The following is a 283174-nucleotide window of genomic DNA, read 5'->3' as shown; positions in this document are numbered from 1 at the left end:
CAAACCAGCCCAACTTGACACTGGTGCCACCTCTGGCCTGGGAGCCATCCTGCGTATTGTGGATTCTAAGCAGCCACCCGGCCACTCCGAGCCACAGGCCCCCAAACACAAACAACGGCGCTTTTTCCCGGAAAACAAAACTCGCCTGCCAACATTTTGATGGCAGATTGCAGGAGCCACTTGGTACTATCAAACCAGCCCAACTTGGCACTGGTGCCACCTCGGGTCTGGGAACCATCCTGCCTAGCATAGCTTTTCAGGAGCCAGGAGGTCACTCCCAGCCATAGACCCCCAGACAGAAACCTCGGCCCGTTTCCATGGAAAACAAAAGTAAGCTGCCCCGCTTCTGGATGGCAGATTGCAGGAGCCACTTGGTACTATCAAATTAGCCCAACTTGGCACTGGTGCCACCATGGGTCTGGTAAACATCCGGCCTATCGTAGCTTTTCAGGAGCCAGCCAGTCACTCCCTGCCATAGGGCCCCAGACAAATACCTCGGCCCGTTTCCCTGGCAAACAAAAGTAAGCTGCCCCGCTTCTGGATGGCAGATTGCAGGAGCCACTTTGCACCATCAAACTATCCCGACTTGGCACTGGTGCCACCTCGGGTCTGGGAACCATCCTGCGTATCGTGGATTCTAAGGAGCCAGCCGGCCACTCCCAGCCACAGGACCCCAAACACAAACAACAGCGCTTTTCTCTGGAAAACAAAACTCAGTTGCCCTGCTTTTGGATGGCAGATTGCAGGAGCGACTTGGTACTATCAAACCAGCCCAACTTGGCACTGGTGCCTCCATGGGTCTGGTAACCATCCTGCCTATCGTAGCTTTTCAGGAGCCAGCCGGTCACTCCCAGCCATAGGCCCCCAGACACAAACCTCGGCCCGTTTCCCTGGCAAACAAAAGTAAGCTGCCCCGCTTCTGGATGGCAGATTGCAGGAGCTATTTATTACTATCAAACCAGCCCGACTTGGCACTGGTGCCACCTCTGGTCTGGGAACCATCCTGCCTATCGTGGATTTTCAGGAGCCAGCCGGCCACTCTCAGCCATATGCCCCCAAACACAAACCCCTGCCCTTTTCTCTGGCAAACAAAACTCAACTGCCCCTCTTCTGGATGGCAAATTGCAGGACGCAGTTGGTACTACGAAAACAGCCCGACTTGGCACTGGTGCCACCTTGGGTCAGGGAACCATCCTGCGTATCGTGCATTTTAAGGAGCCAGCTGGCCACTCCCAGCCATAGGCCCCCAGACACAAAGCTCTGCCCGTTTCCCTGGCAAACAAAAGTAATCTACCCCGCTTCTGGATGGCAGATTGCAGGAGCCACTTTGCACCATCAAACCAGCCCGACTTGGCACTGGTGCCACCTTGGGTCTGGGAACCATCCTGCGTATCGTGGATTCTAAGGAGCCAGCCGGCCACTCCCAGCCACAGGCCCCCAAACAAAAACAACGGCGCTTTTCCCTGGAAAATTAAACTCGCCTGCCAACTTTTTGATGGCAGATTGCAGGAGCTATTTAGGACTATCAAACCAGCCCGACTTGGCACTGGTGCCACCTTGGCTCTGGGAACCATCCTGCCTATCGTGGATTTTCAGGGGCCAGCCGGCCACTCTCATCCATATGCCCCCAAACACAAACCACGGCCCTTTTCTCTGGCAAACAAAACTCAGCTGCCCCTCTTCTGGATGGCAAATTGCAGGACGCACTTGGTACTACGAAAACAGCCCGACTTGGCACTGGTGCCACCTCTGGCCTGGGAACCATCATGCGTATCGAGCTTTTTAAGGAGCCAGCCGGCCACTCCCAGCCATATGCCCCCAAAAATGAACCACGGACTTGTTCTCTGGCAAACAAAAATCAGCTGCCCCGCGTCGGGATGGCAGATTGCAGGAGCCACTTTGCACCATCAAACCAGCCCAACTTGGCTCTGGTGCCACCTTGGATCTGGGAACCATCCTGCCTATCGTGGATTTTCAGGGGCCAGCCGGCCACTCTGAGCCATAGGCCCCCAAACAAAAACCACGGCCCTTTACTCTGGCAAACAAAACTCAGCTGCCCCGCTTCTGAATGGCAGATTGCAGGACGCACTTGGTACAATCAAACCAGCCCGACTTGGCACTGGTGCCACCTTGGGTCTGGGAACCATCCTGCGTATTGTGGATTGTCAGGAGCCAGCCGACCACTCTCGGCCACAGACCCCAATCAAAAACAACGGCCCGATTCACAGGCAAAACAATCTCAGCTGCCCCACTTGTGGATGGGAGATTGCAGCAGGCGCGTGACACTGTCAAACCAGCCCAACTTGGCACTGGTGCCAACTTGGGTCTGGGAACCATCCAGCGTATCATGGAATTTAAGGAGCCAGCCGGCCACTCCCAGCCACAGGACCCAAACACATACCACAGCCCTTTTCTTTGGCAAACAAAACTCAGCTGCCCTGCTTTTGGATGGCAGAGTGCAGGAGCCACTTGGTGCTATCAAACCAGCCCAACTTGGCACTGGTGCCACCATGGGTCTGGACACCATCCTGCCTATCGTAGCTTTTCAGGAGCCAGCCGGTCACTCCCAGCCATAGGCCCCCAGACACAAACCTCGGCCCGTTTCCCTGGCAAACAAAAGTAAGCTACCCCGCTTCTGGATGGCAGATTGCAGGAGCTATTTATTACTATCAAACCAGCCCGACTTGGCACTGGTGCCACCTCTGGTCTGGGAACCATCCTGCCTATCGTGGATTTTCAGGGGCCAGCCGGCCACTCTCAGCCATATGCCCCCAAAGACAAACCACGCCCCTTTTCTCTGGCAAACAAAACTCAACTGCCCCTCTTCTGGATGGCAAATTGCAGGACGCACTTGGTACTACGAAAACAGCCCGACTTGGCACTGATGCCACCTTGGGTCAGGGAACCATCCTGCGTATCGAGCTTTTTAAGGAGCCAGCCGGCCACGCCCAGCCATATACCGCCAAAAACAAACCACGGAACTTTTCTCCAGCAAACAAAAATCCGCTGCCCCGCGTCTGGATGGCAGATTGCAGGAGCCACTTTGCACCATCAAACCAGCCCGACTTGGCACTGGTGCCACCTTGGATCTGGGAACCATCCTGCCTATTGTGGATTTTCAGGTGTCAGCTGGCCCCTCTCAGCCATAGGCCCCCAAACACAATCCACGGCACTTTACTCTGGTAAACAAAACTCAACTGCCCCTCTTCTGGAAGGCAAATTGCAGGACGCACTTGGTACTACAAAAACAGCCGAACTTGGCACTGGTGCCACCTCTGGCCTGGGAACCATCCTGCGTATCGAGCTTTTTAAGGAGCCAGCCGGCCACTCCCAGCCATATGCCCCCAAAAATGAACCACGGACTTGTTCTCTGGCAAACAAAAATCAGCTGCCCCGCGTCGGGATGGCAGATTGCAGGAGCCACTTTGCACCATCAAACCAGCCCAACTTGGCTCTGGTGCCACCTTGGGTCTGGGAACCATTCTGTCTATCGTGGATTTTCAGGGGCCAGCCGGCCACTCTGAGCCATAGGCCCCCAAACAAAAACCACGGCCCTTTACTCTGGCAAACAAAACTCAGCTGCCCCGCTTCTGAATGGCAGATTGCAGGACGCACTTGGTACAATCAAACCAGCCCGACTTGGCACTGGTGCCACCTTGGGTCTGGGAACCATCCTGCGTATTGTGGATTGTCAGGAGCCAGCCGACCACTCTCGGCCACAGACCCCAATCAAAAACAACGGCCCGATTCACAGGCAAAACAATCTCAGCTGCCCCACTTGTGGATGGGAGATTGCAGGAGGCGCTTGACACTGTCAAACCAGCCCAACTTGGCACTGGTGCCACCTTGGGTCTGGGAACCATGCTGCGTATCATGGAATTTAAGGAGCCAGCCGGCCACTCCCAGCCACAGGACCCAAACACATACCACAGCCCTTTTCTTTGGCAAACAAAACTCAGCTGCCCTGCTTTTGGATGGCAGATTGCAGGAGCCACTTGGTACTATCAAACCAGCCCAACTTGGCACTGGTGCCTCCATGGGTCTGGTCACCATCCTGCCTATCGTAGCTTTTCAGGAGCCAGCCGGTCAGTCCCAGCCATAGGCCCCAGACACAAAGCTCTGCCCGTTTCCCTGGCAAACAAAAGTAATCTACCCCGCTTCTGGATGGCAGATTGCAGGAGACACTTTGCACCATCAATCCAGCCCGACTTGGCACTGGTGCCACCTCTGGTCTGGGAACCATGCTGCGTAACGTAGATTCTAAGGCGCCAGCCGGCCACTCCCATCCACAGGCCCCCAAACACAAACAACGGCGCTTTTCCCTGGAAAACAAAACTGGCCTGCCAACTTTTTGATGGCAGATTGCAGGAGCCACTTGGTACTATCAAACCAGCCCGACTTGGCACTGGTGCCACCTTGGCTCTGGGAACCATGCTGCGTAACGTAGATTCTAAGGCGCCAGGCGGCCACTCCCAGCCACAGGCCCCCAAACACAAACAACGGCGCTTTTCCCTGGAAAACAAAACTCGCCTGCCAACTTTTTGATGGCAGATTGCAGGAGCCACTTGGTACTATCAAACCAGCCCAACTTGGCTCTGGTGCCACCATCGGTCTGGTCACCATCCTGCCTATCGTAGCTTTTCAGGAGCCAGCCGGTCACTCTCAGCCATAGGCCCCCAGACAAAAACCTCGGCCCGTTTCCCGGGCAAACAAAAGTAAGCTACCCCGCTTCTGGATGGCAGATTGCAGGAGTTATTTAGTACTATCAAACCAGCCAGACGTGGCACTGGTGCCACCTTGGATCTGGGAACCATCCCGCCTATCGTGGATTTTAAGGAGCCAGCCGGCCACTCTCAGCCATATGCCCCCAAACACAAACCACGGCCCTTTTCTCTGGCAAACAAAACTCAACTGCCCCTCTTCTGGATGGCAGATTGCAGGAGCCACTTGGTACTATCAAACCAGCCCTACTTGGCACTGGTGCCACATTGGGTCAGGGAAGCATGCTGCGTATCATGGATTTTCAGGAGCCAGCCCGCCACTGCAAGCTACAGGCCCCCAAACGCAAACAACAGCCTTTTTCTCTGGCAAACAAAATTCAGCCTGCCCCGCTTCTGGATGGCAGATTGCAGGAGCCACTTGGTAGTATCAAACCAGCCCGACTTGGCACTGGTGCCAACTTGGGTCTGGGAACCATCCAGCGTATCGTGGATTCTAAGTAGCCAGCTGGCCACTCCCAGCCACAGGCCCCCAAACAAAAACAACGGTGCTTTTCCCTGGAAAACAAAACTGGCCTGCCAACTTTTTGATGGCAGATTGCAGGAGCCACTTGGTACTATCAAACCAGCCCAACTTGGCACTGGTGCCACCATGGGTCTGGTCACCATCCTGCCTATCGTAGCTTTTCAGGAGCCAGCCGGTCACTCCCAGCCATGGGCCCCCAGCCACAAACCTCGGCCCGTTTCCCTGGCACACAAAAGTAAGCTACCCCGCTTCTGGATGGCAGATTGCAGGAGCAACTTGGCATCATCAAACCAGCCCGACTTGGCACTGGTGCCACCTCTGGTCTGGGAACCATCCTGCGTATCGTGGATTCTAAGGAGCCAGCCAGCCACTCCCAGCCACAGGCCCCCAATCAAAAACAACGGCGCTTTTCCCTGGAAAACAAAACACGCCTGCTAGCTTTTTGATGGCAGAGTGCAGGAGCCACTTGGTACAATCAAACCAGCCCAACTTGGCACTGGTGCCACTATGGATCTGGTCACCATCCTGCCTATCGTAGCATTTCAGGAGCCAGCCGGTCATTCCCAGCCGTAGGCCTCCAGACACAAACCTCGGCCCGTTTCCCTGGCAAACAAAATTAAGCTGCCCCTCTTCTGGATGGCAGATTGCAGGAGCCACTTGGTACTATCAAACCAGCCCAACTTGGCACGGGTGCCACCATGGGTCTGGTAAACCATCCTGCCTATCGTAGCTTTTCCGGGGCCAGCCAGCCAGCCCCAGGCACTGGCCCCCAGACAAGAATTTCGGCCCATTTCCCTGGCAAACAAAAGTAAGCTACCCCGCTTCTGGATGGCAGATTGCAGGAGCCACTTGGTACTATCAAACCAGCCCAACTTGGCACTGGTGCCACCACTGGTCTGGGAACCATCCTGCGTATCGTGGATTCTAAGCAGCCTCCCGGCCACTCCGATCCATAGGACTCCAAACACAAACAACGGCGCTTTTCCCCGGAAAACAAAACTCGCCTGCCAACATTTTGATGGCAGATTGCAGGAGCCACTTGGTACTATCAAACCAGCCCAACTTGGCACTGGTGCCTCCATGGGTCTGGTCACCATCCTGCCTAGCATAGCTTTTCAGGAGCCAGGGGGTCACTCCCAGCCATAGACCCCCAGACAGAAACCTCGGCCCGTTTCCATGGAAAACAAAAGTAAGCTGCCCCGCTTCTGGATGGCAGATTGCAGGAGCCACTTGGTACTATCAAATTAGCCCAACTTGGCACTGGTGCCACCATGGGTCTGGTAAACATCCTGCCTATCGTAGCTTTTCAGGAGCCTGCCAGTCACTCCCTGCCATAGGGCCCCAGACAAATACCTCGGCCCGTTTCCCTGGCAAACAAAAGTAAGCTGCCCCGCTTCTGGATGGCAGATTGCAGGAGCCACTTGCTACTATCAAACCAGCCCGACTTGGCACTGGTGCCACCTTGGATCTGGGAACCATGCTGCGTAACGTGGATTCTAAGACGACAGGCGGCCACTCCCAGCCACAGGGCCCCAAACACAAACAACGGCGCTTTTCCCTGGAAAACAAAACTCGCCTGCCAACTTTTTGATGGCAGATTGCAGGAGCCACTTGGTACTATCAAACCAGCCCAACTTGGCTCTGGTGCCACCATCGGTCTGGTCACCATCCTGCCTATCGTAGCTTTTCAGGAGCCCGCCGGTCACTCCCAGCCATAGGCCCCCAGAAAAAAACCTCGGCCCGTATCCCTGGCAGGCAAAAGTAAGCTACCCCGCTTCTGGATGGCAGATTGCAGGAACCACTTGGTACTATCAAATCAGCCCGACTTGGTATTGGTGCCACCTCTGGTCTGGGAACCATCCTGCGTATCGTGGATTCTAAGGAGCCAGCCGGCCACTCCCAGCCACAGGACCCCAAACACAAACAACGGCGCTTTTCCCTGGAAAACAAAACTCGCCTGCCAACTTTTTGATGGCAGATTGCAGGAGCCGCTTAGTACTATCAAACCAGCCCAACTTGGCACTGGTGCCACCATGGGTCTGGTCACCATCCTGCCTATCGTAGCTTTTCAGGAGCCAGCCGGTCACTCCCAGCCATAGGCCCCCAGACACAAAGCTCGGCCCGTTTCCCTGGCAAACAAAAGTAAGCTACCCCGCTTCTGGATGGCAGATTGCAGGAGCCACTTGGTACTATCAAACCAGCCCGACTTGGCACTGGTGCCACCTCTGGTCTGGGAACCATCCTGCGTATCGTGGATTCTAAGGAGCCAGCTGGCCACTCCCAGCCACAGGCCCCCAAACAAAATCAATGGCACTTTTCCCTGGAAAACAAAACTGGCCTGCCAACTTTTTGATGGCAGATTGCAGGAGCCACTTGGTACTATCAAACCAGCCCAACTTGGCACTGGTGCCACCTTGGCTCTGGGAACCATCCTGCCTATCGTGGATTTTCAGGGGCCAGCCGGCCACTCTCTGCCATATGCCTCCAAACACAAATCACGGTTATTTTCTCTGGCAAACAAAACTCAACTGCCCAACTTCTGGACGGCAAATTGCAGGACGCACTTGGTACTACGAAAACAGCCCGACTTGGCACTGATGCCACATTGGGTCAGGGAACCATCATGCGTATCGAGCTTTTTAAGGAGACAGCCGGCCACTCCCATCCATATACCGCCAAAAACAAACCACGGAACTATTCTCCAGCAAACAATAATCCGCTGCCCCGCGTCTGGATGGCAGATTGCAGGAGCCACTTTGCACCATCAAACCAGCCCGACTTGGCACTGGTGCCACCTTGGATCTGGGAACCATCCTGCCTATCGTGGATTTTCAGGGGCCAGTCGGCCACTCTCAGCCATAGGCCCCCAAAAACAAACCACGGCACTTTACTCTGGTAAACAAAACTCGCCTGCCAGCTTTTTGATGGCAGATTGCAGGAGCCACTTGGTACTATCAAACCAGCCCAACTTGGCACTGCTGCCACCATGGGTCTGGTCACCATCCTGCCTATCGTAGCATTTCAGGAGCCAGCCGGTCACTCCCAGCCACAGGACCCCAGACACAAAGCTCTGCCCGTTTCCCTGACAAACAAAAGTAAGCTACCCCGCTTCTGGATGGCAGATTGCAGGAGCTATTTAGTACTATCAAACCAGCCCGACTTGGCACTGGTGCCACCTTGGCTCTGGGAACCATCCTGCCTATTGTGGATTTTGTGGTGTCAGCCGGCCCCTCTCAGCCACTCTCAGCCATATGCCCTCAAACATAAACCACGGCCCTTTTCTCTGGCAAACAAAACTCAACTGCCCCTCTTCTGGAAGGCAAATTGCAGGACGCACTTGGTACTACAAAAACAGCCGAACTTGGCACTGGTGCCACCTCTGGTCTGGGAACCATCCTGCGTGTCGTGCATTTTAAGGAGCCAGTTGGCCACTCCAAGCCATAGGCCCCCAGACACAAATCTCTGCCCGTTTCCCTGGCAAACAAAAGTAAGCTGCCCCGCTTCTGGATGGCAGATTGCAGGAGCCACTTTGCACCATCAAACCATCCCAACTTGGCACTGGTCCCACCTTGGATCTCGGAACCATCCTGCCTATCGTGGATTTTCAGGGGCCAGCCGGCCACTCTCAGCCATGTACCCCCAAACAAAAACCACGGCCCTTTCCTCTGGCCAACAAAACTCAACTGCCCCTCTTCTGGATGGCAAATTGCAGGAGCCACGTGCTACTACAAAACCAGCCCAACTTGGCACTGGTGCCACCTTGGCTCTGGGAACCCTGCTGCGTATCGTGGATTCTAATGAGCCAGCCGGCCACTCCCAGTCACAGGCGCCCAATAAAAACCAAAGACCTTTTCTCTTGCAAACAAAAATCGGCTACCTTGCTTCTGGATGGTAGATTGCAGGAGAAACTTTGCACCATCAAACCAGCCCGACTTGGCACTGGTGCCACCTTGGGTCTGGGAACCATGCTGCGTAATGTGGCTTTTTAGGAGCCAGCCGGCCACTCTCAGCCATATGCCCTCAAGCACAAACCACGGCCCTTTTCTCTGGCAAACAAAACTCAACTGCCCCTCTTCTGGAGGGCAAATTGCAGGACGCACTTGGTACTACAAAAACAGCCCAACTTGGCACTGGTGCCACCATGGGTCTGGTAACCATCCTGCCTATCGTAGCTTTTCAGGAGCCAGCCGGTCACTCCCAGCCATAGGCCCCCAGAAAAAAACCTCGGCCCGTTTCCCTGGCAAACAAAAGTAAGCTGCCCCGCTTCTGGATGGCAAATTGCAGGAGCCACTTTGCACCATCAAACTGGCCCGACTTGGCACTGGTGCCACCTCTGGTCTGGGAACCATCCTGCGTATCGTGGATTCTAAGAAGCCAGCTGGCCACTCCCAGGCACAGGCCCCCAAACACAAACAACGGCGCTTTTCCCTGGAAAACAAAACTCGCCTGCCAACATTTTGATGGCAGATTGCAGGAGACACTTTGCAACATAAAACCAGCCCGACTCGGCACTGGTTCCACCTTGGATCTCCGAACCATCCTGCCTATCGTGGATTTTCAGGGGCCAGCCGGCCACTCTCAGCCATGTACCCCCAAACAAAAACCACGGCCCTTTCCTCTGGCAAACAAAACTCAACTGCCCCTCTTCTGGATGGCAAATTGCAGGAGCCACTTGCTACTACAAAACCAGCCCAACTTGGCACTGGTGCCACCTTGGCTCTGGGAACCATGCTGCGTATCGTGGATTCTAATGAGCCAGCCGGCCACTCCCAGCCACAGACGCCCAAAAAAATCCAAAGACTTTTCTCCAGCAAACAAAAATCGGCTACCCCGCTTCTGGATGGCAGATTGCAGGAGACACTTTGCACCATCAAACCAGCCCGACTTGGCACTGATGCCACCTTGGGTCTGGGAAGCATGCTGCCTAGCGTGGATTTTCAGGAGCCAGCCGGACACTCTCAGCCATAGGCCCTCAAGCACAAACCACGGCCCTTTTCTCTTGCAAACAAAACTAAACTGCCCCTCTTCTGGAGGGCAAATTGCAGGACGCACTTGGTACTACAAAAACAGCCCAACTTGGCACTGGTGCCACCTTGGGTCTGGGAACCATCCTACCTATCGAGCATTTTAAGGAGCCAGCCGGCCCCTCCCAGCCATATGCCCCCAAAAACGAACCACGGACTTGTTCTCTGGCAAACAAAAATCAGCTGCCCCGCGTTGGGATGGCAGATTGCAGGAGCCATTTTGCACCATCAAACCAGCCCGACTTGGCTCTGGTGCCACCTTGGGTCTGGGAACCATTCTGCCTATCGTGGATTTTCAGGGGCCAGCCGGCCACTCTGAGCCATAGGCCCCCAAACAAAAACCACGGCCCTTTTCTCTGGCAAACAAAACTCAACTGCCCCTCTTCTGGATGGCAGATTGCAGGAGCCACTTGGTACTATCAAACCAGCCCAACTTGGCACTGGTGCCTCCGTGGGTCTGGTAACCATCCTGCCTATCGTAGCTTTTCAGGAGCCAGCCGGTCACTCCCAGCCATGGGCGCCAGACACAAAGCTCGGCCCGTTTCCCTGGCAAACAAAAGTAAGCTATCACGCTTCTGGATGGCAGATTGTAGGAGACACTTTGCACCATCAAACCAGCCCGACTTGGCACTGGTGCCACCTCTGGTCTGGGAACCATCCTGCGTATCGTGGATTCTAAGGAGCCAGCTGGCCACTCCCAGCCACAGGCCCCCAAACAAAAACAACAGCGCTTTTCCCTGGAAAACAAAACTGGCCTGCAAACTTTTTGATGGCAGATTGCAGGAGCCACTTGGTACTATCAAACCAGCCCAACTTGGCACTGGTGCCTCCATGGGTCTGGTCACCATCCTGCCTATTGTAGCTTTTCAGGACCTAGCCGGTCACTCTCAGCCATAGGCCGCCAGACAAAACCTCGGCCCGTTTCCCTGGCAAACAAAAGTAAGCTGCCCCGCTTCTAGATGGCAGATTGCAGGAGCCACTTGGTACTATCAAACCAGCCCGACTTGGCAGTGATGCCACCTTGGCTCTGGGAACCATCCTGCCTATCGTGGATTTTCAGGGGCCAGCCGGCCACTCTCAGCCATATGCCCCCAAACACAAACCACGGCCCTTTTCTCTGGCAAACAAAACCCAACTGCCCCTCTTCTGGATGGCAAATTGCAGGACGCACTTGGTACTACGAAAACAGCCCGACGTGGCACTGATGCCACCTTGGGTCAGGGAACCATCCTGCGTATCGAGCTTTTTAAGGAGCCAGCCGGCCACGCCCAGCCATATACCGCCAAAAATGAACCACGGAACTTTTCTCCAGCAAACAAAAATCCGCTGCCCCGCGTCTGGATGGCAGATTGCAGGAGCCACTTTGCACCATCAAACCAGCCCGACTTGGCACTGGTGCCACCTTGGATCTGGGAACCATCCTGCCTATCGTGGATTTTCAGGGGCCAGCCGGCCACTCTCAGCCATAGGCCCCCAAACACAAACCACGGCACTTTACTCTGGTAAACAAAACTCAACTGCCCCTCTTCTGGATGGCAAATTGCAGGACGCACTTGGTACTACAAAAGCAGCCCGACTTGGCACTGGTACCACCTTGGGTCTGGTCACCATCCTGCGTATCGTGCATTTTAAGGAGCCAGCTGGCCACTCCCAGCCATTGGCCCCCAGACACAAAATTCTGCCCGTTTCCCTGGCAAACAAAAGTAAGCTACCCCGCTTCTGGATGGCAGATTGCAGGAGCCACTTTGCACCATCAAACCAGCCCAACTTGGCACTGGTGCCACTTCTGGTCTGGGAACCATCCTGCGTATCGTGGATTCTAAGGAGCCAGCCGGCCACTCCCAGGCACAGGCCCCCAAACAAAAACAACGGCGCTTTTCCCTGGAAAACAAAACTCGCCTGCCAACTTTTTGATGGCAGATTGCAGGAGTTATTTAGTACTATCAAACCAGCCCGACTTGGCACTGGTGCCACCTTGGCTCTGGGAACCATCCTGCCTATTGTGGATTTTCAGGTGTCAGCCGGCCACTCTCAGCCATATGCCCTCAAACACAAACCACGGCCCTTTTCTCTGGCAAACAAAACTCAACTGCCCCTCTTCTGGAAGGCAAATTGCAGGACGCACTTGGTACTACAAAAACAGCCCAACTTGGCACTGGTGCCACATCTGGCCTGGGAACCATCATGCGTATCGAGCTTTTTAAGGAGCCAGCCGGCCACTCCCAGCCATATGCCCCCAAAAATGAACCACGGACTTGTTCTCTGGCAAACAAAAATCAGCTGCCCCGCGTCGGGATGGCAGATTGCAGGAGCCACTTTGCACCATCAAACCAGCCCGACTTGGCTCTGGTGCCACCTTGGGTCTGGGAACCATCCTGCCTATCGTGGATTTTCAGGGGCCAGCCGGCCACTCTGAGCCATAGGCCCCCAAACAAAAACCACGGCCCTTTATTCTGGCAAACAAAACTCAGCTGCCCCGCTTCTGGATGGCAGATTGCAGGACGCACTTGGTAAAATCAAACCAGCCCAACTTGGCACTGGTGCCACCTTGGGTCTGGGAACCATCCTGCGTATTGTGGATTGTCAGGAGCCAGCCGACCACTCTCGGCCACAGACCCCAATCAAAAACAATGGCCCGATTCACAGGCAAAAAAATCTCAGCTGCCCCACTTGTGGATGGGAGATTGCAGGAGGCGCTTGACACTGTCAAACCAGCCCAACTTGGCACTGGTGCCACCTTGGGCCTGGGAACGATGCTGCGTATCATGGAATTTAAGGAGCCAGCCGGCCACTCCCAGCCACAGGACCCAAACACATACCACAGCCCTTTTCTTTGGCAAACAAAACTCAGCTGCCCTGCTTTTGGATGGCAGATTGCAGGAGCCACTTGGTACTATCAAACCAGCCCAACTTGGCACTGGTGCCTCCATGGGTCTGGTCACCATCCTGCCTATCGTAGCTTTTCAGGAGCCAGCCGGTCAGTCCCAGCCATAGGCCCCAGACACAAAGCTCTGCCCGTTTCCCTGGCACACAAAAGTAAGCTACCCCGCTTCTGGATGGCAGATTGCAGGAGCAACTTGGCATCATCAAACCAGCCCGACTTGGCACTGGTGCCACCTTGGGTCTGGGAACCATCCTGCGTATCGTGGGTTCTAAGGAGCCAGCCGGCCACTCCCAGCCACAGGCCCCCAATCACAAACAACGGCGCTTTTCCCTGGAAAACAAAACTCGCCTGCTAGCTTTTTGATGGCAGAGTGCAGGAGCCACTTGGTACAATCAAACCAGCCCAACTTGGCACTGGTGCCACTATGGGTCTGGTCACCATCCTGCCTATCGTAGCATTTCAGGAGCCAGTCGGTCACTCCCAGCCGTAGGCCCCCAGACACAAACAACGGCCCGTTTCCCTGGCAAACAAAATTAAGCTGCCCCGCTTCTGGATGGCCGATTGCAGGAGCCACTTGGTACTATCAAACCAGCCCAACTTGACACTGGTGCCACCTCTGGCCTGGGAGCCATCCTGCGTATCGGGGATTCCAAGCAGCCACCCGGCCACTCCCAGCCACAGGACCCCAAACACAAACAACGGCGCTTTTCCCCGGAAAACAAAACTCGCCTGCCAACATTTTGATGGCAGATTGCAGGAGCCACTTGGTACTATCAAACCAGCCCAACTTGGCACTGGTGCCACCATGGGTCTGGTCACCATCCTGCCTAGCATAGCTTTTCAGGAGCCAGGAGGTCACTCCCAGCCATAGACCCCCAGACAGAATCCTCGGCCCGTTTCCATGGAAAACAAAAGTAAGCTGCCCCGCTTCTGGATGGCAGATTGCAGGAGCCACTTGGTACTATCAAATTAGCCCAACTTGGCACTGGTGCCACCATGGGTCTGGTAAACATCCTGCCTATCGTAGCTTTTCAGGAGCCAGCCAGTCACTCCCTGCCATAGGGCCCCAGACAAATACCTCGGCCCGTTTCCCTGGCAAACAAAAGTAAGCTGCCCCGCTTCTGGATGGCAGATTGCAGGAGCCACTTGGTACTATCAAACCAGCCCGACTTGGCACTGGTGCCACCTTGGATTTGGGAACCATGCTGCGTAACGTGGATTCTAAGACGACAGGCGGCCACTCCCAGCCACAGGCCCCCAAACACAAACAACGGCGCTTTTCCCTGGAAAACAAAACTCGCCTGCCAACTTTTTGATGGCAGATTGCAGGAGCTATTTAGTACTATCAAACCAGCCCTACTTGGCACTGGTGCCACCTTGGGTCTGGTCACCATCCTGCGTATTGTGGATTGTCAGGAGCCAGCCGACCACTCTCGGCCACAGACCCCAATCAAAAACAACGGCCCGATTCACAGGCAAAAAAATCTCAGCTGCCCCACTTGTGGATGGGAGATTGCAGGAGGCGCTTGACACTGTCAAACCAGCCCAACTTGGCACTGGTGCCACCTTGGGTCTGGGAACGATGCTGCGTATCATGGAATTTAAGGAGCCAGCCGGCCACTCCCAGCCACAGGACCCAAACACATACCACAGCCCTTTTCTTTGGCAAACAAAACTCAGCTGCCCTGCTTTTGGACGGCAGATTGCAGGAGCCACTTGGTACTATCAAACCAGCCCAACTTGGCACTGGTGCCTCCATGGGTCTGGTCACCATCCTGCCTATCGTAGCTTTTCAGGAGCCAGCCGGTCAGTCCCAGCCATAGGCCCCAGACACAAAGCTCTGCCCGTTTCCCTGGCAAACAAAAGTAAGTTAACCCGCTTCTGGATGGCAGATTGCAGGAGACACTTTGAACCATCAAACCAGCCCGACTTGGCACTGGTGCCACCTCTGGTCTGGAAACCATCCTGCGTATCGTGGATTCTTAGGAGCCAGCTGACCACTCCCAGCCACAGGCCCCCAAACAAAAACAACGGCGCTTTTCCCTGGAAAACAAAACTGGCCTGCCAACTTTTTGATGGCAGATTGCAGGAGCCACTTGGTACTATCAAACCAGCCCGACTTGGCACTGGTGCCACCTTGGCTCTGGGAACCATGCTGCGTAACGTAGATTCTAAGGCGCCAGGCGGCCACTCCCAGCCACAGGCCCCCAAACACAAACAACGGCGCTTTTCCCTGGAAAACAAAACTCGCCTGCCAACTTTTTGATGGCAGATTGCAGGAGCCACTTGGTACTATCAAACCAGCCCAACTTGGCTCTGGTGCCACCATCGGTCTGGTCACCATCCTGCCTATCGTAGCTTTTCAGGAGCCAGCCGGTCACTCCCAGCCATAGGCCCCCAGACAAAAACCTCGGCCCGTTTCCCTGGCAAACAAAAGTAAGCTGCCCCGCTTCTGGATTGCAGATTGCAGGAGTTATTTAGTACTATCAAACCAGCCAGACGTGGCACTGGTGCCACCTTGGATCTGGGAACCATCTTGCCTATCGTGGATTTTAAGGAGCCAGCCGGCCTCTCTCAGCCATATGCCCCCAAACACAAACCACGGCCCTTTTCTCTGGCAAACAAAACTCAACTGCCCCTCTTCTGGATGGCAGATTGCAGGAGCCACTTGGTACTATCAAACCAGCCCTACTTGGCACTGGTGCCACCTTGGGTCTGGGAAGCATGCTGCGTATCATGGATTTTCAGGAGTCAGCCCGCCACTGCAAGGTACAGGCCCCCAAACGCAAACAACAGCCTTTTTCTCTGGCAAAAAAAAATTCAGCTGCCCCGCTTCTGGATGGCAGATTGCAGGAGCCACTTGGTACTATCAAACCAGCCCGACTTGGCACTGGTGCCAACTTGGGTCTGGGAACCATCCAGCGTATCGTGGATTCTAAGTAGCCAGCTGGCCACTCCCAGCCACAGGCCCCCAAACACAAACAACGGTGCTTTTCCCTGGAAAACAAAACTGGCCTCCCAACTTTTTGATGGCAGATTGCAGGAGCCACTTGGTACTATCAAACCAGCCCAACTTGGCACTGGTGCCACCATGGGTCTGGTCAACATCCCGCCTATCGTAGCTTTTCAGGAGCCAGCCGGTCACTCCCAGCCATGGGCCCCCAGCCACAAACCTCGGCCCGTTTCCCTGGCACACAAAAGTAAGCTACCCCGCTTCTGGATGGCAGATTGCAGGAGCAACTTGGCGTCATCAAACCAGCCCGACTTGGCACTGGTGCCACCTCTGGTCTGGGAACGATCCTGCGTATCGTGGATTCTAAGGAGCCAGCCAGCCACTCCCAGCCACAGGCCCCCAATCACAAACAACGGCGCTTTTCCCTGGAAAACAAAACTCGCCTGCTAGCTTTTTGATGGCAGAGTGCAGGAGCCACTTGGTACAATCAAACCAGCCCAACTTGGCACTGGTGCCACTATGGGTCTGGTCACCATCCTGCCTATCGTAGCATTTCAGGAGCCAGCCGGTCATTCCCAGCCGTAGGCCTCCAGACACAAACAACGGCCCGTTTCCCTGGCAAACAAAATTAAGCTGCCCCGCTTCTGGATGGCAGATTGCAGGAGCCACTTGGTACTATCAAACCAGCCCAACTTGGCACTGGTGCCACCTCTGGTCTGGAAACCATCCTGCCTATCGTAGCTTTTCAGGGGCCAGCCAGCCAGCCCCAGGCACTGGCCCCCAGACAAGAATTTCGGCCCATTTCCCTGGCAAACAAAAGTAAGCTACCCCGCTTCTGGATGGCAGATTGCAGGAGCCACTTGGTAATATCAAACCAGCCCAACTTGGCACTGGTGCCACCACTGGTCTGGGAACCATCCTGCGTATCGTGGATTCTAAGCAGCCTCCCGGCCACTCCGAGCCACAGGACCCCAAACACAAACAACGGCGCTTTTCCCCGGAAAACAAAACTCGCCTGCCAACATTTTGATGGCAGATTGCAGGAGCCACTTGGTACTATCAAACCAGCCCAACTTGGCACTGGTGCCACCATGGGTCTGGTCACCATCCTGCCTAGCATAGCTTTTCAGGAGCCAGGAGGTCACTCCCAGCCATAGACCCCCAGACAGAAACCTCGGCCCGTTTCCATGGAAAACAATAGTAAGCTGCCCCGCTTCTGGATGGCAGATTGCAGGAGCCACTTGGTACTATCAAATTAGCCCAACTTGGCACTGGTGCCACCATGGGTCTGGTAAACATCCTGCCTATCGTAGCTTTTCAGGAGCCAGCCAGTCACTCCCTGCCATAGGGCCCCAGACAAATACCTCGGCCCGTTTCCCTGGCAAACAAAAGTAAGCTGCCCCGCTTCTGGATGGCAGATTGCAGGAGCCACTTGCTACTATCAAACCAGCCCAACTTGGCACTGGTGCCACCTTGGATCTGGGAACCATGCTGCGTAACATGGATTCTAAGACGACAGGCGGCCACTCCCAGCCACAGGGCCCCAAACACAAACAACGGCGCTTTTCCCTGTAAAACAAAACTCGCCTGCCAACTTTTTGATGGCAGATTGCAGGAGCCACTTGGTACTATCAAATCAGCCCAACTTGGCACTGCTGCTACCATGGATCTGGTAATCATTCTGCCTACTGTAGCTTTTCAGGAGCCAGCCGGTCACTCCCAGCCATAGGCCCCCAGAAAAAAACCTCGGCCCGTATCCCTGGCAAACAAAAGTAAGCTGCCCCGCTTCTGGATGGCAGATTGCAGGAACCACTTGGTACTATCAAATCAGCCCGACTTGGTACTGGTGCCACCTCTGGTCTGGGAACCATCCTGCGTATCGTGGATTCTAAGGAGCCAGCAGGGCCACTCCCAGCTACAGGAACCCAAACACAAACAACAGCGTTTTTCTCTGGCAAACAAAACTCAGTTGCCCTGCTTTTGAATGGCAGATTGCAGGAGCGACTTGGTACTATCAAATCAGCCCATCTTGGCACTGGTGCCTCCATGGGTCTGGTAACCATCCTGCCTATCGTAGCTTTTCAGGAGCCAGCCGGTCACTCCCAGCCATAGGCCCCAGACACAAAGCTCTGCCCGTTTCCCTGGCAAACAAAAGTAAGGTACCCCGCTTCTGGATGGCAGATTGCAGGAGCCACTTTGGACCATCAAACCAGCCCGACTGGGCACTGGTGCCACCTCTGGTCTGGGAACCATCCTGCGTATCGTGGATTCTAAGGAGCCAGCTGGCCACTCCCAGCCACAGACCCCTAAACACAAACAACGGCGCTTTTCCCTGGAAAACAAAACTGGCCTGCCAACTTTTTGATGGCAGATTGCAGGAGCCACTTGGTACTATCAAACCAGCCCAACTTGGCACTGGTGCCAGCATGGGTCTGGTCACCATCCTGCCTATCGTAGCTTTTCAGGAGCCAGCCGGTCACTCCCAGCCATAGGCCCCCAGACACAAAGCTCGGCCCGTTTCCCTGGCAAACAAAAGTAAGCTGCCCCGCTTCTGGATGGCAGATTGCAGGAGCTATTTATTACTATCAAACCAGCCCGACGTGGCACTGGTGCCACCTTGGATCTGGGAACCATCCTGCCTATCGTGGATTTTCAGGGGCCAGCCGGCCACTCTCAGCCATATGCCCCCAAACACAAACCACGGCCCTTTTCTCTGGCAAACAAAACTCAACTGCCCCTCTTCTGGATGGCAAATTGCAGAACGCACTTGGTACTACGAAAACAGCCCGACTTGGCACTGATGCCACCTTGGGTCAGGGAACCATCCTGCGTATCGAGCTTTTTAAGGAGCCAGCCGGCCACGCCCAGCCGTATACCGCCAAAAACAAACCACGGAACTTTTCTCCAGCAAACAAAAATCCGCTGCCCCGCGTCTGGATGGCAGATTGCAGGAGCCACTTTGCACCATCAAACCAGCCCGACTTGGCACTGGTGCCACCTTGGCTCTGGGAACCATCCTGCCTATCGTGGATTTTCAGGGGCCAGCCGGCCACTCTCAGCCATAGGCCCCCAAAAACAAACCACGGCACTTTACTCTGGTAAACAAAACTCAACTGCCCCTCTTCTGGATGGCAAATTGCAGGACGCACTTGGTACTACAAAAGCAGCCCGACTTGGCAATGGTGCCACCTTGGGTCTGGTCACCATCCGGCGTATCGTGCATTTTAAGGAGCCAGCTGGCCACTCCCAGCCATAGGCCCCCAGACACAAAATTCTGCCCGTTTCCCTGACAAACAAAAGTAAGCTACCCCGCTTCTGGGTGGCAGATTGCAGGAGCTATTTAGTACTATCAAACCAGCCCGACTTGGCACTGGTGCCACCTTGGCTCTGGGAACCATCCTGCCTATCGTGGATTTTGTGGGGTCAGCCGGCCACTCTCAGCCATATGCCCCCAAACACAAACCACGGCCCTTTTCTCTGGCAAACAAAACTCAACTGCCCCTCTTCTGGATGGCAAATTGCAGGACGCACTTGGTACTACGAAAACAGCCCGACTTGGCACTGATGCCACCTTCGGTCAGGGAACCATCCTGCGTATCGAGCTTTTTAAGGAGCCAGCCGGCGACGCCCAGCCGTATACCGCCAAAAACAAACCACGGAACTTTTCTCCAGCAAACAAAAATCCGCTGCCCCGCGTCTGGATGGCAGATTGCAGGAGCCACTTTGCACCATCAAACCAGCCCGACTTGGCACTGGTGCCACCTTGGATCTGGGAACCATCCTGCCTATCGTGGATTTTCAGGGGCCAGCCGGCCACTCTCAGCCATAGGCCCCCAAAAACAAACCACGGCACTTTACTCTGGTAAACAAAACTCAACTGCCCCTCTTCTGGATGGCAAATTGCAGGACGCACTTGGTACTACAAAAGCAGCCCGACTTGGCAATGGTGCCACCTTGGGTCTGGTCACCATCCGGCGTATCGTGCATTTTAAGGAGCCAGCTGGCCACTCCCAGCCATAGGCCCCCAGACACAAAATTCTGCCCGTTTCCCTGGAAAACAAAAGTAAGCTACCCCGCTTCTGGATGGCAGATTGCAGGAGCTATTTAGTACTATCAAACCAGCCCGACTTGGCACTGGTGCCACCTTGGCTCTGGGAACCATCCTGCCTATTGTGGATTTTGTGGGGTCAGCCAGCCACTCTCAGCCATATGCCCTCAAACACAAACCACGGCCCTTTTCTCTGGCAAACAAAACTCAACTGCCCCTCTTCTGGAAGGCAAATTGCAGGACGCACTTGGTACTACAAAAACAGCCCAACTTGGCACTGGTGCCACCTCTGGCCTGGGAACCATCATGCGTATCGAGCTTTTTAAGGAGCCAACCGGCCACTCCCAGCCATATGCCCCCAAAAATGAACCACGGACTTGTTGTCTGGCAAACAAGAATCAGCTGCCCCGCGTCGGGATGGCAGATTGCAGGAGCCACTTTGCACCATCAAACCAGCCCGACTTGGCACTGGTGCCACCTTGGCTCTGGGAACCATGCTGCGTAACGTAGATTCTAAGGCGCCAGGCGGCCACTCCCAGCCACAGGCCCCCAAACACAAACAACGGCGCTTTTCCCTGGAAAACAAAACTCGCCTGCCAACTTTTTGATGGCAGATTGCAGGAGCCACTTGGTACTATCAAACCAGCCCAACTTGGCACTGGTGCCACCATGGGTCTGGTCACCATCCTGCCTATTGTAGCTTTTCAGGAGCCAGCCAATCACTCCCAGCCATAGGCCCCCAGACAAAAACCTCGGCCCGTTTCCCTGGCAAACAAAAGTAACCTGCCCCGCTTCTGGATGGCAGATTGCAGGAGTTATTTAGTACTATCAAACCAGCCAGACGTGGCACTGGTGCCACCTTGGATCTGGGAACCATCTTGCTTATCGTGGATTTTAAGGAGCCAGCCGGCCTCTCTCAGACATATGCCCCCAAACAAAAACCACGGCCCTTTTCTCTGGCAAACAAAACTCAACTGCCCCTCTTCTGGATGGCAGATTGCAGGAGCCACTTGGTACTATCAAACCAGCCCTACTTGGCACTGGTGCCACCTTGGGTCTGGGAAGCATGCTGCGTATCATGGATTTTCAGGAGCCAGCCCGCCACTGCAAGCTACAGGCCCCCATGCACAAACAACAGCCTTTTTCTCTGGCAAACAAAATTCAGCTGCCCCGCTTCTGGATGGCAGATTGCAGGAGCCACTTGGTAGAATCAAACCAGCCCGACTTGGCACTGGTGCCAACTTGGGTCTGGGAACCATCCTGCGTATCGTAGCTTTTCAGGAGCCAGCCGGTCACTCCCAGCCATGGGCCCCCAGACACAAAATCTCGGCCCGTTTCCCTGGCAGGCAAAAGTAAGCTACCCCGCTTCTGGATGGCAGATTGCAGGAGCAACTTGGCATCATCAAACCAGCCCTACTTGGCACTGGTGCCACCTCTGGTCTGGGAACCATCCTGCGTATCGTGGATTCTAAGGAGCCAGCCAGCCACTCCCAGCCACAGGCCCCCAATCACAAACAACGGCGCTTTTCCCTGGAAAACAAAACTCGCCTGCTAGTTTTTGATGGCAGATTGCAGGAGCCACTTGGTACAATCAAACCAGTCCAACTTGGCACTGGTGCCACTATGGGTCTGGTCACCATCCTGCCTATCGTAGCATTTCAGGAGCCAGTCGGTCACTCCCAGCCATAGGCCCCCAGACACAAACCTCGGCCCGTTTCCCTGGCAAACAAAATTAAGCTGCCCCGCTTCTGGATGGCAGATTGCAGGAGCCACTTGGTACTATCAAACCAGCCCAACTTGGCACTGGTGCCACCATGAGTCTGGTCACCATCCTGCCTATCGTATCTTTTCAGGGGCCAGCCAGCCAGCCCCAGGCACTGGCCCCCAGACAAGAATTTCGGCCCGTTTCCCTGCCAAACAAAGGTAAGCTATCCCGCTTCTGGATGGCAGATTGCAGGAGCCACTTTGCACCATCAAACCAGCCCAACTTGACACTGGTGCCACCTCTGGCCTGGGAACCATCCTGCGTATCGTGGATTCTAAGCAGCCACCCGGCCACTCCGAGCCACAGGCCCCCAAACACAAACAACGGCGCTTTTCCCCGGAAAACAAAACTCGACTGCCAACATTTTGATGGCAGATTGCAGGAGCCACTTGGTACTATCAAACCAGCCCAACTTGGCACTGCTGCCATCATGGGTCTGGTCACCATCCTGCCTAGCATAGATTTTCAGGAGCCAGGAGGTCACTCCCAGCCATAGACCCCCAGACAGAAACCTCGGCCCGTTTCCATAGAAAACAAAAGTAAGCTGCCCCGCTTCTGGATGGCAGATTGCAGGAGCCACTTGGTACTATCAAATTAGCCCAACTTGGCACTGGTGCCACCATGGGTCTGGTAAACATCCTGCCTATCGTAGCTTTTCAGGAGCCAGCCAGTCACTCCCTGCCTTAGGGCCCCTGACAAATACCTCGGGCCGTTTCCCTGGCAAACAAAAGTAAGCTGCCCAAATTCTGGATGGCAGATTGCAGGAGCCACTTGGTACTATCAAACCAGCCCGACTTGGCACTGGTGCCACCTTGGATCTGGGAACAATGCCGCGTAACGTGGATTCTAAGGATCCAGCCGGCCACTCTTAGCCACAGGCCCCAAAACACAAACAACGTCGCTTTTCCCTGGAAAACAAAACTCGCCTGCCAACATTTTGATGGCAGGTTGCAGGAGCCACTTGGTACTATCAAACCAGCCCAACTTGGCACTGGTGCCTCCATGGGTCTGGTAACCATCCTGCCTATCTTAGCTTTTCAGGAGCCAGCCGGTCAGTCGCAGCCATAGGCCCCAAACACAAAGCTCTGCCCGTTTCCCCGGCAAACAAAAGTAAGCTGCCCCGCTTCTGGATGGCAGATTGCAGGAGCCATTTTGAACCATCAAACCAGCTCGACTTGGCACTGGTGCCACCTTGGCTCTGGGAACCATCCTGCCTATCGTGGATTTTCAGGGGCCAGCCGGCCACTCTCTGCCATATGCCCCCAAACACAAACCACTGCCCTTTTCTCTGGCAAACAAAACTCAACTGCCCCTTTTCTGGATGGCAAATTGCAGGACGAAGTTGGTACTACGAAAACAGCCCGACTTGGCACTGATGCCACCTTGGGTCAGGGAACCATCCTGTGTATCGAGCTTTTTAAGGAGCCAGCCGGCCACGCCCAGCCATATACCGCCAAAAACAAACCACGGAACTTTTCTCCAGCAAACAAAAATCCGCTGCCCCGCGTCTGGATGGCAGATTGCAGGAGCCACTTTGCACCATCAAACCAGCCCGACTTGGCACTGGTGCCACCTTGGATCTGGGAACCATCCTGCCTATCGTGGATTTTCAGGGGCCAGCCGGCCACTCTCAGCCATAGGCCCCCAAAAACAAACCACGGCACTTTACTCTGGTAAACAAAACTCAACTGCCCCTCTTCTGGATGGGAAATTGCAGGACGCAATTGGTACTACAAAAGCAGCCCGACTTGGCACTGGTGCCACCTCTGGTCTGGTCATCATCCTGCGTATGGTGCATTTTAAGGAGCCAGCTGGCCACTCCCAGCCATAGGCCCCCAGACACAAAGCTCTGCCCGTTTCCCTGGCAAACAAAAGTAATCTACCCCGCTTCTGGATGGCAGATTGCAGGAGCCACTTTGCACCATCAAACCAGCCCGACTTGGCACTGGTACCACCTTGGGTCTGGGAACCATCCTGCGTATCGTGGATTCTAAGGAGCCAGCCGGACACTTCCAGGCACAGGCCCCCAAACAAAAACAACGGCGCTTTTCCCTGGAAAAGAAAACTCGCCTGCCAACTTTTTGATGGCAGATTGCAGGAGCTATTTAGTACTATCAAACCAGCCCGACTTGGCACTGGTGCCACCTCTGATCTGGGAACCATCCTGCCTATTGTGGATTTTCAGGTGTCAGCCGGCCACTCTCAGCCATATGCCCTCAAACACAAACCACGGCCCTTTTCTCTGGCAAACAAAACTCAACTGCCCCTCTTCTGGAAGGCAAATTGCAGGACACACTTGGTACTACAAAAACAGCCCAACTTGGCACTGGTGCCACATCTGGCCTGGGAACCATCATGCGTATCGAGCTTTTTAAGGAGCCAGCCGGCCACTCCCAGCCATATGCCCCCAAAAATGAACCACGGACTTGTTCTCTGGCAAACAAAAATCAGCTGCCCCGCGTCGGGATGGCAGATTGCAGGAGCCACTTTGCACCATCAAACCAGCCCGACTTGGCTCTGGTGCCACCTTGGGTCTGGGAACCATTCTGCCTATCGTGGATTTTCAGGGGCCAGCCGGCCACTCTGAGCCATAGGCCCCCAAACAAAAACCACGGCCCTTTACTCTGGCAAACAAAACTCAGCTGCCCCGCTTCTGAATGGCAGATTGCAGGACGCACTTGGTACAATCAAACCAGCCCAACTTGGCACTGGTGCCACCTTGGCTCTGGGAACCATCCTGCGTATTGTGGATTGTCAGGAGCCAGCCGACCACTCTCGGCCACAGACCCCAATCAAAAACAACGGCCCGATTCACAGGCAAAAAAATCGCAGCTGCCCCACTTGTGGATGGGAGATTGCAGGAGGCGCTTGACACTGTCAAACCAGCCCAACTTGGCACTGGTGCCACCTTGGGTCTGGGAACGATGCTGCGTATCATGGAATTTAAGGAGCCAGCCGGCCACTCCCAGCCACAGGACCCAAACACATACCACAGCCCTTTTCTTTGGCAAACAAAACTCAGCTGCCCTGCTTTTGGATGGCAGAGTGCAGGAGCCACTTGGTGCTATCAAACCAGCCCAACTTGGCACTGGTGCCACCATGGGTCTGGTCACCATCCTGCCTATCGTAGCTTTTCAGGAGCCAGCCGGTCACTCCCAGCCCTAGGCCCCCAGACACAAAGCTCGGCCCGTTTCCCTGGCAAACAAAATTAAGCTGCCCCGCTTCTGGATGGCAGATTGCAGGAGCTATTTATTACTATCAAACCAGCCCGACTTGGCACTGGTGCCACCTCTGGTCTGGGAACCATCCTGCCTATTGTGGTTTTTCAGGGGCCAGCTGGCCACTCTCAGCCATATGCCCCCAAACACAAACCACGGCCCTTTTCTCTGGCAAACAAAACTCAACTGCCCCTCTTCAGGATGGCAAATTGCAGGACGCACTTGGTACTACGAAAACAGCCCGACTTGGCACTGATGCCACCTTGGGTCAGGGAACCATCCTGCGTATCGAGCCTTTTAAGGAGCCAGCCGGCCACGCCCAGCCATATGCCGCCAAAAACAAACCACGGAACTTTTCTCCAGCAAACAAAAATCCGCTGCCCCGCGTCTGGATGGCAGATTGCAGGAGCCACTTTGCACCATCAAACCAGCCCGACTTGGCACTGGTGCCACCTTGGATCTGGGAACCATCCTGCCTATTGTGGATTTTCAGGTGTCAGCCGGCCCCTCTCAGCCATAGGCCCCCAAACACAAACCACGGCACTTTACTCTGGTAAACAAAACTCAACTGCCGCTCTTCTGGAAGACAAATTGCAGCACGCACTTGGTACTACAAAAACAGCCGAACTTGGCACTGGTGCCACCTCTGGCCTGGGAACCATCCTGCGTATCGAGCTTTTTAAGGAGCCAGCCGGCCACTCCCAGCCATATGCCCCCAAAAATGAACCACGGACTTGTTCTCTGGCAAACAAAAATCAGCTGCCCTGCGTCGGGATGGCAGATTGCAGGAGCCACTTTGCACCATCAAACCAGCCTGACTTGGCTCTGGTGCCACCTTGGGTCTGGGAACGATGCTGCGTATCATGGAATTTAAGGAGCCAGCCGGCCACTCCCAGCCACAGGACCCAAACACATACCACAGCCCTTTTCTTTGGCAAACAAAACTCAGCTGCCCTGCTTTTGGATGGCAGATTGCAGGAGCCACTTGGTACTATCAAACCAGCCCAACTTGGCACTGGTGCCTCCATGGGTCTGGTCACCATCCTGCCTATCGTAGCTTTTCAGGAGCCAGCCGGTCAGTCCCAGCCATAGGCCCCAGACACAAAGCTCTGCCCGTTTCCCTGGCAAACAAAAGTAAGTTAACCCGCTTCTGGATGGCAGATTGCAGGAGCCACTTGGTACTATCAAACCAGCCCGACTTGGCACTGGTGCCACCTTGGCTCTGGGAACCATGCTGCGTAACGTAGATTCTAAGGCGCCAGGCGGCCACTCCCAGCCACAGGCCCCCAAACACAAACAACGGCGCTTTTCCCTGGAAAACAAAACTCGCCTGCCAACTTTTTGATGGCAGATTGCAGGAGCCACTTGGTACTATCAAACCAGCCCAACTTGGCTCTGGTGCCACCATCGGTCTGGTCACCATCCTGCCTATCGTAGCTTTTCAGGAGCCAGCCGGTCACTCCCAGCCATAGGCCCCCAGACAAAAACCTCGGCCCGTTTCCCTGGCAAACAAAAGTAAGCTGCCCCGCTTCTGGATTGCAGATTGCAGGAGTTATTTAGTACTATCAAACCAGCCAGACGTGGCACTGGTGCCACCTTGGATCTGGGAACCATCTTGCCTATCGTGGATTTTAAGGAGCCAGCCGGCCTCTCTCAGCCATATGCCCCCAAACACAAACCACGGCCCTTTTCTCTGGCAAACAAAACTCAACTGCCCCTCTTCTGGATGGCAGATTGCAGGAGCCACTTGGTACTATCAAACCAGCCCTACTTGGCACTGGTGCCACCTTGGGTCTGGGAAGCATGCTGCGTATCATGGATTTTCAGGAGTCAGCCCGCCACTGCAAGGTACAGGCCCCCAAACGCAAACAACAGCCTTTTTCTCTGGCAAACAAAATTCAGCTGCCCCGCTTCTGGATGGCAGATTGCAGGAGCCACTTGGTACTATCAAACCAGCCCGACTTGGCACTGGTGCCAACTTGGGTCTGGTCACCATCCTGCCTATCGTAGCTTTTCAGGAGCCAGCCGGTCACTCCCAGCCCTAGGCCCCCAGACACAAAGCTCGGCCCGTTTCCCTGGCAAACAAAATTAAGCTGCCCCGCTTCTGGATGGCAGATTGCAGGAGCTATTTATTACTATCAAACCAGCCCGACTTGGCACTGGTGCCACCTCTGGTCTGGGAACCATCCTGCCTATTGTGGTTTTTCAGGGGCCAGCTGGCCACTCTCAGCCATATGCCCCCAAACACAAACCACGGCCCTTTTCTCTGGCAAACAAAACTCAACTGCCCCTCTTCAGGATGGCAAATTGCAGGACGCACTTGGTACTACGAAAACAGCCCGACTTGGCACTGATGCCACCTTGGGTCAGGGAACCATCCTGCGTATCGAGCCTTTTAAGGAGCCAGCCGGCCACGCCCAGCCATATGCCGCCAAAAACAAACCACGGAACTTTTCTCCAGCAAACAAAAATCCGCTGCCCCGCGTCTGGATGGCAGATTGCAGGAGCCACTTTGCACCATCAAACCAGCCCGACTTGGCACTGGTGCCACCTTGGATCTGGGAACCATCCTGCCTATTGTGGATTTTCAGGTGTCAGCCGGCCCCTCTCAGCCATAGGCCCCCAAACACAAACCACGGCACTTTACTCTGGTAAACAAAACTCAACTGCCGCTCTTCTGGAAGACAAATTGCAGCACGCACTTGGTACTACAAAAACAGCCGAACTTGGCACTGGTGCCACCTCTGGCCTGGGAACCATCCTGCGTATCGAGCTTTTTAAGGAGCCAGCCGGCCACTCCCAGCCATATGCCCCCAAAAATGAACCACGGACTTGTTCTCTGGCAAACAAAAATCAGCTGCCCTGCGTCGGGATGGCAGATTGCAGGAGCCACTTTGCACCATCAAACCAGCCTGACTTGGCTCTGGTGCCACCTTGGGTCTGGGAACGATGCTGCGTATCATGGAATTTAAGGAGCCAGCCGGCCACTCCCAGCCACAGGACCCAAACACATACCACAGCCCTTTTCTTTGGCAAACAAAACTCAGCTGCCCTGCTTTTGGATGGCAGATTGCAGGAGCCACTTGGTACTATCAAACCAGCCCAACTTGGCACTGGTGCCTCCATGGGTCTGGTCACCATCCTGCCTATCGTAGCTTTTCAGGAGCCAGCCGGTCAGTCCCAGCCATAGGCCCCAGACACAAAGCTCTGCCCGTTTCCCTGGCAAACAAAAGTAAGTTAACCCGCTTCTGGATGGCAGATTGCAGGAGCCACTTGGTACTATCAAACCAGCCCGACTTGGCACTGGTGCCACCTTGGCTCTGGGAACCATGCTGCGTAACGTAGATTCTAAGGCGCCAGGCGGCCACTCCCAGCCACAGGCCCCCAAACACAAACAACGGCGCTTTTCCCTGGAAAACAAAACTCGCCTGCCAACTTTTTGATGGCAGATTGCAGGAGCCACTTGGTACTATCAAACCAGCCCAACTTGGCTCTGGTGCCACCATCGGTCTGGTCACCATCCTGCCTATCGTAGCTTTTCAGGAGCCAGCCGGTCACTCCCAGCCATAGGCCCCCAGACAAAAACCTCGGCCCGTTTCCCTGGCAAACAAAAGTAAGCTGCCCCGCTTCTGGATTGCAGATTGCAGGAGTTATTTAGTACTATCAAACCAGCCAGACGTGGCACTGGTGCCACCTTGGATCTGGGAACCATCTTGCCTATCGTGGATTTTAAGGAGCCAGCCGGCCTCTCTCAGCCATATGCCCCCAAACACAAACCACGGCCCTTTTCTCTGGCAAACAAAACTCAACTGCCCCTCTTCTGGATGGCAGATTGCAGGAGCCACTTGGTACTATCAAACCAGCCCTACTTGGCACTGGTGCCACCTTGGGTCTGGGAAGCATGCTGCGTATCATGGATTTTCAGGAGTCAGCCCGCCACTGCAAGGTACAGGCCCCCAAACGCAAACAACAGCCTTTTTCTCTGGCAAACAAAATTCAGCTGCCCCGCTTCTGGATGGCAGATTGCAGGAGCCACTTGGTACTATCAAACCAGCCCGACTTGGCACTGGTGCCAACTTGGGTCTGGGAACCATCCAGCGTATCGTGGATTCTAAGTAGCCAGCTGGCCACTCCCAGCCACAGGCCCCCAAACACAAACAACGGTGCTTTTCCCTGGAAAACAAAACTGGCCTGCCAACTTTTTGATGGCAGATTGCAGGAGCCACTTGGTACTATGAAACCAGCCCAACTTGGCACTGGTGCCACCATGGGTCTGGTCAACATCCCGCCTATCGTAGCTTTTCAGGAGCCAGCCGGTCACTCCCAGCCATGGGCCCCCAGCCACAAACCTCGGCCCGTTTCCCTGGCACACAAAAGTAAGCTACCCCGCTTCTGGATGGCAGATTGCAGGAGCAACTTGGCATCATCAAACCAGCCCTACTTGGCACTGGTGCCACCTCTGGTCTGGGAACCATCCTGCGTATCGTGGATTCTAAGGAGCCAGCCAGCCACTCCCAGCCACAGGCCACCAATCACAAACAACGGCGCTTTTCCCTGGAAAACAAAACTCGCCTGCTAGCTTTTTGATGGCAGAGTGCAGGAGCCACTTGGTACAATCAAACCAGCCCAACTTGGCACTGGTGCCACTATGGGTCTGGTCACCATCCTGCCTATCGTAGCATTTCAGGAGCCAGCCGGTCATTCCCAGCCGTAGGCCTCCAGACACAAACAACGGCCCGTTTCCCTGGCAAACAAAATTAAGCTGCCCCGCTTCTGGATGGCAGATTGCAGGAGCCACTTGGTACTATCAAACCAGCCCAACTTGGCACTGGTGCCACCTCTAGTCTGGAAACCATCCTGCCTATCGTAGCTTTTCAGGGGCCAGCCAGCCAGCCCCAGGCACTGGCCCCCAGACAAGAATTTCGGCCCATTTCCCTGGCAAACAAAAGTAAGCTACCCCGCTTCTGGATGGCAGATTGCAGGAGCCACTTGGTAATATCAAACCAGCCCAACTTGGCACTGGTGCCACCACTGGTCTGGGAACCATCCTGCGTATCGTGGATTCTAAGCAGCCTCCCGGCCACTCCGAGCCACAGGACCCCAAACACAAACAACGGCGCTTTTCCCCGGAAAACAAAACTCGCCTGCCAACATTTTGATGGCAGATTGCAGGAGCCACTTGGTACTATCAAACCAGCCCAACTTGGCACTGGTGCCACCATGGGTCTGGTCACCATCCTGCCTAGCATAGCTTTTCAGGAGCCAGGAGGTCACTCCCAGCCATAGACCCCCAGACACAAACCTCGGCCCGTTTCCATGGAAAACAATAGTAAGCTGCCCCGCTTCTGGATGGCAGATTGCAGGAGCCACTTGGTACTATCAAATTAGCCCAACTTGGCACTGGTGCCACCATGGGTCTGGTAAACATCCTGCCTATCGTAGCTTTTCAGGAGCCAGCCAGTCACTCCCTGCCATAGGGCCCCAGACAAATACCTCGGCCCGTTTCCCTGGCAAACAAAAGTAAGCTGCCCCGCTTCTGGATGGCAGATTGCAGGAGCCACTTGGTACTATCAAACCAGCCCAACTTGGCACTGGTGCCACCTTGGATCTGGGAACCATGCTGCGTAACGTGGATTCTAAGACGACAGGCGGCCACTCCCAGCCACAGGGCCCCAAACACAAACAACGGCGCTTTTCCCTGGAAAACAAAACTCGCCTGCCAACATTTTGATGGCAGATTGCAGGAGCCACTTGGTACTATCAAATCAGCCCAACTTGGCACTGCTGCTACCATGGGTCTGGTAATCATTCTGCCTACTGTAGCTTTTCAGGAGCCAGCCGGTCACTCCCAGCCATAGGCCCCCAGAAAAAAACCTCGGCCCGTATCCCTGGCAAACAAAAGTAAGCTGCCCCGCTTCTGGATGGCAGATTGCAGGAACCACTTGGTACTATCAAATCAGCCCGACTTGGTACTGGTGCCACCTCTGGTCTGGGAACCATCCTGCGTATCGTGGATTCTAAGGAGCCAGCAGGGCCACTCCCAGCTACAGGAACCCAAACACAAACAACAGCGTTTTTCTCTGGCAAACAAAACTCAGTTGCCCTGCTTTTGAATGGCAGATTGCAGGAGCGACTTGGTACTATCAAATCAGCCCATCTTGGCACTGGTGCCTCCATGGGTCTGGTAACCATCCTGCCTATCGTAGCTTTTCAGGAGCCAGCCGGTCACTCCCAGCCATAGGCCCCAGACACAAAGCTCTGCCCGTTTCCCTGGCAAACAAAAGTAAGGTACCCCGCTTCTGGATGGCAGATTGCAGGAGCCACTTTGGACCATCAAACCAGCCCGACTGGGCACTGGTGCCACCTCTGGTCTGGGAACCATCCTGCGTATCGTGGATTCTAAGGAGCCAGCTGGCCACTCCCAGCCACAGGCCCCTAAACACAAACAACGGCGCTTTTCCCTGGAAAACAAAACTGGCCTGCCAACTTTTTGATGGCAGATTGCAGGAGCCACTTGGTACTATCAAACCAGCCCAACTTGGCACTGGTGCCAGCATGGGTCTGGTCAACATCCCGCCTATCGTAGCTTTTCAGGAGCCAGCCGGTCACTCCCAGCCATGGGCCCCCAGCCACAAACCTCGGCCCGTTTCCCTGGCACACAAAAGTAAGCTACCCCGCTTCTGGATGGCAGATTGCAGGAGCAACTTGGCATCATCAAACCAGCCCTACTTGGCACTGGTGCCACCTCTGGTCTGGGAACCATCCTGCGTATCGTGGATTCTAAGGAGCCAGCCAGCCACTCCCAGCCACAGGCCACCAATCACAAACAACGGCGCTTTTCCCTGGAAAACAAAACTCGCCTGCTAGCTTTTTGATGGCAGAGTGCAGGAGCCACTTGGTACAATCAAACCAGCCCAACTTGGCACTGGTGCCACTATGGGTCTGGTCACCATCCTGCCTATCGTAGCATTTCAGGAGCCAGCCGGTCATTCCCAGCCGTAGGCCTCCAGACACAAACAACGGCCCGTTTCCCTGGCAAACAAAATTAAGCTGCCCCGCTTCTGGATGGCAGATTGCAGGAGCCACTTGGTACTATCAAACCAGCCCAACTTGGCACTGGTGCCACCTCTAGTCTGGAAACCATCCTGCCTATCGTAGCTTTTCAGGGGCCAGCCAGCCAGCCCCAGGCACTGGCCCCCAGACAAGAATTTCGGCCCATTTCCCTGGCAAACAAAAGTAAGCTACCCCGCTTCTGGATGGCAGATTGCAGGAGCCACTTGGTAATATCAAACCAGCCCAACTTGGCACTGGTGCCACCACTGGTCTGGGAACCATCCTGCGTATCGTGGATTCTAAGCAGCCACCCGGCCACTCCGAGCCACAGGACCCCAAACACAAACAACGGCGCTTTTCCCCGGAAAACAAAACTCGCCTGCCAACATTTTGATGGCAGATTGCAGGAGCCACTTGGTACTATCAAACCAGCCCAACTTGGCACTGGTGCCACCATGGGTCTGGTCACCATCCTGCCTAGCATAGCTTTTCAGGAGCCAGGAGGTCACTCCCAGCCATAGACCCCCAGACACAAACCTCGGCCCGTTTCCATGGAAAACAATAGTAAGCTGCCCCGCTTCTGGATGGCAGATTGCAGGAGCCACTTGGTACTATCAAATTAGCCCAACTTGGCACTGGTGCCACCATGGGTCTGGTAAACATCCTGCCTATCGTAGCTTTTCAGGAGCCAGCCAGTCACTCCCTGCCATAGGGCCCCAGACAAATACCTCGGCCCGTTTCCCTGGCAAACAAAAGTAAGCTGCCCCGCTTCTGGATGGCAGATTGCAGGAGCCACTTGGTACTATCAAACCAGCCCAACTTGGCACTGGTGCCACCTTGGATCTGGGAACCATGCTGCGTAACGTGGATTCTAAGACGACAGGCGGCCACTCCCAGCCACAGGGCCCCAAACACAAACAACGGCGCTTTTCCCTGGAAAACAAAACTCGCCTGCCAACATTTTGATGGCAGATTGCAGGAGCCACTTGGTACTATCAAATCAGCCCAACTTGGCACTGCTGCTACCATGGGTCTGGTAATCATTCTGCCTACTGTAGCTTTTCAGGAGCCAGCCGGTCACTCCCAGCCATAGGCCCCCAGAAAAAAACCTCGGCCCGTATCCCTGGCAAACAAAAGTAAGCTGCCCCGCTTCTGGATGGCAGATTGCAGGAACCACTTGGTACTATCAAATCAGCCCGACTTGGTACTGGTGCCACCTCTGGTCTGGGAACCATCCTGCGTATCGTGGATTCTAAGGAGCCAGCAGGGCCACTCCCAGCTACAGGAACCCAAACACAAACAACAGCGTTTTTCTCTGGCAAACAAAACTCAGTTGCCCTGCTTTTGAATGGCAGATTGCAGGAGCGACTTGGTACTATCAAACCAGCCCGACTTGGCACTGGTGCCACCTTGGCTCTGGGAACCATGCTGCCTAACGTAGATTCTAAGGCGCCAGGCGGCCACTCCCAGCCACAGGCCCCCAAACACAAACAACGGCGCTTTTCCCTGGAAAACAAAACTCGCCTGCCAACTTTTTGATGGCAGATTGCAGGAGCCACTTGGTACTATCAAACCAGCCCAACTTGGCACTGGTGCCACCATGGGTCTGGTCACCATCCTGCCTATTGTAGCTTTTCAGGAGCCAGCCAATCACTCCCAGCCATAGGCCCCCAGACAAAAACCTCGGCCCGTTTCCCTGGCAAACAAAAGTAACCTGCCCCGCTTCTGGATGGCAGATTGCAGGAGTTATTTAGTACTATCAAACCAGCCAGACGTGGCACTGGTGCCACCTTGTATCTGGGAACCATCTTGCCTATCGTGGATTTTAAGGAGCCAGCCGGCCTCTCTCAGACATATGCCCCCAAACAAAAACCACAGCCCTTTTCTCTGGCAAACAAAACTCAACTGCCCCTCTTCTGGATGGCAGATTGCAGGAGCCACTTGGTACTATCAAACCAGCCCTACTTGGCACTGGTGCCACCTTGGGTCTGGGAAGCATGCTGCGTATCATGGATTTTCAGGAGCCAGCCCGCCACTGCAAGCTACAGGCCCCCATACACAAACAACAGCCTTTTTCTCTGGCAAACAAAATTCAGCTGCCCCTCTTCTGGATGGCAGATTGCAGGAGCCACTTGGTAGTATCAAACCAGTCCGACTTGGCACTGGTGCCAACTTGGGTCTGGGAACCATCCTGCGTATCGTAGCTTTTCAGGAGCCAGCCGGTCACTCCCAGCCATGGGCCCCCAGACACAAAATCTCGGCCCGTTTCCCTGGCAGGCAAAAGTAAGCTACCCCGCTTCTGGATGGCAGATTGCAGGAGCAACTTGGCATCATCAAACCAGCCCGACTTGGCACTGGTGCCACCTCTGGTCTGGGTACCATCCTGCGTATCGTGGGTTCTAAGGAGCCAGCCGGCCACTCCCAGCCACAGGCCCCCAATCACAAACAACGGCGCTTTTCCCTGGAAAACAAAACTCGCCTGCTAGCTTTTTGATGGCAGATTGCAGGAGCCACTTGGTACAATCAAACCAGCCCAACTTGGCACTGGTGCCACTATGGGTCTGGTCACCATCCTGCCTATCGTAACATTTCAGGAGCCAGTCGGTCACTCCCAGCCATAGGCCCCCAGACACAAACCTCGGCCCGTTTCCCTGGCAAACAAAATTAAGCTGCCCCGCTTCTGGATGGCAGATTACAGGAGCCACTTGGTACTATCAAACCAGCCCAACTTGGCACTGGTGCCACCATGAGTCTGGTCACCATCCTGCCTAACGTATCTTTTCAGGGGCCAGCCAGCCAGCCCCAGGCACTGGCCCCTAGACAAGAATTTCGGCCCGTTTCCCTGGCAAACAAAGGTAAGCTATCCCGCTTCTGGATGGCAGATTGCAGGAGCCACTTTGCACCATCAAACCAGCCCAACTTGACACTGGTGCCACCTCTGGCCTGGGAACCATCCTGCGTATCGTGGATTCCAAGGAGCCACCCGGCCACTCCGAGCCACAGGCCCCCAAACACAAACAACGGCGCTTTTCCCCGGAAAACAAAACTCGACTGCCAACATTTTGATGGCAGATTGCAGGAGCCACTTGGTACTATCAAACCAGCCCAACTTGGCACTGCTGCCATCATGGGTCTGGTCACCATCCTGCCTAGCATAGATTTTCAGGAGCCAGGAGGTCACTCCCAGCCATAGACCCCCAGACAGAAACCTCGGCCCGTTTCCATAGAAAACAAAAGTAAGCTGCCCCGCTTCTGGATGGCAGATTGCAGGAGCCACTTGGTACTATCAAATTAGCCCAACTTGGCACTGGTGCCACCATGGGTCTGGTAAACATCCTGCCTATCGTAGCTTTTCAGGAGCCAGCCAGTCACTCCCTGCCATAGGGCCCCTGACAAATACCTCGGGCCGTTTCCCTGGCAAACAAAAGTAAGCTGCCCCGCTTCTGGATGGCAGATTGCAGGAGCCACTTGGTACTATCAAACCAGCCCGACTTGGCACTGGTGCCACCTTGGATCTGGGAACAATGCCGCGTAACGTGGATTCTAAGGATCCAGCCGGCCACTCTTAGCCACAGGCCCCAAAACACAAACAACGTCGCTTTTCCCTGGAAAACAAAACTCGCCTGCCAACATTTTGATGGCAGGTTGCAGGAGCCACTTGGTACTATCAAACCAGCCCAACTTGGCACTGGTGCCTCCATGGGTCTGGTAACCATCCTGCCTATCTTAGCTTTTCAGGAGCCAGCCGGTCAGTCGCAGCCATAGGCCCCAAACACAAATCTCTGCCCGTTTCCCCGGCAAACAAAAGTAAGCTGCCCCGCTTCTGGATGGCAGATTGCAGGAGCCATTTTGAACCATCAAACCAGCCCGACTTGGCACTGGTGCCACCTTGGATCTCGGAACCATCCTGCCTATGGTGGATTTTCCGGGGCCAGCCGGCCACTCTCAGCCATGTACCCCCAAACAAAAACCACGGCCCTTTACTCTGGCCAACAAAACTCAACTGCCCCTCTTCTGGATGGCAAATTGCAGGAGCCACTTGGTACTACAAAACCAGCCCAACTTGGCACTGGTGCCACCTTGGGTCTAGTCACCATTCTGCATATCGTGCATTTTAAGGAGCCAGCTGGCCACTCCCAGCCATAGGCCCCCAGCCACAAACCTCGGCCCGTTTCCCTGGCAAACAAATGTAAGCTACCGCGCTTCTGGATGGCAGATTGCAGGAGCCACTTTGCACCATCAAACCAGCCCAACTTGGCACTGGTGCCACCGTGGGTCTGGGAACCATGCTGCGTAACGTAGATTCTAAGGCACCAGCGGGCCACTCCCAGCCACAGGCCCACAAACCCAAAAAACGGCGCTTTTCCCTGGAAAACAAAACTGGCCTGCCAACTTTTTGATGGCAGATTGCAGGAGCCACTTGGTACTATCAAACCACCCAACTTGGCACTGGTGCCACCATGGGTCTTGTCACCATACTGCCTATCGTAGCTTTTCAGGAGCCAGCCGGTCACTCGCAGCCAGAGGCGCCCAGACACAAATGTCGGCCCGTTTCCATGGTAAACAAAAGTAAGCTGCCCCGCTTCTGGATGGCAGATTGCAGGAGCCACTTGGTAGTATCAAACCAGCCCGACTTGGCACTGGTGCCTCCTTGGGTCTGGGAACCATCCTGCGTATCGTGGATTCTAATTAGCCATCCGGCCTTTCCCAACCACAGCTCACAAACACGAACACTGGCGCTTTTCCCTGGAAAACAAAACTCGCCTGCCAACTTTTTGATGGCAGATTGCAGGAGCCACTTGGTGCTATCAAACCAGCCCAACTTGGCACTGCTGCCACCATGGGTCTGGTCACCATCCTGCCTATCGTAGCTTTTCAGTAGCCAGCCGGTCACTCCCAGCCATAGGCCCCCAGACACAAAACCTCGACCCGTTTCCCTGGCAAACAAAAGTCAGCTGCCCCGCTTCTGGATGGCAGATTGCAGGAACCACTTGGTACTATCAAACCAGCCAGACTTGGAACTGGTGCCACCTTGGGCCTGGAAACCATCCTGCGTATCGTGGATTCTAAGGAGGCAGCCGGCCACTCCCAGCCACAGGGCCCCAAACACAAACAACGGCGCTTTTCCCTGGAAAACAAAACTCGCCTGCCAACTTTTTGACGGCAGATTGCAGGAGCCACTTGGTACTATCAAACCAGCCCGACTTGGCACTGGTGCCACCATGGGTCTTGTAACCATCCTGCCTATCGTAGGTTTTCAGGAGTCAGCCGGTCACTCCGGGCCATAGCCCCCAGACACAAACCTCGGCCCGTTTCCCTGGAAACAAAAGTAAGCTGCCCCGCTTCTGGATGGCAGATTGCAGGAGCCACTTGGTACAATCAAACCAGCCCAACTTGGCACTGGTGCCACCTTGGCTCTGGGAACCATCCTGCGTATTGTGGATTGTCAGGAGCCAGCCGACCACTCTCGGCCACAGACCCCAATCAAAAACAACGGCCCGATTCACAGGCAAAAAAATCGCAGCTGCCCCACTTGTGGATGGGAGATTGCAGGAGGCGCTTGACACTGTCAAACCAGCCCAACTTGGCACTGGTGCCACCTTGGGTCTGGGAACGATGCTGCGTATCATGGAATTTAAGGAGCCAGCCGGCCACTCCCAGCCACAGGACCCAAACACATACCACAGCCCTTTTCTTTGGCAAACAAAACTCAGCTGCCCTGCTTTTGGATGGCAGAGTGCAGGAGCCACTTGGTGCTATCAAACCAGCCCAACTTGGCACTGGTGCCACCATGGGTCTGGTCACCATCCTGCCTATCGTAGCTTTTCAGGAGCCAGCCGGTCACTCCCAGCCCTAGGCCCCCAGACACAAAGCTCGGCCCGTTTCCCTGGCAAACAAAATTAAGCTGCCCCGCTTCTGGATGGCAGATTGCAGGAGCTATTTATTACTATCAAACCAGCCCGACTTGGCACTGGTGCCACCTCTGGTCTGGGAACCATCCTGCCTATTGTGGTTTTTCAGGGGCCAGCTGGCCACTCTCAGCCATATGCCCCCAAACACAAACCACGGCCCTTTTCTCTGGCAAACAAAACTCAACTGCCCCTCTTCAGGATGGCAAATTGCAGGACGCACTTGGTACTACGAAAACAGCCCGACTTGGCACTGATGCCACCTTGGGTCAGGGAACCATCCTGCGTATCGAGCCTTTTAAGGAGCCAGCCGGCCACGCCCAGCCATATGCCGCCAAAAACAAACCACGGAACTTTTCTCCAGCAAACAAAAATCCGCTGCCCCGCGTCTGGATGGCAGATTGCAGGAGCCACTTTGCACCATCAAACCAGCCCGACTTGGCACTGGTGCCACCTTGGATCTGGGAACCATCCTGCCTATTGTGGATTTTCAGGTGTCAGCCGGCCCCTCTCAGCCATAGGCCCCCAAACACAAACCACGGCACTTTACTCTGGTAAACAAAACTCAACTGCCGCTCTTCTGGAAGACAAATTGCAGCACGCACTTGGTACTACAAAAACAGCCGAACTTGGCACTGGTGCCACCTCTGGCCTGGGAACCATCCTGCGTATCGAGCTTTTTAAGGAGCCAGCCGGCCACTCCCAGCCATATGCCCCCAAAAATGAACCACGGACTTGTTCTCTGGCAAACAAAAATCAGCTGCCCTGCGTCGGGATGGCAGATTGCAGGAGCCACTTTGCACCATCAAACCAGCCTGACTTGGCTCTGGTGCCACCTTGGGTCTGGGAACGATGCTGCGTATCATGGAATTTAAGGAGCCAGCCGGCCACTCCCAGCCACAGGACCCAAACACATACCACAGCCCTTTTCTTTGGCAAACAAAACTCAGCTGCCCTGCTTTTGGATGGCAGATTGCAGGAGCCACTTGGTACTATCAAACCAGCCCAACTTGGCACTGGTGCCTCCATGGGTCTGGTCACCATCCTGCCTATCGTAGCTTTTCAGGAGCCAGCCGGTCAGTCCCAGCCATAGGCCCCAGACACAAAGCTCTGCCCGTTTCCCTGGCAAACAAAAGTAAGTTAACCCGCTTCTGGATGGCAGATTGCAGGAGCCACTTGGTACTATCAAACCAGCCCGACTTGGCACTGGTGCCACCTTGGCTCTGGGAACCATGCTGCGTAACGTAGATTCTAAGGCGCCAGGCGGCCACTCCCAGCCACAGGCCCCCAAACACAAACAACGGCGCTTTTCCCTGGAAAACAAAACTCGCCTGCCAACTTTTTGATGGCAGATTGCAGGAGCCACTTGGTACTATCAAACCAGCCCAACTTGGCTCTGGTGCCACCATCGGTCTGGTCACCATCCTGCCTATCGTAGCTTTTCAGGAGCCAGCCGGTCACTCCCAGCCATAGGCCCCCAGACAAAAACCTCGGCCCGTTTCCCTGGCAAACAAAAGTAAGCTGCCCCGCTTCTGGATTGCAGATTGCAGGAGTTATTTAGTACTATCAAACCAGCCAGACGTGGCACTGGTGCCACCTTGGATCTGGGAACCATCTTGCCTATCGTGGATTTTAAGGAGCCAGCCGGCCTCTCTCAGCCATATGCCCCCAAACACAAACCACGGCCCTTTTCTCTGGCAAACAAAACTCAACTGCCCCTCTTCTGGATGGCAGATTGCAGGAGCCACTTGGTACTATCAAACCAGCCCTACTTGGCACTGGTGCCACCTTGGGTCTGGGAAGCATGCTGCGTATCATGGATTTTCAGGAGTCAGCCCGCCACTGCAAGGTACAGGCCCCCAAACGCAAACAACAGCCTTTTTCTCTGGCAAACAAAATTCAGCTGCCCCGCTTCTGGATGGCAGATTGCAGGAGCCACTTGGTACTATCAAACCAGCCCGACTTGGCACTGGTGCCAACTTGGGTCTGGGAACCATCCAGCGTATCGTGGATTCTAAGTAGCCAGCTGGCCACTCCCAGCCACAGGCCCCCAAACACAAACAACGGTGCTTTTCCCTGGAAAACAAAACTGGCCTGCCAACTTTTTGATGGCAGATTGCAGGAGCCACTTGGTACTATGAAACCAGCCCAACTTGGCACTGGTGCCACCATGGGTCTGGTCAACATCCCGCCTATCGTAGCTTTTCAGGAGCCAGCCGGTCACTCCCAGCCATGGGCCCCCAGCCACAAACCTCGGCCCGTTTCCCTGGCACACAAAAGTAAGCTACCCCGCTTCTGGATGGCAGATTGCAGGAGCAACTTGGCATCATCAAACCAGCCCTACTTGGCACTGGTGCCACCTCTGGTCTGGGAACCATCCTGCGTATCGTGGATTCTAAGGAGCCAGCCAGCCACTCCCAGCCACAGGCCACCAATCACAAACAACGGCGCTTTTCCCTGGAAAACAAAACTCGCCTGCTAGCTTTTTGATGGCAGAGTGCAGGAGCCACTTGGTACAATCAAACCAGCCCAACTTGGCACTGGTGCCACTATGGGTCTGGTCACCATCCTGCCTATCGTAGCATTTCAGGAGCCAGCCGGTCATTCCCAGCCGTAGGCCTCCAGACACAAACAACGGCCCGTTTCCCTGGCAAACAAAATTAAGCTGCCCCGCTTCTGGATGGCAGATTGCAGGAGCCACTTGGTACTATCAAACCAGCCCAACTTGGCACTGGTGCCACCTCTAGTCTGGAAACCATCCTGCCTATCGTAGCTTTTCAGGGGCCAGCCAGCCAGCCCCAGGCACTGGCCCCCAGACAAGAATTTCGGCCCATTTCCCTGGCAAACAAAAGTAAGCTACCCCGCTTCTGGATGGCAGATTGCAGGAGCCACTTGGTAATATCAAACCAGCCCAACTTGGCACTGGTGCCACCACTGGTCTGGGAACCATCCTGCGTATCGTGGATTCTAAGCAGCCTCCCGGCCACTCCGAGCCACAGGACCCCAAACACAAACAACGGCGCTTTTCCCCGGAAAACAAAACTCGCCTGCCAACATTTTGATGGCAGATTGCAGGAGCCACTTGGTACTATCAAACCAGCCCAACTTGGCACTGGTGCCACCATGGGTCTGGTCACCATCCTGCCTAGCATAGCTTTTCAGGAGCCAGGAGGTCACTCCCAGCCATAGACCCCCAGACACAAACCTCGGCCCGTTTCCATGGAAAACAATAGTAAGCTGCCCCGCTTCTGGATGGCAGATTGCAGGAGCCACTTGGTACTATCAAATTAGCCCAACTTGGCACTGGTGCCACCATGGGTCTGGTAAACATCCTGCCTATCGTAGCTTTTCAGGAGCCAGCCAGTCACTCCCTGCCATAGGGCCCCAGACAAATACCTCGGCCCGTTTCCCTGGCAAACAAAAGTAAGCTGCCCCGCTTCTGGATGGCAGATTGCAGGAGCCACTTGGTACTATCAAACCAGCCCAACTTGGCACTGGTGCCACCTTGGATCTGGGAACCATGCTGCGTAACGTGGATTCTAAGACGACAGGCGGCCACTCCCAGCCACAGGGCCCCAAACACAAACAACGGCGCTTTTCCCTGGAAAACAAAACTCGCCTGCCAACATTTTGATGGCAGATTGCAGGAGCCACTTGGTACTATCAAATCAGCCCAACTTGGCACTGCTGCTACCATGGGTCTGGTAATCATTCTGCCTACTGTAGCTTTTCAGGAGCCAGCCGGTCACTCCCAGCCATAGGCCCCCAGAAAAAAACCTCGGCCCGTATCCCTGGCAAACAAAAGTAAGCTGCCCCGCTTCTGGATGGCAGATTGCAGGAACCACTTGGTACTATCAAATCAGCCCGACTTGGTACTGGTGCCACCTCTGGTCTGGGAACCATCCTGCGTATCGTGGATTCTAAGGAGCCAGCAGGGCCACTCCCAGCTACAGGAACCCAAACACAAACAACAGCGTTTTTCTCTGGCAAACAAAACTCAGTTGCCCTGCTTTTGAATGGCAGATTGCAGGAGCGACTTGGTACTATCAAATCAGCCCATCTTGGCACTGGTGCCTCCATGGGTCTGGTAACCATCCTGCCTATCGTAGCTTTTCAGGAGCCAGCCGGTCACTCCCAGCCATAGGCCCCAGACACAAAGCTCTGCCCGTTTCCCTGGCAAACAAAAGTAAGGTACCCCGCTTCTGGATGGCAGATTGCAGGAGCCACTTTGGACCATCAAACCAGCCCGACTGGGCACTGGTGCCACCTCTGGTCTGGGAACCATCCTGCGTATCGTGGATTCTAAGGAGCCAGCTGGCCACTCCCAGCCACAGGCCCCTAAACACAAACAACGGCGCTTTTCCCTGGAAAACAAAACTGGCCTGCCAACTTTTTGATGGCAGATTGCAGGAGCCACTTGGTACTATCAAACCAGCCCAACTTGGCACTGGTGCCTCCATGGGTCTGGTCACCATCCTGCCTATCGTAGCTTTTCAGGAGCCAGCCGGTCACTCCCAGCCATAGGCCCCCAGACACAAAGCTCGGCCCGTTTCCCTGGCAAACAAAAGTAAGCTGCCCCGCTTCTGGATGGCAGATTGCAGGAGCTATTTATTACTATCAAACCAGCCCGACGTGGCACTGGTGCCACCTCTGGTCTGGGAACCATCCTGCCTATCGTGGATTTTCAGGGGCCAGGCGGCCACTCTCAGCCATATGCCCCCAAACACAAACCACGGCCCTTTTCTCTGGCAAACAAAACTCAACTGCCCCTCTTCTGGATGGCAAATTGCAGAACGCACTTGGTACTACGAAAACAGCCCGACTTGGCACTGATGCCACCTTCGGTCAGGGAACCATCCTGCGTATCGAGCTTTTTAAGGAGCCAGCCGGCCACGCCCAGCCGTATACCGCCAAAAACAAACCACGGAACTTTTCTCCAGCAAACAAAAATCCGCTGCCCCGCGTCTGGATGGCAGATTGCAGGAGCCACTTTGCACCATCAAACCAGCCCGACTTGGCACTGGTGCCACCTTGGATCTGGGAACCATCCTGCCTATCGTGGATTTTCAGGGGCCAGCCGGCCACTCTCAGCCATAGGCCCCCAAAAACAAACCACGGCACTTTACTCTGGTAAACAAAACTCAACTGCCCCTCTTCTGGATGGGAAATTGCAGGACGCACTTGGTACTACAAAAGCAGCCCGACTTGGCAATGGTGCCACCTTGGGTCTGGTCACCATCCTGCCTATCGTGCATTTTAAGGAGCCAGCTGGCCACTCCCAGCCATAGGCCCCCAGACACAAAATTCTGCCCGTTTCCCTGACAAAAAAAAGTAAGCTACCCCGCTTCTGGGTGGCAGATTGCAGGAGCTATTTAGTACTATCAAACCAGCCCGACTTGGCACTAGTGCCACCTTGGCTCTGGGAACCATCCTGCCTATTGTGGATTTTGTGGGGTCAGCCGGCCACTCTCAGCCATATGCCCCCAAACACAAACCACGGCCCTTTTCTCTGGCAAACAAAACTCAACTGCCCCTCTTCTGGATGGCAAATTGCAGGACGCACTTGGTACTACAAAAACAGCCCGACTTGGCACTGATGCCACCTTCGGTCAGGGAACCATCCTGCGTATCGAGCTTTTTAAGGAGCCAGCCGGCGACGCCCAGCCGTATACCGCCAAAAACAAACCACGGAACTTTTCTCCAGCAAACAAAAATCCGCTGCCCCGCGTCTGGATGGCAGATTGCAGGAGCCACTTTGCACCATCAAACCAGCCCGACTTGGCACTGGTGCCACCTTGGCTCTGGGAACCATCCTGCCTATCGTGGATTTTCAGGGGCCAGCCGGCCACTCTCAGCCATAGGCCCCCAAAAACAAACCACGGCACTTTACTCTGGTAAACAAAACTCAACTGCCCCTCTTCTGGATGGCAAATTGCAGGACGCACTTGGTACTACAAAAGCAGCCCGACTTGGCAATGGTGCCACCTTGGGTCTGGTCACCATCCGGCGTATCGTGCATTTTAAGGAGCCAGCTGGCCACTCCCAGCCATAGGCCCCCAGACAAAAAATTCTGCCCGTTTCCCTGGAAAACAAAAGTAAGCTACCCCGCTTCTGGGTGGCAGATTGCAGGAGCTATTTAGTACTATCAAACCAGCCCGACTTGGCACTGGTGCCACCTTGGGTCTGGGAACCATCCTGCCTATTGTGGATTTTGTGGGGTCAGCCGGCCACTCTCAGCCATATGCCCTCACACACAAACCACGGCCCTTTTCTCTGGCAAACAAAACTCAACTGCCCCTCTTCTGGAAGGCAAATTGCAGGACGCACTTGGTACTACAAAAACAGCCCAACTTGGCACTGGTGCCACCTCTGGCCTGGGAACCATCCTGCGTATTGTGGATTGTCAGGAGCCAGCCGACCACTCTCGGCCACAGACCCAATCAAAAACAATGGCCCGATTCACAGGGAAAAAAATCTCAGCTGCCCCACTTGTGGATGGGAGATTGCAGGAGGCGCTTGACACTGTCAAACCAGCCCAACTTGCACTGGTGCCACCTTGGGTCTGGGAACGATGCTGCGTATCATGGAATTTAAGGAGCCAGCCGGCCACTCCCAGCCACAGGACCCAAACACATACCACAGCCCTTTTCTTTGGCAAAGAAAACTCAGCTGCCCTGCTTTTGGATGGCAGATTGCAGGAGCCACTTGGTACTATCAAACCAGCCCAACTTGGCACTGGTGCCTCCATGGGTCTGGTCACCATCCTGCCTATCGTAGCTTTTCAGGAGCCAGCCGGTCAGTCCCAGCCATAGGCCCCAGACACAAAGCTCTGCCCGTTTCCCTGGCAAACAAAAGTAAGCTACCCCGCTTCTGGATGGCAGATTGCAGGAGACACTTTGCACCATCAAACCAGCCCGACTTGGCACTGGTGCCACCTCTGGTCTGGGTACCATCCTGCGTATCGTGGGTTCTAAGGAGCCAGCTGGCCACTCCCAGCCACAGGCCCCCAAACACAAACAACGGCGCTTTTCCCTGGAAAACAAAACTGGCCTGCCAACTTTTTGATGGCAGATTGCAGGAGCCACTTGGTACTATCAAACCAGCCCGACTTGGCACTGGTGCCACCTTGGCTCTGGGAACCATGCTGCCTAACGTAGATTCTAAGGCGCCAGGCGGCCACTCCCAGCCACAGGCCCCCAAACACAAACAACGGCGCTTTTCCCTGGAAAACAAAACTCGCCTGCCAACTTTTTGATGGCAGATTGCAGGAGCCACTTGGTACTATCAAACCAGCCCAACTTGGCACTGGTGCCACCATGGGTCTGGTCACCATCCTGCCTATTGTAGCTTTTCAGGAGCCAGCCAATCACTCCCAGCCATAGGCCCCCAGACAAAAACCTCGGCCCGTTTCCCTGGCAAACAAAAGTAACCTGCCCCGCTTCTGGATGGCAGATTGCAGGAGTTATTTAGTACTATCAAACCAGCCAGACGTGGCACTGGTGCCACCTTGTATCTGGGAACCATCTTGCCTATCGTGGATTTTAAGGAGCCAGCCGGCCTCTCTCAGACATATGCCCCCAAACAAAAACCACAGCCCTTTTCTCTGGCAAACAAAACTCAACTGCCCCTCTTCTGGATGGCAGATTGCAGGAGCCACTTGGTACTATCAAACCAGCCCTACTTGGCACTGGTGCCACCTTGGGTCTGGGAAGCATGCTGCGTATCATGGATTTTCAGGAGCCAGCCCGCCACTGCAAGCTACAGGCCCCCATACACAAACAACAGCCTTTTTCTCTGGCAAACAAAATTCAGCTGCCCCTCTTCTGGATGGCAGATTGCAGGAGCCACTTGGTAGTATCAAACCAGTCCGACTTGGCACTGGTGCCAACTTGGGTCTGGGAACCATCCTGCGTATCGTAGCTTTTCAGGAGCCAGCCGGTCACTCCCAGCCATGGGCCCCCAGACACAAAATCTCGGCCCGTTTCCCTGGCAGGCAAAAGTAAGCTACCCCGCTTCTGGATGGCAGATTGCAGGAGCAACTTGGCATCATCAAACCAGCCCGACTTGGCACTGGTGCCACCTCTGGTCTGGGTACCATCCTGCGTATCGTGGGTTCTAAGGAGCCAGCCGGCCACTCCCAGCCACAGGCCCCCAATCACAAACAACGGCGCTTTTCCCTGGAAAACAAAACTCGCCTGCTAGCTTTTTGATGGCAGATTGCAGGAGCCACTTGGTACAATCAAACCAGCCCAACTTGGCACTGGTGCCACTATGGGTCTGGTCACCATCCTGCCTATCGTAACATTTCAGGAGCCAGTCGGTCACTCCCAGCCATAGGCCCCCAGACACAAACCTCGGCCCGTTTCCCTGGCAAACAAAATTAAGCTGCCCCGCTTCTGGATGGCAGATTACAGGAGCCACTTGGTACTATCAAACCAGCCCAACTTGGCACTGGTGCCACCATGAGTCTGGTCACCATCCTGCCTAACGTATCTTTTCAGGGGCCAGCCAGCCAGCCCCAGGCACTGGCCCCTAGACAAGAATTTCGGCCCGTTTCCCTGGCAAACAAAGGTAAGCTATCCCGCTTCTGGATGGCAGATTGCAGGAGCCACTTTGCACCATCAAACCAGCCCAACTTGACACTGGTGCCACCTCTGGCCTGGGAACCATCCTGCGTATCGTGGATTCCAAGGAGCCACCCGGCCACTCCGAGCCACAGGCCCCCAAACACAAACAACGGCGCTTTTCCCCGGAAAACAAAACTCGACTGCCAACATTTTGATGGCAGATTGCAGGAGCCACTTGGTACTATCAAACCAGCCCAACTTGGCACTGCTGCCATCATGGGTCTGGTCACCATCCTGCCTAGCATAGATTTTCAGGAGCCAGGAGGTCACTCCCAGCCATAGACCCCCAGACAGAAACCTCGGCCCGTTTCCATAGAAAACAAAAGTAAGCTGCCCCGCTTCTGGATGGCAGATTGCAGGAGCCACTTGGTACTATCAAATTAGCCCAACTTGGCACTGGTGCCACCATGGGTCTGGTAAACATCCTGCCTATCGTAGCTTTTCAGGAGCCAGCCAGTCACTCCCTGCCATAGGGCCCCTGACAAATACCTCGGGCCGTTTCCCTGGCAAACAAAAGTAAGCTGCCCCGCTTCTGGATGGCAGATTGCAGGAGCCACTTGGTACTATCAAACCAGCCCGACTTGGCACTGGTGCCACCTTGGATCTGGGAACAATGCCGCGTAACGTGGATTCTAAGGATCCAGCCGGCCACTCTTAGCCACAGGCCCCAAAACACAAACAACGTCGCTTTTCCCTGGAAAACAAAACTCGCCTGCCAACATTTTGATGGCAGGTTGCAGGAGCCACTTGGTACTATCAAACCAGCCCAACTTGGCACTGGTGCCTCCATGGGTCTGGTAACCATCCTGCCTATCTTAGCTTTTCAGGAGCCAGCCGGTCAGTCGCAGCCATAGGCCCCAAACACAAATCTCTGCCCGTTTCCCCGGCAAACAAAAGTAAGCTGCCCCGCTTCTGGATGGCAGATTGCAGGAGCCATTTTGAACCATCAAACCAGCCCGACTTGGCACTGGTGCCACCTTGGATCTCGGAACCATCCTGCCTATGGTGGATTTTCCGGGGCCAGCCGGCCACTCTCAGCCATGTACCCCCAAACAAAAACCACGGCCCTTTACTCTGGCCAACAAAACTCAACTGCCCCTCTTCTGGATGGCAAATTGCAGGAGCCACTTGGTACTACAAAACCAGCCCAACTTGGCACTGGTGCCACCTTGGGTCTAGTCACCATTCTGCATATCGTGCATTTTAAGGAGCCAGCTGGCCACTCCCAGCCATAGGCCCCCAGCCACAAACCTCGGCCCGTTTCCCTGGCAAACAAATGTAAGCTACCGCGCTTCTGGATGGCAGATTGCAGGAGCCACTTTGCACCATCAAACCAGCCCAACTTGGCACTGGTGCCACCGTGGGTCTGGGAACCATGCTGCGTAACGTAGATTCTAAGGCACCAGCGGGCCACTCCCAGCCACAGGCCCACAAACCCAAAAAACGGCGCTTTTCCCTGGAAAACAAAACTGGCCTGCCAACTTTTTGATGGCAGATTGCAGGAGCCACTTGGTACTATCAAACCACCCAACTTGGCACTGGTGCCACCATGGGTCTTGTCACCATACTGCCTATCGTAGCTTTTCAGGAGCCAGCCGGTCACTCGCAGCCAGAGGCGCCCAGACACAAATGTCGGCCCGTTTCCATGGTAAACAAAAGTAAGCTGCCCCGCTTCTGGATGGCAGATTGCAGGAGCCACTTGGTAGTATCAAACCAGCCCGACTTGGCACTGGTGCCTCCTTGGGTCTGGGAACCATCCTGCGTATCGTGGATTCTAATTAGCCATCCGGCCTTTCCCAACCACAGCTCACAAACACGAACACTGGCGCTTTTCCCTGGAAAACAAAACTCGCCTGCCAACTTTTTGATGGCAGATTGCAGGAGCCACTTGGTGCTATCAAACCAGCCCAACTTGGCACTGCTGCCACCATGGGTCTGGTCACCATCCTGCCTATCGTAGCTTTTCAGTAGCCAGCCGGTCACTCCCAGCCATAGGCCCCCAGACACAAAACCTCGACCCGTTTCCCTGGCAAACAAAAGTCAGCTGCCCCGCTTCTGGATGGCAGATTGCAGGAACCACTTGGTACTATCAAACCAGCCAGACTTGGAACTGGTGCCACCTTGGGCCTGGAAACCATCCTGCGTATCGTGGATTCTAAGGAGGCAGCCGGCCACTCCCAGCCACAGGGCCCCAAACACAAACAACGGCGCTTTTCCCTGGAAAACAAAACTCGCCTGCCAACTTTTTGACGGCAGATTGCAGGAGCCACTTGGTACTATCAAACCAGCCCGACTTGGCACTGGTGCCACCATGGGTCTTGTAACCATCCTGCCTATCGTAGGTTTTCAGGAGTCAGCCGGTCACTCCGGGCCATAGCCCCCAGACACAAACCTCGGCCCGTTTCCCTGGCAAACAAAAGTAAGCTGCCCCGCTTCTGGATGGCAGATTGCAGGAGCCACTTGGTACTATCAAACCAGCCCAACTTGGCACTGGTGCCACCTCTGGTCTGGGAACCATGCTGCGTATCGTGGATTCCAAGGAGCCAGCCGGCCACTCCCAGCCACAGGCCCCCAAACACAATCAATGGCGCTTTTCCCTGGAAAACAAAACTCGCCTGCCGATTCTTTGATGGCAGATTACAGGAGCCACTTGGTACTATCAAACCAGCCCAACTTGGCAATGGTGCCACCATGGGTCTGGTAACCATCCTGCCTATCGTAGCCTTTCATGAGCCAGCCGGTCACTCCCAGCCATAGGCCCCCAGCCACAAACCTCGGCCCGTTTCCCTGGCAAACAAAAGTAAGCTACCGCGCTTCTGGATGGCAGATTGCAGGAACCACTTTGCACCATCAAAGCAGCCCGACTTGGCACTGGTTCCACCCCTGGTCTGGGAACCATCCTGCGTATCGTGGATTCTAATTAGCCAGCCGGCCACTCCCAGCCACACGACCCAAACACAAACAACGGCGCTTTTCCCTGGAAAACAAATCTCGCCTGCCGATTCTTTGATGGCAGATTACAGGAGCCACTTGGTACTATCAAACCAGCCCAACTTGGCACTGGTGCCACCATGGGTCTGGTCACCATCCTGCCTAGCATAGCTTTTCAGGAGCCAGCCGGTCACTCCCAGCCATAGGCCCCCAGACACAAACCTCGGCCCGTTTCCCTGGCAAACAAAAGTAAGCTGCCCCGCTTCTGGATGGCAGATTGCAGGAGCCACTTGGTACTATCAAATTAGCCCAACTTGGCACTGGTGCCACCATGGATCTGGTAAACATCCTGCCTATCGTAGCTTTTCAGGAGCCAGCCAGTCACTCCCTGCCATAGGGCCCCAGACAAATACCTCGGCCCGTTTCCCTGGCAAACAAAAGTAAGCTGCCCCGCTTCTGGATGGCAGATTGCAGGAGCCACTTGGTACTATCAAACCAGCCCAACTTGGCACTGGTGCCACCTTGGATCTGGGAACCATGCTGCATAACGTGGATTCTAAGACGACAGGCGGCCACTCCCAGCCACAGGGCCCCAAACACAAACAACGGCGCTTTTCCCTGTAAAACAAAACTCGCCTGCCAACTTTTTGATGGCAGATTGCAGGAGCCACTTGGTACTATCAAATCAGCCCAACTTGGCACTGCTGCTACCATGGGTCTGGTAATCATTCTGCCTACTGTAGCTTTTCAGGAGCCAGCCGGTCACTCCCAGCCATAGGCCCCCAGAAAAAAACCTCGGCCCGTTTCCCTGGCAAACAAAAGTAAGCTGCCCCGCTTCTGGATGGCAGATTGCAGGAACCACTTGGTACTATCAAATCAGCCCGACTTGGTACTGGTGCCACCTCTGGTCTGGGAACCATCCTGCGTATCGTGGATTCTAAGGAGCCAGCAGGGCCACTCCCAGCTACAGGAACCCAAACACAAACAACAGCGTTTTTCTCTGGCAAACAAAACTCAGTTGCCCTGCTTTTGAATGGCAGATTGCAGGAGCGACTTGGTACTATCAAATCAGCCCATCTTGGCACTGGTGCCTCCATGGGTCTGGTAACCATCCTGCCTATCGTAGCTTTTCAGGAGCCAGCCGGTCACTCCCAGCCATAGGCCCCAGACACAAAGCTCTGCCCGTTTCCCTGGCAAACAAAAGTAAGGTACCCCGCTTCTGGATGGCAGATTGCAGGAGCCACTTTGGACCATCAAACCAGCCCGACTGGGCACTGGTGCCACCTCTGGTCTGGGAACCATCCTGCGTATCGTGGATTCTAAGGAGCCAGCTGGCCACTCCCAGCCACAGGCCCCCAAACACAAACAACGGCGCTTTTCCCTGGAAAACAAAACTGGCCTGCCAACTTTTTGATGGCAGATTGCAGGAGCCACTTGGTACTATCAAACCAGCCCAACTTGGCACTGGTGCCACCATGGGTCTGGTCACCATCCTGCCTATCGTAGCTTTTCAGGAGCCAGCCGGTCACTCCCAGCCATAGGCCCCCAGACACAAAGCTCGGCCCGTTTCCCTGGCAAACAAAAGTAAGCTGCCCCGCTTCTGGATGGCAGATTGCAGGAGCTATTTATTACTATCAAACCAGCCCGACGTGGCACTGGTGCCACCTCTGGTCTGGGAACCATCCTGCCTATCGTGGATTTTCAGGGGCCAGCCGGCCACTCTCAGCCATATGCCCCCAAACACAAACCACGGCCCTTTTCTCTGGCAAACAAAACTCAACTGCCCCTCTTCTGGATGGCAAATTGCAGAACGCACTTGGTACTACGAAAACAGCCTGAATTGGCACTGATGCCACCTTCGGTCAGGGAACCATCCTGCGTATCGTGCTTTTTAAGGAGCCAGCCGGCCACGCCCAGCCGTATACCGCCAAAAACAAACCACGGAACTTTTCTCCAGCAAACAAAAATCCGCTGCCCCGCGTCTGGATGGCAGATTGCAGGAGCCACTTTGCACCATCAAACCAGCCCGACTTGGCACTGGTGCCACCTTGGATCTGGGAACCATCCTGCCTATCGTGGATTTTCAGGGGCCAGCCGGCCACTCTCAGCCATAGGCCCCCAAAAACAAACCACGGCATTTTACTCTGGTAAACAAAACTCAACTGCCCCTCTTCTGGATGGCAAATTGCAGGACGCACTTGGTACTACAAAAGCAGCCCGACTTGGCAATGGTGCCACCTTGGGTCTGGTCACCATCCGGCGTATCGTGCATTTTAAGGAGCCAGCTGGCCACTCCCAGCCATAGGCCCCCAGACACAAAATTCTGCCCGTTTCCCTGACAAACAAAAGTAAGCTACCCCGCTTCTGGGTGGCAGATTGCAGGAGCTATTTAGTACTATCAAACCAGCCCGACTTGGCACTGGTGCCACCTTGGCTCTGGGAACCATCCTGCCTATTGTGGATTTTGTGGGGTCAGCCGGCCACTCTCAGCCATATGCCCCCAAACACAAACCACGGCCCTTTTCTCTGGCAAACAAAACTCAACTGCCCCTCTTCTGGATGGCAAATTGCAGGACGCACTTGGTACTACGAAAACAGCCCGACTTGGCACTGATGCCACCTTCGGTCAGGGAACCATCCTGCGTATCGAGCTTTTTAAGGAGCCAGCCGGCCACGCCCAGCCGTATACCGCCAAAAACAAACCACGGAACTTTTCTCCAGCAAACAAAAATCCGCTGCCCCGCGTCTGGATGGCAGATTGCAGGAGCCACTTTGCACCATCAAACCAGCCCGACTTGGCACTGGTGCCACCTTGGATCTGGGAACCATCCTGCCTATCGTGGATTTTCAGGGGCCAGCCGGCCACTCTCAGCCATAGGCCCCCAAAAACAAACCACGGCACTTTACTCTGGTAAACAAAACTCAACAGCCCCTCTTCTGGATGGCAAATTGCAGGACGCACTTGGTACTACAAAAGCAGCCCGACTTGGCAATGGTGCCACCTTGGGTCTGGTCACCATCCGGCGTATCGTGCATTTTAAGGAGCCAGCTGGCCACTCCCAGCCATAGGCCCCCAGACACAAAATTCTGCCCGTTTCCCTGACAAACAAAATTAAGCTACCCCGCTTCTGGATGGCAGATTGCAGGAGCTATTTAGTACTATCAAACCAGCCCGACTTGGCACTGGTGCCACCTTGGGTCTGGGAACCATCCTGCCTATTGTGGATTTTGTGGGGTCAGCCGGCCACTCTCAGCCATATGCCCTCAAACACAAACCACGGCCCTTTTCTCTGGCAAACAAAACTCAACTGCCCCTCTTCTGGAAGGCAAATTGCAGGACGCACTTGGTACTACAAAAACAGCCCAACTTGGCACTGGTGCCACCTCTGGCCTGGGAACCATCATGCGTATCGAGCTTTTTAAGGAGCCAACCGGCCACTCCCAGCCATATGCCCCCAAAAATGAACCACGGACCTGTTGTCTGGCAAACAAGAATCAGCTGCCCCGCGTCGGGATGGCAGATTGCAGGAGCCACTTTGCACCATCAAACCAGCCCGACTTGGCACTGGTGCCACCTTGGATCTGGGAACCATTCTGCCTATCGTGGATTTTCAGGGGCCAGCCGGCCACTCTGAGCCATAGGCCCCCAGACAAAAACCACGTCCCTTTTCTCTGGCAAACAAAACTCAGCTGCCCCGCTTCTGGATGGCAGATTGCAGGAGCCACTTGGTACAATCAAACCAGCCCAACTTGGCACTGGTGCCACCTTGGGTCTGGGAACCATCCTGCGTATTGTGGATTGTCAGGAGCCAGCCAACCACTCTCGGCCACAGACCCAATCAAAAACAATGGCCCGATTCACAGGGAAAAAAATCTCATCTGCCCCACTTGTGGATGGGAGTTTGCAGGAGGCGCTTGACACTGTCAAACCAGCCCAACTTGGCACTGGTGCCACCTTGGGTCTGGGAACGATGCTGCGTATCATGGAATTTAAGGAGCCAGCCGGCCACTCCCAGCCACAGGACCCAAACACATACCACAGCCCTTTTCTTTGGCAAACAAAACTCAGCTGCCCTGCTTTTGGATGGCAGATTGCAGGAGCCACTTGGTACTATCAAACCAGCCCAACTTGGCACTGGTGCCTCCATGGGTCTGGTCACCATCCTGCCTATCGTGGCTTTTCAGGAGCCAGCCGGTCAGTCCCAGCCATAGGCCCCAGACACAAAGCTCTGCCCGTTTCCCTGGCAAACAAAAGTAAGCTACCCCGCTTCTGGATGGCAGATTGCAGGAGACACTTTGCACCATCAAACCAGCCCGACTTGGCACTGGTGCCACCTCTGGTCTGGAAACCATCCTGCGTATCGTGGATTCTTAGGAGCCAGCTGACCACTCCCAGCCACAGGCCCCCAAACACAAACAACGGCGCTTTTCCCTGGAAAACAAAACTGGCCTGCCAACTTTTTGATGGCAGATTGCAGGAGCCACTTGGTACTATCAAACCAGCCCGACTTGGCACTGGTGCCACCTTGGCTCTGGGAACCATGCTGCGTAACGTAGATTCTAAGGCGCCAGGCGGCCACTCCCAGCCACAGGCCCCCAAACACAAACAACGGCGCTTTTCCCTGGAAAACAAAACTCGCCTGCCAACTTTTTGATGGCAGATTGCAGGAGCCACTTGGTACTATCAAACCAGCCCAACTTGGCACTGGTGCCACCATGGGTCTGGTCACCATCCTGCCTATTGTAGCTTTTCAGGAGCCAGCCAATCACTCCCAGCCATAGGCCCCCAGACAAAAACCTCGGCCCGTTTCCCTGGCAAACAAAAGTAAGCTGCCCCGCTTCTGGATGGCAGATTGCAGGAGTTATTTAGTACTATCAAACCAGCCAGACGTGGCACTGGTGCCACCTTGTATCTGGGAACCATCTTGCCTATCGTGGATTTTAAGGAGCCAGCCGGCCTCTCTCAGACATATGCCCCCAAACACAAACCACGGCCCTTTTCTCTGGCAAACAAAACTCAACTGCCCCTCTTCTGGATGGCAGATTGCAGGAGCCACTTGGTACTATCAAACCAGCCCTACTTGGCACTGGTGCCACCTTGGGTCTGGGAAGCATGCTGCGTATCATGGATATTCAGGAGCCAGCCCGCCACTGCAAGCTACAGGCCCCCATACACAAACAACAGCCTTTTTCTCTGGCAAACAAAATTCAGCTGCCCCGCTTCTGGATGGCAGATTGCAGGAGCCACTTTGCACCATCAAACCAGCCCAACTTGACACTGGTGCCACCTCTGGCCTGGGAACCATCCTGCGTATCGGGGATTCTAAGCAGCCACCCGGCCACTCCGAGCCACAGGCCCCCAAACACCAACAACGGTGCTTTTCCCCGGAAAACAAAACTCGACTGCCAACATTTTGATGGCAGATTGCAGGAGCCACTTGGTACTATCAAACCAGCCCAACTTGGCACTGCTGCCATCATGGGTCTGGTCACCATCCTGCCTAGCATAGATTTTCAGGAGCCAGGAGGTCACTCCCAGCCATAGACCCCCAGACAGAAACCTCGGCCCGTTTCCATAGAAAACAAAAGTAAGCTGCCCCGCTTCTGGATGGAAGATTGCAGGAGCCACTTGGTACTATCAAATTAGCCCAACTTGGCACTGGTGCCACCATGGGTCTGGTAAACATCCTGCCTATCGTAGCTTTTCAGGAGCCAGCCAGTCACTCCCTGCCATAGGGCCCCTGACAAATACCTCGGCCCGTTTCCCTGGCAAACAAAAGTAAGCTGCCCAAATTCTGGATGGCAGATTGCAGGAGCCACTTGGTACTATCAAACCAGCCCGACTTGGCACTGGTGCCACCTTGGATCTGGGAACAATGCCGCGTAACGTGGATTCTAAGGATCCAGCCGGCCACTCTTAGCCACAGGCCCCAAAACACAAACAACGTCGCTTTTCCCTGGAAAACAAAACTCGCCTGCCAACATTTTGATGGCAGGTTGCAGGAGCCACTTGGTACTATCAAACCAGCCCAACTTGGCACTGGTGCCTCCATGGGTCTGGTAACCATCCTGCCTATCTTAGCTTTTCAGGAGCCAGCCGGTCAGTCGCAGCCATAGGCCCCAAACACAAAGCTCTGCCCGTTTTCCCGGCAAACAAAAGTAAGCTGCCCCGCTTCTGGATGGCAGATTGCAGGAGCCATTTTGAACCATCAAACCAGCCCGACTTGGCACTGGTGCCACCTTGGATCTCGGAACCATCCTGCCTATGGTGGATTTTCAGGGGCCAGCCGGCCTCTCTCAGCCATGTACCCCCAAACAAAAACCACGGCTCTTTCCTCTGGCCAACAAAACTCAACTGCCCCTTTTCTGGATGGCAAATTGCAGGACGCACTTGGTACTACAAAACCAGCCCAACTTGGCACTGGTGCCACCTTGGGTCTAGTCACCATTCTGCATATCGTGCATTTTAAGGAGCCAGCTGGCCACTCCCAGCCATAGGCCCCCAGCCACAAACCTCGGCCCGTTTCTCTGACAAACAAATGTAAGCTACCGCGCTTCTGGATGGCAGATTGCAGGAGCCACTTTGCACCATCAAACCAGCCCAACTTGGCACTGGTGCCACCGTGGGACTGGGAACCATGCTGCGTAACGTAGATTCTAAGGCGCCAGCGGGCCACTCCCAGCCACAGGCCCACAAACCCAAAAAACGGCGCTTTTCCCTGGAAAACAAAACTGGCCTGCCAACTTTTTGATGGCAGATTGCAGGAGCCACTTGGTACTATCAAACCACCCAACTTGGCACTGGTGCCACCATGGGTCTTGTCACCATACTGCCTATCGTAGCTTTTCAGGAGCCAGCCGGTCACTCGCAGCCAGAGGCGCCCAGACACAAATGTCGGCCCGTTTCCATGGTAAACAAAAGTAAGCTGCCCCGCTTCTGGATGGCAGATTGCAGGAGCCACTTGGTAGTATCAAACCAGCCCGACTTGGCACTGGTGCCTCCTTGGGTCTGGGAACCATCCTGCGTATCGTGGATTCTAATTAGCCATCCGGCCTTTCCCAACCACAGCTCCCAAACACGAACACTGGCGCTTTTCCCTGGAAAACAAAACTCGCCTGCCAACTTTTTGATGGCAGATTGCAGGAGCCACTTGGTGCTATCAAACCAGCCCAACTTGGCACTGCTGCCACCATGGGTCTGGTCACCATCCTGCCTATCGTAGCTTTTCAGTAGCCAGCCGGTCACTCCCAGCCATAGGCCCCCAGACACAAAACCTCGACCCGTTTCCCGGGCAAACAAAAGTAATCTGCCCCGCTTCTGGATGGCAGATTGCAGGAACCACTTGGTACTATCAAACCAGCCAGACTTGGAACTGGTGCCACCTTGGGCCTGGAAACCATCCTGCGTATCGTGGATTCTAAGGAGGCAGCCGGCCACTCCCAGCCACAGGGCCCCAAACACAAACAACGGCGCTTTTCCCTGGAAAACAAAACTCGCCTGCCAACTTTTTGACGGCAGATTGCAGGAGCCACTTGGTACTATCAAACCAGCCCGACTTGGCACTGGTGCCACCATGGGTCTTGTAACCATCCTGCCTATCGTAGGTTTTCAGGAGCCAGCCGGTCACTCCCAGCCATAGGCCCCAGACACAAACCTCGGCCCGTTTCCCTGGCAAACAAAAGTAAGCTGCCCCGCTTCTGGATGGCAGATTGCAGGAGCCACTTGGTACTATCAAACCAGCCCAACTTGGCACTGGTGCCACCATGGGTCTGGTCACCATCCTGCCTATGGTAGCTTTTCAGGAGCCAGCCGGTCACTCCCAGCCATAGGCCCCCAGACACAAACCTCGGCCCGTTTCCCTGGCAAACAAAAGTAAGCTACCCCGCTTCTGGATGCCAGATTCCAGGAGCCACTTTTCACCATCAAACTGGCCCAACTTGGCACTGGTGCCACCTCTGGTCTGAGAACCATGCTGCGTATCGTGGATTCTAAGGAGCCAGCCGGCCACTCCCAGCCACAGGCCCCCAAACACAAACAACGGCGCTTTTCCCTGGAAAACAAAACTCGCCTGCCAACTTTTTGATGGCAGATTGCAGGAGCCACTTTGCAACATAAAACCAGCCCGACTTGGCACTGGTGCCACCTTGGATCTGGGAACCATCCTGCCTATCGTGGATTTTCAGGAGCCAGCCGGCCACTCCCAGCCACATGTCCCCAAACACAAACAACGGCGCTTTTCCCTGGAAAACAAAACTGGCCTGCCAACTTTTTGATGGCAGATTGCAGGAGCCACTTGGTACTATCAAACCAGCCCAACTTGGAACTGGTGCCACCATGGGGCTGGTAACCATCCTGCCTATCGTAGCTTTTCAGGAGCCAGCCAGTCACCCCCAGCCGTAGGCCCCCAGAGAAAAATTTCGGCCCGTTTCCCTGGCAAACAAAAGTAAGCTGCCCCGCTTCTGGATGGCAGATTGCAGGACGCACTTGGTACTACGAAAACAGCCCGACTTGGCACTGATGCCACCTTCGGTCAGGGAACCATGCTGCGTATCGAGCTTTTTAAGGAGACAGCCGGTCACGCCCAGCCATATACCCTCAAAAACAAACCACGGAACTTTTCTCCATCAAACAAAAATCCGCTGCCCCGCGTCTGGATGGCAGATTGCAGGAGCCACTTTGCACCATCAAACCAGCCCGACTTGGCACTGGTGCCACCTTGGATCTGGGAACCATCCTGCCTATCGTGGATTTTCAGGGGCCAGCCGGCAACTCTCAGCCATAGGCCCCCAAACACAAACCACGGCACTTTACTCTGGTAAACAAAACTCAACTGCCCCTCTTCTGGATGGCAAATTGCAGGACACACTTGGTACTACAAAACCAGCCCGACTTGGAACTGGTGCCACCTTGGGTCTGGTCACCATTCTGCATATCGTGCATTTTTAGAAGCCAGCTGGCCACTCCCAGCGTTAGGCCCCCAGACACAAAGCTCTGCCCGTTTCCCTGGCAAACAAAAGTAAGCTACCCCGCTTCTGGATGGCAGATTGCAGGAGCCACTTTGCACCATCAAACCAGCCCGACTTGGCACTGGTGCCACCTTGGGTCTGGGAACCATCCTGCGTATCGTGGATTCTAAGGAGCCAGTCGGCCACTCTCAGCCACAGGCCCCCAAACACAAACAACGGCGCTTTTCCCTGGAAAACAAAACTCGCCTGCCAAGTTTTTGATGGCAGATTGCAGGAACCACTTGGTACTATCAAACCAGCCCAACTTGGCACTGGTGCCACCATGGGTCTGGTCACCATACTGCCTATCGTAGCTTTTCAGGAGCCAGCCGGTCACTCCCAGCCATAGGCCCCCAGACAAAATCCTCGGCCTGTTTCCCTGGCAAACAAAAGTAAGCTACCCCGCTTCTGGATGGCAGATTGCAGGAGCCACTTTGAACCATCAAACCAGCCCGACTTGGCACTGGTGCCACCTCGGGTCTGGGAACCATCCTGCGTATCGTGGATTCTAATTAGCCAGCCGGCCTCTCCCAGCCACAGGCCCCCAAACACAAACAACGGCGCTTGTCCCTGGAAAACAAAACTCGCCTGCCAACCTTTTGATGGCAGATTGCAGGAGCCGCTTAGTACTATCAAACCAGCCCAACTTGGCACTGGTGCCACCATGGGTCTGGTCACCATCCTGCCTATCGGCGCTTTTCAGGAGCCAGCCGGTCACTCCCAGCCATAGGCCCCCAGTCACAAACCTCGGCCTGTTTCCCTGGCAAACAAAAGTAAGCTGCCCCGCTTCTGGATGGCAGATTGCAGGAGCCACTTGGTACTATCAAACCAGCCCGACTTGGCACTGGTGCCACCTTGGGTCTGGGAACCATGCTGCGTAACGTAGATTCTAAGGCGCCAGGCGGCCACTCCCAGCCGCAGGCCCCCAAACACCAACAACGGCGCTTTTCCCTGGAAAACAAAACTCGCCTGCCAACTTTTTGATGGCAGATTGCAGGAGCCACTTGGTACTATCAAACCAGCCCAACTTGGCACTGGTGCCACCATGGGTCTGGTCACCATCCTGCCTATCGTAGCTTTTCAGGAGCCAGCCGGTCACTCTCAGCCATAGGCCCCCAGACACAAAGCTCGGCCCGATTCCCTGGCAAACAAAAGTAAGCTACCCCGCTTCTGGATGGCAGATTGCAGGAGTTTTTTATTACTATCAAACCAGCCCGACTTGGCACTGGTGCCACCTTGGCTCTGGGAACCATCCTGCCTATCGTGGATTTTCAGGGGCCAGCCGGCCACTCTCAGCCATATGCCCCCAAACACAAACCACGGCCCTTTTCTCTGGCAAACAAAACTCAACTGCCCCTCCTCTGGACGGCAAATTGCAGGACGCACTTGGTACTACGAAAACAGCCCGACTTGGCGCTGATGCCACCTTGGGTCAGGGAACCATCCTGCGTATCGAGCTTTTTAAGGAGACAGCCGGCCACTCCCATCCATATACCCACAAAAACAAACCACGGAACTTTTCTCCAGCAAACAAAAATCCGCTGCCCCGCGTCTGGATGGCAGATTGCAGGAGCCACTTTGCACCATCAAACAAGCCCGACTTGGCACTGGTGCCACCTCTGGCCTGGGAACCATCCTGCCTATCGTGGATTTTCAGGGGCCAGCCGGCCACTCTCAGCCATAGGCCCCCAAACACAAACCACGGCACTTTACTCTGGTAAACAAAACTCAACTGCCCCTCTTCTGGATGGCAAATTGCAGGACGCACTTGGCACTACAAAACCAGCCCGACTTGGCACTGGTGCCAACTTGGGTCTGGTCACCATCCTGCGTATCGTGCATTTTAAGGAGCCAGTTGGCCACTCCAAGCCATAGGCCCCCAGACACAAATCTCTGCACGTTTCCCTGCAAACAAAAGTAAGCTACCCCGCTTCTGGATGGCAGATTAGAGGAGCCACTTTGCGCCATCAAACCAGCCTAACTGGGCACTGCTGCCACCTTGGGTCTGGGAACCATCCTGCGTATCGTGGATTCTAAGGAGCCAGCCGGCCACTCCCAGTCACAGGTCCCCAAACACAAACAACGGCGCTTTTCCCTGGAAAACAAAACTCGCCTGCCAACTTTTTGATGGCAGATTGCAGGAGCCACTTTGCAACATAAAACCAGCCCGTCTTGGCACTGGTCCCACCTTGGATCTCGGAACCATCCTGCGTATCGTGGATTTTCAGGGGCCAGCCGGCCACTCTCAGCCATGTACCCCCAAACAAAAACCACGGCCCTTTCCTCTGGCCAACAAAACTCAACTGACCCTCTTCTGGATGGCAAATTGCAGGAGCCACTTGCTACTACAAAACCAGCCCAACTTGGCACTGGTGCCACCTTGGCTCTGGGAACCATGCTGCGTATCGTGGATTCTAATGAGCCAGCCGGCCACTCCCCGCCACAGGCGCCTAAAAAAAACCAAAGACCTTTTCTCTTGCAAACAAAAATCGGCTACCCCGCTTCTGGATGGCAGATTGCAGGAGACACTTTGCACCATCAAACCAGCCCGACTTGGCACTGGTGCCAACTTTGGTCTGGGAACCATGCTGCCTAGCGTGGATTTTCAGGAGCCAGCCGGCCACTATCAGCCATATGCCCTCAAGCAGAAACCACGGCCCTTTTCTCTGGCAAACAAAACTCAACTGCCCCTCTTATGGAGGGCAAATTGCAGGACGCACTTGGTACTACAAAAACAGCCCAACTTGGCACTGGTGCCACCTTGGGTCTGGGAACCATCCTGCGTATCGAGCATTTTAAGGAGCCAGCCGGCCCCTCCCAGCCATATGCCCCCAAAAACGAAGCACGGACTTGTTCTCTGGCAAACAAAAATCAGCTGCCCCGCGTTGGGATGGCAGATTGCAGGAGCCACTTTGCACCATCAAACCAGCCCGACTTGGCACTGGTGCCACCTTGGGTCTGGGAACCATCCTGCGTATTGTGGATTGTCAGGAGCCAGCCAACCACTCTCGGCCACAGACCCCAATCAAAAACAACGGCCCGATTCACAGGCAAAAAAATCTCAGCTGCCCCACTTGTGGATGGGAGATTGCAGGAAGCGCTTGACACTGTCAAACCAGCCTAACTTGGCACTGGTGCCACCTTGGGTCTGGGAACGATGCTGCCTATCATGGAATTTAAGGAGCCAGCCGGCCACTCCCAGCCACAGGACCCAAACACATACCACAGCCCTTTTCTTTGGCAAACAAAACTCAGCTGCCCTGCTTTTGGATGGCAGATTGCAGGAGCCACTTGGTACTATCAAACCAGCCCAACTTGGCACTGGTGCCTCCATGGGTCTGGTCACCATCCTGCCTATCGTAGCTTTTCAGGAGCCAGCCGGTCAGTCCCAGCCATAGGCCCCAGACACAAAGCTCTGCCCGTTTCCCTGGCAAACAAAAGTAAGCTACCCCGCTTCTGGATGGCAGATTGCAGGAGACACTTTGCACCATCAAACCAGCCCGACTTGGCACTGGTGCCACCTCTGGTCTGGAAACCATCCTGCGTATCGTGGATTCTTAGGAGCCAGCTGGCCACTCCCAGCCACAGGCCCCCAAACACAAACAACGGCGCTTTTCCCTGGAAAACAAAACTCGCCTGCCAACTTTTTGATGGCAGATTGCAGGAGCCACTTGGTACTATCAAACCAGCCCAACTTGGAACTGGTGCCACCATGGGGCTGGTAACCATCCTGCCTATCGTAGCTTTTCAGGAGCCAGCCAGTCACCCCCAGCCGTAGGCCCCCAGACAAAAATTTCGGCCCGTTTCCCTGGCAAACAAAAGTAAGCTGCCCCGCTTCTGGATGGCAGATTGCAGGACGCACTTGGTATTACGAAAACAGCCCGACTTGGCACTGATGCCACCTTGGGTCAGGGAACCATCCTGCGTATCGAGCTTTTTAAGGAGCCAGCCGGTCACGCCCAGCCATATACCCCCAAAAACAAACCACGGAACTTTTCTCCAGCAAACAAAAATCCGCTGCCGCGCGTCTGGATGGCAGATTGCAGGAGCCACTTTGCACCATCAAACCAGCCCAACTTGGCACTGGCGCCACCTTGGATCTGGGAACCATCCTGCCTATCGTGGATTTTCAGGGGCCAGCCGGCAAATCTCAGCCATAGGCCCCCAAACACAAACCACGGCACTTTACTCTGGTAAACAAAACTCAACTGCCCCTCTTCTGGATGGCAAATTGCAGGACACACTTGGTACTACAACACCAGCCCGACTTGGCACTGGTGCCACCTTGGGTCTGGTCACCATTCTGCAAATCGTGCATTTTAAGGAGCCAGCTGGCCACTCCCAGCCATAGGCCCCCAGTCACAAACCTCGGCCCGTTTCCCTGGCAAACAAATGTAAGCTACCCCGCTTCTGGATGGCAGATTGCAGGAGCCACTTTGCACCATCAAACCAGCCCGACTTGGCACTGGTGCCACCTTGGGTCTGGGAACCATCCTGCGTATCGTGGATTCTAAGGAGCCAGCTGGCCACTCTCAGCCACAGGCCCCCAAACACAAACAACGGCGCTTTTCCCTGGAAAACAAATCTCGCCTGCCAATTTTTGATGGCAGATTGCAGGAGCCACTTGGTACTATCAAACCAGCCCAACTTGGCACTGGTGCCACCATGGGTCTTGTCACCATACTGCCTATCGTAGCTTTTCCGGAGCCAGCCGGTCACTCCCAGCCATAGGCCCCCAAATACACAAAACGGCGCTTTTCCCTGGAAAACAAAACTCGCCTGCCAAATTTTTGATGGCAGATTGCAGGAGCCACTTGGTACTATCAAACCAGCCCAACTTGGCACTGGTGCCACCATGGGTCTGGTCACCATCCTGCCTATCGTAGCTTTTCAGGAGCCAGCCGGTCACTCCCAGCCATAGGCCCCCAGACACAAACCTCGGCCCGTTTCCCTGGCAAACAAAATTAAGCTGCCCAGCTTCTGGATGGCAGATTGCAGGAGCCACTTGGTACTATCAAACCAGCCCGACTTGGCACTGGTGCCTCCATGGGTCTGGTAACCATGCGTCCTAACGTAGATTCTAAGGCGCCAGGCGGCCACTCCCAGCCACAGGCCGCCAAACACAAACAACGGCGCTTTTCCCTGGAAAACAAAACTTGCCTGCCAACTTTTTGATGGCAGATTGCAGGAGCCACTTGGTACTATGAAACCAGCCCAACTTGGCGCTGCTGCCACCATGGGTCTGGTCAGCATCCTGCCTATCGTAGCTTTTCAGGAGCCAGCCGGTCACTCCCAGCCATAGGCCCCCAGACAAAAACCTCGGCCCGTTTCCCTGGCAAACAAAAGTAAGCTGCCCCGCTTCTGGATGGCAGATTGCGGGAGCCACTTGGTACTATCAAACCAGCCCGACTTGGCACTGGTGTCACCTCTGGTCTGGGAACCATGCTGCGTAACGTAGATTCTAAGGCGCCAGCCGGCCACTCCCATCCACAGGCCCCCAAACACAAACAACGGCGCTTTTCCCTGGAAAACAAAACTGGCCTGCCAACTTTTTGATGGCAGATTGCAGGAGCCACTTGGTACTATGAAACCAGCCCAACTTGGCACTGCTGCCACCATGGGTCTGGTCAGCATCCTGCCTATCGGAGCTTTTCAGGAGCCAGCCGGTCACTCCCAGCCATAGGCCGCCAGACACAAACCTCGGCCCGTTTCCCTGGCAAACAAAAGTAAGCTGCCCCGCTTCTGGATGGCAGATTGCAGGAGCCACTTGGTACTATCAAACCAGCCCGACTTGGCACTGGTGCCTCCATGGGTCTGGTAACCATCCTGCCTATCGTGGCTTTTCAGGAGCCAGCCGATCAGTCCCAGCCATAGGCCCCAAACACAAATCTGTGCCCGTTTCCCCGGCAAACAAAAGTAAGCTACCCCGCTTCTGGATGGCAGATTGCAGGAGCCACTTTGAACCATCAAACCAGCCCGACTTGGCACTGGTGCCACCTCGGGTCTGGGAACCATCCTGCGTATCGTGGATTCTAATTAGCCAGCCGGCCACTCCCAGCCACAGGCCCCCAAACACAAACAACGGCGCTTGTCCCTGGCAAACAAAACTCGCCTGCCAACCTTTTGATGGCAGATTGCAGGAGCCGCTTAGTACTATCAAACCAGCCCAACTTGGCACTGGTGCCACCATGGGTCTGGTCACCATCCTGCCTATCGGAGCTTTTCAGGAGCCAGCTGGTCACTCCCAGCCATAGGCCCCCAGTCACAAACCTCGGCCCGTTTCCCTGGCAAACAAAAGTAAGCTGCCCCGCTTCTGGATGGCAGATTGCAGGAGCCACTTGGTACTATCAAACCAGCCCAAATTGGCACTGGTGCCACCATTGGTCTGGTCACCATCTTGCCTATCGTAGCTTTTCAGGAGCCAGCCGGTCACTCCCAGCCATAGGCCCCCAGACAAAAACCTCGGCCCGTTTCCCTGGCAAACAAAAGTAAGCTGCCCCGCTTCTGGATGGCAGATTGCAGGAGCCACTTGGTACTATCAAACCAGCCCGACTTGGCACTGGTGCCACCTCTGGTCTGGGAACCATGCTGCGTAACGTAGATTCTAAGGCGCCAGCCGGCCACTCCCATCCACAGGCCGCCAAACACAAACAACGGCGCTTTTCCCTGGAAAACAAAACTCGCCTGCCAACTTTTTGATGGCAGATTGCAGGAGCCACTTGGTACTATGAAACCAGCCCAACTTGGCACTGGTGCCACCATGGGTCTGGTCAGCATCCTGCCTATCGTAGCTTTTTAGGAGCCAGCCGGTCACTCCCAGCCATAGGCCGCCAGACACAAACCTCGGCCCGTTTCCCTGGCAAACAAAAGTAAGCTGCCCCGCTTCTGGATGGCAGATTGCAGGAGGCACTTGGTACTATCAAACCAGCCCGACTTGGCACTTGTGCCTCCATGGGTCTGGTAACAATCCTGCCTATCGTAGCTTTTCAGGAGCCAGCCGATCAGTCCCAGCCATAGGCCCCAAACAAAAATCTGTGCCCGTTTCCCCGGCAAACAAAAGTAAGCTACCCCGCTTCTGGATGGCAGATTGCAGGAGCCACTTTGAACCATCAAACCAGCCCGACTTGGCACTGGTGCCACCTCGGGTCTGGGAACCATCCTGCGTATCGTGGATTCTAATTAGCCAGCCGGCCACTACCAGCCACAGGCCCCCAAACACAAACAACGGCGCTTGTCCCTGGCAAACAAAACTCGCCTGCCAATCTTTTGATGGCAGATTGCAGGAGCCGCTTAGTACTATCAAACCAGCCCAACTTGGCACTGGTGCCACCATGGGTCTGGTCACCATCCTGCCTATCGGAGCTTTTCAGGAGCCAGCCGGTCACTCCCAGCCATAGGCCCCCAGTCACAAACCTCGGCCCGTTTCCCTGGCAAACAAAAGTAAGCTGCCCCGCTTCTGGATGGCAGATTGCAGGAGCCACTTGGTACTATCAAACCAGCCCGACTTGGCACTGGTGCCACCTTGGGTCTGGGAACCATGCTGCGTAACGTAGATTCTAAGGCGCCAGCCGGCCACTCCCAGCCGCAGGCCCCCAAACACAAACAACGGCGCTTTTCCCTGGAAAACAAAACTCAACTGCCAACTTTTTGATGGCAGATTGCAGGAGCCACTTGGTACTATCAAACCAGCCCAACTTGGCTCTGGTGCCACCATGGGTCTGGTCACCATCCTGCCTATAGTAGCTTTTCAGGAGCCAGCCGGTCACTCCTAGCCATAGGCCCCCAGACAGAAATCTCGGCCAGTTTCCCTGGCAAACAAAAGTAAGCTGCCCCGCTTCTGGATGGCAGATTGCAGGAGCTATTTATTACTATCAAACCAACACGACTTGGCACTGGTGCCACCTTGGCTCTGGGAACCATCCTGCCTATCGTGGATTTTCAGGGGCCAGCCGGCCACTCCCAGCCATATGCCCCCAAACACAAACCACGGCCCTTTTCTCTGGCAAACAAAACTCAACTGCCCCTCTTCTGGATGGCAAATTGCAGGACGCAATTGGTACTACAAAAACAGCCCAACTTGGCACTGGTGCCACCATGGGTCTGGTAACAATCCTGCCTATCGTAGCTTTTCAGGAGCCAGCCGGTCACTCCCAGCCATAGGCCCCCAGACACAAACCCCGGCCCGTTTCCCTGGCAAACAATAGTAAGCTACCCCGCTTCTGGATGGCAAATTGCAGGAGCCACTTTGCAGAATCAAACTGGCCCGACTTGGCACTGGTGCCACCTCTGGTCTGGGAACCATCCTGCGTATCGTGGATTCAAATGAGCCAGCTGGCCACTCCCAGCCACAGGCACCCAAACACAAACAACGGCGCTTTTCCCTGGAAAACAAAACTCGCCTACCCACTTTTCGATGGCAGATTGCAGGAGCCACTTTGCAACATAAAACCAGCTCGACTCGGCACTGGTTCCACCTTGGATCTCCGAACCATCCTGCCTATCGTGGATTTTCAGGGGCCAGGCGGCCACTCTCAGCCATGTACCCCAAAACAAAAACCACGGCCCTTTACTCTGGCAAACAAAACTCAACTGCCCCTCTTCTGGATGGCAAATTGCAGGAGCCACTTGCTACTACAAAACCAGCCCAACTTGGCACTGGTGCCACCTTGGCTCTGGGAACCATGCTGCGTATCGTGGATTCTAATGAGCCAGCCGGCCACTCCCAGCCACAGGCGCCCAAAAAAAAACAAAGACTTTTCTCTTGCAAACAAAAATCGACTACCCCGCTTCTGGATGGCAGATTGCAGGAGACACTTTGCACCATCAAACCAGCCCGACTTGGCACTGGTGCCACCTTTGGTCAGGGAACTATGCTGCCTAGCGTGGATTTTCAGGAGCCAGCCGGCCACTCTCAGCCATATGTCCTCAAGCAGAAACCACGGCCCTTTTCTCTGGCAAACAAAACTCAACTGCCCCTCTTATGGAGGGCAAATTGCAGGACGCACTTGGTACTACAAAAACAGCCCAACTTGGCACTGATGCCACCTTGGGTCTGGGAACCATCCTGCGTATCGAGCATTTTAAGTAGCCAGCCGGCCCCTCCCAGCCAGATGCCCCCAAAAACGAAGCACGGACTTGTTCTCTGGCAAACAAAAATCAGCTGCCCCGCGTTGGGATGGCAGATTGCAGGAGCCACTTTGCACCATCAAACCAGCCCGACTTGGCACTGGTGCCACCTTGGGTCTGGGAACCATTCTGCGTATCGTGGATTTTCAGGGGCCAGCCGGCCACTCTGAGCCATAGGCCCCCAAACAAAAACCACGGCCCTTTCCTCTGGCAAACAAAACTCAACTGCCCCTCTTCTGGATGGCAGATTGCAGGACGCACTTGGTACAATCAAACCAGCCCAACTTGGCACTGGTGCCACCTTGGGTCTGGGAACCATCCTGCGTATTGTGGATTGTCAGGAGCCAGCCGACCACTCTCGGCCACAGACCCCAATCAAAAACAACGGCCCGATTCACAGGCAAAAAAATCTCAGCTGCCCCACTTGTGGATGGGAGATTGCAGGAAGCGCTTGACACTGTCAAAGCAGCCTAACTTGGCACTGGTGCCACCTTGGGTCTGGGAACGATGCTGCGTATCATGGAATTTAAGGAGCCAGCCGGCCACTGCCATCCACAGGACCCAAACACATACCACAGCCCTTTTCTTTGGCAAACAAAACTCAGCTGCCCTGCTTTTGGATGGCAGATTGCAGGAGCCACTTGGTACTATCAAACCAGCCCAACTTGGCACTGGTGCCTCCATGGGTCTGGTCACCATCCTGCGTATCGTAGCTTTTCAGGAGCCAGCCGGTCAGTCCCAGCCATAGGCCCCAGACACAAAGCTCTGCCCGTTTCCCTGGCAAACAAAAGTAAGCTACCCCGCTTCTGGATGGCAGATTGCAGGAGACACTTTGCACCATCAAACCAGCCCGACTTGGCACTGGTGCCACCTCTCTTCTGGAAACCATGCTGCGTATCGTGGATTCTTAGGAGCCAGCCGGTCACTCCCAGCCATAGGCCCCCAGACAAAAACCTCGGCCCGTTTCCCTGGCAAACAAAAGTAAGCTGCCCCGCTTCTGGATGGCAGATTGCAGGAGCCACTTGGTACTATCAAACCAGCCCAACTTGGCACTGGTGCCACCATGGGTCTGGTCACCATCCTGCCTATGGTAGCTTTTCAGGAGCCAGCCGGTCACTCCCAGCCATAGGCCCCCAGAAAAAAACCTCGGCCCGTTTCCCTGGCAAACAAAACTCAACTGCCCCGCTTCTGGATGGCAGATTGCAGGAGCCACTTGGTACTATCAAACCAGCCCTACTTGGCACTGGTGCCACCTTGGGTCTGGGAAGCATGCTGCGTATCATGGATTTTCAGGAGCCAGCCCGCCACTGCAAGCTACAGGCCCCCAAACACAAACAACAGCCTTTTTCTCTGGCAAACAGAACTCAACTGCCCCTCTTCTGGATGGCAAATTGCAGGACGCACTTGGTACTACGAAAACAGTCCGACTTGGCACTGATGCCACCTTGGGTCAGGGAAGCATCCTGCGTATCGAGCTTTTTAAGGAGCAAGCTGGCGACGCCCAGCCATATACCGCCAAAAACAAACCACGGAACTTTTCTCCAGCAAACAAAAATCCGCTGCCCGCGTCTGGATGGCAGATTGCAGAAGCCACTTTGCACCATGAAACCAGCCCAACTTGGCGCTGGTGCCACCTTGGGTCTGGGAACCATCCTGCGTATCGTGGATTCAAATGAGCCAGCCGGCCACTCCCAGGCACAGGTCCCCAAACAAAAACAACGGCGCTTTTCCGTGGAAAACAAAACTCGCCTGCCAACTTTTTGATGGCAGATTGCAGGAACCACTTGGTACTATCAAACCAGCCCGACTTGGCACTGGTGCCACCTTGGCTCTGGGAACCATGCTGCGTAACGTAGATTCTAAGGCGCCAGGCGGCCACTCCCAGCCACAGGCCCACAAACACAAACAACGGCGCTTTTCCCTGGAAAACAAAACTCGCCTGCCAACTTTTTGATGGCAGATTGCAGGAGCCACTTGGTACTATCAAACCAGCCCAACTTGGCTCTGGTGCCACCATGGGTCTGGTCACCATCCTGCCTATCGTAGCTTTTCAGGAGCCAGCTGGTCACTCCAGCCATAGGCCCCCAGACAAAAACCTCGGCCCGTTTCCCTGCCAAACAAAAGTAAGCTGCCCCGCTTCTGGATGGCAGATTGCAGGAGTTATTTAGTACTATCAAACCAGCCAGACGTGGCACTGGTGCCACCTTGGATCTGGGAACCATCTTGCCTATCGTGGATTTTCAGGAGCCAGCCGGCCTCTCTCAGCCATATGCCCCCAAACACAAACCACGGCCCTTTTCTCTGGCAAACAAAACTCAACTGCCCCTCTTCTGGATGGCAGATTGCAGGAGCCACTTGGTACTATCAAACCAGCCCGACTTGGCACTGGTGCCAACTTGGGTCTGGGAACCATCCTGCCTATCGTGGATTCTAAGTAGCCAGCTGGCCAGTCCCAGCCACAGGCCCCCAAACACAAACAACGGTGCTTTTCCCTGGAAAACAAAACTGGCCTGGCAACTTTTTGATGGCAGATTGCAGGAGCCACTTGGTACTATCAAACCAGCCCAACTTGGCACTGGTGCCACCATGGGTCTGGTCACCATCCTGCCTATCGTAGCTTTTCAGGAGCCAGCCGGTCACTCCCAGCCATAGGCACCCAGCCACAAACCTCGGCCCGTTTCCCTGGCACACAAAAGTAAGCTACCCCGCTTCTGGATGGCAGATTGCAGGAGCAAATTGGCATCATCAAACCAGCCCGACTTGGCACTGGTGCCACCTCTGGTCTGAGAACCATCCTGCGTATCGTGGGTTGTAAGGAGCCTGCCGGCCACTCCCAGCCACAGGCCCCCACTCACAAACAACGGCGCTTTTCCCTGGAAAACAAAACTCGCCTGCTAGCTTTTTGATGGCAGAGTGCAGGAGCCACTTGGTACAATCAAACCAGCGCAACTTGGCACTGGTGCCACTATGGGTCTGGTCACCATCCTGCCTATCGTAGCTTTTCAGGAGCCAGTCGGTCACTCCCAGCCATAGGCCCCCAGACACAAACAACGGCCCGTTTCCCTGGCAAACAAAATTAAGCTGCCCCGCTTCTGGATGGCAGATTGCAGGAGCCACTTGGTACTATCAAACCAGCCCAACTTGGCACTGGTGCCACCATGGGTCTGGTCACCATCCTGCCTATTGTAGATTTTCAGGGGCCAGCCAGCCAGCCCCAGGCACTGGCCCCCAGACAAGAGTTTGGTTCCGTTTCCCAGGCAAACAAAAGTAAGCTGCCCCGCTTCTGGATGGCAGATTGCAGGAGCCACTTTGCACCATCAAACCAGCCCAACTTGACACTGGTGCCACCTCTGGCCTGGGAACCATCCTGCGTATTGTGGACTCTAAGCAGCCACCCGGCCACTCCGAGCCTCAGGCCCCCAAACACAAACAACGGCGCGTTTCCCCGGAAAACAAAACTCGCCTGCCAACATTTTGATGGCAGATTGCAGGAGCCACTTGGTACTATCAAACCAGCCCAACTTGGCACTGGTGCCACCATGGGTCTGGTCACCATCCTGCCTAGCATAGCTTTTCAGGAGCCAGGAGGCCACTCCCAGCCATAGACCCCCAGACAGAAACCTCGGCCCGTTTCCATGGAAAACAAAAGTAAGCTGCCCCGCTTCTGGATGGCAGATTGCAGGAGCCACTTGGTACTATCAAATTAGCCCAACTTGGCTCTGGTGCCACCATGGGTCTGGTAAACATCCTGCCTATCGTAGCTTTTCAGGAGCCAGCCAGTCACTCCCTGCCATAGGGCCCCAGACAAATACCTCGGCCCATTTCCCTGGCAAACAAAAGTAAGCTGCCCCGCTTCTGGATGGCAGATTGCAGGAGCCACTTGGTACTATCAAACCAGCCCGACTTGGCACTGGTGCCACCTTGGGTCAGGGAACCATCCTGCGTATCGAGCTTTTTAAGGAGCCAGCCGGTCACGCCCAGCCATATACCGCAAAAAACAAACCACGGAACTTTTCTCCAGCAAACAAAAATCCGCTGCCGCGCGTCTGGATGGCAGATTGCAGGAGCCACTTTGCACCATCAAACCAGCCCAACTTGGCACTGGCGCCACCTTGGATCTGGGAACCATCCTGCCTATCGTGGATTTTCAGGGGCCAGCCGGCAAATCTCAGCCATAGGCCCCCAAACACAAACCACGGCACTTTACTCTGGTAAACAAAACTCAACTGCCCCTCTTCTGGATGGCAAATTGCAGGACACACTTGGTACTACAAAACCAGCCCGACTTGGCACTGGTGCCACCTTGGGTCTGGTCACCATTCTGCAAATCGTGCATTTTAAGGAGCCAGCTGGCCACTCCCAGCCATAGGCCCCCAGACACAAAGCTCTGCCCGTTTCCCTGGCAAACAAATGTAAGCTACCCCGCTTCTGGATGGCAGATTGCAGGAGCCACTTTGCACCATCAAACCAGCCCGACTTGGCACTGGTGCCACCTTGGGTCTGGGAACCATCCTGCGTATCGTGGATTCTAAGGAGCCAGCTGGCCACTCTCAGCCACAGGCCCCCAAACACAAACAACGGTGCTTTTCCCTGGAAAACAAAACACGCCTGCCAATTTTTGATGGCAGATTGCAGGAGCCACTTGGTACTATCAAACGAGCCCAACTTGGCACTGGTGCCACCATGGGTCTTGTCACCATACTGCCTATCGTAGCTTTTCCGGAGCCAGCCGGTCACTCCCAGCCATAGGCCCCCAAATACAAAAAACGGCGCTTTTCCCTGGAAAACAAAACTCGCCTGCCAAATTTTTGATGGCAGATTGCAGGAGCCACTTGGTACTATCAAACCAGCCCAACTTGGCGCTGGTGCCACCATGGGTCTGGTCACCATCCTGCCTATCGTAGCTTTTCAGGAGCCAGCCGGTCACTCCCAGCCATAGGCCCCCAGACACAAACCTCGGCCCGTTTCCCTGGCAAACAAAAGTAAGCTGCCCCGCTTCTGGATGGCAGATTGCAGGAGCCACTTGGTACTATCAAACCAGCCCGACTTGGCACTGGTGCCTCCATGGGTCTGGTAACCATGCTGCCTAACGTAGATTCTAAGGCGCCAGGCGGCCACTCCCAGCCACAGGCCGCCAAACACAAACAACGGCGCTTTTCCCTGGAAAACAAAACTTGCCTGCCAACTTTTTGATGGCAGATTGCAGGAGCCACTTGGTACTATGAAACCAGCCCAACTTGGCGCTGCTGCCACCATGGGTCTGGTCAGCATCCTGCCTATCGTAGCTTTTCAGGAGCCAGCCGGTCACTCCCAGCCATAGGCCGCCAGACACAAACCTCGGCCCGTTTCCCTGGCAAACAAAAGTAAGCTGCCCCGCTTCTGGATGGCAGATTGCAGGAACGACTTGGTACTATCAAACCAGCCCGACTTGGCACTGGTGCCACCTTGGCTCTGGGAACCATGCTGCGTAACGTAGATTCTAAGGCGCCAGGCGGCCACTCCCAACCACAGGCCCCCAAACACAAACAACGGCGCTTTTCCCTGGAAAACAAAACTCGCCTGCCAACTTTTTGATGGCAGATTGCAGGAGCCACTTGGTACTATCAAACCAGCCCAAATTGGCACTGGTGCCACCATGGGTCTGGTCACCATCCTGCCTATCGTAGCTTTTCAGGAGCCAGCCGGTCACTCCCAGCCATAGGCCCCCAGACAAAAACCTCGGCCCGTTTCCCTGGCAAACAAAAGTAAGCTGCCCCGCTTCTGGATGGCAGATTGCGGGAGCCACTTGGTACTAAAAAACCAGCCCGACTTGGCACTGGTGCCACCTCTGGTCTGGGAACCATGCTGCGTAACGTAGATTCTAAGGCGCCAGCCGGCCACTCCCATCCACAGGCCCCCAAACACAAACAACGGCGCTTTTCCCTGGAAAACAAAACTCGCCTGCCAACTTTTTGATGGCAGATTGCAGGAGCCACTTGGTACTATCAAACCAGCCCAACTTGGCACTGGTGCCACCATGGGTCTGGTCACCATCCTGCCTATCGTAGCTTTTCAGGAGCCAGCCGGTCATTCCCAGCCATAGACCCCCACACACAAACCTCGGCCCGTTTCCCTGGCAAACAAAAGTAAGCTGCCCCGCTTCTGGATGGCAGATTGCAGGAGCCACTTTGCGCTATCAAACCAGCCCGACTTGGCACTGGTGCCACCTTGGCTCTGGGAACCATGCTGCGTAACGTAGATTCTGAGACGACAGGCGGCCACTCCCAGCCACAGGCCCCCAAACACAAACAACGGCGCTTTTCCCTGGAAAACAAAACTCGCCTGCCAACTTTTTGATGGCAGATTGCAGGAGCCACTTGGTACTATCAAATCAGCCCAACTTGGCACTGGTGCCACCATGGGTCTGGCCACCATCCTGCCTATCGTAGCTTTTCAGGAGCCAGCCGGTCATTCCCAGCCTCAGGCCCCAAGAGAAAAACCTCGGCCCGTTTCCCTGGCAAACAAAAGTAAGCTGCCCCGCTTCTGGATGGCAGATTGCAGGAGCCACTTTGCACCATCAAACTGGCCCGACTTGTCACTGGTGCCACCTCAGGTCTGGGAACCATCCTGCGTATCGTGGATTCTAAGGATCCAGCCGGCCACTCCCAGCCACAGGCCACCAAACACAAACAACGGTGCTTTTCCCTGGAAAACAAACCTCGCCTGCCAACTTTTTGATGGCAGATTACAGGAGCCACTTGGTACTATCAAACAAGCCCAAAATGGCACTGGTGCCACCATGGGTCTGGTCACCATCCTGCCTATCGTAGCTTTTCTGGAGCCAGCCGGTCACTCCCAGCCATAGGCCCTCAGACACAAAGCTCGGCCGTTACCCTGGCAAACAAAAGTAAGCTGCCCCGCTTCTGGATGGCAGATTGCAGGAGCCACTTGGTACTATCAAACCAGCCCGACTTGGCGCTGGTGCCACCTTGGGTCTGGGAACCATCCTGCGTATCGTGGATTCTAAGGAGGCAGCCGGCCACTCCCAGCCACAGGCCCCCAAACACAAACAACGGCGCTTTTCCCTGGAAAACAAAACTTGCCTGCCAACTTTTTGATGGCAGATTGCAGGAGCCACTTGGTACTATCAAACCAGCCCAACTTGGCACTGCTGCCACCATGGGTCTGGTCACCATCCTGCCTATCGTAGCTTTTCTGGACCTAGCCGGTCACTCCCAGCCATAGGCCCCCAGACACAAACCTCGGCCCGTCTCCCTGACAAACAAACGTAAGCTGCCCCGCTTCTGGATGGCAGATTGCAGGAACCACTTGGTACTATCAAACCAGCCCAACTTGGCACTGGTGCCACCTCTGGTCTGGGAACCATCCTGCGTATCCTGGGTTCAAAGGAGCCAGCCGGCCACTCCGAGCCACAGGCTTCCAAACACAAACAAAGGCGCTTTTTCCAGGAAAACAAAACTCGTCTGCCAAATTTTTGATGGCAGATTGCAGGAGCCACTTGGTACTATCAAACCAGCCCAACTTCGCACTGGTGCCAACTCTGGTCTGGGAACCATCCTGCCTAACGTAGCTTTTCAGGAGCCAGCCGGTCACTCCCAGCCATAGGCCCCGAGACACAAACCTCGGCCCGATTCCCTGGCAAACAAAAGTAAGCTGCCCCGCTTCTGGATGGCAGATTGCTGGAGCTATTAACACTATCAAACCAGCCCGACTTGGCACTGGTGCCACCTTGGCTCTGGGAACCATCCTGCCTATCGTGGATTTTCAGGGGCCAGCCGGCCACTCTCAGCCATATGCCCCCAAACACAAACCTCGGCCCGTTTCCCTGGCAAACAAAAGTAAGCTACCCCGCTTCTGGATGGCAGATTGCAGGAGCCACTTGGTACTATCAAACCAGCCCGACTTGGCACTGGTGCCTCCTCTGGTCTGGGAACCATCCTGCGTATCGTGGATTCTAAGGAGCCAGCCGGCCACTCCCAGCCACAGGCCACCAAACACAAACAACGGCGCTTTTCCCCGGAAAACAAAACTCGCCTGCCAACTTTTTGATGGCAGATTGCAGGAGCCACTTGGTACTATCAAACCAGCCAACTTGGCACTGCAGCCACCATGGGTCTGGTCACAATCCTGCCTATCGTAGCTTTCCAGGAGCCAGCCGGTCACTCCCAGCCATAGGCGCCCAGACACAAATCTCGGCCAATTTCCATGGTAAACAAAATTAAGCTGCCCCGCTTCTGGATGGCAGATTGCAGGAACCACTTGGTAATATCAAACCAGCCCGACTTGGCACTGGTGCCACCTTGGCTCTGGGAACCATCCTGCGTATCGTGGATTCTAAGGAGCCAGCCGGCCACTCCCAGCCACAGGAACCCAAACACAAACAACGGCGCTTTTCTCTGGAAGCAAAACTCAGTTGCCCTGCTTTTGGATGGCAGATTGCAGGAGCCACTTGGTACTATCAAATCAGCCCAACTTGGCACTGGTGCCTCCATGGGTCTGGTCACCATCCTGCCTATCGTAGCTTTTCAGGAGCCAGCCGGTCACCCCCAGCCATAGGCCCCCAGACACAAACCTCGGCCCGTTTCCCTGGCAAACAAAAGTAAGCTGCCCCGCTTCTGGATGGCAGATTGCAGGAGCTTTTTATTACTATCAAACCAGCCCGACTTGGCACTGGTGCCACCTCTGGTCTGGGAACCATCCTGCCTATCGTGGATTTTCAGGGGCCAGCCGGCCACTCTCAGCCATATGCCCCCAAACACAAACCACGGCCCTTTTCTCTGGCAAACAAAACTCAACTGCCCCTCTTCTGGATGGCAAATTGCAGGACGCACTTGGTACTACGAAAACAGCCCGACTTGGCACTGATGCCACCTTGGGTCAGGGAACCATCCTGCGTATCGATCTTTTTAAGGAGCCAGCCGGCCACGCCCAGCCATATACAGCCAAAAACGAACCACGGACTTGTTCTCTGGCAAACAAAAATGAGCTGCCCCGCGTCGGGATGGCAGATTGCAGGAGCCACTTTGCACCATCAAACCAGCCCGACTTGGCACTGGTGCCACCTTGGATCTGGGAACCATCCTGCCTATCGTGGATTTTCAGGGGCCAGCCGGCCACTCTCAGCCATAGGCCCCCAAACACAAACCACGGCACTTTACTCTGGTAAACAAAACTCAACTGCCCCTCTTCGGGATGGCAAATTGCAGGACGCACTTGGTACTAAAAAACCAGCCCGACTTGGCACTGCTGCCGCCTTGGGTCTGGGAACCATGCTGCGTAACGTAGATTCTAATGCGCCAGGCGGCCACTCCCAGCCACAGGCCCCCAAACACAAACAACGGCACTTTTCCCTGGAAAACAAAACTCGCCTGCCAACTTTTTGATGGCAGATTGCAGGAGCCACTTGGTACTATCAAACCAGCCCAACTTGGCACTGGTGCCACCATGGGTCTGGACACCATCCTGCCTATCGTAGCTTTTCAGGAGCCAGCCGGTCACTCCCAGCCATAGGCCCCCAGACACAAACCTCGGCCAATTTCCCTGGCAAACAAAAGTAAGCTACCCCGCTTCCGGATGGCAGATTGCAGGAGCCACTTTGCATCATCAAACCAGCCCGACTTGGCACTGGTGCCACCTCTGGTCTGGGAACCATCCTGCTTTTCGTGGATTCTAAGGAGACAGCGGGCCACTCCCAGCCACAGGCCCCCAAACACAAACAACGGCAGTTTTCCCTGGGAAAAAAAACTGGCCTGCCAACTTTTTGATGGCAGATTGCAGGAGCCACTTGGTACTATCAAACCAGCCCAACTTGGCACTGGTGCCACCATGGGTCTGGTCACCATCCTGCCTATCGTATCTTTTCAGGAGCCAGCCGGTCACTCCCAGCCATAGGCCCCCAGACACAAACCTCGGCCCGTTTCCCTGGCAAACAAAAGTAAGCTGCCCCACTTCTGGATGGCAGATTGCAGGAGCTATTTATTACTATCAAACCAGCCCGACTTGGCACTGGTGCCACCTTGGCTCTGGGAACCATCCTGCCTATTGTGGATTTTCAGGGGCCAGCCGGCCACTCTCAGTCATATGCCCCCAAACACAAACCACCGCCCTTTTCTCTGGCAAACAAAACTCAACTGCCCCTCTTCTGGATGGCAAATTGCAGGACGCACTTGGTACTACGAAAACAGCCCGACTTGGCACTGATGCCACCTTGGGTCAGGGAACCATCCTGCGTATCGAGCTTTTTTAAGGAGCCAACCGGCCACGCCCAGCCATTTACCGCCAAAAACAAACCACGGAACTTTTCTCCAGCAAACAAAAATCAACTGCCCCGCGTCTTGATGGCAGATTGCAGGAGCCACTTTGCACCATCAAACCAGCCCGACTTGGCACTGGTGCCACCTTGGGTCTGGGAACCATCCTGCGTATCGTGGATTCTAAGGAGCCAGCCGGCCACGCCCAGCCATATACCGCCAAAAACAAACCACGGAACTTTTCTCCAGCAAACAAAAATCCGCTGCCCCGCGTCTGGATGGCAGATTGCAGGAGCCACTTTGCACCATCAAACCAGTCCGACTTGGCACTGGTGCCACCTCTGGTCTGGGAACCATTCTGCCTATCGTGGATTTTCAGGGGCCAGCCGGCCACTCTGAGCCATAGGCCCCCAAACAAAAACCACGGCCCTTTTCTCTGGCAAACAAAACTCAGCTGCCCCGCTTCTGGATGGCAGATTGCAGGACGCACTTGGTACAATCAAACCAGCCTGACTTGGCACTGGTGCCACCTTGGGTCTGGGAACCATCCTGCGTATTGTGGATTGTCAGGAGCCAGCCGACCACTCTCGGCCACAGACCCCAATCAAAAACAACGGCCCGATTCCCAGGCAAAAAAATCTCAGCTGCCCCACTTGTGGATGGGAGATTGCAGGAGGCGTTTGACACTGTCAAACCAGCCCAACATGGCACTGGTGCCACCTTGGGTCTGGGAACGATGCTGCGTATCATGGAATTTAAGGAGCCAGCCGGCCACTGCCATCCACAGGACCCAAACACATACCACAGCCCTTTTCTCTGGCAAACATAACTCAGTTGCACTGCTTCTGGATGGCCGATTGCAGGAGCCACTTGGTACTATCAAACCAGCCCGACTTGGATCTGGTGCCACCTTGGTCTGGGAACCATGCTGCGTAACGTAGATTCTCAAGCGCCAGGCGGCCATTCCCAGCCACAGGCCCCCAAACACAAACAACGGCGCTTTTCCCTGGAAAACAAAACTCGCCTGCCAACTTTTTGATGGCAGATTGCAGGAGCCACTTGGTACTATCAAACCAGCCCAACTTGGCACTGGTGCCACCATGGGTCTGGTCACCATCCTGCCTATCGTACCTTTTCAGGAGCCAGCCGGTCACTCCCAGCCATAGACCCCCAGACACAAGCCTGGGCCCGTTTCCCTGGCAAACAAAAGTAAGCTGCCCCGCTTCTGGATGGCAGATTGCAGGAGCCACTTGGTACTATCAAACCAGCCCGACTTGGCAGTGGTGCCACCTTGGGTCTAAGAACCATGCTGCGTAACGTAGATTCTAAGGCGCCAGCCGGCCACTCCCAGCCACAGGCCACCAAACACAAACAACGGCGCTTTTCCCCGGAAAACAAAACTCGCCTGCCAACTTTTTGATGGCAGATTGCAGGAGCCACTTGGTACTATCAAACCAGCCAACTTGGCACTGCAGCCACCATGGGTCTGGTCACAATCCTGCCTATCGTAGCTTTCCAGGAGCCAGCCGGTCACTCCCAGCCATAGGCGCCCAGACACAAATCTCGGCCAATTTCCATGGTAAACAAAATTAAGCTGCCCCGCTTCTGGATGGCAGATTGCAGGAACCACTTGGTAATATCAAACCAGCCCGACTTGGCACTGGTGCCACCTTGGCTCTGGGAACCATCCTGCGTATCGTGGATTCTAAGGAGCCAGCCGGCCACTCCCAGCCACAGGAACCCAAACACAAACAACGGCGCTTTTCTCTGGAAGCAAAACTCAGTTGCCCTGCTTTTGGATGGCAGATTGCAGGAGCCACTTGGTACTATCAAATCAGCCCAACTTGGCACTGGTGCCTCCATGGGTCTGGTCACCATCCTGCCTATCGTAGCTTTTCAGGAGCCAGCCGGTCACCCCCAGCCATAGGCCCCCAGACACAAACCTCGGCCCGTTTCCCTGGCAAACAAAAGTAAGCTGCCCCGCTTCTGGATGGCAGATTGCAGGAGCTTTTTATTACTATCAAACCAGCCCGACTTGGCACTGGTGCCACCTCTGGTCTGGGAACCATCCTGCCTATCGTGGATTTTCAGGGGCCAGCCGGCCACTCTCAGCCATATGCCCCCAAACACAAACCACGGCCCTTTTCTCTGGCAAACAAAACTCAACTGCCCCTCTTCTGGATGGCAAATTGCAGGACGCACTTGGTACTACGAAAACAGCCCGACTTGGCACTGATGCCACCTTGGGTCAGGGAACCATCCTGCGTATCGATCTTTTTAAGGAGCCAGCCGGCCACGCCCAGCCATATACAGCCAAAAACGAACCACGGACTTGTTCTCTGGCAAACAAAAATGAGCTGCCCCGCGTCGGGATGGCAGATTGCAGGAGCCACTTTGCACCATCAAACCAGCCCGACTTGGCACTGGTGCCACCTTGGATCTGGGAACCATCCTGCCTATCGTGGATTTTCAGGGGCCAGCCGGCCACTCTCAGCCATAGGCCCCCAAACACAAACCACGGCACTTTACTCTGGTAAACAAAACTCAACTGCCCCTCTTCGGGATGGCAAATTGCAGGACGCACTTGGTACTAAAAAACCAGCCCGACTTGGCACTGCTGCCGCCTTGGGTCTGGGAACCATGCTGCGTAACGTAGATTCTAATGCGCCAGGCGGCCACTCCCAGCCACAGGCCCCCAAACACAAACAACGGCACTTTTCCCTGGAAAACAAAACTCGCCTGCCAACTTTTTGATGGCAGATTGCAGGAGCCACTTGGTACTATCAAACCAGCCCAACTTGGCACTGGTGCCACCATGGGTCTGGACACCATCCTGCCTATCGTAGCTTTTCAGGAGCCAGCCGGTCACTCCCAGCCATAGGCCCCCAGACACAAACCTCGGCCAATTTCCCTGGCAAACAAAAGTAAGCTACCCCGCTTCCGGATGGCAGATTGCAGGAGCCACTTTGCATCATCAAACCAGCCCGACTTGGCACTGGTGCCACCTCTGGTCTGGGAACCATCCTGCTTTTCGTGGATTCTAAGGAGACAGCGGGCCACTCCCAGCCACAGGCCCCCAAACACAAACAACGGCAGTTTTCCCTGGGAAAAAAAACTGGCCTGCCAACTTTTTGATGGCAGATTGCAGGAGCCACTTGGTACTATCAAACCAGCCCAACTTGGCACTGGTGCCACCATGGGTCTGGTCACCATCCTGCCTATCGTATCTTTTCAGGAGCCAGCCGGTCACTCCCAGCCATAGGCCCCCAGACACAAACCTCGGCCCGTTTCCCTGGCAAACAAAAGTAAGCTGCCCCACTTCTGGATGGCAGATTGCAGGAGCTATTTATTACTATCAAACCAGCCCGACTTGGCACTGGTGCCACCTTGGCTCTGGGAACCATCCTGCCTATTGTGGATTTTCAGGGGCCAGCCGGCCACTCTCAGTCATATGCCCCCAAACACAAACCACCGCCCTTTTCTCTGGCAAACAAAACTCAACTGCCCCTCTTCTGGATGGCAAATTGCAGGACGCACTTGGTACTACGAAAACAGCCCGACTTGGCACTGATGCCACCTTGGGTCAGGGAACCATCCTGCGTATCGAGCTTTTTTAAGGAGCCAACCGGCCACGCCCAGCCATTTACCGCCAAAAACAAACCACGGAACTTTTCTCCAGCAAACAAAAATCAACTGCCCCGCGTCTTGATGGCAGATTGCAGGAGCCACTTTGCACCATCAAACCAGCCCGACTTGGCACTGGTGCCACCTTGGGTCTGGGAACCATCCTGCGTATCGTGGATTCTAAGGAGCCAGCCGGCCACGCCCAGCCATATACCGCCAAAAACAAACCACGGAACTTTTCTCCAGCAAACAAAAATCCGCTGCCCCGCGTCTGGATGGCAGATTGCAGGAGCCACTTTGCACCATCAAACCAGTCCGACTTGGCACTGGTGCCACCTCTGGTCTGGGAACCATTCTGCCTATCGTGGATTTTCAGGGGCCAGCCGGCCACTCTGAGCCATAGGCCCCCAAACAAAAACCACGGCCCTTTTCTCTGGCAAACAAAACTCAGCTGCCCCGCTTCTGGATGGCAGATTGCAGGACGCACTTGGTACAATCAAACCAGCCTGACTTGGCACTGGTGCCACCTTGGGTCTGGGAACCATCCTGCGTATTGTGGATTGTCAGGAGCCAGCCGACCACTCTCGGCCACAGACCCCAATCAAAAACAACGGCCCGATTCCCAGGCAAAAAAATCTCAGCTGCCCCACTTGTGGATGGGAGATTGCAGGAGGCGTTTGACACTGTCAAACCAGCCCAACATGGCACTGGTGCCACCTTGGGTCTGGGAACGATGCTGCGTATCATGGAATTTAAGGAGCCAGCCGGCCACTGCCATCCACAGGACCCAAACACATACCACAGCCCTTTTCTCTGGCAAACATAACTCAGTTGCACTGCTTCTGGATGGCCGATTGCAGGAGCCACTTGGTACTATCAAACCAGCCCGACTTGGATCTGGTGCCACCTTGGTCTGGGAACCATGCTGCGTAACGTAGATTCTCAAGCGCCAGGCGGCCATTCCCAGCCACAGGCCCCCAAACACAAACAACGGCGCTTTTCCCTGGAAAACAAAACTCGCCTGCCAACTTTTTGATGGCAGATTGCAGGAGCCACTTGGTACTATCAAACCAGCCCAACTTGGCACTGGTGCCACCATGGGTCTGGTCACCATCCTGCCTATCGTACCTTTTCAGGAGCCAGCCGGTCACTCCCAGCCATAGACCCCCAGACACAAGCCTGGGCCCGTTTCCCTGGCAAACAAAAGTAAGCTGCCCCGCTTCTGGATGGCAGATTGCAGGAGCCACTTGGTACTATCAAACCAGCCCGACTTGGCAGTGGTGCCACCTTGGGTCTAAGAACCATGCTGCGTAACGTAGATTCTAAGGCGCCAGCCGGCCACTCCCAGACACAGGCCCCCAAACACAAACAACGGCGCTTTTCCCTGGAAAACAAAACTCGCCTGCCAACTTTTTGATGGCAGATTGCAGGAGCCACTTGGTACTATCAAACCAGCCCAACTTGGCACTGGTGCCACCATGGGTCTGGTCACCATCCTGCCTATCGTATCTTTTCAGGAGCCAGCCGGTCACTCCCAGCCATAGGCCCCCAGACACAAAGCTCTGCCCGTTTCCCTGGCAAACAAACGTAACCTGCCCCACTTCTGGATGGCAGATTGCAGGACGCACTTGGTACTACGAAAACAGCCTGACTTGGCGCTGATGCCACATTGGGTCAGGGAACCATCCTGCGTATCGAGCTTTTTAAGGAGACAGCCGGCCACTCCCAGCCATATACCGCCAAAAAGAAACCACGGAACTTTTCTCCAGCAAACCAAAATGAGCTGCCCCGTGTCTGGATGGCAGATTGCAGGAGCCACTTTGCACCATCAAACCAGCCCGACTTGGCACTGGTGCCACCTTGGGTCTGGGAACCATCCTGCGTATCGTGCATTTTAAGGAGCCAGCCGGCCACTCCCAGCCATAGGCCCCCAAACACAAACAACGGCGCTTTTCCCTGGAAAACAAAACTCGCCGGCCAACTTTTTGATGGCTGATTGCAGGAGCCACTTCGCAACATAAAACCAGCCCGTCTTGGCACTGGTGCCACCTTGGATCTCGGAATCATCCTGCCTATCGTCGATTTTCTGGGGCCAGCCGGCCACTCTCAGCCATGTACCCCCAAACAAAACCCACGGCCCTTTACTCTGGCAAACAAAACTCAACTGCCCCTCTTCTGGATGGCAAATTGCAGGAGCCACTTGCTACTACAAAACCAGCCCGATTTGGCACTGGTGCCACCTATGGTCTGGGAACCATGCTGCGTATCGTGGATTCTAAGGAGCCAGCCGGCCACTCCCAGACACAGGCCCCGAAAAATAACCAAAGACCTTTTCTCTTGCAAACAAAAATCGGCTACCCCGCTTCTGGATGGCAGATTGCAGGAGCCACTTTGCACCATCAAACCAGCCCGACTTGGCACTGGTGCCCCCTTGGGTCTGGTAACCATGCTGCCTAGCGTGGATTTTCAGGAGCCAGCCGGTCACTCCCAGCCATAGGCCCTCAGACACAAACCTCGGCCCGTTTCCCTGGGAAACAAAATTAAGCTGCCCCGCTTCTGGATGGCAGATTGCAGGAGCTATTTAGTACTCTCAAACCAGCCCGACTTGGCACTGGTGCCACCTTGGCTCTGGGAACCATCCTGCCTATTGTGGATTTTCAGGGGTCAGCCGGCCACTCTCAGCCATATGCCCTCAAACACAAACCAGGGCCCTTTCCTCTGGCAAACAAAACTCAATTACCGCTCTTCTGGACGGCAAATTGCAGGACGCACTTGGTACTACAAAAACAGCCCAACTTGGCACTGGTGCCACCTTGGGTCTGGGAACCATCCTGCGTATCGAGCTTTTTAAGGAGCCAGCCGGCCACTCCCAGCCATATGCCCCCAAAAACGAACCACGGACTTGTTCTCTGGCAAACAAAAATGAGCTGCCCCGCGTCGGGATGGCAGATTGCAGGAGCCACTTTGCACCATCAAACCACTCCGACTTGGCACTGGTGCCACCTTGGGTCTGGGAACCATTCTGCCTATCGTGGCTTTTCAGGGGCCAGCCGGCCACTCTGAGCCATAGGCCCCCAAAAAAAAACCACGGCCCTTTTCTCTGGCAAACAAAACTCAGCTGCCCCGCTTCTGGATGGCAGATTGCAGGACGCACTTGGTACAGTCAAACCAGCCCAACATGGCACTGGTGCCACCTTGGGTCTGGTCACCATACTGCCTATCGTAGCTTTTCAGGAGCCAGCCGGTCACTCCCAGCCATAGGCCCCCAGACACAAACCTCGGCCCGTTCCCCTGGCAAGCAAAATTAAGATACCCCGCTTCTGGATGGCAAATTGCAGGAGCCACTTCGTACTATCAAACCAGCCCAACTTGGCACTTGTGCCACCTCTGGTCTGGGCACCATCCTGCCTATCGTAGCTTTTCAGGAGCCAGCCGGTCATTCCCAGCCACATGCCCCCAAACACAAACAACGGCGCTTTTCCCTGGAAAATAAAACTGACCTGCCAACATTTGATGGCAGATTGTAGGAGACACTTTGCAATATAAAACCAGCCCGACTTGGCACTGCTGCCACGTTGGATCTGGGAACCATCCTGCCTATCGTGGATTTTCAGGAGCCAGCCGGTCACTCCCAGCCATAGCCCCCCAGACAAAAACCTCGGCCCGTTTCCCTGGCAAACAAAAGTAAGCTACCCCGCTTCTGGATGGCAGATTGCAGGACGCACTTGGTACTATCAAACCAGCCCAACTTGGCACTGGTGCCACCTTGGGTCTGGGAACCATCCTGCGTATCGTGGATTCTAATTAGCCAGCCGGTCACTCCCAGCCACAGGCCCCCAAACAAAAACAACGGTGCTTTTCCCTGGAAAACAAAACTCGCCTGCCAGGTTTTGATGGCAGATTGCAGGAGCCACTTGGTACTATCAAACCAGCCCAACTTGGCACTGCTGCAACCATGGGTCTGGTCACCATCCTGCCTATCGTAGCTTTTCAGGAGCCAGCCGGTCACTCATAGCCATAGGCCGCCAGACAGAAACCTCGGCCCGTTTCCCTGGCAAACAAAAGTAAGCTGCCCCGCTTCTGGATGGCAGATTGCAGGAGCCACTTGGTACTATCAAACCAGCCCGACTTGGCACTGGTGCCACCTTGGGTCTGGGAACCATGCTGCGTAACGTAGATTCTAAGGCGCCAGCCGCCCGCTCCCAGCCACATGCCCCCAAAGACAAACAATGGCGCTTTTCCCTGGAAAACAAAACTCGCCTGCCAACTTTTTGATGGCAGATTGCAGGAGCCACTTGGTACTATCAAACCAGCCCAACTTGGCACTGGTGCCACCATGGGTCTGGTCACCATCCTGCCTATCGTAGCTTTTCAGGAGCCAGCCGGTCACTCCCAGCCATAGGCCCCCAGACACAAACCTCGGCCCGTTTCCCTGGCAAACAAAAGTAAGCTGCCCCACTTCTGGATGGCAGATTGCAGGAGACACTTGGGACTATCAAACCAGCCCGACTTGGCACTGGTGCCACCTTGGCTCTGGGAACCATCCTGCCTATCGTGGATTTTCAGGGGCCAGCCGGCCACTCTCAGCCATATGCCCCCAAACACAAACCACCGCCCTTTTCTCTGGCAAACAAAACTCAACTGCCCCTCTTCTGGATGGCAAATTGCAGGACGCACTTAGTCTACAAAAACCGCCCGACTTGGCACTGATGCCACCTTGGGTCAGGGAACCATCTTGCGTATCGGGCTTTTTAAGGAGCCAGCCGGCCACGCCCAGCCATATACCCCCAAAAACAACCACGGAACTTTTCTCCAGCAAAGAAAAATCTGCTCCCCCGCGTCTGGATGGCAGATTGCAGGAGCCACTTTGCACCATCAACCCAGCCCAACTTGGCACTGGTGCCACCTTGGATCTGGGAACCATTCTGCCTATCGTGGATTTTCAGGGGCCAGCTGGCCACTCTCAGCCATAGGCCACCAAACACAAACCACGGCCCTTTACTCTGGTAAACAAAACTCCACTGCCCCTCTTCTGGATGGCAAATTGAAGGACGCACTTGGTACTACAAAACCAGCCCGACTTGGCACTGGTGCCACCTTGGGTCTGGTCACCATACTGCCTATCGTAGCTTTTCAGGAGCCAGCCGGTCACTCCCAGCCATAGGCCCCCAGACACAAAACTCGGCCCGTTCCCCTGGCAAGCAAAATTAAGATTCTGGATGGCAAATTGCAGGAGCCACATGGTACTATCAAACCAGCCCAACTTGGCACTTGTGCCACCTCTGGTCTGGGCACCATCCTGCCTATCGTAGCTTTTCAGGAGCCAGCAGGTCATTCCCAGCCACAGGCCCCCAAACACAAACAACGGCGCTTTTCCCTGGAAAACAAAACTGACCTGCCAACATTTGATGGCAGATTGCAGGAGACACTTTGCAACATAAAACCAGCCCGACTTGGCACTGCTGCCACGTTGGATCTGGGAACCATCCTGCCTATCGTGGATTTTCAGGAGCCAGCCGGTCACTCCCAGCCATAACCCCCCCAGACAAAAACCTCGGCCCGTTTCCCTGGCAAACAAAAGTAAGCTACCCCGCTTCTGGATGGCAGATTGCAGGACGCACTTGGTACTATCAAACCAGCCCAACTTGGCACTGGTGCCACCATGGGTCTGGTCACCATCCTGCCTATCGTAGCTTTTCAGGAGCCAGCCGGTCACTCACAGCCATAGGACCCGAGACACAAACCTCGGCCCGTTTCCCTGGCAAACAAAAGTAAGCTACCCCGCTTCTGGATGGCAGATTGCAGGAGCCACATTGCACCATCAAACCAGCCCGACTTGGCACTGGTGCCACCTCTGGTCTGGGAACCATCCTGCGTATCGTGGATTCTAAGGAGCCAGCTGGCCACTCCCAGCCACAGGCCCCCAAACACAAACAACGGCGCTTTTCCCTGGAAAACAAAACTGGCCTGCCAACTTTTTGATGGCAGATTGCAGGAGCCACTTGGTACTATCAAACCAGCCCAACTTGGCACTGGTGCCACCATGGGTCTGGTCACCATCCTGCCTATCGTAGCTTTTCAGGAGCCAGCCGGTCACTCCCAGCCATAGGCCGCCAGACACAAAGCTCTGCCCGTTTCCCTGGCAAACAAAAGTAAGCTGCCTCGCTTCTGGATGGCAGATTGCAGGAACCACTTGGTACTATCAAACCAGACCAACTTGGCACTGGTGCCACCTCTGGTCTGGGAACCATCCTGCGTATCGTGTGTTTTAATGATCCGGCCGGCCACTCCCAGCCACAGGCCCCCAAACACAAACAAAGGCTCTTTTCCCTGGAAAACAAAACTCGCCTGCCAACTTTTTGATGGCAGATTGCAGGAGCCACTTGGTACTATCAAACCAGCCCAACTTGGCACTGGTGCCACCATGGGTCTGGTCACCATCCTGCCTATCGTAGCTTTTCAGGAGCCAGCCGGTCACTCCCAGCCATAGGCCCCGAGACACAATCCTCGGCCCGTTTCCCTGGCAAACAAAAGTAAACTACCCCGCTTCTGGATGGCAGATTGCAGGAGCCACTTTGCACCATCAAACCAGCCCGACTTGGCACTGGTGCCACCTCTGGTCTGGGAACCATCCTGCGTATCGTGGATTCTAAGGAGCCAGCTGGCCACTCCCAGCCACAGGCCCCCAAACACAAACAACGGCGCTTTTCCCTGGAAAACAAAACTGGCCTGCCAACTTTTTGATGGCAGATTGCAGGAGCCACTTGGTACTATCAAACCAGCCCAACTTGGCACTGGTGCCACCATGGGTCTGGTCACCATCCTGCCTATCGTAGCTTTTCAGGAGCCAGCCGGCCACTCCCAGCCATAGGCCGCCAGACACAAAGCTCTGCCCGTTTCCCTGGCAAACAAAAGTAAGCTACCCCGCTTCTGGATGGCAGATTGCAGGAACCACTTGGTACTATCAAACCAGACCAACTTGGCACTGGTGCCACCTCTGGTCTGGGAACCATGCTGCGTATCGTGTGTTCTAATGATGCGGCCGGCCACTCCCAGCCACAGGCCCCCAAACACAAACAAAGGCGCTTTTCCCTGGAAAACAAAACTCGCCTGCCAACTTTTTGATGGCAGATTGCAGGAGCCACTTGGTACTATCAAACCAGCCCAACTTGGCACTGGTGCCACCATGGGTCTGGTCACCATCCTGCCTATCGTATCTTTTCAGGAGCCAGCCGGTCACTTCCAGCCATAGGCCCCCAGACACAAACCTCGGCCCCTTTCCCTGGCAAACAAAAGTAAGCTACCCCGCTTCTGGATGGCAGATTGCAGGAGCCACTTGGTACTATCAAACCAGCCCAACTTGCCACTGGTGCCACCATGGGTCATGTCATCATCCTGCCTATCGTAGCTTTTCAGGAGCCAGCCTGTCACTCCCAGCCATAGGCCCCCAGACAAAAACCTCGGCCCGTTTCCCTGGCAAACAAAAGTAAGCTGCCTCGCTTCTGGATGGCAGATTGCAGGAACCACTTGGTACTATCAAACCAGACCAACTTGGCACTGGTGCCACCTCTGGTCTGGGAACCATGCTGCGTATCGTGTGTTCTAATGATGCGGCCGGCCACTCCCAGCCACAGGCCCCCAAACACAAACAAAGGCGCTTTTCCCTGGAAAACAAAACTCGCCTGCCAACTTTTTGATGGCAGATTGCAGGAGCCACTTGGTACTATCAAACCAGCCCAACTTGGCACTGGTGCCACCATGGGTCTGGTCACCATCCTGCCTATCGTATCTTTTCAGGAGCCAGCCGGTCACTTCCAGCCATAGGCCCCCAGACACAAACCTCGGCCCCTTTCCCTGGCAAACAAAAGTAAGCTACCCCGCTTCTGGATGGCAGATTGCAGGAGCCACTTGGTACTATCAAACCAGCCCAACTTGCCACTGGTGCCACCATGGGTCATGTCATCATCCTGCCTATCGTAGCTTTTCAGGAGCCAGCCGGTCACTCCCAGCCATAGGCCCCCAGACAAAAACCTCGGCCCGTTTCCCTGGCAAACAAAAGTAAGCTGCCTCGCTTCTGGATGGCAGATTGCAGGAACCACTTGGTACTATCAAACCAGACCAACTTGGCACTGGTGCCACCTCTGGTCTGGGAACCATCCTGCGTATCGTGTGTTTTAATGATCCGGCCGGCCACTCCCAGCCACAGGCCCCCAAACACAAACAAAGGCTCCTTTCCCTGGAAAACAAAACTCGCCTGCCAACTTTTTGATGGCAGATTGCAGGAGCCACTTGGTACTATCAAACCAGCCCAACTTGGCACTGGTGCCACCATGGGTCTGGTCACCATCCTGCCTATCGTAGCTTTTCAGGAGCCAGCCGGTCACTCCCAGCCATAGGCCCCGAGACACAAACCTCGGCCCGTTTCCCTGGCAAACAAAAGTAAACTACCCCGCTTCTGGATGGCAGATTGCAGGAGCCACTTTGCACCATCAAACCAGCCCGACTTGGCACTGGTGCCACCTCTGGTCTGGGAACCATCCTGCGTATCGTGGATTCTAAGGAGCCAGCTGGCCACTCCCAGCCACAGGCCCCCAAACACAAACAACGGCGCTTTTCCCTGGAAAACAAAACTGGCCTGCCAACTTTTTGATGGCAGATTGCAGGAGCCACTTGGTACTATCAAACCAGCCCAACTTGGCACTGGTGCCACCATGGGTCTGGTCACCATCCTGCCTATCGTAGCTTTTAAGGAGCCAGCCGGCCACTCCCAGCCATAGGCCGCCAGACACAAAGCTCTGCCCGTTTCCCTGGCAAACAAAAGTAAGCTACCCCGCTTCTGGATGGCAGATTGCAGGAACCACTTGGTACTATCAAACCAGACCAACTTGGCACTGGTGCCACCTCTGGTCTGGGAACCATGCTGCGTATCGTGTGTTCTAATGATCCGGCCGGCCACTCCCAGCCACAGGCCCCCAAACACAAACAAAGGCGCTTTTCCCTGGAAAACAAAACTCGCCTGCCACCATTTTGATGGCAGATTGCAGGAGCCACTTGGTACTATCAAACCAGCCCAACTTGGCACTGGTGCCACCATGGGTCTGGTCACCATCCTGCCTATCGTATCTTTTCAGGAGCCAGCCGGTCACTTCCAGCCATAGGCCCCGAGACACAAACCTCGGCCCCTTTCCCTGGCAAACAAAAGTAAGCTACCCCGCTTCTGGATGGCAGATTGCAGGAGCCACTTGGTACTATCAAACCAGCCCAACTTGCCACTGGTGCCACCATGGGTCATGTCATCATCCTGCCTATCGTAGCTTTTCAGGAGCCAGCCTGTCACTCCCAGCCATAGGCCCCCAGACACAAACCTCGGCCCGTTCCCCTGGCAAGCAAAATTAAGATACCCCGCTTCTGGATGGCAAATGGCAGGAGCCACATGGTACTATCAAACCAGCCCAACTTGGAACTTGTGCCACCTCTGGTCTGGGCACCATCTTGCCTATCGTAGCTTTTCAGGAGCCAGCCGGTCATTCCCAGCCACAGGCCCCCAAACACAAACAACGGCGCTTTTCCCTGGAAAACAAAACTGACCTGCCAACATTTGATGGCAGATTGCAGGAGACACTTTGCAACTTAAAACCAGCCCGACTTGGCACTGCTGCCACGTTGGATCTGGGAACCATCCTGCCTATCGTGGATTTTCAGGAGCCAGCCGGCCACTCCCAGCCACATGCCCCAAACACAAACAACAGCGCTTTTCCCTTGAAAACAAAACTCGCCTGCCAACTTTTTGATGGCAGATTGCAGGAGCCACTTGGTGCTATCAAACCAGCCCGACTTGGCACTGGTGCCACCATGGGTCTGGTAACCATCCTGCCTATCGTAGCTTTTCAGGAGCCAGCCAGACACTCCCAGCCATAGGCCCCCAGACACAAACCTCGGCCTGTTTCCCTGGCAAACAAAATTAAGATACCCCGCTTCTGGATGGCAGATTGCAGGAGCCACTTTGCACCATGAAAATAACCCAACTTGGCACTGGTGCCACCTCTGGCCTGGGAACCATCCTGCGTATCGTGGATTCTATGCATCCCACCGGCCACTCCTAGCCACAGGCCCCCAAACACAAACAAGGGCGCTTTTCCCTGGAAAACAAAACTCGCCTGCCAACTTTTTGATGGCAGATTGCAGGAGCCACTTGGTACTATCAAACCAGCCCAACTTGGCACTGGTGCCACCATGGGTCTGGTCACCATCCTGCCTATCGTAGTTTTCCAGGAGCCAGCCGGTCATTCCCAGCCATAGACCCCCAGACACAAAGCTCGGCCCGTTTCCCTGGCAAACAAATGTAAGCTGCCCCGCTTCTGGATGGCAGATTGCAGGAGCCACTTTGCGCTATCAAACCAGCCCGACTTGGCACTGGTGCCACCTTGGCTCTGGGAACCATGCTGCGTAACGTAGATTCTGAGACGACAGGCGGCCACTCCCAGCCACAGGCCCCCAAACACAAACAACGGCGCTTTTCCCTGGAAAACAAAACTCGCCTGCCAACTTTTTGATGGCAGATTGCAGGAGCCACTTGGTACTATCAAATCAGCCCAACTTGGCACTGGTGCCACCATGGGTCTGGCCACCATCCTGCCTATCGTAGCTTTTCAGGAGCCAGCCGGTCATTCCCATCCTCAGGCCCCAAGAGAAAAACCTCGGCCCGTTTCCCTGGCAAACAAAAGTAAGCTGCCCCGCTTCTGGATGGCAGATTGCAGGAGCCACTTTGCACCATCAAACTGGCCCGACTTGTCAGTGGTACCACCTTGGGTCCGGGAACCATCCAGCGTATCGTGGATTCTAAGGATCCAGCCGGCCACTCCCAGCCACAGGCCACCAAACACAAACAACGACGCTTTTCCCTGGAAAATAAAACTCGCCTGCCAACTTTTTGATGGCAGATTGCAGGAGCCACTTGGTACTATCAAACCAGCCCAACTTGGCACTGCTGCCACCATGGGTCTGGTCACCATCCTGCCTATCGTAGCTTTTCTGGACCTAGCCGGTCACTCCCAGCCATAGGCCCCCAGACACAAACCTCGGCCCGTTTCCCTGGCAAACAAAAGTAAGCTGCCCCGCTTCTGGATGGCAGATTGCAGGAACCACTTGGTACTATCAAACCAGACCAACTTGGCACTGGTGCCACCTCTGGTCTGGGAACCATCCTGCGTATCCTGGGTTCAAAGGAGCCAGCCGGCCACTCCCAGCCACAGGCTTCCAAACACAAACAAAGGCGCTTTTCCCAGGAAAACAAAACTCGTCTGCCAAATTTTTGATGGCAGATTGCAGGAGCCACTTGGTACTATCAAACCAGCCCAACTTCGCACTGGTGCCACCTCTGGTCTGGGAACCATCCTGCCTAACGTAGCTTTTCAGGAGCCAGCCGGTCACTCCCAGCCATAGGCCCCGAGACACAAAGCTCGGCCCGATTCCCTGGCAAACAAAAGTAAGCTGCCCCGCTTCTGGATGGCAGATTGCTGGAGCTATTAATACTATCAAACCAGCCCGACTTGGCACTGGTGCCACCTTGGGTCTGGGAACCATCCTGCCTATCGTGGATTTTCAGGGCCCAGCCAGCCACTCTCAGCCATAGGCCACCAAACACAAACCACGGCCCTTTACTCTGGTAAACAAAACTCCACTGCCCCTCTTCTGGATGGCAAATTGAAGGACGCACTTGGTACTACAAAACCAGCCCAACTTGGCACTGGTGCCACCTTGGGTCTGGTCACCATACTGCCTATCGTAGCTTTTCAGGAGCCAGCCGGTCACTCCCAGCCATAGGCCCCCAGACAAAAACCTCTGCCAGTTTCCCTGGTAAACAAAAGTAAGCTGCCCCGCCTCTGGATGGCAGATTGCCGGAACCACTTGGTACTATCAACCAGCCCGACTTGGCACTGGTGCCACCTCTGGTCTGGGAACCATCCTGCGTATCGTGGATTCTAAGGAGCCAGCTGGCCACTCCCAGCCACAGGTCCCCAAACACAAACAACGGCGCTTTTCCCTGGAAAACAAAACTGGCCTGCCAACTTTTTGATGGCAGATTGCAGAAACCACTTGGTACTATCAAACCAGCCCAACTTGGCACTGGTGCCACCATGGGTCTGGTCACCATCCTGCCTATCGTAGCTTTTCAGGATCCAGCCGGTAACTCCCAGCCATAGGCCGCCAGACACAAAGCTCTGCCCGTTTCCCTGACAAACAAAAGAAAGCTGCCCCGCTTCTGGATGGCAGATTGCAGGAACCACTTGGTACTATCAAACCAGCCCGACTTGGCACTGGTGCCACCTTGGCTCTGGGAACCATCCTGCCTATCGTGGATTTTCAGGGGCCAGCCGGCCACTCTCAGCCATATGCCCCCAAACACAAACCACGGTCCTTTTCTCTGGCAAACAAAACTCAACTGCCCCTCTTCTGGATGGCAAATTGCAGGACGCACTTAGTACTACGAAAACCGCCCAACTTGGCACTGATGCCACCTTGGGTCTGGTCACCATACTGCCTATCGTAGCTTTTCAGGAGCCAGCCGGTCACTCCCAGCCATAGGCCCCCAGACACAAACCTCGGCCCGTTCCCCTGGCAAGCAAAATTAAGATACCCCGCTTCTGGATGGCAAATTGCAGGAGCCACTTCGTACTATCAAACCAGCCAACCTTGGCACTTGTGCCACCTCTGGTCTGGGCACCATCCTGCCTATCGTAGCTTTTCAGGAGCCAGCCGGTCATTCCCAGCCACAGGCCCCCAAACACAAACAACGGCGCTTTTCCCTGGAAAATAAAACTGACCTGCCAACATTTGATGGCAGATTGCAGGAGACACTTTGCAACATAAAACCAGCCCGACTTGGCACTGCTGCCAAGTTGGATCTGGGAACCATCCTGCCTATCGTGGATTTTCAGGAGCCAGCCGGTCACTCCCAGCCATAGCCCCCCAGACAAAAACCTCGGCCCGTTTCCCTGGCAAACAAAAGTAAGCTACCCCGCTTCTGGATGGCAGATTGCAGGATGCACTTGGTACTATCAAACCAGCCCAACTTGGCACTGGTGCCACCTTGGGTCTGTGAACCATCCTGCGTATCGTGGATTCTAATTAGCCAGCCGGTCACTCCCAGCCACAGGCCCCCAAACACAAACAACGGTGCTTTTCCCTGGAAAACAAAACTCGCCTGCCATTTTTTTGATGGCAGATTGCAGGAGCCACTTGGTACTATCAAACCAGCCCAACTTGGCACTGCTGCAACCATGGGTCTGGTCACCATCCTGCCTATCGTAGCTTTTCAGGAGCCAGCCGGTCACTCCCAGCCATAGGTCGCCAGACACAAAGCTCGGCCCGTTTCCCTGGCAAACAAAAGTAAGCTGCCCCGCTTCTGGATGGCAGATTGCAGGAGCCACTTGGTACTATCAAACCAGCCCGACTTGGCACTGGTGCCACCTTGGGTCTGGGAACCATGCTGCGTAACGTAGATTCTAAGGCGCCAGCCGCCCGCTCCCAGCCACATGCCCCCAAAGACAAACAACGGCGCTTTTCCCTGGAAAACAAAACTCGCCTGCCAACTTTTTGATGGCAGATTGCAGAAGCCACTTGGTACTATCAAACCAGCCCAACTTGGCACTGGTGCCACCATGGGTCTGGTCACCATCCTGCCTATCGTAGCTTTTCAGGAGCCAGCCGGTCACTCCCAGCCATAGGCCCCCAGACACAAAGCTCTGCCCGTTTCCCTGGCAAACAAAAGTAAGCTGCCCCACTTCTGGATGGCAGATTGCAGGAGCCACTTTGCACCATCAAACCAGCCCGACTTGGCACTGCTGCCACCTTGGGTCTGGGAACCATGCTGCGTATCATGGATTCTAAGGAGCCAGCTGGCCACTCCCAGCCACATGCCGCCAAGCACAAACAACGGCCCTTTTCCCTGGAAAACAAAACTCGCCTGCCAACTTTTTGATTGCAGATTGCAGGAGCCACTTGGTACTATCAAACCAGCCCGTCTTGGCACTGGTGCCACCTTGGCTCTGGGAACCATGGTGCGTAAGGTAGATTCTAAGATGCCAGGGGGCCACTCCCAGCCACAGGCCCCCAAACACAAATAACGGCGTTTTTAATCCTGGAAAACAAAAGTCGCCTGCCAACATTTTGATGGCAGATTGCAGGATCCACTTGGTACTATCAAACCAGCCCAACTTGGCACTGGTTCCACCATGAGTCTGGTCACCATCCTGCCTATCGTAGCTTTTCAGGAGCCAGCCTGTCATTCCCAGCCATAGACCCCCACACACAAACCTCGGCCCGTTTCCCTGGCAAACAAAAGTAAGCTGCCCCGCTTCTGGATGGCAGATTGCAGGAGGCACTTGGTGCTATCAAACCAGCCCGACTTGGCACTGGTGCCACTTTGGCTCTGGGAACCATCCTGCGTAACGTAGATTGTGAGACGACCGGCGGCCACTCCCAGCCACAGGCCTCCAAACAAAATCAATGGCGATTTTCCCGGGAAAATAAAACTCGCCTGCCAAATTTTTGATGGCAGATTGCAGGAGCCACTTGGTACTATCAAACCAGCCCGTCTTTGCATTGGTGCCACCTTGGAACTGGGAACCATGCTGCGTAACGTAGATTCTAAGACGCCAGGGGGCCACTCGCAGCCACAGGCCCCCAAACCAAAAACAACGGCGCTTTTCCCTGGAAAACAAAACTCGCCTGCCAACTTTTTGATGGCAGATTGCAGGAGCCACTTGGTACTATCAAATCAGCCAAACTTGGCACTGGTGCCACCATTGGTCTGGTCACCATCCTGCCTATCGTAGCTTTTCAGGAGCCAGCCGGTCACTCCCAGCCATAGGCCCCCAGACAAAAACCTCGGCCCGTTTCCCTGGCAAACAAAAGTCAGCTAACCCGCTTCTGGATGGCAGATTGCAGGAGCCACTTTGCACCATCAAACCAGCCCGACTTGGCACTGGTGCCACCTCAGGTCTAGGAACCATGCTGCGTATCGTGGATTCTAATTAGCCAGCCGGCCACTCCGAGCCACAGGCCCCCAAACAGAAACAACGGCGCTTTTCCCTGGAAAACAAAACTGGCCTGCCAACTTTTTGATGACAGATTGCAGGAGCCACTTGGTACTATCAAACCAGCCCAACTTCGCACTGGTGCCACCATGGGTCTGGTCACCATCCTGCCTATCGTAGCTTTTCAGGAGCCAGCCGGTCACTCCCAGCCATAGGCTCCCAGACAAAAATCTCGGACCGTTTCCCTGGCAAACAAAAGTAAGCTGCCCCGCTTCTGGATGGCAGATTGCAGGAGCCACTTTGCACCATCAAACCAGCCCGAGTTGGCACTGGTTCCACCTTGGATCAGGGAACCATCCTGCCTATCGTGGATTTTCAGGGGCCAGCCGGCCACTCTCAGCCATGTACCCCCAAACAAAAACCACGGCCCTTTCCTCTGGCAAACAAAACTCAACTGCCCCTCTACTGGATGGCAAATTGCAGGAGCCACTTGCTACTACAAAACCAGCCCGACTTGGCACTGGTGCCACATAGGCTCTGGGAACCATGATGCGTATCGTGGATTCTAAGGAGCCAGCCGGCCACTCCCAGCCACAGGCCCCCAAAAAATACCAAAGGCCTTTTCTCTTGCAAACAAAAATCGGCTGCCCCGCTTCTGGATGGCAGATTGCAGGAGCCACTTAGCACCATCAAACCAGCTCGACTTGGCACTGGTGCCACCTTGGGTCTGGGAACCATCCTGTGTTTTGTGGATTCTAAGGAGCCAGCCGGCCACTCCCAGCCACAGGCCCCCAAACAAAAACAACGGCGCTTTTCCCTGGAAAACAAAATTCGCCTGCCAACTTTTTGATGGCAGATTGCAGGAGCCACTTGGTACTATTAAACCAGCCCAACTTGGCACTGGTGCCACCATTGGTCTGGTCACCATCCTGCCTATCGTAGCTTTTCAGGAGCCAGCCGGTCACTCCCAGCCATAGCCCCCAGACACAAACCTCGGCCCGTTTCCCGGGCAAACAAAAGTAAGCAGCCCCGCTTCTGGATGGCAGATTGCAGGAGCCACTTGGTACTATCAAACCAGCCCAACTTGGCACTGGTGCCACCTTGGGTCTGGGAACCATGCTGCGTATCGTGGATTCAATGGAGCCAGCCGGCCACTCCCAGCCACTGGCCCCCAAACAAAATCAATGGCGCTTTTCCCTGGAAAACAAAACTCGCCTGCCAAATTTTTGACGGCAGATTGCAGGAGCCACTTGGTACTATCAAACCAGCCCAACTTGGCACTGATGCCACCATGGGTCTGGTAAACATCCTGCCTATCGTAGCTTTTCAGGAGCCAGCCGGTCACTCCCAGCCATATGGCCCCAGCCACAAACCTCGGCCCGTTTCCCTGGCAACAAAAGTAAGCTACCCCGCTTCTGGATGGCAGATTGCAGGAGCCACTTTGCACCATCAAACTAGCCCGACATGGCACTGGTGCCACCTCTGGTCTGGGAACCATCCTGCGTATCGTATATTCTAATTAGCCAGCCGGCTACTCCCAGCCTCAGGCCCCCAAACACAAACAACGGCGCTTTTCCCTGGAAAAAAAATTAAACTACCCCTCTTCTGGATGGCAGATTGCAGGAGCCACTTGCTACTATCAAACCAGCCCAACTTCGCACTGCTGCCACCATGGGTCTGGTCACCATCCTGCCTATCGTAGCTTCTCAGGAGCCAGCTGGTCACTCCCAGCCATAGGCCCCCAGACACAAAGCTCTGCCCGTTTCCCTGGCAAACAAAAGTAAGCTGCCCCAATTCTGGATGGCAGATTGCAGGAACCACTTGGTAGTATCAAACCAGCACGACTTGGCACTGGTGCCACCTCTGGTCTGGCAACCATCCTGCGTATCGTGGATTCTAAGGAGCCAGCCGGCCACTCCCAGGCACAGGCCCCCAAACAAAAACAACGGCCCGTTTCCCTGGCAAACAAAAGCAAGCTGCCCCGCTTCTGGATGGCAGATTGCAGGAACCACTTGGTAGTATCAAACCAGCCCAACTTGTCACTGGTGCCACCTCTTGTCTGGGAACCATCCTGCGTATCGTGGATTCTAAGGATCCAGCCGGCCACTCTTAGCCACAGGCCCCCAAACACAAACAACGTTGCTTTTCCCTGGAAAACAAAACTCGCCTGCCAACTTTTTGATTGCAGATTGCAGGAGCCACTTGGTACTATCAAATCAGCCCAACTTGGCACTGGTGCCACCATGGGTCTGGTCACCATACTGCCTATCGTAGCTTTTCAGGAGCCAGCCAGTCACTCCCAGCGATAGGCCCCCAGACACAAGCCTGGGCCCGTTTCCCTGGCAAACAAAAGTAAGCTGCCCCGCTTCTGGATGGCAGATTGCAGGACGCACTTGGTACTATGAAACCAGCCCGACTTGGCACTGGTGCCACCACTGGTCTGGAAAACATCCTGCGTATCGTTGATTCTAATTAGCCAGCGGGCCACTCCCAGCCACAGGGCCCCAGACACAAAACTCTGTCCGTTTCCCTGGCAAGCAAAAGTAAGCTGCCCTGCTTCTGGATGGCAGATTGGAGGAGCCACTTGGTACTATCAAATCAGCCCAACTTGGCACTGGTGCCACCATGGGTCTGGTAACCATCCTGCCTATCGTAGCTTTTCAGGAGCCAGCCGGTCACTCCCAGCCATAGGCCGCCAGACACAAAGCTCGGCCTGTTTCCCTGGCAAACAAAAGTAAGCTACCGCGCTTCTGGATGGCAGATTGCAGGAGCCACTTTGCACCATCAAACTAGCCCGACTTGGCACTGGTGCCACCTCTGGTCTGGGAACCATCCTGCGTATCGTGGATTCTAATTAGTCAGCCGGCCACTCCCAGCCACAGGACCCCAAACACAAACAACGGCGCCTTTCCCTGGAAAACTAAACTCGCCTGCCAACTTTTTGTGAGCAGATTGCAGGAGCCACTTGGTACTATCAAATCAGCCCAACTTGGCACTGGTGCCACCATGGGTCTGGTCACCATCCTGCCTATCGTAGCTTTTCAGGAGACAGCCGGTCAGTCCCAGCCATAGGCCTCGAGATACAAACATCGGCACGTTTCCTTGGCAAACACAAGTAAGCTACCCCGCTTCTGGATGGCAGATTGCAGGAACTACTTTGCACCATCAAACCAGCCCGACTTGGCACTGGTGCCACCTTGGCTCTGGGAACGATGCTGCGTATCGTGGATTCTAAGGAGCCAGCTGGCCACTCCCAGCCACATGCCGCCAAACACAAACAACGGCGCTTTTCCCTGGAAAACAAAACTCGCCTGCCAACATTTTGATGGCAGATTGCAGGAGCCACTTGGTACTATCAAACCAGCCCAACTTGGCACTGGTGCCACCATGGGTCTGGTAACCATCCTGCCTATCGTAGCTTTTCAGGAGCCAGTCGGTCACTCCCAGCCTTAGGCCCACAGACACAAACCTCGGCCCGTTTCCCTTGCAAACAAAAGTAAGGTACCCCGCTTCTGGATGGCAGATTGCAGGAGCCACTTTGCACCATCAAACTAGACCGAATTGGCACTGGTGCCTCCTTGGGTCTGGGAACCATCCTGCGTATCGTGGATTCTAATTAGCCAGCCGGCCACTCCGAGCCACCCGACCCCAAACACAAACAACGGCGCTTTTCCCTGGAAAACAAAACTCGCCTGCCAACTTTTTGATGGCAGATTGCAGGAGCCACTTGGTACAATCAAATCAGCCCAACTTGGCACTGGTGCCACCATGGGTCTGGTCACCATCCTGCCTATCGTAGCTTTTCAGGAGCCAGCCGGTCACTCCCAGCCATAGGCATCGACACACAAACCTCGGCCCGTTTCCTTGGCAAACACAAGTAAGCTACCCCGCTTCTGGATGGCAGATTGAAGGAGACACTTTGCACCATTAAACCAGCCCGATTTGGCACTGGTGCCACCTTGGCTCTGGGATCCATGCTGCGTATCGTGGATTCTAAGGAGCCGGCTGGCCACTCCCAGCCACATGCCGCCAAACACAAACAACGGCGATTTTCCCTGGAAAACAAAACTCGCCTGCCAACATTTTGATGGCAGATTGCAGGAGCCACTTGGTACTATCAAAGCAGCCCAACTTGGCACTGGTGCCACAATGTGTCTGGTAACCATCCTGCCTATCGTAGCTTTTCAGGAGCCAGCCGGTCACTCCCAGCCATAGAACCCCAGACAAAACCTCGGCCCTTTTCCTTGGCAAACAAAAGTAAGCTGCCCAGCTTCTGGATGGCAGATTGCAGGAGCCACTTGGTACTATCAAACCAGTCCGACTTGGCACTGGTGCCACCTTGGGTCTGGGAACCATCCTGCGTATCGATGATTCCAAGACGCAAGGGGGCCACTCCCAGCCACAGGGCCCCAAACAAAAACAACGGCGCTTTTCCCCGGAAAACAAAACTCGCCTGCCAAATTTTTGATGGCAGATTGCAGGAGCCACTTGGTACTATCAAATCAGCCCAACTTGGCACTGGTGCCACCATGGGTCTGGTCACCATCCTGCCTATCGTAGCTTTTCACGACCTAGACGGTCACTCCCGGCCATAGGCCGCCAGACACAAAGCTCGGCCCGTTTCCCTGGCAAACAAAAGTAAGCTGCCCCGCTTCTGGATGGCACATTGCAGGACGCGCTTTGTACTATCAAACCAGCCCAACTTGGCGCTGGTGCAACCATGGCTCTGGTCACCATCCTGCCTATCGTAGTTTTCAGGCTCCTGCAATCTGCCATCAAAAAGTTGGCAGGCGAGTTTTGTTTTCCAGGGAAAAGCGCCTTTGTTTGTGTTTGGGGGCCTGTGGCTGGGAGTGGCCGGCTGGCTCCTTAGAATCCACAAAACGCAGGATGGTTCCCAGACCAGAGGTGGCACCAGTGCCAAGTCGGGCCAGTTTGATGGTGCAAAGTGGCTCCTGCAATTTGCCATCCAGAAGCGGGGTAGCTTACTTTTGTTTGCCAGGGAAACGGGCCGAGGTTTTTGTCTGGGGGCCTATGGCTGGGAGGGACCGGCTGGCTCCTGAAAACTACGATAGGCAGGATGGTTACCAGACCCATGGTGGCACCAGTGCCAAGTTGTGCTGTTTTTGTAGTACCAATTGCGTCCTGCAATTTGCCCTCCAGAAGAGGGGCAGTTGAGTTTTGTTTGCCAGAGAAAAGGGCCGTGGTTTGTGCTTGAGGGCCTATGGCTGAGAGTGGCCGGCTGGCTCCTAAAAATCCACGCTAGGCAGCATGGTTCCCAGACCCAAAGTGGCAGCAGTGCCAAATCGGGCTGGTTTGATGGTGCAAAGTGTCTCCTGCAATCTGCCATCCAGAAGCGGGGTAGCCGATTTTAGTTTGCAAGAGAAAGGTCCGTGGTTTTTTTTGGGCGCCTGTGGCTGGCAGTGGCCGGCTGGCTCATTAGAATCCACGATACGCAGCATGGTTCCCAGAGCCAAGGTGGCACCAGTGCCAAGTTGGGCTGGTTTGATGGTGCAAAGTGGCTCCTCTAATCTGCCATCCAGAAGCGGGGTAGCTTACTTTTGTTTGCCAGGGAAACGGGCAGAGCTTTGTGTCTGGGGGCCTATGGCTTGGAGTGGCCAAGTGGCTCCTTAAAATGCACGATACGCAGGATGGTGACCAGACCCAAGGTGGCACCAGCGCCAAGTCGGGCTGGTTTTGTAGTACCAAGTGCGTCCTGCAATTTGCCATCCAGAAGAGGGGCAGTTGAGTTTTGTTTACCAGAGTAAAGTGCCGTGGTTTGTGTTTGGGGGCCTATGGCTGAGAGTGGCCGGCTGGCCCCTGAAAATCCACGATAGGCAGGATGGTTCCCAGATCCAAGGTGGCACCAGTGCCAAGTCGGGCTTGTTTGATGGTGCAAAGTGGCTCCTGCAATCTGCCATCCAGACGCGGGGCAGCGGATTTTTGTTTGCTGGAGAAAAGTTCCGTGGTTTGTTTTTGGCGGTCTATGGATGGGAGTGGCCGGCTGGCTCCTTAAAAAGCTCGATACGCAGGATGGTTCCCTGACCCAATGTGGCATCAGCGCCAAGTGGGGCTGTTTTCGTAGTACCAAGTGCGTCCTGCAATTTGCCGTCCAGAAGAGGGGCAGTTGAGTTTTGTTTGCCAAAGAAAAGGGCCGTGGTTTGTGTTTGGGGGCATATGGCTGAGAGTGGCCGGCTGGCCTCTGAAAATCCACGATAGGCAGGATGGTTCCCAGAGCCAAGGTGGCACCAGTGCCAAGTCGGGCTGGTTTGATAGTAATAAATAGCTCCTGCAATCTGCCATCCAGAAGCGGGGCAGCTTACTTTTGTTTGCCAGGGAAACGGGCAGAGGTTTGTGTCTGGGGGCCTATGGCTGGGAGTGACCGGCTGGCTCCTGAAAACTACGATAGGCAGGATGGTTACCAGACCCATGGTGGCACCAGTGCCAAGTTGGGCTGGTTTGATAGTACCAAGTGGCTCCTGCAATCTGCCATCAAAAAGTTGGCAGGCGAGTTTTGTTTTCCAGGGAAAAGCGCCGTTGTTTGTGTTTGGGGGCCTGCGGCTGGGAGTGGCCGGCTGGCGCCTTAGAATCTACGTTACGCAGCATGGTTCCGAGACCCAAGGTGGCACCAGTGCCAAGTCGGGCTGGTTTGATAGTACCAAGCGGCTCCTGCAATCTGCCATCTAGAAGCCGGGCAGCTTACTTTTGTTTGCCAGGGAAACAGGCCGAGGTTTGTGTCTGGGGGCCTATGGCTGGGAGTGACCGGCTGGCTCCTGAAAAGCTACGATAGGCAGGATGGTGACCAGACCCATGGTGGCAGCAGTGCCAAGTTGGGCTGGTTTGATAGTACCAAGTGGCTCCTGCAATCTGCCATCAAAAAGTTGTCAGGGTAATTTTGTTTTCCAGGGTAAAGCGCCGTTGTTTGTGTTTGGGGGCCTGTGGCTGGGAGTGTCCGCCTTCGCCTAAGAATCTACGTTACGCAGCATGGTTCCCAGACCTAAGGTGGCAGCAGTGCCAAGTCGGGCTGGTTTGATAGTACCAAGTGGCTCCTGCAATCTGCCATCCAGAAGCGGGGCAGCTTACTTTTGTTTGCCAGGGAAACGGGCCGAGGTTTGTGACTGGGGGCCTATGGCTGGGAGTGACCGGCTGGCTCCTGAAAAGCCACGATAGGCAGGATGGTGACCAGACCCATGGTGGCACCAGTGCCAAGTTGGGCTGGTTTGATAGTACTAAGCGGCTCCTGCAATCTGCCATCAAAAAGTTGGCAGGCGAGTTTTGTTTGCCAGGGACAAGCGCCGTTGTTTGTGTTTGGGGGCCTGTGGCTGGGAGTGGCCGGCTGGCTCCTTAGAATCCACGATACGCAGGATGGTTCCCAGACCCGAGGTGGCACCAGTGCCAAGTCGGGCTGGTTTGATGGTTCAAAGTGGCTCCTGCAATCTGCCATCCAGAAGCGGGGTAGCTTACATTTGTTTGGCGGAGAAACGGGCAGAGATTTGTGTTTGGGGCCTATGGCTGGGACTGATCGGCTGGCTCCTGAAAAGCTACGATAGGCAGGATGGTTACCAGACCCATGGAGGCACCAGAGCTAAGTCGGGCTGGTTTGATAGTACCAAGTGGCTCCTGCAATCTGCCATCCAGAAGCGGGGCAGCTTACTTTTGTTTTCCAGGGAAACGGGCCGAGGTTTGTGTCTGGTGGCCTATTGCTGGGAGTGACCGGCTGGCTCCTGAAAAGCTACGATAGGCAGGATGGTGACCAGACCAATGGTGGCACCAGTGCCAAGTTGGGCTGGTTTGATAGTACCAAGTGGCTCCTGCAATCTGCCATCAAAAAGTTGGCAGGCCAGTTTTGTTTTCCAGAGAAAAGCGCCGTTGTTTGTGTTTGTGGGCCTGTGGCTGGGACTGGCCAGCTGGCTCCTTAGAATCCACGATACGCAGGATGGTTCCCAGACCAGAGGTGGCACCAGTGCCAAGTCGGGATAGTTTGATGGTTCAACGTGGCTCCTGCAATCTGCCATCCAGAAGCGGGGTAGCTTACTTTTGTTTGCCAGGGAATCGGGCAGAGGTTTGTGTCTGGGGCCTATGGCTGGGAGTGACCGGCTGGCTCCTGAAAAGCTACCATAGGCAGGATGGTTACCAGACCCATGGTGGCACCAGTGCCAAGTTGGGCTGATTTGATAGTACCAAGTGGCTCCTGCAATCTGCCATGCAGAAGCGGGGCAGCTTACTTTTGTTTGCCAGGGAATCGGGCCGAGCTTTGTGTCTGGGCGCCTATGGCTGGAAGTGACCGGCTGGCTCCTGAAAAGCTACGATAGGCAGGATGGTGACCAGACCCATGGTGGCACCAGTGCCATGTTGGGCTGGTTTGATAGCACCAAGTGGCTCCTGCAATCTGCCATCAAAAAGTTGGCAGGCGAATTTTGTTTTCCAGGGAAAAGAGCCGTTGTTTGTGTTTGGCGGCCTGTGGCTGGGAGTGGCCGGCGTGCTCCTTAGAATCCACGATACGCAGGATGGTTCCCAGACCCGAGGTGGCACCAGTGCCAAGTTGGGCTGTTTTTGTAGTACCAAGTGCGTCCTGCAATTTGCCTTCCAGAAGAGGGGCAGTTGAGTTTTGTTTGCCAGAGAAAAGGGCCGTGGTTTGTGTTTGAGGGCATATGGCTGAGAGTGGCCGGCTGACCCCTGAAAATCCACGATAGGCAGGATGGTTCCCAGAGCCAAGGTGGCACCAGTGCCAAGTCGGGCTGGTTTGATAGTACCAAGTGGCTCCTGCAATCTGCCATCCAGAAGCGGGGTATCTTAATTTTGTTTGTCAGGGAAACGTGCAGAGCTTTGTGTCTGGGGTCCTGTGGCTGGGAGTGGCCGGCTGGCTCCTTAGAATCCACGATACGCAGGATGGTTCCCAGACCAGTGGTGGCACCAGTGCCAAGTTGGGCTGGTTTGATAGTACCAAGTGGCTCCTGCAATCTGCCATCAAAAAGTTGGCAGGCGAGTTTTGTTTTCCAGGGAAAAGCGCCGTTGTTTGTGTTTGGGGGCCTGTGGCTGGGAGTGGCCGGCCGGCTAATTAGAATCCACGATACGCAGGATGGTTCCCAGACCCGAGGTGGCACCAGTGCCAAGTCGGGATAGTTTGATGGTGCAACGTGCCTCCTGCAATCTGCCATCCAGAAGCGGGGTAGCTTACTTTTGTTTGCCAGGGAAACGGGCCGAGGTTTTTTTCTGGGGGCCTATGGTTGGGAGTGATCGGCTGGCTCCTGAAAAGCTACAGTAGGCAGGATGATTACCAGACCCATGGTGGCACCAGTGCCAAGTTGGGCTGATTTGATAGTACCAAGTGGCTCCTGCAATCTGCCATCAAAATGTTGGCAGGCGAGTTTTGTTTTCCAGGGAAAAGCGCCGTTGTTTGTGTTTGGGGCCCTGTGGCTGGGAGTGGCCGCCTGTCGTCTTAGAATCCACGTTACGCAGCATGGTTCCCAGATCCAAGGTGGCACCAGTGCCAAGTAGGGCTGGTTTGATAGTACCAAGTGGCTCCTGCAATCTGCCATCCAGAAGCGGGGCAGCTTACTTTTGTTTGCCAGGGAAACGGGCCGAGGTATTTGTCTGGGGCCCTATGGCAGGGAGTGACTGGCTGGCTCCTGAAAAGCTACGATAGGCAGGATGTTTACCAGACCCATGGTGGCACCAGTGCCAAGTTGGGCTAATTTCATAGTACCAAGTGGCTCCTGCAATCTGCCATCCAGAAGCGGGGCAGCTTACTTTTGTTTTCCATGGAAACGGGCCGAGGTTTCTGTCTGGGGGTCTATGGCTGGGAGTGACCTCCTGGCTCCTGAAAAGCTATGCTAGGCAGGATGATGACCAGACCCATGGTGGCACCAGTGCCAAGTTGGGCTGGTTTGATAGTACCAAGTGGCTCCTGCAATCTGCCATCAAAATGTTGGCAGGCGAGTTTTGTTTTCCGGGGTAAAGTGCCGTTGTTTGTGTTTGGGGGCCTGTGGCTCGGAGTGGCCGGGTGGCTGCTTAGAATCCACAATACGCAGGATGGTTCCCAGGCCAGAGGTGGCACCAGTGCCAAGTCGGGCTGTTTTCGTAGTACCAAGTGCGTCCTGCAATTTGCCGTCCAGAAGAAGGGCAGTTGAGTTTTGTTTGCCAGAGAAAAGGGCCGTGGTTTGTGTTTGGGGGCATATGCCTGAGAGTGGCCGGCTGGCCCCTGAAAATCCACGATAGGCAGGATGGTTCCCAGAGCCAAGGTGGCATCAGTGCCAAGTCGGGCTGGTTTGATAGTAATAAATAGCTCCTGCAATCTGCCATCTAGAAGCGGGGCAGCTTCCCTTTGTTTGCCAGGGAAACGGGCCGAGGTTTGTGTCTGGGGGCCTATGGCTGGGAGTGACCGGCTGGCTCCTGAAAAGCTACGATAGGCAGGATGGTGACCAGACCCATGGTGGCACCAGTGCCAAGTTGGGCTGATTTGATAGTACCAAGTGGCTCCTGCAATCTGCCATCAAAAATTTGGCAGGCGAGTTTTGTTTTCCAGGGAAAAGCGCCGTTGTTTGTCTTTGGGGGCCTGCGGCTGGGAGTGGCCGGCTGGCGCCTTAGAATCTACGTTACGCAGCATGGTTCCCAGACCCAAGGTGGCACCAGTGCCAAGTCGGGCTGGTTTGATAGTACCAAGTGGCTCCTGCAATCTGCCATCCAGAAGCGGGGCAGCTTACTTTTGTTTGCCAGGGAAACGGGCCGAGGTTTGTGTCTGGGGGCCTATGGCTGGGAGTGACCGGCTGGCTCCTGAAAAGCTACGATAGGCAGGATGGTGACCAGACCCATGGTGGCACCAGTGCCAAGTTGGGCTGGTTTGATAGTACCAAGTGGCTCCTGCAATCTGCCATCAAAAATCTGGCAGGCGAGTTTTGTTTTCCAGGGAAAAGCGCCGTTGTTTGTGTTTGTGGGCCTGTGGCTGGGACTGGCCAGCTGGCTCCTTAGAATCCACGATACGCAGGATGGTTCCCAGACCAGAGGTGGCACCAGTGCCAAGTCGGGATAGTTTGATGGTTCAAAGTGGCTCCTGCACTCTGCCATCCAGAAGCGGGGTACCTTACTTTTGTTTGCCAGAGTATCGGGCAGAGCTTTGTGTCTGGGGCCTATGGCTGGGACTGACCGGCTGGCTCCTGAAAAGCTGCGATAGGCAGGATGGTTACCAGACCCATGGAGGCACCAGTGCCAAGTTGGGCTGGTTTGATAGTACCAAGTGGTTCCTGCAATCTGCCATGCAGAAGCGGGGCAGCTTACTTTTATTTACCATGGAAATGGGCCGAGCTTTGTGTCTGGGCGCCTACGGCTGGAAGTGACCGGCTGGCTCCTGAAAAGCTACGATAGGCAGGATTGTGACAAGACCCATGGTGGCACCAGTGCCAAGTTGGGCTGGTTTGATAGCACCAAGTGGCTCCTGCAATCTGCCATCAAAAACTTGGCAGGCGAGATTTGTTTTCCAGGGAAAAGAGCCGTTGTTTGTGTTTGGGGGCCTGTGGCTGGGAGTGGCCGGCTGGCTCCTTAGAATCCACGATACGCAGGATGGTTCCCAGACCAGAGGTGGCACCAGTGCCAAGTTGGGCTGTTTTTGTAGTACCAAGTGCGTCCTGCAATTTGCCTTCCAGAAGAGGGGCAGTTGAGTTTTGTTTGCCAGAGAAAAGGGCCGTGGTTTGTGTTTGAGGGCATATGGCTGAGAGTGGCCGGCTGACCCCACAAAATCCACAATAGGCAGGATGGTTCCCAGAGCCAAGGTGGCACCAGTGCCAAGTCGGGCTGGTTTGATAGTACTAAATAGCTCCTGCAATCTGCCATCCAGAAGCGGGGTAGCTTACTTTTGTTTGTCAGGGAAACGGGCAGAGCTTTGTGTCTGGGGTCCTGTGGCTGGGAGTGGCCGGCTGGCTCCTTAGAATCCACGATACGCAGGATGGTTCCCAGACCAGTGGTGGCACCAGTGCCAAGTTGGGCTGGTTTGATAGTACCAAGTGGGTCCTGCAATCTGCCATCAAAAAGTTGGCAGGCGAGTTTTGTTTTCCAGGGAAAAGCGCCGTTGTTTGTGTTTGGGGCCCTGTGGCTGGGAGTGGCCGGCTGTCGTCTTAGAATCCACGTTATGCATCATGGTTCCCAGATCCAAGGTGGCACCAGTGCCAAGTCGGGCTGGTTTGATAGTACCAAGTGGCTCCTGCAATCTGCCATCTAGAAGCGGCGCAGCTTACTTTTGTTTGCCAGGGAAACGGGCCGAGCTTTGTGTCTTGGGGCCTATGGCAGGGAGTGACTGGCTGGCTCCTGAAAAGCTACGATAGGCCGGATGTTTACCAGACCCATGGTGGCACCAGTGCCAAGTTGGGCTAATTTGATAGTATCAAGTTGCTCCTGCAATCTGCCATCCAGAAGCGGGGCAGCTTACTTTTGTTTTCCATGGAAGCGGGCCGAGGTTTCTGTCTGGGGGTCTATGGCTGGGAGTGACCTCCTGGCTCCTGAAAAGCTATGATAGGCAGGATGGTGACCAGACCCATGGTGGCACCAGTGCCAAGTTGGGCTGGTTTGATAGTACCAAGTGGCTCCTGCAATCTGCCATCAAAATGTTGGCAGGCGAGTTTTGTTTTCCGGGGAAAAGCGCCGTTGTTTGTCTGGGGCCTATGGCTGGGACTGACCGGCTGGCTCCTGAAAAGCTACGATAGGCAGGATGGTTACCAGACCCATGGAGGCACCAGTGCCAAGTTGGACTGCTTTGATAGCACCATGTGGCTCCTGCAATCTGCCATCCAGAAGCGGGGCAGCTTACTTTTGTTTGCCAGGGAAACGGGCCGAGGTTTGTGTCTGGCGGCCTATGGCCGGCAGTGACCTCCGGGCTCCTGAAAAGCTCCGATAGGCAGTATGCTGACCAGACCCATGGTGGCAGCAGTGCCAAGTTGGGCTGGTATCATAGTACCAAGTGTCTCCTGCAATCTGCCATCAAAAAGATGGCAGGCGAGTTTTGTTTTCCAGGGAAAAGCGCCGTTGTTTGTGTTTGGGGGCCTGTGGCTGGGAGTGGCCAGCTGGCTCCTTAGAATTCACGATACGCAGGATGGTTCCCAGACCAGAGGTGGCACCAGTGCCAAGTCGGGCTGGTTTGATGGTTCAAAGTGGCTCCTGCAATCTGTCATCCAGAAGCGGGGTAGCTTACTTTTGTTTGCCAGGGAAACGGGCAGAGCTTTGTGTCTGGGGCCTATGGCTGGGAGTGACCGGCTGGCTCCTGAAAAGCTACGATAGGCAGGATGGTTACCAGACCCATGGTGGCACCAGTGCCAAGTTGGGCTGGTTTGATAGCATCATGTGGCTCCTGCAATCTGCCATCCAGAAGCGGGGCAGCTTACTTTTGTTTGCCAGGGAAACGGGCCGAGGTTTGTGTCTGGCGGCCTATGGCCGGGAGTGACCTCCTGGATCCTGAAAAGCTCCGATAGGCCGGATGCTGACCAGACCCATGGTGGCAGCAGTGCCAAGTTTGGCTAGTTTCATAGTACCAAGTGGCTCCTGCAATCTGCCATCAAAAAGTTGGCAGGCGAGTTTTGTTTTCCAGGGAACAGCGCCGTTGTTTGTGTTTGGGGGCCTGTGGCTGGGAGTGGCCAGCTGGCTCCTTAGAATCCACGATACGCAGGATGGTTCCCAGACCAGAGGTGGCACCAGTGCCAAGTCGGGCTGGTTTGATGGTTCAAAGTGGCTCCTGCAATCTGCCATCCAGAAGCGGGGTAGCTTACTTTTGTTTGCCAGGGAAACGGGCAGAGCTTTGTGTCTGGGGCCTCTGGCTGGGAGTGACCGGCTGGCTCCTGAAAAGCTACGATAGGCAGGATGGTTACCAGACCCATGGAGGCACCAGTGCCAAGTTGGGCTGGTCTGATAGTACCAAGTCGCTCCTGCAATCTGCCATCCAAAAGCAGGGCAACTGAATTTTGTTTGCCAGAGAAATGCGCTGTTGTTTGTGTTTGGGGTCCTGTGGCTGGGAGTGGCCGGCTGGCTCCTTAGAATCCACGATACGCAGGATGGTTCCCAGACCTGAGGTGGCACCAGTGCCAAGTCGGGCTGGTTTGATAATACCAAGTGGTTCCTGCAATCTGCCATCCAGAAGCGGGGCAGCTTACTTTTGTTTACCATGGAAATGGGCCGAGCTTTGTGTCTGGGCGCCTATGGCTGGGAGTGACCGGCTGGCTCCTGAAAAGCTACGATAGGCAGGATTGTGACCAGACCCATGGTGGCACCAGTGCCAAGTTGGCTGGTTTGATAGCACCAAGTGGCTCATGCAATCTGCCATCAAAAAGTTGGCAGGCGAGTTTTGTTTTCCAGGGAAAAGCCCCGTTGTTTGTGTTTGTGGGCCTGTGGCTGGGAGTGGCCGGCTGGCTCCTTAGAATCCACGATACGCAGGATGGTTCCCAGACCCGAGGTGGCACCAGTGCCAAGTCGGGCTGATTTGATAGTACCAAGTGGCTCCTGCAATCTGCCATCCAGAAGCGGGGCAGCTTACTTTTGTTTGCCAGGGAAACGGGCCGAGGTTTGTGTCTGGGGGCCTATGGCTGGGAGTAACCGGCTGGCTCCTGAAAGGCTACGATAGGCAGGATGGTGACCAGGCCCATGGTGACACCAGTGCCAAGTTGGGCTGGTTTGATAGTACCAAGTGGCTCCTGCAATCTGCCATGCAGAAGTGGGGCAGCTGAGTTTTGTTTTCCAGGGAAAAGGGCCGTGGTTTTTGTTTGGGAACTATGGCTCAGAGTGGCCGGCTGGCCCCTGAAAATCAACAATAGGCAGAATGGTTCCCAGAGCCAAGGTGGCACAAGCGCCAAGTCGGGCTGGTTTGATAGTACTAAATAGCTCCTGCAATCTGCCATCCAGAAGCGGGGTAGCTTAATTTTGTTTGTCAGGGAAACGGGCAGAGCTTTGTGAATGGGGTCCTGTGGCTGGGAGTGGCCGGCTGGCTCCTTAGAATCCACGATACGCAGGATGGTTCCCAGACCAGAGGTGGCACCAGTGCCAAGTCGGGCTGATTTGATAGTACCAAATGGCTCCTGCAATCTGCCATCCAGAAGCGGGGCAGCTTACTTTTGTTTGCCAGGGAAACGGGCCGAGGTTTGTGTCTGGGGGCCTATGGCTGGGAGTGACCGGCTGGCTCCTGAAAAGCTACGATAGGTAGGATGGTGACCAGGCCCATGGTGACACCAGTGCCAAGTTGGGCTGGTTTGATAGTACTAAATAGCTCCTGCAATCTGCCATCCAGAAGCGGGGTAGCTTAATTTTGTTTGTCAGGGAAACGGGCAGAGCTTTGTGTCTGGGGTCCTGTGGCTGGGAGTGGCCGGCTGGCTCCTTAGAATCCACAATACGCAGGATGGTTCCCAGACCAGTGGTGGCACCAGTGCCAAGTTGGGCTGGTTTGATAGTACCAAGTGGCTCCTGCAATCTGCCATCAAAAAGTTGGCAGGCGAGTTTTGTTTTCCAGGGAAAAGCGCCGTTGTTTGTGTTTGGGGGCCTGTGGCTGGGAGTGGCCGGCTGGCTAATTAGAATCCACGATACGCAGGATGGTTCCCAGACCCGAGGTGGCACCAGTGCCAAGTCGGGATAGTTTGATGGTGCAAAGTGGCTCCTGCAATCTGCCATCCAGAAGCGGGTTAGCTTACTTTTGTTTGCCAGGGAAACGGGCCGAGGTTTTTTTCTGGGGGCCTATGGTTGGGAGTGACCGGCTGGCTCCTGAAAAGCTACAGTAGGCAGGATGATTACCAGACCCATAGTAGCAGCAGTGCCAAGTTGGGCTGATTTGATAGTACCAAGTGGCTCCTGCAATCTGCCATCAAAATGTTGGCAGGCGAGTTTTGTTTTCCAGGGAAAAGCGCCGTTGTTGTTGTTTGGGGCTCTGTGGCTGGGAGTGGCCGCCTGTTGTCTTAGAATCCACGTTACGCAGCATGGTTCCCAGATCCAAGGTGGCACCAGTGCCAAGTCGGGCTGGTTTGATAATACCAAGTGGCTCCTGCAATCTGCCATCCAGAAGCGGGGCAGCTTACTTTTGTTTGCCAGGGAAACGGGCCGAGGTATTTGTCTGGGGCCCTATGGCAGGGAGTGACTGGCTGGCTCCTGAAAAGCTACGATAGGCAGGATGTTTACCAGACCCATGGTGGCACCAGTGCCAAGTTGGGCTAATTTGATAGTACCAAGTGGCTCCTGCAATCTGCCATCCAGAAGCGGGGCAGCTTACTTTTGTTTTCCATGGAAACGGGCCGAGGTTTCTGTCTGGGGGTCTATGGCTGGGAGTGACCTCCTGGCTCCTGAAAAGCTATGCTAGGCAGGATGGTGACCAGACCCATGGTGGCACCAGTGCCATGTTGGGCTGGTTTGATAGTACCAAGTGGCTCCTGCAATCTGCCATCAAAATGTTGGCAGGCGAGTTTTGTTTTCTGGGGAAAAACGCCGTTGTTTGTGTTTGGGGGCCTGTGGCTCGGAGTGGCCGGGTGGCTGCTTAGAATCCACGATACGCAGGATGGTTCCCAGGCCAGAGGTGGCACCAGTGTCAAGTTGGGCTGGTTTGATGGTGCAAAGTGGCTCCTGCAATCTGTCATCCATAAGCGGGGTAGCTTACTTTGGTTTGCCAGGGAAACGGGCCGAGGTTCTTGTCTGGGTGCCAGTGCCTGGGGCTGGCTGGCTGGCCCCTGAAAATCCACAATAGGCAGGATGGTTCCCTGATCCAAGGTGGCACCAGTGCCAACTCGGGCTGGTTTGATGGTGCAAAGTGGCTCCTGCAATCTGCCATCCAGAAGCGGGGCAGCTTACTTTTGTTTGCCAGGGAAACGGTCCGAGATTTTTGTCTGGGAGCCTATGGCTGGGAGTGACCGGCTGGCTCCTGAAAAGCTACGATAGGCAGGATGGTGACCAGACCCATGGTGGAACCAGTGCCAAGTCGGGCTGGTTTGATAGTACCAAGTGGCTCCTGCAATCTGTCATCAAAAAGTTGGCAGGCCAGTTTTGTTTTCCAGGGAAAAGCGCCGTTGTTTCTGTTTGGGGGCCTGTGGCTCGGAGTGGCCGGCTGGCTAATTAGAATCCACGATACGCAGCATGGTTCCTAGACCTGAGGTGGCACCAGTGCCAAGTCGGGCCGGTTTGATGGTGCAAAGTAGCTCCTGCAATCTGCCATCCAGAAGCGGGTTAGCTGACTTTTGTTTGCCAGGGAAACTGGCCGAGGTTTTTGTCTGGGGGCCTATGGCTGGGAGTGACCGGCTGGCTCCTGAAAAGCTACGATAGGCAGGATGGTTACCAGACCAATGGTGGCACCAGTGCCAAGTTTGGCTGATTTGATAGTACCAAGTGGCTCCTGCAATCTGCCATCAAAAAGTTGGCAGGCGAGTTTTGTTTTCCAGGGAAAAGCGCCGTTGTTTTTGGTTTGGGGGCCTGTGGCTGCGAGTGGCCCCCTGGCGTCTTAGAATCTACGTTACGCAGCATGGTTCCCAGTTCCAAGGTGGCACCAATGCAAAGACGGGCTGGTTTGATAGTACCAAGTGGCTCCTGCAATCTGCCATCAAAAATTTGGCAGGCGAGTTTAATTTTCCCGGGAAAATCGCCATTGATTTTGTTTGGAGGCCTGTGGCTGGGAGTGGCCGCCGGTCGTCTCACAATCTACGTTACGCAGGATGGTTCCCAGAGCCAAAGTGGCACCAGTGCCAAGTCGGGCTGGTTTGATAGCACCAAGTGCCTCCTGCAATCTGCCATCCAGAAGCGGGGCAGCTTACTTTTGTTTGCCAGGGAAACGGGCCGAGGTTTGTGTGTGGGGGGCTATGGCTGGGAATGACAGGCTGGCTCCTGAAAATCCACGATAGGAAGGATGGTGACCAGACTCATGGTGGAACCAGTGCCAAGTTGGGCTGGTTTGATAGTACCAAGTGGATCCTGCAATCTGCCATCAAAATGTTGGCAGGCGACTTTTGTTTTCCAGGATTAAAAACGCCGTTATTTGTGTTTGGGGGCCTGTGGCTGGGAGTGGCCGGCTGGCTAATTAGAATCCACGATACGCATCATGGTTCCCAGATCCAAGGTGGCACCAGTGCAAAGTCGGGCTAGTTTGATGGTGCAAAATGGTTCCTGCAATCTGCCATCCAGAAGCGGGGTAGCTTACTTTTGTTTGCCAGGGAAACAGGCCGAGGTTTGTGTCTGGGGGCCTATGGCAGGGAGTGACCGGCTGGCTCCTGAAAAGCTACGATAGGCAGGATGGTGACCAGACCCATGGTGGCACCAGTGACAAGTTGGGCTGGTTTGATAGTACCAAGTGGCTCCTGCAATCTGCCATCAAAAATTTGGCAGGCCAGTTTTGTTTTCCAGGGAAAAGCGCTGTTGTTTGTGTTTGGGGGCCTGTGGCTGGGAGTGGCCCCCTGGCATCTTAGAATCTACCTTACGCACCATGGTTCCCAGAGCCAAGGTGGCACCAGTGCCAAGACGGGCTGGTTTGATAGTAACAAGTGGCTCCTGCAATCTGCAATCAAAAAGTTGGCAGGCGAGTTTTGTTTTCCAGGGAAAAGGGCCGTTGTTTGTGCTTGGCGGCATGTGGCTGGGAGTGGCCAGCTGGCTCCTTAGAATCCATGATACGCAGCATGGTTCCCAGACCCAAGGTGGCACCAGTGCCAAGTCGGGCTGGTTTGATGGTGCAAAGTGGCTCCTGCAATCTGCCATCCAGAAGTGGGGCAGCTTACTTTTGTTTGCCAGGGAAACGGGCCGAGGTTTGTGTCTGGAGGCCTATGGCTGGGAGTGACCGGCTGGCTCCTGAAAAGCTACGATAGGCAGGATGGTGACCAGACCCATGGTGGCACCAGTGCCAAGTTGGGCTGGTTTGATAGTACCAAGTGGCTTCTGCAATCTGCCATCAAAAAGTTGGCAGGCGAGTTTTGTTTTCCAGGGAAAAGCGCCGTTGTTTGTCTTTGGGGGCATGTGGCTGGGAGCGGGCGGCTGGCGCCTTAGAATCTACGTTACGCAGCATGGTTCCCAGACCCAAGGTGGCACCAGTGCCAAGTCGGGCTGGTTTGATAGTACCAAGTGGCTCCTGCAATCTGCCATCCAGAAGCGGGGCAGCTTACTTTTGTTTGCCAGGGAAACGGGCCGAGCTTTGTGTCTGGCGGCCCATGGCTGGGAGTGACCGGCTGGCTCCTGAAAAGCTACGATAGGCAGGATGGTGACCAGACCCATGGTTGCAGCAGTGCCAAGTTGGGCTGGTTTGATAGTACCAAGTGGCTCCTGCAATCTGCCATCAAAAAAATGGCAGGCGAGTTTTGTTTTCCAGGGAAAAGCACCGTTGTTTGTGTTTGGGGGCCTGTGGCTGGGAGTGACCGGCTGGCTAATTAGAATCCACGATACGCAGGATGGTTCACAGACCCAAGGTGGCACCAGTGCCAAGTTGGGCTGGTTTGATAGTACCAAGTGCATCCTGCAATCTGCCATCCAGAAGCGGGGTAGCTTACTTTTGTTTGCCAGGGAAACGGGCCGAGGTTTTTGTCTGGGGGGCTATGGCTGGGAGTGACCGGCTGGCTCCTGAAAATCCACGATAGGCAGGATGGTTCCCAGATCCAACGTGGCAGCAGTGCCAAGTCGGGCTGGTTTTATGTTGCAAAGTGTCTCCTGCAATCTGCCATCAAATGTTGGCAGGTCAGTTTTATTTTCCAGGGAAAAGCGCCGTTGTTTGTGTTTGGGGGCCTGTGGCTGGGAATGACCGGCTGGCTCCTGAAAAGCTACGATAGGCAGGATGGTGCCCAGACCAGAGGTGGCACAAGTGCCAAGTTGGGCTGGTTTGATAGTACCATGTGGCTCCTGCAATTTGCCATCCAGAAGCGGGGTATCTTAATTTTGCTTGCCAGGGGAACGGGCCGAGGTTTGTGTCTGGGGGCCTATGGCTGGGAGTGACCGGCTGGCTCCTGAAAAGCTACGATAGGCAGTATGGTGACCAGACCCAAGGTGGCACCAGTGCCAAGTCTGGCTGGTTTTGTAGTACCAAGTGCGTCCTTCAATTTGCCATCCAGAAGAGGGGCAGTGGAGTTTTGTTTACCAGAGTAAAGTGCCGTGGTTTGTGTTTGGTGGCCTATGGCTGAGAGTGGCCGGCTAGCCCCTGAAAATCCACGATAGGCAGAATGGTTCCCAGATCCAAGGTGGCACCAGTGCCAAGTTGGGCTGGGTTGGTGGTGCAAAGTGGCTCCTGCAATCTGCCATCCAGACGCGGGGCAGCAGATTTTTGTTTGCTGGAGAAAAGTTCCGTGGTTTTTTTTGGGGGTATATGGCTGGGCGTGGCCGGCTGGCTCCTTAAAAAGCCCGATACGCAGGATGGTTCCCTGACCCAAGGTGGCATCAGTGCCAAGTTGGGCGGTTTTCGTAGTACTAAGTGCGTCCTGCAATTTGCCATCCAGAAGAGGGGCAGTTGAGTTTTGTTTGCCAGAGAAAAGGACCGTGGTTTTTGTTTGGGGGCATATGGCTGAGAGTGGCCGGCTGGCCCCTGAAAATCCACGATAGGCAGGATGGTTCCCAGAGCCAAGGTGGCACCAGTGCCAAGTCGGGCTGGTTTGATAGTCCCAAGTGTCTCCTGCAATCTGCCATCCAGAAGCGGGGCAGCTTTCTTTTTTTTGTCAGGGAAACGGGCAGAGCTTTGTGTCTGGCGGCCTATGGCTGGGAGTTACCGGCTGGCTCCTGAAAAGCTACGATAGGCAGGATGGTGACCAGACCCATGGTGGCACCAGTGCCAAGTTGGGCTGGTTTGATAGTACCAAGTGGCTCCTGCAATCTGCCATCAAAAAGTTGGCAGGCCAGTTTTGTTTTCCAGGGAAAAGCGCCGTTGTTTGTGTTTGGGGGCCTGTGGCTCGGAGTGGCTAGCTGGCTCCTTAGAATCCACGATACGCAGGATGGTTCCCAGACCAGAGGTGGCACCAGTGCCAAGTCGGGCTGGTTTGATAGTACCAAGTGGTTCCGGCAATCTGCCATCCAGAGGCGGGGCAGCTTACTTTTGTTTACCAGGGAAACTGGCAGAGGTTTTTGTCTGGGGGCCTATGGCTGGGAGTGACCGGCTGGCTCCTGAAAAGCTACGATAGGCAGTATGGTGACCAGACCCAAGGAGGCACCAGTGCCAAGTCGGGCTGGTTTTGTAGTACCAAGTGCGTCCTTCAATTTGCCATCCAGAAGAGGGGCAGTGGAGTTTTGTTTACCAGAGTAAAGGGCCGTGGTTTGTGTTTGGTGGCCTATGGCTGAGAGTGGCCGGCTGGGCCCTGAAAATCCACGATAGGCAGGATGGTTCCCAGAGCCAAGGTGGCACCAGTGCCAAGTCGGGCTGGTTTGATAGTATTAATAGCTCCAGCAATCTGCCATCCAGAAGCGGGGCAGCTTACTTTTGTTTGCCAGGGAATCGGGCCGAGCTTTGTGTCTCGGGGCCTATGGCTGGGAGTGACCGGCTGGCTCCTGAAAAGCTACGTTAGGCAGGATGGTTCCCAGACCAGAGGTGGCACCAGTGCGAAGTTGGGCTGGTTTGATAGTACTAAGTGGCTCCTGCAATCTGCCATCAAAAATTTGGCAGACGAGTTTTGTTTTCCTGGGAAAAGCGCCTTTGTTTGTGTTTGGAAGCCTGTAACTGGGAGTGGCCGGCTGGCTCCTTTGAACCCAGGATACGCAGGATGGTTCCCAGACCAGAGGTGGCACCAGTGCCAAGTTGGTCTGGTTTGATAGTACCAAGTGGTTCCTGCAATCTGCCATCCAGAAGCGGGGCAGCTTACTTTTGTTTGCCAGGGAAACGGGCCGAGGTTTGTGTCTGGGGGCGTATGGCTGGGAGTGACCGGCTAGGTCCAGAAAAGCTACGATAGGCAGGATGGTGACCAGACCCATGGTGGCAGCAGTGCCAAGTTGGGCTGGTTTGATAGTACCAAGTGGCTCCTGCAATCTGCCATCAAAAAGTTGGCAGGCGAGTTTTGTTTTCCAGGGAAAAGCGTCGTTGTTTGTGTTTGGGGGCCTGTGGCTGGGAGTGGCCGGCTGCCTCCTTAGAATCCACGATACGCAGGATGGTTCCCGGACCCAAGGTGGCACCAGCGCCAAGTCGGGCTGGTTTGATAGTACCAAGTGGTTCCGGAAATCTGCCATCCAGAAGCGGGGCAGCTTACTTTTGTTTGCCAGGGAAACGGCCGAGTTTTGTGTCTGGGGGCCTATGGCTGGGAGTGACCGGCTGGCTCCTGAAAAGCTACGATAGGCAGGATTGTCACCAGACCCATGGTGGCACCAGTGCCAATTTGGGCTGGTTTGATAGTACCAAGTGGCTCCTGTAATCTGCCATCAAAAAGTTGGCAGGCGAGGTTTGTTTTCCACGGAAAAGCACCGTTGTTTGTGTTTGGGGGCCTGTGGCTGGGAGTGGCCGGCTGGATCCTTAGAATCCACGATACGCAGGATGGTTCCCAGACCTGAGGTGGCACCAGTGACAAGTCGGGCCAGTTTGATGGTGCAAAGTGGCTCCTGCAATCTGCCATCCAGAAGCGGGGCAGCTTACTTTTGTTTGCCAGGGAAACGGGCCGAGGTTTTTCTCTTGGGGCCTGAGGCTGGGAATGACCGGCTGGCTCCTGAAAAGCTACGATAGGCAGGATGGTGGCCAGACCCATGGTGGCACCAGTGCCAAGTTGGGCTGATTTGATAGTACCAAGTGGCTCCTGCAATCTGCCATCAAAAAGTTGGCAGGCGAGTTTTGTTTTCCAGGGAAAAGCGCCGTTGTTTGTGTTTGGGGGCCTGTGGCTGGGAGTGGCCGCCTGTCGTCTCAGAATCTACGTTACGCAGCATGGTTCCCAGAGCCAAGGTGGCACCAGTGCCAAGTCGGGCTGGTTTGATAGCGCAAAGTGGCGCCTGCAATCTGCCATCCAGAAGCGGGGCAGCTTACTTTTGTTTGCCAGGGAAACGGGCCGAGCTTTGTGTCTGGGGGTCTATGGCTGGGAATGACCGGCTGGCTCCTGAAAAACTACGATAGGCAGGATGGTGACCAGACCCATGGTGGCACCAGTGCCAAGTTGGGCTGGTTTGATAGTACCAAGTGGCTCCTGCAATCTGCCATCAAAAAGTTGGCAGGCGAGTTTTGTTTTCCAGGGAAAAGCGCCCTTGTTTGTGTTTGGGGGCCTGTGGCTAGGAGTGGCCGGTGGGATGCATAGAATCCACGATACGCAGGATGGTTCCCAGGCCAGAGGTGGCACCAGTGCCAAGTTGGGTTATTTTGATGGTGCAAAGCGGCTCCTGCAATCTGCCATCCAGAAGCGGGGTATCTTAATTTTGTTTGCCAGGGAAACAGGCCGAGGTTTGTGTCTGGGGGCCTATGGCTGGGAGTGACTGGCTGGCTCCTGAAAAGCTACGATAGGCAGGAGGGTTACCAGACCCATGGTGGCACCAGTGCCAAGTCGGGCTGGTTTGATAGTACCAAGTGGCTCCTGCAATCTGCCATCAAAAAGCTGGCAGGCGAGTTTTGTTTTCAAGGGAAAAGCGCTGTTGTTTGTGTTTGGGGCATGTGGCTGGGAGTGGCCGGCTGGCTCCTGAAAATCCACGATAGGCAGGATGGTTCCCAGATCCAACGTGGCAGCAGTGCCAAGTCGGGCTGGTTTTAAGTTGCAAAGTGTCTCCTGCAATCTGCCATCAAATGTTGGCAGGTCAGTTTTGTTTTCCAGGGAAAAGCGCCGTTGTTTGTGTTTGGGGGCCTGTGTCTGGGAATGACCGGCTGGCTCCTGAAAAGCTACGATAGGCAGGATGGTGCCCAGACCAGAGGTGGCACAAGTGCCAAGTTTGGCTGGTTTGATAGTACCATGTGGCTCCTGCAATTTGCCATCCAGAATCTTAATTTTGCTTGCCAGGGGAACGGGCCGAGTTTTGTGTCTGGGGGCCTATAGCTGGGAGTGACCGGCTGGCTCCTGAAAAGCTACGATAGGCAGTATGGTTACCAGACCCAAGGTGGCACCAGTGCCAAGTCGGGCTGGTTTTGTAGTACCAAGTGCGTCCTTCAATTTGCCATCCAGAAGAGGGGCAGTGGAGTTTTGTTTACCAGAGTAAAGGGCCGTGGTTTGTGTTTGGTGGCCTATGGCTGAGAGTGGCCGGCTGGCCCCTGAAAATCCACGATAGGCAGAATGGTTCCCAGAGCCAAGGTGGCACCAGTGCCAAGTTGGGCTGGGTTGATGGTGCAAAGTGGCTCCTGCAATCTGCCATCCAGACGCGGGGGAGCAGATTTTTGTTTGCTGGAGAAAAGTTCCGTGGTTGTTTTTGGGGGTATATGGCTGGGCGTGGCCGGCTGGCTCCTTAAAAAGCTCGATACGCAAGATGGTTCCCTGACCCAAGGTGGCATCAGTGCCAAGTCGGGCGGTTTTTGTAGACTAAGTGCGTCCTTCAATTTGCCATCCAGAAGAGGGGCAGTTGAGTTTTGTTTGCCAGAGAAAAGGGCCGTGGTTTGTGTTTGGGGGCATATGGCTGAGAGTGGCCGGCTGGCCCCTGAAAATCCACGATAGGCAGGATGGTTCCCAGAGCCAAGGTGGCACCAGTGCCAAGTCGGGCTGGTTTGATAGTACCAAGTGGCTCCTGCAATCTGCCATCCAGAAGCGGGGCAGCTTACTTTTGTTTGCCAGGGAAACGGGCCGAGGTTTCTGTCTGGCGGCCTATGGCTATGAGTGACCGGCTGGCTCCTGAAAAGCTACGATAGGCAGGATGGTGACCAGACCCATGGTTGCAGCAGTGCCAAGTTGGGCTGGTTTGATAGTACCAAGTGGCTCCTGCAATCTGCCATCAAAAACAGGCAGGCGAGTTTTGTTTTCCAGGGAAAAGCACCGTTGTTTGTGTTTGGGGGCCTGTGGCTGGGAGTGACCGGCTGGCTAATTAGAACACACGATACGCAGGATGGTTCCCAGACCCAAGGTGGCACCAGTGCCAAGTTGGGCTGGTTTGATAGTACCAAGTGCGTCCTGCAATCTGCCATCCAGAAGCGGGGTAGCTTACTTTTGTTTGCCAGGGAAACGGGCCGAGGTTTTTGTCTGGGGGGCTATGGCTGGGAGTGACCGGCTGGCTCCTGAAAATCCACGATAGGCAGGATGGTTCCCAGATCCAACGTGGCAGCAGTGCCAAGTCGGGCTGGTTTTATATTGCAAAGTGTCTCCTGCAATCTGCCATCAAATGTTGGCAGGTCAGTTTTATTTTCCAGGGAAAAGCGCCGTTGTTTGTGTTTGGGGGCCTGTGGCTGGGAATGACCGGCTGGCTCCTGAAAAGCTACGATAGGCAGGATGGTGCCCAGACCAGAGGTGGCACAAGTGCCAAGTTGGGCTGGTTTGATAGTACGAAGTGGCTCCTGCAATTTGCCATCCAGAAGCGGGGTATCTTAATTTTGCTTGCCAGGGGAACGGGCCGAGGTTTGTGTCTGGGGGCCTATGGCTGGGAGTGACCGGCTGGCTCCTGAAAAGCTACGATAGGCAGTATGGTGACCAGACCCAAGGTGGCACCAATGCCAAGTTGGGCTGGTTTGACTGTACCAAGTGCGTCCTGCAATCTGCCATCCAGAAGCGGGGCAGCTGAGTTTTGTTTGCCAGAGAAAAGGGCCGTGGTTTTTTTTTGGGGGCCTATGGCTCAGAGTGGCCGGCTGGCCCCTGAAAAGCCCGATACGCAAGATGGTTCCCTGACCCAAGGTGGCATCAGTGCCAAGTCGGGCTGGTTTTTGTAGACTAAGTGCGTCCTGCAATTTGCCATCCAGAAGAGGGGCAGTTGAGTTTTGTTTGCCAGAGAAAAGGGCCGTGGTTTGTGTTTGGGGGCATATGGCTGAGAGTGGCCAGCTGGCCCCTGAAAATCCACGATAGGCAGGATGGTTCCCAGAGCCAAGGTGGCACCAGTGCCAAGTCGGGCTGGTTTGATAGTCCCAAGTGTCTCCTGCAATCTGCCATCCAGAAGTGGGGCAGCTTACTTTTGTTTGCCAGGGAAACGGGCCGAGGTTTGTGTCTGGGGGCCTATGGCTGGGAGTGACCGGCTGGCTCCTGAAAAGCTACGATAGGCAGGATGGTGACCAGACCCATGGTGGCACCAGTGCCAAGTTGGGCTGGTTTGATAGTACCAAGTGGCTCCTGCAATCTGCCATCAAAAAGTTGGAAGGCGAGTTTTGTTTTCCAGGGAAAAGCGCCGTTGTTTGTCTTTGGGGGCATGTGGCTGGGAGCGGGCGGCTGGCGCCTTAGAATCTACGTTACGCAGCATGGTTCCCAGACCCAAGGTGGCACCAGTGCCAAGTCGGGCTGGTTTGATAGTACCAAGTGGCTCCTGCAATCTGCCATCCAGAAGCGGGGCAGCTTACTTTTGTTTGCCAGGGAAACGGGCCGAGGTTTCTGTCTGGCGGCCTATGGCTATGAGTGACCGGCTGGCTCCTGAAAAGCTACGATAGGCAGGATGGTGACCAGACCCATGGTTGCAGCAGTGCCAAGTTGGGCTGGTTTGATAGTACCAAGTGGCTCCTGCAATCTGCCATCAAAAAACTGGCAGGCGAGTTTTGTTTTCCAGGGAAAAGCGCCTTTGTTTGTGTTTGGGGGCCTGTGGCTGGGAGTGACCGGCTGGCTAATTAGAATCCACGATACGCAGGATGGTTCCCAGACCCAAGGTGGCACCAGTGCCAAGTTGGGCTGGTTTGATAGTACCAAGTGGCTCCTGCAATCTGCCATCAAATGTTGGCAGGTCAGTTTTATTTTCCAGGGAAAAGCGCCGTTGTTTGTGTTTGGGGGCCTGTGGCTGGGAATGACCGGCTGGCTCCTGAAAAGCTACGATAGGCAGGATGGTGCCCAGACCAGAGGTGGCACAAGTGCCAAGTTGGGCTGGTTTGATAGTACGAAGTGGCTCCTGCAATTTGCCATCCAGAAGCGGGGTATCTTAATTTTGCTTGCCAGGGGAACAGGCCGAGGTTTGTGTCTGGGGGCCTATGGCTGGGAGTGACCGGCTGGCTCCTGAAAAGCTACGATAGGCAGTATGGTGACCAGACCCAAGGTGGCACCAGTGCCAAGTTGGGCTGGTTTGATTGTACCAAGTGCGTCCTGCAATCTGCCATCCAGAAGCGGGGCAGCTGAGTTTTGTTTGCCAGAGAAAAGGGCCGTGGTTTTTTTTTGGGGGCCTATGGCTCAGAGTGGCCGGCTGGCCCCTGAAAAGCCACGATAGGCAGAATGGTTCCCAGACCCAAGGTGGCACCAGTGCCAAGTCGGAGTGGTTTGATGGTGCAAAGTGGCTCCTGCAATCTGCCATCCCGACGCGGGGCAGCTCATTTTTGTTTGCCAGAGAACAAGTCCGTGGTTCGTTTTTGGGGGCATGTGGCTGGGAGTGGCCGGCTGGCTCCTTAAAAAGCTCGATACGCAGGATGGTTCCCAGACCCATGGTGGCACCAGTGCCAAGTCGGGCTGGTTTGATAGTACCAAGTGGCTCCTGCAATCTGCCATCAAAAAGCTGGCAGGCGAGTTTTGTTTTCAAGGGAAAAGCGCTGTTGTTTGTGTTTGGGGCATGTGGCTGGGAGTGGCCGGCTGGCTCCTTAAAATCCACGATAGGCAGGATGGTTCCCAGATCCAACGTGGCAGCAGTGCCAAGTCGGGCTGGTTTTAAGTTGCAAAGTGTCTCCTGCAATCTGCCATCAAATGTTGGCAGGCCAGTTTTGTTTTCCAGGGAAAAGCGCCGTTGATTGTGTTTGGGGGCCTGTGGCTGGGAATGACCGGCTGGCTCCTGAAAAGCTACGATAGGCAGGATGGTGCCCAGACCAGAGGTGGCACAAGTGCCAAGTTGGGCTGGTTTGATAGTACCATGTGGCTCCTGCCATTTGCCATCCAGAAGCGGGGTATCTTAATTTTGCTTGCCAGGGGAACGGGCCGAGCTTTGTGTCTCGGGGCCTATGGCTGGGAGTGACCGGCTGGCTCCTGAAAAGCTACGATAGGCAGGATGATGACATGACCCATGGTGGCACCAGTGGCAAGTTGGGCTGGTTTGATAGTACCAAGTGGCTCCTGCAATCTGCCATCCAGAAGCGGGGTAGCTTACTTTTGTTTGCCAGGGAAACGGGCAGAGCTTTGTGTCTGGCGGCCTATGGCTGGGAGTGGCCGCCTGGCTCCTGAAAAGCTACGATAGGCAGGATGGTGACCAGACCCATGGTGGCACCAGTGCCAAGTTGGGCTGGTTTGATAGTACCAAGTTGCTCCTGCAATCTGCCATCAAAAATTTGGCAGGCCAGTTTTGTTTTCCAGGGAAAAGCGTCGTTGTTTGTGTTTGGGGGCCTGTGGCTGGGAGTGGCCAGCTGGCTCCTTAGAATCCACGATACGCAGGATGGTTCCCAGACCAGAGGTGGCACCAGTGCCAAGTCGGGCTGGTTTGATGGTGCAAAGTGGCTCCTGCAATCTGCCATCCAGAAGCGGGGTAGTTTACTTTTGTTTGCCAGGGAAACGGGCCGAGGTTTGTGTCTCGGGGCCTATGGCTGGGAGTGACCGGCTGGCTCCTGAAAAGCTACGATAGGCAGGATGGTGACCAGACCCATGGTGGCACCAGTGCCAAGTTGGGCTGGTTTGATAGTACCAAGTGGCTCCTGCAATCTGCCATCAAAAAGTTGGCAGGCGAGTTTTGTTTTCCAGGGAAAAGAGCCTTTGTTTTTGTTTGGGGGCCTGTGGCTGGGAGTGGCCGGCCGGATCATTAAAACACACGATACGCAGGATGGTTCCCAGACCAGAGGTGGCACCAGTGCCAAGTTGGTCTGGTTTGATAGTACCAAGTGGTTCCTGCAATCTGCCATCCAGAAGCGAGGCAGCTTACTTTTGTTTGCCAGGGAAACGGGCAGAGCTTTGTGTCTGGCGGCCTATGGCTGGGAGTGACCGGCTGGCTCCTGAAAAGCTACGATAGGCAGGATGGTGACCAGACCCATGGTGGCACCAGTGCCAAGTTGGGCTGGTTTGATAGTACCAAGTGGCTCCTGCAATCTGCCATCAAAAAGTTGGCAGGCCAGTTTTGTTTTCCAGGGAAAAGCGCCGTTGTTTGTGTTTGGGGGCCTGTGGCTGGGAGTGGCCAGCTGGCTCCTTAGAATCCACGATACGCAGGATGGTTCCCAGACCAGAGGTGGCACCAGTGCCAAGTCGGGCTGGTTTGATGGTGCAATGTGGCTCCTGCAATCTGCCACCCAGAAGCGGGGTAGCTTACTTTTGTTTGCCAGGGAAACGGGCCGAGGTTTGTGTCTCGGGTCCTATGGCTGTGAGTGACCGGCTGGCTCCTGAAAAGCTACGATAGGCAGGATGGTGACCAGACCCATGGTGGCACCAGTGCCAAGTTGGGCTGGTTTGATAGTACCAAGTGCGTCCTGCAATCTGCCATCCAGAAGCGGGGTAGCTTACTTTTGTTTGCCAGGGAAACGGGCCGAGGTTTTTGTCTGGGGGGCTATGGCTGGGAGTGACCGGCTGGCTCCTGAAAATCCACGATAGGCAGGATGGTTCCCAGATCCAACGTGGCAGCAGTGCCAAGTCGGGCTGGTTTTATGTTGCAAAGTGTCTCCTGCAATCTGCCATCAAATGTTGGCAGGTCAGTTTTGTTTTCCAGGGAAAAGCACCGTTGTTTGTGTTTGGGGGCCTGTGGCTGGGAATGACCGGCTGGCTCCTGAAAAGCTACGATAGGCAGGATGGTGCCCAGACCAGAGGTGGCACAAGTGCCAAGTTTGGCTGGTTTGATAGTACCATGTGGCTCCTGCAATTTGCCATCCAGAATCTTAATTTTGCTTGCCAGGGGAACGGGCCGAGTTTTGTGTCTGGGGGCCTATGGCTGGGAGTGACCGGCTGGCTCCTGAAAAGCTACGATAGGCAGTATGGTGACCAGACCCAAGGTGGCACCAGTGCCAAGTCGGGCTGGTTTTGTAGTACCAAGTGCGTCCTTCAATTTGCCATCCAGAAGAGGGGCAGTGGAGTTTTGTTTACCAGAGTAAAGGGCCGTGGTTTGTGTTTGGTGGCCTATGGCTGAGAGTGGCCGGCTGGCCCCTGAAAATCCACGATAGGCAGAATGGTTCCCAGAGCCAAGGTGGCACCAGTGCCAAGTTGGGCTGGGTTGATGGTGCAAAGTGGCTCCTGCAATCTGCCATCCAGACGCGGGGGAGCAGATTTTTGTTTGCTGGAGAAAAGTTCCGTGGTTGTTTTTGGGGGTATATGGCTGGGCGTGGCCGGCTGGCTCCTTAAAAAGCCCGATACGCAAGATGGTTCCCTGACCCAAGGTGGCATCAGTGCCAAGTCGGGCGGTTTTTGTAGACTAAGTGCGTCCTTCAATTTGCCATCCAGAAGAGGGGCAGTTGAGTTTTGTTTGCTAGAGAAAAGGGCCGTGGTTTGTGTTTGGGGGCATATGGCTGAGAGTGGCCGGCTGGCCCCTGAAAATCCACGATAGGCAGGATGGTTCCCAGAGCCAAGGTGGCACCAGTGCCAAGTCGGGCTGGTTTGATAGTCCCAAGTGTCTCCTGCAATCTGCCATCCAGAAGTGGGGCAGCTTACTTTTGTTTGCCAGGGAAACGGGCCGAGGTTTGTGTCTGGGGGCCTATGGCTGGTAGTGACCGGCTGGCTCCTGAAAAGCTACGATAGGCAGGATGGTGACCAGACCCATGGTGGCACCAGTGCCAAGTTGGGCTGGTTTGATAGTACCAAGTGGCTCCTGCAATCTGCCATCAAAAAGTTGGCAGGCGAGTTTTGTTTTCCAGGGAAAAGCGCCGTTGTTTGTCTTTGGGGGCATGTGGCTGGGAGCGGGCGGCTGGCGCCTTAGAATCTACGTTACGCAGCATGGTTCCCAGACCCAAGGTGGCACCAGTGCCAAGTCGGGCTGGTTTGATAGTACCAAGTGGCTCCTGCAATCTGCCATCCAGAAGCGGGGCAGCTTACTTTTGTTTGCCAGGGAAACGGGCCGAGGTTTCTGTCTGGCGGCCTATGGCTATGAGTGACCGGCTGGCTCCTGAAAAGCTACGATAGGCAGGATGGTGACCAGACCCATGGTTGCAGCAGTGCCAAGTTGGGCTGGTTTGATAGTACCAAGTGGCTCCTGCAATCTGCCATCAAAAAACTGGCAGGCGAGTTTTGTTTTCCAGGGAAAAGCACCGTTGTTTGTGTTTGGGGGCCTGTGGCTGGGAGTGACCGGCTGGCTAATTAGAATCCACGATACGCAGGATGGTTCCCAGACCCAAGGTGGCACCAGTGCCAAGTTGGGCTGGTTTGATAGTACCAAGTGCGTCCTGCAATCTGCCATCCAGAAGCGGGGTAGCGAACTTTTGTTTGCCAGGGAAACGGGCCGAGGTTTGTGTCTGGGGGGCTATGGCTGGGAGTGACCGGCTGGCTCCTGAAAATCCACGATAGGCAGGATGGTTCCCAGATCCAACGTGGCAGCAGTGCCAAGTCGGGCTGGTTTTATATTGCAAAGTGTCTCCTGCAATCTGCCATCAAATGTTGGCAGGTCAGTTTTATTTTCCAGGGAAAAGCGCCGTTGTTTGTGTTTGGGGGCCTGTGGCTGGGAATGACCGGCTGGCTCCTGAAAAGCTACGATAGGCAGGATGGTGCCCAGACCAGAGGTGGCACAAGTGCCAAGTTGGGCTGGTTTGATAGTACGAAGTGGGTCCTGCAATTTGCCATCCAGAAGCGGGGTATCTTAATTTTGCTTGCCAGGGGAACGGGCCGAGGTTTGTGTCTGGGGGCCTATGGCTGGGAGTGACCGGCTGGCTCCTGAAAAGCTACGATAGGCAGTATGGTGACCAGACCCAAGGTGGCACCAGTGCCAAGTTGGGCTGGTTTGACTGTACCAAGTGCGTCCTGCAATCTGCCATCCAGAAGCGGGGCAGCTGAGTTTTGTTTGCCAGAGAAAAGGGCCGTGGTTTTTTTTTGGGGGCCTATGGCTCAGAGTGGCCGGCTGGCCCCTGAAAAGCCCGATACGCAAGATGGTTCCCTGACCCAAGGTGGCATCAGTGCCAAGTCGGGTGGTTTTTGTAGACTAAGTGCGTCCTGCAATTTGCCATCCAGAAGAGGGGCAGTTGAGTTTTGTTTGCCAGAGAAAAGGGCCGTGGTTTGTGTTTGGGGGCATATGGCTGAGAGTGGCCGGCTGGCCCCTGAAAATCCACGATAGGCAGGATGGTTCCCAGAGCCAAGGTGGCACCAGTGCCAAGTCGGGCTGGTTTGATAGTCCCAAGTGTCTCCTGCAATCTGCCATCCAGAAGTGGGGCAGCTTACTTTTGTTTGCCAGGGTAACGGGCCGAGGTTTGTGTCTGGGGGCCTATGGCTGGGAGTGACCGGCTGGCTCCTGAAAAGCTACGATAGGCAGGATGGTGACCAGACCCATGGTGGCACCAGTGCCAAGTTGGGCTGGTTTGATAGTACCAAGTGGCTCCTGCAATCTGCCATCAAAAAGTTGGCAGGCGAGTTTTGTTTTCCAGGGAAAAGCGCCGTTGTTTGTCTTTGGGGGCATGTGGCTGGGAGCGGGCGGCTGGCGCCTTAGAATCTACGTTACGCAGCATGGTTCCCAGACCCAAGGTGGCACCAGTGCCAAGTCGGGCTGGTTTGATAGTACCAAGTGGCTCCTGCAATCTGCCATCCAGAAGCGGGGCAGCTTACTTTTGTTTGCCAGGGAAACGGGCCGAGGTTTCTGTCTGGCGGCCTATGGCTATGAGTGACCGGCTGGCTCCTGAAAAGCTACGATAGGCAGGATGGTGACCAGACCCATGGTTGCAGCAGTGCCAAGTTGGGCTGGTTTAATAGTACCAAGTGGCTCCTGCAATCTGCCACCAAAAAACTGGCAGGCGAGTTTTGTTTTCCAGGGAAAAGCACCGTTGTTTGTGTTTGGGGGCCTGTGGCTGGGAGTGACCGGCTGGCTAATTAGAATCCACGATACGCAGGATGGTTCCCAGACCCAAGGCGGCAGCAGTGCCAAGTTGGGCTGGTTTGATAGTACCAAGTGGCTCCTGCAATCTGCCATCAAATGTTGGCAGGTCAGTTTTATTTTCCAGGGAAAAGCGCCGTTGTTTGTGTTTGGGGGCCTGTGGCTGGGAATGACCGGCTGGCTCCTGAAAAGCTACGATAGGCAGGATGGTGCCCAGACCAGAGGTGGCACAAGTGCCAAGTTGGGCTGGTTTGATAGTACGAAGTGGCTCCTGCAATTTGCCATCCAGAAGCGGGGTATCTTAATTTTGCTTGCCAGGGGAACAGGCCGAGGTTTGTGTCTGGGGGCCTATGGCTGGGAGTGACCGGCTGGCTCCTGAAAAGCTACGATAGGCAGTATGGTGACCAGACCCAAGGTGGCACCAGTGCCAAGTTGGGCTGGTTTGACTGTACCAAGTGCGTCCTGCAATCTGCCATCCAGAAGCGGGGCAGCTGAGTTTTGTTTGCCAGAGAAAAGGGCCGTGGTTTTTTTTTGGGGGCCTATGGCTCAGAGTGGCCGGCTGGCCCCTGAAAAGCCACGATAGGCAGAATGGTTCCCAGACCCAAGGTGGCACCAGTGCCAAGTCGGAGTGATTTGATGGTGCAAAGTGGCTCCTGCAATCTGCCATCCCGACGCGGGGCAGCTCATTTTTGTTTGCCAGACAACAAGTCCGTGGTTCGTTTTTGGGGGCATGTGGCTGGGAGTGGCCGGCTGGCTCCTTAAAAAGCTCGATACGCAGGATGGTTCCCAGACCCAAGGTGGCACCAGTGCCAAGTTGGGCTGTTTTTGTAGTACCAAGTGCGTCCTGCAATTTGCCGTCCAGAAGAGGGGTAATTGAGTTTTGTTTGCCAGAGAAAAGGGCCCTGGTTTGTGTTTGAGGGCATATGGCTGAGAGTGGCCGGCTGACCCCTGAAAATCCACGATAGGCAGGATGGTTCCCAGATCAAACGTGGCAGCAGTGCCAAGTCGGGCTGGTTTTATATTGCAAAGTGTCTCCTGCAATCTGCCATCAAATGTTGGCAGGTCAGTTTTATTTTCCAGGGAAAAGCGCCGTTGTTTGTGTTTGGGGGCCTGTGGCTGGGAATGACCGGCTGTCTCCTGAAAAGCTACGATAGGCAGGATGGTGCCCAGACCAGAGGTGGCACAAGTGCCAAGTTGGGCTGGTTTGAGAGTACCATGTGGCTCCTGCAATTTGCCATCCAGAATCTTAATTTTGCTTGCCAGGGGAACGGGCCGAGTTTTGTGTCTGGGGGCCTATGGCTGGGAGTGACCGGCTGGCTCCTGAAAAGCTACGATAGGCAGTATGGTGACCAGACCCAAGGTGGCAGCAGTGCCAAGTCGGGCTGGTTTTGTAGTACCAAGTGCGTCCTTCAATTTGCCATCCAGAAGAGGGGCAGTGGAGTTTTGTTTACCAGAGTAAAGTGCCGTGGTTTGTGTTTGGTGGCCTATGGCTGAGAGTGGCCGGCTGGCCCCTGAAAATCCACGATAGGCAGAATGGTTCCCAGATCCAAGGTGGCACCAGTGCCAAGTTGGGCTGGGTTGATGGTGCAAAGTGGCTCCTGCAATCTGCCATCCAGACGCGGGGCAGCAGATTTTTCTTTGCTGGAGAAAAGTTCCGTGGTTGTTTTTGGGGGTATATGGCTGGGCGTGGCCGGCTGGCTCCTTAAAAAGCCCGATACGCAGGATGGTTCCCTGACCCAAGGTGGCATCAGTGCCAAGTCGGGCGGTTTTTGTAGACTAAGTGCGTCCTGCAATTTGCCATCCAGAAGAGGGGCAGTTGAGTTTTGTTTGCCAGAGAAAAGGGCCGTGGTTTGTGTTTGGGGGCATATGGCTGAGAGTGGCCGGCTGGCCCCTGAAAATCCACGATAGGCAGGATGGTTCCCAGAGCCAAGGTGGCACCAGTGCCAAGTCGGGCTGGTTTGATAGTCCCAAGTGTCTCCTGCAATCTGCCATCCAGAAGTGGGGCAGCTTACTTTTGTTTGCCAGGGAAACGGGCCGAGCTTTGTGTCTGGGGGCCTATGGCTGGTAGTGACCGGCTGGCTCCTGAAAAGCTACGATAGGCAGGGTGGTGACCAGACCCATGGTGGCACCAGTGCCAAGTTGGGCTGGTTTGATAGTACCAAGTGGCTCCTGCAATCTGCCATCAAAAAATTGGCAGGCGAGTTTTGTTTTCCAGGGAAAAGCGCCGTTGTTTGTCTTTGGGGGCATGTGGCTGGGAGCGGGCGGCTGGCGCCTTAGAATCTACGTTACGCAGCATGGTTCCCAGACCCAAGGTGGCACCAGTGCCAAGTCGGGCTGGTTTGATAGTACCAAGTGGCTCCTGCAATCTGCCATCCAGAAGCGGGGCAGCTTACTTTTGTTTGCCAGGGAAACGGGCCGAGCTTTGTGTCTGGGGGCCTATGGCTGGGAGTGACCGGCTGGCTCCTGAAAAGCTACGATAGGCAGGATGGTGACAAGACCCATGGTTGCAGCAGTGCCAAGTTGGGCTGGTTTGATAGTACCAAGTGGCTCCTGCAATCTGCCATCAAAAAACTGGCAGGCGAGTTTTGTTTTCCAGGGAAAAGCACGGTTGTTTGTGTTTGGGGGCCTGTGGCTGGGAGTGACCGGCTGGCTAATTAGAATCCACGATACGCAGGATGGTTCCCAGACCCAAGGTGGCACCAGTGCCAAGTTGGGCTGGTTTGATAGTACCAAGTGCGTCCTGCAATCTGCCATCCAGAAGCGGGGTAGCTTACTTTTGTTTGCCAGGGAAACGGGCCGAGGTTTTTGTCTGGGGGGCTATGGCTGGGAGTGACCGGCTGGCTCCTGAAAATCCACGATAGGCAGGATGGTTCCCAGATCCAACGTGGCAGCAGTGCCAAGTCGGGCTGGTTTTATATTGCAACGTGTCTCCTGCAATCTGCCATCAAATGTTGGCAGGTCAGTTTTATTTTCCAGGGAAAAGCGCCGTTGTTTGTGTTTGGGGGCCTGTGGCTGGGAATGACCGGCTGGCTCCTGAAAAGCTACGATAGGCAGGATGGTGCCCAGACCAGAGGTGGCACAAGTGCCAAGTTGGGCTGGTTTGATAGTACGAAGTGGCTCCTGCAATTTGCCATCCAGAAGCGGGGTATCTTAATTTTGCTTGCCAGGGGAACGGGCCGAGGTTTGTGTCTGGGGGCCTATGGCTGGGAGTGACCGGCTGGCTCCTGAAAAGCTACGATAGGCAGTATGGTGACCAGACCCAAGGTGGCACCAGTGCCAAGTTGGGCTGGTTTGACTGTACCAAGTGCGTCCTGCAATCTGCCATCCAGAAGCGGGGCAGCTGAGTTTTGTTTGCCAGAGAAAAGGGCCGTGGTTTTTTTTTGGGGGCCTATGGCTCAGAGTGGCCGGCTGGCCCCTGAAAAGCCACGATAGGCAGAATGGTTCCCAGACCCAAGGTGGCACCAGTGCCAAGTCGGAGTGGTTTGATGGTGCAAAGTGGCTCCGGCAATCTGCCATCCCGACGCGGGGCAGCTCATTTTTGTTTGCCAGAGAACAAGTCCGTGGTTCGTTTTTGGGGGCATGTGGCTGGGAGTGGCCGGCTGGCTCCTTAAAAAGCTCGATACGCAGGATGGTTCCCAGACCCAAGGTGGCACCAGTGCCAAGTTGGGCTGTTTTTGTAGTACCAAGTGCGTCCTGCAATTTGCCGTCCAGAAGAGGGGTAATTGAGTTTTATTTGCCAGAGGAAAGGGCCCTGGTTTGTGTTTGAGGGCATATGGCTGAGAGTGGCCGGCTGACCCCTGAAAATCCACGATAGGCAGGATGGTTCCCAGAGCCAAGGTGGCACCAGTGCCAAGTCGGGCTGGTTTGAGAGTACTAAATAGCTCCTGCAATCTGCCATCCAGAAGCGGGGCAGCTTAATTTTGTTTCCCAGGGAAACGGGCCGAGGTTTGTGTCTGAGGGCCTATGGCTGCGAGTGACCGGCTGGCTCCTGAAAATCCACGCTAGGCAGCATGGTTACCAGACCCAAGGGGGCACCAGTGCCAAGTCGGGCTGGTTTGATGGTGCAAAGTGTCTCCTGCAATCTGCCATCCAGAAGCGGGGTAGCCGATATTTGTTTGCAAGAGAAAAGGTCTTTGGTTATTTTTCGGGGCCTGTGTCTGGGAGTGGCCGGCTGGCTACTTAGAATCCACGATACGCAGCATGGTTCCCAGACCATAGGTGGCACCAGTGCCAAATCGGGCTGGTTTTGTAGTAGCAAGTGGCTCCTGCAATTTGCCATCCAGAAGAGGGGCAGTTGAGTTTTGTTTGCCAGAGTAAAGGGCCGTGGGTTTTGTTTGGGGGTACATGGCTGAGAGTGGCCGGCTGGCCCCAGAAAATCGACGATAGGCAGGATGATTCCGAGATCCAAGGTGGCACCAGTGCCAAGACGGGCTGGTTTTATGTTGCAAAGTGGCTCCTGCAATCAGCCATCAAAAAGTTGGCCGGCGAGTTTTGTTTTCCAGGGAAAAGCGCCGTTGTTTGTGTTTGGGGGCCTATGGCTGGGAGTGGCCGGCTGGCTCCTTAAAATGCACGATACGCAGGATGGTTCCCAGACCCAAGGTGGCACCAGTGCCAAGTCGGGCTGGTTTGATGGTGCAAAGTGGCTCCTGCAATCTGCCATCCAGACACGGGGCAGCTCATTTTTGTTTGCTGGAGAAAAGTTCCGTGGTTTGTTTTTGGCGGTATATGGCTGGGAGTGGCCGGCTGTCTCCTTAAAAAGCTCGATACGCAGGATGGTTCCCTGACCCAATGTGGCATCAGCGCCAAGTCAGGCTGTTTTCGTAGTACCAAGTGCGTCCTGCAATCTGCCATCCAGAAGTGGGGCAGCTTACGTTTGTTTGCCAGGGAAACGGGCAGAGCTTTGTGTCTGGGGGCCTATGGCTGGGAGTGACCGGCTGGCTCCTGAAAAGATACGATAGGCAGGATGGTGACCAGACCCATGGTGGCACCAGTGCCAAGTTGGGCTGGTTTGATAGTACCAAGTGGCTCCTGCAATCTGCCATCAAAAAGTTGGCAGGCGAGTTTTGTTTTCCAGGGAAAAGCGCCGTTGTTTGTGTTTGGGGGCCTGTGGCTGGGAGTGGCCGGCTGGCGCCTTAGAATCTACGTTACGCAGCATGGTTCCCAGACCCAAGGTGGCACCAGTGCCAAGTCGGGCTGGTTTGATAGTACCAAGTGGCTCCTGCAATCTGCCATCCAGAAGCGGGGCAGCTTACTTTTGTTTGCCAGGGAAACGGGCCCAGGCTTGTGTCTGGGGGTCTATGGCTGGGAGTGACCGGCTGGCTCCTGAAAAGATACGATAGGCAGGATGGTGACCAGACCCATGGTGGCACCAGTGCCAAGTTGGGCTGGTTTGATAGTACCAAGTGGCTCCTGCAATCTGCCATCAAAAAGTTGGCAGGCGAGTTTTGTTTTCCAGGGAAAAGCGCCGTTGTTTGTGTTTGGGGGCCTGTGGCTGGGAATGGCCGCCTGGCGCTTGAGAATCTACGTTACGCAGCATGGTTCCCAGACCCAAGGTGGCACCAGATCCAAGTCGGGCTGGTTTGATAGTACCAAGTGGCTCCTGCAATCGGCCATCCAGAAGCAGTGCAACTGAGTTATGTTTGCCAGAGAAAAGGGCTGTGGTATGTGTTTGGGTCCTGTGGCTGGCAGTGGCCGGCTGGCTCCTTAAATTCCATGATACGCAGCATCGTTCCCAGACCCAAGGAGGCACCAGTGCCAAGTAGGGCTGGTTTGACAGTGTCAAGCGCCTCCTGCAATCTCCCATCCACAAGTGGGGCAGCTGAGTTTTGTTTGCCAGAGAAAAGGGCCGTAGTTTGTGTTTGGTGGCCTATGGCTGAGAGTGGCCGGCTGGCTCCTGAAAATCCACGATAGGCAGAATGGTTCCCAGACCAGAGGTGGCACCAGTGCCAAGTCGGACTGGTTTGATGGTGCAAAGTGCCTCCTGCAATCTGCCATCCAGACGCGGGGCAGCGGATTTTTGTTTGCTGGAGAAAAGTTCCGTGGTTTGTTTTTGGCGGTATATGGCTGGGCGTGGCCGGCTGGCTCCTTAGAATCCACGATACGCAGGATGGTTCCCAGACCCAAGGTGGCACCAGTGCCAAGTCGGGCTGGTTTGATGGTGCAAAGTGGCTCCTGCAATCTGCCATCAAGACGCGGGGCAGTTGATTTTTGTTTGCTGGAGAAAAGTTCCGTGGTTTGTTTTTGCGGGTAAATGGCTGGGCGTGGCCGGTTGGCTCCTTAAAAAAGCTCGATACGCAGGATGGTTCCCTGACCCAAGGTGGCATCAGTGCCAAGTCGGGCTGTTTTCGTAGTACCAAGTGCGTCCTGCAATTTGCCATCCAGAAGAGGGGCAGTTGAGTTTTGTTTGCCAGAGAAAAGGGCCGTGGTTTGTGTTTGGGGGCATATGACTGAGAGTGACCGGCTGGCCCCTGAAAATCCACAATAGGCAGGATGGTTCCCAGAGCCAAGGTGGCACCAGTGCCAAGTCGGGCTGGTTTGATAGTAATAAATAGCTCCTGCAATCTGCCATCCAGAAGTGGGGCAGCTTACTTTTGTTTGCCAGGGAAACGGGCCGAGGTTTGTGTCTGGGGGCCTATGGCTGGGAGTGACCGGCTGGCTCCTGAAAAGCTACGATAGGCAGGATGGTGACCAGACCCATGGTGGCACCAGTGCCAAGTTGGGCTGGTTTGATAGTACCAAGTGGCTCCTGCAATCTGCCATCAAAAAGTTGGCAGGCGAGTTTTGTTTTCCAGGGAAAAGCGCCGTTGTTTGTGTTTGGGGGCCTGTGGCTGGGAGTGGCCGCCTGGCGCATTAGAATCTACGTTACGCAGCATGGTTCCCAGACCCAAGGCGGCAGCAGTGCCAAGTCGGGCTGGTTTTTTAGTACCAAGTGCGTCCTGCAATTTGCCATCCCGAAGAGGGGCAGTTGAGTTTTGTTTACCAGAGTAAAGTGCCGTGGTTTGTGTTTGGGGGCCTATGGCTGAGAGTGGCCGGCTGGCCCCTTAAAATCCACGATAGGCAGGATGGTTCCCAGATCCAAGGTGGCACCAGTGCCAAGTCGGGCTGGTTTGATGGTCCAAAGTGGCTCCTGCAATCTGCCATCCCGACGCGGGGCAGCTCATTTTTGTTTGCCAGAGAACAATCCGTGGTTCGTTTTTGGCGGTATATGGCTGGGCGTGGCCGGCTGGCTCCTTAAAAAGATCGATACGCAGGATGGTTCCCTGACCCAAGGTGGCATCAGTGCCAAGTCGGGCTGTTTTCGTAGTACCAAGTGCGTCCTGCAATTTGCCATCCAGAAGAGGGGCAGTTGAGTTTTGTTTGCCAGAGAAAAGGGCCGTGGTTTGTGTTTGGGGGCATATGGCTGAGAGTGGCCGGCTGGCCCCTGAAAATCCACGATAGGCAGGATGGTTCCCAGACCAGAGGTGGCACCAGTGCCAAGTCGGGCTGGTTTGATAGTAATAAAAAGCTCCTGCAATCTGCCATCCAGAAGCGGGGCAGCTTACTTTTGTTTGCCAGGGAAACGGGCCGAGCTTTGTGTCTGGGGGCCTATGGCTGGGAGTGACCGGCTGGCTCCTGAAAAGCTACGATAGGCAGGATGGTGACCAGACCCATGGAGGCACCAGTGCCAAGTTGGGCTGGTTTGATAGTACCAAGTGGCTCCCGCAATCTGCCATCCAAAAGCAGGGCAACTGAGTTTTGTTTCCAGAGAAAAGCGCCGTTGTTTGTGTTTGGGTTCCTGTGGCTGGGAGTGGCCGGCTGGCTCCTTAGAATCCACGATACGCAGGATGGTTCCCAGACCCATGGTGGCATCAGTGCCAAGTCGGGCTGGTTTGATATTACCAAGTGGTTCCTGCAATCTGCCATCCAGAAGCGGGGCAGCTTAATTTTGTTTACCATGGAAATTGGCCGAGATTTGTGTCGGGGCGCCTATGGCTGGGAGTGACCGGCTGGCTCCTGGAAAGCTACGATAGGCAGGATTGTGACCAGACCCATGGTGGCTGCAGTGCCAAGTTGGCTGGTTTGATAGTACCAAGTGGCTCCTGCAATCTGCCATCAAAAAGTTGGCAGGCGAGTTTTGTTTTCCGGGGAAAAGCGCCGTTGTTTGTGTTTGGTGGCCTGTGGCTGGGAGTGGCCGGCTGGCTCCTTAGAATCCACGATACGCAGGATGGTTCCCAGACCAGAGGTGGCACCAGTGCCAAGTCGGGCTGATTTGATAGTACCAAATGGCTCCTGCAATCTGCCATCCAGAAGCGGGGCAGCTTACTTTTGTTTGCCAGGGAAACGGGCCGAGGTTTGTGTTTGGGGGCATATGGCTGAGAGTGGCCAGCTGGCCCCTGAAAATCCACGATAGGCAGGATGTTTCCCAGAGCCAAGGTGGCACCAGTTCCAAGTCGGGCTGGTTTGATAGTATTAATAGCTCCAGCAATCTGCCATCCAGAAGCGGGGCAGCTTACTTTTGTTTGCCAGGGAATCGGGCCGAGCTTTGTGTCTCGGGGCCTATGGCTGGGAGTGACCGGCTGGCTCCTGAAAAGCTACGTTAGTCAGGATGGTTCCCAGACCAGAGGTGGCACCAGTGCGAAGTTGGGCTGGTTTGATAGTACCAAGTGGCTCCTGCAATCTGCCATCAAAAATTTGGCAGACGAGTTTTGTTTTCCTGGGAAAAGCGCCTTTGTTTGTGTTTGGAAGCCTGTGGCTGGGAGTGGCCGGCTGGCTCCTTTGAACCCAGGATACGCAGGATGGTTCCCAGACCAGAGGTGGCACCAGTGCTAAGTTGGGCTGGTTTGATAGTACCAAGTGGTTCCTGCAATCTGCCATCCAGAAGCGGGGCAGCTTACGTTTGTTTGCCAGGGAGACGGGCCGAGGTTTGTGTCTGGGGGCCTATGGCTGGGAGTGACCGGCTAGGTCCAGAAAAGCTACGATAGGCAGGATGGTGACCAGACCCATGGTGGCAGCAGTGCCAAGTTGGGCTGGTTTGATAGTACCAAGTGGCTCCTGCAATCTGCCATCAAAAAGTTGGCAGGCGAGTTTTGTTTTCCAGGGAAAAGCGCCCTTGTTTGTGTTTGGGGGCCTGTGGCTGGGAGTGGCCGGCTGCCTCCTTAGAATCCACGATACGCAGGATGGTTCCCAGACACAAGGTGGCACCAGCGCCAAGTCGGGCTGGTTTGATAGTACCAAGTGGTTCCGGAAATCTGCCATCCAGAAGCGGGGCAGCTTACTTTTGTTTGCCAGGGTAACGGCCGAGCTTTGTGTCTGAGGGCCTATGGCTGGGAGTGACCGGCTGGCTCCTGAAAAGCTACGATAGGCAGGATGGTGACCAGACCCATGGTGGCACCAGTGCCATTTTGGGCTGGTTTGATAGTACCAAGTGGCTCCTGTAATCTGCCATCAAAAAGTTGGCAGGCGAGGTTTGTTTTCCAGGGAAAAGCACCGTTGTTTGTGTTTGGTGGCCTGTGGCTGGGAGTGGCCGGCTGGATCCTTAGAATCCACGATACGCAGGATGGTTCCCAGACCTGAGGTGGCACCAGTGACAAGTCGGGCCAGTTTGATGGTGCAAAGTGGCTGCTGCAATCTGCCATCCAGAAGCGGGGCAGCTTACTTTTGTTTGCCAGGGAAACGGGCCGAGGTTTTTCTCTTGGGGCCTGAGGCTGGGAATGACCGGCTGGCTCCTGAAAAGCTACGATAGGCAGGATGGTGGCCAGACCCATGGTGGCACCAGTGCCAAGTTGGGCTGATTTGATAGTACCAAGTGGCTCCTGCAATCTGCCATCAAAAAGTTGGCAGGCGAGTTTTGTTTTCCAGGGAAAAGCGCCGTTGTTTGTGTTTGGGGGCCTGTGGCTGGGAGTGGCCGCCTGTCGTCTCAGAATCTACGTTACGCAGCATGGTTCCCAGAGCCAAGGTGGCACCAGTGCCAAGTCGGGCTGGTTTTAAGTTGCAAAGTGTCTCCTGCAATCTGCCATCAAATGTTGGCAGGTCAGTTTTGTTTTCCAGGGAAAAGCGCCGTTGTTTGTGTTTGGGGGCCTGTGGCTGGGAATGACCGGCTGGCTCCTGAAAAGCTACGATAGGCAGGATGGTGCCCAGACCAGAGGTGGCACCAGTGCCAAGTTGGGCTGGTTTGATAGTACCATGTGGCTCCTGCCATTTGCCATCCAGAAGCGGGGTATCTTAATTTTCCTTGCCAGGGGAACGGGCCGAGGTTTGTGTCTGGGGGCCTATGGCTGATAGTGACCGGCTGGCTCCTGAAAAGCTACGATAGGCAGGATGGTGACATGACCCATGGTGGCACCAGTGGCAAGTTGGGCTGGTTTGATAGTACCAAGTGGCTCCTGCAATCTGCCATCCAGAAGCGGGGTAGCTTACTTTTGTTTGCCAGGGAAACGGGCCGAGGTTTGTGTCTCGGGGCCTATGGCTGGGAGTGACCGGCTGGCTCCTGAAAAGATACGATAGGCAGGATGGTGACCAGACCCATGGTGGCACCAGTGCCAAGTTGGGCTGGTTTGATAGTACCAAGTGGCTCCTGCAATCTGCCATCAAAAAGTTGGCAGGCGAGTTTTGTTTTCCAGGGAAAAGCGCCTTTGTTTGTGTTTGGGGGCCTGTGGCTGGGAGTGGCCGGCCGGATCATTAGAACACACGATACGCAGGATGGTTCCCAGACCCAAGGTGGCACCAGTGCCAAGTTGGGCTGGTTTGATAGTACCAAGTGCGTCCTGCAATCTGCCATCCAGAAGCGGGGTAGCTTACTTTTATTTGCCAGGGAAACGGGCCGAGGATTTGTCTGGGGGGTTATGGCTGGGAGTGACCGGCTGGCTCCTGAAAAGCTACGATAGGCAGGATGGTTCCCAGATCCAACGTGGCAGCAGTGCCAAGTCGGGCTGGTTTTATGTTGCAAAGTGTCTCCTGCAATCTGCCATCAAATGTTGGCAGGTCAGTTTTATTTTCCAGGGAAAAGCGCCGTTGTTTGTGTTTGGAGGCCTGAGGCTGGGAATGACCGGCTGGCTCCTGAAAAGCTACGATAGGCAGGATGGTGCCCAGACCAGAGGTGGCACAAGTGCCAAGTTGGGCTGGTTTGATAGTACGAAGTGGCTCCTGCAATTTGCCATCCAGAAGCGGGGTATCTTAATTTTGCTTGCCAGGGGAACGGGCCGAGGTTTGTGTCTGGGGGCCTATGGCTGGGAGTGACCGGCTGGCTCCTGAAAAGCTACGATAGGCAGTATGGTGACCAGACCCAAGGTGGCAGCAGTGCCAAGTCGGGCTGGTTTTGTAGTACCAAGTGCGTCCTTCAATTTGCCATCCAGAAGAGGGGCAGTGGAGTTTTGTTTACCAGAGTAAAGGGCCGTGGTTTGTGTTTGGTGGCCTATGGCTGAGAGTGGCCGGCTGGGCCCTGAAAATCCACGATAGGCAGAGTGGTTCCCAGATCCAAGGTGGCACCAGTGCCAAGTTGGGCTGGGTTGATGGTGCAAAGTGGCTCCTGCAATCTGCCATCCAGACGCGGGGCAGCAGATTTTTGTTTGCTGGAGAAAAGTTCCGTGGTTTTTTTTGGGGGTATATGGCTGGGCGTGGCCGGCTGGCTCCTTAAAAAGCCCGATACGCAGGATGGTTCCCTGACCCAAGGTGGCATCAGTGCCAAGTCGGGCGGTTTTCGTAGTACTAAGTGCGTCCTGCAATTTGCCATCCAGAAGAGGGGCAGTTGAGTTTTGTTTGCCAGAGAAAAGGACCGTGGTTTGTGTTTGGGGGCATATGGCTGAGAGTGGCCGGCTGGCCCCTGAAAATCCACGATAGGCAGGATGGTTCCCAGAGCCAAGGTGGCACCAGTGCCAAGTCGGGCTGGTTTGATAGTACCAAGTGGCTCCTGCAATCTGCCATCCAGAAGCGGGGCAGCTTACTTTTGTTTGCCAGGGAAACGGGCCGAGCTTTGTGTCTGGGTGCCTATGGCTGGGCGTGACCGGCTGGCTCCTGAAAAGCTACGATAGGCAGGATGGTGACAAGACCCATGGTGGCACCAGTGCCAAGTTGGGCTGGTTTGATAGTACCAAGTGGCTCCTGCAATCTGCCATCAAAAAGTTGGCAGGCGAGTTTTGTTTTCCAGGGAAAAGCGCCGTTGTTTGTGTTTGGGGGCATGTGGCTGGGAGTGGGCGGCTGGCGCCTTAGAATCTACGTTACGCAGCATGGTTCCTAGACCCAAGGTGGCACCAGTGCCAAGTCGGGCTGGTTTGATAGTACCAATTGGCTCCTGCAATCTGCCATCCAGAAGCGGGGCAGCTTACTTTTGTTTGCCAGGGAAACGGGCCGAGGATTGTGTCTGCGGGCCTATGGCTGGGAGTGACCGGCTGGCCCCTGAAAAGCTACGATAGGCAGGATGGTGACCAGACCCATGGTGGCACCAGTGCCAAGTCGGGCTGGTTTGATAGTACCAAGTGGCTCCTGCAATCTGCAATCAAAAAATTGGCAGGCCAGTTTTGTTTTCCAGGGAAAAGCGCCGTGGTTTGTGTTTGGGGTCCTGTGACCGGGAGTGGCCGGCTGGCTCCTTAGAATCCACGATACGCAGGATGGTTCCCAGACCAGAGGTGGCACCAGTGCCCAGTCGGGCTGGTTTGATGGTGCAAAGTGGCTCCTGCAATCTGCCATCCAGAAGCGGGGTAGCTTACTTTTGTTTGCCAGGGAAACGGGCCGAGGTTTGTGTCTGGGGGCCTATGGCTGGGAGTGACCGGCTGGCTCCTGAAAAGCTACGATAGGCAGGATGGTGACCAGACCCATGGTGGCACCAGTGCCAAGTTGGGCTGGTTTGATAGTACCAAGTGGTTTCTGCAATCTGCCATCAAAAAGTTGGCAGGCCAGTTTTGTTTTCCAGGGAAAAGCACCGTTGTTTGTGTTTGGGGGCCTGTGGCTGGGAGTGGCCAGCTGGCTCCTTAGAATCCACGATACGCAGGATGGTTCCCAGACCAGAGGTGGCACCAGTGCCAAGTTGGGCTGGTTTGATAGTACCAAGTGGTTCCTGCAATCTGCCATCCAGAAGCGGGGCAGCTTACGTTTGTTTGCCAGGGAGACGGGCCGAGGTTTGTGTCTGGGGGCCTATGGCTGGGAGTGACCGGCTAGGTCCAGAAAAGCTACGATAGGCAGGATGGTGACCAGACCCATGGTGGCAGCAGTGCCAAGTTGGGCTGGTTTGATAGTACCAAGTGGCTCCTGCAATCTGCCATCAAAAAGTTGGCAGGCGAGTTTTGTTTTCCAGGGAAAAGCGCCGTTGTTTGTGTTTGGGGGCCTGTGGCTGGGAGTGGCCGGCTGCCTCCTTAGAATCTACGATAGGCAGGATGGTTCCCAGACCCAAGGTGGCACCAGCGCCAAGTCGGGCTGGTTTGATAGTACCAAGTGGTTCCGGAAATCTGCCATCCAGAAGCGGGGCAGCTTACTTTTGTTTGCCAGGGTAACGGCCGAGCTTTGTGTCTGAGGGCCTATGGTTGGGAGTGACCGGCTGGCTCCTGAAAAGCTACGATAGGCAGGATGGTGACCAGACCCATGGTGGCACCAGTGCCATTTTGGGCTGGTTTGATAGTACCAAGTGGCTCCTGTAATCTGCCATCAAAAAGTTGGCAGGCGAGGTTTGTTTTCCAGGGAAAAGCACCGTTGTTTGTGTTTGGTGGCCTGTGGCTGGGAGTGGCCGGCTGGATCCTTAGAATCCACGATACGCAGGATGGTTCCCAGACCTGAGGTGGCACCAGTGACAAGTCGGGCCAGTTTGATGGTGCAAAGTGGCTGCTGCAATCTGCCATCCAGAAGCGGGGCAGCTTACTTTTGTTTGCCAGGGAAACGGGCCGAGGTTTTTCTCTTGGGGCCTGAGGCTGGGAATGACTGGCTGGCTCCTGAAAAGCCACGATAGGCAGGATGGTGGCCAGACCCATGGTGGCACCAGTGCCAAGTTGGGCTGATTTGATAGTACCAAGTGGCTCCTGCAATCTGCCATCAAAAAGTTGGCAGGCGAGTTTTGTTTTCAAGGGAAAAGCGCCATTGTTTGTGTTTGGGGGCCTGTGGCTGGGAGTGGCCGCCTGTCGTCTCAGAATCTACGTTACGCAGCATGGTTCCCAGAGCCAAGGTGGCACCAGTGCCAAGTCGGGCTGGTTTGATAGTACCAATTGGCTCCTGCAATCTGCCATCCAGAAGCGGGGCAGCTTACTTTTGTTTGCCAGGGAAACGGGCCGAGGATTGTGTCTGCGGGCCTATGGCTGGGAGTGACCGGCTGGCCCCTGAAAAGCTACGATAGGCAGGATGGTGACCAGACCCATGGTGGCACCAGTGCCAAGTCGGGCTGGTTTGATAGTACCAAGTGGCTCCTGCAATCTGCAATCAAAAAATTGGCAGGCCAGTTTTGTTTTCCAGGGAAAAGCGCCGTGGTTTGTGTTTGGGGTCCTGTGACCGGGAGTGGCCGGCTGGCTCCTTAGAATCCACGATACGCAGGATGGTTCCCAGACCAGAGGTGGCACCAGTGCCCAGTCGGGCTGGTTTGATGGTGCAAAGTGGCTCCTGCAATCTGCCATCCAGAAGCGGGGTAGCTTACTTTTGTTTGCCAGGGAAACGGGCCGAGGTTTGTGTCTCGGGGCCTATGGCTGGGAGTGACCGGCTGGCTCCTGAAAAGCTACGATAGGCAGGATGGTGACCAGACCCATGGTGGCACCAGTGCCAAGTTGGGCTGGTTTGATAGTACCAAGTGGTTTCTGCAATCTGCCATCAAAAAGTTGGCAGGCCAGTTTTGTTTTCCAGGGAAAAGCACCGTTGTTTGTGTTTGGGGGCCTGTGGCTGGGAGTGGCCAGCTGGCTCCTTAGAATCCACGATACGCAGGATGGTTCCCAGACCAGAGGTGGCACCAGTGCCAAGTTGGGCTGGTTTGATAGTACCAAGTGGTTCCTGCAATCTGCCATCCAGAAGCGGGGCAGCTTACGTTTGTTTGCCAGGGAGACGGGCCGAGGTTTGTGTCTGGGGGCCTATGGCTGGGAGTGACCGGCTAGGTCCAGAAAAGCTACGATAGGCAGGATGGTGACCAGACCCATGGTGGCAGCAGTGCCAAGTTGGGCTGGTTTGATAGTACCAAGTGGCTCCTGCAATCTGCCATCAAAAAGTTGGCAGGCGAGTTTTGTTTTCCAGGGAAAAGCGCCGTTGTTTGTGTTTGGGGGCCTGTGGCTGGGAGTGGCCGGCTGCCTCCTTAGAATCTACGATACGCAGGATGGTTCCCAGACCCAAGGTGGCACCAGCGCCAAGTCGGGCTGGTTTGATAGTACCAAGTGGTTCCGGAAATCTGCCATCCAGAAGCGGGGCAGCTTACTTTTGTTTGCCAGGGTAACGGCCGAGCTTTGTGTCTGAGGGCCTATGGTTGGGAGTGACCGGCTGGCTCCTGAAAAGCTACGATAGGCAGGATGGTGACCAGACCCATGGTGGCACCAGTGCCATTTTGGGCTGGTTTGATAGTACCAAGTGGCTCCTGCAATCTGCCATCCAGACGCGGGGCAGCAGATTTTTGTTTGCTGGAGAAAAGTTCCGTGGTTTTTTTTGGGGGTATATGGCTGGGCGTGGCCGGCTGGCTCCTTAAAAAGCCCGATACGCAGGATGGTTCCCTGACCCAAGGTGGCATCAGTGCCAAGTCGGGCGGTTTTCGTAGTACTAAGTGCGTCCTGCAATTTGCCATCCAGAAGAGGGGCAGTTGAGTTTTGTTTGCCAGAGAAAAGGACCGTGGTTTGTGTTTGGGGGCATATGGCTGAGAGTGGCCGGCTGGCCCCTGAAAATCCACGATAGGCAGGATGGTTCCCAGAGCCAAGGTGGCACCAGTGCCAAGTCGGGCTGGTTTGATAGTACCAAGTGGCTCCTGCAATCTGCCATCCAGAAGCGGGGCAGCTTACTTTTGTTTGCCAGGGAAACGGGCCGAGCTTTGTGTCTGGGTGCCTATGGCTGGGCGTGACCGGCTGGCTCCTGAAAAGCTACGATAGGCAGGATGGTGACAAGACCCATGGTGGCACCAGTGCCAAGTTGGGCTGGTTTGATAGTACCAAGTGGCTCCTGCAATCTGCCATCAAAAAGTTGGCAGGCGAGTTTTGTTTTCCAGGGAAAAGCGCCGTTGTTTGTGTTTGGGGGCATGTGGCTGGGAGTGGGCGGCTGGCGCCTTAGAATCTACGTTACGCAGCATGGTTCCTAGACCCAAGGTGGCACCAGTGCCAAGTCGGGCTGGTTTGATAGTACCAATTGGCTCCTGCAATCTGCCATCCAGAAGCGGGGCAGCTTACTTTTGTTTGCCAGGGAAACGGGCCGAGGATTGTGTCTGCGGGCCTATGGCTGGGAGTGACCGGCTGGCCCCTGAAAAGCTACGATAGGCAGGATGGTGACCAGACCCATGGTGGCACCAGTGCCAAGTCGGGCTGGTTTGATAGTACCAAGTGGCTCCTGCAATCTGCAATCAAAAAATTGGCAGGCCAGTTTTGTTTTCCAGGGAAAAGCGCCGTGGTTTGTGTTTGGGGTCCTGTGACCGGGAGTGGCCGGCTGGCTCCTTAGAATCCACGATACGCAGGATGGTTCCCAGACCAGAGGTGGCACCAGTGCCCAGTCGGGCTGGTTTGATGGTGCAAAGTGGCTCCTGCAATCTGCCATCCAGAAGCGGGGTAGCTTACTTTTGTTTGCCAGGGAAACGGGCCGAGGTTTGTGTCTGGGGGCCTATGGCTGGGAGTGACCGGCTGGCTCCTGAAAAGCTACGATAGGCAGGATGGTGACCAGACCCATGGTGGCACCAGTGCCAAGTTGGGCTGGTTTGATAGTACCAAGTGGTTTCTGCAATCTGCCATCAAAAAGTTGGCAGGCCAGTTTTGTTTTCCAGGGAAAAGCACCGTTGTTTGTGTTTGGGGGCCTGTGGCTGGGAGTGGCCAGCTGGCTCCTTAGAATCCACGATACGCAGGATGGTTCCCAGACCAGAGGTGGCACCAGTGCCAAGTTGGGCTGGTTTGATAGTACCAAGTGGTTCCTGCAATCTGCCATCCAGAAGCGGGGCAGCTTACGTTTGTTTGCCAGGGAGACGGGCCGAGGTTTGTGTCTGGGGGCCTATGGCTGGGAGTGACCGGCTAGGTCCAGAAAAGCTACGATAGGCAGGATGGTGACCAGACCCATGGTGGCAGCAGTGCCAAGTTGGGCTGGTTTGATAGTACCAAGTGGCTCCTGCAATCTGCCATCAAAAAGTTGGCAGGCGAGTTTTGTTTTCCAGGGAAAAGCGCCGTTGTTTGTGTTTGGGGGCCTGTGGCTGGGAGTGGCCGGCTGCCTCCTTAGAATCTACGATAGGCAGGATGGTTCCCAGACCCAAGGTGGCACCAGCGCCAAGTCGGGCTGGTTTGATAGTACCAAGTGGTTCCGGAAATCTGCCATCCAGAAGCGGGGCAGCTTACTTTTGTTTGCCAGGGTAACGGCCGAGCTTTGTGTCTGAGGGCCTATGGTTGGGAGTGACCGGCTGGCTCCTGAAAAGCTACGATAGGCAGGATGGTGACCAGACCCATGGTGGCACCAGTGCCATTTTGGGCTGGTTTGATAGTACCAAGTGGCTCCTGTAATCTGCCATCAAAAAGTTGGCAGGCGAGGTTTGTTTTCCAGGGAAAAGCACCGTTGTTTGTGTTTGGTGGCCTGTGGCTGGGAGTGGCCGGCTGGATCCTTAGAATCCACGATACGCAGGATGGTTCCCAGACCTGAGGTGGCACCAGTGACAAGTCGGGCCAGTTTGATGGTGCAAAGTGGCTGCTGCAATCTGCCATCCAGAAGCGGGGCAGCTTACTTTTGTTTGCCAGGGAAACGGGCCGAGGTTTTTCTCTTGGGGCCTGAGGCTGGGAATGACTGGCTGGCTCCTGAAAAGCCACGATAGGCAGGATGGTGGCCAGACCCATGGTGGCACCAGTGCCAAGTTGGGCTGATTTGATAGTACCAAGTGGCTCCTGCAATCTGCCATCAAAAAGTTGGCAGGCGAGTTTTGTTTTCAAGGGAAAAGCGCCATTGTTTGTGTTTGGGGGCCTGTGGCTGGGAGTGGCCGCCTGTCGTCTCAGAATCTACGTTACGCAGCATGGTTCCCAGAGCCAAGGTGGCACCAGTGCCAAGTCGGGCTGGTTTGATAGTACCAATTGGCTCCTGCAATCTGCCATCCAGAAGCGGGGCAGCTTACTTTTGTTTGCCAGGGAAACGGGCCGAGGATTGTGTCTGCGGGCCTATGGCTGGGAGTGACCGGCTGGCCCCTGAAAAGCTACGATAGGCAGGATGGTGACCAGACCCATGGTGGCACCAGTGCCAAGTCGGGCTGGTTTGATAGTACCAAGTGGCTCCTGCAATCTGCAATCAAAAAATTGGCAGGCCAGTTTTGTTTTCCAGGGAAAAGCGCCGTGGTTTGTGTTTGGGGTCCTGTGACCGGGAGTGGCCGGCTGGCTCCTTAGAATCCACGATACGCAGGATGGTTCCCAGACCAGAGGTGGCACCAGTGCCCAGTCGGGCTGGTTTGATGGTGCAAAGTGGCTCCTGCAATCTGCCATCCAGAAGCGGGGTAGCTTACTTTTGTTTGCCAGGGAAACGGGCCGAGGTTTGTGTCTCGGGGCCTATGGCTGGGAGTGACCGGCTGGCTCCTGAAAAGCTACGATAGGCAGGATGGTGACCAGACCCATGGTGGCACCAGTGCCAAGTTGGGCTGGTTTGATAGTACCAAGTGGTTTCTGCAATCTGCCATCAAAAAGTTGGCAGGCCAGTTTTGTTTTCCAGGGAAAAGCACCGTTGTTTGTGTTTGGGGGCCTGTGGCTGGGAGTGGCCAGCTGGCTCCTTAGAATCCACGATACGCAGGATGGTTCCCAGACCAGAGGTGGCACCAGTGCCAAGTTGGGCTGGTTTGATAGTACCAAGTGGTTCCTGCAATCTGCCATCCAGAAGCGGGGCAGCTTACGTTTGTTTGCCAGGGAGACGGGCCGAGGTTTGTGTCTGGGGGCCTATGGCTGGGAGTGACCGGCTAGGTCCAGAAAAGCTACGATAGGCAGGATGGTGACCAGACCCATGGTGGCAGCAGTGCCAAGTTGGGCTGGTTTGATAGTACCAAGTGGCTCCTGCAATCTGCCATCAAAAAGTTGGCAGGCGAGTTTTGTTTTCCAGGGAAAAGCGCCGTTGTTTGTGTTTGGGGGCCTGTGGCTGGGAGTGGCCGGCTGCCTCCTTAGAATCTACGATACGCAGGATGGTTCCCAGACCCAAGGTGGCACCAGCGCCAAGTCGGGCTGGTTTGATAGTACCAAGTGGTTCCGGAAATCTGCCATCCAGAAGCGGGGCAGCTTACTTTTGTTTGCCAGGGTAACGGCCGAGCTTTGTGTCTGAGGGCCTATGGTTGGGAGTGACCGGCTGGCTCCTGAAAAGCTACGATAGGCAGGATGGTGACCAGACCCATGGTGGCACCAGTGCCATTTTGGGCTGGTTTGATAGTACCAAGTGGCTCCTGCAATCTGCCATCCAGACGCGGGGCAGCAGATTTTTGTTTGCTGGAGAAAAGTTCCGTGGTTTTTTTTGGGGGTATATGGCTGGGCGTGGCCGGCTGGCTCCTTAAAAAGCCCGATACGCAGGATGGTTCCCTGACCCAAGGTGGCATCAGTGCCAAGTCGGGCGGTTTTCGTAGTACTAAGTGCGTCCTGCAATTTGCCATCCAGAAGAGGGGCAGTTGAGTTTTGTTTGCCAGAGAAAAGGACCGTGGTTTGTGTTTGGGGGCATATGGCTGAGAGTGGCCGGCTGGCCCCTGAAAATCCACGATAGGCAGGATGGTTCCCAGAGCCAAGGTGGCACCAGTGCCAAGTCGGGCTGGTTTGATAGTACCAAGTGGCTCCTGCAATCTGCCATCCAGAAGCGGGGCAGCTTACTTTTGTTTGCCAGGGAAACGGGCCGAGCTTTGTGTCTGGGTGCCTATGGCTGGGCGTGACCGGCTGGCTCCTGAAAAGCTACGATAGGCAGGATGGTGACAAGACCCATGGTGGCACCAGTGCCAAGTTGGGCTGGTTTGATAGTACCAAGTGGCTCCTGCAATCTGCCATCAAAAAGTTGGCAGGCGAGTTTTGTTTTCCAGGGAAAAGCGCCGTTGTTTGTGTTTGGGGGCATGTGGCTGGGAGTGGGCGGCTGGCGCCTTAGAATCTACGTTACGCAGCATGGTTCCTAGACCCAAGGTGGCACCAGTGCCAAGTCGGGCTGGTTTGATAGTACCAATTGGCTCCTGCAATCTGCCATCCAGAAGCGGGGCAGCTTACTTTTGTTTGCCAGGGAAACGGGCCGAGGATTGTGTCTGCGGGCCTATGGCTGGGAGTGACCGGCTGGCCCCTGAAAAGCTACGATAGGCAGGATGGTGACCAGACCCATGGTGGCACCAGTGCCAAGTCGGGCTGGTTTGATAGTACCAAGTGGCTCCTGCAATCTGCAATCAAAAAATTGGCAGGCCAGTTTTGTTTTCCAGGGAAAAGCGCCGTGGTTTGTGTTTGGGGTCCTGTGACCGGGAGTGGCCGGCTGGCTCCTTAGAATCCACGATACGCAGGATGGTTCCCAGACCAGAGGTGGCACCAGTGCCCAGTCGGGCTGGTTTGATGGTGCAAAGTGGCTCCTGCAATCTGCCATCCAGAAGCGGGGTAGCTTACTTTTGTTTGCCAGGGAAACGGGCCGAGGTTTGTGTCTGGGGGCCTATGGCTGGGAGTGACCGGCTGGCTCCTGAAAAGCTACGATAGGCAGGATGGTGACCAGACCCATGGTGGCACCAGTGCCAAGTTGGGCTGGTTTGATAGTACCAAGTGGTTTCTGCAATCTGCCATCAAAAAGTTGGCAGGCCAGTTTTGTTTTCCAGGGAAAAGCACCGTTGTTTGTGTTTGGGGGCCTGTGGCTGGGAGTGGCCAGCTGGCTCCTTAGAATCCACGATACGCAGGATGGTTCCCAGACCAGAGGTGGCACCAGTGCCAAGTTGGGCTGGTTTGATAGTACCAAGTGGTTCCTGCAATCTGCCATCCAGAAGCGGGGCAGCTTACGTTTGTTTGCCAGGGAGACGGGCCGAGGTTTGTGTCTGGGGGCCTATGGCTGGGAGTGACCGGCTAGGTCCAGAAAAGCTACGATAGGCAGGATGGTGACCAGACCCATGGTGGCAGCAGTGCCAAGTTGGGCTGGTTTGATAGTACCAAGTGGCTCCTGCAATCTGCCATCAAAAAGTTGGCAGGCGAGTTTTGTTTTCCAGGGAAAAGCGCCGTTGTTTGTGTTTGGGGGCCTGTGGCTGGGAGTGGCCGGCTGCCTCCTTAGAATCTACGATAGGCAGGATGGTTCCCAGACCCAAGGTGGCACCAGCGCCAAGTCGGGCTGGTTTGATAGTACCAAGTGGTTCCGGAAATCTGCCATCCAGAAGCGGGGCAGCTTACTTTTGTTTGCCAGGGTAACGGCCGAGCTTTGTGTCTGAGGGCCTATGGTTGGGAGTGACCGGCTGGCTCCTGAAAAGCTACGATAGGCAGGATGGTGACCAGACCCATGGTGGCACCAGTGCCATTTTGGGCTGGTTTGATAGTACCAAGTGGCTCCTGTAATCTGCCATCAAAAAGTTGGCAGGCGAGGTTTGTTTTCCAGGGAAAAGCACCGTTGTTTGTGTTTGGTGGCCTGTGGCTGGGAGTGGCCGGCTGGATCCTTAGAATCCACGATACGCAGGATGGTTCCCAGACCTGAGGTGGCACCAGTGACAAGTCGGGCCAGTTTGATGGTGCAAAGTGGCTGCTGCAATCTGCCATCCAGAAGCGGGGCAGCTTACTTTTGTTTGCCAGGGAAACGGGCCGAGGTTTTTCTCTTGGGGCCTGAGGCTGGGAATGACTGGCTGGCTCCTGAAAAGCCACGATAGGCAGGATGGTGGCCAGACCCATGGTGGCACCAGTGCCAAGTTGGGCTGATTTGATAGTACCAAGTGGCTCCTGCAATCTGCCATCAAAAAGTTGGCAGGCGAGTTTTGTTTTCAAGGGAAAAGCGCCATTGTTTGTGTTTGGGGGCCTGTGGCTGGGAGTGGCCGCCTGTCGTCTCAGAATCTACGTTACGCAGCATGGTTCCCAGAGCCAAGGTGGCACCAGTGCCAAGTCGGGCTGGTTTGATAGTACCAATTGGCTCCTGCAATCTGCCATCCAGAAGCGGGGCAGCTTACTTTTGTTTGCCAGGGAAACGGGCCGAGGATTGTGTCTGCGGGCCTATGGCTGGGAGTGACCGGCTGGCCCCTGAAAAGCTACGATAGGCAGGATGGTGACCAGACCCATGGTGGCACCAGTGCCAAGTCGGGCTGGTTTGATAGTACCAAGTGGCTCCTGCAATCTGCAATCAAAAAATTGGCAGGCCAGTTTTGTTTTCCAGGGAAAAGCGCCGTGGTTTGTGTTTGGGGTCCTGTGACCGGGAGTGGCCGGCTGGCTCCTTAGAATCCACGATACGCAGGATGGTTCCCAGACCAGAGGTGGCACCAGTGCCCAGTCGGGCTGGTTTGATGGTGCAAAGTGGCTCCTGCAATCTGCCATCCAGAAGCGGGGTAGCTTACTTTTGTTTGCCAGGGAAACGGGCCGAGGTTTGTGTCTCGGGGCCTATGGCTGGGAGTGACCGGCTGGCTCCTGAAAAGCTACGATAGGCAGGATGGTGACCAGACCCATGGTGGCACCAGTGCCAAGTTGGGCTGGTTTGATAGTACCAAGTGGTTTCTGCAATCTGCCATCAAAAAGTTGGCAGGCCAGTTTTGTTTTCCAGGGAAAAGCACCGTTGTTTGTGTTTGGGGGCCTGTGGCTGGGAGTGGCCAGCTGGCTCCTTAGAATCCACGATACGCAGGATGGTTCCCAGACCAGAGGTGGCACCAGTGCCAAGTTGGGCTGGTTTGATAGTACCAAGTGGTTCCTGCAATCTGCCATCCAGAAGCGGGGCAGCTTACGTTTGTTTGCCAGGGAGACGGGCCGAGGTTTGTGTCTGGGGGCCTATGGCTGGGAGTGACCGGCTAGGTCCAGAAAAGCTACGATAGGCAGGATGGTGACCAGACCCATGGTGGCAGCAGTGCCAAGTTGGGCTGGTTTGATAGTACCAAGTGGCTCCTGCAATCTGCCATCAAAAAGTTGGCAGGCGAGTTTTGTTTTCCAGGGAAAAGCGCCGTTGTTTGTGTTTGGGGGCCTGTGGCTGGGAGTGGCCGGCTGCCTCCTTAGAATCTACGATACGCAGGATGGTTCCCAGACCCAAGGTGGCACCAGCGCCAAGTCGGGCTGGTTTGATAGTACCAAGTGGTTCCGGAAATCTGCCATCCAGAAGCGGGGCAGCTTACTTTTGTTTGCCAGGGTAACGGCCGAGCTTTGTGTCTGAGGGCCTATGGTTGGGAGTGACCGGCTGGCTCCTGAAAAGCTACGATAGGCAGGATGGTGACCAGACCCATGGTGGCACCAGTGCCATTTTGGGCTGGTTTGATAGTACCAAGTGGCTCCTGTAATCTGCCATCAAAAAGTTGGCAGGCGAGGTTTGTTTTCCAGGGAAAAGCACCGTTGTTTGTGTTTGGTGGCCTGTGGCTGGGAGTGGCCGCCTGTCGTCTCAGAATCTACGTTACGCAGCATGGTTCCCAGAGCCAAGGTGGCACCAGTGCCAAGTCGGGCTGGTTTTAAGTTGCAAAGTGTCTCCTGCAATCTGCCATCAAATGTTGGCAGGTCAGTTTTGTTTTCCAGGGAAAAGCGCCGTTGTTTGTGTTTGGGGGCCTGTGGCTGGGAATGACCGGCTGGCTCCTGAAAAGCTACGATAGGCAGGATGGTGCCCAGACCAGAGGTGGCACAAGTGCCAAGTTGGGCTGGTTTGATAGTACCATGTGGCTCCTGCAATCTGCCATCCAGAAGCGGGGTAGCTTACTTTTGTTTGCCAGGGAAACGGTCCGAGGTTTGTGTCTCGGGGCCTATGGCTGGGAGTGACCGGCTGGCTCCTGAAAAGCTACGATAGGCAGGATGGTGACCAGACCCATGGTGGCACCAGTGCCAAGTTGGGCTGGTTTGATAGTACCAAGTGGCTCCTGCAATCTGCCATCAAAAAGTTGGCAGGCGAGTTTTGTTTTCCAGGGAAAAGCGCCTTTGTTTGTGTTTGGGGGCCTGTGGCTGGGAGTGGCCGGCCGGATCATTAGAACACACGATACGCAGCATGGTTCCCAGACCAGTGGTGGCACCAGTGCCAAGTTGGTCTGGTTTGATAGTACCAAGTGGTTCCTGCAATCTGCCATCCAGAAGCGGGGCAGCTTACTTTTGTTTGCCAGGGAAACGGGCAGAGCTTTGTGTCTGGCGGCCTATGGCTGGGAGTGATCGGCTGGCTCCTGAAAAGCTACTATAGGCAGGATGGTGACTAGACCCAAGGTGGCACCAGTGCCAAGTCGGGCTGGTTTTGTAGTACCAAGTGCGTCCTTCAATTTGCCATCCAGAAGAGGGGCAGTGGAGTTTTGTTTACCAGAGTAAAGGGCCGTGGTTTGTGTTTGGTGGCCTATGGCTGAGAGTGGCCGGCTGGCCCCTGAAAATCCACGATAGGCAGAATGGTTCCCAGATCCAAGGTGGCACCAGTGCCAAGTTGGGCTGGGTTGATGGTGCAAAGTGGCTCCTGCAATCTGCCATCCAGACGCGGGGCAGCAGATTTTTGTTTGCTGGAGAAAAGTTCCGTGGTTTTTTTTGGGGGGTATATGGCTGGGCGTGGCCGGCTGGCTCCTTAAAAAGCCCGATACGCAAGAGGGTTCCCTGACCCAAGGTGGCATCAGTGCCAAGTCGGGCGGTTTTCGTAGTGCTAAGTGCGTCCTGCAATTTGCCATCCAGAAGAGGGGCAGTTGAGTTTTGTTTGCCAGAGAAAAGGGCCGTGGTTTGTGTTTGGGGGCATATGGCTGAGAGTGGCCGGCTGGCCCCTGAAAATCCACGATAGGCAGGATGGTTCCCAGAGCCAAGGTGGCACCAGTGCCAAGTCGGGCTGGTTTGATAGTCCCAAGTGTCTCCTGCAATCTGCCATCCAGAAGTGGGGTAGCTTACTTTTGTTTGCCAGGGAAACGGGCCGAGGTTTGTGTCTGCGGGCCTATGGCTGGGAGTGACCGGCTGGCCCCTGAAAAGCTACGATAGGCAGGATGGTGACCAGACCCATGGTGGCACCAGTGCCAAGTCGGGCTGGTTTGATAGTACCAAGTGGCTCCTGCAATCTGCAATCAAAAAATTGGCAGGCCAGTTTTGTTTTCCAGGGAAAAGCGCCGTGGTTTGTGTTTGGGGTCCTGTGACCGGGAGTGGCCGGCTGGCTCCTTAGAATCCACGATACGCAGGATGGTTCCCAGACCAGAGGTGGCACCAGTGCCCAGTCGGGCTGGTTTGATGGTGCAAAGTGGCTCCTGCAATCTGCCATCCAGAAGCGGGGTAGCTTACTTTTGTTTGCCAGGGAAACGGGCCGAGGTTTGTGTCTGGGGGCCTATGGCTGGGAGTGACCGGCTGGCTCCTGAAAAGCTACGATAGGCAGGATGGTGACCAGACCCATGGTGGCACCAGTGCCAAGTTGGGCTGGTTTGATAGTACCAAGTGGTTTCTGCAATCTGCCATCAAAAAGTTGGCAGGCCAGTTTTGTTTTCCAGGGAAAAGCACCGTTGTTTGTGTTTGGGGGCCTGTGGCTGGGAGTGGCCAGCTGGCTCCTTAGAATCCACGATACGCAGGATGGTTCCCAGACCAGAGGTGGCACCAGTGCCAAGTTGGGCTGGTTTGATAGTACCAAGTGGTTCCTGCAATCTGCCATCCAGAAGCGGGGCAGCTTACGTTTGTTTGCCAGGGAGACGGGCCGAGGTTTGTGTCTGGGGGCCTATGGCTGGGAGTGACCGGCTAGGTCCAGAAAAGCTACGATAGGCAGGATGGTGACCAGACCCATGGTGGCAGCAGTGCCAAGTTGGGCTGGTTTGATAGTACCAAGTGGCTCCTGCAATCTGCCATCAAAAAGTTGGCAGGCGAGTTTTGTTTTCCAGGGAAAAGCGCCGTTGTTTGTGTTTGGGGGCCTGTGGCTGGGAGTGGCCGGCTGCCTCCTTAGAATCTACGATAGGCAGGATGGTTCCCAGACCCAAGGTGGCACCAGCGCCAAGTCGGGCTGGTTTGATAGTACCAAGTGGTTCCGGAAATCTGCCATCCAGAAGCGGGGCAGCTTACTTTTGTTTGCCAGGGTAACGGCCGAGCTTTGTGTCTGAGGGCCTATGGTTGGGAGTGACCGGCTGGCTCCTGAAAAGCTACGATAGGCAGGATGGTGACCAGACCCATGGTGGCACCAGTGCCATTTTGGGCTGGTTTGATAGTACCAAGTGGCTCCTGTAATCTGCCATCAAAAAGTTGGCAGGCGAGGTTTGTTTTCCAGGGAAAAGCACCGTTGTTTGTGTTTGGTGGCCTGTGGCTGGGAGTGGCCGGCTGGATCCTTAGAATCCACGATACGCAGGATGGTTCCCAGACCTGAGGTGGCACCAGTGACAAGTCGGGCCAGTTTGATGGTGCAAAGTGGCTGCTGCAATCTGCCATCCAGAAGCGGGGCAGCTTACTTTTGTTTGCCAGGGAAACGGGCCGAGGTTTTTCTCTTGGGGCCTGAGGCTGGGAATGACTGGCTGGCTCCTGAAAAGCCACGATAGGCAGGATGGTGGCCAGACCCATGGTGGCACCAGTGCCAAGTTGGGCTGATTTGATAGTACCAAGTGGCTCCTGCAATCTGCCATCAAAAAGTTGGCAGGCGAGTTTTGTTTTCAAGGGAAAAGCGCCATTGTTTGTGTTTGGGGGCCTGTGGCTGGGAGTGGCCGCCTGTCGTCTCAGAATCTACGTTACGCAGCATGGTTCCCAGAGCCAAGGTGGCACCAGTGCCAAGTCGGGCTGGTTTGATAGTACCAATTGGCTCCTGCAATCTGCCATCCAGAAGCGGGGCAGCTTACTTTTGTTTGCCAGGGAAACGGGCCGAGGATTGTGTCTGCGGGCCTATGGCTGGGAGTGACCGGCTGGCCCCTGAAAAGCTACGATAGGCAGGATGGTGACCAGACCCATGGTGGCACCAGTGCCAAGTCGGGCTGGTTTGATAGTACCAAGTGGCTCCTGCAATCTGCAATCAAAAAATTGGCAGGCCAGTTTTGTTTTCCAGGGAAAAGCGCCGTGGTTTGTGTTTGGGGTCCTGTGACCGGGAGTGGCCGGCTGGCTCCTTAGAATCCACGATACGCAGGATGGTTCCCAGACCAGAGGTGGCACCAGTGCCCAGTCGGGCTGGTTTGATGGTGCAAAGTGGCTCCTGCAATCTGCCATCCAGAAGCGGGGTAGCTTACTTTTGTTTGCCAGGGAAACGGGCCGAGGTTTGTGTCTCGGGGCCTATGGCTGGGAGTGACCGGCTGGCTCCTGAAAAGCTACGATAGGCAGGATGGTGACCAGACCCATGGTGGCACCAGTGCCAAGTTGGGCTGGTTTGATAGTACCAAGTGGTTTCTGCAATCTGCCATCAAAAAGTTGGCAGGCCAGTTTTGTTTTCCAGGGAAAAGCACCGTTGTTTGTGTTTGGGGGCCTGTGGCTGGGAGTGGCCAGCTGGCTCCTTAGAATCCACGATACGCAGGATGGTTCCCAGACCAGAGGTGGCACCAGTGCCAAGTTGGGCTGGTTTGATAGTACCAAGTGGTTCCTGCAATCTGCCATCCAGAAGCGGGGCAGCTTACGTTTGTTTGCCAGGGAGACGGGCCGAGGTTTGTGTCTGGGGGCCTATGGCTGGGAGTGACCGGCTAGGTCCAGAAAAGCTACGATAGGCAGGATGGTGACCAGACCCATGGTGGCAGCAGTGCCAAGTTGGGCTGGTTTGATAGTACCAAGTGGCTCCTGCAATCTGCCATCAAAAAGTTGGCAGGCGAGTTTTGTTTTCCAGGGAAAAGCGCCGTTGTTTGTGTTTGGGGGCCTGTGGCTGGGAGTGGCCGGCTGCCTCCTTAGAATCTACGATAGGCAGGATGGTTCCCAGACCCAAGGTGGCACCAGCGCCAAGTCGGGCTGGTTTGATAGTACCAAGTGGTTCCGGAAATCTGCCATCCAGAAGCGGGGCAGCTTACTTTTGTTTGCCAGGGTAACGGCCGAGCTTTGTGTCTGAGGGCCTATGGTTGGGAGTGACCGGCTGGCTCCTGAAAAGCTACGATAGGCAGGATGGTGACCAGACCCATGGTGGCACCAGTGCCATTTTGGGCTGGTTTGATAGTACCAAGTGGCTCCTGTAATCTGCCATCAAAAAGTTGGCAGGCGAGGTTTGTTTTCCAGGGAAAAGCACCGTTGTTTGTGTTTGGGGGCCTGTGGCTGGGAGTGGCCGCCTGTCGTCTCAGAATCTACGTTACGCAGCATGGTTCCCAGAGCCAAGGTGGCACCAGTGCCAAGTCGGGCTGGTTTTAAGTTGCAAAGTGTCTCCTGCAATCTGCCATCAAATGTTGGCAGGTCAGTTTTGTTTTCCAGGGAAAAGCGCCGTTGTTTGTGTTTGGGGGCCTGTGGCTGGGAATGACCGGCTGGCTCCTGAAAAGCTACGATAGGCAGGATGGTGCCCAGACCAGAGGTGGCACAAGTGCCAAGTTGGGCTGGTTTGATAGTACCATGTGGCTCCTGCAATCTGCCATCCAGAAGCGGGGTAGCTTACTTTTGTTTGCCAGGGAAACGGTCCGAGGTTTGTGTCTCGGGGCCTATGGCTGGGAGTGACCGGCTGGCTCCTGAAAAGCTACGATAGGCAGGATGGTGACCAGACCCATGGTGGCACCAGTGCCAAGTTGGGCTGGTTTGATAGTACCAAGTGGCTCCTGCAATCTGCCATCAAAAAGTTGGCAGGCGAGTTTTGTTTTCCAGGGAAAAGCGCCTTTGTTTGTGTTTGGGGGCCTGTGGCTGGGAGTGGCCGGCCGGATCATTAGAACACACGATACGCAGCATGGTTCCCAGACCAGTGGTGGCACCAGTGCCAAGTTGGTCTGGTTTGATAGTACCAAGTGGTTCCTGCAATCTGCCATCCAGAAGCGGGGCAGCTTACTTTTGTTTGCCAGGGAAACGGGCAGAGCTTTGTGTCTGGCGGCCTATGGCTGGGAGTGATCGGCTGGCTCCTGAAAAGCTACTATAGGCAGGATGGTGACTAGACCCAAGGTGGCACCAGTGCCAAGTCGGGCTGGTTTTGTAGTACCAAGTGCGTCCTTCAATTTGCCATCCAGAAGAGGGGCAGTGGAGTTTTGTTTACCAGAGTAAAGGGCCGTGGTTTGTGTTTGGTGGCCTATGGCTGAGAGTGGCCGGCTGGCCCCTGAAAATCCACGATAGGCAGAATGGTTCCCAGATCCAAGGTGGCACCAGTGCCAAGTTGGGCTGGGTTGATGGTGCAAAGTGGCTCCTGCAATCTGCCATCCAGACGCGGGGCAGCAGATTTTTGTTTGCTGGAGAAAAGTTCCGTGGTTTTTTTTGGGGGGTATATGGCTGGGCGTGGCCGGCTGGCTCCTTAAAAAGCCCGATACGCAAGAGGGTTCCCTGACCCAAGGTGGCATCAGTGCCAAGTCGGGCGGTTTTCGTAGTGCTAAGTGCGTCCTGCAATTTGCCATCCAGAAGAGGGGCAGTTGAGTTTTGTTTGCCAGAGAAAAGGGCCGTGGTTTGTGTTTGGGGGCATATGGCTGAGAGTGGCCGGCTGGCCCCTGAAAATCCACGATAGGCAGGATGGTTCCCAGAGCCAAGGTGGCACCAGTGCCAAGTCGGGCTGGTTTGATAGTCCCAAGTGTCTCCTGCAATCTGCCATCCAGAAGTGGGGTAGCTTACTTTTGTTTGCCAGGGAAACGGGCCGAGGTTTGTGTCTGGGGGCCTATGGCTGGGAGTGACCGGCTGGCTCCTGAAAAGCTACGATAGGCAGGATGGTGACCAGACCCATGGTGGCACCAGTGCCAAGTTGGGCTGGTTTGATAGTACCAAGTGGCTCCTGCAATCTGCCATCAAAAAGTTGGCAGGCGAGTTTTGTTTTCCAGGGAAAAGCGCCGTTGTTTGTCTTTGGGGGCATGTGGCTGGGAGCGGGCGGCTGGCGCCTTAGAATCTACGTTACGCAGCATGGTTCCCAGAGCCAAGGTGGCACCAGTGCCAAGTCGGGCTGGTTTGATAGTACCAAGTGGCTCCTGCAATCTGCCATCCAGAAGCGGGGCAGCTTACTTTTGTTTGCCAGGGAAACGGGCCGAGCTTTGTGTCTGGCGGCCTATGGCTAGGAGTGACCGGCTGGCTCCTGAAAAGCTACGATAGGCAGGATGGTGACCAGACCCATGGTTGCAGCAGTGCCAAGTTGGGCTGGTTTGATAGTACCAAGTGGCTCCTGCAATCTGCCATCAAAAAACTGGCAGGCGAGTTTTGTTTTCCAGGGAAAAGCACCGTTGTTTGTGTTTGGGGGCCTGTGGCTGGGAGTGACCGGCCGGATCATTAGAATCCACGATAGGCAGGATGGTTCCCAGACCCAAGGTGGCACCAGTGCCAAGTTGGGCTGGTTTGATAGTACCAAGTGCGTCCTGCAATCTGCCATCCAGAAGCGGGGTAGCTTACTTTTGTTTGCCAGGGAAACGGGCCGAGGTTTTTGTCTGGGGGGTTATGGCTGGGAGTGACCGGCTGGCTCCTGAAAATCCACGATAGGCAGGATGGTTCCCAGATCCAACGTGGCAGCAGTGCCAAGTCGGGCTGGTTTTATGTTGCAAAGTGTCTCCTGCAATCTGCCATCAAATGTTGGCAGGTCAGTTTTATTTTCCAGGGAAAAGCGCCGTTGTTTGTGTTTGGAGGCCTGAGGCTGGGAATGACCGGCTGGCTCCTGAAAAGCTACGATAGGCAGGATGGTGCCCAGACCAGAGGTGGCACAAGTGCCAAGTTGGGCTGGTTTGATAGTACGAAGTGGCTCCTGCAATTTGCCATCCAGAAGCGGGGTATCTTAATTTTGCTTGCCAGGGGAACGGGCCGAGGTTTGTGTCTGGGGGCCTATGGCTGGGAGTGACCGGCTGGCTCCTGAAAAGCTACGATAGGCAGTATGGTGACCAGACCCAAGGTGGCAGCAGTGCCAAGTCGGGCTGGTTTTGTAGTACCAAGTGCGTCCTTCAATTTGCCATCCAGAAGAGGGGCAGTGGAGTTTTGTTTACCAGAGTAAAGGGCCGTGGTTTGTGTTTGGTGGCCTATGGCTGAGAGTGGCCGGCTGGGCCCTGAAAATCCACGATAGGCAGAGTGGTTCCCAGATCCAAGGTGGCACCAGTGCCAAGTTTGGCTGGGTTGATGGTGCAAAGTGGCTCCTGCAATCTGCCATCCAGACGCGGGGCAGCAGATTTTTGTTTGCTGGAGAAAAGTTCCGTGGTTTTTTTTGGGGGTATATGGCTGGGCGTGGCCGGCTGGCTCCTTAAAAAGCCCGATACGCAGGATGGTTCCCTGACCCAAGGTGGCATCAGTGCCAAGTCGGGCGGTTTTCGTAGTACTAAGTGCGTCCTGCAATTTGCCATCCAGAAGAGGGGCAGTTGAGTTTTGTTTGCCAGAGAAAAGGACCGTGGTTTGTGTTTGGGGGCATATGGCTGAGAGTGGCCGGCTGGCCCCTGAAAATCCACGATAGGCAGGATGGTTCCCAGAGCCAAGGTGGCACCAGTGCCAAGTCGGGCTGGTTTGATAGTACCAAGTGGCTCCTGCAATCTGCCATCCAGAAGCGGGGCAGCTTACTTTTGTTTGCCAGGGAAACGGGCCGAGCTTTGTGTCTGGGTGCCTATGGCTGGGCGTGACCGGCTGGCTCCTGAAAAGCTACGATAGGCAGGATGGTGACAAGACCCATGGTGGCACCAGTGCCAAGTTGGGCTGGTTTGATAGTACCAAGTGGCTCCTGCAATCTGCCATCAAAAAGTTGGCAGGCGAGTTTTGTTTTCCAGGGAAAAGCGCCGTTGTTTGTGTTTGGGGGCATGTGGCTGGGAGTGGGCGGCTGGCGCCTTAGAATCTACGTTACGCAGCATGGTTCCTAGACCCAAGGTGGCACCAGTGCCAAGTCGGGCTGGTTTGATAGTACCAATTGGCTCCTGCAATCTGCCATCCAGAAGCGGGGCAGCTTACTTTTGTTTGCCAGGGAAACGGGCCGAGGATTGTGTCTGCGGGCCTATGGCTGGGAGTGACCGGCTGGCTCCTGAAAAGCTACGATAGGCAGGATGGTGACCAGACCCATGGTGGCACCAGTGCCAAGTCGGGCTGGTTTGATAGTACCAAGTGGCTCCTGCAATCTGCAATCAAAAAATTGGCAGGCCAGTTTTGTTTTCCAGGGAAAAGCGCCGTGGTTTGTGTTTGGGGTCCTGTGACCGGGAGTGGCCGGCTGGCTCCTTAGAATCCACGATACGCAGGATGGTTCCCAGACCAGAGGTGGCACCAGTGCCCAGTCGGGCTGGTTTGATGGTGCAAAGTGGCTCCTGCAATCTGCCATCCAGAAGCGGGGTAGCTTACTTTTGTTTGCCAGGGAAACGGGCCGAGGTTTGTGTCTCGGGGCCTATGGCTGGGAGGGACCGGCTGGCTCCTGAAAAGCTACGATAGGCAGGATGGTGACCAGACCCATGGTGGCACCAGTGCCAAGTTGGGCTGGTTTGATAGTACCAAGTGGCTCCTGCAATCTGCCATCAAAAAGTTGGCAGGTGAGTTTTGTTTTCCAGGGAAAAGCGCCTTTGATTTTGTTTGGGGGCCTGTGGCTGGGAGTGGCCGGCCGGATCATTAGAACAGACGATACGCAGGATGGTTCCCAGACCAGAGGTGGCACCAGTGCCAAGTCGGGCTGGTTTGATAGTACCAAGTGGTTCCTGCAATCTGCCATCCAGAAGCGGGGAAGCTTACTTTTGTTTGCCAGGGAAACGGGCAGAGCTTTGTGTCTGGCGGCCTATGGCTGGGAGTGACCGGCTGGCTCCTGAAAAGCTACGATAGGCAGGATGGTGACCAGAGCCATGGTGGCACCAGTGCCAAGTTGGGCTGGTTTGATAGTACCAAGTGGTTTCTGCAATCTGCCATCAAAAAGTTGGCAGGCCAGTTTTGTTTTCCAGGGAAAAGCGCCGTTGTTTGTGTTTGGGGGCCTGTGGCTGGGAGTGGCCAGCTGGCTCCTTAGAATCCACGATACGCAGGATGGTTCCCAGACCAGAGGTGGCACCAGTGCCAAGTCGGGCTGGTTTGATGGTGCAAAGTGGCTCCTGCAATCTGCCATCCAGAAGCGGGGTAGCTTACTTTTCTTTGCCAGGGAAACGGGCCGAGGTTTGTGTCTCGGGGCCTATGGCTGGGAGTGACCGGCTGGCTCCTGAAAAGCTACGATAGGCAGGATGGTGACTAGACCCATGGTGGCACCAGTGCCAAGTTGGGCTGGTTTGATAGTACCAAGTGGCTCCTGCAATCTGCCATCAAAAAGTTGGCAGGCGAGTTTTGTTTTCCAGGGAAAAGTGCCGTTGTTTGTGTTTGGGGGCCTGTGGCTGGAAGTGACGGGCTGGCTAATTAGAATCCACGATACGCAGGATGGTTCCCAGATCCAAGGTGGCACCAGTGCCAAGTCGGGCTGGTTTGATAGTACCAAGTGGTTCCTGCAATCTGCCATCCAGAAGCGGGGTAGCTTACTTTTGTTTGCCAGGGAAACGGGCCGAGGTTTTTGTCTGGGGGGCTATGGCTGGGAGTGACCGGCTGGCTCCTGAAAAGCTACAATAGGCAGGATGGTGACCAGACCCATGGTGGCACCAGTGCCAAGTTGGGCTGGTTTGATAGTACCAAGTGGCTCCTGCAATCTGCCATCAAAAAGTTGGCAGGCGAGTTTTGTTTTCCAGGGAAAAGCGCCATTGATTTTGTTTGGGGGCCTGTGGCTGGGAGTGGCCGGCTGGCTCCTTAGAATCCACGATACGCAGCATGGTTCCCAGACCCAAGGTGGCACCAGTGCCAAGTCGGGCTGGTTTGATGGTTCAAAGTGGCTCCTCCAATCTGCCATCCAGAAGCGGGGCAGCGTACATTTATTTGCCAGGGAAACGGGCCGAGGTTTGTGTCTGGGGGTCTACGGCTGGGAATGACCGGCTGGCTCCTGAAAAGCTACGATAGGCAGTATGGTGACCAGACCCAAGGTGGCACCAGTGCCAAGTCGGGCTGGTTTGATGGTTCAAAGTGGCTCCTGCAATCTGCCATCCAGAAGCGGGGCAGCTTACTTTTATTTGCCAGGGAAACGGGCCGAGCTTTGTGTCTGGGGGTCTATGGCTGGAAATGACCGGCTGGCTCCTGAAAAGCTACGATAGGCAGGATGGTGACCAGACCCATGGTGGCACCAGTGCCAAGTTGGGCTGGTTTGATAGTACCAAGTGGCTCCTGCAATCTGCCATCAAAAAGTTGGCAGGCGAGTTTTGTTTTCCAGGGAAAAGCGCCGTTGTTTGTGTTTGGGGGCCTGTGGCTGGGAGTGGCCGGTGGGCTGCATAGAATCCACGATACGCAGGATGGTTCCCAGGCCAGAGGTGGCACCAGTGCCAAGTTGGGTTAGTTTGATGGTGCAAAGTGGCTCCTCCAATCTGCCATCATAAAGCTGGCAGGCGAGTTTGGTTTTCCAGGGAAAAGCGCTGTTGTTTGTGTTTGGGGCATGTGGCTGGGAGTGGCCGGCTGGCTCCTGAAAATCCATGATAGGCAGGATGGTTCCCAGATCCAACGTGGCAGCAGTGCCAAGTCGGGCTGGTTTGATAGTACCAAGTGGCTCCTGCAATCTGCCATCAAAAAGTTGGCAGGCGAGTTTTGTTTTCCAGGGAAAAGCGCCGTTGTTTGTGTTTGGGGGCCTGTGGCTGGGAGTGACCGGCTGACTAATTAGAATCCACGATACGCAGGATGGTTCCCAGACCCAAGGTGGCACCAGTGCCAAGTTGGGCTGGTTTGATTGTACCAAGTGGCTCCTGCAATCTGCCATCCAGAAGCGGGGTAGCTTACTTTTGTTTGCCAGGGAAACGGGCCGAGGTTTTTGTCTGGGGGGCTATGGCTGGGAGTGACCGGCTGGCTCCTGAAAATCCACGATAGGCAGGATGGTTCCCAGATCCAACGTGGCAGCAGTGCCAAGTCGGGCTGGTTTTATGTTGCAAAGTGTCTCCTGCAATCTGCCATCAAATGTTGGCAGGTCAGTTTTATTTTCCAGGGAAAAGCGCCGTTGTTTGTGTTTGGGGGTCTGTGGCTGGGAATGACCGGCTGGCTCCTGAAAAGCTACGATAGGCAGGATGGTGCCCAGACCAGAGGTGGCACAAGTGCCAAGTTGGGCTGGTTTGATAGTACCATGTGCCTCCTGCAATTTGCCATCCAGAAGCGGGGTATCTTAATTTTGCTTGCCAGGGGAACGGGCCGAGGTTTGTGTCTGGGGGCCTATGGCTGGGAGTGACCGGCTGGCTCCTGAAAAGCTACGATAGGCAGTATGGTGACCAGACCCAAGGTGGCAGCAGTGCCAAGTCGGGCTGGTTTTGTAGTACCAAGTGCGTCCTTCAATTTGCCATCCAGAAGAGGGGCAGTGGAGTTTTGTTTACCAGAGTAAAGGGCCGTGGTTTGTGTTTGGTGGCCTATGGCTGAGAGTGGCCGGCTGGCCCCTGAAAATCCACGATAGGCAGGATGGTTCCCAGACCCAAGGTGGCACCAGCGCCAAGTCGGGCTGGTTTGATAGTACCAAGTGGTTCCGGAAATCTGCCATCCAGAAGCGGGGCAGCTTACTTTTGTTTGCCAGGGTAACGGCCGAGCTTTGTGTCTGAGGGCCTATGGTTGGGAGTGACCGGCTGGCTCCTGAAAAGCTACGATAGGCAGGATGGTGACCAGACCCATGGTGGCACCAGTGCCATTTTGGGCTGGTTTGATAGTACCAAGTGGCTCCTGTAATCTGCCATCAAAAAGTTGGCAGGCGAGGTTTGTTTTCCAGGGAAAAGCACCGTTGTTTGTGTTTGGTGGCCTGTGGCTGGGAGTGGCCGGCTGGATCCTTAGAATCCACGATACGCAGGATGGTTCCCAGACCTGAGGTGGCACCAGTGACAAGTCGGGCCAGTTTGATGGTGCAAAGTGGCTGCTGCAATCTGCCATCCAGAAGCGGGGCAGCTTACTTTTGTTTGCCAGGGAAACGGGCCGAGGTTTTTCTCTTGGGGCCTGAGGCTGGGAATGACTGGCTGGCTCCTGAAAAGCCACGATAGGCAGGATGGTGGCCAGACCCATGGTGGCACCAGTGCCAAGTTGGGCTGATTTGATAGTACCAAGTGGCTCCTGCAATCTGCCATCAAAAAGTTGGCAGGCGAGTTTTGTTTTCAAGGGAAAAGCGCCATTGTTTGTGTTTGGGGGCCTGTGGCTGGGAGTGGCCGCCTGTCGTCTCAGAATCTACGTTACGCAGCATGGTTCCCAGAGCCAAGGTGGCACCAGTGCCAAGTCGGGCTGGTTTGATAGTACCAATTGGCTCCTGCAATCTGCCATCCAGAAGCGGGGCAGCTTACTTTTGTTTGCCAGGGAAACGGGCCGAGGATTGTGTCTGCGGGCCTATGGCTGGGAGTGACCGGCTGGCCCCTGAAAAGCTACGATAGGCAGGATGGTGACCAGACCCATGGTGGCACCAGTGCCAAGTCGGGCTGGTTTGATAGTACCAAGTGGCTCCTGCAATCTGCAATCAAAAAATTGGCAGGCCAGTTTTGTTTTCCAGGGAAAAGCGCCGTGGTTTGTGTTTGGGGTCCTGTGACCGGGAGTGGCCGGCTGGCTCCTTAGAATCCACGATACGCAGGATGGTTCCCAGACCAGAGGTGGCACCAGTGCCCAGTCGGGCTGGTTTGATGGTGCAAAGTGGCTCCTGCAATCTGCCATCCAGAAGCGGGGTAGCTTACTTTTGTTTGCCAGGGAAACGGGCCGAGGTTTGTGTCTCGGGGCCTATGGCTGGGAGTGACCGGCTGGCTCCTGAAAAGCTACGATAGGCAGGATGGTGACCAGACCCATGGTGGCACCAGTGCCAAGTTGGGCTGGTTTGATAGTACCAAGTGGTTTCTGCAATCTGCCATCAAAAAGTTGGCAGGCCAGTTTTGTTTTCCAGGGAAAAGCACCGTTGTTTGTGTTTGGGGGCCTGTGGCTGGGAGTGGCCAGCTGGCTCCTTAGAATCCACGATACGCAGGATGGTTCCCAGACCAGAGGTGGCACCAGTGCCAAGTTGGGCTGGTTTGATAGTACCAAGTGGTTCCTGCAATCTGCCATCCAGAAGCGGGGCAGCTTACGTTTGTTTGCCAGGGAGACGGGCCGAGGTTTGTGTCTGGGGGCCTATGGCTGGGAGTGACCGGCTAGGTCCAGAAAAGCTACGATAGGCAGGATGGTGACCAGACCCATGGTGGCAGCAGTGCCAAGTTGGGCTGGTTTGATAGTACCAAGTGGCTCCTGCAATCTGCCATCAAAAAGTTGGCAGGCGAGTTTTGTTTTCCAGGGAAAAGCGCCGTTGTTTGTGTTTGGGGGCCTGTGGCTGGGAGTGGCCGGCTGCCTCCTTAGAATCTACGATACGCAGGATGGTTCCCAGACCCAAGGTGGCACCAGCGCCAAGTCGGGCTGGTTTGATAGTACCAAGTGGTTCCGGAAATCTGCCATCCAGAAGCGGGGCAGCTTACTTTTGTTTGCCAGGGTAACGGCCGAGCTTTGTGTCTGAGGGCCTATGGTTGGGAGTGACCGGCTGGCTCCTGAAAAGCTACGATAGGCAGGATGGTGACCAGACCCATGGTGGCACCAGTGCCATTTTGGGCTGGTTTGATAGTACCAAGTGGCTCCTGCAATCTGCCATCCAGACGCGGGGCAGCAGATTTTTGTTTGCTGGAGAAAAGTTCCGTGGTTTTTTTTGGGGGTATATGGCTGGGCGTGGCCGGCTGGCTCCTTAAAAAGCCCGATACGCAGGATGGTTCCCTGACCCAAGGTGGCATCAGTGCCAAGTCGGGCGGTTTTCGTAGTACTAAGTGCGTCCTGCAATTTGCCATCCAGAAGAGGGGCAGTTGAGTTTTGTTTGCCAGAGAAAAGGACCGTGGTTTGTGTTTGGGGGCATATGGCTGAGAGTGGCCGGCTGGCCCCTGAAAATCCACGATAGGCAGGATGGTTCCCAGAGCCAAGGTGGCACCAGTGCCAAGTCGGGCTGGTTTGATAGTACCAAGTGGCTCCTGCAATCTGCCATCCAGAAGCGGGGCAGCTTACTTTTGTTTGCCAGGGAAACGGGCCGAGCTTTGTGTCTGGGTGCCTATGGCTGGGCGTGACCGGCTGGCTCCTGAAAAGCTACGATAGGCAGGATGGTGACAAGACCCATGGTGGCACCAGTGCCAAGTTGGGCTGGTTTGATAGTACCAAGTGGCTCCTGCAATCTGCCATCAAAAAGTTGGCAGGCGAGTTTTGTTTTCCAGGGAAAAGCGCCGTTGTTTGTGTTTGGGGGCATGTGGCTGGGAGTGGGCGGCTGGCGCCTTAGAATCTACGTTACGCAGCATGGTTCCTAGACCCAAGGTGGCACCAGTGCCAAGTCGGGCTGGTTTGATAGTACCAATTGGCTCCTGCAATCTGCCATCCAGAAGCGGGGCAGCTTACTTTTGTTTGCCAGGGAAACGGGCCGAGGATTGTGTCTGCGGGCCTATGGCTGGGAGTGACCGGCTGGCCCCTGAAAAGCTACGATAGGCAGGATGGTGACCAGACCCATGGTGGCACCAGTGCCAAGTCGGGCTGGTTTGATAGTACCAAGTGGCTCCTGCAATCTGCAATCAAAAAATTGGCAGGCCAGTTTTGTTTTCCAGGGAAAAGCGCCGTGGTTTGTGTTTGGGGTCCTGTGACCGGGAGTGGCCGGCTGGCTCCTTAGAATCCACGATACGCAGGATGGTTCCCAGACCAGAGGTGGCACCAGTGCCCAGTCGGGCTGGTTTGATGGTGCAAAGTGGCTCCTGCAATCTGCCATCCAGAAGCGGGGTAGCTTACTTTTGTTTGCCAGGGAAACGGGCCGAGGTTTGTGTCTGGGGGCCTATGGCTGGGAGTGACCGGCTGGCTCCTGAAAAGCTACGATAGGCAGGATGGTGACCAGACCCATGGTGGCACCAGTGCCAAGTTGGGCTGGTTTGATAGTACCAAGTGGTTTCTGCAATCTGCCATCAAAAAGTTGGCAGGCCAGTTTTGTTTTCCAGGGAAAAGCACCGTTGTTTGTGTTTGGGGGCCTGTGGCTGGGAGTGGCCAGCTGGCTCCTTAGAATCCACGATACGCAGGATGGTTCCCAGACCAGAGGTGGCACCAGTGCCAAGTTGGGCTGGTTTGATAGTACCAAGTGGTTCCTGCAATCTGCCATCCAGAAGCGGGGCAGCTTACGTTTGTTTGCCAGGGAGACGGGCCGAGGTTTGTGTCTGGGGGCCTATGGCTGGGAGTGACCGGCTAGGTCCAGAAAAGCTACGATAGGCAGGATGGTGACCAGACCCATGGTGGCAGCAGTGCCAAGTTGGGCTGGTTTGATAGTACCAAGTGGCTCCTGCAATCTGCCATCAAAAAGTTGGCAGGCGAGTTTTGTTTTCCAGGGAAAAGCGCCGTTGTTTGTGTTTGGGGGCCTGTGGCTGGGAGTGGCCGGCTGCCTCCTTAGAATCTACGATACGCAGGATGGTTCCCAGACCCAAGGTGGCACCAGCGCCAAGTCGGGCTGGTTTGATAGTACCAAGTGGTTCCGGAAATCTGCCATCCAGAAGCGGGGCAGCTTACTTTTGTTTGCCAGGGTAACGGCCGAGCTTTGTGTCTGAGGGCCTATGGTTGGGAGTGACCGGCTGGCTCCTGAAAAGCTACGATAGGCAGGATGGTGACCAGACCCATGGTGGCACCAGTGCCATTTTGGGCTGGTTTGATAGTACCAAGTGGCTCCTGTAATCTGCCATCAAAAAGTTGGCAGGCGAGGTTTGTTTTCCAGGGAAAAGCACCGTTGTTTGTGTTTGGTGGCCTGTGGCTGGGAGTGGCCGGCTGGATCCTTAGAATCCACGATACGCAGGATGGTTCCCAGACCTGAGGTGGCACCAGTGACAAGTCGGGCCAGTTTGATGGTGCAAAGTGGCTGCTGCAATCTGCCATCCAGAAGCGGGGCAGCTTACTTTTGTTTGCCAGGGAAACGGGCCGAGGTTTTTCTCTTGGGGCCTGAGGCTGGGAATGACTGGCTGGCTCCTGAAAAGCCACGATAGGCAGGATGGTGGCCAGACCCATGGTGGCACCAGTGCCAAGTTGGGCTGATTTGATAGTACCAAGTGGCTCCTGCAATCTGCCATCAAAAAGTTGGCAGGCGAGTTTTGTTTTCAAGGGAAAAGCGCCATTGTTTGTGTTTGGGGGCCTGTGGCTGGGAGTGGCCGCCTGTCGTCTCAGAATCTACGTTACGCAGCATGGTTCCCAGAGCCAAGGTGGCACCAGTGCCAAGTCGGGCTGGTTTGATAGTACCAATTGGCTCCTGCAATCTGCCATCCAGAAGCGGGGCAGCTTACTTTTGTTTGCCAGGGAAACGGGCCGAGGATTGTGTCTGCGGGCCTATAGCTGGGAGTGACCGGCTGGCCCCTGAAAAGCTACGATAGGCAGGATGGTGACCAGACCCATGGTGGCACCAGTGCCAAGTCGGGCTGGTTTGATAGTACCAAGTGGCTCCTGCAATCTGCAATCAAAAAATTGGCAGGCCAGTTTTGTTTTCCAGGGAAAAGCGCCGTGGTTTGTGTTTGGGGTCCTGTGACCGGGAGTGGCCGGCTGGCTCCTTAGAATCCACGATACGCAGGATGGTTCCCAGACCAGAGGTGGCACCAGTGCCCAGTCGGGCTGGTTTGATGGTGCAAAGTGGCTCCTGCAATCTGCCATCCAGAAGCGGGGTAGCTTACTTTTGTTTGCCAGGGAAACGGGCCGAGGTTTGTGTCTCGGGGCCTATGGCTGGGAGTGACCGGCTGGCTCCTGAAAAGCTACGATAGGCAGGATGGTGACCAGACCCATGGTGGCACCAGTGCCAAGTTGGGCTGGTTTGATAGTACCAAGTGGTTTCTGCAATCTGCCATCAAAAAGTTGGCAGGCCAGTTTTGTTTTCCAGGGAAAAGCACCGTTGTTTGTGTTTGGGGGCCTGTGGCTGGGAGTGGCCAGCTGGCTCCTTAGAATCCACGATACGCAGGATGGTTCCCAGACCAGAGGTGGCACCAGTGCCAAGTTGGGCTGGTTTGATAGTACCAAGTGGTTCCTGCAATCTGCCATCCAGAAGCGGGGCAGCTTACGTTTGTTTGCCAGGGAGACGGGCCGAGGTTTGTGTCTGGGGGCCTATGGCTGGGAGTGACCGGCTAGGTCCAGAAAAGCTACGATAGGCAGGATGGTGACCAGACCCATGGTGGCAGCAGTGCCAAGTTGGGCTGGTTTGATAGTACCAAGTGGCTCCTGCAATCTGCCATCAAAAAGTTGGCAGGCGAGTTTTGTTTTCCAGGGAAAAGCGCCGTTGTTTGTGTTTGGGGGCCTGTGGCTGGGAGTGGCCGGCTGCCTCCTTAGAATCTACGATACGCAGGATGGTTCCCAGACCCAAGGTGGCACCAGCGCCAAGTCGGGCTGGTTTGATAGTACCAAGTGGTTCCGGAAATCTGCCATCCAGAAGCGGGGCAGCTTACTTTTGTTTGCCAGGGTAACGGCCGAGCTTTGTGTCTGAGGGCCTATGGTTGGGAGTGACCGGCTGGCTCCTGAAAAGCTACGATAGGCAGGATGGTGACCAGACCCATGGTGGCACCAGTGCCATTTTGGGCTGGTTTGATAGTACCAAGTGGCTCCTGTAATCTGCCATCAAAAAGTTGGCAGGCGAGGTTTGTTTTCCAGGGAAAAGCACCGTTGTTTGTGTTTGGGGGCCTGTGGCTGGGAGTGGCCGCCTGTCGTCTCAGAATCTACGTTACGCAGCATGGTTCCCAGAGCCAAGGTGGCACCAGTGCCAAGTCGGGCTGGTTTTAAGTTGCAAAGTGTCTCCTGCAATCTGCCATCAAATGTTGGCAGGTCAGTTTTGTTTTCCAGGGAAAAGCGCCGTTGTTTGTGTTTGGGGGCCTGTGGCTGGGAATGACCGGCTGGCTCCTGAAAAGCTACGATAGGCAGGATGGTGCCCAGACCAGAGGTGGCACAAGTGCCAAGTTGGGCTGGTTTGATAGTACCATGTGGCTCCTGCAATCTGCCATCCAGAAGCGGGGTAGCTTACTTTTGTTTGCCAGGGAAACGGTCCGAGGTTTGTGTCTCGGGGCCTATGGCTGGGAGTGACCGGCTGGCTCCTGAAAAGCTACGATAGGCAGGATGGTGACCAGACCCATGGTGGCACCAGTGCCAAGTTGGGCTGGTTTGATAGTACCAAGTGGCTCCTGCAATCTGCCATCAAAAAGTTGGCAGGCGAGTTTTGTTTTCCAGGGAAAAGCGCCTTTGTTTGTGTTTGGGGGCCTGTGGCTGGGAGTGGCCGGCCGGATCATTAGAACACACGATACGCAGCATGGTTCCCAGACCAGTGGTGGCACCAGTGCCAAGTTGGTCTGGTTTGATAGTACCAAGTGGTTCCTGCAATCTGCCATCCAGAAGCGGGGCAGCTTACTTTTGTTTGCCAGGGAAACGGGCAGAGCTTTGTGTCTGGCGGCCTATGGCTGGGAGTGATCGGCTGGCTCCTGAAAAGCTACTATAGGCAGGATGGTGACTAGACCCAAGGTGGCACCAGTGCCAAGTCGGGCTGGTTTTGTAGTACCAAGTGCGTCCTTCAATTTGCCATCCAGAAGAGGGGCAGTGGAGTTTTGTTTACCAGAGTAAAGGGCCGTGGTTTGTGTTTGGTGGCCTATGGCTGAGAGTGGCCGGCTGGCCCCTGAAAATCCACGATAGGCAGAATGGTTCCCAGATCCAAGGTGGCACCAGTGCCAAGTTGGGCTGGGTTGATGGTGCAAAGTGGCTCCTGCAATCTGCCATCCAGACGCGGGGCAGCAGATTTTTGTTTGCTGGAGAAAAGTTCCGTGGTTTTTTTTGGGGGGTATATGGCTGGGCGTGGCCGGCTGGCTCCTTAAAAAGCCCGATACGCAAGAGGGTTCCCTGACCCAAGGTGGCATCAGTGCCAAGTCGGGCGGTTTTCGTAGTGCTAAGTGCGTCCTGCAATTTGCCATCCAGAAGAGGGGCAGTTGAGTTTTGTTTGCCAGAGAAAAGGGCCGTGGTTTGTGTTTGGGGGCATATGGCTGAGAGTGGCCGGCTGGCCCCTGAAAATCCACGATAGGCAGGATGGTTCCCAGAGCCAAGGTGGCACCAGTGCCAAGTCGGGCTGGTTTGATAGTCCCAAGTGTCTCCTGCAATCTGCCATCCAGAAGTGGGGTAGCTTACTTTTGTTTGCCAGGGAAACGGGCCGAGGTTTGTGTCTGCGGGCCTATGGCTGGGAGTGACCGGCTGGCCCCTGAAAAGCTACGATAGGCAGGATGGTGACCAGACCCATGGTGGCACCAGTGCCAAGTCGGGCTGGTTTGATAGTACCAAGTGGCTCCTGCAATCTGCAATCAAAAAATTGGCAGGCCAGTTTTGTTTTCCAGGGAAAAGCGCCGTGGTTTGTGTTTGGGGTCCTGTGACCGGGAGTGGCCGGCTGGCTCCTTAGAATCCACGATACGCAGGATGGTTCCCAGACCAGAGGTGGCACCAGTGCCCAGTCGGGCTGGTTTGATGGTGCAAAGTGGCTCCTGCAATCTGCCATCCAGAAGCGGGGTAGCTTACTTTTGTTTGCCAGGGAAACGGGCCGAGGTTTGTGTCTGGGGGCCTATGGCTGGGAGTGACCGGCTGGCTCCTGAAAAGCTACGATAGGCAGGATGGTGACCAGACCCATGGTGGCACCAGTGCCAAGTTGGGCTGGTTTGATAGTACCAAGTGGTTTCTGCAATCTGCCATCAAAAAGTTGGCAGGCCAGTTTTGTTTTCCAGGGAAAAGCACCGTTGTTTGTGTTTGGGGGCCTGTGGCTGGGAGTGGCCAGCTGGCTCCTTAGAATCCACGATACGCAGGATGGTTCCCAGACCAGAGGTGGCACCAGTGCCAAGTTGGGCTGGTTTGATAGTACCAAGTGGTTCCTGCAATCTGCCATCCAGAAGCGGGGCAGCTTACGTTTGTTTGCCAGGGAGACGGGCCGAGGTTTGTGTCTGGGGGCCTATGGCTGGGAGTGACCGGCTAGGTCCAGAAAAGCTACGATAGGCAGGATGGTGACCAGACCCATGGTGGCAGCAGTGCCAAGTTGGGCTGGTTTGATAGTACCAAGTGGCTCCTGCAATCTGCCATCAAAAAGTTGGCAGGCGAGTTTTGTTTTCCAGGGAAAAGCGCCGTTGTTTGTGTTTGGGGGCCTGTGGCTGGGAGTGGCCGGCTGCCTCCTTAGAATCTACGATAGGCAGGATGGTTCCCAGACCCAAGGTGGCACCAGCGCCAAGTCGGGCTGGTTTGATAGTACCAAGTGGTTCCGGAAATCTGCCATCCAGAAGCGGGGCAGCTTACTTTTGTTTGCCAGGGTAACGGCCGAGCTTTGTGTCTGAGGGCCTATGGTTGGGAGTGACCGGCTGGCTCCTGAAAAGCTACGATAGGCAGGATGGTGACCAGACCCATGGTGGCACCAGTGCCATTTTGGGCTGGTTTGATAGTACCAAGTGGCTCCTGTAATCTGCCATCAAAAAGTTGGCAGGCGAGGTTTGTTTTCCAGGGAAAAGCACCGTTGTTTGTGTTTGGTGGCCTGTGGCTGGGAGTGGCCGGCTGGATCCTTAGAATCCACGATACGCAGGATGGTTCCCAGACCTGAGGTGGCACCAGTGACAAGTCGGGCCAGTTTGATGGTGCAAAGTGGCTGCTGCAATCTGCCATCCAGAAGCGGGGCAGCTTACTTTTGTTTGCCAGGGAAACGGGCCGAGGTTTTTCTCTTGGGGCCTGAGGCTGGGAATGACTGGCTGGCTCCTGAAAAGCCACGATAGGCAGGATGGTGGCCAGACCCATGGTGGCACCAGTGCCAAGTTGGGCTGATTTGATAGTACCAAGTGGCTCCTGCAATCTGCCATCAAAAAGTTGGCAGGCGAGTTTTGTTTTCAAGGGAAAAGCGCCATTGTTTGTGTTTGGGGGCCTGTGGCTGGGAGTGGCCGCCTGTCGTCTCAGAATCTACGTTACGCAGCATGGTTCCCAGAGCCAAGGTGGCACCAGTGCCAAGTCGGGCTGGTTTGATAGTACCAATTGGCTCCTGCAATCTGCCATCCAGAAGCGGGGCAGCTTACTTTTGTTTGCCAGGGAAACGGGCCGAGGATTGTGTCTGCGGGCCTATGGCTGGGAGTGACCGGCTGGCCCCTGAAAAGCTACGATAGGCAGGATGGTGACCAGACCCATGGTGGCACCAGTGCCAAGTCGGGCTGGTTTGATAGTACCAAGTGGCTCCTGCAATCTGCAATCAAAAAATTGGCAGGCCAGTTTTGTTTTCCAGGGAAAAGCGCCGTGGTTTGTGTTTGGGGTCCTGTGACCGGGAGTGGCCGGCTGGCTCCTTAGAATCCACGATACGCAGGATGGTTCCCAGACCAGAGGTGGCACCAGTGCCCAGTCGGGCTGGTTTGATGGTGCAAAGTGGCTCCTGCAATCTGCCATCCAGAAGCGGGGTAGCTTACTTTTGTTTGCCAGGGAAACGGGCCGAGGTTTGTGTCTCGGGGCCTATGGCTGGGAGTGACCGGCTGGCTCCTGAAAAGCTACGATAGGCAGGATGGTGACCAGACCCATGGTGGCACCAGTGCCAAGTTGGGCTGGTTTGATAGTACCAAGTGGTTTCTGCAATCTGCCATCAAAAAGTTGGCAGGCCAGTTTTGTTTTCCAGGGAAAAGCACCGTTGTTTGTGTTTGGGGGCCTGTGGCTGGGAGTGGCCAGCTGGCTCCTTAGAATCCACGATACGCAGGATGGTTCCCAGACCAGAGGTGGCACCAGTGCCAAGTTGGGCTGGTTTGATAGTACCAAGTGGTTCCTGCAATCTGCCATCCAGAAGCGGGGCAGCTTACGTTTGTTTGCCAGGGAGACGGGCCGAGGTTTGTGTCTGGGGGCCTATGGCTGGGAGTGACCGGCTAGGTCCAGAAAAGCTACGATAGGCAGGATGGTGACCAGACCCATGGTGGCAGCAGTGCCAAGTTGGGCTGGTTTGATAGTACCAAGTGGCTCCTGCAATCTGCCATCAAAAAGTTGGCAGGCGAGTTTTGTTTTCCAGGGAAAAGCGCCGTTGTTTGTGTTTGGGGGCCTGTGGCTGGGAGTGGCCGGCTGCCTCCTTAGAATCTACGATACGCAGGATGGTTCCCAGACCCAAGGTGGCACCAGCGCCAAGTCGGGCTGGTTTGATAGTACCAAGTGGTTCCGGAAATCTGCCATCCAGAAGCGGGGCAGCTTACTTTTGTTTGCCAGGGTAACGGCCGAGCTTTGTGTCTGAGGGCCTATGGTTGGGAGTGACCGGCTGGCTCCTGAAAAGCTACGATAGGCAGGATGGTGACCAGACCCATGGTGGCACCAGTGCCATTTTGGGCTGGTTTGATAGTACCAAGTGGCTCCTGTAATCTGCCATCAAAAAGTTGGCAGGCGAGGTTTGTTTTCCAGGGAAAAGCACCGTTGTTTGTGTTTGGGGGCCTGTGGCTGGGAGTGGCCGCCTGTCGTCTCAGAATCTACGTTACGCAGCATGGTTCCCAGAGCCAAGGTGGCACCAGTGCCAAGTCGGGCTGGTTTTAAGTTGCAAAGTGTCTCCTGCAATCTGCCATCAAATGTTGGCAGGTCAGTTTTGTTTTCCAGGGAAAAGCGCCGTTGTTTGTGTTTGGGGGCCTGTGGCTGGGAATGACCGGCTGGCTCCTGAAAAGCTACGATAGGCAGGATGGTGCCCAGACCAGAGGTGGCACAAGTGCCAAGTTGGGCTGGTTTGATAGTACCATGTGGCTCCTGCAATCTGCCATCCAGAAGCGGGGTAGCTTACTTTTGTTTGCCAGGGAAACGGTCCGAGGTTTGTGTCTCGGGGCCTATGGCTGGGAGTGACCGGCTGGCTCCTGAAAAGCTACGATAGGCAGGATGGTGACCAGACCCATGGTGGCACCAGTGCCAAGTTGGGCTGGTTTGATAGTACCAAGTGGCTCCTGCAATCTGCCATCAAAAAGTTGGCAGGCGAGTTTTGTTTTCCAGGGAAAAGCGCCTTTGTTTGTGTTTGGGGGCCTGTGGCTGGGAGTGGCCGGCCGGATCATTAGAACACACGATACGCAGCATGGTTCCCAGACCAGTGGTGGCACCAGTGCCAAGTTGGTCTGGTTTGATAGTACCAAGTGGTTCCTGCAATCTGCCATCCAGAAGCGGGGCAGCTTACTTTTGTTTGCCAGGGAAACGGGCAGAGCTTTGTGTCTGGCGGCCTATGGCTGGGAGTGATCGGCTGGCTCCTGAAAAGCTACTATAGGCAGGATGGTGACTAGACCCAAGGTGGCACCAGTGCCAAGTCGGGCTGGTTTTGTAGTACCAAGTGCGTCCTTCAATTTGCCATCCAGAAGAGGGGCAGTGGAGTTTTGTTTACCAGAGTAAAGGGCCGTGGTTTGTGTTTGGTGGCCTATGGCTGAGAGTGGCCGGCTGGCCCCTGAAAATCCACGATAGGCAGAATGGTTCCCAGATCCAAGGTGGCACCAGTGCCAAGTTGGGCTGGGTTGATGGTGCAAAGTGGCTCCTGCAATCTGCCATCCAGACGCGGGGCAGCAGATTTTTGTTTGCTGGAGAAAAGTTCCGTGGTTTTTTTTGGGGGGTATATGGCTGGGCGTGGCCGGCTGGCTCCTTAAAAAGCCCGATACGCAAGAGGGTTCCCTGACCCAAGGTGGCATCAGTGCCAAGTCGGGCGGTTTTCGTAGTGCTAAGTGCGTCCTGCAATTTGCCATCCAGAAGAGGGGCAGTTGAGTTTTGTTTGCCAGAGAAAAGGGCCGTGGTTTGTGTTTGGGGGCATATGGCTGAGAGTGGCCGGCTGGCCCCTGAAAATCCACGATAGGCAGGATGGTTCCCAGAGCCAAGGTGGCACCAGTGCCAAGTCGGGCTGGTTTGATAGTCCCAAGTGTCTCCTGCAATCTGCCATCCAGAAGTGGGGTAGCTTACTTTTGTTTGCCAGGGAAACGGGCCGAGGTTTGTGTCTGGGGGCCTATGGCTGGGAGTGACCGGCTGGCTCCTGAAAAGCTACGATAGGCAGGATGGTGACCAGACCCATGGTGGCACCAGTGCCAAGTTGGGCTGGTTTGATAGTACCAAGTGGCTCCTGCAATCTGCCATCAAAAAGTTGGCAGGCGAGTTTTGTTTTCCAGGGAAAAGCGCCGTTGTTTGTCTTTGGGGGCATGTGGCTGGGAGCGGGCGGCTGGCGCCTTAGAATCTACGTTACGCAGCATGGTTCCCAGAGCCAAGGTGGCACCAGTGCCAAGTCGGGCTGGTTTGATAGTACCAAGTGGCTCCTGCAATCTGCCATCCAGAAGCGGGGCAGCTTACTTTTGTTTGCCAGGGAAACGGGCCGAGCTTTGTGTCTGGCGGCCTATGGCTAGGAGTGACCGGCTGGCTCCTGAAAAGCTACGATAGGCAGGATGGTGACCAGACCCATGGTTGCAGCAGTGCCAAGTTGGGCTGGTTTGATAGTACCAAGTGGCTCCTGCAATCTGCCATCAAAAAACTGGCAGGCGAGTTTTGTTTTCCAGGGAAAAGCACCGTTGTTTGTGTTTGGGGGCCTGTGGCTGGGAGTGACCGGCCGGATCATTAGAATCCACGATAGGCAGGATGGTTCCCAGACCCAAGGTGGCACCAGTGCCAAGTTGGGCTGGTTTGATAGTACCAAGTGCGTCCTGCAATCTGCCATCCAGAAGCGGGGTAGCTTACTTTTGTTTGCCAGGGAAACGGGCCGAGGTTTTTGTCTGGGGGGTTATGGCTGGGAGTGACCGGCTGGCTCCTGAAAATCCACGATAGGCAGGATGGTTCCCAGATCCAACGTGGCAGCAGTGCCAAGTCGGGCTGGTTTTATGTTGCAAAGTGTCTCCTGCAATCTGCCATCAAATGTTGGCAGGTCAGTTTTATTTTCCAGGGAAAAGCGCCGTTGTTTGTGTTTGGAGGCCTGAGGCTGGGAATGACCGGCTGGCTCCTGAAAAGCTACGATAGGCAGGATGGTGCCCAGACCAGAGGTGGCACAAGTGCCAAGTTGGGCTGGTTTGATAGTACGAAGTGGCTCCTGCAATTTGCCATCCAGAAGCGGGGTATCTTAATTTTGCTTGCCAGGGGAACGGGCCGAGGTTTGTGTCTGGGGGCCTATGGCTGGGAGTGACCGGCTGGCTCCTGAAAAGCTACGATAGGCAGTATGGTGACCAGACCCAAGGTGGCAGCAGTGCCAAGTCGGGCTGGTTTTGTAGTACCAAGTGCGTCCTTCAATTTGCCATCCAGAAGAGGGGCAGTGGAGTTTTGTTTACCAGAGTAAAGGGCCGTGGTTTGTGTTTGGTGGCCTATGGCTGAGAGTGGCCGGCTGGGCCCTGAAAATCCACGATAGGCAGAGTGGTTCCCAGATCCAAGGTGGCACCAGTGCCAAGTTGGGCTGGGTTGATGGTGCAAAGTGGCTCCTGCAATCTGCCATCCAGACGCGGGGCAGCAGATTTTTGTTTGCTGGAGAAAAGTTCCGTGGTTTTTTTTGGGGGTATATGGCTGGGCGTGGCCGGCTGGCTCCTTAAAAAGCCCGATACGCAGGATGGTTCCCTGACCCAAGGTGGCATCAGTGCCAAGTCGGGCGGTTTTCGTAGTACTAAGTGCGTCCTGCAATTTGCCATCCAGAAGAGGGGCAGTTGAGTTTTGTTTGCCAGAGAAAAGGACCGTGGTTTGTGTTTGGGGGCATATGGCTGAGAGTGGCCGGCTGGCCCCTGAAAATCCACGATAGGCAGGATGGTTCCCAGAGCCAAGGTGGCACCAGTGCCAAGTCGGGCTGGTTTGATAGTACCAAGTGGCTCCTGCAATCTGCCATCCAGAAGCGGGGCAGCTTACTTTTGTTTGCCAGGGAAACGGGCCGAGCTTTGTGTCTGGGTGCCTATGGCTGGGCGTGACCGGCTGGCTCCTGAAAAGCTACGATAGGCAGGATGGTGACAAGACCCATGGTGGCACCAGTGCCAAGTTGGGCTGGTTTGATAGTACCAAGTGGCTCCTGCAATCTGCCATCAAAAAGTTGGCAGGCGAGTTTTGTTTTCCAGGGAAAAGCGCCGTTGTTTGTGTTTGGGGGCATGTGGCTGGGAGTGGGCGGCTGGCGCCTTAGAATCTACGTTACGCAGCATGGTTCCTAGACCCAAGGTGGCACCAGTGCCAAGTCGGGCTGGTTTGATAGTACCAATTGGCTCCTGCAATCTGCCATCCAGAAGCGGGGCAGCTTACTTTTGTTTGCCAGGGAAACGGGCCGAGGATTGTGTCTGCGGGCCTATGGCTGGGAGTGACCGGCTGGCTCCTGAAAAGCTACGATAGGCAGGATGGTGACCAGACCCATGGTGGCACCAGTGCCAAGTCGGGCTGGTTTGATAGTACCAAGTGGCTCCTGCAATCTGCAATCAAAAAATTGGCAGGCCAGTTTTGTTTTCCAGGGAAAAGCGCCGTGGTTTGTGTTTGGGGTCCTGTGACCGGGAGTGGCCGGCTGGCTCCTTAGAATCCACGATACGCAGGATGGTTCCCAGACCAGAGGTGGCACCAGTGCCCAGTCGGGCTGGTTTGATGGTGCAAAGTGGCTCCTGCAATCTGCCATCCAGAAGCGGGGTAGCTTACTTTTGTTTGCCAGGGAAACGGGCCGAGGTTTGTGTCTCGGGGCCTATGGCTGGGAGGGACCGGCTGGCTCCTGAAAAGCTACGATAGGCAGGATGGTGACCAGACCCATGGTGGCACCAGTGCCAAGTTGGGCTGGTTTGATAGTACCAAGTGGCTCCTGCAATCTGCCATCAAAAAGTTGGCAGGTGAGTTTTGTTTTCCAGGGAAAAGCGCCTTTGATTTTGTTTGGGGGCCTGTGGCTGGGAGTGGCCGGCCGGATCATTAGAACAGACGATACGCAGGATGGTTCCCAGACCAGAGGTGGCACCAGTGCCAAGTCGGGCTGGTTTGATAGTACCAAGTGGTTCCTGCAATCTGCCATCCAGAAGCGGGGAAGCTTACTTTTGTTTGCCAGGGAAACGGGCAGAGCTTTGTGTCTGGCGGCCTATGGCTGGGAGTGACCGGCTGGCTCCTGAAAAGCTACGATAGGCAGGATGGTGACCAGAGCCATGGTGGCACCAGTGCCAAGTTGGGCTGGTTTGATAGTACCAAGTGGTTTCTGCAATCTGCCATCAAAAAGTTGGCAGGCCAGTTTTGTTTTCCAGGGAAAAGCGCCGTTGTTTGTGTTTGGGGGCCTGTGGCTAGGAGTGGCCAGCTGGCTCCTTAGAATCCACGATACGCAGGATGGTTCCCAGACCAGAGGTGGCACCAGTGCCAAGTCGGGCTGGTTTGATGGTGCAAAGTGTCTCCTGCAATCTGCCATCCAGAAGCGGGGTAGCTTACTTTTCTTTGCCAGGGAAACGGGCCGAGGTTTGTGTCTCGGGGCCTATGGCTGGGAGTGACCGGCTGGCTCCTGAAAAGCTACGATAGGCAGGATGGTGACTAGACCCATGGTGGCACCAGTGCCAAGTTGGGCTGGTTTGATAGTACCAAGTGGCTCCTGCAATCTGCCATCAAAAAGTTGGCAGGCGAGTTTTGTTTTCCAGGGAAAAGTGCCGTTGTTTGTGTTTGGGGGCCTGTGGCTGGAAGTGACGGGCTGGCTAATTAGAATCCACGATACGCAGGATGGTTCCCAGATCCAAGGTGGCACCAGTGCCAAGTCGGGCTGGTTTGATAGTACCAAGTGGTTCCTGCAATCTGCCATCCAGAAGCGGGGTAGCTTACTTTTGTTTGCCAGGGAAACGGGCCGAGGTTTTTGTCTGGGGGGCTATGGCTGGGAGTGACCGGCTGGCTCCTGAAAAGCTACAATAGGCAGGATGGTGACCAGACCCATGGTGGCACCAGTGCCAAGTTGGGCTGGTTTGATAGTACCAAGTGGCTCCTGCAATCTGCCATCAAAAAGTTGGCAGGCGAGTTTTGTTTTCCAGGGAAAAGCGCCATTGATTTTGTTTGGGGGCCTGTGGCTGGGAGTGGCCGGCTGGCTCCTTAGAATCCACGATACGCAGCATGGTTCCCAGACCCAAGGTGGCACCAGTGCCAAGTCGGGCTGGTTTGATGGTTCAAAGTGGCTCCTCCAATCTGCCATCCAGAAGCGGGGCAGCGTACATTTATTTGCCAGGGAAACGGGCCGAGGTTTGTGTCTGGGGGTCTATGGCTGGGAATGACCGGCTGGCTCCTGAAAAGCTACGATAGGCAGTATGGTGACCAGACCCAAGGTGGCACCAGTGCCAAGTCGGGCTGGTTTGATGGTTCAAAGTGGCTCCTGCAATCTGCCATCCAGAAGCGGGGCAGCTTACTTTTATTTGCCAGGGAAACGGGCCGAGCTTTGTGTCTGGGGGTCTATGGCTGGAAATGACCGGCTGGCTCCTGAAAAGCTACGATAGGCAGGATGGTGACCAGACCCATGGTGGCACCAGTGCCAAGTTGGGCTGGTTTGATAGTACCAAGTGGCTCCTGCAATCTGCCATCAAAAAGTTGGCAGGCGAGTTTTGTTTTCCAGGGAAAAGCGCCGTTGTTTGTGTTTGGGGGCCTGTGGCTGGGAGTGGCCGGTGGGCTGCATAGAATCCACGATACGCAGGATGGTTCCCAGGCCAGAGGTGGCACCAGTGCCAAGTTGGGTTAGTTTGATGGTGCAAAGTGGCTCCTCCAATCTGCCATCATAAAGCTGGCAGGCGAGTTTGGTTTTCCAGGGAAAAGCGCTGTTGTTTGTGTTTGGGGCATGTGGCTGGGAGTGGCCGGCTGGCTCCTGAAAATCCATGATAGGCAGGATGGTTCCCAGATCCAACGTGGCAGCAGTGCCAAGTCGGGCTGGTTTGATAGTACCAAGTGGCTCCTGCAATCTGCCATCAAAAAGTTGGCAGGCGAGTTTTGTTTTCCAGGGAAAAGCGCCGTTGTTTGTGTTTGGGGGCCTGTGGCTGGGAGTGACCGGCTGACTAATTAGAATCCACGATACGCAGGATGGTTCCCAGACCCAAGGTGGCACCAGTGCCAAGTTGGGCTGGTTTGATTGTACCAAGTGGCTCCTGCAATCTGCCATCCAGAAGCGGGGTAGCTTACTTTTGTTTGCCAGGGAAACGGGCCGAGGTTTTTGTCTGGGGGGCTATGGCTGGGAGTGACCGGCTGGCTCCTGAAAATCCACGATAGGCAGGATGGTTCCCAGATCCAACGTGGCAGCAGTGCCAAGTCGGGCTGGTTTTATGTTGCAAAGTGTCTCCTGCAATCTGCCATCAAATGTTGGCAGGTCAGTTTTATTTTCCAGGGAAAAGCGCCGTTGTTTGTGTTTGGGGGTCTGTGGCTGGGAATGACCGGCTGGCTCCTGAAAAGCTACGATAGGCAGGATGGTGCCCAGACCAGAGGTGGCACAAGTGCCAAGTTGGGCTGGTTTGATAGTACCATGTGCCTCCTGCAATTTGCCATCCAGAAGCGGGGTATCTTAATTTTGCTTGCCAGGGGAACGGGCCGAGGTTTGTGTCTGGGGGCCTATGGCTGGGAGTGACCGGCTGGCTCCTGAAAAGCTACGATAGGCAGTATGGTGACCAGACCCAAGGTGGCAGCAGTGCCAAGTCGGGCTGGTTTTGTAGTACCAAGTGCGTCCTTCAATTTGCCATCCAGAAGAGGGGCAGTGGAGTTTTGTTTACCAGAGTAAAGGGCCGTGGTTTGTGTTTGGTGGCCTATGGCTGAGAGTGGCCGGCTGGCCCCTGAAAATCCACGATAGGCAGAATGGTTCCCAGATCCAAGGTGGCACCAGTGCCAAGTTGGGCTGGGTTGATGGTGCAAAGTGGCTCCTGCAATCTGCCATCCAGACGCGGGGCAGCAGATTTTTGTTTGCTGGAGAAAAGTTCCGTGGTTTTTTTGGGGGTATATGGCTGGGCGTGGCCGGCTGGCTCCTTAAAAAGCCCGATACGCAGGATGGTTCCCTGACCCAAGGTGGCATCAGTGCCAAGTCGGGCGGTTTTCGTAGTACTAAGTGCGTCCTGCAATTTGCCATCCAGAAGAGGGGCAGTTGAGTTTTGTTTGCCAGAGAAAAGGACCGTGGTTTGTGTTTGGGGGCATATGGCTGAGAGTGGCCGGCTGGCCCCTGAAAATCCACGATAGGCAGGATGGTTCCCAGAGCCAAGGTGGCACCAGTGCCAAGTCGGGCTGGTTTGATAGTACCAAGTGGCTCCTGCAATCTGCCATCCAGAAGCGGGGCAGCTTACTTTAGTTTGCCAGGGAAACGGGCCGAGATTTGTGTCTGGGTGCCTATGGCTGGGCGTGACCGGCTGGCTCCTGAAAAGCTACGATAGGCAGGATGGTGACAAGACCCATGGTGGCACCAGTGCCAAGTTGGGCTGGTTTGATAGTACCAAGTGGCTCCTGCAATCTGCCATCAAAAAGTTGGCAGGCGAGTTTTGTTTTCCAGGGAAAAGCGCCGTTGTTTGTGTTTGGGGGCATGTGGCTGGGAGTGGGCGGCTGGCGCCTTAGAATCTACGTTACGCAGCATGGTTCCTAGACCCAAGGTGGCACCAGTGCCAAGTCGGGCTGGTTTGATAGTACCAAGTGGCTCCTGCAATCTGCCATCCAGAAGCGGGGCAGCTTACTTTTGTTTGCCAGGGAAACGGGCCGAGGTTTGTGTCTGGGGGCCTATGGCTGGGAGTGACCGGCTGGCTCCTGAAAAGCTACGATAGGCAGGATGGTGACCAGACCCATGGTGGCACCAGTGCCAAGTCGGGCTGGTTTGATAGTACCAAGTGGCTCCTGCAATCTGCCATCAAAAAGTTGGCAGGCCAGTTTTGTTTTCCAGGGAAAAGCGCCGTGGTTTGTTTTTGGGGTCCTGTGACCGGGAGTGGCCGGCTTGCTCCTTAGAATCCACGATACGCAGGATGGTTCCCAGACCAGAGGTGGCACCAGTGCCCAGTCGGGCTGGTTTGATGGTGCAAAGTGGCTCCTGCAATCTGCCATCCAGAAGCGGGGTAGCTTACTTTTGTTTGCCAGGGAAACGGGCCGAGGTTTGTGTCTCGGGGCCTATGGCTGGGAGTGACCGGCTGGCTCCTGAAAAGCTACGATAGGCAGGATGGTGACCAGACCCATGGTGGCACCAGTGCCAAGTTGGGCTGGTTTGATAGTACCAAGTGGCTCCTGCAATCTGCCATCAAAAAGTTGGCAGGTGAGTTTTGTTTTCCAGGGAAAAGCGCCTTTGTTTGTGTTTGGGGGCCTGTGGCTGGGAGTGGCCGGCCGGATCATTAGAACACACGATACGCAGGATGGTTCCCAGACCAGAGGTGGCACCAGTGCCAAGTCGGGCTGGTTTGATAGTACCAAGTGGCTCCTGCAATCTGCCATCCAGAAGCGGGGAAGCTTACTTTTGTTTGCCAGGGAAACGGGCCGAGCTTTGTGTCTGGCGGCCTATGGCTGGGAGTTACCGGCTGGCTCCTGAAAAGCTACGATAGGCAGGATGGTGACCAGACCCATGGTGGCACCAGTGCCAAGTTGGGCTGGTTTGATAGTACCAAGTGGCTCCTGCAATCTGCCATCAAAAAGTTGGCAGGCCAGTTTTGTTTTCCAGGGAAAAGCGCCGTTGTTTGTGTTTGGGGGCCTGTGGCTGGGAGTGGCCAGCTGGCTCCTTAGAATCCACGATACGCAGGATGGTTCCCAGACCAGAGGTGGCACCAGTGCCAAGTCGGGCTGGTTTGATGGTGCAAAGTGGCTCCTGCAATCTGCCATCCAGAAGCGGGGTAGCTTACATTTCTTTGCCAGGGAAACGGGCCGAGGTTTGTGTCTCGGGGCCTATGGCTTGGAGTGACCGGCTGGCTCCTGAAAAGCTACGATAGGCAGGATGGTGACCAGACCCATGGTGGCACCAGTGCCAAGTTGGGCTGGTTTGATAGTACCAAGTGGCTCCTGCAATCTGCCATCAAAAAGTTGGCAGGCGAGTTTTGTTTTCCAGGGAAAAGTGCCGTTGTTTGTGTTTGGGGGCCTGTGGCTGGGAGTGACCGGCTGGCTAATTAGAATCCACGATACGCAGGATGGTTCCCAGACCCAAGGTGGCACCAGTGCCAAGTTGGGCTGGTTTGATAGTACCAAGTGCGTCCTGTAATCTGCCATCCAGAAGCGGGGTAGCTTACTTTTGTTTGCCGGGGAAACGGGCCGAGGTTTTTGTCTGGGGGGCTATGGCTGGGAGTGACCGGCTGGCTCCTGAAAAGCTACAATAGGCAGGATGGTGACCAGACCCAAGGTGGCACCAGTGCCAAGTCGGGCTGGTTTGATAGTACCAAGTGGCTCCTGCAATCTGCCATCAAAAAGTTGGCAGGCGAGTTTTGTTTTCCAGGGAAAAGCGCCATTGATTTTGTTTGGGGGCCTGTGGCTGGGAGTGGCCGGCTGGCTCCTTAGAATCCACGATACGCAGCATGGTTCCCAGACCCAAGGTGGCACCAGTGCCAAGTCGGGCTGGTTTGATGGTTCAAAGTGGCTCCTCCAATCTGCCATCCAGAAGCGGGGCAGCGTACATTTATTTGCCAGGGAAACGGGCCGAGGTTTGTGTCTGGGGGTCTATGGCTGGGAATGACCGGCTGGCTCCTGAAAAGCTACGATAGGCAGGATGGTGACCAGACCCAAGGTGGCACCAGTGCCAAGTTGGGCTGGTTTGATGGTTCAAAGTGGCTCCTGCAATCTGCCATCCAGAAGCGGGGCAGCTTACTTTTATTTGCCAGGGAAACGGGCAGAGCTTTGTGTCTGGGGGTCTATGGCTGGGAATGACCGGCTGGCTCCTGAAAAGCTACGATAGGCAGGATGGTGACCAGACCCATGGTGGCACCAGTGCCAAGTTGGGCTGGTTTGATGGTTCAAAGTGGCTCCTGCAATCTGCCATCAAAAAGTTGGCAGGCGAGTTTTGTTTTCCAGGGAAAAGCGCCGTTCTTTTTCTTTGGGGGCCTGTGGCTGGGAGTGGCCGGTGGGCTGCATAGAATCCACGATACGCAGGATGGTTCCCAGGCCAGAGGTGGCACCAGTGCCAAGTTGGGTTAGTTTGATGGTGCAAAGTGGCTCCTGCAATCTGCCATCATAAAGCTGGCAGGCGAGTTTGGTTTTCCAGGGAAAAGCGCTGTTGTTTGTGTTTGGGGCATGTGGCTGGGAGTGGCCGGCTGGCTCCTGAAAATCCACGATAGGCAGGATGGTTCCCAGATCCAACGTGGCAGCAGTGCCAAGTCGGGCTGGTTTGATAGTACCAAGTGGCTCCTGCAATCTGCCATCAAAAAGTTGGCAGGCGAGTTTTGTTTTCCAGGGAAAAGCGCCGTTGTTTGTGTTTGGGGGCCTGTGGCTGGGAGTGACCGGCTGGCTAATTAGAATCCACGATACGCAGGATGGTTCCCAGACCCAAGGTGGCACAAGTGCCAAGTTGGGCTGGTTTGATAGTACCAAGTGTGTCCTGCAATCTGCCATCCAGAAGCGGGGTAGCTTACTTTTGTTTGCCAGGGAAACGGGCCGAGGATTTTGTCTGGGGGGCTATGGCTGGGAGTGACCGGCTGGCTCCTGAAAATCCACGATAGGCAGGATGGTTCCCAGATCCAACGTGGCAGCAGTGCCAAGTCGGGCTGGTTTTATGTTTCAAAGTGTCTCCTGCAATCTGCCATCAAATGTTGGCAGGTCAGTTTTATTTTCCAGGGAAAAGCGCCGTTGTTTGTGTTTGGGGGCCTGTGGCTGGGAATGACCGGCTGGCTCCTGAAAAGCTACGATAGGCAGGATGGTGCCCAGACCAGAGGTGGCACAAGTGCCAAGTTGGGCTGGTTTGATAGTACCATGTGCCTCCTGCAATTTGCCATCCAGAAGCGGGGTATCTTAATTTTGCTTGCCAGGGGAACGGGCCGAGGTTTGTGTCTGGGGGCCTATGGCTGGGAGTGACCGGCTGGCTCCTGAAAAGCTACGATAGGCAGTATGGTGACCAGACCCAAGGTGGCAGCAGTGCCAAGTCGGGCTGGTTTTGTAGTACCAAGTGCGTCCTTCAATTTGCCATCCAGAAGAGGGGCAGTGGAGTTTTGTTTACCAGAGTAAAGGGCCGTGGTTTGTGTTTGGTGGCCTATGGCTGAGAGTGGCCGGCTGGGCCCTGAAAATCCACGATAGGCAGAATGGTTCCCAGATCCAAGGTGGCACCAGTGCCAAGTTGGGCTGGGTTGATGGTGCAAAGTGGCTCCTGCAATCTGCCATCCAGACGCGGGGCAGCAGATTTTTGTTTGCTGGAGAAAAGTTCCGTGGTTGTTTTTGGGGGTATATGGCTGGGCGTGGCCGGCTGGCTCCTTAAAAAGCCCGATACGCAGGATGGTTCCCTGACCCAAGGTGGCATCAGTGCCAAGTCGGGCGGTTTTCGTAGTACTAAGTGCGTCCTGCAATTTGCCATCCAGAAGAGGGGCAGTTGAGTTTTGTTTGCCAGAGAAAAGGGCCGTGGTTTGTGTTTGGGGGCATATGGCTGAGAGTGGCCGGCTGGCCCCTGAAAATCCACGATAGGCAGGATGGTTCCCAGAGCCAAGGTGGCACCAGTGCCAAGTCGGGCTGGTTTGATAGTACCAAGTGGCTCCTGCAATCTGCCATCCAGAAGCGGGGCAGCTTACTTTTGTTTGCCAGGGAAACGGGCCGAGGTTTGTGTCTGGGTGCCTATGGCTGGGAGTGACCGGCTGGCTCCTGAAAAGCTACGATAGGCAGGATGGTTACCAGACCCATGGTGGCACCAGTGCCAAGTTGGGCTGGTTTGATAGTACCAAGTGGCTCCTGCAATCTGTCATCAAAAAGTTGGCAGGCCAGTTTTGTTTTCCAGGGAAAAGCGCCGTTGTTTGTGTTTGGGGGCCTGTGGCTGGGAGTGGCCGGCTGGCTCCTTAGAATCCACGATACGCAGGATGGTTCCCAGACCAGAGGTGGCACCAGTGCCAAGTCGGGCTGGTTTGATGGTTCAAAGTGGCTCCTGCAATCTGCCATCCAGAAGCGGGGTAGCTTACTTTTGTTTGCCAGGGAAACGGGCCGAGGTTTGTGTCTCGGGGCCTATGGCTGGGAGTGACCGGCTGGCTCCTGAAAAGATACGATAGGCAGGATGGTGACTAGACCCATGGTGGCACCAGTGCCAAGTTGGGCTGGTTTGATAGTACCAAGTGGCTCCTGCAATCTGCCATCAAAAAGTTGGCAGGTGAGTTTTGTTTTCCAGGGAAAAGCGCCTTTGTTTGTGTTTGGGGGCCTGTGGCTGGGAGTGGCCGGCCGGATCATTAGAACACACGATACGCAGGATGGTTCCCAGACCAGAGGTGGCACCAGTGCCAAGTCGGGCTGGTTTGATAGTACCAAGTGGTTCCTGCAATCTGCCATCCAGAAGCGGGGCAGCTTACTTTTGTTTGCCAGGGAAACGGGCAGAGCTTTGTGTCTGGCGGCCTATGGCTGGGAGTGACCGGCTGGCTCCTGAAAAGCTACGATAGGCAGGATGGTGACCAGACCCATGGTGGCACCAGTGCCAAGTTGGGCTGGTTTGATAGTACCAAGTGGTTTCTGCAATCTGCCATCAAAATGTTGGCAGGCGAGTTTTGTTTTCCAGGGAAAAGCGCCGTTGTTTGTGTTTGGGGGCCTGTGGCTGGGAGTGGCCAGCTGGCTCCTGAAAATCCACGATACGCAGGATGGTTCCCAGACCAGAGGTGGCACCAGTGCCAAGTCGGGCTGGTTTGATGGTGCAAAGTGGCTCCTGCAATCTGCCATCCAGAAGCGGGGTAGCTTACTTTTGTTTGCCAGGGAAACGGGCCGAGGTTTTTGTCTGGGGCGCTATGGCTGGGAGTGACCGGCCGGCTCCTGAAAAGCTACGATAGGCAGGATGTTGACAAGACCCATGGTGGCACCAGTGCCAAGTTGGGCTGGTTTGATAGTACCAAGTGGCTCCTGCAATCTGCCATCAAAAAGTTGGCAGGCGAGTTTTGTTTTCCAGGGAAAAGCGCCATTGTTTTGTTTGGGGGCCTGTGGCTGGGAGTGGCCGGCTGGCTCCTTATAATCCACGATACGCAGCATGGTTCCCACAGCCAAGATGGCACCAGTGCCAAGTCGGGCTGGTTTGATGGTTCAAAGTGGCTCCTCCAATCTGCCATCCAGAAGCGGGGCAGCTTACTTTTATTTGCCAGGGAAACGGGCCGAGGTTTGTGTATGGGGGTCCATGGCTGCGAATGACCGGCTGGCTCCTGAAAAGGTACGATAGGCAGGATGGTGACCAGACCCAAGGTGGCACCAGTGCCAAGTCGGGCTGGTTTGATGGTTCAAAGTGGCTCCTGCAATCTGCCATCCAGAAGCGGGGTAGGTTACTTTTATTTGCCAGGGAAACGGGCCGAGGTTTGTGTGTGGGGGTCTTCGGCTGGGAATGACCGGCTGGCTCCTGAAAAGCTACGATAGGCAGGATGGTGACCAGACCCATGGTGGCACCAGTGCCAAGTTGGGCTGGTTTGATAGTACCAAGTGGCTCCTGCAATCTGCCATCAAAAAGTTGGCAGGCGAGTTTTGTTTTCCAGGGAAAAGCGCCGTTGTTTTTCTTTGGGGGCCTGTGGCTGGGAGTGTCCGGTGGGCTGCATAGAATCCACGATACGCAGGATGGTTCCCAGGCCAGAGATGGCACCAGTGCCAAGTTGGGTTAGTTTGATGGTGCAAAGTGGCTCCTGCAATCTGCCATCATAAAGCTGGCAGGCGAGTTTGGTTTTCCAGGGAAAAGCGCTGTTGTTTGTGTTTGGGGCATGTGGCTGGGAGTGTCCGACTGGCTCCTGAAAATCCACGATAGGCAGGATGGTTCCCAGATCCAACGTGGCAGCAGTGCCAAGTCGGGCTGGTTTTATGTTGCAAAGTGTCTCCTGCAATCTGCCATCAAATGTTGGCAGGCCAGTTTTGTTTTCCAGGGAAAAGCGCCGTTGTTTGTGTCTGGGGGCCTGTGGCTGGGAATGACCGGCTGGATCCTGAAAAGCTACGATAGGCAGGATGGTGCCCAGACCAGAGGTGGCACAAGTGCCAAGTTGGGCTGGTTTGATAGTACCATGTGGCTCCTGCAATCTGCCATCCAGAAGCGGGGTATCTTAATTTTGTTTGCCAGGGAAACGGGCCGAGGTTTGTGTCTGGGGGTCTATGGCTGGGAGTGACCGGCTGGCTCCTGAAAAGCTACGATAGGCAGTATGGTGACCTGACCCAAGGTGGCACCAGTGCCAAGTCGGGCTGGTTTTGTAGTACCAAGTGCGTCCTGCAATTTGCCATCCAGAAGCGGGGTAGCTTACTTTTGTTTGCCAGGGAAATGGGCCAAAATTTTTTCTGGGCGCCCATGGCTGCGAGTGACCGGCTGGCTCCTGAAAAGCTATGATAGGCAGGATGGTGACCAGACCCATGGTGGCACCAGTGCCAAGTTGGGCTGATTTGATAGTACCAAGTGGCTCCTGCAATCTGCCATCAAAAAGTTGGCAGGCGAGTTTTGTTTTCCAGGGAAAATCGCCATTGATTTTGTTTGGAGGCCTGTGGCTGGGAGTGGCCGCCTGTCGTCTCAGAATCTACCTTACGCAGCATGGTTCCCAGAGCCAAGGTGGCACCAGTGCCAAGTCTGGCTGGTTTGATAGCACCAAGTGGCTCCTGCAATCTGCCATCCAGAAGCGGGGCAGCTTACTTTTGTTTGCCAGGGAAACGGGCCGAGGTTTGTGTCTGGGTGCCTATGGCTGGGAGTGACCGGCTGGCTCCTGAAAAGCTACGATAGGCAGGATGGTTACCAGACCCATGGTGGCACCAGTGCCAAGTTGGGCTGGTTTGATAGTACCAAGTGGCTCCTGCAATCTGTCATCAAAAAGTTGGCAGGCCAGTTTTGTTTTCCAGGGAAAAGCGCCGTTGTTTGTGTTTGGGGGCCTGTGGCTGGGAGTGGCCGGCTGGCTCCTTAGAATCCACGATACGCAGGATGGTTCCCAGACCAGAGGTGGCACCAGTGCCAAGTCGGGCTGGTTTGATGGTTCAAAGTGGCTCCTGCAATCTGCCATCCAGAAGCGGGGTAGCTTACTTTTGTTTGCCAGGGAAACGGGCCGAGGTTTGTGTCTCGGGGCCTATGGCTGGGAGTGACCGGCTGGCTCCTGAAAAGCTACGATAGGCAGGATGGTGACTAGACCCATGGTGGCACCAGTGCCAAGTTGGGCTGGTTTGATAGTACCAAGTGGCTCCTGCAATCTGCCATCAAAAAGTTGGCAGGTGAGTTTTGTTTTCCAGGGAAAAGCGCCTTTGTTTGTGTTTGGGGGCCTGTGGCTGGGAGTGGCCGGCCGGATCATTAGAACACACGATACGCAGGATGGTTCCCAGACCAGAGGTGGCACCAGTGCCAAGTCGGGCTGGTTTGATAGTACCAAGTGGTTCCTGCAATCTGCCATCCAGAAGCGGGGCAGCTTACTTTTGTTTGCCAGGGAAACGGGCAGAGCTTTGTGTCTGGCGGCCTAGGGCTGGGAGTTACCGGCTGGCTCCTGAAAAGCTACGATAGGCAGGATGGTGACCAGACCCATGGTGGCACCAGTGCCAAGTTGGGCTGGTTTGATAGTACCAAGTGGTTTCTGCAATCTGCCATCAAAATGTTGGCAGGCGAGTTTTGTTTTCCAGGGAAAAGCGCCGTTGTTTGTGTTTGGGGGCCTGTGGCTGGGAGTGGCCAGCTGGCTCCTGAAAATCCACGATACGCAGGATGGTTCCCAGACCAGAGGTGGCACCAGTGCCAAGTCGGGCTGGTTTGATGGTGCAAAGTGGCTCCTGCAATCTGCCATCCAGAAGCGGGGTAGCTTACTTTTGTTTGCCAGGGAAACGGGCCGAGGTTTTTGTCTGGGGCGCTATGGCTGGGAGTGACCGGCCGGCTCCTGAAAAGCTACGATAGGCAGGATGTTGACAAGACCCATGGTGGCACCAGTGCCAAGTTGGGCTGGTTTGATAGTACCAAGTGGCTCCTGCAATCTGCCATCAAAAAGTTGGCAGGCGAGTTTTGTTTTCCAGGGAAAAGCGCCATTGTTTTGTTTGGGGGCCTGTGGCTGGGAGTGGCCGGCTGGCTCCTTATAATCCACGATACGCAGCATGGTTCCCACAGCCAAGATGGCACCAGTGCCAAGTCGGGCTGGTTTGATGGTTCAAAGTGGCTCCTCCAATCTGCCATCCAGAAGCGGGGCAGCTTACTTTTATTTGCCAGGGAAACGGGCCGAGGTTTGTGTATGGGGGTCCATGGCTGCGAATGACCGGCTGGCTCCTGAAAAGCTACGATAGGCAGGATGGTGACCAGACCCAAGGTGGCACCAGTGCCAAGTCGGGCTGGTTTGATGGTTCAAAGTGGCTCCTGCAATCTGCCATCCAGAAGCGGGGTAGGTTACTTTTATTTGCCAGGGAAACGGGCCGAGGTTTGTGTGTGGGGGTCTTCGGCTGGGAATGACCGGCTGGCTCCTGAAAAGCTACGATAGGCAGGATGGTGACCAGACCCATGGTGGCACCAGTGCCAAGTTGGGCTGGTTTGATAGTACCAAGTGGCTCCTGCAATCTGCCATCAAAAAGTTGGCAGGCGAGTTTTGTTTTCCAGGGAAAAGCGCCGTTGTATTTCTTTGGGGGCCTGTGGCTGGGAGTGTCCGGTGGGCTGCATAGAATCCACGATACGCAGGATGGTTCCCAGGCCAGAGATGGCACCAGTGCCAAGTTGGGTTAGTTTGATGGTGCAAAGTGGCTCCTGCAATCTGCCATCATAAAGCTGGCAGGCGAGTTTGGTTTTCCAGGGAAAAGCGCTGTTGTTTGTGTTTGGGGCATGTGGCTGGGAGTGTCCGACTGGCTCCTGAAAATCCACGATAGGCAGGATGGTTCCCAGATCCAACGTGGCAGCAGTGCCAAGTCGGGCTGGTTTTATGTTGCAAAGTGTCTCCTGCAATCTACCATCAAATGTTGGCAGGCCAGTTTTGTTTTCCAGGGAAAAGCGCCGTTGTTTGTGTTTGGGGGCCTGTGGCTGGGAATGACCGGCTGGATCCTGAAAAGCTACGATAGGCAGGATGGTGCCCAGACCAGAGGTGGCACAAGTGCCAAGTTGGGCTGGTTTGATAGTACCATGTGGCTCCTGCAATCTGCCATCCAGAAGCGGGGTATCTTAATTTTGTTTGCCAGGGAAACGGGCCGAGGTTTGTGTCTGGGGGTCTATGGCTGGGAGTGACCGGCTGGCTCCTGAAAAGCTACGATAGGCAGTATGGTGACCTGACCCAAGGTGGCACCAGTGCCAAGTCGGGCTGGTTTTGTAGTACCAAGTGCGTCCTGCAATTTGCCATCCAGAAGCGGGGTAGCTTACTTTTGTTTGCCAGGGAAATGGGCCAAAATTTTTTCTGGGCGCCCATGGCTGCGAGTGACCGGCTGGCTCCTGAAAAGCTATGATAGGCAGGATGGTGACCAGACCCATGGTGGCACCAGTGCCAAGTTGGGCTGGTTTGATAGTACCAAGTGGCTCCTGCAATCTGCCATCAAAAAGTTGGCAGGCGAGTTTTGTTTTCCAGGGAAAATCGCCATTGATTTTGTTTGGAGGCCTGTGGCTGGGAGTGGCCGCCTGTCGTCTCAGAATCTACCTTACGCAGCATGGTTCCCAGAGCCAAGGTGGCACCAGTGCCAAGTCTGGCTGGTTTGATAGCACCAAGTGGCTCCTGCAATCTGCCATCCAGAAGCGGGGCAGCTTACTTTTGTTTGCCAGGGAAACGGGCCGAGGTTTGTGTCTGGGTGCCTATGGCTGGGAGTGACCGGCTGGCTCCTGAAAAGCTACGATAGGCAGGATGGTTACCAGACCCATGGTGGCACCAGTGCCAAGTTGGGCTGGTTTGATAGTACCAAGTGGCTCCTGCAATCTGTCATCAAAAAGTTGGCAGGCCAGTTTTGTTTTCCAGGGAAAAGCGCCGTTGTTTGTGTTTGGGGGCCTGTGGCTGGGAGTGGCCGGCTGGCTCCTTAGAATCCACGATACGCAGGATGGTTCCCAGACCAGAGGTGGCACCAGTGCCAAGTCGGGCTGGTTTGATGGTTCAAAGTGGCTCCTGCAATCTGCCATCCAGAAGCGGGGTAGCTTACTTTTGTTTGCCAGGGAAACGGGCCGAGGTTTGTGTCTCGGGGCCTATGGCTGGGAGTGACCGGCTGGCTCCTGAAAAGCTACGATAGGCAGGATGGTGACTAGACCCATGGTGGCACCAGTGCCAAGTTGGGCTGGTTTGATAGTACCAAGTGGCTCCTGCAATCTGCCATCAAAAAGTTGGCAGGTGAGTTTTGTTTTCCAGGGAAAAGCGCCTTTGTTTGTGTTTGGGGGCCTGTGGCTGGGAGTGGCCGGCCGGATCATTAGAACACACGATACGCAGGATGGTTCCCAGACCAGAGGTGGCACCAGTGCCAAGTCGGGCTGGTTTGATAGTACCAAGTGGTTCCTGCAATCTGCCATCCAGAAGCGGGGCAGCTTACTTTTGTTTGCCAGGGAAACGGGCAGAGCTTTGTGTCTGGCGGCCTAGGGCTGGGAGTTACCGGCTGGCTCCTGAAAAGCTACGATAGGCAGGATGGTGACCAGACCCATGGTGGCACCAGTGCCAAGTTGGGCTGGTTTGATAGTACCAAGTGGTTTCTGCAATCTGCCATCAAAATGTTGGCAGGCGAGTTTTGTTTTCCAGGGAAAAGCGCCGTTGTTTGTGTTTGGGGGCCTGTGGCTGGGAGTGGCCAGCTGGCTCCTGAAAATCCACGATACGCAGGATGGTTCCCAGACCAGAGGTGGCACCAGTGCCAAGTCGGGCTGGTTTGATGGTGCAAAGTGGCTCCTGCAATCTGCCATCCAGAAGCGGGGTAGCTTACTTTTGTTTGCCAGGGAAACGGGCCGAGGTTTTTGTCTGGGGCGCTATGGCTGGGAGTGACCGGCCGGCTCCTGAAAAGCTACGATAGGCAGGATGTTGACAAGACCCATGGTGGCACCAGTGCCAAGTTGGGCTGGTTTGATAGTACCAAGTGGCTCCTGCAATCTGCCATCAAAAAGTTGGCAGGCGAGTTTTGTTTTCCAGGGAAAAGCGCCATTGTTTTGTTTGGGGGCCTGTGGCTGGGAGTGGCCGGCTGGCTCCTTATAATCCACGATACGCAGCATGGTTCCCACAGCCAAGATGGCACCAGTGCCAAGTCGGGCTGGTTTGATGGTTCAAAGTGGCTCCTCCAATCTGCCATCCAGAAGCGGGGCAGCTTACTTTTATTTGCCAGGGAAACGGGCCGAGGTTTGTGTATGGGGGTCCATGGCTGCGAATGACCGGCTGGCTCCTGAAAAGCTACGATAGGCAGGATGGTGACCAGACCCAAGGTGGCACCAGTGCCAAGTCGGGCTGGTTTGATGGTTCAAAGTGGCTCCTGCAATCTGCCATCCAGAAGCGGGGTAGGTTACTTTTATTTGCCAGGGAAACGGGCCGAGGTTTGTGTGTGGGGGTCTTCGGCTGGGAATGACCGGCTGGCTCCTGAAAAGCTACGATAGGCAGGATGGTGACCAGACCCATGGTGGCACCAGTGCCAAGTTGGGCTGGTTTGATAGTACCAAGTGGCTCCTGCAATCTGCCATCAAAAAGTTGGCAGGCGAGTTTTGTTTTCCAGGGAAAAGCGCCGTTGTATTTCTTTGGGGGCCTGTGGCTGGGAGTGTCCGGTGGGCTGCATAGAATCCACGATACGCAGGATGGTTCCCAGGCCAGAGATGGCACCAGTGCCAAGTTGGGTTAGTTTGATGGTGCAAAGTGGCTCCTGCAATCTGCCATCATAAAGCTGGCAGGCGAGTTTGGTTTTCCAGGGAAAAGCGCTGTTGTTTGTGTTTGGGGCATGTGGCTGGGAGTGTCCGACTGGCTCCTGAAAATCCACGATAGGCAGGATGGTTCCCAGATCCAACGTGGCAGCAGTGCCAAGTCGGGCTGGTTTTATGTTGCAAAGTGTCTCCTGCAATCTACCATCAAATGTTGGCAGGCCAGTTTTGTTTTCCAGGGAAAAGCGCCGTTGTTTGTGTTTGGGGGCCTGTGGCTGGGAATGACCGGCTGGATCCTGAAAAGCTACGATAGGCAGGATGGTGCCCAGACCAGAGGTGGCACAAGTGCCAAGTTGGGCTGGTTTGATAGTACCATGTGGCTCCTGCAATCTGCCATCCAGAAGCGGGGTATCTTAATTTTGTTTGCCAGGGAAACGGGCCGAGGTTTGTGTCTGGGGGTCTATGGCTGGGAGTGACCGGCTGGCTCCTGAAAAGCTACGATAGGCAGTATGGTGACCTGACCCAAGGTGGCACCAGTGCCAAGTCGGGCTGGTTTTGTAGTACCAAGTGCGTCCTGCAATTTGCCATCCAGAAGCGGGGTAGCTTACTTTTGTTTGCCAGGGAAATGGGCCAAAATTTTTTCTGGGCGCCCATGGCTGCGAGTGACCGGCTGGCTCCTGAAAAGCTATGATAGGCAGGATGGTGACCAGACCCATGGTGGCACCAGTGCCAAGTTGGGCTGGTTTGATAGTACCAAGTGGCTCCTGCAATCTGCCATCAAAAAGTTGGCAGGCGAGTTTTGTTTTCCAGGGAAAATCGCCATTGATTTTGTTTGGAGGCCTGTGGCTGGGAGTGGCCGCCTGTCGTCTCAGAATCTACCTTACGCAGCATGGTTCCCAGAGCCAAGGTGGCACCAGTGCCAAGTCTGGCTGGTTTGATAGCACCAAGTGGCTCCTGCAATCTGCCATCCAGAAGCGGGGCAGCTTACTTTTGTTTGCCAGGGAAACGGGCCGAGGTTTGTGTGTGGGGGTCTATGGTTGGGAATGACCGTCTGGCTCCTGAAAAGCTACGATAGGCAGGATGGTGACCAGACCCAAGGTGGCATCAGTGCCAAGTTGGGCTGGTTTGATAGTACCAAGTGGCTCCTGCAATCTGCCATCAAAAAGTTGGCAGGCGACTTTTGTTTTCCAGGGAAAAGCGCCGTTGTTTGTGTTTGTGGGCCTGTGGCTGGGAGTGGCCGGTGGGCTGCATAGAATCCGGGATACGCAGGATGGTTTCCAGGCCAGAGGTGGCACCAGTGCCAAGTTGGGTTAGTTTGATGGTGCAAAGTGACTCCTGCAATCTGCCATCATAAAGCTGGCAGGCGAGTTTGGTTTTCCAGGGAAAAGCGCTGTTGATTGTGTTTGGGGCATGTGGCTGGGAGTGGCCGGCTGGCTCCTGAAAATCCACGATAGGCAGGATGGTTCCCAGATCCAACGTGGCAGCAGTGCCAAGTCGGGCTGGTTTTATGTTTCAAAGTGTCTCCTGCAATCTACCATCAAATGTTGGCAGGCCAGTTTTGTTTTCCAGGGAAAAGCGCCGTTGTTTGTGTTTGGGGGCCTGTGGCTGGGAATGACCGGCTGGCTCCTGAAAAGCTACGATAGGCAGGATGGTGCCCAGACCAGAGGTGTCACAAGTGCCAAGTTGGGCTGGTTTGATAGTACCATGTGGCTCCTGCAATCTGCCATCCAGAAGCGGGGTATCTTAATTTTTTTTGCCAGGGAAACGGGCCGAGGTTTGTGTCTGGGGGCCTATGGCTGGGAGTGACCGGCTGGCTCCTGAAAAGCTACGATAGGCAGTATGGTGACCAGACCCAAGGTGGCACCAGTGCCAAGTCGGGCTGGTTTTGTAGTACCAAGTGCGTCCTGCAATTTGCCATCCAGAAGCGGGGTAGCTTACTTTTGTTTGCCAGGGAAATGGGCCAAAATTTTTTCTGGGCGCCCATGGCTGCGAGTGACCGGCTGGCTCCTGAAAAGCTATGATAGGCAGGATGGTGACCAGACCCATGGTGGCACCAGTGCCAAGTTGGACTGGTTTGATAGTACCAAGTGGCTCCTGCAATCTGCCATCAAAAAGTTGGCAGGCGAGTTTTGTTTTCCAGGGAAAATCGCCATTGATTTTGTTTGGAGGCCTGTGGATGGGAGTGGCCGCCTGTCGTCTCAGAATCTACCTTACGCAGCATGGTTCCCAGAGCCAAGGTGGCACCAGTGCCAAGTCTGGCTGGTTTGATAGCACCAAGTGGCTCCTGCAATCTGCCATCCAGAAGCGGGGCAGCTTACTTTTGTTTGCCAGGGAAACGGGCCGAGGTTTGTGTGTGGGGGTCTATGGTTGGGAATGACCGGCTGGCTCCTGAAAAGCTACGATAGGCAGGATGGTGACCAGACCCATGGTGGCATCAGTGCCAAGTTGGGCTGGTTTGATAGTACCAAGTGGCTCCTGCAATCTGCCATCAAAAAGTTGGCAGGCGAGTTTAGTTTTCCAGGGAAAAGCGCCGTTGTTTGTGTTTGTGGGCCTGTGGCTGGGAGTGGCCGGTGGGCTGCATAGAATCCGGGATACGCAGGATGGTTCCCAGGCCAGAGGTGGCACCAGTGCCAAGTTGGGTTAGTTTGATGGTGCAAAGTGGCTCCTGCAATCTGCCATCATAAAGCTGGCAGGCGAGTTTGGTTTTCCAGGGAAAAGCGCTGTTGATTGTGTTTGGGGGTCTATGGCTGGGAGTGGCCGGCTGGCTCCTGAAAATCCACGATAGGCAGGATGGTTCCCAGATCCAACGTGGCAGCAGTGCCAAGTCGGGCTGGTTTTATGTTTCAAAGTGTCTCCTGCAATCTACCATCAAATGTTGGCAGGCCAGTTTTGTTTTCCAGGGAAAAGCGCCGTTGTTTGTGTTTGGGGGCCTGTGGCTGGGAATGACCGGCTGGCTCCTGAAAAGCTACGATAGGCAGGATGGTGCCCAGACCAGAGGTGGCACAAGTGCCAAGTTGGGCTGGTTTGATAGTACCATGTGGCTCCTGCAATCTGCCATCCAGAAGCGGGGTATCTTAATTTTGTTTGCCAGGGAAACGGGCCGAGCTTTGTGTCTGGGGGCCTATGGCTGGGAGTGACCGGCTGGCTCCTGAAAAGCTACGATAGGCAGTATGGTGACCAGACCCAAGGTGGCACCAGTGCCAAGTCGGGCTGGTTTTGTACTACCAAGTGCGTCCTGCAATTTGCCATCCAGAAGAGGGGCAGTTGAGTTTTGTTTACCAGAGTAAAGGGCCGTTGTTTGTGTTTGGTGGCCTATGGCTGAGAGTGGCCGGCTGGCTCCTTAAGAAGCGGGATACGCACGATGGTGACCAGACCCAAGGTGGCACCAGTGCCAAGTCGGGCTGTTTTTGTAGTACCAAGTGCGTCCTGCAATTTGCCATCAAGAAGAGGGGCAGTTGAGTTTTGTTTGCCAGAGTAAAGCGCCGTGGTTTGTGTTTGGGGGCATATGGCTGAGAGTGGCCGGCTGGCCCCTGAAAATCCACGATAGGCAGGATGGCTCCCAGACCCGAGGTGGCACCAGGGCCAAGTCAGGCTCGTTTGATAGTATTAATAGCTCCTGCAATCTGCCATCCAGAAGCAGGGATGCTTACTTTTGTTTGCCAGGGAAACGGGCAGAGCTTTGTGTCTCGGGGCCTATGGCTGGGAGTGACAGGCTGGCTCCTGAAAAGCTACGATAGGCAGGATGGTTACCAGACCCATGGTGGCACCAGTGCCAAGTTGGGCTGGTTTGATAGTACCAAGTGGCTCCTGCAATCTGCCATCAAAAATTTGGCAGGCGAGTTTTGTTTTCCAATGAAAAGCGCCTTTGTTGTTGTTTGGAGGCCTGTGGCTGGGAGTGGCCGGCTGGCTCCTTTGAACCCAGGATACGCAGGATGGTACCTAGACCCAAGGTGGCACCAGTGCCAAGTCGAGCTGGTTTGATAGTACGAAGTGGCTCCTGCAATCTGCCATCCAGAAGCGGGGCAGCTTACTTTTGTTTGCCAGGGAAACGGGCAGAGGTTTGTGTCTGGGGGCCTATGGCTGGGACTGACCGGCTAGGTCCAGAAAAGCTACGATAGGCAGGATGGTGACCAGACCCATGGTGGCAGCAGTGCCAAGTCGGGCTGGTTTGATAGTACCAAGTGGCTCCTGCAATCTGCCATCAAAAAGTTGGCAGGCGAGTTTTGTTTTCCAGGGAAAAGCGCCGTTTTTCGTGATTGGGGGCCTGTGGCTGGGAGTGGCCGGCTGCCTCCTTAGAATCCACGAAAAGCAGGATGGTTCCCAGACCCAAGGTGGCACCAGTGCCAAGTCAGGCTGGTTTGACAGTACCAAGTGGTTCCGGCAATCTGCCATCCAGAGGCGGGGCAGTTAACTTTTGTTTACCAGCGAAACGGGCAGAGGTTTTTGTCTGGGGGCCTATGGCTGGGAGTGAGTGTCTGGCTCCTGAAAAGCTACGATAGGCAGGATGGTGACCAGACCCATGGTGGCACCAGTGCCAAGTTGGGCTGATTTGATAGTACCAACTGGCTCCTGCAATCTGCCATCAAAACGTTGGCAGGCGAGTTTTGTTTTCCAGGGAAAAGCGCCGTTGTTTGTGTTTGGGGGCCTGTGGCTGGGAGTGGCCGGCTGGCTCCTTAGTATCCACGATACGCAGGATGGTTCCCAGACCAGAGGTGGCACCAGTGCCAAGTCGGGCTGATTAGATAGTACGAAGTGGCTCCTGCAATCTGCCATCCAGAATCGGGGCAGCTTACTTTTGTTTGCCAGGGAAACGGGCCGAGGTTTTTTTCTGGAGGCCTATGGCTGGGAGTGACCGGCTGGCTCCTGAAAAGCTACGATAGGCAGGATGTTTACCAGACCCATGGTGGCACCAGTGCCAAGTTGGGCTGGTTTGATAGCACCAAGTGGCTCCTGCAATCTGCCATGAAAAAGTTGGCAGGCCAGTTTTGTTTTCCAGGGAAAAGCGCCGTTGTTTGTGTTTGGGGGCCTGTGGCTTGGTGTGGCCGGCTGGCTCCTCAGAACCCACGATACGCAGCATTGTTCCCAGACCCAAGGTGGCACCAGTGCCAAGTTGGCCTGGTTTAATACTACCAAGTGGCTCCTGCAATCTGCCATCCAGAAGCGGGGCAGCTTACTTTTGTTTGCCAGGGAAACGGGCAGAGCTTTGTGTCTGGGGGCCTATGGCTGGGAGTGACCGGCTGGCTCCTGAAAAGCTACGATAGGCAGGATGGTGACCAGAACCATGGTGGCACCAGTGCCAAGTTGGGCTGGTTTGATAGTACCAAGTGGCTCCTGTAATCTGCCATCAAAAAGTTGGCAGGCGAGATTTGTTTTCCAGGGAAAAGCGCCGTTGTTTGTATTTGGGGGCGTGTGGGTGGGAGTGACCGACTGGCTAATTAGAATCCACGATACGCAGGATGGTTCCCAGACCAGAGGTGGCACCAGTGCCAAGACGGGCTGGTTTGATGGTGCAAAGTGGCTCCTACAATCTGCCATCCAGACGCGGGGCAGCGGATTTTTTTTTGCTGGAGAAAAGTTCCGTGGTTTGTTTTTGGGGGTATATGGCTGGGCGTGGCCGGCTGGCTCCATAAAAAGCTCGATACGCAGGATGGTTCCCTGACCCAAGGTGGCATCAGTGCCAAGTCGGGCTGTTTTCGTAGTACCAAGTGCGTCCTGCAATCTGCCATCCAGAAGCGGGGCAGCTTACTTTTGTTTGCCAGGGAAACGGGACGAAATTTTTGTCTGGGGGCCTATGGCTGGGAGTGACCGGCTGGCTCCTGAAAAGCTACGATAGGCAGGATGGTGACCAGACCCATGGTGGCACCAGTGCCAAGTTGGGCTGGTTTGATAGTACCAAGTGGCTCCTGTAATCTGCCATCAAAAAATCGGCAGGCGAGATTTGTTTTCCAGGGAAAAGTGCCGTTGTTTGTGTTTGGGTCGTGTGGCTGGGAGTGGCCGGCTGGCTAATTAGAATCCACGATACGCAGCATGGTTCCCAGACCAGGGGTGGAACCAGTGCCAAGTCGGGCTGCTTTGATGGTGCAAAGTGGTTCCTGCAATCTGCCATCCAGAAGCGCGGTAGCTTACTTTTGTTTGCCAGGGAAACGGGCCGAGGTTTGTGGCTGGGGGCCTATGGCTGGGAGTGACCGGCTGGCTCATGAAAGGCTACGATAGGCAGGATGGTTACCAGACCCATGGTGGCACCAGTGCCAAGTTGGGCTGGTTTGATAGTACCAAGTGGCTCCTGCAATCTGCCATCAAAAAGTTGGCAGGCGAGTTTTGTTTTCCAGGGAAAAGCGCCATTGATTGTGTTTGGGGGCCTGTGGCTGGGAGTGGCCGGCTGGCTCCTTGGAATCCACGATACGCATCATGGTTCCCAGACCCAAGGTGGCACCAGTGCCTAGTTGGGCTGGTTTGATAGTACCAAGTGGCTCCTGCAATCTGCCATCCAGAAGCGGGGCAGCTTACTTCTGTTTGCCAGGGAAACGGGCCGAGGTTTGTGTCTGGGGCCTATGGCTGGGAGTGACCGGCTGGCTCCTGAAAACCTACGATAGGCAGGATGGTTACAAGACCCATGGTGGCACCAGTGCCAAGTCGGGCTGGTTTGATAGTACCAAGTGGCTCCTGCAATCTGCCATCAAAAAGTTGGCAGGCGAGTTTTGTTTTCCAGGGAAAAGCGCCGTTGTTTGTGTTTGGGGCCCTGTGGCTGGGAGTGGCCGGCTGGCTCCTTAGAATCCACGATACGCAGCATGGTTCCCACAGCCAAGATGGCACCAGTGCCAAGTCGGGCTGGTTTGATGGTTCAAAGTGGCTCCTCCAATCTGCCATCCAGAAGCGGGGCAGCTTACTTTTATTTGCCAGGGAAACGGGCCGAGGTTTGTGTGTGGGGGTCCATGGCTGCGAATGACCGGCTGGCTCCTGAAAAGCTACGATAGGCAGGATGGTGACCAGACCCAAGGTGGCACCAGTGCCAAGTCGGGCTGGTTTGATGGTTCAAAGTGGCTCCTGCAATCTGCCATCCAGAAGCGGGGTAGGTTACTTTTATTTGCCAGGGAAACGGGCCGAGGTTTGTGTGTGGGGGTCTTCGGCTGGGAATGACCGGCTGGCTCCTGAAAAGCTACGATAGGCAGGATGGTGACCAGACCCATGGTGGCACCAGTGCCAAGTTGGGCTGGTTTGATAGTACCAAGTGGCTCCTGCAATCTGCCATCAAAAAGTTGGCAGGCGAGTTTTGTTTTCCAGGGAAAAGCGCCGTTGTTTTTCTTTGGGGGCCTGTGGCTGGGAGTGTCCGGTGGGCTGCATAGAATCCACGATACGCAGGATGGTTCCCAGGCCAGAGATGGCACCAGTGCCAAGTTGGGTTAGTTTGATGGTGCAAAGTGGCTCCTGCAATCTGCCATCATAAAGCTGGCAGGCGAGTTTGGTTTTCCAGGGAAAAGCGCTGTTGTTTGTGTTTGGGGCATGTGGCTGGGAGTGTCCGACTGGCTCCTGAAAATCCACGATAGGCAGGATGGTTCCCAGATCCAACGTGGCAGCAGTGCCAAGTCGGGCTGGTTTTATGTTGCAAAGTGTCTCCTGCAATCTACCATCAAATGTTGGCAGGCCAGTTTTGTTTTCCAGGGAAAAGCGCCGTTGTTTGTGTCTGGGGGCCTGTGGCTGGGAATGACCGGCTGGATCCTGAAAAGCTACGATAGGCAGGATGGTGCCCAGACCAGAGGTGGCACAAGTGCCAAGTTGGGCTGGTTTGATAGTACCATGTGGCTCCTGCAATCTGCCATCCAGAAGCGGGGTATCTTAATTTTGTTTGCCAGGGAAACGGGCCGAGGTTTGTGTCTGGGGGTCTATGGCTGGGAGTGACCGGCTGGCTCCTGAAAAGCTACGATAGGCAGTATGGTGACCTGACCCAAGGTGGCACCAGTGCCAAGTCGGGCTGGTTTTGTAGTACCAAGTGCGTCCTGCAATTTGCCATCCAGAAGCGGGGTAGCTTACTTTTGTTTGCCAGGGAAATGGGCCAAAATTTTTTCTGGGCGCCCATGGCTGCGAGTGACCGGCTGGCTCCTGAAAAGCTATGATAGGCAGGATGGTGACCAGACCCATGGTGGCACCAGTGCCAAGTTGGGCTGGTTTGATAGTACCAAGTGGCTCCCGCAATCTGCCATCAAAAAGTTGGCAGGCGAGTTTTGTTTTCCAGGGAAAATCGCCATTGATTTTGTTTGGAGGCCTGTGGCTGGGAGTGGCCGCCTGTCGTCTCAGAATCTACCTTACGCAGCATGGTTCCCAGAGCCAAGGTGGCACCAGTGCCAAGTCTGGCTGGTTTGATAGCACCAAGTGGCTCCTGCAATCTGCCATCCAGACGCGGGGCAGCTTACTTTTGTTTGCCAGGGAAACGGGCCGAGGTTTGTGTGTGGGGGTCTATGGTTGGGAATGACCGTCTGGCTCCTGAAAAGCTACGATAGGCAGGATGGTGACCAGACCCAAGGTGGCATCAGTGCCAAGTTGGGCTGGTTTGATAGTACCAAGTGGCTCCTGCAATCTGCCATCAAAAAGTTGGCAGGCGACTTTTGTTTTCCAGGGAAAAGCGCCGTTGTTTGTGTTTGTGGGCCTGTGGCTGGGAGTGGCCGGTGGGCTGCATAGAATCCGGGATACGCAGGATGGTTTCCAGGCCAGAGGTGGCACCAGTGCCAAGTTGGGTTAGTTTGATGGTGCAAAGTGACTCCTGCAATCTGCCATCATAAAGCTGGCAGGCGAGTTTGGTTTTCCAGGGAAAAGCGCTGTTGATTGTGTTTGGGGCATGTGGCTGGGAGTGGCCGGCTGGCTCCTGAAAATCCACGATAGGCAGGATGGTTCCCAGATCCAACGTGGCAGCAGTGCCAAGTCGGGCTGGTTTTATGTTTCAAAGTGTCTCCTGCAATCTACCATCAAATGTTGGCAGGCCAGTTTTGTTTTCCAGGGAAAAGCGCCGTTGTTTGTGTTTGGGGGCCTGTGGCTGGGAATGACCGGCTGGCTCCTGAAAAGCTACGATAGGCAGGATGGTGCCCAGACCAGAGGTGGCACAAGTGCCAAGTTGGGCTGGTTTGATAGTACCATGTGGCTCCTGCAATCTGCCATCCAGAAGCGGGGTATCTTAATTTTTTTTGCCAGGGAAACGGGCCGAGGTTTGTGTCTGGGGGCCTATGGCTGGGAGTGACCGGCTGGCTCCTGAAAAGCTACGATAGGCAGTATGGTGACCAGACCCAAGGTGGCACCAGTGCCAAGTCGGGCTGGTTTTGTAGTACCAAGTGCGTCCTGCAATTTGCCATCCAGAAGCGGGGTAGCTTACTTTTGTTTGCCAGGGAAATGGGCCAATATTTTTTCTGGGCGCCCATGGCTGCGAGTGACCGGCTGGCTCCTGAAAAGCTATGATAGGCAGGATGGTGACCAGACCCATGGTGGCACCAGTGCCAAGTTGGACTGGTTTGATAGTACCAAGTGGCTCCTGCAATCTGCCATCAAAAAGTTGGCAGGCGAGTTTTGTTTTCCAGGGAAAATCGCCATTGATTTTGTTTGGAGACCTGTGGCTGGGAGTGGCCGCCTGTCGTCTCAGAATCTACCTTACGCAGCATGGTTCCCAGAGCCAAGGTGGCACCAGTGCCAAGTCTGGCTGGTTTGATAGCACAAAGTGGCTCCTGCAATCTGCCATCCAGAAGCGGGGCAGCTTACTTTTGTTTGCCAGGGAAACGGGCCGAGGTTTGTGTGTGGGGGTCTATGGTTGGGAATGACCGTCTGGCTCCTGAAAAGCTACGATAGGCAGGATGGTGACCAGACCCAAGGTGGCATCAGTGCCAAGTTGGGCTGGTTTGATAGTACCAAGTGGCTCCTGCAATCTGCCATCAAATGTTGGCAGGCGAGTTTAGTTTTCCAGGGAAAAGCGCCGTTGTTTGTGTTTGTGGGCCTGTGGCTGGGAGTGGCCGGTGGGCTGCATAGAATCCGGGATACGCAGGATGGTTCCCAGGCCAGAGGTGGCACCAGTGCCAAGTTGGGTTAGTTTGATGGTGCAAAGTGGCTCCTGCAATCTGCCATCATAAAGCTGGCAGGCGAGTTTGGTTTTCCAGGGAAAAGCGCTGTTGATTGTGTTTGGGGGTCTATGGCTGGGAGTGGCCGGCTGGCTCCTGAAAATCCACGATAGGCAGGATGGTTCCCAGATCCAACGTGGCAGCAGTGCCAAGTCGGGCTGGTTTTATGTTTCAAAGTGTCTCCTGCAATCTACCATCAAATGTTGGCAGGCCAGTTTTGTTTTCCAGGGAAAAGCGCCGTTGTTTGTGTTTGGGGGCCTGTGGCTGGGAATGACCGGCTGGCTCCTGAAAAGCTACGATAGGCAGGATGGTGCCCAGACCAGAGGTGGCACAAGTGCCAAGTTGGGCTGGTTTGATAGTACCATGTGGCTCCTGCAATCTGCCATCCAGAAGCGGGGTATCTTAATTTTTTTTGCCAGGGAAACGGGCCGAGCTTTGTGTCTGGGGGCCTATGGCTGGGAGTGACCGGCTGGCTCCTGAAAAGCTACGATAGGCAGTATGGTGACCAGACCCAAGGTGGCACCAGTGCCAAGTCGGGCTGGTTTTGTACTACCAAGTGCGTCCTGCAATTTGCCATCCAGAAGAGGGGCAGTTGAGTTTTGTTTACCAGAGTAAAGGGCCGTTGTTTGTGTTTGGTGGCCTATGGCTGGGAGTGGCCGGCTGGCCCCTGAAAATCCACGATAGGCAGGATGGTTCCCAGAGCCAAGGTGGCACCAGGGCCAAGTCAGGCTCGTTTGATAGTATTAATAGCTCCTGCAATCTGCCATCCAGAAGCAGGGATGCTTACTTTTGTTTGCCAGGGAAACGGGCAGAGCTTTGTGTCTCGGGGCCTATGGCTGGGAGTGACAGGCTGGCTCCTGAAAAGCTACGATAGGCAGGATGGTTACCAGACCCATGGTGGCACCAGTGCCAAGTTGGGCTGGTTTGATAGTACCAAGTGGCTCCTGCAATCTGCCATCAAAAATTTGGCAGGCGAGTTTTGTTTTCCAATGAAAAGCGCCTTTGTTGTTGTTTGGAGGCCTGTGGCTGGGAGTGGCCGGCTGGCTCCTTTGAACCCAGGATACGCAGGATGGTACCTAGACCCAAGGTGGCACCAGTGCCAAGTCGAGCTGGTTTGATAGTACGAAGTGGCTCCTGCAATCTGCCATCCAGAAGCGGGGCAGCTTACTTTTGTTTGCCGGGGAAAAGGGGAGAGCTTTGTGTTTGGGGCCTATGGCTGCGACTGACCGGCTGGCTCCTGAAAAGCTAAGATAGGCAGGATAGTTACCAGACCCATGGAGGCACCAGTGCCAAGTTGGGCTGGTTTGATAGTACCAAGTGGCTCCTGCAACCTGCCATCAAAATGTTGGCAGGCGAGTTTTGTTTTCCAGGGAAAAGCGACGTTGTTTGTGTTTTGGGGCCTGTGGCTAAGAGTGGCCGGCTGGATCCTTAGAATCCACGTTACGCGGCATTGTTCCCAGATCCAAGGTGGCACCAGTGCCAAGTCGGGCTGGTTTGATAGTACCAAGTGGCTCCTGCAATCTGCCATCCAGAATTTGGGCAGCTTACTTTTGTTTGCCAGGGAAACGGGCCGAGGTATTTGTCAGGGGCCCTATGGCAGGGAGTGACTGGCTGGCTCCTGAAAAGCTACGATAGGCAGGATGTTTACCAGACCCATGGTGGCACCAGTGCCAAGTTGGGCTAATTTGATAGTACCAAGTGGCTCCTGCAATCTGCCATCCAGAAGCGGGGCAGCTTACTTTTGTTTTCTATGGAAACGGGCCGAGGTTTCTGTCTGGGGGTCTATGGCTGGGAGTGACCTCCTGGCTCCTGAAAATCTATGCTAGGCAGGATGGTGACCAGACCCATGATGGCAGCAGTGCCAAGTTGGGCTGGTTTGATAGTACCAAGTGGCTCCTGCAATCTGCCATCAAAATGTTGGCAGTCGAGTTTTGTTTTCCGGGGAAAAGCGCCGTTGTTTGTGTTTGGGGGCCTGTGGCTCGGAGTGGCCGGGTGGCTGCTTAGAATCCACGATACGCAGGATGGTTCCCAGGCCAGAGGTGGCACCAGTGTCAAGTTGGGCTGGTTTGATGGTGCAAAGTGGCTCCTGCAATCTGCCATCCAGAAGCGGGATAGCTTACCTTTGTTTGCCCGGGAAACGGGAGGAAATTCTTGTCTGGGGGCCAGTGCCTGGGGCTGGCTGGCTGGCCCCTGAAAAGATACGATAGGCAGGATGGTGACCAGACCCATGGTGGCACCAGTGCCAAGTTGGGCTGGTTTGATAGTACCAAGTGGCTCCTGCAATCTGCCATCCAGAAGCGGGGCAGCTTAATTTTGTTTGCCAGGGAAACGGGCCGAGGTTTGTGTCTGGAGGCCTATGGCTGGGAGTGACCGACTGGCTCCTGAAATGCTACGATAGGCAGGATGGTGACCAGACCCATAGTGGCACCAGTGCCAAGTTGGGCTGGTTTGATTGTACCAAGTGGCTCCTGCAATCTGCCATCAAAAAGCTAGCAGGCGAGTTTTGTTTTCCAGGGAAAAGCGCCGTTGTTTGTGATTGGGGGCCTGTGGCTGGGAGTGGCCGGCTGGCTCCTTAGAACCCAGGATACGCAGGATGGTTCCCAGACCAGAGGTGGCACCAGTGCCAAGTCGGGCTGGTTTGATGATGCCAAGTTGCTCCTGCAATCTGCCATCCAGAAGCGGGGTAGCTTACTTTTGCCTGCCAGGGAAACGGGCCGAGATTTTGTGTCTGGGGGCCCATGGCTGGGAGTGACCGGCTGGCTCCTGAAAAGCTACGATACGCAGGATGGTTCCCAGACCCAAGTTGGCACCAGTGCCAAGTCGGGCTGGTTTGATTCTACCAAGTGGCTCCTGCAATCTGCCATCCAGAAGCGGGGCAGCTGAATTTTGTTTGCCAGAGAAAAAGGCTGTTGTTTGTGTATGGGGGCCTGTAGCTTGCAGTGGCGGGCTGGCTCCTGAAAATCCATGATACGCAGCATGCTTCCCAGACCCAAGGTGGCACCAGTGCCAAGTAGGGCTGGTTTGATAGTACCAAGTGGCTCCTGCAATCTGCCATCCAGAAGAGGGGCAGTTGAGTTTTGTTTGCCAGAGAAAAGGGCCGTGGTTTGTGTTTGGGGGCATATGTCTGAGAGAGGCCGGCTGGCTCCTTAAAATCCACGATAGGCAAGATGGTTCCCAGATACAAGGTGGCACCAGTGCCACGTCTGGCTGGTTTGATAGTACTAAATAACTCCTGCAATCTGCCATCCAGAAGCGGGGCAGCTTACTTTTGTTTGCCAGGGAAACGGGCCGAGGTTTTTGTCTGGGGGCCTATGGCTGGGAGTGATTGGCTGGCTCCTGAAAAGCTACAATAGGCAGGATGGTGACCAGACCCATGGTGGCACCAGTGCCAAGTTGGGCTGGTTTGATAGTACCAAGTGGCTCCTGCAATCTGCCATCAAAAAGTTGGCAGGCGAGTTTTGTTTTCCAGGGAGAAGCGCCGTTGTTTGTGTTTGGGGGCCTGTGGCTGGGAGTGGCCGCCTGGCACCTTAGAATCTACGTTACGCAGCATGGTTCCCAGAGCCAAGGTGGCACCAGTGCCAAGTCGGGCTGGTTTGATAGTACCAAGTGGCTCCTGCAATCTGCCATCAAAAAGTTGGCAGGCCAGTTTTGTTTTCCAGGGAAAAGCGCCGTTGTTTGTGTTTGGGGGCCTGTGGCTGGGAGTGGCCAGCTGGCTCCTAAGAATCCACGATACGCAGGATGGTTTCCAGACCAGAGGTGGCACCAGTGCCAAGTCGGGCTGGTTTGATGGTGCAAAGTGTCTCCTGCAATCTGCCATCCAGAAGCGGGGTAGCTTACTTTTGTTTGCCAGGGAAACGGGCAGAGCTTTGTGTCTGGGGCCTATGGCTGGGACTGACCGGCTGGCTCCTGAAAAGCTACGATAGGCAGGATGGTGACCAGACCCATGGAGGCACCAGTGCCAAGTTGGGCTGGTTTGATAGTACCAAGTGGCTCCTGCAATCTGCCATCCAAAAGCAGGGCAGCTGAGTTTTGTTTGCCAAAGAAAAGGGCTGTGGTATGTGTTTGGGTCCTGTGGCTGGGAGTGGCCGGCTGGCTCCTTAAATTCCATGATACGCAGCATCGTTCCCAGACCCAAGGTGGCACCAGTGCCAAGTTGGGCTGGTTTGACAGTGTCAAGCGCCTCCTGCAATCTCCCATCCACAAGTGGGGCAGCTGAGATTTTTTTCCCTGTGAATCGGGCCATTGTTTTTGATTGGGTCTGTGGCCGAGAGTGGTCGGCTGGCTCCTGACAATCCACAATACGCAGGATGGTTCCCAGAGCCAAGGTGGCACCAGTGCCAAGTTGGGCTGGTTTGATTGTACCAAGTGGCTCCTGCAATCTGCCATCCAGAAGCGGGGCAGCTGAGTTTTGTTTGCCAGAGAAAAGGGCCGTGGTTTTTGTCTGGGGGCCTATGGCTCAGAGTGGCCGGCTGGCCCCTGAAAATCCACGATAGGCAGAATGGTTCCCAGACCCAAGGTGGCACCAGAGCCAAGTCGGGCTGGTTTGATGGTGCAAAGTGGCTCCTGCAATCTGCCATCCCGACGCGGGGCAGCTGATTCTTGTTTGCCAGACAACAAGTCCGTGGTTCATTTTTGGGGGCATATGGCTGGGAGTGGCCGGTTGGCTCCTTAAAAAGCTCGATACGCATGATGGTTCCCAGGCCAGAGGTGGCACCAGTGCCAAGTTGGGCTCTTTTTGTAGTACCAAGTGCGTCCTGCAATTTGCCATCCAGAAGAGGGGCAGTTGAGTTTTGTTTGCCAGAGAAAAGGGCCGTGGTTTGTGTTTGGGGGCATATGGCTGAGAGTGGCCGGCTGACCCCACAAAATCCACAATAGGCAGGATGGTTCCCAGAGCCAAGGTGGCACCAGTGCCAAGTCGGGCTGGTTTGATAGTACTAAATAGCTCCTGCAATCTGCCACCCAGAAGCGGGGTAGCTTACTTTTGTTTGTCAGGGAAACGGGCAGAATTTTGTGTCTGGGGGCCTATGGCTGGGAGAGGCCAGCTGGCTCCTTAAAATGCACGATACGCCGGATGGTGACCAGACCCAAGGTGGCACCATTGCCAAGTCGGGCTGCTTTTGTAGTACCAAGTGCGTCCTGCAATTTGCCATCCAGAAGAGGGGCAGTTGAGTTTTGTTTACCAGAGTAAAGTGCCGTGGTTTGTTTTTGGGGGCCTATGGCTGAGAGTGGCCGGCTGGCCCCTGAAAATCCACGATAGGCAGGATGGTTCCCAGATCCAAGGTGGCACCAGTGCCAAGTCGGGCTGGTTTGATGGTGCAAAGTGGCTCCTGCAATCTGCCATCCAGACGCGGGGCAGCGGATTTTTGTTTGCTGGAGAAAAGTTCCGTGGTTTGTTTTTGGCGGTATACGGCTGGGCGTGGCCGGCTGGCTCCTTAAAAAGCTCGATACGCAGGATGGTTCCCTGACCGAAGGTGGCATCAGTGCCAATTCGGGCTGTTTTCGTAGTACCAAGTGCGTTCTGCAATTTGCCATCCAGAAGAGGGGCAGTTGAGTTTTGTTTGCCAGAGAAAAGGGCCGTGGTTTGTGTTTGGGGGCATATGGCTGAGAGTGGCCGGCTGGCCCCTGAAAATCCACGATAGGCAGGATGGTTCCCAGACCAGAGGTGGCACCAGTGCCACGTCGGGCTGGTTTGATAGTAATAAATAGCTCCTGCAATCTGCCATCCAGAAGCGGGGCAGCTTACTTTTGTTTGCCAGGGAAACGGGCCGAGCTTTGTGTCTGGGGGCCTATGGCTGGGAGTGACCGGCTGGCTCCTGAAAAGCTACGATAGGCAGGATGGTGACCAGACCCATGGTGGCACCAGTGCCAAGTTGGGCTGGTTTGATAGTACCAAGTGGCTCCTGCAATCTGCCATCAAAAAGTTGGCAGGCCAGTTTTGTTTTCCAGGGAAAAGCGCCGTTGTTTGTGTTTGGGGGCCTGTGGCTGGGAGTGGCCAGCTGGCTCCTTAGAATCCACGATACGCAGGATGGTTCCCAGACCAGAGGTGGCACCAGTGCCCAGTCGGGCTGGTTTGATTGTCCAAAGTGGCTCCTGCAATCTGCCATCCAGAAGCGGGGTACCTTACTTTTGTTTGCCAGGGAAACGGGCAGAGCTTTGTGTCTGGGGCCTATGGCTGGGAGTGACCGGCTGGCTCCTGAAAAGCTACGATAGGCAGGATGGTTACCAGACCCATGGAGGCACCAGTGCCAAGATGGGCTGATTTGATAGTACCAAGTCGCTCCTGCAATCTGCCATTCAAAAGCAGGGCAACTGAGTTTTGTTTGCCAGAGAAAAACGCTGTTGTTTGTGTTTGGGTTCCTGTAGCTGGGAGTGGCCCTGCTGGCTCCTTAGAATCCACGATACGCAGGATGGTTCCCAGACCAGAGGTGGCACCAGTACCAAGTCGGGCTGATTTGATAGTACCAAGTGGTTCCTGCAATCTGCCATCCAGAAGCGGGGCAGCTTACTTTTGTTTGCCAGGGATACGGGCCGAGGTTTTTTTCTGGGGGCCTATGGCTGGGAGTGACCGGCTGGCTCCTGAAAAGCTACAGTAGGCAGAATGATTACCAGACCCATGGTAGCAGCAGTGCCAAGTTGGGCTGATTTGATAGTACCAAGTGGCTCCTGCAATCTGCCATCAAAAAGTTGGCAGGCGAGTTTTGTTTTCCAGGGAAAAGCGCCGTTGTTTGTGTTTGGGGCCCTGTGGCTGGGAGTGGCCGCCTGTCGTCTTAGAATCCACCTTACGCAGCATGGTTCCCAGATCCAAGGTGGCACCAGTGCCAAGTTGGGCTGGTTTGATAGTACCAAGTGGCTCCTGCAATCTGCCATCCAGAAGCGGGGCAGCTTACTTTTGTTTGCCAGGGAAACGGGCCGAGGTATTTGTCTGGGGCCCTATGGCAGGGAGTGACTGGCTGGCTCCTGAAAAGCTACGATAGGCAGGATGTTTACCAGACCCATGGTGGCACCAGTGCCAAGTTGGGCTAATTTGATAGTACCAAGTGGCTCCTGCAATCTGCCATCCAGAAGCGGGGCAGCTTACTTTTGTTTGCCAGGGAAACGGGCCGAGGTTTGTGTCTGGGGGCCTATGGCTGGGAGTGACCGGCTGGCTCCTGAAAAGCTACGATAGGCAGGATGGTGACCAGACCCATGGTGGCACCAGTGCCAAGTTGGGCTGGTTTGATAGTACCAAGTGGCTCCTGTAATCTGCCATCAAAGAATCGGCAGGCGAGATTTGTTTTCCAGGGAAAAGCGCCGTTGTTTGTGTTTGGGTCGTGTGGCTGGGAGTGGCCGGCTGGCTAATTAGAATCCACGATACGCAGGATGGTTCCCAGACCAGGGGTGGAACCAGTGCCAAGTCGGGCTGCTTTGATGGTGCAAAGTGGTTCCTGCAATCTGCCATCCAGAAGCGCGGTAGCTTACTTTTGTTTGCCAGGGAAACGGGCCGAGGTTTGTGGCTGGGGGCCTATGGCTGGGAGTGACCGGCTGGCTCATGAAAGGCTACGATAGGCAGGATGGTGACCAGACCCATGGTGGCACCAGTGCCAAGTTGGGCTGGTTTGATAGTACCAAGTGGCTCCTGCAATCTGCCATCAAAAAGTTGGCAGGCGAGTTTTGTTTTCCAGGGAAAAGCGCCATTGATTGTGTTTGGGGGCCTGTGGCTGGGAGTGGCCGGCTGGCTCCTTGGAATCCACGATACGCAGCATGGTTCCCAGACCCAAGGTGGCACCAGTGCCAAGTTGGCCTGGTTTAATACTACCAAGTGGCTCCTGCAATCTGCCATCCAGAAGCGGGGCAGCTTACTTTTGTTTGCCAGGGAAAAGGGCCGAGGTTTGTGTCTGGGGGCCTATGGCTGGGAGTGACCGGCTGGCTCCTGAAAAGCTACGATAGGCAGGATGGTGACCAGAACCATGGTGGCACCAGTGCCAAGTTGGGCTGGTTTGATAGTACCAAGTGGCTCCTGTAATCTGCCATCAAAAAGTTGGCAGGCGAGATTTGTTTTCCAGGGAAAAGCGCCGTTGTTTGTATTTGGGGGCGTGTGGGTGGGAGTGACCGACTGGCTAATTAGAATCCACGATACGCAGGATGGTTCCCAGACCAGAGGTGGCACCAGTGCCAAGACGGGCTGGTTTGATGGTGCAAAGTGGCTCCTACAATCTGCCATCCAGACGCGGGGCAGCGGATTTTTTTTTGCTGGAGAAAAGTTCCGTGGTTTGTTTTTGGGGGTATATGGCTGGGCGTGGCCGGCTGGCTCCATAAAAAGCTCGATACGCAGGATGGTTCCCTGACCCAAGGTGGCATCAGTGCCAAGTCGGGCTGTTTTCGTAGTACCAAGTGCGTCCTGCAATCTGCCATCCAGAAGCGGGGCAGCTTACTTTTGTTTGCCAGGGAAACGGGACGAAATTTTTGTCTGGGGGCCTATGGCTGGGAGTGACCGGCTGGCTCCTGAAAAGCTACGATAGGCAGGATGGTGACCAGACCCATGGTGGCACCAGTGCCAAGTTGGGCTGGTTTGATAGTACCAAGTGGCTCCTGTAATCTGCCATCAAAAAATCGGCAGGCGAGATTTGTTTTCCAGGGAAAAGTGCCGTTGTTTCTGTTTGGGTCGTGTGGCTGGGAGTGGCCGGCTGGCTAATTAGAATCCACGATACGCAGGATGGTTCCCAGACCAGGGGTGGAACCAGTGCCAAGTCGGGCTGCTTTGATGGTGCAAAGTGGTTCCTGCAATCTGCCATCCAGAAGCGCGGTAGCTTACTTTTGTTTGCCAGGGAAACGGGCCGAGGTTTGTGGCTGGGGGCCTATGGCTGGGAGTGACCGGCTGGCTCATGAAAGGCTACGATAGGCAGGATGGTTACCAGACCCATGGTGGCACCAGTGCCAAGTTGGGCTGGTTTGATAGTACCAAGTGGCTCCTGCAATCTGCCATCAAAAAGTTGGCAGGCGAGTTTTGTTTTCCAGGGAAAAGCGCCATTGATTGTGTTTGGGGGCCTGTGGCTGGGAGTGGCCGGCTGGCTCCTTGGAATCCACGATACGCATCATGGTTCCCAGACCCAAGGTGGCACCAGTGCCTAGTTGGGCTGGTTTGATAGTACCAAGTGGCTCCTGCAATCTGCCATCCAGAAGCGGGGCAGCTTACTTCTGTTTGCCAGGGAAACGGGCCGAGGTTTGTGTCTGGGGCCTATGGCTGGGAGTGACCGGCTGGCTCCTGAAAACCTACGATAGGCAGGATGGTTACAAGACCCATGGTGGCACCAGTGCCAAGTCGGGCTGGTTTGATAGTACCAAGTGGCTCCTGCAATCTGCCATCAAAAAGTTGGCAGGCGAGTTTTGTTTTCCAGGGAAAAGCGCCGTTGTTTGTGTTTGGGGCCCTGTGGCTGGGAGTGGCCGGCTGGCTCCTTAGAATCCACGATACGCAGCATGGTTCCCACAGCCAAGATGGCACCAGTGCCAAGTCGGGCTGGTTTGATGGTTCAAAGTGGCTCCTCCAATCTGCCATCCAGAAGCGGGGCAGCTTACTTTTATTTGCCAGGGAAACGGGCCGAGGTTTGTGTGTGGGGGTCCATGGCTGCGAATGACCGGCTGGCTCCTGAAAAGCTACGATAGGCAGGATGGTGACCAGACCCAAGGTGGCACCAGTGCAAAGTCGGGCTGGTTTGATGGTTCAAAGTGGCTCCTGCAATCTGCCATCCAGAAGCGGGGTAGGTTACTTTTATTTGCCAGGGAAACGGGCCGAGGTTTGTGTGTGGGGGTCTTCGGCTGGGAATGACCGGCTGGCTCCTGAAAAGCTACGATAGGCAGGATGGTGACCAGACCCATGGTGGCACCAGTGCCAAGTTGGGCTGGTTTGATAGTACCAAGTGGCTCCTGCAATCTGCCATCAAAAAGTTGGCAGGCGAGTTTTGTTTTCCAGGGAAAAGCGCCGTTGTTTTTCTTTGGGGGCCTGTGGCTGGGAGTGTCCGGTGGGCTGCATAGAATCCACGATACGCAGGATGGTTCCCAGGCCAGAGATGGCACCAGTGCCAAGTTGGGTTAGTTTGATGGTGCAAAGTGGCTCCTGCAATCTGCCATCATAAAGCTGGCAGGCGAGTTTGGTTTTCCAGGGAAAAGCGCTGTTGTTTGTGTTTGGGGCATGTGGCTGGGAGTGTCCGACTGGCTCCTGAAAATCCACGATAGGCAGGATGGTTCCCAGATCCAACGTGGCAGCAGTGCCAAGTCGGGCTGGTTTTATGTTGCAAAGTGTCTCCTGCAATCTACCATCAAATGTTGGCAGGCCAGTTTTGTTTTCCAGGGAAAAGCGCCGTTGTTTGTGTCTGGGGGCCTGTGGCTGGGAATGACCGGCTGGATCCTGAAAAGCTACGATAGGCAGGATGGTGCCCAGACCAGAGGTGGCACAAGTGCCAAGTTGGGCTGGTTTGATAGTACCATGTGGCTCCTGCAATCTGCCATCCAGAAGCGGGGTATCTTAATTTTGTTTGCCAGGGAAACGGGCCGAGGTTTGTGTCTGGGGGTCTATGGCTGGGAGTGACCGGCTGGCTCCTGAAAAGCTACGATAGGCAGTATGGTGACCTGACCCAAGGTGGCACCAGTGCCAAGTCGGGCTGGTTTTGTAGTACCAAGTGCGTCCTGCAATTTGCCATCCAGAAGCGGGGTAGCTTACTTTTGTTTGCCAGGGAAATGGGCCAAAATTTTTTCTGGGCGCCCATGGCTGCGAGTGACCGGCTGGCTCCTGAAAAGCTATGATAGGCAGGATGGTGACCAGACCCATGGTGGCACCAGTGCCAAGTTGGGCTGGTTTGATAGTACCAAGTGGCTCCCGCAATCTGCCATCAAAAAGTTGGCAGGCGAGTTTTGTTTTCCAGGGAAAATCGCCATTGATTTTGTTTGGAGGCCTGTGGCTGGGAGTGGCCGCCTGTCGTCTCAGAATCTACCTTACGCAGCATGGTTCCCAGAGCCAAGGTGGCACCAGTGCCAAGTCTGGCTGGTTTGATAGCACCAAGTGGCTCCTGCAATCTGCCATCCAGACGCGGGGCAGCTTACTTTTGTTTGCCAGGGAAACGGGCCGAGGTTTGTGTGTGGGGGTCTATGGTTGGGAATGACCGTCTGGCTCCTGAAAAGCTACGATAGGCAGGATGGTGACCAGACCCAAGGTGGCATCAGTGCCAAGTTGGGCTGGTTTGATAGTACCAAGTGGCTCCTGCAATCTGCCATCAAAAAGTTGGCAGGCGACTTTTGTTTTCCAGGGAAAAGCGCCGTTGTTTGTGTTTGTGGGCCTGTGGCTGGGAGTGGCCGGTGGGCTGCATAGAATCCGGGATACGCAGGATGGTTTCCAGGCCAGAGGTGGCACCAGTGCCAAGTTGGGTTAGTTTGATGGTGCAAAGTGACTCCTGCAATCTGCCATCATAAAGCTGGCAGGCGAGTTTGGTTTTCCAGGGAAAAGCGCTGTTGATTGTGTTTGGGGCATGTGGCTGGGAGTGGCCGGCTGGCTCCTGAAAATCCACGATAGGCAGGATGGTTCCCAGATCCAACGTGGCAGCAGTGCCAAGTCGGGCTGGTTTTATGTTTCAAAGTGTCTCCTGCAATCTACCATCAAATGTTGGCAGGCCAGTTTTGTTTTCCAGGGAAAAGCGCCGTTGTTTGTGTTTGGGGGCCTGTGGCTGGGAATGACCGGCTGGCTCCTGAAAAGCTACGATAGGCAGGATGGTGCCCAGACCAGAGGTGGCACAAGTGCCAAGTTGGGCTGGTTTGATAGTACCATGTGGCTCCTGCAATCTGCCATCCAGAAGCGGGGTATCTTAATTTTTTTTGCCAGGGAAACGGGCCGAGGTTTGTGTCTGGGGGCCTATGGCTGGGAGTGACCGGCTGGCTCCTGAAAAGCTACGATAGGCAGTATGGTGACCAGACCCAAGGTGGCACCAGTGCCAAGTCGGGCTGGTTTTGTAGTACCAAGTGCGTCCTGCAATTTGCCATCCAGAAGCGGGGTAGCTTACTTTTGTTTGCCAGGGAAATGGGCCAATATTTTTTCTGGGCGCCCATGGCTGCGAGTGACCGGCTGGCTCCTGAAAAGCTATGATAGGCAGGATGGTGACCAGACCCATGGTGGCACCAGTGCCAAGTTGGACTGGTTTGATAGTACCAAGTGGCTCCTGCAATCTGCCATCAAAAAGTTGGCAGGCGAGTTTTGTTTTCCAGGGAAAATCGCCATTGATTTTGTTTGGAGACCTGTGGCTGGGAGTGGCCGCCTGTCGTCTCAGAATCTACCTTACGCAGCATGGTTCCCAGAGCCAAGGTGGCACCAGTGCCAAGTCTGGCTGGTTTGATAGCACAAAGTGGCTCCTGCAATCTGCCATCCAGAAGCGGGGCAGCTTACTTTTGTTTGCCAGGGAAACGGGCCGAGGTTTGTGTGTGGGGGTCTATGGTTGGGAATGACCGTCTGGCTCCTGAAAAGCTACGATAGGCAGGATGGTGACCAGACCCAAGGTGGCATCAGTGCCAAGTTGGGCTGGTTTGATAGTACCAAGTGGCTCCTGCAATCTGCCATCAAATGTTGGCAGGCGAGTTTAGTTTTCCAGGGAAAAGCGCCGTTGTTTGTGTTTGTGGGCCTGTGGCTGGGAGTGGCCGGTGGGCTGCATAGAATCCGGGATACGCAGGATGGTTCCCAGGCCAGAGGTGGCACCAGTGCCAAGTTGGGTTAGTTTGATGGTGCAAAGTGGCTCCTGCAATCTGCCATCATAAAGCTGGCAGGCGAGTTTGGTTTTCCAGGGAAAAGCGCTGTTGATTGTGTTTGGGGGTCTATGGCTGGGAGTGGCCGGCTGGCTCCTGAAAATCCACGATAGGCAGGATGGTTCCCAGATCCAACGTGGCAGCAGTGCCAAGTCGGGCTGGTTTTATGTTTCAAAGTGTCTCCTGCAATCTACCATCAAATGTTGGCAGGCCAGTTTTGTTTTCCAGGGAAAAGCGCCGTTGTTTGTGTTTGGGGGCCTGTGGCTGGGAATGACCGGCTGGCTCCTGAAAAGCTACGATAGGCAGGATGGTGCCCAGACCAGAGGTGGCACAAGTGCCAAGTTGGGCTGGTTTGATAGTACCATGTGGCTCCTGCAATCTGCCATCCAGAAGCGGGGTATCTTAATTTTTTTTGCCAGGGAAACGGGCCGAGCTTTGTGTCTGGGGGCCTATGGCTGGGAGTGACCGGCTGGCTCCTGAAAAGCTACGATAGGCAGTATGGTGACCAGACCCAAGGTGGCACCAGTGCCAAGTCGGGCTGGTTTTGTACTACCAAGTGCGTCCTGCAATTTGCCATCCAGAAGAGGGGCAGTTGAGTTTTGTTTACCAGAGTAAAGGGCCGTTGTTTGTGTTTGGTGGCCTATGGCTGGGAGTGGCCGGCTGGCCCCTGAAAATCCACGATAGGCAGGATGGCTCCCAGAGCCAAGGTGGCACCAGGGCCAAGTCAGGCTCGTTTGATAGTATTAATAGCTCCTGCAATCTGCCATCCAGAAGCAGGGATGCTTACTTTTGTTTGCCAGGGAAACGGGCAGAGCTTTGTGTCTCGGGGCCTATGGCTGGGAGTGACAGGCTGGCTCCTGAAAAGCTACGATAGGCAGGATGGTTACCAGACCCATGGTGGCACCAGTGCCAAGTTGGGCTGGTTTGATAGTACCAAGTGGCTCCTGCAATCTGCCATCAAAAATTTGGCAGGCGAGTTTTGTTTTCCAATGAAAAGCGCCTTTGTTGTTGTTTGGAGGCCTGTGGCTGGGAGTGGCCGGCTGGCTCCTTTGAACCCAGGATACGCAGGATGGTACCTAGACCCAAGGTGGCACCAGTGCCAAGTCGAGCTGGTTTGATAGTACGAAGTGGCTCCTGCAATCTGCCATCCAGAAGCGGGGCAGCTTACTTTTGTTTGCCGGGGAAAAGGGGAGAGCTTTGTGTTTGGGGCCTATGGCTGCGACTGACCGGCTGGCTCCTGAAAAGCTAAGATAGGCAGGATGGTTACCAGACCCATGGAGGCACCAGTGCCAAGTTGGGCTGGTTTGATAGTACCAAGTGGCTCCTGCAACCTGCCATCAAAATGTTGGCAGGCGAGTTTTGTTTTCCAGGGAAAAGCGACGTTGTTTGTGTTTTGGGGCCTGTGGCTAAGAGTGGCCGGCTGGATCCTTAGAATCCACGTTACGCGGCATTGTTCCCAGATCCAAGGTGGCACCAGTGCCAAGTCGGGCTGGTTTGATAGTACCAAGTGGCTCCTGCAATCTGCCATCCAGAAGCGGGGCAGCTTACTTTTGTTTGCCAGGGAAACGGGCCGAGGTATTTGTCAGGGGCCCTATGGCAGGGAGTGACTGGCTGGCTCCTGAAAAGCTACGATAGGCAGGATGTTTACCAGACCCATGGTGGCACCAGTGCCAAGTTGGGCTAATTTGATAGTACCAAGTGGCTCCTGCAATCTGCCATCCAGAAGCGGGGCAGCTTACTTTTGTTTTCTATGGAAACGGGCCGAGGTTTCTGTCTGGGGGTCTATGGCTGGGAGTGACCTCCTGGCTCCTGAAAATCTATGCTAGGCAGGATGGTGACCAGACCCATGATGGCAGCAGTGCCAAGTTGGGCTGGTTTGATAGTACCAAGTGGCTCCTGCAATCTGCCATCAAAATGTTGGCAGTCGAGTTTTGTTTTCCGGGGAAAAGCGCCGTTGTTTGTGTTTGGGGGCCTGTGGCTCGGAGTGGCCGGGTGGCTGCTTAGAATCCACGATACGCAGGATGGTTCCCAGGCCAGAGGTGGCACCAGTGTCAAGTTGGGCTGGTTTGATGGTGCAAAGTGGCTCCTGCAATCTGCCATCCAGAAGCGGGATAGCTTACCTTTGTTTGCCCGGGAAACGGGAGGAAATTCTTGTCTGGGGGCCAGTGCCTGGGGCTGGCTGGCTGGCCCCTGAAAAGATACGATAGGCAGGATGGTGACCAGACCCATGGTGGCACCAGTGCCAAGTTGGGCTGGTTTGATAGTACCAAGTGGCTCCTGCAATCTGCCATCCAGAAGCGGGGCAGCTTAATTTTGTTTGCCAGGGAAACGGGCCGAGGTTTGTGTCTGGAGGCCTATGGCTGGGAGTGACCGACTGGCTCCTGAAATGCTACGATAGGCAGGATGGTGACCAGACCCATAGTGGCACCAGTGCCAAGTTGGGCTGGTTTGATTGTACCAAGTGGCTCCTGCAATCTGCCATCAAAAAGCTAGCAGGCGAGTTTTGTTTTCCAGGGAAAAGCGCCGTTGTTTGTGATTGGGGGCCTGTGGCTGGGAGTGGCCGGCTGGCTCCTTAGAACCCAGGATACGCAGGATGGTTCCCAGACCAGAGGTGGCACCAGTGCCAAGTCGGGCTGGTTTGATGATGCCAAGTTGCTCCTGCAATCTGCCATCCAGAAGCGGGGTAGCTTACTTTTGCCTGCCAGGGAAACGGGCCGAGATTTTGTGTCTGGGGGCCCATGGCTGGGAGTGACCGGCTGGCTCCTGAAAAGCTACGATACGCAGGATGGTTCCCAGACCCAAGTTGGCACCAGTGCCAAGTCGGGCTGGTTTGATTCTACCAAGTGGCTCCTGCAATCTGCCATCCAGAAGCGGGGCAGCTGAATTTTGTTTGCCAGAGAAAAAGGCTGTTGTTTGTGTATGGGGGCCTGTAGCTTGCAGTGGCGGGCTGGCTCCTGAAAATCCATGATACGCAGCATGCTTCCCAGACCCAAGGTGGCACCAGTGCCAAGTAGGGCTGGTTTGATAGTACCAAGTGGCTCCTGCAATCTGCCATCCAGAAGAGGGGCAGTTGAGTTTTGTTTGCCAGAGAAAAGGGCCGTGGTTTGTGTTTGGGGGCATATGTCTGAGAGAGGCCGGCTGGCTCCTTAAAATCCACGATAGGCAAGATGGTTCCCAGATACAAGGTGGCACCAGTGCCACGTCTGGCTGGTTTGATAGTACTAAATAACTCCTGCAATCTGCCATCCAGAAGCGGGGCAGCTTACTTTTGTTTGCCAGGGAAACGGGCCGAGGTTTTTGTCTGGGGGCCTATGGCTGGGAGTGATTGGCTGGCTCCTGAAAAGCTACAATAGGCAGGATGGTGACCAGACCCATGGTGGCACCAGTGCCAAGTTGGGCTGGTTTGATAGTACCAAGTGGCTCCTGCAATCTGCCATCAAAAATTGGCAGGCGAGTTTTGTTTTCCAGGGAAAAGCGCCGTTGTTTGTGTTTGGGGGCCTGTGGCTGGGAGTGGCCGCCTGGCACCTTAGAATCTACGTTACGCAGCATGGTTCCCAGAGCCAAGGTGGCACCAGTGCCAAGTCGGGCTGGTTTGATAGTACCAAGTGGCTCCTGCAATCTGCCATCAAAAAGTTGGCAGGCCAGTTTTGTTTTCCAGGGAAAAGCGCCGTTGTTTGTGTTTGGGGGCCTGTGGCTGGGAGTGGCCAGCTGGCTCCTAAGAATCCACGATACGCAGGATGGTTTCCAGACCAGAGGTGGCACCAGTGCCAAGTCGGGCTGGTTTGATGGTGCAAAGTGTCTCCTGCAATCTGCCATCCAGAAGCGGGGTAGCTTACTTTTGTTTGCCAGGGAAACGGGCAGAGCTTTGTGTCTGGGGCCTATGGCTGGGACTGACCGGCTGGCTCCTGAAAAGCTACGATAGGCAGGATGGTGACCAGACCCATGGAGGCACCAGTGCCAAGTTGGGCTGGTTTGATAGTACCAAGTGGCTCCTGCAATCTGCCATCCAAAAGCAGGGCAGCTGAGTTTTGTTTGCCAAAGAAAAGGGCTGTGGTATGTGTTTGGGTCCTGTGGCTGGGAGTGGCCGGCTGGCTCCTTAAATTCCATGATACGCAGCATCGTTCCCAGACCCAAGGTGGCACCAGTGCCAAGTTGGGCTGGTTTGACAGTGTCAAGCGCCTCCTGCAATCTCCCATCCACAAGTGGGGCAGCTGAGATTTTTTTCCCTGTGAATCGGGCCATTGTTTTTGATTGGGTCTGTGGCCGAGAGTGGTCGGCTGGCTCCTGACAATCCACAATACGCAGGATGGTTCCCAGAGCCAAGGTGGCACCAGTGCCAAGTTGGGCTGGTTTGATTGTACCAAGTGGCTCCTGCAATCTGCCATCCAGAAGCGGGGCAGCTGAGTTTTGTTTGCCAGAGAAAAGGGCCGTGGTTTTTGTCTGGGGGCCTATGGCTCAGAGTGGCCGGCTGGCCCCTGAAAATCCACGATAGGCAGAATGGTTCCCAGACCCAAGGTGGCACCAGAGCCAAGTCGGGCTGGTTTGATGGTGCAAAGTGGCTCCTGCAATCTGCCATCCCGACGCGGGGCAGCTGATTCTTGTTTGCCAGACAACAAGTCCGTGGTTCATTTTTGGGGGCATATGGCTGGGAGTGGCCGGTTGGCTCCTTAAAAAGCTCGATACGCATGATGGTTCCCAGGCCAGAGGTGGCACCAGTGCCAAGTTGGGCTCTTTTTGTAGTACCAAGTGCGTCCTGCAATTTGCCATCCAGAAGAGGGGCAGTTGAGTTTTGTTTGCCAGAGAAAAGGGCCGTGGTTTGTGTTTGGGGGCATATGGCTGAGAGTGGCCGGCTGACCCCACAAAATCCACAATAGGCAGGATGGTTCCCAGAGCCAAGGTGGCACCAGTGCCAAGTCGGGCTGGTTTGATAGTACTAAATAGCTCCTGCAATCTGCCACCCAGAAGCGGGGTAGCTTACTTTTGTTTGTCAGGGAAACGGGCAGAATTTTGTGTCTGGGGGCCTATGGCTGGGAGAGGCCAGCTGGCTCCTTAAAATGCACGATACGCCGGATGGTGACCAGACCCAAGGTGGCACCATTGCCAAGTCGGGCTGCTTTTGTAGTACCAAGTGCGTCCTGCAATTTGCCATCCAGAAGAGGGGCAGTTGAGTTTTGTTTACCAGAGTAAAGTGCCGTGGTTTGTTTTTGGGGGCCTATGGCTGAGAGTGGCCGGCTGGCCCCTGAAAATCCACGATAGGCAGGATGGTTCCCAGATCCAAGGTGGCACCAGTGCCAAGTCGGGCTGGTTTGATGGTGCAAAGTGGCTCCTGCAATCTGCCATCCAGACGCGGGGCAGCGGATTTTTGTTTGCTGGAGAAAAGTTCCGTGGTTTGTTTTTGGCGGTATACGGCTGGGCGTGGCCGGCTGGCTCCTTAAAAAGCTCGATACGCAGGATGGTTCCCTGACCGAAGGTGGCATCAGTGCCAATTCGGGCTGTTTTCGTAGTACCAAGTGCGTTCTGCAATTTGCCATCCAGAAGAGGGGCAGTTGAGTTTTGTTTGCCAGAGAAAAGGGCCGTGGTTTGTGTTTGGGGGCATATGGCTGAGAGTGGCCGGCTGGCCCCTGAAAATCCACGATAGGCAGGATGGTTCCCAGACCAGAGGTGGCACCAGTGCCACGTCGGGCTGGTTTGATAGTAATAAATAGCTCCTGCAATCTGCCATCCAGAAGCGGGGCAGCTTACTTTTGTTTGCCAGGGAAACGGGCCGAGCTTTGTGTCTGGGGGCCTATGGCTGGGAGTGACCGGCTGGCTCCTGAAAAGCTACGATAGGCAGGATGGTGACCAGACCCATGGTGGCACCAGTGCCAAGTTGGGCTGGTTTGATAGTACCAAGTGGCTCCTGCAATCTGCCATCAAAAAGTTGGCAGGCCAGTTTTGTTTTCCAGGGAAAAGCGCCGTTGTTTGTGTTTGGGGGCCTGTGGCTGGGAGTGGCCAGCTGGCTCCTTAGAATCCACGATACGCAGGATGGTTCCCAGACCAGAGGTGGCACCAGTGCCCAGTCGGGCTGGTTTGATTGTCCAAAGTGGCTCCTGCAATCTGCCATCCAGAAGCGGGGTACCTTACTTTTGTTTGCCAGGGAAACGGGCAGAGCTTTGTGTCTGGGGCCTATGGCTGGGAGTGACCGGCTGGCTCCTGAAAAGCTACGATAGGCAGGATGGTTACCAGACCCATGGAGGCACCAGTGCCAAGATGGGCTGATTTGATAGTACCAAGTCGCTCCTGCAATCTGCCATTCAAAAGCAGGGCAACTGAGTTTTGTTTGCCAGAGAAAAACGCTGTTGTTTGTGTTTGGGTTCCTGTAGCTGGGAGTGGCCCTGCTGGCTCCTTAGAATCCACGATACGCAGGATGGTTCCCAGACCAGAGGTGGCACCAGTACCAAGTCGGGCTGATTTGATAGTACCAAGTGGTTCCTGCAATCTGCCATCCAGAAGCGGGGCAGCTTACTTTTGTTTGCCAGGGATACGGGCCGAGGTTTTTTTCTGGGGGCCTATGGCTGGGAGTGACCGGCTGGCTCCTGAAAAGCTACAGTAGGCAGAATGATTACCAGACCCATGGTAGCAGCAGTGCCAAGTTGGGCTGATTTGATAGTACCAAGTGGCTCCTGCAATCTGCCATCAAAAAGTTGGCAGGCGAGTTTTGTTTTCCAGGGAAAAGCGCCGTTGTTTGTGTTTGGGGCCCTGTGGCTGGGAGTGGCCGCCTGTCGTCTTAGAATCCACCTTACGCAGCATGGTTCCCAGATCCAAGGTGGCACCAGTGCCAAGTTGGGCTGGTTTGATAGTACCAAGTGGCTCCTGCAATCTGCCATCCAGAAGCGGGGCAGCTTACTTTTGTTTGCCAGGGAAACGGGCCGAGGTATTTGTCTGGGGCCCTATGGCAGGGAGTGACTGGCTGGCTCCTGAAAAGCTACGATAGGCAGGATGTTTACCAGACCCATGGTGGCACCAGTGCCAAGTTGGGCTAATTTGATAGTACCAAGTGGCTCCTGCAATCTGCCATCCAGAAGCGGGGCAGCTTACTTTTGTTTGCCAGGGAAACGGGCCGAGGTTTGTGTCTGGGGGCCTATGGCTGGGAGTGACCGGCTGGCTCCTGAAAAGCTACGATAGGCAGGATGGTGACCAGACCCATGGTGGCACCAGTGCCAAGTTGGGCTGGTTTGATAGTACCAAGTGGCTCCTGTAATCTGCCATCAAAGAATCGGCAGGCGAGATTTGTTTTCCAGGGAAAAGCGCCGTTGTTTGTGTTTGGGTCGTGTGGCTGGGAGTGGCCGGCTGGCTAATTAGAATCCACGATACGCAGGATGGTTCCCAGACCAGGGGTGGAACCAGTGCCAAGTCGGGCTGCTTTGATGGTGCAAAGTGGTTCCTGCAATCTGCCATCCAGAAGCGCGGTAGCTTACTTTTGTTTGCCAGGGAAACGGGCCGAGGTTTGTGGCTGGGGGCCTATGGCTGGGAGTGACCGGCTGGCTCATGAAAGGCTACGATAGGCAGGATGGTGACCAGACCAGAGGTGGCACCAGTGCCAAGTTGGGCTGGTTTGATAGTACCAAGTGGCTCCTGCAATCTGCCATCAAAAAGTTGGCAGGCGAGTTTTGTTTTCCAGGGAAAAGCGCCATTGATTGTGTTTGGGGGCCTGTGGCTGGGAGTGGCCGGCTGGCTCCTTGGAATGCACGATACGCAGCATGGTTCCCAGACCCAAGGTGGCACCAGTGCCAAGTTGGGCTGGTTTGATAGTACCAAGTGGCTCCTGCAATCTGCCATCCAGAAGCGGGGCAGCTTACTTTTGTTTGCCGGGGAAACGGGCAGAGCTTTGTGTTTGGGGCCTATGGCTGCGACTGACCGGCTGGCTCCTGAAAAGCTAAGATAGGCAGGATGGTTACCAGACCCATGGAGGCACCAGTGCCAAGTTGGGCTGGTTTGATAGTACCAAGTGGCTCCTGCAACCTGCCGTCAAAATGTTGGCAGGCGAGTTTTGTTTTCCAGGGAAAAGCGACGTTGTTTGTGTTTTGGGGCCTGTGGCTAAGAGTGGCCGGCTGGATCCTTAGAATCCACGTTACGCGGCATTGTTCCCAGATCCAAGGTGGCACCAGTGCCAAGTCGGGCTGGTTTGATAGTACCAAGTGGCTCCTGCAATCTGCCATCCAGAAGCGGGGCAGATTACTTTTGTTTGCCAGGGAAACGGGTCGAGGTTTTGTGTCTGGGGGCCTATGGCTGGGAGTGACCGGCTGGCTACTGAAAAGCTACGATAGGCAGGATGGTGACCAGACCCATGGTGGCAGCAGTGCCAAGTTGGGCTGGTTTGATAGCACCAAGTGGCTCCTGCAATCTGCCATCAAAAAGTTGGCAGGCGAGTTTTGTTTTCCAGGGAAAAGCGCCAGTGTTCGTGTTTGGGAGCTGTGGTTGGGAAAGGCCGGATGGCTAATTAGAATCCACGATACGCAGGATGGTTCCCAGACCCAAGGAGGCACCAGTGCCAAGTTGGGCTGGTTTGATACTACCAAGTGGCTCCTGCAATCTGCCATCCAGAAGCGGGGCAGCTTACTTTTGTTTACCATGGAAACGGGCCGACATTTGTGTCTGGGCGCCTCTGGCTGCGAGTGACCGGCTGGCTCCTGAAAAGCTACGATAGGCAGTATGGTGACAAGACCCATGGTGGCACCAGTGCCAAGTTGGGTGGTTTGATAGTACCAAGTGGCTCCTGCAATCTGCCATCAAAAAGTTGGCAGGCCAGTTTTGTTTTCCAGGGAAAAGCGCCGTTTTTTGGGTTTGTGGGCCTGTGGCTGGGAGTGGCCTGCTGGCGCCTTAGAATCTACGTTACGCAGCATGGTTCCCAGTCCCACGGTGGCACCAGTGCCAAGTTGGGCTGGTTTGATGGTGCAAAGTGGCTCCTGCAATCTGCCATCCAGAAGCGCGGTAGCTTACATTTGTTTGTCAGAGAAACGGGCCGAGGTTTGTGGCTGGGGGCCTATGGCTGGGAGTGGCCAGCTGGCTCCTTAAAATGCACGATATGCAGAATGGTGACTAGACCCAAGGTGGCACCAGTGCCAAGTTGGGCTGGTTTTGTAGTACCAAGTGGCTCCTGCAATTTGCCATCCAGAAGAGGGGCAGTTGAGTTTTGTTGGCCAGAGGAAAGGGCCGTGGTTTTTGTTTGGGGGTACATGGCTGAGAGAGGCCGGCTGGCCCCTGAAAATCCACCATAGGCAGGATGGTTCCGAGATCCAAGGTGGCACCAGTGCCAAGTCGGGCTGGTTTGATGGTTCAAAATGGCTCCTGCAATCTGCCATCCAGAAGCGGGGCAGCTTACTTTTGTTTGCCGGGGAAACGGGCAGAGCTTTGTGTTTGGGGCCTATGGCTGCGACTGACCGGCTGGCTCCTGAAAAGCTAAGATAGGCAGGATGGTTACCAGACCCATGGAGGCACCAGTGCCAAGTTGGGCTGGTTTGATAGTACCAAGTGGCTCCTGCAACCTGCCATCAAAATGTTGGCAGGCGAGTTTTGTTTTCCAGGGAAAAGCGACGTTTTTTGTGTTTTGGGGCCTGTGGCTAAGAGTGGCCGGCTGGATCCTTAGAATCCACGTTACGCGGCATTGTTCCCAGATCCAAGGTGGCACCAGTGCCAAGTCGGGCTGGTTTGATAGTACCAAGTGGCTCCTGCAATCTGCCATCCAGAATTTGGGCAGCTTACTTTTGTTTGCCAGGGAAACGGGCCGAGGTATTTGTCAGGGGCCCTATGGCAGGGAGTGACCGGCTGGCTCCTGAAAAGCTACGATAGGCAGGATGTTTACCAGACCCATGGTGGCACCAGTGCCAAGTTGGGCTAATTTGATAGTACCAAGTGGCTCCTGCAATCTTCCATCCAGAAGCGGGGCAGCTTACTTTTGTTTTCTATGGAAACGGGCCGAGGTTTCTGTCTGGGGGTCTATGGCTGGGAGTGACCTCCTGGCTCCTGAAAATCTATGCTAGGCAGGATGGTGACCAGACCCATGATGGCAGCAGTGCCAAGTTGGGCTGGTTTGATAGTACCAAGTGGCTCCTGCAATCTGCCATCAAAATGTTGGCAGTCGAGTTTTGTTTTCCGGGGAAAAGCGCCGTTGTTTGTGTTTGGGGGCCTGTGGCTCGGAGTGGCCGGGTGGCTGCTTAGAATCCACGATACGCAGGATGGTTCCCAGGCCAGAGGTGGCACCAGTGTCAAGTTGGGCTGGTTTGATGGTGCAAAGTGGCTCCTGCAATCTGCCATCCAGAAGCGGGATAGCTTACCTTTGTTTGGCAGGGAAACGGGCCGAAATTCTTGTCTGGGGGCCAGTGCCTGGGGCTGGCTGGCTGGCCCCTGAAAAGATACGATAGGCAGGATGGTGACCAGACCCATGGTGGCACCAGTGCCAAGTTGGGCTGGTTTGATAGTACCAAGTGGCTCCTGCAATCTGCCATCCAGAAGCGGGGCAGCTTAATTTTGTTTGCCAGGGAAACGGGCCGAGGTTTGTGTCTGGGGGCCTATGGCTGGGAGTGACCGACTGGCTCCTGAAATGCTACGATAGGCAGGATGGTGACCAGACCCATAGTGGCACCAGTGCCAAGTTGGGCTGGTTTGATTGTACCAAGTGGCTCCTGCAATCTGCCATCAAAAAGCTAGCAGGCGAGTTTTGTTTTCCAGGGAAAAGCGCCGTTGTTTGTGATTGGGGGCCTGTGGCTGGGAGTGGCCGGCTGGCTCCTTAGAACCCACGATACGCAGGATGGTACCCAGACCAGAGGTGGCACCAGTGCCAAGTCGGGCTGGTTTGATGATGCCAAGTTGCTCCTGCAATCTGCCATCCAGAAGCGGGGTAGCTTACTTTTGCCTGCCAGGGAAACGGGCCGAGATTTTGTGTCTGGGGGCCCATGGCTGGGAGTGACCGGCTGGCTCCTGAAAAGCTACGATACGCAGGATGGTTCCCAGACCCAAGTTGGCACCAGTGCCAAGTCGGGCTGGTTTGATTCTACCAAGTGGCTCCTGCAATCTGCCATCCAGAAGCGGGGCAGCTGAATTTTGTTTGCCAGAGAAAAAGGCTGTTGTTTGTGTATGGGGGCCTGTAGCTTGCAGTGGCGGGCTGGCTCCTGAAAATCCATGATACGCAGCATGCTTCCCAGACCCAAGGTGGCACCAGTGCCAAGTAGGGCTGGTTTGATAGTACCAAGTGGCTCCTGCAATCTGCCATCCAGAAGAGGGGCAGTTGAGTTTTGTTTGCCAGAGAAAAGGGCCGTGGTTTGTGTTTGGGGGCATATGTCTGAGAGAGGCCGGCTGGCTCCTTAAAATCCACGATAGGCAAGATGGTTCCCAGATACAAGGTGGCACCAGTGCCACGTCTGGCTGGTTTGATAGTACTAAATAACTCCTGCAATCTGCCATCCAGAAGCGGGGCAGGTTACTTTTGTTTGCCAGGGAAACGGGCCGAGGTTTTTGTCTGGGGGCCTATGGCTGGGAGTGATTGGCTGGCTCCTGAAAAGCTACAATAGGCAGGATGGTGACCAGACCCATGGTGGCACCAGTGCCAAGTTGGGCTGGTTTGATAGTACCAAGTGGCTCCTGCAATCTGCCATCAAAAAGTTGGCAGGCGAGTTTTGTTTTCCAGGGAAAAGCGCCGTTGTTTGTGTTTGGGGGCCTGTGGCTGGGAGTGGCCGCCTGGCGCCTTAGAATCTACGTTACGCAGCATGGTTCCCAGAGCCAAGGTGGCACCAGTGCCAAGTCGGGCTGGTTTGATAGTACCAAGTGGCTCCTGCAATCTGCCATCAAAAAGTTGGCAGGCCAGTTTTGTTTTCCAGGGAAAAGCGCCGTTGTTTGTGTTTGGGGGCCTGTGGCTGGGAGTGGCCAGCTGGCTCCTAAGAATCCACGATACGCAGGATGGTTTCCAGACCAGAGGTGGCACCAGTGCCAAGTCAGGCTGGTTTGATGGTGCAAAGTGTCTCCTGCAATCTGCCATCCAGAAGCGGGGTAGCTTACTTTTGTTTGCCAGGGAAACGGGCAGAGCTTTGTGTCTGGGGCCTATGGCTGGGACTGACCGGCTGGCTCCTGAAAAGCTACGATAGGCAGGATGGTGACCAGACCCATGGAGGCACCAGTGCCAAGTTGGGCTGGTTTGATAGTACCAAGTGGCTCCTGCAATCTGCCATCCAAAAGCAGGGCAGCTGAGTTTTGTTTGCCAAAGAAAAGGGCTGTGGTATGTGTTTGGGTCCTGTGGCTGGGAGTGGCCGGCTGGCTCCTTAAATTCCATGATACGCAGCATCGTTCCCAGACCCAAGGTGGCACCAGTGCCAAGTTGGGCTGGTTTGACAGTGTCAAGCGCCTCCTGCAATCTCCCATCCACAAGTGGGGCAGCTGAGATTTTTTTCCCTGTGAATCGGGCCATTGTTTTTGATTGGGTCTGTGGCCGAGAGTGGTCGGCTGGCTCCTGACAATCCACAATACGCAGGATGGTTCCCAGACCCAAGGTGGCACCAGTGCCAAGTTGGGCTGGTTTGATTGTACCAAGTGGCTCCTGCAATCTGCCATCCAGAAGCGGGGCAGCTGAGTTTTGTTTGCCAGAGAAAAGGGCCGTGGTTTTTGTCTGGGGGCCTATGGCTCAGAGTGGCCGGCTGGCCCCTGAAAATCCACGATAGGCAGAATGGTTCCCAGACACAAGGTGGCACCAGAGCCAAGTCGGGCTGGTTTGATGGTGCAAAGTGGCTCCTGCAATCTGCCATCCCGACGCGGGGCAGCTGATTCTTGTTTGCCAGACAACAAGTCCGTGGTTCATTTTTGGCGGTATATGGCTGGGAGTGGCCGGTTGGCTCCTTAAAAAGCTCGATAAGCATGATGGTTCCCAGGCCAGAGGTGGCTCCAGTGCCAAGTTGGGCTGTTTTTGTAGTACCAAGTGCGTCCTGCAATTTGCCTTCCAGAAGAGGGGCAGTTGAGTTTTGTTTGCCAGAGAAAAGGGCCGTGGTTTGTGTTTGAGGGCATATAGCTGAGAGTGGCCGGCTGACCCCACAAAATCCACAATAGGCAGGATGGTTCCCAGAGCCAAGGTGGCACCAGTGCCAAGTCGGGCTGGTTTGATAGTACTAAATAGCTCCTGCAATCTGCCATCCAGAAGCGGGGTAGCTTACTTTTGTTTTCCAGGGAAACGGGCAGAATTTTGTGTCTGGGGGCCTATGGCTGGGAGTGGCCAGCTGGCTCCTTAAAATGCACGATACGCCGGATGGTGACCAGACCCAAGGTGGCACCATTGCCAAGTCGGGCTGCTTTTGTAGTACCAAGTGCGTCCTGCAATTTGCCATCCAGAAGAGGGGCAGTTGAGTTTTGTTTACCAGAGTAAAGTGCCGTGGTTTGTTTTTGGGGGCCTGTGGCTGGGAGTGGCCAGCTGGCCCCTGAAAATCCACAATAGGCAGGATGGTTCCCAGATCCAAGGTGGCACCAGTGCCAAGTCGGGCTGGTTTGATGGTGCAAAGTGGCTCCTGCAATCTGCCATCCAGACGCGGGGCAGCGGATTTTTGTTTGCTGGAGAAAAGTTCCGTGGTTTGTTTTTGGCGGTATACGGCTGGGCGTCGCCGGCTGGCTCCTTAAAAAGCTCGATACGCAGGATGGTTCCCTGACCGAAGGTGGCATCAGTGCCAAGTCGGGCTGTTTTCGTAGTACCAAGTGCGTCCTGCAATTTGCCATCCAGAAGAGGGGCAGTTGAGTTTTGTTTGCCAGAGAAAAGGGCCGTGGTTTGTGTTTGGGGGCATATGGCTGAGAGTGGCCGGCTGACCCCACAAAATCCACAATAGGCAGGATGGTTCCCAGAGCCAAGGTGGCACCAGTGCCAAGTCGGGCTGGTTTGATAGTACTAAATAGCTCCTGCAATCTGCCACCCAGAAGCGGGGTAGCTTACTTTTGTTTGTCAGGGAAACGGGCAGAATTTTGTGTCTGGGGGCCTATGGCTGGGAGTGGCCAGCTGGCTCCTTAAAATGCACGATACGCCGGATGGTGACCAGACCCAAGGTGGCACCATTGCCAAGTCGGGCTGCTTTTGTAGTACCAAGTGCGTCCTGCAATTTGCCATCCAGAAGAGGGGCAGTTGAGTTTTGTTGGCCAGAGGAAAGGGCCGTGGTTTTTGTTTGGGGGTACATGGCTTAGAGTGGCCGGCTGGCCCCTGAAAATCCACCATAGGCAGGATGGTGACCAGACCCATGGTGGCACCAGTGCCAAGTTGGGCTGGTTTGATAGTACCAAGTGGCTCCTGCAATCTGCCATCAAAAAGTTGGCAGGCCAGTTTTGTTTTCCAGGGAAAAGCGCCGTTGTTTGTGTTTAGGGGTCTGTGGCTGGGAGTGGCCAGCTGGCTCCTTAGAATCCACGATACGCAGGATGGTTCCCAGACCAGAGGTGGCACCAGTGCCCAGTCGGGCTGGTTTGATGGTCCAAAGTGGCTCCTGCAATCTGCCATCCAGAAGCGGGGTACCTTACTTTTGTTTGCCAGGGAAATGGGCAGAGCTTTGTGTCTGGGGCCTATGGCTGGGAGTGACCGGCTGGCTCCTGAAAAGCTACGATAGGCAGGATGGTTACCAGACCCATGGAGGCACCAGTGCCAAGATGGGCTGATTTGATAGTACCAAGTCGCTCCTGCAATCTGCCATTCAAAAGCAGGGCAACTGAGTTTTGTTTGCCAGAGAAAAACGCTGTTGTTTGTGTTTGGGTTCCTGTAGCTGGGAGTGGCCCTGCTGGCTCCTTAGAATCCACGATACGCAGGATGGTTCCCAGACCAGAGGTGGCACCAGTGCCAAGTCGGGCTGATTTGATAGTACCAAGTGGTTCCTGCAATCTGCCATCCAGAAGCGGGGCAGCTTACTTTTGTTTGCCAGGGATACGGGCCGAGGTTTTTTTCTGGGGGCCTATGGCTGGAAGTGACCGGCTGGCTCCTGAAAAGCTACAGTAGGCAGAATGATTACCAGACCCATGGTAGCAGCAGTGCCAAGTTGGGCTGATTTGATAGTACCAAGTGGCTCCTGCAATCTGCCATCAAAAAGTTGGCAGGCGAGTTTTGTTTTCCAGGGAAAAGCGCCGTTGTTTGTGTTTGGGGGCCTGTGGCTGGGAGTGGCCGCCTGTCGTCTTAGAATCCACGTTACGCAGCATGGTTCCCAGATCCAAGGTGGCACCAGTGCCAAGTTGGGCTGGTTTGATAGTACCAAGTGGCTCCTGCAATCTGCCATCCAGAAGCGGGGCAGCTTACTTTTGTTTGCCAGGGAAACGGGCCGAGGTATTTGTCTGGGGCCCTATGGCAGGGAGTGACTGGCTGGCTCCTGAAAAGCTACGATAGGCAGGATGTTTACCAGACCCATGGTGGCACCAGTGCCAAGTTGGGCTAATTTGATAGTACCAAGTGGCTCCTGCAATCTGCCATCCAGAAGCGGGGCAGCTTACTTTTGTTTGCCAGGGAAACGGGCCGAGGTTTGTGTCTGGGGGCCTATGGCTGGGAGTGACCGGCTGGCTCCTGAAAAGCTACGATAGGCAGGATGGTGACCAGACCCATGGTGGCACCAGTGCCAAGTTGGGCTGGTTTGATAGTACCAAGTGGCTCCTGTAATCTGCCATCAAAGAATCGGCAGGCGAGATTTGTTTTCCAGGGAAAAGCGCCGTTGTTTGTGTTTGGGTCGTGTGGCTGGGAGTGGCCGGCTGGCTAATTAGAATCCACGATACGCAGGATGGTTCCCAGACCAGGGGTGGAACCAGTGCCAAGTCGGGCTGATTTGATGGTGCAAAGTGGTTCCTGCAATCTGCCATCCAGAAGCGCGGTAGCTTACTTTTGTTTGCCAGGGAAACGGGCCGAGGTTTTTTTCTGGGGGCCTATGGCTGGGAGTGACCGGCTGGCTCATGAAAGGCTACGATAGGCAGGATGGTTACCAGACCCATGGTGGCACCAGTGCCAAGTTGGGCTGGTTTGATAGTACCAAGTGGCTCCTGCAATCTGCCATCAAAAAGTTGGCAGGCGAGTTTTGTTTTCCAGGGAAAAGCGCCATTGATTGTGTTTGGGGGCCTGTGGCTGGGAGTGGCCGGCTGGCTCCTTGGAATCCACGATACGCAGCATGGTTCCCAGACCAGAGGTGGCACCAGTGCCAAGTTGGGCTGGTTTGATAGTACCAAGTGGCTCCTGCAATCTGCCATCCAGAAGCGGGGCAGCTTACTTTTGTTTGCCAGGGAAACGGGCCGAGGTTTGTGTCTGGGGGCTATGGCCCGGAGTGACCGGCTGGCTCCTGAAAACCTACGATAGGCAGGATGGTTACAAGACCCATGGTGGCACCAGTGCCAAGTCGGGCTGGTTTGATAGTACCAAGTGGCTCCTGCAATCTGCCGTCAAAAAGTTGGCAGGCGAGTTTTGTTTTCCAGGGAAAAGCGCCGTTGTTTGTGTTTGGGGCCCTGTGGCTGGGAGTGGCCGGCTGCCTCCTTAGAATCCACGATACGCAGGATGGTTTCCAGGCCCAAGGTGGCACCAGTGCCAAGTCTGGCTGGTTTGATAGTACCAAGTGGTTCCTGCAATCTGCCATCCAGAAGCGGGGCAGCTGACTTTTGTTTGCCAGGGAAACGGGTCGAGGTTTTGTGTCTGGGGGCCTATGGCTGGGAGTGACCGGCTGGCTACTGAAAAGCTACGATAGGCAGGATGGTGACCAGACCCATGGTGGCAGCAGTGCCAAGTTGGGCTGGTTTGATAGCACCAAGTGGCTCCTGCAATCTGCCATCAAAAAGTTGGCAGGCGAGTTTTGTTTTCCAGGGAAAAGCGCCAGTGTTCGTGTTTGGGAGCTGTGGTTGGGAAAGGCCGGATGGCTAATTAGAATCCACGATACGCAGGATGGTTCCCAGACCCAAGGAGGCACCAGTGCCAAGTCGGGCTGGTTTGATACTACCAAGTGGCTCCTGCAATCTGCCATCCAGAAGCGGGGCAGCTTACTTTTGTTTACCATGGAAACGGGCCGACATTTGTGTCTGGGCGCCTCTGGCTGCGAGTGACCGGCTGGCTCCTGAAAAGCTACGATAGGCAGTATGGTGACAAGACCCATGGTGGCACCAGTGCCAAGTTGGGTGGTTTGATAGTACCAAGTGGCTCCTGCAATCTGCCATCAAAAAGTTGGCAGGCCAGTTTTGTTTTCCAGGGAAAAGCGCCGTTTTTTGGGTTTGTGGGTCTGTGGCTGGGAGTGGCCCGCTGGTGCCTTAGAATCTACGTTACGCAGCATGGTTCCCAGACCCACGGTGGCACCAGTGCCAAGTTGGGCTGGTTTGATGGTGCAAAGTGGCTCCTGCAATCTGCCATCCAGAAGCGCGGTAGCTTACATTTGTTTGCCAGGGAAACGGGCCGAGGTTTGTGGCTGGGTGCCTATGGCTGGGAGTGGCCAGCTGGCTCCTTAAAATGCACGATATGCAGAATGGTGACTAGACCCAAGGTGGCACCAGTGCCAAGTTGGGCTGGTTTTGTAGTACCAAGTGGCTCCTGCAATTTGCCATCCAGAAGAGGGGCAGTTGAGTTTTGTTGGCCAGAGTAAAGGGCCGTGGTTTTTGTTTGGGGGTACATGGCTGAGAGTGGCCGGCTGGCCCCTGAAATTCCACCATAGGCAGGATGGTTCCGAGATCCAAGGTGGCACCAGTGCCAAGTCGGGCTGGTTTGATGGTTCAAAATGGCTCCTGCAATCTGCCATCCAGAAGCGGGGCAGCTTACTTTTGTTTGCCGGGGAAACGGGCAGAGCTTTGTGTTTGGGGCCTATGGCTGCGACTGACCGGCTGGCTCCTGAAAAGCTAAGATAGGCAGGATGGTTACCAGACCCATGGAGGCACCAGTGCCAAGTTGGGCTGGTTTGATAGTACCAAGTGGCTCCTGCAACCTGCCATCAAAATGTTGGCAGGCGAGTTTTGTTTTCCAGGGAAAAGCGACGTTGTTTGTGTTTTGGGGCCTGTGGCTAAGAGTGGCCGGCTGGATCCTTAGAATCCACGTTACGCGGCATTGTTCCCAGATCCAAGGTGGCACCAGTGCCAAGTCGGGCTGGTTTGATAGTACCAAGTGGCTCCTGCAATCTGCCATCCAGAATTTGGGCAGCTTACTTTTGTTTGCCAGGGAAACGGGCCGAGGTATTTGTCAGGGGCCCTATGGCAGGGAGTGACTGGCTGGCTCCTGAAAAGCTACGATAGGCAGGATGTTTACCAGACCCATGGTGGCACCAGTGCCAAGTTGGGCTAATTTGATAGTACCAAGTGGCTCCTGCAATCTGCCATCCAGAAGCGGGGCAGCTTACTTTTGTTTTCTATGGAAACGGGCCGAGGTTTCTGTCTGGGGGTCTATGGCTGGGAGTGACCTCCTGGCTCCTGAAAATCTATGATAGGCAGGATGGTGACCAGACCCATGATGGCAGCAGTGCCAAGTTGGGCTGGTTTGATAGTGCCAAGTGGCTCCTGCAATCTGCCATCAAAATGTTGGCAGTCGAGTTTTGTTTTCCGGGGAAAAGCGCCGTTGTTTGTGTTTGGGGGCCTGTGGCTCGGAGTGGCAGGGTGGCTGCTTAGAATCCATGATACGCAGCATGCTTCCCAGACCCAAGGTGGCACCAGTGCCAAGTAGGGCTGGTTTGATAGTACCAAGTGGCTCCTGCAATCTGCCATCCAGAAGAGGGGCAGTTGAGTTTTGTTTGCCAGAGAAAAGGGCCGTGGTTTGTGTTTGGGGGCATATGTCTGAGAGAGGCCGGCTGGCTCCTTAAAATCCACGATAGGCAAGATGGTTCCCAGATACAAGGTGGCACCAGTGCCACGTCTGGCTGGTTTGATAGTACTAAATAACTCCTGCAATCTGCCATCCAGAAGCGGGGCAGGTTACTTTTGTTTGCCAGGGAAACGGGCCGAGGTTTTTGTCTGGGGGCCTATGGCTGGGAGTGATTGGCTGGCTCCTGAAAAGCTACAATAGGCAGGATGGTGACCAGACCCATGGTGGCACCAGTGCCAAGTTGGGCTGGTTTGATAGTACCAAGTGGCTCCTGCAATCTGCCATCAAAAAGTTGGCAGGCGAGTTTTGTTTTCCAGGGAAAAGCGCCGTTGTTTGTGTTTAGGGGCCTGTGGCTGGGAGTGGCCGCCTGGCGCCTTAGAATCTACGTTACGCAGCATGGTTCCCAGAGCCAAGGTGGCACCAGTGCCAAGTCGGGCTGGTTTGATAGTACCAAGTGGCTCCTGCAATCTGCCATCAAAAAGTTGGCAGGCCAGTTTTGTTTTCCAGGGAAAAGCGCCGTTGTTTGTGTTTGGGGGCCTGTGGCTGGGAGTGGTCAGCTGGCTCCTAAGAATCCACGATACGCAGGATGGTTTCCAGACCAGAGGTGGCACCAGTGCCAAGTCGGGCTGGTTTGATGGTGCAAAGTGTCTCCTGCAATCTGCCATCCAGAAGCGGGGTAGCTTACTTTTGTTTGCCAGGGAAACGGGCAGAGCTTTGTGTCTGGGGCCTATGGCTGGGACTGACCGGCTGGCTCCTGAAAAGCCACGATAGGCAGGATGGTGACCAGACCCATGGAGGCACCAGTGCCAAGTTGGGCTGGTTTGATAGTACCAAGTGGCTCCTGCAATCTGCCATCCAAAAGCAGGGCAGCTGAGTTTTGTTTGCCAAAGAAAAGGGCTGTGGTATGTGTTTGGGTCCTGTGGCTGGGAGTGGCCGGCTGGCTCCTTAAATTCCATGATACGCAGCATCGTTCCCAGACCCAAGGTGGCACCAGTGCCAAGTTGGGCTGGTTTGACAGTGTCAAGCGCCTCCTGCAATCTCCCATCCACAAGTGGGGCAGCTGAGATTTTTTTCCCTGTGAATCGGGCCATTGTTTTTGATTGGGTCTGTGGCCGAGAGTGGTCGGCTGGCTCCTGACAATCCACAATACGCAGGATGGTTCCCAGACCCAAGGTGGCACCAGTGCCAAGTTGGGCTGGTTTGATTGTACCAAGTGGCTCCTGCAATCTGCCATCCAGAAGCGGGGCAGCTGACTTTTGTTTGCCAGAGAAAAGGGCCGTGGTTTTTGTCTGGGGGCCTATGGCTCAGAGTGGCCGGCTGGCCCCTGAAAATCCACGATAGGCAGAATGGTTCCCAGACACAAGGTGGCACCAGAGCCAAGTCGGGCTGGTTTGATGGTGCAAAGTGGCTCCTGCAATCTGCCATCCCGACGCGGGGCAGCTGATTCTTGTTTGCCAGACAACAAGTCCGTGGTTCATTTTTGGCGGTATATGGCTGGGAGTGGCCGGTTGGCTCCTTAAAAAGCTCGATAAGCATGATGGTTCCCAGGCCAGAGGTGGCTCCAGTGCCAAGTTGGGCTGTTTTTGTAGTACCAAGTGCGTCCTGCAATTTGCCTTCCAGAAGAGGGGCAGTTGAGTTTTGTTTGCCAGAGAAAAGGGCCGTGGTTTGTGTTTGAGGGCATATAGCTGAGAGTGGCCGGCTGACCCCACAAAATCCACAATAGGCAGGATGGTTCCCAGAGCCAAGGTGGCACCAGTGCCAAGTCGGGCTGGTTTGATAGTACTAAATAGCTCCTGCAATCTGCCATCCAGAAGCGGGGTAGCTTACTTTTGTTTTCCAGGGAAACGGGCAGAATTTTGTGTCTGGGGGCCTATGGCTGGGAGTGGCCAGCTGGCTCCTTAAAATGCACGATACGCCGGATGGTGACCAGACCCAAGGTGGCACCATTGCCAAGTCGGGCTGCTTTTGTAGTACCAAGTGCGTCCTGCAATTTGCCATCCAGAAGAGGGGCAGTTGAGTTTTGTTTACCAGAGTAAAGTGCCGTGGTTTGTTTTTGGGGGCCTGTGGCTGGGAGTGGCCAGCTGGCCCCTGAAAATCCACAATAGGCAGGATGGTTCCCAGATCCAAGGTGGCACCAGTGCCAAGTCGGGCTGGTTTGATGGTGCAAAGTGGCTCCTGCAATCTGCCATCCAGACGCGGGGCAGCGGATTTTTGTTTGCTGGAGAAAAGTTCCGTGGTTTGTTTTTGGCGGTATACGGCTGGGCGTCGCCGGCTGGCTCCTTAAAAAGCTCGATACGCAGGATGGTTCCCTGACCGAAGGTGGCATCAGTGCCAAGTCGGGCTGTTTTCGTAGTACCAAGTGCGTCCTGCAATTTGCCATCCAGAAGAGGGGCAGTTGAGTTTTGTTTGCCAGAGAAAAGGGCCGTGGTTTGTGTTTGGGGGGATATGGCTGAGAGTGGCCGGCTGACCCCACAAAATCCACAATAGGCAGGATGGTTCCCAGAGCCAAGGTGGCACCAGTGCCAAGTCGGGCTGGTTTGATAGTACTAAATAGCTCCTGCAATCTGCCACCCAGAAGCGGGGTAGCTTACTTTTGTTTGTCAGGGAAACGGGCAGAATTTTGTGTCTGGGGGCCTATGGCTGGGAGTGGCCAGCTGGCTCCTTAAAATGCACGATACGCCGGATGGTGACCAGACCCAAGGTGGCACCATTGCCAAGTCGGGCTGCTTTTGTAGTACCAAGTGCGTCCTGCAATTTGCCATCCAGAAGAGGGGCAGTTGAGTTTTGTTTACCAGAGTAAAGTGCCGTGGTTTGTTTTTGGGGGCCTATGGCTGAGAGTGGCCGGCTGGCCCCTGAAAATCCACGATAGGCAGGATGGTTCCCAGATCCAAGGTGGCACCAGTGCCAAGTCGGGCTGGTTTGATGGTGCAAAGTGGCTCCTGCAATCTGCCATCCAGACGCGGGGCAGCGGATTTTTGTTTGCTGGAGAAAAGTTCCGTGGTTTGTTTTTGGCGGTATACGGCTGGGCGTGGCCGGCTGGCTCCTTAAAAAGCTCGATACGCAGGATGGTTCCCTGACCGAAGGTGGCATCAGTGCCAATTCGGGCTGTTTTCATAGTACCAAGTGCGTTCTGCAATTTGCCATCCAGAAGAGGGGCAGTTGAGTTTTGTTTGCCAGAGAAAAGGGCCGTGGTTTGTGTTTGGGGGCATATGGCTGAGAGTGGCCGGCTGGCCCCTGAAAATCCACGATAGGCAGGATGGTTCCCAGACCAGAGGTGGCACCAGTGCCACGTCGGGCTGGTTTGATAGTAATAAATAGCTCCTGCAATCTGCCATCCAGAAGCGGGGCAGCTTACTTTTGTTTGCCAGGGAAACGGGCCGAGCTTTGTGTCTGGGGGCCTATGGCTGGGAGTGACCGGCTGGCTCCTGAAAAGCTACGATAGGCAGGATGGTGACCAGACCCATGGTGGCACCAGTGCCAAGTTGGGCTGGTTTGATAGTACCAAGTGGCTCCTGCAATCTGCCATCAAAAAGTTGGCAGGCCAGTTTTGTTTTCCAGGGAAAAGCGCCGTTGTTTGTGTTTAGGGGTCTGTGGCTGGGAGTGGCCAGCTGGCTCCTTAGAATCCACGATACGCAGGATGGTTCCCAGACCAGAGGTGGCACCAGTGCCCAGTCGGGCTGGTTTGATGGTCCAAAGTGGCTCCTGCAATCTGCCATCCAGAAGCGGGGTACCTTACTTTTGTTTGCCAGGGAAACGGGCAGAGCTTTGTGTCTGGGGCCTATGGCTGGGAGTGACCGGCTGGCTCCTGAAAAGCTACGATAGGCAGGATGGTTACCAGACCCATGGAGGCACCAGTGCCAAGATGGGCTGATTTGATAGTACCAAGTCGCTCCTGCAATCTGCCATTCAAAAGCAGGGCAACTGAGTTTTGTTTGCCAGAGAAAAACGCTGTTGTTTGTGTTTGGGTTCCTGTAGCTGGGAGTGGCCCTGCTGGCTCCTTAGAATCCACGATACGCAGGATGGTTCCCAGACCAGAGGTGGCACCAGTACCAAGTCGGGCTGATTTGATAGTACCAAGTGGTTCCTGCAATCTGCCATCCAGAAGCGGGGCAGCTTACTTTTGTTTGCCAGGGATACGGGCCGAGGTTTTTTTCTGGGGGCCTATGGCTGGAAGTGACCGGCTGGCTCCTGAAAAGCTACAGTAGGCAGAATGATTACCAGACCCATGGTAGCAGCAGTGCCAAGTTGGGCTGATTTGATAGTACCAAGTGGCTCCTGCAATCTGCCATCAAAAAGTTGGCAGGCGAGTTTTGTTTTCCAGGGAAAAGCGCCGTTGTTTGTGTTTGGGGGCCTGTGGCTGGGAGTGGCCGCCTGTCGTCTTAGAATCCACGTTACGCAGCATGGTTCCCAGATCCAAGGTGGCACCAGTGCCAAGTTGGGCTGGTTTGATAGTACCAAGTGGCTCCTGCAATCTGCCATCCAGAAGCGGGGCAGCTTACTTTTGTTTGCCAGGGAAACGGGCCGAGGTATTTGTCTGGGGCCCTATGGCAGGGAGTGACTGGCTGGCTCCTGAAAAGCTACGATAGGCAGGATGTTTACCAGACCCATGGTGGCACCAGTGCCAAGTTGGGCTAATTTGATAGTACCAAGTGGCTCCTGCAATCTGCCATCCAGAAGCGGGGCAGCTTACTTTTGTTTGCCAGGGAAACGGGCCGAGGTTTGTGTCTGGGGGCCTATGGCTGGGAGTGACCGGCTGGCTCCTGAAAAGCTACGATAGGCAGGATGGTGACCAGACCCATGGTGGCACCAGTGCCAAGTTGGGCTGGTTTGATAGTACCAAGTGGCTCCTGTAATCTGCCATCAAAGAATCGGCAGGCGAGATTTGTTTTCCAGGGAAAAGCGCCGTTGTTTGTGTTTGGGTCGTGTGGCTGGGAGTGGCCGGCTGGCTAATTAGAATCCACGATACGCAGGATGGTTCCCAGACCAGGGGTGGAACCAGTGCCAAGTCGGGCTGATTTGATGGTGCAAAGTGGTTCCTGCAATCTGCCATCCAGAAGCGCGGTAGCTTACTTTTGTTTGCCAGGGAAACGGGCCGAGGTTTTTGTCTGGGGGCCTATGGCTGGGAGTGACCGGCTGGCTCATGAAAGGCTACGATAGGCAGGATGGTTACCAGACCCATGGTGGCACCAGTGCCAAGTTGGGCTGGTTTGATAGTACCAAGTGGCTCCTGCAATCTGCCATCAAAAAGTTGGCAGGCGAGTTTTGTTTTCCAGGGAAAAGCGCCATTGATTGTGTTTGGGGGCCTGTGGCTGGGAGTGGCCGGCTGGCTCCTTGGAATCCACGATACGCAGCATGGTTCCCAGACCAGAGGTGGCACCAGTGCCAAGTTGGACTGGTTTGATAGTACCAAGTGGCTCCTGCAATCTGCCATCCAGAAGCGGGGCAGCTTACTTTTGTTTGCCAGGGAAACGGGCCGAGGTTTGTGTCTGGGGGCTATGGCCCGGAGTGACCGGCTGGCTCCTGAAAACCTACGATAGGCAGGATGGTTACAAGACCCATGGTGGCACCAGTGCCAAGTCGGGCTGGTTTGATAGTACCAAGTGGCTCCTGCAATCTGCCGTCAAAAAGTTGGCAGGCGAGTTTTGTTTTCCAGGGAAAAGCGCCGTTGTTTGTGTTTGGGGCCCTGTGGCTGGGAGTGGCCGGCTGCCTCCTTAGAATCCACGATACGCAGGATGGTTTCCAGGCCCAAGGTGGCACCAGTTCCAAGTCTGGCTGGTTTGATAGTACCAAGTGGTTCCTGCAATCTGCCATCCAGAAGCGGGGCAGCTGACTTTTGTTTGCCAGGGAAACGGGTCGAGGTTTTGTGTCTGGGGGCCTATGGCTGGGAGTGACCGGCTGGCTACTGAAAAGCTACGATAGGCAGGATGGTGACCAGACCCATGGTGGCAGCAGTGCCAAGTTGGGCTGGTTTGATAGCACCAAGTGGCTCCTGCAATCTGCCATCAAAAAGTTGGCAGGCGAGTTTTGTTTTCCAGGGAAAAGCGCCAGTGTTCGTGTTTGGGAGCTGTGGTTGGGAAAGGCCGGATGGCTAATTAGAATCCACGATACGCAGGATGGTTCCCAGACCCAAGGAGGCACCAGTGCCAAGTCGGGCTGGTTTGATACTACCAAGTGGCTCCTGCAATCTGCCATCCAGAAGCGGGGCAGCTTACTTTTGTTTACCATGGAAACGGGCCGACATTTGTGTCTGGGCGCCTCTGGCTGCGAGTGACCGGCTGGCTCCTGAAAAGCTACGATAGGCAGTATGGTGACAAGACCCATGGTGGCACCAGTGCCAAGTTGGGTGGTTTGATAGTACCAAGTGGCTCCTGCAATCTGCCATCAAAAAGTTGGCAGGCCAGTTTTGTTTTCCAGGGAAAAGCGCCGTTTTTTGGGTTTGTGGGCCTGTGGCTGGGAGTGGCCCGCTGGTGCCTTAGAATCTACGTTACGCAGCATGGTTCCCAGACCCACGGTGGCACCAGTGCCAAGTTGGGCTGGTTTGATGGTGCAAAGTGGCTCCTGCAATCTGCCATCCAGAAGCGCGGTAGCTTACATTTGTTTGCCAGGGAAACGGGCCGAGGTTTGTGGCTGGGTGCCTATGGCTGGGAGTGGCCAGCTGGCTCCTTAAAATGCACGATATGCAGAATGGTGACTAGACCCAAGGTGGCACCAGTGCCAAGTTGGGCTGGTTTTGTAGTACCAAGTGGCTCCTGCAATTTGCCATCCAGAAGAGGGGCAGTTGAGTTTTGTTGGCCAGAGTAAAGGGCCGTGGTTTTTGTTTGGGGGTACATGGCTGAGAGTGGCCGGCTGGCCCCTGAAATTCCACCATAGGCAGGATGGTTCCGAGATCCAAGGTGGCACCAGTGCCAAGTCGGGCTGGTTTGATGGTTCAAAATGGCTCCTGCAATCTGCCATCCAGAAGCGGGGCAGCTTACTTTTGTTTGCCGGGGAAACGGGCAGAGCTTTGTGTTTGGGGCCTATGGCTGCGACTGACCGGCTGGCTCCTGAAAAGCTAAGATAGGCAGGATGGTTACCAGACCCATGGAGGCACCAGTGCCAAGTTGGGCTGGTTTGATAGTACCAAGTGGCTCCTGCAACCTGCCATCAAAATGTTGGCAGGCGAGTTTTGTTTTCCAGGGAAAAGCGACGTTGTTTGTGTTTTGGGGCCTGTGGCTAAGAGTGGCCGGCTGGATCCTTAGAATCCACGTTACGCGGCATTGTTCCCAGATCCAAGGTGGCACCAGTGCCAAGTCGGGCTGGTTTGATAGTACCAAGTGGCTCCTGCAATCTGCCATCCAGAATTTGGGCAGCTTACTTTTGTTTGCCAGGGAAACGGGCCGAGGTATTTGTCAGGGGCCCTATGGCAGGGAGTGACTGGCTGGCTCCTGAAAAGCTACGATAGGCAGGATGTTTACCAGACCCATGGTGGCACCAGTGCCAAGTTGGGCTAATTTGATAGTACCAAGTGGCTCCTGCAATCTGCCATCCAGAAGCGGGGCAGCTTACTTTTGTTTTCTATGGAAACGGGCCGAGGTTTCTGTCTGGGGGTCTATGGCTGGGAGTGACCTCCTGGCTCCTGAAAATCTATGCTAGGCAGGATGGTGACCAGACCCATGATGGCAGCAGTGCCAAGTTGGGCTGGTTTGATAGTGCCAAGTGGCTCCTGCAATCTGCCATCAAAATGTTGGCAGTCGAGTTTTGTTTTCCGGGGAAAAGCGCCGTTGTTTGTGTTTGGGGGCCTGTGGCTCGGAGTGGCAGGGTGGCTGCTTAGAATCCATGATACGCAGCATGCTTCCCAGACCCAAGGTGGCACCAGTGCCAAGTAGGGCTGGTTTGATAGTACCAAGTGGCTCCTGCAATCTGCCATCCAGAAGAGGGGCAGTTGAGTTTTGTTTGCCAGAGAAAAGGGCCGTGGTTTGTGTTTGGGGGCATATGTCTGAGAGAGGCCGGCTGGCTCCTTAAAATCCACGATAGGCAAGATGGTTCCCAGATACAAGGTGGCACCAGTGCCACGTCTGGCTGGTTTGATAGTACTAAATAACTCCTGCAATCTGCCATCCAGAAGCGGGGCAGGTTACTTTTGTTTGCCAGGGAAACGGGCCGAGGTTTTTGTCTGGGGGCCTATGGCTGGGAGTGATTGGCTGGCTCCTGAAAAGCTACAATAGGCAGGATGGTGACCAGACCCATGGTGGCACCAGTGCCAAGTTGGGCTGGTTTGATAGTACCAAGTGGCTCCTGCAATCTGCCATCAAAAAGTTGGCAGGCGAGTTTTGTTTTCCAGGGAAAAGCGCCGTTGTTTGTGTTTAGGGGCCTGTGGCTGGGAGTGGCCGCCTGGCGCCTTAGAATCTACGTTACGCAGCATGGTTCCCAGAGCCAAGGTGGCACCAGTGCCAAGTCGGGCTGGTTTGATAGTACCAAGTGGCTCCTGCAATCTGCCATCAAAAAGTTGGCAGGCCAGTTTTGTTTTCCAGGGAAAAGCGCCGTTGTTTGTGTTTGGGGGCCTGTGGCTGGGAGTGGTCAGCTGGCTCCTAAGAATCCACGATACGCAGGATGGTTTCCAGACCAGAGGTGGCACCAGTGCCAAGTCGGGCTGGTTTGATGGTGCAAAGTGTCTCCTGCAATCTGCCATCCAGAAGCGGGGTAGCTTACTTTTGTTTGCCAGGGAAACGGGCAGAGCTTTGTGTCTGGGGCCTATGGCTGGGACTGACCGGCTGGCTCCTGAAAAGCCACGATAGGCAGGATGGTGACCAGACCCATGGAGGCACCAGTGCCAAGTTGGGCTGGTTTGATAGTACCAAGTGGCTCCTGCAATCTGCCATCCAAAAGCAGGGCAGCTGAGTTTTGTTTGCCAAAGAAAAGGGCTGTGGTATGTGTTTGGGTCCTGTGGCTGGGAGTGGCCGGCTGGCTCCTTAAATTCCATGATACGCAGCATCGTTCCCAGACCCAAGGTGGCACCAGTGCCAAGTTGGGCTGGTTTGACAGTGTCAAGCGCCTCCTGCAATCTCCCATCCACAAGTGGGGCAGCTGAGATTTTTTTCCCTGTGAATCGGGCCATTGTTTTTGATTGGGTCTGTGGCCGAGAGTGGTCGGCTGGCTCCTGACAATCCACAATACGCAGGATGGTTCCCAGACCCAAGGTGGCACCAGTGCCAAGTTGGGCTGGTTTGATTGTACCAAGTGGCTCCTGCAATCTGCCATCCAGAAGCGGGGCAGCTGACTTTTGTTTGCCAGAGAAAAGGGCCGTGGTTTTTGTCTGGGGGCCTATGGCTCAGAGTGGCCGGCTGGCCCCTGAAAATCCACGATAGGCAGAATGGTTCCCAGACACAAGGTGGCACCAGAGCCAAGTCGGGCTGGTTTGATGGTGCAAAGTGGCTCCTGCAATCTGCCATCCCGACGCGGGGCAGCTGATTCTTGTTTGCCAGACAACAAGTCCGTGGTTCATTTTTGGCGGTATATGGCTGGGAGTGGCCGGTTGGCTCCTTAAAAAGCTCGATAAGCATGATGGTTCCCAGGCCAGAGGTGGCTCCAGTGCCAAGTTGGGCTGTTTTTGTAGTACCAAGTGCGTCCTGCAATTTGCCATCCAGAAGAGGGGCAGTTGAGTTTTGTTTGCCAGAGAAAAGGGCCGTGGTTTGTGTTTGAGGGCATATAGCTGAGAGTGGCCGGCTGACCCCACAAAATCCACAATAGGCAGGATGGTTCCCAGAGCCAAGGTGGCACCAGTGCCAAGTCGGGCTGGTTTGATAGTACTAAATAGCTCCTGCAATCTGCCATCCAGAAGCGGGGTAGCTTACTTTTGTTTTCCAGGGAAACGGGCAGAATTTTGTGTCTGGGGGCCTATGGCTGGGAGTGGCCAGCTGGCTCCTTAAAATGCACGATACGCCGGATGGTGACCAGACCCAAGGTGGCACCATTGCCAAGTCGGGCTGCTTTTGTAGTACCAAGTGCGTCCTGCAATTTGCCATCCAGAAGAGGGGCAGTTGAGTTTTGTTTACCAGAGTAAAGTGCCGTGGTTTGTTTTTGGGGGCCTGTGGCTGGGAGTGGCCAGCTGGCCCCTGAAAATCCACAATAGGCAGGATGGTTCCCAGATCCAAGGTGGCACCAGTGCCAAGTCGGGCTGGTTTGATGGTGCAAAGTGGCTCCTGCAATCTGCCATCCAGACGCGGGGCAGCGGATTTTTGTTTGCTGGAGAAAAGTTCCGTGGTTTGTTTTTGGCGGTATACGGCTGGGCGTCGCCGGCTGGCTCCTTAAAAAGCTCGATACGCAGGATGGTTCCCTGACCGAAGGTGGCATCAGTGCCAAGTCGGGCTGTTTTCGTAGTACCAAGTGCGTCCTGCAATTTGCCATCCAGAAGAGGGGCAGTTGAGTTTTGTTTGCCAGAGAAAAGGGCCGTGGTTTGTGTTTGGGGGGATATGGCTGAGAGTGGCCGGCTGACCCCACAAAATCCACAATAGGCAGGATGGTTCCCAGAGCCAAGGTGGCACCAGTGCCAAGTCGGGCTGGTTTGATAGTACTAAATAGCTCCTGCAATCTGCCACCCAGAAGCGGGGTAGCTTACTTTTGTTTGTCAGGGAAACGGGCAGAATTTTGTGTCTGGGGGCCTATGGCTGGGAGTGGCCAGCTGGCTCCTTAAAATGCACGATACGCCGGATGGTGACCAGACCCAAGGTGGCACCATTGCCAAGTCGGGCTGCTTTTGTAGTACCAAGTGCGTCCTGCAATTTGCCATCCAGAAGAGGGGCAGTTGAGTTTTGTTTACCAGAGTAAAGTGCCGTGGTTTGTTTTTGGGGGCCTATGGCTGAGAGTGGCCGGCTGGCCCCTGAAAATCCACGATAGGCAGGATGGTTCCCAGATCCAAGGTGGCACCAGTGCCAAGTCGGGCTGGTTTGATGGTGCAAAGTGGCTCCTGCAATCTGCCATCCAGACGCGGGGCAGCGGATTTTTGTTTGCTGGAGAAAAGTTCCGTGGTTTGTTTTTGGCGGTATACGGCTGGGCGTGGCCGGCTGGCTCCTTAAAAAGCTCGATACGCAGGATGGTTCCCTGACCGAAGGTGGCATCAGTGCCAATTCGGGCTGTTTTCATAGTACCAAGTGCGTTCTGCAATTTGCCATCCAGAAGAGGGGCAGTTGAGTTTTGTTTGCCAGAGAAAAGGGCCGTGGTTTGTGTTTGGGGGCATATGGCTGAGAGTGGCCGGCTGGCCCCTGAAAATCCACGATAGGCAGGATGGTTCCCAGACCAGAGGTGGCACCAGTGCCACGTCGGGCTGGTTTGATAGTAATAAATAGCTCCTGCAATCTGCCATCCAGAAGCGGGGCAGCTTACTTTTGTTTGCCAGGGAAACGGGCCGAGCTTTGTGTCTGGGGGCCTATGGCTGGGAGTGACCGGCTGGCTCCTGAAAAGCTACGATAGGCAGGATGGTGACCAGACCCATGGTGGCACCAGTGCCAAGTTGGGCTGGTTTGATAGTACCAAGTGGCTCCTGCAATCTGCCATCAAAAAGTTGGCAGGCCAGTTTTGTTTTCCAGGGAAAAGCGCCGTTGTTTGTGTTTAGGGGTCTGTGGCTGGGAGTGGCCAGCTGGCTCCTTAGAATCCACGATACGCAGGATGGTTCCCAGACCAGAGGTGGCACCAGTGCCCAGTCGGGCTGGTTTGATGGTCCAAAGTGGCTCCTGCAATCTGCCATCCAGAAGCGGGGTACCTTACTTTTGTTTGCCAGGGAAACGGGCAGAGCTTTGTGTCTGGGGCCTATGGCTGGGAGTGACCGGCTGGCTCCTGAAAAGCTACGATAGGCAGGATGGTTACCAGACCCATGGAGGCACCAGTGCCAAGATGGGCTGATTTGATAGTACCAAGTCGCTCCTGCAATCTGCCATTCAAAAGCAGGGCAACTGAGTTTTGTTTGCCAGAGAAAAACGCTGTTGTTTGTGTTTGGGTTCCTGTAGCTGGGAGTGGCCCTGCTGGCTCCTTAGAATCCACGATACGCAGGATGGTTCCCAGACCAGAGGTGGCACCAGTACCAAGTCGGGCTGATTTGATAGTACCAAGTGGTTCCTGCAATCTGCCATCCAGAAGCGGGGCAGCTTACTTTTGTTTGCCAGGGATACGGGCCGAGGTTTTTTTCTGGGGGCCTATGGCTGGAAGTGACCGGCTGGCTCCTGAAAAGCTACAGTAGGCAGAATGATTACCAGACCCATGGTAGCAGCAGTGCCAAGTTGGGCTGATTTGATAGTACCAAGTGGCTCCTGCAATCTGCCATCAAAAAGTTGGCAGGCGAGTTTTGTTTTCCAGGGAAAAGCGCCGTTGTTTGTGTTTGGGGGCCTGTGGCTGGGAGTGGCCGCCTGTCGTCTTAGAATCCACGTTACGCAGCATGGTTCCCAGATCCAAGGTGGCACCAGTGCCAAGTTGGGCTGGTTTGATAGTACCAAGTGGCTCCTGCAATCTGCCATCCAGAAGCGGGGCAGCTTACTTTTGTTTGCCAGGGAAACGGGCCGAGGTATTTGTCTGGGGCCCTATGGCAGGGAGTGACTGGCTGGCTCCTGAAAAGCTACGATAGGCAGGATGTTTACCAGACCCATGGTGGCACCAGTGCCAAGTTGGGCTAATTTGATAGTACCAAGTGGCTCCTGCAATCTGCCATCCAGAAGCGGGGCAGCTTACTTTTGTTTGCCAGGGAAACGGGCCGAGGTTTGTGTCTGGGGGCCTATGGCTGGGAGTGACCGGCTGGCTCCTGAAAAGCTACGATAGGCAGGATGGTGACCAGACCCATGGTGGCACCAGTGCCAAGTTGGGCTGGTTTGATAGTACCAAGTGGCTCCTGTAATCTGCCATCAAAGAATCGGCAGGCGAGATTTGTTTTCCAGGGAAAAGCGCCGTTGTTTGTGTTTGGGTCGTGTGGCTGGGAGTGGCCGGCTGGCTAATTAGAATCCACGATACGCAGGATGGTTCCCAGACCAGGGGTGGAACCAGTGCCAAGTCGGGCTGATTTGATGGTGCAAAGTGGTTCCTGCAATCTGCCATCCAGAAGCGCGGTAGCTTACTTTTGTTTGCCAGGGAAACGGGCCGAGGTTTTTGTCTGGGGGCCTATGGCTGGGAGTGACCGGCTGGCTCATGAAAGGCTACGATAGGCAGGATGGTTACCAGACCCATGGTGGCACCAGTGCCAAGTTGGGCTGGTTTGATAGTACCAAGTGGCTCCTGCAATCTGCCATCAAAAAGTTGGCAGGCGAGTTTTGTTTTCCAGGGAAAAGCGCCATTGATTGTGTTTGGGGGCCTGTGGCTGGGAGTGGCCGGCTGGCTCCTTGGAATCCACGATACGCAGCATGGTTCCCAGACCAGAGGTGGCACCAGTGCCAAGTTGGACTGGTTTGATAGTACCAAGTGGCTCCTGCAATCTGCCATCCAGAAGCGGGGCAGCTTACTTTTGTTTGCCAGGGAAACGGGCCGAGGTTTGTGTCTGGGGGCTATGGCCCGGAGTGACCGGCTGGCTCCTGAAAACCTACGATAGGCAGGATGGTTACAAGACCCATGGTGGCACCAGTGCCAAGTCGGGCTGGTTTGATAGTACCAAGTGGCTCCTGCAATCTGCCGTCAAAAAGTTGGCAGGCGAGTTTTGTTTTCCAGGGAAAAGCGCCGTTGTTTGTGTTTGGGGCCCTGTGGCTGGGAGTGGCCGGCTGCCTCCTTAGAATCCACGATACGCAGGATGGTTTCCAGGCCCAAGGTGGCACCAGTTCCAAGTCTGGCTGGTTTGATAGTACCAAGTGGTTCCTGCAATCTGCCATCCAGAAGCGGGGCAGCTGACTTTTGTTTGCCAGGGAAACGGGTCGAGGTTTTGTGTCTGGGGGCCTATGGCTGGGAGTGACCGGCTGGCTACTGAAAAGCTACGATAGGCAGGATGGTGACCAGACCCATGGTGGCAGCAGTGCCAAGTTGGGCTGGTTTGATAGCACCAAGTGGCTCCTGCAATCTGCCATCAAAAAGTTGGCAGGCGAGTTTTGTTTTCCAGGGAAAAGCGCCAGTGTTCGTGTTTGGGAGCTGTGGTTGGGAAAGGCCGGATGGCTAATTAGAATCCACGATACGCAGGATGGTTCCCAGACCCAAGGAGGCACCAGTGCCAAGTCGGGCTGGTTTGATACTACCAAGTGGCTCCTGCAATCTGCCATCCAGAAGCGGGGCAGCTTACTTTTGTTTACCATGGAAACGGGCCGACATTTGTGTCTGGGCGCCTCTGGCTGCGAGTGACCGGCTGGCTCCTGAAAAGCTACGATAGGCAGTATGGTGACAAGACCCATGGTGGCACCAGTGCCAAGTTGGGTGGTTTGATAGTACCAAGTGGCTCCTGCAATCTGCCATCAAAAAGTTGGCAGGCCAGTTTTGTTTTCCAGGGAAAAGCGCCGTTTTTTGGGTTTGTGGGCCTGTGGCTGGGAGTGGCCCGCTGGTGCCTTAGAATCTACGTTACGCAGCATGGTTCCCAGACCCACGGTGGCACCAGTGCCAAGTTGGGCTGGTTTGATGGTGCAAAGTGGCTCCTGCAATCTGCCATCCAGAAGCGCGGTAGCTTACATTTGTTTGCCAGGGAAACGGGCCGAGGTTTGTGGCTGGGTGCCTATGGCTGGGAGTGGCCAGCTGGCTCCTTAAAATGCACGATATGCAGAATGGTGACTAGACCCAAGGTGGCACCAGTGCCAAGTTGGGCTGGTTTTGTAGTACCAAGTGGCTCCTGCAATTTGCCATCCAGAAGAGGGGCAGTTGAGTTTTGTTGGCCAGAGTAAAGGGCCGTGGTTTTTGTTTGGGGGTACATGGCTGAGAGTGGCCGGCTGGCCCCTGAAATTCCACCATAGGCAGGATGGTTCCGAGATCCAAGGTGGCACCAGTGCCAAGTCGGGCTGGTTTGATGGTTCAAAATGGCTCCTGCAATCTGCCATCCAGAAGCGGGGCAGCTTACTTTTGTTTGCCGGGGAAACGGGCAGAGCTTTGTGTTTGGGGCCTATGGCTGCGACTGACCGGCTGGCTCCTGAAAAGCTAAGATAGGCAGGATGGTTACCAGACCCATGGAGGCACCAGTGCCAAGTTGGGCTGGTTTGATAGTACCAAGTGGCTCCTGCAACCTGCCATCAAAATGTTGGCAGGCGAGTTTTGTTTTCCAGGGAAAAGCGACGTTGTTTGTGTTTTGGGGCCTGTGGCTAAGAGTGGCCGGCTGGATCCTTAGAATCCACGTTACGCGGCATTGTTCCCAGATCCAAGGTGGCACCAGTGCCAAGTCGGGCTGGTTTGATAGTACCAAGTGGCTCCTGCAATCTGCCATCCAGAATTTGGGCAGCTTACTTTTGTTTGCCAGGGAAACGGGCCGAGGTATTTGTCAGGGGCCCTATGGCAGGGAGTGACTGGCTGGCTCCTGAAAAGCTACGATAGGCAGGATGTTTACCAGACCCATGGTGGCACCAGTGCCAAGTTGGGCTAATTTGATAGTACCAAGTGGCTCCTGCAATCTGCCATCCAGAAGCGGGGCAGCTTACTTTTGTTTTCTATGGAAACGGGCCGAGGTTTCTGTCTGGGGGTCTATGGCTGGGAGTGACCTCCTGGCTCCTGAAAATCTATGCTAGGCAGGATGGTGACCAGACCCATGATGGCAGCAGTGCCAAGTTGGGCTGGTTTGATAGTGCCAAGTGGCTCCTGCAATCTGCCATCAAAATGTTGGCAGTCGAGTTTTGTTTTCCGGGGAAAAGCGCCGTTGTTTGTGTTTGGGGGCCTGTGGCTCGGAGTGGCAGGGTGGCTGCTTAGAATCCATGATACGCAGCATGCTTCCCAGACCCAAGGTGGCACCAGTGCCAAGTAGGGCTGGTTTGATAGTACCAAGTGGCTCCTGCAATCTGCCATCCAGAAGAGGGGCAGTTGAGTTTTGTTTGCCAGAGAAAAGGGCCGTGGTTTGTGTTTGGGGGCATATGTCTGAGAGAGGCCGGCTGGCTCCTTAAAATCCACGATAGGCAAGATGGTTCCCAGATACAAGGTGGCACCAGTGCCACGTCTGGCTGGTTTGATAGTACTAAATAACTCCTGCAATCTGCCATCCAGAAGCGGGGCAGCTTACTTTTGTTTGCCAGGGAAACGGGCCGAGGTTTTTGTCTGGGGGCCTATGGCTGGGAGTGATTGGCTGGCTCCTGAAAAGCTACAATAGGCAGGATGGTGACCAGACCCATGGTGGCACCAGTGCCAAGTTGGGCTGGTTTGATAGTACCAAGTGGCTCCTGCAATCTGCCATCAAAAAGTTGGCAGGCGAGTTTTGTTTTCCAGGGAAAAGCGCCGTTGTTTGTGTTTGGGGGCCTGTGGCTGGGAGTGGCCGCCTGGCGCCTTAGAATCTACGTTACGCAGCATGGTTCCCAGAGCCAAGGTGGCACCAGTGCCAAGTCGGGCTGGTTTGATAGTACCAAGTGGCTCCTGCAATCTGCCATCAAAAAGTTGGCAGGCCAGTTTTGTTTTCCAGGGAAAAGCGCCGTTGTTTGTGTTTGGGGGCCTGTGGCTGGGAGTGGTCAGCTGGCTCCTAAGAATCCACGATACGCAGGATGGTTTCCAGACCAGAGGTGGCACCAGTGCCAAGTCGGGCTGGTTTGATGGTGCAAAGTGTCTCCTGCAATCTGCCATCCAGAAGCGGGGTAGCTTACTTTTGTTTGCCAGGGAAACGGGCAGAGCTTTGTGTCTGGGGCCTATGGCTGGGACTGACCGGCTGGCTCCTGAAAAGCCACGATAGGCAGGATGGTGACCAGACCCATGGAGGCACCAGTGCCAAGTTGGGCTGGTTTGATAGTACCAAGTGGCTCCTGCAATCTGCCATCCAAAAGCAGGGCAGCTGAGTTTTGTTTGCCAAAGAAAAGGGCTGTGGTATGTGTTTGGGTCCTGTGGCTGGGAGTGGCCGGCTGGCTCCTTAAATTCCATGATACGCAGCATCGTTCCCAGACCCAAGGTGGCACCAGTGCCAAGTTGGGCTGGTTTGACAGTGTCAAGCGCCTCCTGCAATCTCCCATCCACAAGTGGGGCAGCTGAGATTTTTTTCCCTGTGAATCGGGCCATTGTTTTTGATTGGGTCTGTGGCCGAGAGTGGTCGGCTGGCTCCTGACAATCCACAATACGCAGGATGGTTCCCAGACCCAAGGTGGCACCAGTGCCAAGTTGGGCTGGTTTGATTGTACCAAGTGGCTCCTGCAATCTGCCATCCAGAAGCGGGGCAGCTGAGTTTTGTTTGCCAGAGAAAAGGGCCGTGGTTTTTGTCTGGGGGCCTATGGCTCAGAGTGGCCGGCTGGCCCCTGAAAATCCACGATAGGCAGAATGGTTCCCAGACCCAAGGTGGCACCAGAGCCAAGTCGGGCTGGTTTGATGGTGCAAAGTGGCTCCTGCAATCTGCCATCCCGACGCGGGGCAGCTGATTCTTGTTTGCCAGACAACAAGTCCGTGGTTCATTTTTGGCGGTATATGGCTGGGAGTGGCCGGTTGGCTCCTTAAAAAGCTCGATAAGCATGATGGTTCCCAGGCCAGAGGTGGCTCCAGTGCCAAGTTGGGCTGTTTTTGTAGTACCAAGTGCGTCCTGCAATTTGCCTTCCAGAAGAGGGGCAGTTGAGTTTTGTTTGCCAGAGAAAAGGGCCGTGGTTTGTGTTTGAGGGCATATAGCTGAGAGTGGCCGGCTGACCCCACAAAATCCACAATAGGCAGGATGGTTCCCAGAGCCAAGGTGGCACCAGTGCCAAGTCGGGCTGGTTTGATAGTACTAAATAGCTCCTGCAATCTGCCATCCAGAAGCGGGGTAGCTTACTTTTGTTTTCCAGGGAAACGGGCAGAATTTTGTGTCTGGGGGCCTATGGCTGGGAGTGGCCAGCTGGCTCCTTAAAATGCACGATACGCCGGATGGTGACCAGACCCAAGGTGGCACCATTGCCAAGTCGGGCTGCTTTTGTAGTACCAAGTGCGTCCTGCAATTTGCCATCCAGAAGAGGGGCAGTTGAGTTTTGTTTACCAGAGAAAAGGACCGTGATTTGTGTTTGGGGGCATATGGCAGAGAGTGGCCGGCTGGCCCCTGAAAATCCACGATAGGCAGGATGGTTCCCAGATCCAAGGTGGCACCAGTGCCAAGTCGGGCTGGTTTGATGGTGCAAAGTGGCTCCTGCAATCTGCCATCCAGACGCGGGGCAGCGGATTTTTGTTTGCTGGAGAAAAGTTCCGTGGTTTGTTTTTGGCGGTATACGGCTGGGCGTCGCCGGCTGGCTCCTTAAAAAGCTCGATACGCAGGATGGTTCCCTGACCGAAGGTGGCATCAGTGCCAAGTCGGGCTGTTTTCGTAGTACCAAGTGCGTCCTGCAATTTGCCATCCAGAAGAGGGGCAGTTGAGTTTTGTTTGCCAGAGAAAAGGGCCGTGGTTTGTGTTTGGGGGGATATGGCTGAGAGTGGCCGGCTGACCCCACAAAATCCACAATAGGCAGGATGGTTCCCAGAGCCAAGGTGGCACCAGTGCCAAGTCGGGCTGGTTTGATAGTACTAAATAGCTCCTGCAATCTGCCACCCAGAAGCGGGGTAGCTTACTTTTGTTTGTCAGGGAAACGGGCAGAATTTTGTGTCTGGGGGCCTATGGCTGGGAGTGGCCAGCTGGCTCCTTAAAATGCACGATACGCCGGATGGTGACCAGACCCAAGGTGGCACCATTGCCAAGTCGGGCTGCTTTTGTAGTACCAAGTGCGTCCTGCAATTTGCCATCCAGAAGAGGGGCAGTTGAGTTTTGTTTACCAGAGTAAAGTGCCGTGGTTTGTTTTTGGGGGCCTATGGCTGAGAGTGGCCGGCTGGCCCCTGAAAATCCACGATAGGCAGGATGGTTCCCAGATCCAAGGTGGCACCAGTGCCAAGTCGGGCTGGTTTGATGGTGCAAAGTGGCTCCTGCAATCTGCCATCCAGACGCGGGGCAGCGGATTTTTGTTTGCTGGAGAAAAGTTCCGTGGTTTGTTTTTGGCGGTATACGGCTGGGCGTGGCCGGCTGGCTCCTTAAAAAGCTCGATACGCAGGATGGTTCCCTGACCGAAGGTGGCATCAGTGCCAATTCGGGCTGTTTTCATAGTACCAAGTGCGTTCTGCAATTTGTCATCCAGAAGAGGGGCAGTTGAGTTTTGTTTGCCAGAGAAAAGGGCCGTGGTTTGTGTTTGGGGGCATATGGCTGAGAGTGGCCGGCTGGCCCCTGAAAATCCACGATAGGCAGGATGGTTCCCAGACCAGAGGTGGCACCAGTGCCACGTCGGGCTGGTTTGATAGTAATAAATAGCTCCTGCAATCTGCCATCCAGAAGCGGGGCAGCTTACTTTTGTTTGCCAGGGAAACGGGCCGAGCTTTGTGTCTGGGGGCCTATGGCTGGGAGTGACCGGCTGGCTCCTGAAAAGCTACGATAGGCAGGATGGTGACCAGACCCATGGTGGCACCAGTGCCAAGTTGGGCTGGTTTGATAGTACCAAGTGGCTCCTGCAATCTGCCATCAAAAAGTTGGCAGGCCAGTTTTGTTTTCCAGGGAAAAGCGCCGTTGTTTGTGTTTAGGGGTCTGTGGCTGGGAGTGGCCAGCTGGCTCCTTAGAATCCACGATACGCAGGATGGTTCCCAGACCAGAGGTGGCACCAGTGCCCAGTCGGGCTGGTTTGATGGTCCAAAGTGGCTCCTGCAATCTGCCATCCAGAAGCGGGGTACCTTACTTTTGTTTGCCAGGGAAACGGGCAGAGCTTTGTGTCTGGGGCCTATGGCTGGGAGTGACCGGCTGGCTCCTGAAAAGCTACGATAGGCAGGATGGTTACCAGACCCATGGAGGCACCAGTGCCAAGATGGGCTGATTTGATAGTACCAAGTCGCTCCTGCAATCTGCCATTCAAAAGCAGGGCAACTGAGTTTTGTTTGCCAGAGAAAAACGCTGTTGTTTGTGTTTGGGTTCCTGTAGCTGGGAGTGGCCCTGCTGGCTCCTTAGAATCCACGATACGCAGGATGGTTCCCAGACCAGAGGTGGCACCAGTACCAAGTCGGGCTGATTTGATAGTACCAAGTGGTTCCTGCAATCTGCCATCCAGAAGCGGGGCAGCTTACTTTTGTTTGCCAGGGATACGGGCCGAGGTTTTTTTCTGGGGGCCTATGGCTGGAAGTGACCGGCTGGCTCCTGAAAAGCTACAGTAGGCAGAATGATTACCAGACCCATGGTAGCAGCAGTGCCAAGTTGGGCTGATTTGATAGTACCAAGTGGCTCCTGCAATCTGCCATCAAAAAGTTGGCAGGCGAGTTTTGTTTTCCAGGGAAAAGCGCCGTTGTTTGTGTTTGGGGGCCTGTGGCTGGGAGTGGCCGCCTGTCGTCTTAGAATCCACGTTACGCAGCATGGTTCCCAGATCCAAGGTGGCACCAGTGCCAAGTTGGGCTGGTTTGATAGTACCAAGTGGCTCCTGCAATCTGCCATCCAGAAGCGGGGCAGCTTACTTTTGTTTGCCAGGGAAACGGGCCGAGGTATTTGTCTGGGGCCCTATGGCAGGGAGTGACTGGCTGGCTCCTGAAAAGCTACGATAGGCAGGATGTTTACCAGACCCATGGTGGCACCAGTGCCAAGTTGGGCTAATTTGATAGTACCAAGTGGCTCCTGCAATCTGCCATCCAGAAGCGGGGCAGCTTACTTTTGTTTGCCAGGGAAACGGGCCGAGGTTTGTGTCTGGGGGCCTATGGCTGGGAGTGACCGGCTGGCTCCTGAAAAGCTACGATAGGCAGGATGGTGACCAGACCCATGGTGGCACCAGTGCCAAGTTGGGCTGGTTTGATAGTACCAAGTGGCTCCTGTAATCTGCCATCAAAGAATCGGCAGGCGAGATTTGTTTTCCAGGGAAAAGCGCCGTTGTTTGTGTTTGGGTCGTGTGGCTGGGAGTGGCCGGCTGGCTAATTAGAATCCACGATACGCAGGATGGTTCCCAGACCAGGGGTGGAACCAGTGCCAAGTCGGGCTGATTTGATGGTGCAAAGTGGTTCCTGCAATCTGCCATCCAGAAGCGCGGTAGCTTACTTTTGTTTGCCAGGGAAACGGGCCGAGGTTTTTTTCTGGGGGCCTATGGCTGGGAGTGACCGGCTGGCTCATGAAAGGCTACGATAGGCAGGATGGTTACCAGACCCATGGTGGCACCAGTGCCAAGTTGGGCTGGTTTGATAGTACCAAGTGGCTCCTGCAATCTGCCATCAAAAAGTTGGCAGGCGAGTTTTGTTTTCCAGGGAAAAGCGCCATTGATTGTGTTTGGGGGCCTGTGGCTGGGAGTGGCCGGCTGGCTCCTTGGAATCCACGATACGCAGCATGGTTCCCAGACCAGAGGTGGCACCAGTGCCAAGTTGGACTGGTTTGATAGTACCAAGTGGCTCCTGCAATCTGCCATCCAGAAGCGGGGCAGCTTACTTTTGTTTGCCAGGGAAACGGGCCGAGGTTTGTGTCTGGGGGCTATGGCCCGGAGTGACCGGCTGGCTCCTGAAAACCTACGATAGGCAGGATGGTTACAAGACCCATGGTGGCACCAGTGCCAAGTCGGGCTGGTTTGATAGTACCAAGTGGCTCCTGCAATCTGCCGTCAAAAAGTTGGCAGGCGAGTTTTGTTTTCCAGGGAAAAGCGCCGTTTTTTGGGTTTGTGGGCCTGTGGCTGGGAGTGGCCCGCTGGTGCCTTAGAATCTACGTTACGCAGCATGGTTCCCAGACCCACGGTGGCACCAGTGCCAAGTTGGGCTGGTTTGATGGTGCAAAGTGGCTCCTGCAATCTGCCATCCAGAAGCGCGGTAGCTTACATTTGTTTGCCAGGGAAACGGGCCGAGGTTTGTGGCTGGGTGCCTATGGCTGGGAGTGGCCAGCTGGCTCCTTAAAATGCACGATATGCAGAATGGTGACTAGACCCAAGGTGGCACCAGTGCCAAGTTGGGCTGGTTTTGTAGTACCAAGTGGCTCCTGCAATTTGCCATCCAGAAGAGGGGCAGTTGAGTTTTGTTGGCCAGAGTAAAGGGCCGTGGTTTTTGTTTGGGGGTACATGGCTGAGAGTGGCCGGCTGGCCCCTGAAATTCCACCATAGGCAGGATGGTTCCGAGATCCAAGGTGGCACCAGTGCCAAGTCGGGCTGGTTTGATGGTTCAAAATGGCTCCTGCAATCTGCCATCCAGAAGCGGGGCAGCTTACTTTTGTTTGCCGGGGAAACGGGCAGAGCTTTGTGTTTGGGGCCTATGGCTGCGACTGACCGGCTGGCTCCTGAAAAGCTAAGATAGGCAGGATGGTTACCAGACCCATGGAGGCACCAGTGCCAAGTTGGGCTGGTTTGATAGTACCAAGTGGCTCCTGCAACCTGCCATCAAAATGTTGGCAGGCGAGTTTTGTTTTCCAGGGAAAAGCGACGTTGTTTGTGTTTTGGGGCCTGTGGCTAAGAGTGGCCGGCTGGATCCTTAGAATCCACGTTACGCGGCATTGTTCCCAGATCCAAGGTGGCACCAGTGCCAAGTCGGGCTGGTTTGATAGTACCAAGTGGCTCCTGCAATCTGCCATCCAGAATTTGGGCAGCTTACTTTTGTTTGCCAGGGAAACGGGCCGAGGTATTTGTCAGGGGCCCTATGGCAGGGAGTGACTGGCTGGCTCCTGAAAAGCTACGATAGGCAGGATGTTTACCAGACCCATGGTGGCACCAGTGCCAAGTTGGGCTAATTTGATAGTACCAAGTGGCTCCTGCAATCTGCCATCCAGAAGCGGGGCAGCTTACTTTTGTTTTCTATGGAAACGGGCCGAGGTTTCTGTCTGGGGGTCTATGGCTGGGAGTGACCTCCTGGCTCCTGAAAATCTATGCTAGGCAGGATGGTGACCAGACCCATGATGGCAGCAGTGCCAAGTTGGGCTGGTTTGATAGTGCCAAGTGGCTCCTGCAATCTGCCATCAAAATGTTGGCAGTCGAGTTTTGTTTTCCGGGGAAAAGCGCCGTTGTTTGTGTTTGGGGGCCTGTGGCTCGGAGTGGCAGGGTGGCTGCTTAGAATCCATGATACGCAGCATGCTTCCCAGACCCAAGGTGGCACCAGTGCCAAGTAGGGCTGGTTTGATAGTACCAAGTGGCTCCTGCAATCTGCCATCCAGAAGAGGGGCAGTTGAGTTTTGTTTGCCAGAGAAAAGGGCCGTGGTTTGTGTTTGGGGGCATATGTCTGAGAGAGGCCGGCTGGCTCCTTAAAATCCACGATAGGCAAGATGGTTCCCAGATACAAGGTGGCACCAGTGCCACGTCTGGCTGGTTTGATAGTACTAAATAACTCCTGCAATCTGCCATCCAGAAGCGGGGCAGCTTACTTTTGTTTGCCAGGGAAACGGGCCGAGGTTTTTGTCTGGGGGCCTATGGCTGGGAGTGATTGGCTGGCTCCTGAAAAGCTACAATAGGCAGGATGGTGACCAGACCCATGGTGGCACCAGTGCCAAGTTGGGCTGGTTTGATAGTACCAAGTGGCTCCTGCAATCTGCCATCAAAAAGTTGGCAGGCGAGTTTTGTTTTCCAGGGAAAAGCGCCGTTGTTTGTGTTTGGGGGCCTGTGGCTGGGAGTGGCCGCCTGGCGCCTTAGAATCTACGTTACGCAGCATGGTTCCCAGAGCCAAGGTGGCACCAGTGCCAAGTCGGGCTGGTTTGATAGTACCAAGTGGCTCCTGCAATCTGCCATCAAAAAGTTGGCAGGCCAGTTTTGTTTTCCAGGGAAAAGCGCCGTTGTTTGTGTTTGGGGGCCTGTGGCTGGGAGTGGTCAGCTGGCTCCTAAGAATCCACGATACGCAGGATGGTTTCCAGACCAGAGGTGGCACCAGTGCCAAGTCGGGCTGCTTTGATGGTGCAAAGTGTCTCCTGCAATCTGCCATCCAGAAGCGGGGTAGCTTACTTTTGTTTGCCAGGGAAACGGGCAGAGCTTTGTGTCTGGGGCCTATGGCTGGGACTGACCGGCTGGCTCCTGAAAAGCCACGATAGGCAGGATGGTGACCAGACCCATGGAGGCACCAGTGCCAAGTTGGGCTGGTTTGATAGTACCAAGTGGCTCCTGCAATCTGCCATCCAAAAGCAGGGCAGCTGAGTTTTGTTTGCCAAAGAAAAGGGCTGTGGTATGTGTTTGGGTCCTGTGGCTGGGAGTGGCCGGCTGGCTCCTTAAATTCCATGATACGCAGCATCGTTCCCAGACCCAAGGTGGCACCAGTGCCAAGTTGGGCTGGTTTGACAGTGTCAAGCGCCTCCTGCAATCTCCCATCCACAAGTGGGGCAGCTGAGATTTTTTTCCCTGTGAATCGGGCCATTGTTTTTGATTGGGTCTGTGGCCGAGAGTGGTCGGCTGGCTCCTGACAATCCACAATACGCAGGATGGTTCCCAGACCCAAGGTGGCACCAGTGCCAAGTTGGGCTGGTTTGATTGTACCAAGTGGCTCCTGCAATCTGCCATCCAGAAGCGGGGCAGCTGAGTTTTGTTTGCCAGAGAAAAGGGCCGTGGTTTTTGTCTGGGGGCCTATGGCTCAGAGTGGCCGGCTGGCCCCTGAAAATCCACGATAGGCAGAATGGTTCCCAGATCCAAGGTGGCACCAGTGCCAAGTCGGGCTGGTTTGATGGTGCAAAGTGGCTCCTGCAATCTGCCATCCCGACGCGGGGCAGCTGATTCTTGTTTGCCAGACAACAAGTCCGTGGTTCATTTTTGGGGGCATATGGCTGGGAGTGGCCGGTTGGCTCCTTAAAAAAGCTCGATACGCATGATGGTTCCCAGGCCAGAGGTGGCACCAGTGCCAAGTTGGGCTGTTTTTGTAGTACCAAGTGCGTCCTGCAATTTGCCTTCCAGAAGAGGGGCAGTTGAGTCTTGTTTGCCAGAGAAAAGGGCCGTGGTTTGTGTTTGAGGGCATATGGCTGAGAGTGGCCGGCTGACCCCACAAAATCCACAATAGGCAGGATGGTTCCCAGACCCAAGGTGGCACCAGTGCCAAGTCGGGCTGGTTTGATAGTACTAAATAGCTCCTGCAATCTGCCATCCAGAAGCGGGGTAGCTTAATTTTGTTTGTCAGGGAAACGGGCAGAATTTTGTGTCTGGGGGCCTATGGCTGGGAGTGGCCAGCTGGCTCCTTAAAATGCACGATACGCCGGATGGTGACCAGACCCAAGGTGGCACCATTGCCAAGTCGGGCTGCTTTTGTAGTACCAAGTGCGTCCTGCAATTTGCCATCCAGAAGAGGGGCTGTTGAGTTTTGTTTACCAGAGTAAAGTGCCGTGGTTTGTTTTCGGGGGCCTATGGCTGAGAGTGGCCGGCTGGCCCCTGAAAATCCACGATAGGCAGGATGGTTCCCAGATCCAAGGTGGCACCAGTGCCAAGTCGGGCTGGTTTGATGGTGCAAAGTGGCTCCTGCAATCTGCCATCCAGACGCGGGGCAGCGGATTTTTGTTTGCTGGAGAAAAGTTCCGTGGTTTGTTTTTGGCGGTATACGGCTGGGCGTGGCCGGCTGGCTCCTTAAAAAGCTCGATACGCAGGATGGTTCCCTGACCGAAGGTGGCATCAGTGCCAAGTCGGGCTGTTTTCGTAGTACCAAGTGCGTCTTGCAATTTGCCATCCAGAAGAGGGGCAGTTGAGTTTTGTTTGCCAGAGAAAAGGGCCGTGGTTTGTGTTTGGGGGCATATGGCTGAGAGTGGCCGGCTGACCCCACAAAATCCACAATAGGCAGGATGGTTCCCAGAGCCAAGGTGGCACCAGTGCCAAGTCGGGCTGGTTTGATAGTACTAAATAGCTCCTGCAATCTGCCACCCAGAAGCGGGGTAGCTTACTTTTGTTTGTCAGGGAAACGGGCAGAATTTTGTGTCTGGGGGCCTATGGCTGGGAGTGGCCAGCTGGCTCCTTAAAATGCACGATACGCCGGATGGTGACCAGACCCAAGGTGGCACCATTGCCAAGTCGGGCTGCTTTTGTAGTACCAAGTGCGTCCTGCAATTTGCCATCCAGAAGAGGGGCAGTTGAGTTTTGTTTACCAGAGTAAAGTGCCGTGGTTTGTTTTTGGGGGCCTATGGCTGAGAGTGGCCGGCTGGCCCCTGAAAATCCACGATAGGCAGGATGGTTCCCAGATCCAAGGTGGCACCAGTGCCAAGTCGGGCTGGTTTGATGGTGCAAAGTGGCTCCTGCAATCTGCCATCCAGACGCGGGGCAGCGGATTTTTGTTTGCTGGAGAAAAGTTCCGTGGTTTGTTTTTGGCGGTATACGGCTGGGCATGGCCGGCTGGCTCCTTAAAAAGCTCGATACGCAGGATGGTTCCCTGACCGAAGGTGGCATCAGTGCCAATTCGGGCTGTTTTCATAGTACCAAGTGCGTTCTGCAATTTGCCATCCAGAAGAGGGGCAGTTGAGTTTTGTTTGCCAGAGAAAAGGGCCGTGGTTTGTGTTTGGGGGCATATGGCTGAGAGTGGCCGGCTGGCCCCTGAAAATCCACGATAGGCAGGATGGTTCCCAGACCAGAGGTGGCACCAGTGCCACGTCGGGCTGGTTTGATAGTAATAAATAGCTCCTGCAATCTGCCATCCAGAAGCGGGGCAGCTTACTTTTGTTTGCCAGGGAAACGGGCCGAGCTTTGTGTCTGGGGGCCTATGGCTGGGAGTGACCGGCTGGCTCCTGAAAAGCTACGATAGGCAGGATGGTGACCAGACCCATGGTGGCACCAGTGCCAAGTTGGGCTGGTTTGATAGTACCAAGTGGCTCCTGCAATCTGCCATCAAAAAGTTGGCAGGCCAGTTTTGTTTTCCAGGGAAAAGCGCCGTTGTTTGTGTTTGGGGGCCTGTGGCTGGGAGTGGCCAGCTGGCTCCTTAGAATCCACGATACGCAGGATGGTTCCCAGACCAGAGGTGGCACCAGTGCCCAGTCGGGCTGGTGTGATGGTCCAAAGTGGCTCCTGCAATCTGCCATCCAGAAGCGGGGTACCTTACTTTTGTTTGCCAGGGAAACGGGCAGAGCTTTGTGTCTGGGGCCTATGGCTGGGAGTGACCGGCTGGCTCCTGAAAAGCTACGATAGGCAGGATGGTTACCAGACCCATGGAGGCACCAGTGCCAAGATGGGCTGATTTGATAGTACCAAGTCGCTCCTGCAATCTGCCATTCAAAAGCAGGGCAACTGAGTTTTGTTTGCCAGAGAAAAACGCTGTTGTTTGTGTTTGGGTTCCTGTAGCTGGGAGTGGCCCTGCTGGCTCCTTAGAATCCACGATACGCAGGATGGTTCCCAGACCAGAGGTGGCACCAGTACCAAGTCGGGCTGATTTGATAGTACCAAGTGGTTCCTGCAATCTGCCATCCAGAAGCGGGGCAGCTTACTTTTGTTTGCCAGGGATACGGGCCGAGGATCTTTCCGGGGGCCTATGGCTGGGAGTGACCGGCTGGCTCCTGAAAAGCTACAGTAGGCAGAATGATTACCAGACCCATGGTAGCAGCAGTGCCAAGTTGGGCTGATTTGATAGTACCAAGTGGCTCCTGCAATCTGCCATCAAAAAGTTGGCAGGCGAGTTTTGTTTTACAGGGAAAAGCGCCGTTGTTTGTGTTTGGGGCCCTGTGGCTGGGAGTGGCCGCCTGTCGTCTTAGAATCCACGTTATGCAGCATGGTTCCCAGATCCAAGGTGGCACCAGTGCCAAGTTGGGCTGGTTTGATAGTACCAAGTGGCTCCTGCAATCTGCCATCCAGAAGCGGGGCAGCTTACTTTTGTTTGCCAGGGAAACGGGCCGAGGTATTTGTCTGGGGCCCTAAGGCAGGGAGTGACTGGCTGGCTCCTGAAAAGCTACGATAGGCAGGATGTTTACCAGACCCATGGTGGCACCAGTGCCAAGTTGGGCTAATTTGATAGTACCAAGTGGCTCCTGCAATCTGCCATCCAGAAGCGGGGCAGCTTACTTTTGTTTGCCAGGGAAACGGGCCGAGGTTTGTGTCTGGGGGCCTATGGCTGGGAGTGACCGGCTGGCTCCTGAAAAGCTATGCTAGGCAGGATGGTGACCAGACCCATGGTGGCACCAGTGCCAAGTTGGGCTGGTTTGATAGTACCAAGTGGCTCCTGTAATCTGCCATCAAAGAATCGGCAGGCGAGATTTGTTTTCCAGGGAAAAGCGCCGTTGTTTGTGTTTGGGTCGTGTGGCTGGGAGTGGCCGGCTGGCTAATTAGAATCCACGATACGCAGGATGATTCCCAGACCAAAGGTGGAACCAGTGCCAAGTCGGGCTGCTTTGATGGTGCAAAGTGGTTCCTGCAATCTGCCATCCAGAAGCGCGGTAGCTTACTTTTGTTTGCCAGGGAAACGGGCCGAGGTTTGTGGCTGGGGGCCTATGGCTGGGAGTGACCGGCTGGCTCATGAAAGGCTACGATAGGCAGGATGGTTACCAGACCCATGGTGGCACCAGTGCCAAGTTGGGCTGGTTTGATAGTACCAAGTGGCTCCTGCAATCTGCCATCAAAAAGTTGGCAGGCGAGTTTTGTTTTCCAGGGAAAAGCGCCATTGATTGTGTTTGGGGGCCTGTGGCTGGGAGTGGCCGGCTGGCTCCTTGGAATCCACGATACGCAGCATGGTTCCCAGACCAGAGGTGGCACCAGTGCCAAGTTAGGCTGGTTTGATAGTACCAAGTGGCTCCTGCAATCTGCCATCCAGAAGCGGGGCAGCTTACTTTTGTTTGCCAGGGAAACGGGCCGAGGTTTGTGTCTGGGGGCTATGGCCCGGAGTGACCGGCTGGCTCCTGAAAACCTACGATAGGCAGGATGGTTACAAGACCCATGGTGGCACCAGTGCCAAGTCGGGCTGGTTTGATAGTACCAAGTGGCTCCTGCAATCTGCCGTCAAAAAGTTGGCAGGCGAGTTTTGTTTTCCAGGGAAAAGCGCCGTTGTTTGTGTTTGGGGCGCTGTGGCTGGGAGTGGCCGGCTGCCTCCTTAGAATCCACGATACGCAGGATGGTTTCCAGGCCCAAGGTGGCACCAGTTCCAAGTCTGGCTGGTTTGATAGTACCAAGTGGTTCCTGCAATCTGCCATCCAGAAGCGGGGCAGCTGACTTTTGTTTGCCAGGGAAACGGGTCGAGGTTTTGTGTCTGGGGGCCTATGGCTGGGAGTGACCGGCTGGCTACTGAAAAGCTACGATAGGCAGGATGGTGACCAGACCCATGGTGGCAGCAGTGCCAAGTTGGGCTGGTTTGATAGCACCAAGTGGCTCCTGCAATCTGCCATCAAAAAGTTGGCAGGCGAGTTTTGTTTTCCAGGGAAAAGCGCCAGTGTTCGTGTTTGGGAGCTGTGGTTGGGAAAGGCCGGATGGCTAATTAGAATCCACGATACGCAGGATGGTTCCCAGACCCAAGGAGGCACCAGTGCCAAGTCGGGCTGGTTTGATACTACCAAGTGGCTCCTGCAATCTGCCATCCAGAAGCGGGGCAGCTTACTTTTGTTTACCATGGAAACGGGCCGACATTTGTGTCTGGGCGCCTCTGGCTGCGAGTGACCGGCTGGCTCCTGAAAAGCTACGATAGGCAGTATGGTGACAAGACCCATGGTGGCACCAGTGCCAAGTTGGGTGGTTTGATAGTACCAAGTGGCTCCTGCAATCTGCCATCAAAAAGTTGGCAGGCCAGTTTTGTTTTCCAGGGAAAAGCGCCGTTTTTTGGGTTTGTGGGCCTGTGGCTGGGAGTGGCCCGCTGGTGCCTTAGAATCTACGTTACGCAGCATGGTTCCCAGACCCACGGTGGCACCAGTGCCAAGTTGGGCTGGTTTGATGGTGCAAAGTGGCTCCTGCAATCTGCCATCCAGAAGCGCGGTAGCTTACATTTGTTTGTCAGAGAAACGGGCCGAGGTTTGTGGCTGGGGGCCTATGGCTGGGAGTGGCCAGCTGGCTCCTTAAAATGCACGATATGCAGAATGGTGACTAGACCCAAGGTGGCACCAGTGCCAAGTTGGGCTGGTTTTGTAGTACCAAGTGGCTCCTGCAATTTGCCATCCAGAAGAGGGGCAGTTGAGTTTTGTTGGCCAGAGTAAAGGGCCGTGGTTTTTGTTTGGGGGTACATGGCTGAGAGTGGCCGGCTGGCCCCTGAAAATCCACCATAGGCAGGATGGTTCCGAGATCCAAGGTGGCACCAGTGCCAAGTCGGGCTGGTTTGATGGTTCAAAATGGCTCCTGCAATCTGCCATCCAGAAGCGGGGCAGCTTACTTTTGTTTGCCGGGGAAACGGGCAGAGCTTTGTGTTTGGGGCCTATGGCTGCGACTGACCGGCTGGCTCCTGAAAAGCTAAGATAGGCAGGATGGTTACCAGACCCATGGAGGCACCAGTGCCAAGTTGGGCTGGTTTGATAGTACCAAGTGGCTCCTGCAACCTGCCATCAAAATGTTGGCAGGCGAGTTTTGTTTTCCAGGGAAAAGCGACGTTGTTTGTGTTTTGGGGCCTGTGGCTAAGAGTGGCCGGCTGGATCCTTAGAATCCACGTTACGCGGCATTGTTCCCAGATCCAAGGTGGCACCAGTGCCAAGTCGGGCTGGTTTGATAGTACCAAGTGGCTCCTGCAATCTGCCATCCAGAATTTGGGCAGCTTACTTTTGTTTGCCAGGGAAACGGGCCGAGGTATTTGTCAGGGGCCCTATGGCAGGGAGTGACTGGCTGGCTCCTGAAAAGCTACGATAGGCAGGATGTTTACCAGACCCATGGTGGCACCAGTGCCAAGTTGGGCTAATTTGATAGTACCAAGTGGCTCCTGCAATCTGCCATCCAGAAGCGGGGCAGCTTACTTTTGTTTTCTATGGAAACGGGCCGAGGTTTCTGTCTGGGGGTCTATGGCTGGGAGTGACCTCCTGGCTCCTGAAAATCTATGCTAGGCAGGATGGTGACCAGACCCATGATGGCAGCAGTGCCAAGTTGGGCTGGTTTGATAGTACCAAGTGGCTCCTGCAATCTGCCATCAAAATGTTGGCAGTCGAGTTTTGTTTTCCGGGGAAAAGCGCCGTTGTTTGTGTTTGGGGGCCTGTGGCTCGGAGTGGCCGGGTGGCTCCTTGGAATCCACGATACGCAGGATGGTTCCCAGGCCAGAGGTGGCACCAGTGTCAAGTTGGGCTGGTTTGATGGTGCAAAGTGGCTCCTGCAATCTGCCATCCAGAAGCGGGATAGCTTACCTTTGTTTGCCAGGGAAACGGGCCGAAATTCTTGTCTGGGGGCCAGTGCCTGGGGCTGGCTGGCTGGCCCCTGAAAAGATACGATAGGCAGGATGGTGACCAGACTCATGGTGGCACCAGTGCCAAGTTGGGCTGGTTTGATAGTACCAAGTGGCTCCTGTAATCTGCCATCCAGAAGCGGGGCAGCTTAATTTTGTTTGCCAGGGAAACGGGCCGAGGTTTGTGTCTGGGGGCCTATGGCTGGGAGTGACCGACTGGCTCCTGAAATGTTACGATAGGCAGGATGGTGACCAGACCCATAGTGGCACCAGTGCCAAGTTGGGCTGGTTTGATTGTACCAAGTGGCTCCTGCAATCTGCCATCAAAAAGCTAGCAGGCGAGTTTTGTTTTCCAGGGAAAAGCGCCGTTGTTTGTGATTGGGGGCCTGTGGCTGGGAGTGGCCGGCTGGCTCCTTAGAACCCACGATACGCAGGATGGTACCCAGACCAGAGGTGGCACCAGTGCCAAGCCGGGCTGGTTTGATGATGCCAAGTTGCTCCTGCAATCTGCCATCCAGAAGCGGGGTAGCTTACTTTTGCCTGCCAGGGAAACGGGCCGAGATTTTGTGTCTGGGGGCCCATGGCTGGGAGTGACCGGCTGGCTCCTGAAAAGCTACGATACGCAGGATGGTTCCCAGACCCAAGTTGGCACCAGTGCCAAGTAGGGCTGGTTTGATAGTACCAAGTGGCTCCTGCAATCTGCCATCCAGAAGAGGGGCAGCTGAATTTTGTTTGCCAGAGAAAAAGGCTGTTGTTTGTGTATGGGGGCCTGTAGCTTGCAGTGGCGGGCTGGCTCCTGAAAATCCATGATACGCAGCATGCTTCCCAGACCCAAGGTGGCACCAGTGCCAAGTAGGGCTGGTTTGATAGTACCAAGTGGCTCCTGCAATCTGCCATCCAGAAGAGGGGCAGTTGAGTTTTGTTTGCCAGAGAAAAGGGCCGTGGTTTTTGTTTGGGGGCATATGTCTGAGAGAGGCCGGCTGGCTCCTTAAAATCCACGATAGGCAAGATGGTTCCCAGATACAAGGTGGCACCAGTGCCACGTCTGGCTGGTTTGATAGTACTAAATAACTCCTGCAATCTGCCATCCAGAAGCGGGGCAGGTTACTTTTGTTTGCCAGGGAAACGGGCCGAGGTTTTTGTCTGGGGGCCTATGGCTGGGAGTGATTGGCTGGCTCCTGAAAAGCTACAATAGGCAGGATGGTGACCAGACCCATGGTGGCACCAGTGCCAAGTTGGGCTGGTTTGATAGTACCAAGTGGCTCCTGCAATCTGCCATCAAAAAGTTGGCAGGCGAGTTTTGTTTTCCAGGGAAAAGCGCCGTTGTTTGTGTTTGGGGGCCTGTGGCTGGGAGTGGCCGCCTGGCGCCTTAGAATCTACGTTACGCAGCATGGTTCCCAGAGCCAAGGTGGCACCAGTGCCAAGTCGGGCTGGTTTGATAGTACCAAGTGGATCCTGCAATCTGCCATCAAAAAGTTGGCAGGCCAGTTTTGTTTTCCAGGGTAAAGCGCCGTTGTTTGTGTTTGGGGGCCTGTGGCTGGGAGTGGCCAGCTGGCTCCTTAGAACCCACGATACGCAGGATGGTACCCAGACCAGAGGTGGCACCAGTGCCAAGTCGGGCTGGTTTGATGGTGCAAAGTGTCTCCTGCAATCTGCCATCCAGAAGCGGGGTAGCTTACTTTTGTTTGCCAGGGAAACGGGCAGAGCTTTGTGTCTGGGGCCTATGGCTGGGACTGACCGGCTGGCTCCTGAAAAGCTACGATAGGCAGGATGGTGACCAGACCCATGGAGGCACCAGTGCCAAGTTGGGCTGGTTTGATAGTACCAAGTGGCTCCTGCAATCTGCCATCCAAAAGCAGGGCAGCTGAGTTTTGTTTGCCAAAGAAAAGGGCTGTGGTATGTGTTTAGGGGCCTGTGGCTGGGAGTGGCCGGCTGGCTCCTTAAATTCCATTATACGCAGCATCGTTCCCAGACCCAAGGTGGCACCAGTGCCAAGTTGGGCTGGTTTGACAGTGTCAAGCGCCTCCTGCAATCTCCCATCCACAAGTGGGGCAGCTGAGATTTTTTTGCCTGTGAATCGGGCCATTGTTTTTGATTGGGTCTGTGGCCGAGAGTGGTCGGCTGGCTCCTGACAATCCACAATACGAAGGATGGTTCCCAGGCCAGAGGTGGCACCAGTGCCAAGTTGGGCTGTTTTTGTAGTACCAAGTGCGTCCTGCAATTTGCCTTCCAGAAGAGGGGCAGTTGAGTTTTGCTTGCCAGAGAAAAGGGCCGTGGTTTGTGTGTGAGGGCATATGGCTGAGAGTGGCCGGGTGACCCCACAAAATCCACAATAGGCAGGATGGTTCCCAGACCCAAGGTGGCACCAGTGCCAAGTCGGGCTGGTTTGATAGTACTAAATAGCTCCTGCAATCTGCCATCCAGAAGCGGGGTAGCTTAATTTTGTTTTCCAGGGAAACGGGCAGAATTTTGTGTCTGGGGGCCTATGGCTGGGAGTGGCCAGCTGGCTCCTTAAAATGCACGATACGCCGGATGGTGACCAGACCCAAGGTGGCACCATTGCCAAGTCGGGCTGCTTTTGTAGTACCAAGTGCGTCCTGCAATTTGCCATCCAGAAGAGGGGCAGTTGAGTTTTGTTTACCAGAGTAAAGTGCCGTGGTTTGTTTTTGGGGGCCTATGGCTGAGAGTGGCCGGCTGGCCCCTGAAAATCCACGATAGGCAAGATGGTTCTCAGAGCCAAGGTGGCACCAGTGCCAAGTCGGGCTGGTTTGATGGTGCAAAGTGGCTCCTGCAATCTGCCATCCAGACGCGGGGCAGCGGATTTTTGTTTGCTGGAGAAAAGTTCCGTGGTTTGTTTTTGGCGGTATACGGCTGGGCGTCGCCGGCTGGCTCCTTAAAAAGCTCGATACGCAGGATGGTTCCCTGACCGAAGGTGGCATCAGTGCCAAGTCGGGCTGTTTTCGTAGTACCAAGTGCGTCCTGCAATTTGCCATCCAGAAGAGGGGCAGTTGAGTTTTGTTTGCCAGAGAAAAGGGCCGTGGTTTGTGTTTGGGGGCATATGGCTGAGAGTGGCCGGCTGACCCCACAAAATCCACAATAGGCAGGATGGTTCCCAGAGCCAAGGTGGCACCAGTGCCAAGTCGGGCTGGTTTGATAGTACTAAATAGCTCCTGCAATCTGCCATCCAGAAGCGGGGTAGCTTACTTTTGTTTGTCAGGGAAACGGGCAGAATTTTGTGTCTGGGGGCCTATGGCTGGGAGTGGCCAGCTGGCTCCTTAAAATGCACGATAGGCAGGATGGTGACCAGACCCAAGGTGGCACCATTGCCAAGTCGGGCTGCTTTTGTAGTACCAAGTGCGTCCTGCAATTTCCCATCCAGAAGAGGGGCAGTTGAGTTTTGTTTACCAGAGTAAAGTGCCGTGGTTTGTTTTTGGGGGCCTATGGCTGAGAGTGGCCGGCTGGCCCCTGAAAATCCACGATAGGCAGGATGGTTCCCAGATCCAAGGTGGCACCAGTGCCAAGTCGGGCTGGTTTGATGGTGCAAAGTGGCTCCTGCAATCTGCCATCCAGACGCGGGGCAGCGGATTTTTGTTTGCTGGAGAAAAGTTCCGTGGTTTGTTTTTGGCGGTATACGGCTGGGCGTGGCCGGCTGGCTCCTTAAAAAGCTCGATACGCAGGATGGTTCCCTGACCGAAGGTGGCATCAGTGCCAAGTCGGGCTGTTTTCGTAGTACCAAGTGCGTTCTGCAATTTGCCATCCAGAAGAGGGGCAGTTGAGTTTTGTTTGCCAGAGAAAAGGGCCGTGGTTTGTGTTTGGGGGCATATGGCTGAGAGTGGCCGGCTGGCCCCTGAAAATCCACGATAGGCAGGATGGTTCCCAGACCAGAGGTGGCACCAGTGCCACGTCGGGCTGGTTTGATAGTAATAAATAGCTCCTGCAATCTGCCATCCAGAAGCGGGGCAGCTTACTTTTGTTTGCCAGGGAAACGGGCCGAGCTTTGTGTCTGGGGGCCTATGGCTGGGAGTGACCGGCTGGCTCCTGAAAAGCTACGATAGGCAGGATGGTGACCAGACCCATGCTGGCACCAGTGCCAAGTTGGGCTGGTTTGATAGTACCAAGTGGCTCCTGCAATCTGCCATCAAAAAGTTGGCAGGCCAGTTTTGTTTTCCAGGGAAAAGCGCCGTTGTTTGTGTTTAGGGGCCTGTGGCTGGGAGTGGCCAGCTGGCTCCTTAGAATCCACGATACGCAGGATGGTTCCCAGACCAGAGGTGGCACCAGTGCCCAGTCGGGCTGGTTTGATGGTCCAAAGTGGCTCCTGCAATCTGCCATCCAGAAGCGGGGTACCTTACTTTTGTTTGCCAGGGAAACGGGCAGAGCTTTGTGTCTGGGGCCTATGGCTGGGAGTGACCGGCTGGCTCCTGAAAAGCTACGATAGGCAGGATGGTTACCAGACCCATGGAGGCACCAGTGCCAAGATGGGCTGATTTGATAGTACCAAGTCGCTCCTGCAATCTGCCATTCAAAAGCAGGGCAACTGAGTTTTGTTTGCCAGAGAAAAACGCTGTTGTTTGTGTTTGGGTTCCTGTAGCTGGGAGTGGCCCTGCTGGCTCCTTAGAATCCACGATACGCAGGATGGTTCCCAGACCAGAGGTGGCACCAGTACCAAGTCGGGCTGATTTGATAGTACCAAGTGGTTCCTGCAATCTGCCATCCAGAAGCGGGGCAGCTTACTTTTGTTTGCCAGGGATACGGGCCGAGGTTTTTTTCTGGGGGCCTATGGCTGGGAGTGACCGGCTGGCTCCTGAAAAGCTACAGTAGGCAGAATGATTACCAGACCCATGGTAGCAGCAGTGCCAAGTTTGGCTGATTTGATAGTACCAAGTGGCTCCTGCAATCTGCCATCAAAAAGTTGGCAGGCGAGTTTTGTTTTACAGGGAAAAGCGCCGTTGTTTGTGTTTGGGGCCCTGTGGCTGGGAGTGGCCGCCTGTCGTCTTAGAATCCACGTTACGCAGCATGGTTCCCAGATCCAAGGTGGCACCAGTGCCAAGTTGGGCTGGTTTGATAGTACCAAGTGGCTCCTGCAATCTGCCATCCAGAAGCGGGGCAGCTTACTTTTGTTTGCCAGGGAAACGGGCCGAGGTATTTGTCTGGGGCCCTATGGCAGGGAGTGACTGGCTGGCTCCTGAAAAGCTACGATAGGCAGGATGTTTACCAGACCCATGGTGGCACCAGTGCCAAGTTGGGCTAATTTGATAGTACCAAGTGGCTCCTGCAATCTGCCATCCAGAAGCGGGGCAGCTTACTATTGTTTTCCATGGAAACGGGCCGAGGTTTCTGTCTGGGGGTCTATGGCTGGGAGTGACCTCCTGGCTCCTGAAAAGCTATGCTAGGCAGGATGGTGACCAGACCCATGGTGGCACCAGTGCCAAGTTGGGCTGGTTTGATAGTACCAAGTGGCTCCTGCAATCTGCCATCAAAATGGTGGCAGGCGAGTTTTGTTTTCCGGGGAAAAGCGCCGTTGTTTGTGTTTGGGGTCCTGTGGCTCGGAGTGGCCGGGAGGCTGCTTAGAATCCACGATACGCAGGATGGTTCCCAGACCAGTGGTGGCACCAGTGCCAAGTTGGGCTGGTTTGATATTACCAAGTGGCTCCTGCAATCTGCCATCCAGAAGCGGGGTAGCTTACTTTTGTTTGCCAGGGAAATGGGCCGAAATTCTTGTCTGGGGGCCAGTGCCTGGGGCTGGCTGGCTGGCCCCTGAAAAGCTACGATAGGCAGGATGGTTTCCAGACTAGAGGTGGCACCAGTGCCAAGTTGGGCTGGTTTGATAGTACCAAGTGCGTCCTGCAATCTGCCATCCAGAAGCGGGGCAGCTTAATTTTGTTTGCCAGGGAAACGGGCCGTTGTTTGTGTCTGGAGGCCTACGGCTGGGAATGACCGGCTGGCTCCTGAAATGCTACGATAGGCAGGATGGTGACCAGACCCATAGTGGCACCAGTGCCAAGTTGGGCTGGTTTGATGATGCCAAGTTGCTCCTGCAATCTGCCATCCAGAAGCGGGGTAGCTTACTTTTGTGTGCCAGGGAAACGGGCCGAGGTTTGTGGCTGGGGGCCTGTGGCTGGGAGTGGCCGGCTGCCTCCTTAGAATCCACGTTACGCAGGATGGTTCCCAGACCCAAGGTGCCACCAGTGCCAAGTCGGGCTGGTTTGATAGTACCAAGTGGCTCCTGCAATCTGCCATCAAAAAGTTGGCAGGCCAGTTTTGTTTTCCAGGGAAAAGCGCCGTTGTTTGTGTTTGGGGGCCTGTGGCTGGGAGTGGCCAGCTGGCTACTTAGAATCCACGATACGCTGGATGGTTCCCAGACCCAAGTTGGCACCAGTGCCAAGTCGGGCTGGTTTGATAGTACCAAGTGGCTCCTGCAATCTGCCATCCAGAAGCGGGGCAGCTGAATTTTGTTTGCCAGAGAAAAAGGCTGTTGTTTGCGTTTGGGGGCCTGTAGCTTGCAGTGGCGGGCTGACTCCTGAAAATCCATGATACGCAGCATGCTTCCCAGACCCAAGGTGGCACCAGTGCCAAGTAGGGCTGGTTTGATAGTACCAAGTGGCTCCTGCAATCTGCCATCCAGAAGAGGGGCAGTTGAGTTTTGTTTGCCAGAGAAAAGGGCCGTGGTTTGTGTTTGGGGGCATATGGCTGAGAGAGGCCGGCTGGCTCCTTAAAATCCACGATAGGCAAGATGGTTCCCAGATCCAAGGTGGCACCAGTGCCACGTCTGGCTGGTTTGATAGTACTAAATAACTCCTGCAATCTGCCATCCAGAAGCGGGGCAGCTTACTTTTGTTTGCCAGGGAAACGGGCCGAGGTTTTTGTCTGGGGGCCTATGGCTGGGAGTGACCGGCTGGCTCCTGAAAAGCTACGATAGGCAGGATGGTGACCAGACCGATGGTGGCACCAGAGCCAAGTTGGGCTGGTTTGATAGTACCAAGTGGCTCCTGCAATCTGCCATCAAAAAGTTGGCAGGCGAGTTTTGTTTTCCAGGGAAAAGCGCCGTTGTTTGTGTTTGGGGGCCTGTGGCTGGGAGTGGCCGCCTGGCGCCTTAGAATCTACGTTACGCAGCATGGTTCCCAGAGCCAAGGTGGCACCAGTGCCAAGTCGGGCTGGTTTGATAGTACCAAGTGGCTCCTGCAATCTGCCATCAAAAAGTTGGCAGGCCAGTTTTGTTTTCCAGGGAAAAGCGCCGTTGTTTGTGTTTGGGGGCCTGTGGCTGGGAGTGGTCAGCTGGCTCCTAAGAATCCACGATACGCAGGATGGTTTCCAGACCAGAGGTGGCACCAGTGCCAAGTCGGGCTGGTTTGATGGTGCAAAGTGTCTCCTGCAATCTGCCATCCAGAAGCGGGTTAACTTACTTTTGTTTGCCAGGGAAACGGGCAGAGCTTTGTGTCTGGGGCCTATGGCTGGGACTGACCGGCTGGCTCCTGAAAAGCTACGATAGGCAGGATGGTGACCAGACCCATGGAGGCACCAGTGCCAAGTTGGGCTGGTTTGATAGTACCAAGTGGCTCCTGCAATCTGCCATCCAAAAGCAGGGCAGCTGAGTTTTGTTTGCCAAAGAAAAGGGCTGTGGTATGTGTTTGGGTCCTGTGGCTGGGAGTGGCCGGCTGGCTCCTTAAATTCCATGATACGCAGCATCGTTCCCAGACCCAAGGTGGCACCAGTGCCAAGTTGGGCTGGTTTGACAGTGTCAAGCGCCTCCTGCAATCTCCCATCCACAAGTGGGGCAGCTGAGTTTTTTTTGCCTGTGAATCGGGCCGTTGTTTTTGATTGGGGTCTGTGGCCGAGAGTGGTCGGCTGGCTCCTGACAATCCACAATACGCAGGATGGTTCCCAGACCCAAGGTGGCACCAGTGCCAAGTTGGGCTGGTTTGATTGTACCAAGTGGCTCCTGCAATCTGCCATCCAGAAGCGGGGCAGCTGAGTTTTGTTTGCCAGAGTAAAGGGCCGTGGTTTTTGTTTGGGGGCCTATGGCTGAGAGTGGCCGGCTGGCCCCTGAAAATCCACGATAGGCAGAATGGTTCCCAGACTCAAGGTGGCACCAGAGCCAAGTCAGGCTGGTTTGATGGTGCAAAGTGGCTCCTGCAATCTGCCATCCCGACGCAGGGCAGCTGATTTTTGTTTGCCAGAGAACAAGTCCGTGGTTCATTTTTGGGGGCATATGGCTGGGAGTGGCCGGCTGGCTCCTTAAAAAGCTCGATACGCAGGATGGTTCCCAGGCCAGAGGTGGCACCAGTGCCAAGTTTGGCTGTTTTTGTAGTACCAAGTGCGTCCTGCAATTTGTCTTCCAGAAGAGCGGCAGTTGAGTTTTGTTTACCAGAGTAAAGTGCCGTGGTTTGTGTTTGGGGGCCTATGGCTGAGAGGGGCCGGCTGACACCTGAAAATCCACAATAGGCAGGATGGTTCCCAGATCCAAGGTGGCACCAGTGCCAAGTCGGGCTGGTTTGATGGTGCAAAGTGGCTCCTGCAATCTGCCATCCAGACGCCGGGCAGCGGATTTTTGTTTGCTGGAGAAAAGTTCCGTGGTTTGTTTTTGGCGGCATATGGCTGGGCGTGGCCGGCTGGCTCCTTAAAAGGCTCGATACGCAGGATGGTTCCCTGACCCAAGGTGGCATCAGTGCCAAGTCGGGCTGTTTTCGTAGTACCAAGTGCGTCCTGCAATTTGCCATCCTGAAGAGGGGCAGTTGAGTTTTGTTTGCCAGAGAAAAGGGCCGTGGTTTGTGTTTGGGGGCATATGGCTGAGAGTGGCCGGCTGGCCCCTGAAAATCCACAATAGGCAGGATGGTTCCCAGACCAGAGGTGGCACCAGTGCCAAGTCGGGCTGGTTTGATAGTAATAAATAGCTCCTGCAATCTGCCATCCAGAAGCGGGGCAGCTTAATTTTGTTTGCCAGGGAAACGGGCCGAGCTTTGTGTCTGGGGGCCTAGGGCTGGGAGTGACCGGCTGGCTCCTGAAAAGCTACAATAGGCAGGATGGTGACCAGACCCATGGTGGCACCAGTGCCAAGTTGGGCTGGTTTGATAGCACCAAGTGGCTCCTGCACTCTGCCATCCAAAAGCAGGGCAGCTGAGTTTTGTTTGCCAAAGAAAATGGCTGTGGTATGTGTTTGGGTCCTGTGTCTGGGAGTGGCCGGCTGGCTCCTTAAATTCCATGATACGCAGCATCGTTCCCAGACCCAAGGTGGCACCAGTGCCAAGTTGGGCTGGTTTGACAGTGTCAAGCGCCTCCTGCAATCTCCCATCCACAAGTGGGGCAGCTGAGATTTTTTTGCCTGTGAATCGGGCCGTTGTTTTTGATTGGGGTCTGTGGCCGAGAGTGGTCGGCTGGCTCCTGACAATCCACAATACGCAGGATGGTTCCCAGAGCCAAGGTGGCACCAGTGCCAAGTTGGGCTGGTTTGATTGTACCAAGTGCGTCCTGCAATCTGCCATTCAGAAGCGGGGCAGCTGAGTTTTGTTTGCCAGAGTAAAGGGCCGTGGTTTTTGTTTGGGGGCCTATGGCTGAGAGTGGCCGGCTGGCCCCTGAAAATCCACGATAGGCAGAATGGTTCCCAGACCCAAGGTGGCACCAGAGCCAAGTCGGGCTGGTTTGATGGTGCAAAGTGGCTCCTGCAATCTGCCATCCCGACGCGGGGCAGCTGATTTTTGTTTGCCAGAGAACAAGTCCGTGGTTCATTTTTGGGGGCATATGGCTGGGAGTGGCCGGCTGGCTCCTTAAAAAGCTCGATACGCATGATGGTTCCCAGGCCAGATGTGGCACCAGTGCCAAGTTGGGCTGTTTTTGTAGTACCAAGTGTGTCCTGCAATTTGCCTTCCAGAAGAGGGGCAGTTGAGTTTTGTTTGCCAGAGAAAAGGGCCGTGGTTTGTGTTTGAGGGCATATGGCTGAGAGTGGCCGGCTGACACCTGAAAATCCACAATAGGCAGGATGGTTCCCAGAGCCAAGGTGGCACCAGTGCCAAGTCGGGCTGGTTTGATAGTACTAAATAGCTCCTGCAATCTGCCATCAAAAAGTTGGCAGGCGAGTTTTCTTTTCCAGGGAAAAGCGCCGTTGTTTTTGTTTGGGGGCCTGTGCCTGGGAGTGTCCGGCTGGCTCCTTAGAATCCACGATACGCAGGATGGTTCCCAGACCCAAGGTGGTACCAGTGCCAAGTCGGGCTGGTTTGATGATGCCAAGTTGCTCCTGCAATCTGCCATCCAGAAGCGGGGTAGCTTACTTTTGTGTGCCAGGGAAACGGGCCGAGGTTTTTGGCTGGGGGCCCATGGCTGGGAGTGACCGGCTGGCTCCTGAAAAGCTACGATAGGCAGGATGGTGACCAGACCCATGGTGGCACCAGTGCCAAGTTGGGCTGGTTTGATTTTACCAAGTGGCTCCTGCAATCTGCCATCAAAAAGTTGGCAGGCCAGTTTTGTTTTCCAGGGAAAAGCGCCGTTGTTTGTGTTTGGGGGCCTGTGGCTGGGAGTGGCCAGCTGGCTCCTAAGAATCCACGATACGCAGGATGGTTTCCAGACCAGAGGTGGCACCAGTGCCAAGTCGGGCTGGTTTGATGGTGCAAAGTGTCTCCTGCAATCTGCCATCCAGAAGCGGGGTAGCTGACTTTTGTTTGCCAGGGAAACGGGCAGAGCTTTGTGCCTGGGGCCTATGGCTGGGACTGACCGGCTGGCTCCTGAAAAGCTACGATACGCAGGATGGTGACCAGACCCATGGAGGCACCAGTGCCAAGTTGGGCTGGTTTGATAGTACCAAGTGGCTCCTGCAATCTGCCATCCAAAAGCAGGGCAGCTGAGTTTTGTTTGCCAAAGAAAAGGGCTGTGGTATGTGTTTGGGTCCTGTGGCTGGGAGTGGCCGGCTGGCTCCTTAAATTCCATGATACGCAGCATCGTTCCCAGGCCCAAGGTGGCACCAGTGCCAAGTTGGGCTGGTTTGACAGTGTCAAGCGCCTCCTGCAATCTCCCATCCACAAGTGGGGCAGCTGAGAATTTTTTGCCTGTGAATCGGGCCATTGTTTTTGATTGGGGTCTGTGGCCGAGAGTGGTCGGCTGGCTCCTGACAATCCACAATACGCAGGATGGTTCCCAGAGCCAAGGTGGCACCAGTGCCAAGTTGGGCTGGTTTGATTTTACCAAGTGCGTCCTGCAATCTGCCATCCAGAAGCGGGGCAGCTGAGTTTTGTTTGCCAGAATAAAGGGCCGTGGTTTTTGTTTGGGGGCCTATGGCTCAGAGTGGCCGGCTGGCTCCTTGGAATCCACGATACGCAGCATGGTTCCCAGACCAGAGGTGGCACCAGTGCCAAGTCGGGCTGGTTTGATAGTACCAAGTGGCTCCTGCAATCTGCCGTCAAAAAGTTGGCAGGCGAGTTTTGTTTTCCAGGGAAAAGCGCTGTTGTTTGTGTTTGGGGCCCTGTGGCTGGGAGTGGCCGGCTGCCTCCTTAGAATCCACGATACGCAGGATGGTTTCCAGGCCCAAGGTGGCACCAGTTCCAAGTCTGGCTGGTTTGATAGTACCAAGTGGTTCCTGCAATCTGCCATCCAGAAGCGGGGCAGCTGACTTTTGTTTGCCAGGGAAACGGGTCGAGGTTTTGTGTCTGGGGGCCTATGGCTGGGAGTGACCGGCTGGCTACTGAAAAGCTACGATAGGCAGGATGGTGACCAGACCCATGGTGGCAGCAGTGCCAAGTTGGGCTGGTTTGATAGCACCAAGTGGCTCCTGCAATCTGCCATCAAAAAGTTGGCAGGCGAGTTTTGTTTTCCAGGGAAAAGCGCCAGTGTTCGTGTTTGGGAGCTGTGGTTGGGAAAGGCCGGATGGCTAATTAGAATCCACGATACGCAGGATGGTTCCCAGACCCAAGGAGGCACCAGTGCCAAGTTGGGCTGGTTTGATGGTGCAAAGTGGCTCCTGCAATCTGCCATCCAGAAGCGCGGTAGCTTACATTTGTTTGTCAGGGAAACGGGCCGAGGTTTGTGGCTGGGGGCCTATGGCTGGGAGTGGCCAGCTGGCTCCTTAAAATGCACGATATGCAGAATGGTGACTAGACCCAAGGTGGCACCAGTGCCAAGTTGGGCTGGTTTTGTAGTACCAAGTGGCTCCTGCAATTTGCCATCCAGAAGAGGGGCAGTTGAGTTTTGTTGGCCAGAGTAAAGGGCCGTGGTTTTTGTTTGGGGGTACATGGCTGAGAGTGGCCGGCTGGCCCCTGAAAATCCACCATAGGCAGGATGGTTCCGAGATCCAAGGTGGCACCAGTGCCAAGTCGGGCTGGTTTGATGGTTCAAAATGGCTCCTGCAATCTGCCATCCAGAAGCGGGGCAGCTTACTTTTGTTTGCCGGGGAAACGGGCAGAGCTTTGTGTTTGGGGCCTATGGCTGCGACTGACCGGCTGGCTCCTGAAAAGCTAAGATAGGCAGGATGGTTACCAGACCCATGGAGGCACCAGTGCCAAGTTGGGCTGGTTTGATAGTACCAAGTGGCTCCTGCAACCTGCCATCAAAATGTTGGCAGGCGAGTTTTGTTTTCCAGGGAAAAGCGACGTTGTTTGTGTTTTGGGGCCTGTGGCTAAGAGTGGCCGGCTGGATCCTTAGAATCCACGTTACGCGGCATTGTTCCCAGATCCAAGGTGGCACCAGTGCCAAGTCGGGCTGGTTTGATAGTACCAAGTGGCTCCTGCAATCTGCCATCCAGAATTTGGGCAGCTTACTTTTGTTTGCCAGGGAAACGGGCCGAGGTATTTGTCAGGGGCCCTATGGCAGGGAGTGACTGGCTGGCTCCTGAAAAGCTACGATAGGCAGGATGTTTACCAGACCCATGGTGGCACCAGTGCCAAGTTGGGCTAATTTGATAGTACCAAGTGGCTCCTGCAATCTGCCATCCAGAAGCGGGGCAGCTTACTTTTGTTTTCTATGGAAACGGGCCGAGGTTTCTGTCTGGGGGTCTATGGCTGGGAGTGACCTCCTGGCTCCTGAAAATCTATGCTAGGCAGGATGGTGACCAGACCCATGATGGCAGCAGTGCCAAGTTGGGCTGGTTTGATAGTACCAAGTGGCTCCTGCAATCTGCCATCAAAATGTTGGCAGTCGAGTTTTGTTTTCCGGGGAAAAGCGCCGTTGTTTGTGTTTGGGCGCCTGTGGCTCGGAGTGGCCGGGTGGCTCCTTGGAATCCACGATACGCAGGATGGTTCCCAGGCCAGAGGTGGCACCAGTGTCAAGTTGGGCTGGTTTGATGGTGCAAAGTGGCTCCTGCAATCTGCCATCCAGAAGCGGGATAGCTTACCTTTGTTTGCCAGGGAAACGGGCCGAAATTCTTGTCTGGGGGCCAGTGCCTGGGGCTGGCTGGCTGGCCCCTGAAAAGATACGATAGGCAGGATGGTGACCAGACTCATGGTGGCACCAGTGCCAAGTTGGGCTGGTTTGATAGTACCAAGTGGCTCCTGCAATCTGCCATCCAGAAGCGGGGCAGCTTAATTTTGTTTGCCAGGGAAACGGGCCGAGGTTTGTGTCTGGGGGCCTATGGCTGGGAGTGACCGACTGGCTCCTGAAATGCTACGATAGGCAGGATGGTGACCAGACCCATAGTGGCACCAGTGCCAAGTTGGGCTGGTTTGATTGTACCAAGTGGCTCCTGCAATCTGCCATCAAAAAGCTAGCAGGCGAGTTTTGTTTTCCAGGGAAAAGCGCCGTTGTTTGTGATTGGGGGCCTGTGGCTGGGAGTGGCCGGCTGGCTCCTTAGAACCCACGATACGCAGGATGGTACCCAGACCAGAGGTGGCACCAGTGCCAAGTCGGGCTGGTTTGATGATGCCAAGTTGCTCCTGCAATCTGCCATCCAGAAGCGGGGTAGCTTACTTTTGC

The sequence above is a fragment of the Melospiza georgiana genome, chromosome 1 (assembly GCF_028018845.1).
Source record: "Melospiza georgiana isolate bMelGeo1 chromosome 1, bMelGeo1.pri, whole genome shotgun sequence".
Lineage (NCBI taxonomy): Eukaryota > Metazoa > Chordata > Aves > Passeriformes > Passerellidae > Melospiza > Melospiza georgiana.
The sequence above is the reverse complement of the archived record's forward strand: the minus strand, read 5'-3'. Positions refer to the sequence as shown.